Source organism: Lagopus muta, chromosome 3 (genome assembly GCF_023343835.1).
Source record: "Lagopus muta isolate bLagMut1 chromosome 3, bLagMut1 primary, whole genome shotgun sequence".
Taxonomy (NCBI): Eukaryota; Metazoa; Chordata; class Aves; order Galliformes; family Phasianidae; genus Lagopus; species Lagopus muta.
This window is the reverse complement of record NC_064435.1, coordinates 31,614,314-31,901,875: the sequence shown is the minus strand read 5'-3', so window position 1 is coordinate 31,901,875 and position 287,562 is coordinate 31,614,314. Positions and strand designations below refer to the sequence as shown.

The 287,562-nt window shown below is 39.0% G+C and overlaps 1 protein-coding gene across 1 annotated transcript; it reads left to right on the top strand.

Annotated features, from left to right (window-relative positions):
* Window positions 1–90,305: 90,305 nt before the first annotated feature.
* KCNB2 (potassium voltage-gated channel subfamily B member 2) lies at window positions 90,306–279,799 on the top strand. The gene is made up of 3 exons (XM_048940866.1): window positions 90,306–90,605; window positions 106,317–106,999; window positions 273,050–279,799. The coding sequence occupies exons 2-3, from the start codon at window positions 106,421–106,423 to the stop codon at window positions 275,210–275,212; spliced, it is 2,742 nt and encodes a 913-aa protein (XP_048796823.1). The 5' UTR covers window positions 90,306–90,605; window positions 106,317–106,420; the 3' UTR covers window positions 275,213–279,799.
* Window positions 279,800–287,562: the final 7,763 nt, after the last annotated feature.

Here is a 287,562-nt window from a genome sequence, read left to right as displayed (position 1 = left end):
AACATTTCATTAAAAATATGATTGTTTAATAATTAAATTGTATATACAGGAAATATCCGCCATTCCAGTTCTGTAGCTTTAGTAATAGTGCACTGCAATTTTGTTAAATCTGTAGGCATAGGAGCTGCAAATTTAAGCAAATAACAGTAATGAAAAGGATGTACTGTTCACTTTTTACTTTGGAAGTGCTTTATTTGGAAACAGTGATATCCAAATTATCATAGAATCACAAGGTTGGAAACGACCTTAAGGACCCAGATGGCTTTTGACTGTCAGACTGCTGATGTCTGGCTCCCAAGCCCACTGGATAACTTACCTTCTTTTTCTGCCTCCAGGAGTTTTTGCAATCTTACCTGCCTTATTCACCTGCCTATGGCTAAACCCAGCAATCATCTTTGAAGCAGAAACCTCAATCTTGGTCATCCCATACCAGTCAAATTTAGGAAAAGACAAACTATCAGCCTTCAGAAACTTTCTGGTCCATAATGTCCAGTCAGCTTTAAGTGCGGTTTTTTGGACTAATTGATTCCCATTCTGGACATTGCAAAGGTATGCCTCTAGTTGTACGAGCTCTAAATAATGGGATAAAATCAGTCATGAAATATAGGTTCCTCAAGATATTCATACATGAAATGCTTAGGCAAGGATTTGTCTCAGGCAAGACACACTTAGATTTAAAAAGCCTAAATTCTACCTGCAGTCTAACTTATGAGCTTTCTTTCTGATAGTTGGTACATTCAGAAAGAATTATTTGTTAGTGCTATTTGGTCTTTCCTTATCAGCTGTGTATTTTACATTGCCATTGCGGTCCTAGTAGTTCCTCATCCTAACTGAAGATTTGTCTTACACAGCTTATATGTTGCTGGGCTGTAAAAGATCAGCACATTCATGTAAGAGTAGTTATCATTTATCATCAGATTATCTGCCTACTTAGGAGCCTTTTTCTCTTCTGGATATCCTATGCAGGAAAATTTGTCCTCTATAAAAACATCTTAATCACATAACTCCTACTTTTCCATGTCAGAGAAGCTGGAAGGTACTTTTTGATTTTTTTTCTTCCAGAGATATAGCCTTTTCTCATTGGCAGGAGGGATGTTATTGATAAATATATCTAAGATGACTGTCTCAAGGAAAACCTGTCAGAATGTGTCCCAGGAATTCATAACATGCTTTAGGAATTAAATAGTTGAATTTACCATATTCAGTATCAGAAAAGCAAAATAAATAGGAATAATTCCATATTACAACTGTATTAAATGCTGTATTTATTGTTGTGTCGAATGTATAATAACAGTACATGTTGTTTCCAGCAGTCTTGAATGTTGACATTCCAAAGTTATTGTTTTGACTGTATTTCTAGCCTTACTCCCATGTCTCTTGCAAATTCTTGTTTATATTTATTTCGTACATTTATATTTTGCTTAATCTTCCTTCTTTTCTTTACCTGACATTATTTTCTTTCTGTATGTATGTTCTGTAATCAAAGATTATCTTCCCCCTAGTTTCTGCTAACTATATTTTATTTTTCATACTAAGAGGATTCACTTCTCTAACCGCCTTATGTACAGAGGTTCTGAAAAAAGCTTGTGCCTTACTGTACCAGCATTTCTAAGCTCTAAAAGAAACAGTTCCTCCCTTTTCAGTGGTTAACCTGAACATTCTGTGTAAGTATTCATGAATAAAAAATAGAATCTATATTGACAAAGAAGCCAACACTGAAGGTTTTCAATATATGCTCTTTATGGATATCACAGACTGGTATAACACCAGTTTTTTCAAGTAGCATGCAGGTCTGATTATCTGTGTTAGATTACATTTTGATTTCACTTCTTTCAAATATGAGTAAATTATTTTCCAAAATGTCTACATGAATTTTGTTTCTTCTCAAAGAAATGCTGAAATGCCCATGCAATTACACTGGAATTCTGAAGCAGAACTTTTGGTGTATTAAACTATGGTTTTGTCAGAATAAGGACAAAAAAAAAAAATTGTTAAAAACTAGAATTCTAAAATTTTATGTCATATGATGCAAAATGACTATACTTACATTATTTTAAATATTGATAAAACTCTTGCAAATGGGGCTCTGTGTTCAATTAAGCAAAAATGATACACATCTGAATTAGTAAAATAAAGAAAGATAAAGTTTCATTTTAAATTAGTTCAAATAAATAGAACTCAGGAAAGAAGAGAAAGATCAAAGATTCTTATGAAATGTCTTTACATTCAGTATTTAATACATTAGATAGTCTCACGAGTTGCTGAAATCTTGACTTCATAGGGTGGTAGTAATAAGTCATATTTAGTAGACATGAAATGATGATCAGACCTTCAGTGATAATAGCCTCTCCAAAAACATAATTCATTTACTGACAAATGGTAAATATTTACCAGTAAGATATGTACAATATTTAGATTTTTTTTTAATGTATCTATTGAAATAAATCATATTTGGTGGCCAAAAGAACACCTAGGTTGTGAAAAAGATATGCCAGTAAAAGGAAATGTCATCCTGATCATTGAAGGATGGCATATTATTTTCCTGCCGGGAAAAAATAGTTTTTATTAAAATTCACTAAGATTTGTACCATGCAGTCCTCCAATTATATGAATTTATGCCAAATTTACATTTAAATATGAATTCCAAATATTCCATCCTGTATTTCTAACACATCTCCCTAATCAAAATAAGAATAAGCCCAACAAAATTCTGAAGGACAGAATTTGAGCTACAGGAAAACTATAATCTGCTTACCATTCAAGAAGTTTGCAGGTGATATCTCTCAGAAGCAACACATATATAAAGAAAAAAAAGATATGACTGTTTGATTCCTTATCTGATGCTTATATCAGTAAATTCTTGTGACGTGTGAAGCCACCAGGTATGTCATCCAGTGGTTTGTTCCGTGCAGACAGACTGTTATTTAAAAGGTATGGAATGCATTGCTCAGCATGGGAGGAGCATCGGTATTCATCAAGTGATACTTGAAGCATTCTTTTTTTAATATTCTGATCAAAGCCCAACCATTTTTGTTCCTGGCTGCAAATGTACCTTCTGTACCAGAAGTTTTTTCTAATGCAATATCTTTGAGTAGTTTCAGTTTTGTTAGGTAGTCACTGGAGGGTACTTGTTTACCTATTTGCAGTGTACTAATTGCTTATAATGGAAAATCTAAATATCACTGAAGAGGAATACTGTCTACTTATGAAGATTCACTTTACTAATAAATGTTTCAAAAATCAGAGTTGGTGCATAAAAAGTAGCAGACTGTGATCAATGCCTAATGCAATATGGAGCAACATAAGAGTTACATGTGCTTTATTTTTGAAATATACGTAATGCTTTCCTTCCTGCACTTTTATTTTGAAAGTACCAAAATTTCTTTATTCATTTGTACTGATTTTCAAGTGACTCCTTGGCCCCATCTACATCGTACTGAAAGTAGAGCTATACAGTTCTCTGATGCTAGAACAGAGCACTGAATGCCACTGTGGCCAGAGTTTTGATTTAGAACAATGTTTATTTGTGCTGGCTTTCTTGGGAAAGTAGTTTATATATTGTGAGCAGATTTAAGGCCTGTGCATTTTCTTCTTTGTGCTTCAGAATCTATGAATCTTACTGATTTTCAAACAAGGGATTTGATTTGTGGTTCAGAGAGGCACAGTTTCAAACTTTTCTATCACATCAAAATTTTGATCACCCTGAATCTTGACAACACCAAAATATTTAGAATGAGGATTTTATATTTAATTGATTCTCTTAAATTGCCCCTTGGCAAGGATGGAACCACTAATTCAGCATCTCGTTCTTCCTCAGCCTGCCAAAATGTACCAAGCCTTGCAACTCAGCATACCAACTCCTTGTTCATGCCCAGGAAAGCTTAGTGACTCAAGAAGACAGATGAAAAACAACGTTCTAACATACCAACAACCAAGCAACTTCAGAATCTCTCTTTAAAGACTTGCCTGTCATCATTACATAATTCTATTGTATGTTTAGGGATATTTAAGTTTCTATCTCCTAAATAGCCACTGAAAAAAAAAAAAAAAAAAAGCCAGACACTTAGTTATATGATGAAGGAAAATCTCCAGGATGCAACAGTGCTAGCCAGAGTTGTCCCAGGGTCCTGAAGGAACCATCTGATGTAGTCACCAAGCCACTGTCCGTCATAAAGTCATGCATGTCTGTTGAACTCAGCAACTGAAAAAAGGTAAACATCACTCCCATTTTTAAGAATGGTAGAAAGGAAGATCCAGTGAACTATAGGATGTCAAGCTTCACCTCTGTGCCTGGGAAGATCAAAAAGCAGATCATTCTGGAAGCTATGTAGAGGCATATGCTAAACAAAGAGGTCATCTGGGACAGCCAGTATGGCATCATCAAGGGCTGATCATGCCTGACCAGTCTGGGGCCTTCTGTGATGAAGTGATGGAATTGGTGGACAAACCAACTATCAGACTGGGAGAACTCCTTGAAAGCAGCTCAGCAGGAAAAGGAATTGGGATTCTGGTGGACAAAAAGCTGAACATGAGCTGGCTGAACATGAGCTGAGAAGCTAGTAAAGTAAAATACTATTAAAGTGTTTTCTTTCCTGACAGCGTGTTGTACTTTAATGAAAATCTTTATAAAATGAATTTGATAAAACGCACTCACAAGTTATGCATAATGTTAAAATGCATCTGGTATTCAGTGCTGTAAAATGTGAAAAATTTTGACAGATCCACAATTAGAAAATAATTGGGAAAAAAAAAAAAAAAAGAAAAGAAAACAAAGTCCAAATACATTCACTTGAAGTTACCCAATGTTCTTCAACCTTTTCTGTGCCTAATGACTCAATTTCTGTTCTCTGGAACAGAAGTAACTGCAGTATATTTTAAAGAAAAAGGCAAGAATAATATTGCTCAAATCATGTAGAATATATTCTAAGGATTCAACTGCTGTTGAGTTCAAGTGTTTTTCAGCTTTGCCCACTGTGTTAGATTTTGCAATGGCCATAGTGATTCAGTGCTTAAGTAGAACAGCGCATACAATGGACACTCATATACCAATCAATTACGTTGCATAGGAAGTCAAAGATAGCAGCATGCTTACTTACGGTGGTGACCAAGACCACATCTGTTAATATGACTCATTCTGTTTATTGAGAGTCATAAACCATTAAAAAAATATATATTTTTTTCTAAAAGCGTTGTTAAATTACACAAAGGCACTCAATAGGTGTATTTGAAAAATGTAACTGTATTTCCATGAAATATGAAAATAAAAATGAGAGCTGCTGTAAAATAGGAATACGTTAGAAAGATTTGTAAGATGTTTGTGTCTAAGAAAGTCCTGAATGCACAAGCTAGAAGTCTAAAAATGTTGCAGGCCTTAGGATTGGCTCATAGAAACTGAGGCATAAGGTCACAGAAAAATGGGGTATAAGACTTATGAATCAGAGCTATGTTCTATGCCTTGCTTTCATCGTAACACAGCTAAAAAGACTGTCTTCCTCTGCCATCTGCATATACCCTAGTCATAACCTATTTAAATCTGTATTTTAAATATTTACACTGGATCCCTTTTTTGTGTTTATAACAGTAGTAGAAACTTTATAATGTGGATTTAGTTAGAACTGTAAATACTAGCTTGGGTATTAATAGCGTTCCTGCAAACATAGTAAATAGTGTTTTTATTTATTTCCCATATCTGTCTAAATTAAAAAATATATATAAATTGTTGGAAACAACACAATGAGCAGAACACAGCCAATGAAGCATTCCGTAGATACAGTTTGTTCCTGCACTTCTTTAATCCTATTCAGCTACACATTCATCAGTCTGGATGCTTGTGACACTTATACTGGACTGATCTGAACCAATTATCAACTTTGAAGTAATAAAGCTGGTGAACCTGAGTTCAGTGGAATGCTTTAATAGTGAAAGCAGCACAGTTGCTGTAGATGGTGCTTCTGGGTTTGACAAACTGAGAAGAAAAAACAAATAGAACAGGTAAATAGAAAGAAGCACGAGAAGTATACAAGAAAGTAACAACAATAAATGCAGCCTAATTTCAAGAGTAAAACCTTGGTTGCTGTAAAATAATCACTTTGAAAACACAATAGAGCATGAAGGTCTCCTTATAGGATTCCAGATGAATTTATTAAACTCTGAGTACCCTTTATCAAATGAGCTCAGCCTTTCCACTTTTCATCTGTTTAAATCCCACATGTTTCTACAATATATGTATTTTATGGTTTTTACTTGTTCAAAAGAGAACAAAGACAGATCTCATAGAATCAGTGACTGGAATTCTTCCAGAATGCTGAGAATTATATTCACTATAGTTAACAATAAATGGAAAATGCAGAATTAAAAAAGCAAATGTGTGCTTATCAGAGATTAAAATGGCTTAAGATTTAACATCTCAACCAAGGTTGTTATATTAAAACATTTGCAAATTGCAATTAGTACATGCTTATAAAAAGATGGACTTAATATGTATAGTGTCTTCTACAACTGCATATATACGACAGCGCTCAGACACAAACAGAATGATCACATAATCATCATCATGATAGGGGTATTAGACTCCATGATCTCTAGAGGTCAGTCCCTACAATTCTGTGACTGTGATAATAAAATAGAAAAAGCTATTCTTAAACTTCTCTGGAAAAACATAAGAAAATCGCAAAAAGAGAAGTGTTACAATACAAAAAAATGTACAATCCAGATGGAATAATTTTTAGTTTTGTAAGAGGAAAGAAGCAGAAAACTGTAGCTTAAACATGCTATGATTTCAGAGCTCAACAGCTAATCAACAATTTTTGTTTTCAAACTAGAAACCATAATACATTTTTCTACAGTGTATTACATTTCCATGGCTTTCTTAGTTTCATACAATGATATCAATGAAACTGAAAGTCCTGTGCAAGTTTACAGTTTTTCCATGGGCTCACAATGCTAGTCTGTCCTGCACATGACATTAAAACTTGAGCTCTTCTAAATATCAGAGCTTTAAGCAAGGGACTAAGCAGAGCAAAGCTGATCTGGTTTGAACACATGCCTGTTTTTGATGGGATTGGAGTTTAATAGTCTAGGCCATGAACACCAGCCTTTCAGAGCCTCCAGACTCTAGAGGCTTTTAAAATTGTCAGTTTTCACTTTCTAATATGACAGTGACATCGCAATGACATAACACAAAATCTCCAAGAATTCTGGACCACAAATATTTAACCCCACAGGAGTTTTAAGCATCCTGTACCCATGATGATAAGCCCAGCATGCTAATATTTCTATGTAGGCCTTTGTCGTGCACGTGGTGACACTTAGTTCCACAGTGATTTTGGTAGGCAGCTATTAAGATCAGCACTATTGTCTCCCTTATCTACATAAGTCCATCAAATAGATGGAGATCTGGTTTTGCTAGAAAAAGTTCTTTTTTGGTTTCTTTCTTCTTTCCAGAAGGTTCTGTAAATACTTCCTTTCCCACTCTTTTAACTATGCTATGTTAGCCTGAAACCCAACTACTCTTGCATACATGAGAAACTGTTTGAGATCCATTAAAATCCGTGGCATCTCCTGAGAGACTTGCTCAGTTGCTGAATGTTCTCATTTTCCACCTCAAGAACATAGCAGTCTGTGCTTGTCATAACCTCAGAGCTGTGTTTTTGTCAGTTAATGCAATACAAATCATAGCTAAGTGTAGAAGTAGCATCACTTCAGCCACTCCAAAACGACACACACTTTGTCATGGACTCCACTGCTGAGGCTGCTGACATCATTGCTGATGCCTGCTTCTACCACTGCAGGCAGTGATGCCCAGCAAATGGTAAGGAAACCTTGGTGTAACTGAGTCTGAGGGCAGAAAGGACACTTGTAGGCATTACATGTTTGTCTGCATGAAGAATAGAATGTTGCCATCTGGTAACATTCTGCATTAAGGTCATTCTGCCCTTGAGAGTGGAGAACAGAATTACCCAGAAACCCAGGAGCAAGGTACAGTACAGATACGATAAGGTGCAAATCGGGTGATGGAATCAATTATCTGAAATAGTATCATAGTGCTTACATGTGGTATTGTCATAAGTACCTACCTCTTTTTATCCTTCTCCAGAGAACCCTTGTGCCTTTTTACATATGAATTATTTTTTTCTATCACGAATGTAAAGAATAATTTAGTCATGACAGGTTGAAACATAACATAAATATATTCTTAGTCTTTCCTTAACAAAGGAATAAAATGATTCCTACCCAAAATATGAAAGATGCTTAAACTAGATAGATAGAAATATAATAATGAAAATCAGGGTGTTCGTGTTAAAAATTGCACAGGAAAATGGTTTTGCCTGACAATTGAAAGTTGCTTTTGTCTTGATGTTGGTACTTTAAAGTCATTCGAATGAATTGGTAATGAAAGATCCCAAAAATTTCTGGAGACAAGTAGTTGGCCTTATGGGAACTGCAAAAAAAAAAAAAAAAAAAAAAAAGACAGCCTATTGATTCTTTACAAAAACAATTAAACGTTTTGCTTCCAGATAACTGTATATTAACTGAGGAGGGAGTGAACAAGCAGAAAGTTAAGGCACACTGCTCACAATGACTTCTAAGGCAAATGTAGCTTTTTAGAAACCACTGTGGAGAGGATCTCCATCTTTGCATGACTTTTTTTTTTTTTTTTGTCCTGTTGAAGTCCCTCCCCATCAATTTTTCTTTCACTATCTCTTTCCTGCTTTCAAGTGGAAGTTAGTTCCTTCCCTGTTCCAGATAGGCTCAGAAATACTTAGCCACAAAGCAATGAACCACTTGAATCATTACTGAGCTCCTGTCCCATCCCCCTTTGCCACTTTGCTTCTCATGGATTTCTTCAAAGTTTCAGATCTAAATGCAATTTGGACTAAATAGGACTACTTGTGGCATCCATATGGCTGCAAGTGTGGAAATGAAAGTCCTCAGAAGAGGAGGAACAGAGAAGATAACAATATACTTAAATTACACACAGATCACTGTCCTTCAGTTCAAATATTGCCCAAGTTGTCACATTATTGAGATTGTAACAGATTTAAATACACCAAATGATGAAGCATGAGATCAAGTCCATTTTTCAACTCCAGCCTTTTCCTTTCTTCTCTTAGTATGTAATAGCATCTCACCCGGCACTGATATAAACAGCATAAACAGTTTGGGTTTGTGGTGAACTCTAGAAATAACACAGCATGCTTCAATTTCTTCACAGATGTACTATGTATTCTGAGTATACACAGAAAGGAAGTGATCAAATAAGAAATTTCCAAAAGTAATTAATTTTTTGTCTGTTATTCTTTAACCTGGGCTGCATCAAAAGAGGGAGGGCCAGTAGGGAGAGGAAGGGGATTGTCCACCTCTACTCTGCTCTTGTGAGCCCCCTAAGGCATCCAGGCCTGGGGCCCACACCACAAGAAAGATGTGAAACTGTTGGAGTGGGTCCAGAGGAGGGCCAGGAAGATGAATCAGAGGGCTGGAGCACCTTTCCTATGAAATGAGGCTGAGGGCATTGGGCTTGCTCAGCCTGGAGAAGGCTCCAGGGAGACATCATTACAGCCTTCCAGTACTTAAAGAGACTTCTAAACAGGAAGGAGACTGACTTTTTATGAAATCTGACAGTGATGGGGGTAATTATTTTTAACTAAAAGAGTTGAGATTTATATTAGATACTAGATGGAATTTTTTCACTGAGAGGTGTGGTGAGGCACTGGCACAGACTGCCCAGAGAAGTTGTGGATGCCTCATCCCTGCAGGCATTAAGACCAGGTTGGATGGGGCCCTGATCTAGTGGGTGGCAACCCTGCCTGTGGCAGGCAGTTGGAAATAGCTGACCTTTAAGATCCTTTGTAAACCAAACCATTCTATGATTCTATGACTGATTCTATCATTCCTTGATTCTCTGATTCCATGATAAGCAGTGCTTGGCCAGACTGGACTAAGTGGCTGATGTGAAGGATATACCAAGGGAAAAAAAAAACTTGTACTTCTCTACACATATGAGCACGCTGCTTGAGCATCTCAAGGCCTTGGATGTTCTGAACAGCAGATACTCCTCCACATGTTTTCTTCTTTTCTTCCATGTAGAGCCTATATGCAAGTTTTCCTTCATTTGATGTATACACTTTTTCTGAATGGACCGATTTTTCCTACTTAGGTGTTATAACTTGATACTCAAAATGAATGTAATCAGTGATTTCCTCTTAAAGTTTCCTTCACAGTATAGGTAAATGAAGTTTATCCTGTGTTAAGGGATGTAGATAAGAACTAAAGGGCACTCTCACTGTTACACATCTAGATTTTTCCTCATCCAGGTTTGTGGCAGATAGTTTGTTTCTTGCCCGCACAGAGAGTTTCAATCTCCTGACTCAAAAACGACAAAAATTTCTTCATCACTGAAGCCCAAATCTATGAAGACACCTAGCATGTAGTTCTGCGCTGTCTTCATAGTGATTTATCTGGAGTTAGGAATGGACTTAGATTCCTAATACATGGTAGAGCTGGGTTTTTGTCTCATATATTATTCAGTCAGCATAATAAAGAGTAAACCACAGAAATTGAGCTATTAACTTTTTAATGATTTTTATGTCATTAAAAATGTATTTTTTGGAAAAAAAGAAAAATAACACCAGTCTTTGAGCATTCAGCATTAGTATGTTCAAAATATATTCCTACAGCCTTTGCTTCCAGGTTTTCCATTCTACATTTCCAAGTAGCTGATAATTTTGTTTTCTTTTAAAATGTTTTCCCACTAGTTATTCTGAGCAATTTTAGCATTTAAAATGCTGATTCTGAGGTATTTGGACATTTTACTTTCTGCAGTAACTTGAAAGTAGCTCTGTCCATTAAATCCTGTTTAATTGAACATTTGACTACAACATAGGACACCATGGATTGTCGTCATTTATACAAGCGCTGTCATTTAGAAGAAAATGTCCTGCTCCAACACCATCAATATTGGCATTACTGAGACAGAGCTCATGCAGACTTTGAAAGGAAAAATACTATGCATTGTTTGTAATTATGATGAACATGTATTTGTACACGCTGCTGAAATATTTGGTTAATGGTCATGAAAAACTGACTATTAATGCTACTGAATATTGTTCAGCTGAAGTCACTTTGAAATCACGAAACTCCCCACTACCTCCAATGATTCACTCATCCACCATCACACAACTATAACGTCTCGTGATTTGAATACAAAATGCATGCATTTATCACAGTATCATATGAAAAATATCATATACATTCTGTATGGGCTGCTTTTTTCCTCCATATTCTCTCATGTTCTGAAAACATTCTTCTTCCCTCATTTTGACTTTCTAATGTGAAACAAACAAACAAACAAAAAAATAATAAATCTATTAAAGAATCCTTTGATGTTGAAAATTAAGACTCAATTCCAAGGAAGTACAAAACTAAACACAGAGCTAAAATAGTGAAAAAATATATGTCTTGGGCTAAAAATATGTCAGTGCTCAATGTATGGTACCAGCAATATAAAAATAAATTTATAATGCAGTGAATATGAAATAGCATGCCACTGGTACAAGCTCTTGCCAGTTCTTTTAGAATTTCTTGGAGAGTTGGTCTGGTTATGGTACGTATGGTTCATTCCTTTAGCCAGAACCTCTGGAGATGCTGACATGCCATCCCTTGCATTTCAAGATATGATGTACCTGGCTAACAGATGAGAATCCTGGTTTTGATACTCATTACTGTGTCTACAGGCCAGATAGTTCCCTATAATTTGCTCTCTGCAACACTATTAGTAGCACAGAAATCTTGTCAAGGAGACAACCAAACACATTGTGATTTCCGTGTGACAAACTCTAAACCACTGTACCCCAACCTACATCTCTCCAGTGGGAGAGGCATTATATTATTGGAGTTACAGGTACTTATGCAACCTGCATACAACTTATGGTTACTGGCTTTCTAACAACTTCCTGCCAAAGATAAGATCCAGTCTGGCACAAATGCTTCTTCTGTGGTCATAATTGTTTGTGTATTCAAAAATCTTCCAGAAAATGAAATTTTGTAATTAAAAGATCTATTTTCTGAATTTCTTAAAAAAAAAAAAAAAAAAAAAAAAAAGACATTAAAAAAAACTAATGTAGAGGGAAAAACTGAAAAAAAACTTGCAAAACAACTGTCATAAAATTAAAACTGGGTTTTAATTACCTATTCACAAAAATAGTTGTTACCACTTCTCTCAATCTGAAATTGGAAAAAGAAACCCCCTACTTAAATACTTATTACTGAGCAGGACAATCATGTCTCACATGACTAAAATCATTGTTATGTTGTAGAATTTGGCAAAAATCTCTGTTGCCAAACCAAAGAGACTTGGAGCACCCAGATGAAAAGAGTTAATGATTACTCTATTATAAACATGAGTGAAAGCAGGACAAAGACTCAACTCAGAAATTATGGCAGTGGAAGTTGGCTATCTCTTGTTTTGATGGGAAATTGTGTTAACGATTGACTGATTTCTAATTCAAAGTGATCTGCACACATGGAGTAATACTGTATTGAAGTAGAAAGTGCTATTTTTTCTACCTTTAGGCTTTACAAATTGCTTATCAGAGGTGAAACTTCCATGATGCCATGGAAGGAAGAAAACTGTTTCACATCAGTATCAGCTCTCAGTGCAGTGCTCAGACAACCAAGCTATTTTTTATTGATTTCATTTACTTTTTCTTTAACGTAACTGTGAAAAACAAACAAGAGAAAACGTCTGTTGTTTGAGAGTTCACCTTTCAAAGAGAGAAAAATGCATCACTGTTCTATACATTTGTTTGCCAATTTTCTTTCCCTTTTTTGTACTTTTAAAATTCTGATTCATTTACAGCAAAATACTAATATTCATGTTAGTGATTAAGGCTATGTACTGATAGGTTATGGAGAAAGGCACTAAATGTTCCTGTGCTCCTTTTACTGTAAGTTGTTTTGATGCAGTACATCTGCAGGAGACCAACCATTTCATACACATTTCAGTGAAACAGAGGCAGAGAATACGTGAGTAGCAGTAGTAACGTAGTGAAAAGATACCACACTTTAGTCTGTCTTTCTATTTAGTTATTAAATCTCTTTCCTTGTTTTCATTTCTGTAGGCTTTCCTTCACTACTGTAAATGTAATGGACACATTCCAGCTGAAATTTATAGACTTTCCAGAGCAACACTTCAGTCCACTTAGTGATGAACACATGACATCATCTTCAGCAGTTATTTCAGAAAGAAGCAGAGAATAAAAAAGAAGTAAAATGGGAATGAAATTCAGAAAAGACCTGGGGACAGGGCAGTGAATTGTAAAGACCGTGAAGGCCAAAGAACTTCATGATATGAAAAGCCTGGTGTTTACTTGCCCTTGTAGGAAGACGAGATCAGATGTATTATACAAAGTATAACTAAATATATGCATGAGGATCTCTTTGCCTTTTTTGCTAATCTACATATTCATTCTAGCACAGAAAAATTCGTATCTATGTTAAGTTCACAGAAGTGCAAGCGTAGAAAGCTTTTGTTAACATGGAACTTCCATACCAATTTAAAATATATTATTATTTGCAAGTTTTAGATGCAACTTAACACAAATGTATGGGAAGACATAAAGGAAGTACATTTCCTGTGGTTCCTTTATTGTACTATCTGAAGAAAAGAGCTTATACATTCACCATAAATCTTAGTTCACGGTTTCCATACATCCCTTTCTCTGCTCATCCCTATTGTAGAAACAAAGACCAAACAGTATGGAAAAACAGAATGGCAAGAAAGATACCGTAAACTATTACAGTAGAGAAAATTTATGAGGTCACAGAAGCTATACATATAAAATCTGTTTCATTGATTTATATGATTTGTGGAGGCGGAAGTCAGTAAGTTAAATCACTCCCTCTGAATCTGCATGAAAGAGGGTCAGTCTCTTTTCTCAGGTTAACTAGATACAAGATGAGCAGTAATGGCAGTAAGTTGCACAGAGGGAAGTTCAGATTGGATATTAGGAAGAATTTTTCCTCAGAAAGCATGGTGAGGCATTGGAAAAGACTGCACAGGGAGTGGAATCATCGTCCCCACAGGTGTTCAAAAAATGTGGAGATGTGGCACTGAGGAGCATAGTTTGCTGGGCATGGTGGTGATGAGCTGACTGTTGGACTGTGTGGTCTTAGTGGATTTTTCCAACTTTATTAACTTTATAATTGTGTGAATGGGATGTAGTGCCCCAAGTGAGAAAATCCACCAAAGGACTGATATGCCTGTGTGGATCTGGATGAGTGCTTCAGTTGCTGATCCTCACTGTAAAAATAAGCCCTAAGATACAAGTACTGCTTTCTTCCTTCCCCCTGGATAATATTTCTCAAAAATGCGTATCAAACCTCAGGACTTATATGCATATTCATATCTGCACTTAATTCCACAGACTCTGCAAATCTGCAGTGCTTGCAATGACCAACAAAAAGATTTTATGAAATGTGGTGAGAAAGACTATACTTACGGAATGACCAATTCAGTCTATAGTTATGTTTAGATAAAAACAGTTATTATCTCAAACTTAAAGCACTTCAGTATTTTCAGTGTTTTAGCTTTGCCAGTTTCAAAATGCTTAAGCAGGCTGATCTTCTGTAATTTGATGTCAATGAATTACCAACAGTGAATTGTGATTATTATGCTTAGAGTACACCAAATCCACAAAGTAAGGGAATACCAAAACTAAAGACAAAATGAGGTTGCCAAGTGAATATACATTATCTGATAGGAAGACTTTCTTAAAACATTAGAGGGGAATTTAATATGAATTAAACACAGCATGTTTATTACATTTTCTATTTCAAAACATAGATTTTATTATAGAATCACTCGGGTTGGAAAAGACCTTAAAGATCATCGAGTCCTACCACTACCTAACCATACTACCCTAACTCGAACAACCCTCCACTGAATCATGTCCCTGTGCACCACATCCAAATGGATGTTAAACACATCCAGGGATGGAGACTCAACCACCTCCCTGAGGAGCCTGTTCCAGTGCTTAACAACCCTTCCTGTAAAGACGTTTTTCCTGATATCCAAAGTAAACTTACCCTGGTGCAACTTGAGGCCATTTCCCCTCATCCTGTCACCTGTCACCAGTGAGAAGAGACCAACCCCGCTCTCGCTGTAAGCACCTTCCAGATATTGGAAGAGAGCAGTAAGGTCTCCCCTCAGCCTCCTTTTCCCCACACTGAACAGCACCAGTTCCTTCAGTCTCTCCTCATAGGCCATATTCTCCAAGCCCTTCACAAGCCTTGTTGCCCTTCTTTGGACCTGCTCCAGCACTTCAATGTCCTTTCTGTACTGAGGTGCCCAAAACTGAACACAGTACTCGAGGTGAGGCCTCACCAGTGCTGAGTACAGGGGCAGGATGACTTCCCTAGTCCTGCTCCCCACACTATTCCTGATGAAAGCCAGGATGCCATTGGCCTTCTTGGCCACCTGGGCACACTGCTGGCTCATATTCAGCTGACTGTCCATCAGTACACCAAGGTCACTTTCCGTCAGGCAGCTTTCCAGCCTGGGGCTGTTTTGACCAAAATGCAGGACCCAACACTTGGCCCTGTTGAAACTCATACAGTTTACTTTGGCCCATCAATTCAGCCTATCCAGATCCCTCTATAGCACCCTTCTTACCTCGGGCAGATCAGCATTCCCTCCCAACTTGGTGTCCTCTGCAAATTCACTGAGGGTGCACTCAATCCCCTCGTCAAGATCATTAATAAAGATGTTAAATAGAAGCTGCCCCAGTACCGCTTCATCAACACTAATTTAAATTTAAATGCATCATCAACACCAACTTCTTGTGAAACCTTTCCATTCAGAAAGTGTTCAGGATTTAAACAGTAGCACAACACAGGTAGAAGTAGCCCATTCTCATATACTCATTCACGATCTCAGTGAGTTCTATGTTTGTTCTGCTCTACTTTTTAAATGGGAAAAATGTAAACACAGCTTTATAAGGAGTCTGTTTTCAATATCTGATAAAGATTTGACAACTGAACTATCATGCCTTTTTTATAACAGGCCCTGGTTTAAAATCACCAGAAGGACTTAAGATGAGTTCTCTTAGTACGTACCCTAAAATTTCCTGGTACTGTGGAAATATACCCCCAATCTCAGCTTGTTCTTGTGTCTGGGACAGAGCCGCCTGCCTTGAAACTCGCTTCAGCCATGCACTCATGTCTGCAAATGTGGCCAGGCTCATTCTTTTCATAATTACTTGTATCTTTCTTTGTCATAAAATGGGATGTGACATTAACATTTGGTAGAAAACCCAAGGCAGCAAGAACTGAGAATCCCCCAGCTCACCTCCTAGACTGGGTAACTTCAGCTGACAGGCAGACAGGTGGTTAAACAGAGTATTCTGAGGAGGACTGTGTGAGAGACAAGGCTGAGCACTTCCAAGCACGACAACAGGACATCTGTTTGGGGTATATGAATAAACAAACATCCAGCTGCCTGCAGAAGTATGGACTGTGCCTGTCTTTACAGACTGCCAGGCAGGCATTTTGACAAAAATCTCAAATGCCTATAAAACTTTAGGTTTATTGATTCATTTTGCCAACAGACAATGTTTTGTGGATTCTGTAGTATGTTTCTTTCTAAAAATTTTTCCTTGCCCACTCAAAAAGGCATTATTTCCTAAAGTAGTTTACAATTGTCATGACAGTCAGGAAAATGCTTCTAATTGTGGCTGAAGCCGTTAACCCATGCTATTAAACAAAACCTCAGCTCTCTGAGGCAATGCTGAGATTAGTTGCTTTTAGTGTGCAAGTTTGAAATGTCTCCTTAAAGCTTTTGATGCCAGTAAACTTATAAAGCAGAATACTTGCTGTATTACAGAACTTTGCTTCAATTTTGAAGTGCTTTAAAATGAAATATATTGAAAATGTTCAGCCTGCTACTCAACAGAAAGAAGCAACATTATCGACCATTTAGAAATGTAATTCTTACCACAAGCAACAACAACATCCTTATGGAAAAAGTATGATTTTTAGAGGACAGTTATGAGCAGAAAGGGGTTTTCTTTCTCTACAATATAAAGTGTAAGTAATGTCTGAACTTTCAACTACAGAAGAGAAAAATTACAAACTTCTAGGTATTATCCCTGCTTTGCAAATGATAAAAAACACTATACTGATCCTGCAAATTGAAATCATGATGAGGGCTGACTTTCAGAATCACAGACATTTATATTCTGTCTAATTGTGTTCTATCAGGTCTAAATGACAGTTGACAATACTATCCTTTAAAAGTTTCTCTAGTAATTAAAGACATGATGGGCAGATCCTGTGTTTAATTTACTATTCCTGTTCATTACTGCATAGTGTTTTATGGCAGTCATCATTATAACAAAAAAGTAACATAAAAAGGTTAAATATGTTTGATTACAATAATGAGAGAATAATAATGATTAATTAATAATGAGATTAATAATGATTAATAATCATGAGAGAAATTTTTGCCTTTTAGTGTACTGGGATTTTCATATTGTTGATCTCCACTTGATGTTTGTCTGAGGCATGTTGAGCAAAGCACCTACCTATTGATCCCTTTAAATACCCTATCAGTATACTCATTCCATGGGCCAATGTCATATTCTTTAGGTCTCTCTTTTGCATCTCATCCTGCATCTAATTCTATCTCCCGCATTTCTCTGAAATAACTTTTTATGATATTTGCTTACATCTTCTTTTAATGTTTTGTTATTTTTCCTAATATAACTTTCTTCATCATTTTTAATGAGGAGAAACTGTAAAATGCTAATAAAAGCTTCAGAAGAATTGACAGTAGTTATTTAAATCCTTTTTCTGCCTATCTCTTTGATTTTTCTATACTCACTGTCTAGATAGTAACAGGATATCACTTAAAATATTCATAGAAAACTTACATAGAGAGTAAACTTTCAAATAACTCAGAGTCAGTTTCATTAACCATCTGTTGAAAAGCCAAAGAAGCTTAGAAGTGCAGCTTCTTCCATTTGCTTTCAAAATGGCTTCAGAATACTCTAAGATACCTCCAATACACTCACTATTTTGCATTCCTTTAAACATGCAGCCAACTCACTTCCTTTCATGATTACTCTGTAAACACATCTGTCCAGAAGAAAGAGCAGATGACCAGGATACAGTTCACATACTTGCAAGAAAACAAATGTTCAGGGAAATGTGACTTACATTCACTATTTATCAAGCCTGGACTCAGATGGAATTCTGTTTATCAGTGAAAAGTATACTATCTTCTCACTGAAGGGCTTTAAGAATTTCAAATGCTGTCAGATAGCATATTTCCCTCATCTTTTTCTGATGCAGAAATGAGAATATTTTTTTCAAAGTTATTGTAACCTGTTAGGATGTATCTTAGATAATTGTATGATACAGAACAGTTAATCACCTGTATGAATCAGCACAAATCTACCAGTTTAAACAGAAATTCATCATTATATACAAGGGAATTTGTGTATTTATATTCCATTCCTCGTCTTCAGAACAGATATCTGGATGTGTAAGTTTTCCTTCTGCAAAAAACTGCAAGTTCAATTTGAGGAACATCATTATCCAAGAGTAGGATTTAGAGTCAGATACTATTTTCACTGGGGCTCCTCAAAATACATTCAGCTCGAACATAGCTCACTTCTGACATTCGAAATTATAAGCAAAACAAACTCCTAACATGTTTTAATGAGGGCAAAAAAGAAAAACAAAAAAGCCTTTGTAAAAACGTTTGAGGTCTGCCTCTTAATCCAGACTGTGAAGAGTGAGAATATCAAGCTAATGTTGACTTTGCTGATGCTCAGGAAATTCAGAGTAATACCTGCTCTCCTTAACTGCGAAATGGTTTTCTCCTTTTTCTCTTCTTTCCTTTTCTGTTATGCTGAAAAATGGTGATGAGGAAGGGAAATAAGATATTGATACAGTACAGGAAAATGCTGAGGCTTTGTCTGTGAGAGTCATTGCTATGAGCAATGTTTTCAAGGACATAAACTCATATTGTCACCTACTGACATACTCTACATAAGAGCCACAATAAATTAGATTTCCCAAATACTAACTTAATAGATTTTAATTACTTTCAAAACTCCTTTTGTTCAAAGCAGTGCTTTAAGTTCCAAACTACTTTTAGCCTGGTGTCAGTGGGCTGAAACAGTTAGATTTAGTCATGCTATGTGGGCCCAAAAGGACAAAGACAAATCCATACAGATTCATGAAATAAAACCAGATCTTTTTTTGTTGTTGTTGGAATACTTTAAGTAAACTAAAAAGAACAGAAGTACAACTCCTTTGCCTTCTCAGAAAGCCTCTAATTATGTCTACTAAAATGTGCATTAACTGTATTCAAATGAATATTCGTACTTAGTGCACTGAACTGTCAAATTAGTTCTTCACCTAGAAGACTCACTTTAATTACGTAAAAATATGCATTGAGCTTTTTCTTTCGTAAGGCCTGGAAAGTGGGTTGAGACAGAAAGAAAAATATTTAGAAAGGACGTTTTTTACACTTCCTTGGAGTGTTGTGTGTAAATCACAACACTGGGTGCATTCATGAATTGGAGTCTTTGTAACAATGTCTCCTCCTCACAGAACCAAATCTTCCTTACCCATTTCCCATCTCCCATAGCAGCCATCCTATTCAGCAATCACTACTCTGGTTTGCTCCTGCTGCTTCTCTCCTGGCAACACCAGGACTCCAGGGGGAAGCTCCTGAAGCCACGGTAGGACTGAGATCCTTAGGCAGACTCTCCTAAGTAGAATCCCTCATTGACAAACAATGTTATCCCAGGACTTTGGCAGAACTCTCGCTTCCTTCAGATTGCACTAAGATTTGTTTATCATGGAAACGATACATCTTCCCAGAGTGATTTTGTTTATGTCTGTGGAACAGTAGTTTTACAATTTCTTTGTGATTGCACAAAATTGCAAGAAATTCGAAGATGTTCTCTGAGTGTTTTCCTTGTGATCACAGTTTGCTTCTTGGAATTACGAGTTGCTCAAAACTGTCAGCCACAGTTTACATGAAATATGCTATTCCAGTAAGCAGTGGATAATCACCAAGAAACAATCCTCTGACTCTCTTTAAACAAAAACACACTAACTTTAATTTGGGGCATAGAGGCTTTAGAGAAAAGCCAGAAAGGGCAAAAGATATGCAGTGCTGCTTTGGCAGTTTGACTCCATCACCAGAGATGTATCATTTTTTGGTGGTTTTTGTATTAATGCACTCCTCCAACCTTGCTAACAAAAATAAATAAATAAATAGATAAATAAATAAAAGGAAAAAGAAAATACTGAAAACAACTCATAAGTTCAGCAGTGTACTTGTACTGTCCTTCTCCTTAGTACTAGAACTACGTACTTAGCTATGACAGTTACCTTTCCTTCTGTCAAAGCAACAGGAGTTTTCTCAGGTCTGTCTACAAATTTTTCCTCGCTTAATCCCACTAGTAAGTTCATCTAATTCGGTATCAGGCCTCTCTTATCCTCCCATCCTACTCAGAGAAGGAAAAGAAGAAGCCAGAGTGAGTGTATATAAAGATTGCTGATGCTTCCTGCAGAAAAGACCTCCTTAAAATGGTTTTAAAATTGCTAATTTACAATATGTATTTAAAGTAGAATTGAGTTAAGAAGCTCTCCCTCCTGGAATTTCTGGTTCTCTTAAGCTCTGAGGGTACCTCAGAATCACAGAAGGGCCTGGGTTGGAAGGAACCGCAAGGATCATGAATCTCCAACCCCCCCATGAATCTCCAACCCCCCCACCACAGGCACGGCCACCAACCTCCCCATTTCATACTAAACCAGACTGCCCATCCAACCTGGCCTTGAACACCTCCAGGGACGGGGCATCCACAACCTCTCTGGGCAGCCTGTTCCAGCACCTCACCACTCTCATAGTAAAGAACTTGCCAAGGGTGGGAGAAAGGGTATGAGTGGGGCAGCCTGTGGGGCATCCCATGGAGCAGGATAGCAAATGCAAGATTCAGAGTCACCATTGCTAGTGCAGTGCTCAAGAAAACTGTCACCAAACAGCACATTTCCATGAGGCATTTCCCTGACAACCAGTAGTTTTTTCCACAGATCTCATTTCACTGGAAAAATTTAGCATATCTCCAGACTGACAGTATTTTCTTACAGTAAATCTGGGGAGTTTGGATGTTCAGATTCTTATCTACCATGTCAGGGGTAAAAGAATGAGGGAAAATAAAGCCTTCTGTATGTTAAGCAGATCTTCACTTACACATTTGAAAAATGTTCATTATTATCATCAAGGTGCCTCAGGGCACATTCATATTCCTAAGACACAAAAGCATTTAAGGTTAGTGCTGCTGCTCTGAATTGCAGTGATGAGTAACCACAAGATTCGGGATCAGATCCAACAAGTAAGCAGTTCTATCTTCAAGTCACAGATGCAAGATGATAGCTCAGACCACCTGTATTTCTGAATATCATCTAAAAGCACAGCTCAAAAATCTCTGCTTAGTCCCTTACAACAAGTTGTTAAATTGTAGGGTTCACTGTGAAATGCTATGATTTTATTTATTTATTTTATTTTGTGTTACAAAGCTCACTACTTAGTGATCCACATCAAAAGACACCAGGGCTTACAGTCATCAATTAGTCCTTAGGCTTTTTCTTGAAGTATATTCAGGTTTAACAATCCTAAGCTCTGCCAATGGAGGAAGAGGAGAAATTCAGCCCATATCAGATTTGAATGATGAGTTGAGGATGAATGTTCTGATAACACAACAATTTTCATTCTGAAAGACATAAACTGAAATGACAGACACCTCAAACTGGTGGCGATACGGCAGTTCTGTATCAACAATTGTTTTTAAAAGGTGTGCATTTTAGCTAAAACATGGATAGAACAAAGTTGGACCCAATGATCCCTGCAGATCCCTTCTAGCCTGGAATATTCGATCATTCTGTGATAATTCATTTGCCTGGACCTCTGCTGGAGGTCTTTCTCTGGTGGCACTGAGCCACAGTGAAGTGCCAGCAGTGCTGGAGGGCACTGAAGGTGTGCTGTGTGCAGCACACTCCTGCCAGCTGGGCAGGTTATCCGTGTAGTGAAGGCAGCCAGCCATAGGGGTGCCTGGCAGAGCACCAGGGTCTGTCCAGCCTCTGCCCCTTCTTCATAGTCTGGATGTCTGAGTGCCAGAGGCAGCAACAGCCAGGCAGGAAAAAAAATAGCACAACGTAACAATGACAAATTTGGTTCCTGAAGCACGAAACAATTTATCATCCAAAGTGGTAATACTTACTGTGTCTATCAAAAGCAATCCTCCATGGATATATGAGCACAAACCCTCTGTTTACAGTTTTTAACAGGAAGAAAGATGGTGATTGTTCTTTTTCCTACTCCCACCAAACGCTGCCTTCACTGCTTTCAGTGTCGTGTTGTGGCTACTCCCACGCATGCAGCTACTATACGTGCTGCAGCCCAGAACATTTTTTTTCCAGCATCCCTTTTTAACTTTGCCTGATGTAACCTTATACTTGAGAAAGGCTTTGGGAAATTCACATCGTTTTGTGAAACCAAGCCAGTGTTTTGCATACTGGTTTCTAAAATTCATTTCCAGAGGTTATCCTCTATTTCTGACTTTTGTCAATAATATATCTATGAACACAACTAAGTGCAGTTTCCAATGTTTACTTTTTGAGCTTTGCAAACTTTGGTGGTGTTTGACCAACTGGCTCTTGGACAAGAAAGTTGATATCCTTTGCAGTGATCGTGTTATCTGAGTTCAAACAAGCTTACATAGACATTATCCACATCATCTTTGTCCTAAATGATATGCCATGTTTACCACCTCTTTTGTGTTATCAACTTTTAGAAAGAGAAACTGGTTTATATTTAGCACTTTTTAGCTACTGTTTATCTCCTGTTCTAAATATGCAGAAGGGTTAGGTACGTCAGACTGCTTAATTTAGATACATCTGTAAGAAGATTTTTGTTGAAAGAGTGTGTAATAACAAATAAATTATCCTCCTACATATGAGAATCCATCAATGTAATCATTTTCTTAGGTTTTGTCCTGCAGTGATCATGGACTTTTGAAAATTAAATTGCTCTCAGAATCACAGGATCACAGATTGGTTGGGAGGGATTTATGAATGTCCAGTTTGCTCAAGTATTTCCTTCCCCTCTGCTATCAGGGCTATATCCTCTATCCTCTGCTATCAGGGCTACATCTCTCTTGGTCCAGCCTTTTGTTATGATCTCTAGGGCCTGGGATTCCTGAAGGCCAGTATTGTGGGTAAAGAGAGGCAGAGAATGTATTCAGAATCTTCTGTTTGTCATGCTTCTGTGTAACCATGTCTCTTGTTTCATTCAACAGGAGAAGCACATTTTCCCTCATCACTCATGTACTTACAGGAGCCCTTCTTGTCCTTGATAACTCTGTCCAGATTCACTTCCATTTGTGCTTTAGCTTTCCTAACTTCACCCCTGGATGCCCAGACAGTATCACTGTGTTCCTCCCAAGTTACCCATCCTTGTCTTTACCCTCTCTGCATTTTCTTTTTGCGTTTGAGTTTTACCAGGAGCTCTTTTTCATCCATGTAGGCCACATGGCATTTTTCTCTGACTCCCTTTTTGTTGGGATGCACTGCTCCTGAACTTGGAGGAGCTGCTCCTTGAACATTAACAAGCTTCCTTGGGCCCTTCCTCCTTCCAGGGTCTTTTTCCTCTGGACTCTACCAAGCAGGAGTCCAAAGACTGTTTTACTTTTCTTGCTTTCTCCTCCCTTCTATTTCTCTCTACATAGCGTACAGTATATGACATGTACACTGTATAGTCAAGTACAAATATGGGAAGTGAAATTTTGTTAACAGCTTTAAGTTTCAGAAAGACCTCAGAAAACTACGTTTTTGTGAACTGCTGACAGTCTCAGGAAACCATGGTAGTCTAGAGAATTTGTGGAAGGATTTGCTCTGAAGCTGTGCACTTTGTCTGTTCTATATTACTGGGACATTTCCACAGTCCTAATTGGAGAGATGCATACTTTCTAGATTATTAAGACTAAGTATAATTGAGTTTCCTGGCTTTATATATCTTTTTCCTTTGCCACATACATTGACTTCAAAGGTTAAGGAATTTAAGGCAGTAAGGTTTACTTTTCCCTAATGGACAAAAAACAAGGTAGATTTCTCTCCTCCAAGTCATTTATGTTCCAGTTAATTTAAAAAGACAGTGAATTTTCATTTAATTTAACAAATTTGCTCATACATGCATGCATAAGAGGATCATTCATATTTTAAAATTAAATTGAGCCACCGCCTCTCATGGAATACAGGATACAGAAATAGTAAAGGGAAACAAGTTTTGCACAGTGCATAAAAAGATTTGAAAGTCTAGATTTTATAAATCATTGTCACAAGCTTGTTACGAGATTTGAGCCTGTGATAATACTTAAGAACTAATAACTCTTCAATACATATGCATCTTCAAATTTGCCTATCATCGAAAGTAAGAAATGGGGGAATAAAAAGGGAGGGTGGAGGAAGTGGCATCTAAAAATTAGACTCTAGGCACACAAAAAAAGACACGACTCCAAAGAAAATTTGCATTTAAAGGGAAACCATGCAACTTCACGTTGTTTTTTATGAATGTCCCTCAAAAATAAACAAACTCTGTTAGAGAAGCATCTTCTAACAAATTGTTGGAAAGAAAAAAAAGAAAAGAAAAAAAGGATTTTTTCAGGATACACAAGCACTTTTTCAGTTATTTGAAGTTCATCTCCCTCCTGACGCACACAGCTCCTCATACTCTCCACCTAAATCAGTAGGTCTATAAGCCACATTGCAACCGTAGAGTATCAGAGCTTCGGTACTTTATTTCTGAAATTAACTGTTTATTCATCACTGCAATTTGGCACAGTTTTTATTCAAGCAGAATTCTGCTCCGTCACTTTCTCAAATGTTTTGCCCAGCGGCAGAATGAAAATTAGGTTCATATATTTAATCGTCCAGATGATGGCAGTATTTTCACAATTTAGTTGCACAGTGGAAGACTATTCAAAATAAGTGTGTTTCCTACTTAATTACATATTGTAGAAAGCTCCGGGGCTTTATTTTTATCTTTTACTAATATCCCATTATTCCTATATTATCCACTTCTTTCCTTGTTCTATGTTACTTAATTCTTCGTAATATACTGAAGTGCTTACTGCAGGGTCTTGCAGCCAGTATCACATCGCTGATGTCACCTTGCAAAACAAATATTTAAGAGCAAATACTGCCTGGTGCACAGATGCACCGAAAAAGGGAAGGTCACAGCAGAGCCATCCTGCTAGCCTCCAGCCTGCTCTCAACAACTCAGCAGCCATGAAGGAGGGAGGACGTTTGTGGCATGGGGAGTCCTGCTCTCCTGTGTGGAAGGCAATGGACAAGAGCCTATACCAGAGCACCAAGGTATCTGGAATACCTTCTTTTCCCAGTTCTGGCTGCCTCCCTGCTGGATCAACCCAGGGCCCCTCCCTGGTGATGATGTACCTCTGAGAGGAGTCGGTGAGGACTGGTCCTGCATTTGTCAGTCACTCGAGGAGGCAGAACAGCTCTCAGAGAAGAGACAGCAGCACAACTTCCTTTCACCACTGTTTCTAGATAAGGGCCCTGCTCCGAGCCTCCTGATTCAATCTGGCATCTGAGGATGGAGGTTGGCTCTCCGTTTCTCCACCCTTGTCAAATTGGAAATGTCTGTTAGCCACATGCTGTGAAGGGAAATGAATATCCATTTCTTTTAACCACTTTTGCAGGTATTGGAGAAGAGAGGAGAGGAGGAAATTAAAGTCTGAAAAACTCATTTGTATCCAGGCTACATGCTCACTTGATATCAGGGTACATTCATTTAAAGCTAATGCAGCCACAAAACATGTGTGGCCTATCAGGAACTGTGATAATACTAGATATGTTCCTGTGTTTGAGATCAGCTCCCTTTACATGAGCTGGGAACACCTGGGTATTTTTATACATGAGAGAACAGGTCATATACATGACATTTAGGGAACCTGCTTTGGCAGGGGTTTGGACTCGATGATCTCTGGAGGTCCCTTCCAACCCCTATGGTTCTGCGATTCTGTGATTCTGTGATTTGAAACTAAATCTAGATGTAGGATTACTGTTTACTGTCGTGGTACTCCATTACTTAATTATAAATGTTAACTGGAAAAATAGACGAATGTGCTGTATGAAAGAATATATGTGCTAGTATAATACTGTTCTACTATTGCATGATGGCAACTCATCTTTCCCTATAGGAGAGCAGCTTTCTGTACGGTATAGTGATCACATATTGCAGACTTCCCATACTGAAGAAAGCATTATTAGCTTTGCCAGAAACAGACTATTTGACTAACAAGAGTAGCGTGACATTTCCCCATTCCTAGGGGGAATGGCTTTAAACTAAAAGAGGGGAAATTTTTGTTAGATGTTAGGAAGAAATTCTCTACTCAGAGGGTGTTTAGACACTGGCACAGATGCCCAGAGAAGCTGTGATGCCCCATCCCTGGAGGCTTTCAAGGCTAGGTTGGATGGGATCCTGAGCAGGCTGAGCTGGTGGGTGGCAGCCCTGCCCACGGCAGAGAGATTGGAGCTCAGTGATGTTCAAGGTAGCTTCCATCCCAAGCCATTCTATTATTGTATGATTCTATCAGAGCTGAACCTGCCTTTGCCCCAATACTGTGACTGCAGTACAATACTCTCAGTCCCTGTCTTATCACAAATTTCATACATGTTTCTAAATCTAACTGCCATCCATGGGTCCCAGATACATGCAAAAAAACACTAGTGCTAAAATCCCCACAAATAAAAACAGTGGCTTACAATGAGTTTGGATTAATTTAAACAAACATTTAATTACGGTAAACATTACTAAAGTTCTAACTTTATTACTGTTATTTCAACAGGAACACTGATTCTTAATTACTTAAACAAACAAACAAATAAATGCCTTAATACTTAACACTGATTGAGGTTGGCTTTTGTTTGTTTGTTTGCTTGCTTGTTTTTAATCAGTAAAAAGATTTTGCTCTTCATTTTTCTGTCTCATTATTGTGGTACGACTGCATCTTGTGCTCCCTCCTGTTTCTATGCACACAGTCAGCACTGTTCCTTTCCTTTCAACGGGCTGGTGGTGAGGATTGCTGGTATCAGGCAAAGTAGCAAAAGTTGAAACAGGAACTCTGTCAGGGCTTGGGAAGGCTTTTACAGATGCCCTAAACATGAGCATCTCTTATTCCTTCAGTGAGCTTTTTTCTTTTAGGACAGACTTTCAATCAAAAAGAAATATCCCTTTGTTTAGCTATAAAACCACTCCAGTTAGAGATTAATAACCAAAATAAGTTTTTTCAGGTGATGATACAATATTTATAGCTGATCTATCATGTAAGCAATGACAAGTTGCAAAGTAATGACACAGTCAGTCACTGAATCACAGTTCGGGCACTTTTGGAGGATTCCCAGTCATGTCACAACAGAGAGCTGAAATGCAGGTTCTGTTTCTCAAAATGAGAAAACTAATAAGAAAGAAAAACAGTGGCAGGGATGGAAGAAAAAAAAAAAAAAAAAGAGGACACAAACAGAAGCCCTGGTTACCATCATTTCCCAGTGCCAGCCCAACACTTCCTCTTTTCCTTTGTTATTTTACAAGACCTCCACCATCACCAGCATCTCTCAAATAGGAATTGGAATTGAGGGGAGCCAGTGGACAACATGGGTGCTGCTGGTGGTCGTAGTTATGGCGGCGGTGGTGGTGATGATAGTGATGGTGGAGATCATAGAATGGCCTGGGTTGAAAAGGACCACAATGATCATCCAGTTTCAATCCCTCTGCTATGTGCAGGGTCGCCAACCAGCAGACCAGGCTGCCCAGAGCCACATCCAGCCTGGCCATGAATGCCTTCAGGGATGGGGCATCCACAACCTCCTTGGGCAGCCTGTTCCAGTGCATCATCACCCTCTGTGTGAAAAACTTCCTCCTCATATCTAACCTAAACCTCCCCTGTCTTAGATAATAGAGGCGGTGGTGGTGGAGGTGATGGGAGCCCCAGCCCTGGAGAGCACTGATGGGCCAGGGCTGGGAAGGCTCCTCCTTTAGCTGTGAGGCTGCTGTAGACTGCATTTGGGCATGTGGAAAAGGTGAAAATCCTAGCACTGTCAAAATTGGCTTGGAGTTTTTCCCCTAAAAAGGCAGATACTAAAAATGTAAGAAATTATTTTGTTTACCATCATCCACTTTTTGCTTTCTAAGGACATAAAACCAATAACTTTAAAATAACCTTTCTGTGTTCGCAGCCACCTTATTAGATAGAATGTTTTAGAAAGATGCTCAGAGGTACACACGACATACACAGCTATCTGTGTGACTACGGTACAAACAGCCTCTGCTGGCAAGGGCGTTGTTCAACTAGAAATTCTCTGCTTCATGATTTAGAAAAGACTTTGCCATCTACACAGGAAACAGTGACCCAACAGGGCATTAATATCCATGGATCTGTATTTGACCTCTACCAAGAGATAATAAGGATAACAATTTGATGTTTCTAGCTCAGAAAAAGAGGAGACACTCCAAGAAGAGAAAGGCAAGCTAAGCAGCTGAAATATACGACATAGACTTAGTTTTAGTGAGTGTTTACATCTGACCTTACACAATAAAGTACATGGAATTTTAATCACTTGCACACCCCAAGAACCGCTTGTAGGTTTCTCCATATGTGGTATTTACAATGCTCATCACTATGTTGCTGAGTAACGTTAAGTTTCTCTGCCAGAATCAACAGCAGAATTCTTTGTCATCTGCTGCCAGCTAAATGCTTAGCAACTGATTGAATAGCTTGTCATCCATAAATAATGATGTGATGTATATAAGAATTTGTTAGCTATCAGTCAGTGTTTTTTTCATTTACACATAGTGGGCGTGTTCTCTATCTCCTGGGTGATCTTCAGTTAATACTTCTGCTTCTTCTTTGATCTTTTTTCCAAAAAAAAGGATTACTACAAATAAACTTATGATACTTCCAAAAGATGTATGACCATAAAAACAAGTGTTGCAACATCATTTTCTTGCCTTTATCTTGAATTCATAGTTCTCAGTTCTTTCTGATCATAATGTCATGGTAGTTACACGTACTTATCCAGAAGAACTGAAACTTATGAAACTTGCTAGTTTTCAAATATCACTGAAACAGATGTGCTTTTTACAAATAGCTTTAGTAGACATCATCAGCAGAGAAATGAAAACAGAAATACAGTGTTCTTTCTAGTTTTAAAATCTATTAGAGAATGCTGTGGAGAAGTACATGATAGTATCACTGATCCATTTTTTGAGATTCTGACTCTTATCTCCAACCATGCTGCTCATTAAGCTGAACTACAATGACATTTTAGCATAAATATCCACTAGAAAAAAACCTAAAAACTGTGTACAAGACATACATAATGACCATAAGTCTGTTGTGGTTTAATCCAGCCCAGTAGTTCACTCACTCCCCCTGTTCCTATGTAATGGGGGAGAGAATAAAAAAAAAAAAAGAAAGTAGAACTCATGGTTTGAGAGAAAACTTCTTACTCTTAAGGAAAATATTTATGAATATATATATATGAAAGTGTATGTAATAAGTGATGTATAAGCAATTGCTCATCATCCCCCACTTGATGCCCAGCTAGTCCCCCAAGCAGTGCAGGAGAGTGAGATGCATTCCCACATTCTTCAAAGCTCCTTCCACTTGATTCATAAAATATAGAATATCCCTTTGGCCAGTTTAAGTCAGCTGTTCTAATTCTGTTCCCATCCAGCTCCTCTGGCCCTTTGCTGCAAATGACCTTGGCTCTGTACCACACCGCTTAGCAGCAACTATAAGCATTGGTGTGTTATCAACACTGCTTTTCTCCTAGAACTATAGCATCGTACCAGACACTCTGAAGGAAACAGTTCTATTTCCTGATTCATGTTGCAAAGGGGAAATCTGGAAGTCTGTCTGAATCCAGGAACTGCAGCTTCACAGAACAAGCAATACTGAAAGTTCATACCTCTGGAATGCCATTTATGTGTAGGTGTGCAAACTTGAGTGCTGCTTTTGGAAGTTGTGCCTGAAACATGCTCATGAGACTTCATGGATCTCTTTGGTTGTAGGTTGCCTAAGGGAACAGCAAAGGGACAGATAATTTGTGTCACAAAACGTGTCATGCTGTTTCTGTTATCTATTGTGACAAAAGTTGTGTTTCCTTAAATGCACAGATATCTTCTTCAACTGCAAGGATATACTGGCATGACTGCCTGTCTGATAGTTTCTCTGGATGTCTGACTTCAGCAATTCTGCATTCATTCAGTATTCCCTCATTCATTATACAATTGTCCAGCTGAGCCAACAAGACAACCCCAATAATTACTCACTATGAAATCAAAAGTAGCCAAATACTCATCTAAAGCAGATATAAGAAGACAAATTAGGCTGCTTTGACAATAGTAAATTATTGCGTTTTTACTGACAGTTGCTAACCAAATTGTCCTCTGTCTTTCTTTCTTTCCTAATAGAAATTAGTTCCTTTAAAAACATCAGGAAAAAGGAAGAATAGAACAAAATCATATCTGTAATTGAAGCTAATTTCTAAATCAAATAAGATTGCAAAAGAGTCTGTGGAATACCTGATTCATCAGCTGAGCTGTATTTAAAAGAGGAAAGCCAGAGAGGGGATCATCAGATTATCTCTCAAGAAAGTCTGCATCTGTCTGGAAGAATATTTGCATTATAATAAAGCCTGCTTGAAAAGAGAAGGGAAGGGAAGGGAAGGGAAGGGAAGGGAAGGGAAGGGAAGGGAAGGGAAGGGAAGGGAAGGGAAGGGAAGGGAAGGGAAGGGAAGGGAAGGGAAGGGAAGGGAAGGGAAGGGAAGGGAAGGGAAGGGAAGGGAAGGGAAGGGAAGGGAAGGGAAGGGAAGGGAAGGGAAGGGAAGGGAAGGGAAGGGAAGGGAAGGGAAGGGAAGGGAAGGGAAGGGAAGGGAAGGGAAGGGAAGGACCAACTGCCCCCACTCCCTCTCCAAAAATTTATCTATACATATTCATTTATTTGATGGACAGCATCCATTGCAATCTGCCAGTTTATTGTATATATTATATTAGATTGATCCACAGATTTTCCACATATGTTATATATGTTATGTAAAATAAAACCCCTATATCCCCCCAAGAACTAGAAACTGCTTATTTCAAAAGCTCATTGAGAAGAATGTTCCATCCCTTTCAGTGAGATTTTTGCCAGCCTTGAGACCTCAGGGATGAGCCAGTTATTACTAAGACACTTTTCACAAGTCTCAATCCTTCTGCACTCAAGCATCTTTCTAGTGACTGCTTCTGAAATTAAACTTTTAATCTCTTATTCCCTTATGTCCAATCTGTTCAGCCTCTATCAAACATCACATGTTGTGACCTCCGAAGGGCCTATGCTGTTTCTCAGAATTCAAATACGAAGAGCTGCCTGGGCCACAGATGTGCACCTGCCACTCCACAAATCTGCCACCTGTTTGTCAGTATAGGTTAAGAACCTTGATCCTTACAGACATAAGCCTGGTTTAGTGAGGATGAAAAATTCTTGGTAGCTCTCACAAATGAGCATTTTCTTACTGAAATAGCCTGTTTATTACTCAGCAAGCTGCTTAATTTATGTTTCATTTATCTCACCTTTCAGTTCCTCCACTTTGTTGGACAGTTTCATTGCTTTATAAATTCAGATGAAAAATAAATGAAAATTATTATTTATAATGTCAGATTCAACACAGGACTGTGCCTGCTGGTCTTATGAAATACAAACATAATGGAAAGTTATCTAGATAAATGTCTATTCCCCTTTGAATCCAGGTGAATTAATTCCTGTGGTTTTGTCTTGCAGCTGGCTTATCCTTCCATGAGAATGGGCTTCAGGTCTTTTAGGGTCTTCTGCTTTCTATACTTCTGTATTCTGTGACAGAGAACCACTTGGGTTTGATTATGCAATTGGTTCATTTGCTGGTTTTGATTTTAAATATGCTACATTTTGCATGGAAAATCCCCCTATCTTTGTTAGTAGCAGAAAATTAAGCAGAAGTAGCTGGTCAGCCCTCTCCATTGCTTTGTCTTTTCAAGTGCCATTTCAATATATATCAATCCCTTGTTTGACCTCTAAATATGTACTTAAGCTCTGCATTTCCTACTGCATTCATTACTCGCTAAGAACTTATTTTGTGTTTTATTTCACATTTTATTATACAAATTAAGAAGGAATGATGAAACTGTGTAGAACACTATATATAAAGTCAGAATATGTGTAAAGGACTAGGCTAGAAAGATGCTTTCGCTCTTTTAATGTCATGTGAGAAAATAGCTATTTTTTAAATGTATGAATACAAGCCTCTTACCTGTACAGCTCTGCCATTACTTGTTTGATCTATAAGCTCACTATATGTAAGATTAAGAAGGTATTTCATCTTAAAACCAAGCTGTATGTCAAAGATGGGTCTAGCTCTGGCATAAAATGGGTTCTGTGGAAACGTGGCATGAATGGGAATAGCCAAGGAGCTCTAAATTGCTTTAATTTAGTCTTGATTCTTCTCCAGAGCATATGTAACTTTATGCACTGCATGTGTGTACATATATTCATGAATACATATTTACAGATGGATGGTAGGTATGTTAAAAGGTCCTGATGAATTTGAACTATACTGTAAAAATGTACAAAATATTTCTAATCCCTAGGAAGTGACAATCTCAATGCTTTAAGCATTACAGGCTACATATTAAGCTACACATTCAGATTATTTAATTATTTGAACCTCTCTTCCAGTATCTGAAAGGTGTTTACAGAGAGAGTGGGGTTGGCCTCTTCTCACTGCTGACAGGTGACAGGACAAGAGGAAATGGCCTCAGGTTGCACCAGGGTAAGGTTAGATTGGATATCAGAAAAAACATCTTTACAGACAGGGTTGTTAAGCACTGGAATAGGCTCCTCAGGGAGGTGGTTGAGACACCATCCCTGGATGTGTTTAGCATCCACTTGGCTGTGGTGCTTAGGGGGACAGGATTCAGTGGAGGGTTGTTAGAGTTAGGGCAGTATGGTTAGGTTGAGGTTGGACTTCGTGATCTTGAGGATCTTTTCCAACCTGAGCAATTCTATGATTTTCTGATTCTATGTGCATTACTTGCTGGAATAAAATTTCTGTAAAAAAATGATTTTTTTCTCTTCCAAGCTTTGGGATTTTAAACATGCACCTTGCTTTACTGATGTACTGCTGAGAAAATGATGGGCTTTACTGAAGTGGAATAAATAATAATGTGGTGCATTTTGCTGTTTCTATTGAATACTCATTGTATAGTGATACTGATTGTATCAGCATTTGTACAGTTTCAGCACATGACAGTATCAAGTCCCTCATCCATACAGTCCAACAAGAACTGCTCAAGGTAATTCTCATGCAAACAGCAGACAGCAAAGCATAACTCTGAGTTTACAAAGTTTACAATTTTTTTTTTTTGCTAAAATTTGCTTAGATACAAAATTAAACGAGTTTCCTATCTGTCTGCTTCATTTTCATTACTTCATTTCATTTGCCAGCAAACAGAGCAGGATGACTTTGGGAGATGTCTGCAGAGGGAAAAAAAAAAAAAAAGAAAAAAAAAGAAGAAAAAAAACCAAAACAACCATGACATTTTAGGCAATTATTAGTATCTATTATCTATTCTCAGGAAATCACTAGGCCTTGTAAATTGGCTTGCTCACATTAGAAAACTGATTCTAAGAATCAAATCTATTCAATCTGCCAGACATCAGCAACTACAATTATAAACTTGCCTTTTTTTTCAAACTAATGATACACTTCAGATGTTAAACACTCAGAAATGGCATTTTTCAAGCACTCTACAGATCACGGTATTTAATTGCCAAAGGATACACTTTTTGTATGGAATCCTTTAGTGCTCAATCTATGAACACAAAAACGGTTAAGTAGTAAACATAATATTACTGTATGAATTAGTTGTTCAACTTTCAGTCAGCAAAAGCATTCAGCTTCTTGAAATCATCATCTGCTCTTTTATTATATAACTTGAAAAAACACTCCATTAAAAGTAGAAGCACATCATTTAACTTCTGTTGTCTTTGTGTCATTCTTAGTCAGGCTACATATATATAAATAGGAACTTTTCAGTTAGATCTGTGTGGAGCTTACACAAAGTCTAAAGCTGGATTATACTAAGAACTTCGTTTTTATTTCCTTCAAGTCTCATCTCCCGTAACTTTGAGTGTTCCCAGTTCCATCTGTAGCAAAACCCTGGCAGATTCCAGTTGTGCTCTATTTGGGCAAAGCGAGGAGATAATCAAAGAGATGCCTAATGACTGAACAGTGTTACTGTACTTCAGTAGAGATTTCTCTGATTAGCTGGAAAGCAGTTGACACATTTCATGAGTATAGAGCCCTTTCTGTTCCTTTTTGAAAGGGCTCTAAATCTGAAAGTATGAATTTTCATCTATGTAGTGAGCGAAGATCTTCTGTACTTAAATTACATAAAGGAATGCAAAGAAGTGATGAGGATATGGTGCTCTGAGAAACATGACTTGTCAACATAATGAAAAAGACAGAAGGCTGAAAATGAGAGCAAGATTAATCCTAGGGAACAGGTATCACTGGGAAAGCAGATACTCCTTAAAAACATAAACAGCATCGAAGTTGTTTTAACAGAATTCAAATGCTGAACAAAGCACTGTGATATTTGAGAAAAATCGTTCCTTTCATTACAGTGATGGATAGCAATATTTACGTGTAGTATCCACTTGCTAATAAATTGTGCTTGGCCAAGAAAGTGAAAGCTAGAATAAATAAGTGGCATTTTCTCCAACAGCATCTGCTTCACAGCAGTAACTTACAATTGCCATGGCTGGAGAGCAAAAATTTCACTTCACTCAAAACATTCAACATCAATCCAAACAAAAGCTACTACATGAGTTTCATTTGCATTTTAAATCCATCTTTCTTAATTTTGGTTTTTACACAAACTTCAGTTGTTTTGCTGTATCCAACTGTGATGTAGAGAAATGCTTCCACAGACCACTTGGTGGCAACAAAGCAATTCAGATACCAAAGGAGTTTGGAAGAATGTTTTGTGTTAAAATCTACCTGTTCAAATAATCAAATAATCTGCACTTCAAAACAAGGAAATACTTTAAAAAATCTGGATCAAAGGATTTGTCTTGTGGTCATGTCATTAGATTTCTTAGTCTATTGTTTCTACTGGGAAACAAAGACATGTGAAAATGAATATCAGAAAAGCTGCTTCAAAGCTACTACAAGGCTCTGTTCTTGATCGAGCAGTGGGACTTTTATCTAACTGGGAGAATCATAGAATCATAGAATCACAAGGTTGGAAAGGACCTACAAGATCATCTAGTCCAACCATCCTCCCATTACCATTGCCACACAAGCACTAAACCACATCTCGCAGCTCCTCATCCAGATGCCTCTTGAACACTGCCAGGGACGGCGACTCCACCACCTCCCTGGGCAGCCATTCCAGTGCCTGACCACTCGCTGACAGAAAAATTTCTTCCTTATGTCTAACCTAAACCTCCTCTGGTGCAACTTGCAGCTGTTTCCTCGGGTCCTGTTTGTTGCCTGGGAGAAGAGGCCAAGCCCTTCCTCATCACAACCTCCCTTCAGGAAGTTGTAGAGGGCAATGAGGTCTCCCCTGAGCCTCCTCTTCTCCGAACGAAACAATCCCAGCTCCCTCATCTGCTCCTCATGAGACTTGTGCTCCAGACCCCTCACCAGTTTTGTTCCCCTTCTCTGGACACAAAGCACAACCACTTCCTGCCACTACAGCAGGAAGATGGAGATGGTTTAGCAGCTGGCAGGTCACTGCAAGGAGAAATACAGATTAATGCATCCACCTTGGTTCCACTTTGAACATCACTCTCTGGGCACAGCTGCTGTTTCCCAAATTAGGTGGGACTGACTGCCACAGGAAGATGCTGTGGCACAGGTGTGTCTGATGGCAGCACTTAGTGTGGAGAAATGAATAGGAAGCAACCAAGGAGAGAGAGTCTATCCATCTAATTTATGACCTCTCTGGGCTTGAGAAACCAAAAAGAAAAGTGCAGTGTCCCTGAAGAAAAACTTCCATTTGTCTCTTGTTTCAAATCTATACCCAAACTGCATTAGAGCAACCTCCAAATTGGTGTACTGACACATACATCAGGAGGGAAGAAAATGCATCTCTTCTTGAGCCTTATATAGATACAGTCCATATCAAATGTAAATTTGGCTATGTTTACAGATGAATTTATTACGTGACTAGTGACAACCAAGGTCAGACAAAAATAGTATGACTCAAGTGGAAGGTAGATGACAAGCCCAAATTGAAATATTCTTTTTCTCGCAAAAATAACCAAAACACATTTCTTCTTCTAAACTGCTTTTCTGTTATACTGTTTTGCAAGGCTGCATGCTTTACACACTCAGCTAACCCCCTGGTAACTACATCTGCTATGCAGATATACTTTTACAACCTTCTCTGTAATGCAGCTGCACTTGAAACATTTCAAGTGTGTTCAAAAACAGTGGTATTTTTTAGCCCATTGTTTATTCTGCTATGGGCTTTTTTAATAAATTGTACTTCAGGGATACAAAAGGACTCAAGAACGTCCTAAAGCTAATATGCTAGAAATCTCACTGGGGTGGAACATTCACTCAGTTGACCGTGTGGCTTTTGGTGCATACTAAAAATTCTGAAGAGGCCCAGAAATTGTAGTCCTGTATCCCCCTGGCCTTCCTTCGGTGTAGCTGCTGTCCTTTCTTCACATTGTGTAAACCAACCTGGAAGACAGAGTCTCTGCATTTTTTGTATTCCTATGAAAGCCTCTATAGCCAACTCTTCTTATTTTTCAAATTAGCTTTAGCATTTCTGTAAATAATATAAAAACATTGATTTAATCATCAACAAGCAAAACAGCATAAAAATAGTAGAGATTCTGCAGTGATTATTGCAGAATTCATTACAAATGATCTAGGTTAAAACGGCATTGTTCTGGAAATACAAGAGCAGTAAACTTTTCAGGTATAAGCATATAAGACAAGGATAATCTCTTTCCAGTAACTAAGCCATAGAAGCTGTCATTCACTTTAATTCATTTAAAATAGAGAAACACACTGGGATCAGCTGACCTCAGAGCTGGAGGGCCAGCATTGGTGCAGCTCCTGGGTTGGCTCTGGTGCTCCTGGAGGCAGCTGGGACCAGGCCAGCTCCCCAGTTCAAAGTCCTGTCTTCGAGAGCAGCAGCCTGCCTGTCAATCTACGTCTGAATATCAACAGGCAGAGAGAGTCAACATTTTGAATGACAGAGCTTTTATAGTTGATATTTATCCTCTGACTTTGGTATACACTGAACAGGAACATGAGCATTTACAAAGGCTCCAGTCTGCAAACTTAGATAAGTGCACATTAAAAGAAAGAGCGCTGTAGAGTGAAACATGATACAGAAAACAGTTCTTCCTTGGGGAGCAGCTGGGAAAAGAGGAACCACATGTGCCTGCTGGTGGTTGAACCAAATAATGCCTTCCTGCTGCCCAAATGTAGTTCTGACGAGGGCAGCAAAATGAGCAGAACAGGATAGAATAGAGCATACTTGCCATCACAAACAGCATTTTTTCCTCACGAAATTGAAAGAAGAAATAATTAAGGGATGAAACCCTATTATTCTCCCTTCTCTAAGCCGCAAAGTAATTTCCTTCCACATTTTTTCTACATGAATTTGCCATTTCTAGATGCAGAACATCTGAGATTCAAAAATAATTTAATAAACATACTCCTTTTGCTTCTGCAGTGGGGCTAAGAGCTGAAGTTTCCTCTATCCTGATAAGTTCTCAAACAGCCAAAATGCTGACACCATTAATGCTACTGATGCCTAGTAGAGCCTTGCACTCTTCCTTCAGTCATCAGAATATTCTATCCTACCTAAGCTTAGCACTTGGCACATTTCTCAGACTTGAATGAGTCTTGCAGGAATTTCCAGGAATGCTCTTTGGAGAACAAAGTTTGAACTTTTTTACTTTGAGTGGTCCTTCAAATTTGTGTGTTAGTGTGTGAGGAGCTTTGTTTCTCCACTCAGCAGCAAGTCTCCCACAAATTTCTAAGTCTGTTCTTCTTGCCTTGAGTTTGCTGGAAGTTAATGGGTTAGGCATAGTCAGTTACCAGAGCTGGGCTGACACCTGGTAATTCTCAAAACTAAATTAAGTTGATCACATGTTTGAACGTGGGGTGTTTTCCTACTTGAAGATGTTATTTTTCTGATGTGAGGTTTATCCCTGTGCAATGTGAGAACAAGTAGATGTCAGTAGACAGAAGATGTGGAGATTCTCAACGGTTGGTTCATGTGGTAGGTAGATAGAAAGGTAAGGAAAATGTGCGAGGTGATAAAGAAGGAAATATTTATGCTAAATAAATTGAGCCAGTTGAGGTACACTTGAATCTATCTCTTTTTCTTTCCCCGTGATGTCATTCTAACTCACCTATTTTCCAATTTCTCTAACCACAGAAGAGCCTGCACATTACAGATATCTCTGTTTCAAGTAATTTATTAGTCTAGGGGACTTATTAGGACTTCTTAGAGAATCTTTTTTTTTTTATTTCCATAACCAACTCATGTAATTTGTCTCACATTTCATCACAAAAAAAAAAAAAAAAAAAAAAAAAAAAGAAAAAGAAAAGAAAAAAAAAAAAAAAGAAAAGAGAGAGAAATTAAAAAAAGAAATCTTACGTGTTGCTAGTCTCCAAATTAGCAAGGCACTTCAAACCATTTTGATGAAGTAGACAGACCATTCTAGGTATATAAAATAGCTGCAGTGAGTATGCATGGCACACTGGGTTTTGGATGTCTTTATTTTGGCTGTTACTATCTTTCAACTAAAATGCCACCCACTAAACTTTCTCAGAGTTGCTGTTGGTGGCAAATATAGCATTCAGACAGTGAAAAAAAATCTTATATTTGTTGCTGCTGTCCCTTCATTTCATTTAGATGTATTTCTATTAAATGGTATCAGCATGAAATACTAGGTATGTAATTGCACTCTATGCTCAAATAATTCCTTAGGTAAAGATATTCATAGCAGATCAATAGTTTCCATTTTCTTCCCAAGGTAATGACCTACCTAAATGTTTCTGTCCTTACGTTTTTTTGGTGTTGCAGAAATAAGAATGTATTTCACTCTTTCTGCAGCTCTGCTCTATATTCAAACTGAGTAAATTAAAATTTTAAACCCCTAGTTCCCAATCTCCCTCTCTCAGAAATTCATCTAATTCTTACATGCTCATAAAACAGCAGATGTTAGAACTGCAGCTAACATGAGGGTGGCAGGGTTGTACGTTTAGGAGCAACCAGAGTCTGCTTTGGTTCCAGAATGTTTATACAGACTAATTACATAGAAAAGTGCATCAGATAGGATATTAATCTAGTTTCAGATGTCAGCATCCCCAGACCATAGGTAAAATATGATCACTTTAGGAAATATCTCAAAAGAAAAAAAAAAAAAACATCAGCAAAAAGATAATGTAATTTACTCTCATGAGACTCATTTATATTTGTATTAAGGGCTGTTGCTAGGATCACTGACAGGCCAAAGTTCGCATGGCCCTGGGCTTTTCCTGCACTGTTTCACAATTTAGTCAGTTGGTTACATTGCATTGCATAAAAAGTCAAAACAGAGGCAGAGAGAAAAAGTTGAGCCTGATCAGTGCATTGCAAAACACACTTTGTCACTTTGTCACTCTGGTTAGCAGCAGAGGTGAAGAGGGAAAAACAAAGGGCTGTTTGTTGCCAATTTTCAAAGGAAAGAAATCCTGTCAGAGAACAGAGACTTGTTTCTGCTGTGCTCTGGAGAAAGCAAATGAGATTTATTGTTTGGAGTGGATTTACAAGTGCAGAAATCATCTTTAAAAGTGAATTGGAAACAGGGGGTGGTACCAAAATGCTGCAATAGAAACTGTAACAGGGGCTAAAATAAGTGTAACCGTCTATTCACCACTCTGGGAGTCTTTATGAGGGCTGTTTATGGTTAGGATATCTCCATGCATTTTTTTAAGGTATGGTATTAAAATTTTGTCACGTAATTATTTTCCAATTAAAAAAAAAATTTAAATGGATTTTTAATATCAAGCAATTTCAAGCAGAGATCTAAGGTGAAAGTCACATAACAGTGAGAATGGTTGCCTGGCTAGAACTCACCTGCCACATCAGGCAAGCAACGTCCTGTAATGTATGGCAGACTCACAGAAAGTCTGTCTGTACTCCAGTATAACTTTCCCAGTGTAAATCCTTCACTGTGAGGGATTGTTCTTAAGCTGATAATCTGATGGCGTGGCTCTTTGCCACACCATTTCATGCTCCTTTTCTCAGCACTTTCAACTTGTGGGTGAGTCAAAATAATCCTCGTTTTTATAAGGTTTATAGGGAATTATATGTTTGTTCTCCTAGCTCGTTTGTTCTACTCTCACCAAGCATTACTCAAAAGCTGCAGATTCAGCAGTCGGTGACGTTCACCAGTTTCACACATTTTTACTGGGGGTCAGGAAATGCCACTGAGTAATATGTGGCTGTTTGCAAATACATGGTCCAAGTGCAGGGCAGGACCTGTCAGTAGATGCAGAATCCAGGAGCTCTGTACAGAGCTGTGAGAGGAGCAAGTTGGTGGCATCTGAGGGGACAAGTAGGAGGCAAGAAGCCAGTGAGCTAGAGAATCTTCATCAGGATGTAGTTTGGCTTGAAAGCATGGCTAGCTAACTGTTCAGGAACTCAAAATATTTTACAAATATATATTTGTAATATATTTCATCATGTAACTATTTTCTAATTAAGAAAAAAAATCAAATGTGTTTTCAATATCAAGCATTTTCAAGCAGAGATCAAAGGAGAAAGTGACATAACAGGGAGAGTTACAAATACAACAAACGGATTCTCACAACCTCTGGAAAGAGCAACTCTGCCTATTTTTTGATTTCTAGAAGGCTTTTTGTTTCTGTCAAAACTAAGATGGCAAACATTGAACCTATTTCTTGAGAAAAAGCCTGCAACAGAAACAGAACCTTCTTTGATGTTTGTAATAGAGCAGTATAACTGTCCTGGCTTGGTCCAGAGTGATCTGTTTACATCTGCTGACTAGTGGTTCAGTTTTGCTTCCTAACCTCATGCTGTTGCACCTCCCAAAGGCATCTTAGACATTTGACCTCAGGCTTTTGTTTCAGTGACTACATACTTATAGCATTTCCAGTGCTAAGTAATGTCAGAGTCCTGCCAGGAATCTATCTTGGAACATTTTTTTCTGTGGTTATACACTTTCATCCGGAAGTATTATGCATTCAGTGGTATCTGGTATCATCCAGAGATACCTGATGGGGATTTCAGACCTCATGAGCTCTTATTTGTATGCTTGCATATGCCAGAAACTATTCCCTAATGGCCTTTCTGGTGTCTCTGGATTGTCTTCCTTACTGGGGTAAAACTTGCAGTGAGTTTGGGGTTTTGATGCTTCTTTGGGTCAATCAGGTGGTTTATGCACTACAGGTACTGTCTTCCATGTAGTTGGTTGGATGTTTCCTTTCACAGGGAGAAGGATTTTTGCAAAGAGAAGTAAATTCTGACAGTTTGTTGACAGTCCAGATACACTGTTGAGTTGAAAATCAACTCACAGAAATTGCAGACATCTCTCTCTGTCCCACACACATACTTCTTTGCCCATAATTTTCTCATCTGCTTACTCCACTGGGTGCCCTATACTGGTACATGGCAATGGAAATGTCTGAGATGACAGTGGAAGGAAATTCAGCCCTTAGCAGATTAGTTCAATTCCTTATCATTGCTCCAGAAAACCAGATGAAGCTGAAGGAAAAATGCAGGGAGGAGCAGGCTAAGAGTGAGTAGCGTCCAGGTGAACCCAAGCAAAGCTCCACAAGCTGTGTGTTATGCTCCCCTTAGCTCAAGGGAAACCAAAGGCCCTGCAAGTGTTCCCAGGGGTGATCAGGAAGGTGTCAGGTCCTTCCTAGGGCTGAGCTGTGCACTTCTGACCTCTCCTTAGCAATCCTCATCAACTGCCAGTGCTGTGTATGTTCTTCATGGGGTTGTTTCAAGTTAATGCAGGTCTTTCAGATGTCCCTCAGATCTTGCAGAAGAAGATAAGTTTTCTATTTTGAAAGAGCTCCATCTCTTCTGCCCCATTACTGCAGCTGGCAAATGTTATCCACTATGACCAGTTAATTGACAGTTTAAAACTTTTCTCTGTTCACAGATTGCCCCTGATTATATGGTTATAGCAACATATTCATTACAACGCTTAGACCAGTCATATTCATGATTCTCTTTGATCCCTGGATTGTTCATAAATTGATCACAGTGAGTATTCAAGTACTTAATCAAAGCTGAATTTAATCAAAGTACTTCTGCTTTGCAGTTAATCATTGAAAAAGTGACTCAATATTGCCCTATTGCTGAAGGTATGACTGAAAGTATTTCATCCTCCAAAGTGACTTCCCTTTTCTGGCTGGATCTCATGCATCCAAACTGAAAGATCACATTTTTCACATCGGCAGATGTCTGATTTCAGATTTAATATCTGAAGCTGTAGATACTGTTACAAAAACCTGTTGTTAAAAAACAGCTTACTTCAGCTTCAACAAAAGATGAATGACAGAATAATTCCTTGATGATAGTGGTAGGGAGTAAAAGCCTGAAATTTGCTTTCTTAAAATAGCTATATGCACCACATTTTCAACTGTTGGAGCATGTATAAGGAATAAATAATAAGAGGGCAGATATGGGCTAATCAGATTCTTGTTCAGTGGCAGTCTACCAACCTATGTTTTCATTATTTGATCAGTTCTGCTTAACTTGGTCAGGGTGGCTTTTTGTATATTGAAATCTCTGCCAGGCTGATGACTGAACAAATGGGAGCTAAAAGGAGGTCAGTAACTGATGTCAAGACATGTAAGCAGTCTTGAAGACCAGCCAAATCTTGCATGTTGATTTCAATTGATGTCAATTTCTCCATCCTCCTTCACACAGTGCCAGCCCAAAACGCACACTGCCTGACTACCTCCCATCCTGTTTACACTGCAGGGACATGGAGACCTGGCAGAGTCCCATGTATCAGGACACAAAATGAGAGGTGCTGCAGAAGAGTCTGTGTTCATCTACTGCGCAGATGTGTAACTACCTTTCCTCTGTTATCAGTGTATAAGCTAGTATCACAGATGAACCATCCTAACAGCTTTGGGCTAGAGTAGGCACTGATGGGACTTAAAGAAAGTAGGTGAGCACAGTCTTTCAGACTTGGGGAGCACTGTAAAGTGTAATATTGCTCTAAGTCATGGTCTTACAACACATATCTAAATGGGAGATACTGAAGGGTGAACTATTTTATGATTAAGTAACTGGTTGGATGCTCACAGTCAGAGCGTTCTGATCAGTGGCTCTAGGTCTAGGTGAAGGTTATCTCTGAGTGGTGTCCCCTAGGAATCCATGTGGGAACCAGTGTTCTTTAACATCTTTCTTAATGACATAGAAACAGAATCATTTGAGTTGGAAATGACCCTTAAAGGCCATCTAGTTCAACTCCCCTACAATGAACAGGAACACCTAGAGCTCAGGTTGCTCAGAGCCCCATCTGGTCTGACTTTGAATATCTCCAGGGACAGGACATCCATCACCCCTCTGGGCAACTTTTTCCAGTGCCTCACCAACCTTATTGTAAAAAGCTACTTCCTTATATGCAATATAAATCCTTTATTTGAGTTTGAAACAATTTCCCTTTGTCCTGTCACAACAAACCCTGTTAAAGAGTCAATGTTAATAGACAGTGGCATTAACAACTACCTGAAGGGAAGTTGTGGAATGTTGTGTGTTGGCCTCTTCTCCCATGTAACTGGCACTAAGACTAGAGGGAATGGCCTCAAGTTGCACCTGGGAGATTCAGGTTGGATGATAGGGAAAAATTTTTCTGAAAGAGTGTTTAGGCACTGGAGTAGGCTGCCTGGAGAGGTGTTGGGGCTGCTGTCCCATGGGATCATTCAAGAAACATTTGTATGTTGTACTGAGGGACATGGTTTAGTGGGACATATTGGTGATAGGTGAATGGTTGGACTGGATGATCTTGGAGGTCTTTTACAACTTCGGTAATTCTATGATTAATTGAAACCTCAGTAAGTTTGCAGATGACACCAGGCTGAGTGGTGCAGTTGATACAATGCAAGGAAAGGTTGCCATTTAAAGCGACCCCGACAAGCTTGTGAAGGAGGCCCACAGGATCCTAATGAGGTTCAACAAGACCAAGTGCAAGGTCCTGCAGTTGGGTTATGGCAAGCCTGGGAGAAGAACTTATTGAAAGCAGCCCTGTGATGAAGGACTTTGGGGTTCTGGTGGAAGAAAAATGGGTCACGAGCCAGCAGTGTGCACTTGCAGCCCTATGACCAACTGGGTCTGCATCAAAACAGGAGTGGCCAGCAGGGCAAGGAAGGTGATTGTCTTTTTCTACTCTGCACTTATGAGGCTCTGTTTGCAGAACTGTCTCCAGGTCTGTGGCACCCAGAACAGGAAAACAGTGGAGCTTTTGGAGCAGGTACAAAGGAGGGCTTTAGAGATGGTTCGAGTGCTGAAGCACCTCTCCTACAAAGTGAAGCTGAGGGAGCTGGGCTTGTTCTGACTGGATAAGAAAAATGACTGGGGAGATCTCCTTGTGGCCTTCCAGTACTTAAAGAGAGCTTTTAAGCAGGAGGGAAACCAATGTTTTATACAGTCTGATAATGATAGGACAAGGGGAACTGCTTTAAAGTAAAAGTGAAGAGATTTGGGTCAGATGTTCGGAAGAAATTTTTCATCCAGACAGGTGGTGTGGTGCTGGAACAGGTTGCCCAGAGAAGCTGTGGTGTCCTCTCCCTGGAGATGCATAAGGCCAGGTTGGATGAAGCCCTGGGCAGTCTGAGCTGGTGGTTGGGACTGGATGATCTTAAAGGTTCCTTCCAACCCAAGCCATTCTATGATTCTATGGTGCTTATATGATTTGCAGCAGACTTGCTAGATGGGTTTGTACTGGCCAGCATTTAGGTACTTGACCCAAATACCACAGAGATATTTGCAAAGCAGCTAGCTAAAGTACATATGTGCTTAAACTTAAAGAAATAAAGCTGTCATATATTTGATCAAATATTTTTAGAATTTGCACTTCTGAAGTGCTAGAGCATGGATTCATGATTAAGGTGACTCTTTCACATTTACTTCATTTCCTAAAATGACCCCAAACTAAAATAGAAATAATTCATGGAACCTGCAAGTTAACACTGGAAGGTAAAACCCCGGAATATCAAAATCCTAACAAAACCATGGCTTTTTCATGCAGATTACTTCACAAAGAATTGCTGTCTTCAGAAGACTAAAACATCTCAGCATACCTTTTGTCCCTGAGATGTAGAATAAGAATTCAAGTAATGAGAGAGAAGTAACATAAAAAGAAAAGCCTTTTATTTATTAATTGAACCAAGAGCTTTTTTTTTTCCCAAAACTTCCCTGATCTTAAGCAGTTATGAGTCATGTGCAGATGGTTCATTTGTGACACATTTACAGCTGCATCCATCTCTCACATCAAGGTGTCTCCACTTGTATTTCCTATCTAGACACCACCAGCAGCCAGAACTGTGTGGGAGGGTATCCCACACAGATGCCTGAGACAGAAATAGAGAGAAAAAACAGACTAGACCAATTTATGACAATGCAGTTCTAGAGCCTGAACAATTACTGCCACATCCCTCCTGCCATGACTTTGAATCACTGATGAATTTCGGAGGCACAGGTTTTACAATGCTTTGTGCACACCAGCTGTAAATGTCTTTAACTAGCACTGTTTCTGCTGCTCATCTCCTTGGACAGAAATTTGTACGTGCACTCAGATCCAGGAGCACAGAGCCCTGTTGCAGTTCGGGCAGTGTTGCTTTGATCGATGGATCCAAGTGGAAGTCAAGAAGGTAATAATATTAAAAACATTTCAGTTTGGCTAGAAGTACAGTGCCTTCTCAAGTGGCATCTGTGGGCACCTAATGTGTTTTTTGCCATAACAGTTTCCTGGTTTGCACAAGTGCAGACTGTCAGATTCATGAGAACCATGAGTGGGAGCTACTTAGACAGAAGGTGCAGAACAGGAACGCAGTAAAAAGGCTTTCCCAGAAGAATGTGGAGTCTTTGTATTATTTAAATCTCTCCCCAATAATGGCCACTGGTACATGTCAGACATAGCAAGACAAAAAGCTATTGCTAATTTTAAATTTGTTACATAACTAAATATTTCCTTTAAAGCTTCCTCCTGGTAGATTAAGCAATTTTATTGTTTTCAAGAAAAAAATGCAAAATAGCATTTGTCATTTCACTTGCCACCTTCTAGAGCTGGTTGCACCTCCAGGGTTCACAAAGAGGGCTCTGGTCACACTGAAGGAATTCCTACGGAAGCTCACAGGAGGCTCAGAATAAGGAACCAGTGACTCAGGAGAAAGGGGAACAAAATCAGAACTACGGAGTGATCATTCCATTTAATTTTAAGAGCTACATTTAGTCCTACAAATTTCTTGCTTTGTTCATCTGTTCCCTTTCACTTTTCCTAAATATAGATTGGAGACAAGTTATCCATCACTTGCATTGATTTGCTTCTCCTGAAAGGGCTCCTTTAGAGTTTCACCTTCCTCCCTAAGCAGCTTTCCCCAAGATAATAAGTAGGAGCTGATGGGTGATTTATCTTCCTCTTTCTTCTCTTGATGTTCCCTTTGCAGTAGCACTTCCTTTTCCCATCTCTTCTATCTCACCTCACATTGTATGAGGTCTTGCTGCTAAGGGAGGGGCAGTTTCCTAAGGCAAGCATAGGAATCTCTAACAGTTCATTGGGAACAGATTACTCACTGGTAGAGACAAGTGCAGTTCTCAAATGCAGAAAGCACTTAAGAGCTTGAAGAAAGAACTTCAAAAACATAATTCAAAGTATGAAACTAGATACACATCTATTATTTCAGTCAGTTAGAATATGGGAATTAAACAGTAACAACAGAAAAGAAAAGATGTCTTTAAATACTTCCAAACTGATTCCCTTTCTCCTATTTTTGTCCCATTGAACTATATTTATCTGTAATACAGGAGGTTCATTTTTTCCTTTGGTTATTTAAGAAGGACAAACAGACTTCCACCTTGATAATGTATCAACTAAAGCAGAGCAATACATCATCTTCCATGGAAGGGCAAATAAAATACTTGAAAATTTAACAAACCAATACCAGTGATCAAAATTCTGCCTTTAGGGAGTAGGACAGAAAGACCTTTCTCAGTACAAAGAGGCATATACTTCATTTCACACTTTATTTGTATTTCACACTTACTTTCTTTTCACTGGCCTTATTGACTACAGTTCAAGACATTCAAGAGCATCTACATGTAAAGGGTAAATGAGAGGAGATCTAAACAGTGTGGGTAAATGCAGCCTTGTGGACTAGACTCTTCTATTGCAAGAATGCATCTAAACTGTCTAGCCATCATGCAACATCACGTATGTACTAAATACTATGATTACATCCATTTAAATTTAGCACATTTGGAAATAGATATGTAGTTAGCTAGACCATCAACCCAGTTGTCATCTTGAATAGGATGTTATGAATCATTTTCCCATTTGGCTTTAAGAAATACAATCCCTGTTACACAGACACCATGTGACAAATATATTTCAGAGAATAGTTTGAGAAATAGAGAAGGATGGACCAACTTTCTTTCTCTTTCAGTAAGAAAAGAATATTAATTGCCCTTTTGTTATCTCTTTATTTTTAGTTTAAGAATACCAAGTAAATCTCCCAATTTGTTTTCAAAACCCATAAAAAGATTTTGGTTTGGAAGCTGAAATGCGCCTCCAAGCACTGAGGAAGTACAGAGTGAGCCTTTGTAATATAAATGATCTCTTAAGAATCTGAGTTCTGTGCCAGAGCTCAAAATAGTTATTACCCAAAGCAGGAACATTTTCTTCCCCAAACAGGAGCACTGAAAAGGACTCACATCCAACCTATGCATGCTATTATACACCAGTTGAATTGATAAACTGAAAAGACTATTTCTATAATCTTCAATTTTTAATTCTACTATGTTGATACCTAAAAGACTTAAGAAGACAAGCATAGCAACTGAAGATGGAAAGAGAACTCAGCACAATGCTCCTTTGTGTGCTTTGTCTACAGTATATCAAAAAGACTGCTTCTTATTGAAAAGAAATCACTCCAATTATCGTGTGATGTAGATTTCCATGAAAACACAAGAGGTAAGAACAAACAGAATGATGAGAATAACATGAGTTGAAATTTCTCTCCTTAATGTGCAATCATATTAACAATTGAAATTTTCTAGAGATGAAAAATAAAATGCTGAAACACTGGAAGCCTGAGTTAGTGATCTCAACTAATGGATTGTAATTCATTTTAAACGTTGCCACTACTTCAAGATCTCTGCTGTTTGTTATTTAAGTCTGTGAGATTTGCTACTGAGCAGTACAAAGTACTGTATAAGCTATATGGAGGAATGAGACTCTGGCAGTTATTAGCCATATTCTCTTTGCAGATATTCGGGCACTTTTTCTACTTCCACCTAAGTTTTATGAGTTCCCTATATTGATCTTTCAGACAGCAAAGTCATTTTAATGAAGATTTAAGTACTAAACTCATGAAAATCTATGGCTTCAAAGACTTCAGTGTTCTGCTCGAGGAGAATACTTGCTTATAGGTGTACTATCAAGATTGCTTCACGAGACAAAATACCAATTTTGTATGCATGTAAAATTTTCTGCCATTTAAACTGCATTAAAAGGCTAAGATATGTTGGGTGGGAACAGTTGGAAAACAGAGACCTTTAAAATAGCACTACTACAGAACACTATGCTACCCTATACCATAACATTTCTCATTAGCAAAATAGAACCGAAATAAAAGGGTAAAATTAGCTCCTCTAACAGAAAAAAAAATTACAACACCAAATGACAACAGCAACAAAAAACAACAGGACAATACGTATTTTCCTAGCAAACCTAGTGAAAAGAAATGGGTATATACAATATCAGAGCAGTGATGGCTCTCTAGTTACAATGAAACTGTTCCAATGGCCAACTCCTATTACCCTCTCCAGGGTCAGTAGCAGAGGGCCAGGTAGTATCACATGGTGATCCTGCGAACCACCTGTCACTGGAGAATAGCTTGACCCCATAGTGACCCAGGTTTTCTAAAACAGAAGTATTAAAGAGAGAAATAGTAGATTTCTGTAGTTGCTCATCAGTCAGTCAAAAGGAAATAAAAACCTTTGGCAGATAACATTTTCAGCTATTTCAATACCGAGTCTGATAATAAATAAATAAATAAATAAATGACTGTAGGTGATTCCAGTTGCATAAGTGAAAATTGTACCTCACCAGGAATGCTATTCTCCCTATCCAGGGTCTCTAGCCAAGTTTCACGACCGCAGAGAGCATGCGACACTTTAATGTGTGCTATCTCTGTACAGGAGATAGCCTAGGGACAGAGGATGCCCTGATGATGGATGCTGATGATGGATTTAGCAAGAGCTATAGACTGACCATCTTTGCAGAAGATTAAGGCCTCTTGCCTATTATAGAAAATGTGTTTGGAAAGGGGGCTGTGGTGGCAGACCTCCCCTGTCTCGATAGCATTATCATAGAGCTGACAGCAGCTGCAGCCCCAGGTAGCAGCCCTGGCTCTATTCGGATCCTATAATCATCAAAATCCAGATAGAACAACAATATTATCTTGTTTGGAATCATCTGGGCTAAGAGAATTTCATTTTTATTCTTATTTATTATTTCGAGTTTGGTAACTGTAAAAACACCTGAAAACAGATTTATACTAGGAAACATCATGTGGGACTAGCACAGAGGTCAGAGCTGGGATTCAAATCTGGCATTTGACAACTTGTCTGTTGGCAAAATGTCACTTTGGTCAGAAATGTGACCACCATGCTTTGGGCAAATGTAAGAAGACATTCAAGCCTTCATAGAAACACTCATCAATAGCTTCAAGACTAATCTACTGCTCACAGTGAGCAGTCTTGCATGGAGACAGTACTGACTGCCCATGTGTATTGAGGTGGATAAATCTGAAGGAACATTAGTAAGATCAAACAGGTAGGTATTTTTCTGCTTCAGTCCAACTCGATCCATCATCCCTTCGTTCTGTTCTGAGAGCAGATGTAAAATTATGAGGGACTGCAGTTTCCAGCCACAAGCCTTGAACAGCCCTTTTCCAGACTTACCTGACATTTATCATAAACGACTGACCATAAAACATGTTTATAAATCTCTGCTTTTCCCAGTGTAGTTTTTGTGTTATTCTCTTGTGTCTCTTCTCAGTGCTAAGTTCCAAAGCAGTTGGCGATGGAAAGAGTCAAACTAGGCAGCTCTCAAGGAAACCAGACAGTTATATTTATTCATCAGGTGCAGGGTAAGGGTCTGGCTTCTGTCAGCCCCTGTTTTAGTCCAATGAAGTTCAGAAGCTACAGTAGAGGATAACAAATCTCCACTCCTCATATTTTCTCCTGAGATCATTTTCTTTAGATCTCTGTCCCTTTTCTCTTCTTCACACTATATGGCTTGTTCTTCTCACTGATAAAGATCACAATTCATATATGTGTGTTTTTGTGCATGTACAGAAGTGGAGCAGCAAGAGGAGGCAGGGGTTAGCCAGAGACTTCGAGTCTCTCTCTTCAAAATTCTCCTTTGCTCACTAATAGCAGCCAGGAGACTCTCTGATGTCCCTCATATATAATTAAAGTGATGTACTAATGACATTTTAAAGTAACAGCAATTGACATTTTTCCCACTTTTGAGTCTGACAGACAAGTCTGGACTTCATTAACCTTTTGCAATTTAATAGTGGTTATGTGATTTAGGAGAGCTGACAAAAAGGCAGGAACCTCCTTCTTTCTGTGTGAATTCTGCAAGCCAACACCATATCCGGATAGCTTTGTGTGGTCAGGTATAGCAAAGAGATATTCTCATTAAGCTTCATTAAAAGATCTAGGAAAGGTGAGTTAGGTCATTTATAACTGAGTACAAAAATATTTCTGTAAGGTGACCTTTGGCAAACATGAAGTATGCAGAGTCAAAGTTTTAAGAAAAATGGAATTCCTCTAAGACCGAATAATCACAACACGAAAATCGAGTTTGATTAGAACAGATTTCTTTTGGAAAAATGATCTCTAAGTACATTATTTAGATGAGATTTGGTCCTTCTCGGGAAGAGATCTGGCAACATGCTGAGTAGTTCCTAGTTCCACGCAGGTCAGGCTGCGTGCCTGTGGAGTCACAGATCACGTCATTCAATAGAAGAGCTGAGCAGGCCAGGCTGTACTGTGATATACTCACAGCATCACACAGTTGGACACTGCAGATTTTGTTGGCTCTCAAAGGAAGGATGGCAGGCCCTGCAAGTTTCGGTCACATTCAGTGACCATAATTATTTTTTACCTTCAGTTTTACTTTCAGTTGTCCTTCTGGCTAGGATTTCTCTTATGCTGAGATGAATGGCAGAGCTGCCTTTGGGATTCAGAGGAGATTTTTGAGTGTGTGTCCCCTGTTCATGGTCCACCGACAGTGGATCAATGCACTGGGCTGCTTTTCTGCTGGAGGAAACTCCTGATGTCTTAAGAATTCTCTTTTGGCTCCCAAGGCTTGGATAAGGATGACATTTAGCAATTTCTATTTCACTGAAAATCTGAAAAATTCTTGGTTTGCACAAAGATATGTAAAAAGAGTAACTACCTGTAGCTTTTCTTTTTTTTTTTTGTGAGGGCTGATGATGTAATCATCTTCAGAGCAACAAGCACTAATTTAAATGGGTTTAATTCTGCTATCCTGTTGTTTAGTGTTCTCTGTTTAGGTTGCTCTGTTCAGAGCTCTGAACTGTCAATCATACAGACAGGAAAATATTGATACAAAGCATCTCTCTATTGCTTTCTCGCCAACTTTTCAGGTTTGGGGCATTTTCCACAACTCTTAATTTTAGTTACCTCACTGACCTTACTGAAGTTATTAAATTGTTCAGGCTGTGAAACACAGTGTATTCATTTTTAATATCACAAAAGAGAAATGATTGATGAGTGTCCCCTAACTCCAAATCAAGCCTTGTGAATAAAACACAGTCTCTCTTGCAAGGTATTTATTATACACATTCAGGCCAAACACAGACCAATTTAAAACTGGCAGTGGAAGACCTCTACCTGCAGTTTCCATTTGTGTAATATTAGTGCTTTTCTTTCCATCAACTGTGAAAACAGGTTTGGAAGCAGATACTGTAATACAATCAGGCCAGGACTTTGCAACCAGAACCCAGCAGGGAAAAAAATATGTTGTAAAATGGGTTTTGTTAAATAAAGCTGCATTAGTTGTTAGGGTTTGCATTGTCAAAGGGCTGTAAAGGAGTTACTTTCAACAGGAGTGGGGCACCTGCCTCTGAAATTCCCCACCTAAATGAGAAACACAATCAGCTCTGTGCAAGAGGAAGCTCTGTACAGGTTGGATTACAGTGTTATTTTCAGTGCAATAATATTTCTCATTTCCTTCTGAATTCATCAGTGTTGTGTGGAGTAGATCTGGTGGCCTTGCTTGATATCCAATATGTTATAATTTACATATGTTCCCTAGCTATATGGCTATCAGTAGAACAGTAGGTGCCCATTTTGCTCTGTGCAATTCTTTTCTTCTCACCTGATTCTGTTCACATACACCATTCAACAAGGGCTAATAAACCCAGTTTGATTTAATCGACAATTTAAGCTGAACTCTTTCCTACCCTGAAGAGATGCCCATCTGAGAGAGAAGTTTACTACCCAGCACTTGAGGGGTTTATTTAAAACTGATGTAGAAATGATGTCCCATGCCCAGATCAATTACTGGCTGTGCCTCAGATGTGTCTCCTACCAGAGATTCCAGTCTTTTTTGGGAATAAGAGATAAAGTTCTAGTTCTTAGACACTTCCTGACCACGTGCAAATTATTTCTACTACCACATCAATCACATTTTGTAATGAGAAACCCAAAGTGCCTTTTGTTTGAAACAGGTTGCACGTAAAAATCTGGTTTCTCTTCCTTATTAGTGAGTCGTTGATGGATGGCTGCTGTCTCCAGTGTACCTATAGCTACAGCTCCTAATAGGAAGTATCTTCACACTTCTCTCTCTCCATTTCTTCAGCTCCTCACTTTATAGCTATTGATTACTTCCAAATAACTCTTTTCTTCTTTGCTTCTTGCTGTCATAGCTGCAGCTTTGCCTGCTTCACTACAGTTACTGTTTAAGCTAGTTGTACTCATGCCATTCCTACACTACTTCTGTTCCATTCAGACAGTTCTTTAATTCTTTCTTGCCATTTTTTAATTGATTATCTTTTACATACAGATATACAAGAGAAGGCATTCAGCTCTCAGGACAAAGAACCCAGAGAAAACTCCAGGAAGGCAAAACAGTCCCTCTCTAAAGAAAAAGAATGAAGTCCCACAGCCTGTGATAAACTGTGGACATTTGCATTAAGAAGAGGCTTTTTCCTTTGATTTGGAAACAAATCCATGACTTCTTTTATCCCTGGCGCAGATGCCTGTTCCATTTCCACCATGGCTGAGCTATGTAATGGGGAGACACTTCCAGCAGAATGGCTAGTGTTGGGTGCATAATATGAAGCACCTCTTCTTTCCCATTATAGTGTTATCAATCTCAGAATTAAGCATTAATTACTCCCAAAAACTGGGTGCATTTCTTTCCTAAATATAAGACCTGCAGCCTGACTAACAAAGAGTTGCTGTATTTTATGCTGTAACTAGAAAATTATGCTTCATCCTTTAAAGAATACAAATGTTTAATGTGTTTGCCATGCTAAGCACGAAGAGGTCAAAATGTTTTGCATATGTTTCTATTCTAAGGGAAAACAGAAATTTCAAGTCTCAACACAAAGAAAATGTGTTTCTTCTTTCAGAAAACATCCTTGGACGTGGTAATCATTTTCAGGTTTCATCTTCAGTAAAGACAGGGGAAGCAACAGAACAGTTTTATATCCACACTTACTTCCTCCAGAGTATTTCAGGCAATTCAAGCTAATCTTCTGCTCTATCCATATGAAATACCAAAAGTATATTATTTTCAATAAATTTCATCCAACTGAAATTTCTTTTCTCAGCTAGAGTTGCCACAAATTACTTTAAATGTTGGAATGGCCATGATCATCTAAGTGGTTTATTGATGACTTTCATGCAGCATGAACCACTTCAGCGACTTGTTCCCAAGTGTTATGTTTCACTGTTTGCAAAAACAATATTTTAGATGTGTAAGGCAATGGGGTAGGTGGCTGCTCATGCTTGTCTGGCTTCTTTCTTGGGGACGAATCTCCACTGGTTTTGAATCCAGGAAGCTTTAATGCGGTACAGACTTATTCTCTTTTGTCGCTACAGAATTCAAACAGCTTTCACACTTACAACACCATATTCACAAGATTTTGTAATATGTTTCACCAGACTAAGTCTTTTCTTCTTCCACAAACTCCAAAATCTCGGATAAAATTCCAGGCAAGGTATCATAAGAGCTAAAAGCAGCCTTCTTTTTATGAAGAAATTGGTCCAAATCAGAATTCTTCCTCTGGAATTCCATAATTCTAACTTCTTTTTCTTGTCCATGACCATTTAAATCTGCGTAAACTGAATGTGAAATACTGATAACAGGTTTTGATTTTGAGTTCTTCTGTTTTCTTTTTCTTTCCTTTTTTTTTTTTTTTTTTTTTTTTTTTTTTTTTTTTTTTTTCAAATAAATATTAGCAAAAATTCACTTTTCCATCTCATATTTGCTAGGAAACTTTTTTCCCCCACAGATGAAGACCATAACAATCCATGTTCTTGCCACCTTCAGTCAAACATCTATCACGTGTTTTACCCAAATTTGCTCATGATGGCTGCCCCTGAAGCTGGAGAACAGCTTCAGGGAGAACAACATTGGAGAAGAAGTTGCACTAATAGGAGCCCAGTGTGACTTTCCACAGTGTCATAATTTGTATGAATGAGGTTTGGTGCATAGAACAGGTGAGGCACAGAGGACAGATCGTCCTATGGGCATTGTAGTTGTTTCTCAGAAAGAGGGAAGGGTGGTCACAGGAACAGAACATATGTGAGGAATGACTAAATAAACAAAGTCTTTTTGGTTAGGAGGAGGGAATGACAAAGCTCTGTAAAATGGGAAAAGAAGAATCAGCTGTTCACTGTCTACTCCAGCATCAGACTAGTGGACAACAAGCAGTGCTAGGAACACGCAGGTCCCAGCAAAGGGAGAGAGATCATTCTTTACACAAGGGAACAAAGGTAAGCTGTAGATCACCTGGTTCCTGGGAACTGAAAATGATTAGATTTTACATAGGTTTATAGGGTTCTTCATAGCAGAGGATTCCAGTGAGGTCTGTAAAGATACAAAACCCACATTTTCTTTTAGGAAGACTTCAAGTTGCTGAAAGCCAGATTCTGGAAGAATACATATACTGTCCTCATTTCCTCAGGCATTTACTTTAGTCCACTGTCTGATGCTGGTTTTCACAGTTCACAGAAACATTTAATGTACCATGATTTTATTTTTCTCCTTCTAATGCCTTTATGAGAGTGTGTATCCACAACCATTTTGTAGAGGGACAAAGATGTCCCTAATTTACAAATCTCAGTTAAAAGAAACTAGAAGAGGTTGTAAAAGGGTGTTCCCAAATCTAACAGTGCCTTGCTTTCTTAATCCAGTTGAGAAAGTATCCAACCCCACCTGGATTCATAACAGATTCCCACACATGTAATCCCTTTGATATTATTATCGCAGGCTCTGTATTTAGGTGCCTTCGTTGTCTTTGTGCCTTTGCTATAAAGAAAGAGGGGAAGATATTATAACTTGAACTGTTCTGTTGCATCTCACAAAAATACTAATCAAATGTATGCAACACAGGTTTTGAAAATACCATCCTGACCTATTTAAGATTTGCTTTTATTGCCTTTTACACTTTTGCTCTTTCAAGAGGGAGAAATCAGACCATACCAAGACAAAGTCACCTGCAAGGAAAAATCTGGTTCCAAAATTCTACCTATTCTACTGGCAGCTTGGAAATGGTTAAAAACAGAATATTGCTTGTAGCAATAACAACCAAATTATCAGTTTGTAAAGTTATGAATATGCTAATTATATTTTCAGTTTAGACAATCCATGTTATATCCACTCTCATATTTTTTCAAAGAAAATGAGAGTTTGATATTTTCAGACTATGTTTCGGGAGATTGCAATAGAGGTTTTTTGACAGTCACATATAAAGATTTAAGGCTATAAAGGATATAAAGATTTCAAAGGCTTTTATATTTCTGAATTTTAAGCATTCTCCCATGCTTTTGAATTGTCATCTGGATAGCAATAGAGATAACAGGAGGCAAAGGGGAGCTGTTTGAGTATCCACCAATTAAAAATGCACAGTTGCAGATATAGACTTTACCTGGAATAGCATCATTCTTGTTTCTCTTCTTCACAAAAGCATTGTGACATTTCTTGTTTGTACAGTTTGTAAAGGAACACCAAACGAGTGTGTGTTTTATTAGTATACTTATTCCTTTTGTAACGCATGGCAGGAGTTCATCTTGGCACATCCTGGTAAAAATGGTAGGTACTGTCATTAACAGCCTGATCCCGCACAAATAATCTACTGTATGGATCGCTCCATAGGAAGAAAATGCTGTAGGAATTGATTTAGTTGAATAAAACAGTAAAGGCTAATTTTCCCTGAATGTTTTAGAATTCATTTCAAACCTTGCAACTGATCATAATGTCATTCCAGCATAGAGACAACTGCCAATGAAGGCATCATATTATGGTGTTCTTATTTATAAATAGAACTGAATCCTTGTTGATTTTGCCCTTTAGACTCTGTTTCCTACTCTCCCCCTCCCTTTTGCTTTCAGCCAAGTGCCTAGGATCACTATAAATCAGATTATGAAAAAGCTGCCTTCTGAGAATTGTAAAGCTGTTTTAAAGTTGAAATGCACTGACACAGGAACAAGTAAAATTATTGCTATTTCTGGTATTATTATAGGGAAATTTCACTACTGCCTCTTCTGTAATGAGAAGAAACACACTTAGTGGGAATATCTTATCAAAATTCATCTCTACATAAAAACCAAATATTACTATATTTAAGGTTACATTTATCCTTAAGCTAAGCCAGTAAGCTAAGTGGAATTATAGTAGGAATAAATATGGCCCATTAGGTCAAACTCTCTTTTGGTTTACACCAATAGAAATTGGAACAATATGAGTGACTGCAAAAAATAGTAAATTATTAAAGCTAAGCAAGAAAGGCAGTGTTCCCTTCTGTAGAAATAGGATGTTCTGTATACCATGATAACGTACTGACAGCACAATCTCATGGTAGTAAGACATTCAAGCCTTATTAAGAAGAATCTTCAATACTTAGCAGAACCGCATGTTTTCCACACAAGGAGAAAGGTTTTCACACTTCACGGAGGTGGAATTCACATTAAGAAAACCTCTGAAAATGCTAGAAGAAGAAAATCACCAAAATATTTATTTTTTCCAGAGATATCAATCTTATTGCTATTGTTTGTTTACTTGTTTCCTTGGTTTTCACCCAAATATTTCAAATCAGATGTAATCTTTGCTTGACATCAAAAAGAGCTAAGATGTGATCAATTTTGGCATGACACAAACATCTTTAAAGGTATTAGAAAGAATTATCTGATAAAACCTACTCATTTTCTTACCACTTTTCTCCCTGATAAGATTATTACATAAGTTATAAGATATTCAGTTATCAGTTATAATATAAGGGAAGCAATGTGCAATGCATTCTCTCTTCATATTATACAGCAATTAAGGGAAGTTGTATCTCAGAGGCTATTGAATATGCTGTTTGTTGTTGCAGACTAGAGCTCTCTCCTTCATCTCTCACTCCGTTTTTGCTCCACTGTCACCAAGAACACAAATTCCTCTTTATAACTCCTAGGACTGATAGCTGTGCTTGTCACTGCCAGATGCTCTGTCCACTCATAAGACCCAGTGTTTTTGCACACTTGTGTAGGTAGCAGCCATTTCCTTCTTCGGGGCTCACGGAGTTGTTCCAGGAGCCCTTATCTGATTCTGTTTTTTATCTTTCCCTAGTCTCAGATACAAATTCAAAATCAGCAGCAATCTCTGTGATAACACTGTAGGTATGTATGTGTTTGTTTATTTATTTATTCCTACAGCAAGCATTGAGATTTAACAAGTATTCTCTCTTCAAATAACTCTGTGTCAGTCTGAAATGAAAAAAGAAGGTGTAATCTGAAAATCCCTGAAAGTCAATGCCCAGTGACAGTTTAACTTTTCCTTTAACCTGCGCAGAATGCAGGCCAGCGTCCCTAGGACTTAAAAATGTAGAAAACGCAGTTTCTAGGCTTAGTCCTTTCTTAAGCTTGTTTATTCCTGTCCCACTTTTCTAGAATGATGAGCAGTCTTCTGTGCAGACCCCAAATAATTCAGAGAAGTTTGCTGTGTCTTACAGCAGTTTGCCCCTTTGTTGGAGGACTACTGAAAAGCTAGAATAAGCTGCAAAGAAGACTGGCATGTTCAGGTAGAGTAAACTTTTGATGAATGTGTGTTTTGCTAGCATTCAATTAAAATGTCATGTGCTTTTGTGCATTTCCTCTTCCATTACTTGTGATGTTCACCACAGAGTTAGATGAAGCTTCCCTTTGTCTAATCAGCTCATTCATCTTCGTCAGCTATTTTAGGTATTCAAGAATCTGAAATTGTTCAAGATGTTGTGATTAATATGACACATTAGAATTCTATAGCAAAAATCTGAAAGAAACTTTGTAAACATTAATGAGTTTCTGAGCCTACTAACATCCCAATGATCTGTGTGATTCTAGTCGACTTTAGTACACGGATTTAAGAGGTTAAAGTCTTGTCCTAAAGTCAAATATTCACTTTCAGTGCCAGCAGTCAACACCAGGCTACTGATTTATGGCCATCTGGACTGTTTTAAGAATTTTCCAATGTAATGTTACAATTCATTGTTGTGCATCCAGTTGTGATCAATTATGGGAGAATCTCCACATGTTCAGAAGCTTGAGGCTCCATTTAAAAGATCCATAAGAGGTCTTTTTAGATCTACACAACAATTTATACCACATCAGGACATGACTCTAGTTCCTTGCCCAAACTATTGCGAACGTTTCAAATTTCAGACTGAATTGGACTCAGTTATCCAGTCCTCTAGGATGAAAGTTAGCAAAAAGCCAGTAAAACAAACAGAAATATGCTTTTTCAGAGTGGTAGCAGCAATGGGCCTTTGGCAATTAAACCATATAGAGTTAATTAAGCAACAGAAATGAACAGGAGATTCTAACTATCATGCTGTACCTAGGGAGTCAATTCTCAAAAGAAAAAAGGACTGCTCTGTGTACTCTGTGTGTGAGGTAACCTTCATTTAGAGGGTCACCTGAAAGAATCCTGAATGTGATTAAGAATGTGAGGAAGAACTTTTTCTTAAAAAAAAATTCTTATGAGTTTTTAGATAATATGGGGACATGAAAGTTGCTTAGAAATGCCCTCAAGGCCACATCAAAGCCAAAGTGAGGACTGACTTTTCTTGAGAGAGTAATCCGTAAACGAATATAGATATATTTTCATACTGATGCAGATCTGCTGGTGTCAAGCCGTCCAAAAATGGTAGCTCTCACACTGTACTGTATGTCTGGACAGGCAGTCCCTTACACTCTGGGTGTAAAAGAATGACCTGAACACGCAAAGCATTGCAAGGGCACTGCGGCCCTTTATTGGGTTTTCCAGATGACCAACAAGGCACTGCATTATACAACTCAGATTTGCCACTGGAAGCAGGGTTTGGTTTTGTAAGGAGGATGAATCTCTGTGTAGGTCAAGCATTTTGTTTCACGTCTCAGAAAAATATGATGTGAATCAGGTTACTTTCACTGAAAGGAATCCAACCAGCAGTTCCTTGGTAAACGGAAACAGGGTAGAGCCGTGAATGAATAATCTTCATAAAAACATAAAAATGTGTCCAAAGGAATGTTTTCAGTTTCATAGTATTCTGTAATTGGAGATCTGAATACCAGCAGCTCAAATTCTAGATTTTTGCACCTTCCCAAAAACTGGTGACATTCTATTTTCTGTCCTACTCTTCCTCTCCATCTTGCAACTTAGACTGCCCACACAACTATGTGAACAGTTAAAAAATTTCTTGCCTTAACATTCATTTGCAAACACAAACACATGCACACACATGTATATTTATTCAGAAAGGTTTGACAGTATACCACATGTTGAGTCATATAAATATGCTCAGCTCTGCCTTATGTGTTAGATACACAGCAGAGAAATTCAGCCATTTGTGGAAGTGGTCTTGATTGCATGTATAAAACTATTTTTCTTATTTATAGAGCAGCAACAAATATCAAACAGTAAAATATGTACTTTCAGTCAGAGAATGGAGGGTATCAAAATCCTGTCCAGATTTCTAGAATCAAAGTCTTTGAAGTCTCCTCTGGAAAATGTATGGAATTTCACTGATCCAACTTAGAAAGCTAAAAGCCCTGTGCTCACTTTGCCAGCACTTGATCCTATAGTTTTAGGGAGTTCAAACCTGTTAACGCTCTACCTTACATTCCAGCATTATACTTTCACATAAAGTTACCTTTCATAGAGCTGTATATGGTTTTTATTTCAAAACAGCTTGAAAACAAAATATTTTCTCCTTCTGAAATTATCTCACAGAGCTACTCTGAACCATTAAAATGACCTTGTAAAATGGATTATTTGTTCATTCAGCTCCTTGTCTTATTTGTTCACATTTAATTTCAGTATTAATAGTGCAGTGCACTGCACAATTTCATTTTAATGCAGATTTTTTTCATAAGTCATCTCTAATACTTAGTTTTAGCTGTAGGACAGCTCCCATTTTCCTTTATGGCATATGTAAAGATCTGTTTCTGTTCAATATTGTCTATACACCTTTATAATACAATGTTTAAATAGATATTCATGTAAAATATTCAGTTTCTGGACATGCAAAAAGGCTGGTTCATTTTCTACAAGTGAAAATGTAACCAAAATGGCAACCAAGGGGATCAGACCGTGATTCAAATCCCAATCTGAAATCATAACCCAGAGAAGTAGAATATCAGTGTCTGTTGCTATGTTTGAAAATACCGTTTTTTCTGTAGCATGTCAGGAATCTGGTCAGATGGAATCAAGTGGAATCTGTTTAAAGGAAGTAAAACTACATTCTATTATGAGATTCTCACCAAAAACAACCCTAAAACGCCAAAACCAGACTGACTTGTATGGATTCTCCCGCATCTGACTATGAAGATAAAGACAATGAAATGCATTCTGAATATCAGCCTTCCCTAAATTCCTTCAGTGCCCTGGGGCCCCCTGAGAGCTGCATGAAGATCTCTCTGCCCTCTGGCTGCACCAACAACCATGGACATGCCCCGTTGCTCTGGCACCTCTGTAGCCGTCCTCAGTGCTGAGGATGCTGGTGCTGGTGCTGCTCAGCATGTGGCTCATGTTTGCAGGCTTTGGGCTTTGAATAGTAAAAAACAAATTGTTGAAAACAATGTTTGTGATGGTCCTTTAGAGGAAATTCAGATCTGACTTAGCACTACATTATGAATGCTAACAGAATTAAAAAAAAGTGGCTTTAGAGCAAAACTAGGAATAGGCTTAGGATCAAATGATTAGTTCCAGTGTTTCAGGGCTGCTAATGCAAAAGCATTGCTCAGTGAGTGACTTTGAGATTGCTCCTATCATTTTGTAGCACCAAATTTATAGCATTTATTGCATCTATCATGCATCATATTGAATTGCATAGTGATGAATTCAAACATATGACAACTGCTCTTGGATAAGAATTTAGTCTGAATTCTAATGATACCAAACTTCCATGTCATATTTTTCCAGACTGGCTATCACAGGGAAATAGCTTTTGAATGCTTTACACTGAACAGCAACAATAATAACCAAACTGTTGCCAGAAATGGTGAGTTAAGTGTGACTCTTGAGTTTAACCCGCCTTCAACAATTCTTCATAATTCATATGTTTACAAAGATATACGAATACAAAGTTGAATTTACATTAAAAATAAAATGATTTTTATATATATATCTCGAGAATGTCAAATGAACCACATATAGCTCAGGCAAATACATGACACTGTCATAAAAATTATCACCAATGGTGAGAATTGTGGAGGAATTTCAGTGGCTAGAAATGTTTCTAGCAATTCTGACATTTCCAGTATAACTTATCTGAGAATAAAAGAAAAATAATGAACGACTGTCTCAGGAATAGTATTTGCTGAAAATTATTTCTGCCAGTTCATAAGGAAATAAACTGATTAGCTCATTAGGAAATCAGATATTCATACTGAAACAATAATGAACATATAACAGTTCTGCCTCATAAATGGTAGAGCTAAAACTTCATCAGATTGGATGAATTCTTCTCTCAGCATCAATCTATCAGTTCAGTTAGGGAAAAAAAAAAAAAAACAAACCCAAAAACATGGTACTGTTTTAAAATAAAGCATTTAAAAATCTCCTTAACAACAAATTAGTAAAAAGTGTTTATCTCTTTAAACCCTCATTATACTATACCTAATTGTTTAGCAGATCTAATTATATGAATTTTAATCTCTGCAATCCCAGCAGTATTTCTAGCAAGGTAAAAATTAAAGGTAATTGCCTCAGTAGGTGATGGTGGATCTGTTCTGTAAAAATTATAATGACCAGAGGAGGTATTTAATGTGTCATGAATGACAAACAGGACACAACTAACTCTCCCATATTTTCCTCTGATCATTGTTTCCAAATGTGACTGCCCAGAGATATAAATACACTTGACCCAGCAAAATTAGACTAGATATTAGGAAGAAATTCTTCACTGTGAAGGTGGTGAGACACTGGCACAGTGTCCAGTGAGGTTGTGGATGCCCCCCCTGGAAGAACTCAAGGTCAGGCTGGATGAGGCTGTAAGCAACCTGGTCTAGTGGGAGATGTCCTTGCCTATAGCAGGGTGCTGGAACTAGATGGTCTTAGAGGACCCTTCCAGCCCAAAACATTCTATGATTCTATGAAAATGATCAGCTTACACCTAAAACAATGATCTATCAGTATATGTTGAAATGTTTAAAACGTCGTTTAAAAGACATTGTAAGATCCTTTGTTTCCTTTAAAAAGAAATCATATTGTTAAACTTTCATTTCCATAATTATACCCTGAAACCTGTACACGTGGGTATTATATCCACGCATCATTTGTGATCCTTATACAAGAAGATACAGAGGTGTAGACATGGACATACGTAGAAAGTGGATAGTCAGAGTACCATAGGATCATAGAATGGCCTGGGTTGAAAAGGACCACAATGATCATTGAGTTTCAACCCCCTGCTATGTGCAGGGTTGCCAACCAGCAGACCAGGCTGCCCAGAGCCACATCCAGCCTGGCCTTGAATGCCTTCAGGGATGGGGCATCCACAGCCTCCTTGGGCAACCTGTTCCAGTGCATCATCACCCTCTGTGTGAAAAACTTCCTCCTAAAAGTGTCAGTATGAGCATGCACAGTATGCTAGTATGTATGCTAGTATGTAGCATACACAGTATGCTAGTAGTACGAGCATTCACAGCAGTCTTTTCAGAATGCTAAGCTCTGCTGCCCTAATGCAGCCCAAGAAACAATGAGTTTCCCCAATAGGCTGGCTTCACCGGACACCCTTGGCTTCATGACCCAGTGGGATCTTAGCCACAAACTGAAGGTGAGTTAGGAGCAGTAGAATTAAATATGTGTATAAATAAAAATGAGCATAATTACTTTAGATAGTCCTAGGTGAAGGTTCAAAACTCTGAATTGCTAACAACAGAGCAGGAGAATAGTCATGCTGTGCTGTGCTATTCCTTGGCCATTGAAGTGGGTCACCCTGTTCAGTGTCAGAAAGAGAGTAACGACACACTGATACCATTCATCTGTTTTAAGTTATGCAACTCATGTCTTGCCTCATTACCAAAGCATTTCTGTCTAAATTAACGGTGTAGGTGAGGAGTAAATCAGATTTAATTTGGAAAAATATGTGTAGCAATTAGTTTTGGCCTTGTGAGTATCCTATTTGCATGTTTTTACCTTGCTTGTTTTAATATTCGGGATCGGGGACACTGAGTCTCTCCTCCCCATGAAAATCTGCACTCCAAGTCATCTTAGTATCCAAGCCATTAAGAGGAGTAAATATATCATTAAGGTTTAGGAATAAGCAGATACAGGGGCAAATCTGCACATGGACATTTCACAGCTGGAATTTATTTCTAGACGATCAGATCATGTGATAAATACTACTGAAACTATAAGACCTGATGGTTTTGTCCAGCTAAAAAACTACTTTTCCTAGTGTTTGCTTTTATAATTGGCTATTTTTGCTGTTTGTGTAACTATCTATTGGCTTCAGTACTGCTTCAGTTGTTATTTAGAAATGAGGGCTTTAGAAGGGATAAAGTAAACTGATGTATGTGCGTAAGCCTCATGTACCAGAGGACATGAAAAGAAGTACTCAACTAATAAATTCCTATAAACCTGACTGTGTGTGTTATCATTCTATAGTCCTGCATCTTAGGAAGCCACACCTTTAAAATCAATTTGCCTGAAAAGCTACAATTACAGAGCCAACTCAAAGAAACTCTTCTGTTTATTTTTCAGTGCTCTTAGCAGCCTCTCAGAAACCAGGGGACAGAAGTACTGATCCAGGACAATCATTTCTCCTATATATTTCGTTTATCCAAAAGACAATAGGAAGAAGAATGTTTCTCTTTCGGCAGAAAAACATTCATGATATTTTCTAATGTACACCAAGATCACAGCTAAAATGGCAAGAGTTGGGGGACTCATCAGTGAACCAAATCAGAAACTGCTTGATAAGTTGGTAAATACTTTCTTTGCTAATACCTTCTGCTGTCTTCTCAATTGCTCCAAGCTCGAAACCATCAACATCTAGCAAGCCACTCATTAAAGCTCAGTACTGGCAAGGATTTCTGATGACCTCAGCCGAAATACAGCTCAGAGAGAAACCAGAAAGCCTTTAGCTCTCTCTTCAGCCCAAAATAAAGTGACTCTGTTAGTTTTTGATTCAAAAGACTATTAGTAAAAGCATCTCTTTTGTTCAGTTCCTTAAGATTTTTTGACTCCTATTTTTCTTCCTCGTATATATATATGCACATGCACAAGTCCTTACACATGCATATAGGCATGAACCCAACTCTGCTAATGCTTGAAATTTGTCAGATTCTTTTCCCTTTATAGTTAGACATTAAAAATTATATCGTGCAAACTTCTCACAGAAGATACTCAACCTTTCAGAAGACAAGACTGTACAGACATGATTATAATGGGAAACCCAGACTTATTTAACTGGTAGGTATTTTTCAAAATCACATTTTTAATCTTATTTTCTGCTGCTTATGTTTGCTTTCTCATTTTTTAAGCATTTTTTTTTAGTCCCTTGTGCTGTCTTTACTTTAGATCATTAAAATTAACACAGTTGTCTTAACTCTTGTATGGTTATTTTAGCTTTCCTGATGGCAGCTCCACAATGCCTGGTTGCAATGATTGCAGACAAGTGCTATTTCTTCAAAGCTACATTATTCTCTGGGAATACGTTTTTTTTTCGACATGTAATACATACATATACTGAAAATACATGTAGATACACGTGTTTATGTTTATGCTAACAAACATTTAAATATAGGTATATAGGAATGTGTGTGCATCTGTGTGTGATTGCACGTTTCCATGCACAAAATCTCAATGCTGAGCCTGTTTTGAATGGAGACTGTCCACTGGTCAAGGGACTGAGTTATTTTCCAAGGATTAACAAGCTTAATAGAGTCCTTTGACTGTAAGCGGTAGATCCATTTCAAGCTTCAGAGTATTCTTCTGTGTCTCTAACATGAGTCGTAGTGAGAGACAAACTGAGATGAGAAAGTGAGGTAATTCACGTGCCATTTTGCAGCATCATAAGATATTTTCCTTTTTTGGCTTGTTTTTAGGGAGAGGCAGGCATTCCCTGTCAATCTCATGCAAATAACTCCAATGCATACATACATGAGCAACAACCTTGCTATTTTTGTCACTTGAGTAATGCTATCAATGTAACTGAGAACAGAAGTGGAGATGACATGTTGCTAGAAACAAATCCCTACGGCCAAAGGCTCCAATGGGAGATCTGTGTTTGGTGTTCTCATTAAGAAAAATATAAAGCTCTACTCCATTCATTTCATCTGCAATGACAGAAACACCTCCCTGTGCTAAGATCAAGCGAATCTATGTAAAGATTAAATAAATCACAGTGGAGTAGGAATACAGTTTCTTTAAATAACATTGGGAACATGTTTAGAAACTGCTGTGCTGCATGAACATAAATTTTCCCTGTACAGTGACCAGGCCAAGATCTCTGCCTAAAGATTCCAGACAAAAATGGGTCTGCAAATATTCTCTGTTATTACTGCAAACATTTGTAAGACTGCCATCACAATATTAGCTGAACACATGCAGTATAAAAGTGATGCTTATCTTCCAAGTGTTGGAGTAAATGCAACACCTATCCTTTCATTCTAGTTGCTTTTTATATACTTTTCCCACGACAGACTCCCACTGTTGGTAGATCCATGAGTCAGATCTATTTCCAAAATCCAAGAACAGTGTTTCACTTGTAACTTCCTGGTAATGCCACTCACAAAGCAGAAGCTGGTATGATTTGATGCACAAACATTGATTGTGCATCAATACATTTAAGTATTATCAGCATATACCAGGAAAGACATTTAGCCGATCATTTTGGTACCTGAGGTGCCAGTCATCCCTAACAACCATAAAAACCTGTTTACAGGATGGTGGAACAGCCAACTCGTGCTCAGAATAGGATCCTCAGATGGCAGTGGCAGGGTGGTCTGGACAGAAGTCCTCCTAGCGATGCAGTAGGCTGGAAGGAAGGCCTAGAGAAAGCTGAGTTTTATCCAGTGATCAGAGAGACAAAGAACTGTAGGGGTTGGAAGGGACCTCTAGAAATCATCGAGTTCAAACCCTCCAAAAAGCCTTACTTTAACCTTGCCTGAAAGATCCATCTGCTAAATCATTATCTATTCATTTCTATATGAAAGCAAGAAATCTATCTAAAAACACAGTGTGGAAAAACTACCTGGCATCACTGAGAATGGTATTTCTCCCAGAGCTGGACAAGTTCTGACATAATCAACAATGCTGTTGCATAAGGACAGATAAAAACAGCAGTAACGTTACACACTGATACTTAGTGCATTAGAAACATAAATGGGTGTCAGTCAGTACTTGGAAACAATCTTTCTTTCCATATTAATACTCCTTTATATGATGAAAATCCTACAAGAATCATGAGCAAAAGAAAGAAAACAAATGACCAAGCAAAAATCTCCATGCAAATTTAAAAAAATAATGGGGTACTTGTAATTTATAAGTGGAGCATTTAGCATGCCCTGTTGTTTTCTACAGGTTCAGTTCCAGAATGGTTGTAATCACCTGATCTTAGCAATGAGCAATGAGTTATTTACAACTTCACTCATGTACGTAAGCACAGAAGGCAAGCATTCTTTACAAAAACCAAGATGATTAGGCCACTTTATATCTGATTAAAATTCTAATAACAAGATGTTCACCGATTATTCAATCAAACATCCCAAATCTACAATTTTGCAAGCTTGCACAGCTTCTGTCCCACCAATCTGTGGGGGCTGTAGTGCTGACATACCTAGTAACTTGAAGTACCAGGGCACAGAGCTACACGCTACGATCATCTGTAGTGAAATATATGAACAGACCAGGGAAGGTGAAACCCATGATCACGAGTGCTAAATAGAGGTCACAAGCCCTTACTTCACTGTTAAGGCACATGCTTAACCTCATGTCAGAGAGCATTTCAGGCTTTTGCCTTTCTTTGTTTTTCCTGCATTCTGATGGATGCAGCACAATATTCAATGGCTCCTGCAAATTGCAGCTCTGCAGTCTCTTTCTCCCTACACAATCTATATGTAAATTAGCAGTTCAGCAGTATGAAAATCATTGCCAGGCTCGGACCATAACTGGATCATATGGCAGATCTGGATGGCATAACCCTGTGTTTCTTTGTTGAGTGCCTGCTGTTTGCCTAGGAAGGATGTAAGCACATAGTGAAGCAATTTCCAGAAATTTGTGTATGATTAGATTTTGGATACTGAATAATTTATTCCTTGCTTTTGCATGTAAACATTCTTAAAAGCTTTTTGATTAGTTATTTGGGATATATTTAATAAATGGTCTAGACTGACATATCTGGAAAATAACTGAATAACAGATAGATACGGATCTTAACAAAGTAGGCTGCTCCAACTGTGTTTTGAACAAGCACAAACTGTCCTCCTGTGGTCTTCAGAGACAACCAAAAAGCACCCATTGTGAAGAAGCATCTCCTTGGGGAATGGGGTACTGTTCCTTCTTCCAGGCTTTGGCCTTTTTCTAATTATCTCTAATTGTGCCAGTGATCCAACTGAGAGCCTTCTCTGCTAACAGCTGGACTCCACTCCTACATCTGAAGCCTAAAGTTTCATAGATGAAATAATAATATTGCTAAGCTGGCGATATTTACAGCGCATTCCCCAGTAAGCAAGATGATTTCAAAGCTACCATAGAACTTGGAAAGAACAGGACTCTGCAGCTCACAAGAAAGCTCAGACTATTCGACTTGGTGCGGACTTAAAAAAGAAGTCCAGAACTGCATGTCAGCTTTGTAAAGGTATGGCAGACTGTCTGGCACTCGTCATCTTTCCCTCACCTAGGCCTTTGACACTTCTACTCCCAGCATTAGTCTATAATGAAGCAACATAAGGCAGCAGCCAAGAATAGCTTCAGAAAAACAGCCATTTTTGGAAGCTATTTTAAGATTGCTTTGCAAACCCAAACACTTCAAAGGCAGCATAAACTGTGGTTGTCCTGTGTATCACTGGGAATTAAAAAACATATACCGATGTTTCCCAAAATAGAAATATTTTTATGATGCTCCAATATTTTAGTTTCTATCCTCATCACTTTGATTTCTACTTATTTCATAGGTTATTCTGATACTCTTTTAAAAATGTTTTCAAGCAAAAAAACCTTATAAAAGTGTTTGTTTTTCTTTTTTGGTGGGAGAAAAATAAACTTTTGATACTATGATCACTGACCTTAAGATTTTATTTTAACTTTAGATCTTGATCCCAGTGAAATTCTGTGTGGCAGAGCTCTCAGGTTGCCCTTCCAAACCTAATGAAATTCCTTGTGTCTTTGGCATGCTGAATTTCCAGCAAGTCAGTTTGTCTATTATTTTTAAGGAAAGGCTAGGGCAAGGAAATTAATCTTTGAACCCACAGAAAGAAAAGAAATCCTGATTTCTTTAAGAAATAGTTCTCTGTTTTGGCCAATGAACCAAAGAAGAAGAATGAGCACCGCCAATCACTCAGAATCTTGTACTGTAACCAGCTTTTGCTGCAATGCTACAGTTAGATTTTTCAAGCTTGTTTCATTGGAGAAATATTGTATATTATATTTCCTATTGTGGAAATTTTCTTCCTTCATAACTAGACAAAAGTGACAATTCTAGCAATTTCTGATATCAGGGAAAATGAACAATCTCTACGTTTATCAGAGCATATGAAACGAAAATTCAGTTTTCCTCTCCCTTTAATTAATACTAGGTCATGCTGATCTTTTCTTTCAGTGTGGTAAAATCCATGGTGACCATCACTGTGTCTGCTAGAAGCTAATCTGGCATACATTCACTTGCTATTGTCACTTCCCTCTCCAACATACCATCCATTTGGTTACCAGGTAACACGCATTGCTAGGCATTTGCATTAAGCATTGATGCTTGTCATGTTTTTTAAACTTGGTTTTTAAAAATAACCAAGGTTAAAATAGGATTGTGTTATGGCTAGGAATCTTAGATTCATTCTGATGACTTGTCAGGATATCAGTCGTATAAAATCCATCTGTTGACAAAAATATTGCTGTTTAGTAAGCATCAGGCCAAATCGCTGTGGATACAACTGACTTCAGTGTTGTTAGCAAGAAACAATTTGATGGAGTGCCATATCACAACATAAGGCATCATTTTCCTCTTTACTTTAAAAGAATAATGAGCCAAACCCAAGTCCAAGATTCAGTAAGTGAACATCTGAAGTTACTGGAATTGAGTTCATGTATTTTAGAGATGTTCTATGTCCACTAACTCAAAATATCATTTACCTACCAGAACGGAAGTAGCACACTATAAATTCTCTCAAAAAACCATGATCCATAATGATACAAATGTTGGAGTCAATCAGAAATTTTCATTCACAATTTTAGGGGAAATATTCTTTACATAACATTATATTTCACAATTGCATGTGGTTTTTTGGTTTTTTTTTTTGGGGGGGGGGGGTGGGCAACAATAGAAAAATTCAGTATAGAACTAAACAATGAAAACTATATTTGTGGGGTTACATATAGGTATATGTTTTGTTTTATAGTATGGCACTACAGTTCTTATGATGCACTATGAAATCTAATTCACTTTAATTCATCCAAATGGAAGGTTGGAGAGATTTTTTGGGAAGTGGAGTCCATCTAGAGAGTCTCATCATTATGAATGACACTGTATGTATGAACTGCAACTTACAACTGGCTCTGTAGTAAAATCTTCCAAATTGAGCAATCTGTGTTGATATCAAATCAAAATTTTGACAATGCCTCAAAAAAAAAAAAAAAAAGTTGTGAAGTATATTTGTTTTTATATTTATTCATAATGCAGAAAATCTACCATGTCTTGTAAAGTATGTATACTAAAATATTATTAATTTTGAAGGGAGACAACAGCAGGTTGTCTTACCTCCAGAAGGCCATATATGAGCCCATTTCCAGTAATGCAATAAAATCATAGAGTCATAGAGTCATAAAAAGGCCTGGGTTGAAAAGGACCACAATGATCATCGAGTTTCAACCCCCTGCCATGTGCAAGGTTGCCAACCACCACACCAGGCTGCCCAGAGCCACATCCAGCCTGGCCTTGAATGCCTCCAGGGATGGGGCATCCACAGCCTCCTTGGGCAACCTGTTCCAGTGCATCACCACCCTCTGTGTGAAAAACTTCCTCCTAATATCTAACCTAAACCTCCCCTGTGTCAGTTTAAAACCATTCCCCCTTGTCCTATCCACCCTTGTAAACAGCCGTTTCCCCTCCTGTTCAAATGCTCCCTTTAAATATTGGAAAGCCACAATGAGGTCTCCCCGGAGCCTTCTCTTCTCCAAGCTAAACAAGCCCAGTTCCCTCAACCTTTCCTCATAGGAGAGGTGCTCCAGCCCTCTGATCATCTTACTGGTCTTTCTCTGGACCCGCTCCAAGAGCTCTACATCCTTCCTGTACTGGGGGCCCCAGACCTGGACACAGTACTCCAGATGGGGCCTCACAAGAGTTTAGCAGAGAGGGACAATCACCTCTCTGCCCCAGAATGTGGCTAAGTTCTACTCACTAATCAAGAATTTGGGAATAATTATTATTACACTAATTAATAGTCAGCGAAGAAGTGCACCACCTGAAATCCCAAAGACTTTTTAGCCTTAACTTTTGAGAGTTAGCCTTAAATGAAGCGCACTCAGAAGTATAATCCTTTATAAAATAATTCTGTGTCTAACAAACATGTAATGGACTACACCTTTAGTTTACTATTCAATCACGTTTGTTCCCAATATCTTTTAATTACTTTCAGGGATTTTATTGTATATCATAAAGACTTAGCAATCTTCTGAACATGTTAATCACTAACACTTCTATCTGCTTCATCCAGTGCCAACTGGAGGAGTTTCTGTATAACCAATACATGAGTTTTTTTCTTCCAGCGCACTATTTGCATCTCCCAGACAGTAATTTAAAGTGTCAGTTTACTTGCTCAGTGTTAATGGATATATTTGCAAAAACTTCAGCACAAACCAGATAAGACCCAGAGAAATATAAACTACAGTGAGTGGCTGATGATGTTTCTCCACTGCCATGATATTTGGTGGCGATGAAATTATGCTCGGTGAGTTCATTTTCATATTTGGTGTCTGTCTGTGCCTTCAGAACACTTCTGTACATGAAAGCATGCGTGTGTTAAAATAAGAAAACTATTTCCGGAAGTGACAATCATGAAAAGAAGAAGCAGGTGTAAATAAATTATTATTTAAACTCATGGCCTGCTTGAGCAACAACCAGATGGAGCCATTTGTTACCAACCACAACATGAGTGTGTGAGGTGATGGTGGGGACAGTGAAGAAAACACAGTTAAAATGCAGTAAGGCATTCATCTTGAGACAAATTCTTCCATAGGTTTCAGTGCCCTTTCATTGCATTTATAGATCCTGCAGTGTCCTGTACTGAGAAATGACTCTGAATGGGTGGTATAATAACATTTTCATTCTGTGGTTTCACTGATGGCCTCTCTTTAGCTGCATGTGAAAAAAAAAGAGTAGTTATTCCAGTTCACAGATTGCTCAAGGGAACGTCAGAATTTTCAGGGTCTTAATTACTGTGCTGCTTCCCTATAGATTTCTCCTGTTATTGCTTCATTTAGATTGCAGTATTTCCCATGGTACTTCTTGTACTTCACTGTTATCAAGCACCACAGATGATGTATCAAAGGCAGGTGCTAGGAAACTGCATTTGTCTCTAGACAAATATTTCTGTGTAAACATTTGCATTTCCAGTTTGTAAGGGGAAATTGAGTATTTTGAAGAGTTCCAACATCTATTTTCCTTTGCAAGCTCTCTTCAGACTATACTAATAAATAGCTACGCTTACTAGTTATGGGTTATTCCAATGAGTCGATGATAAAGCATGACAAGATTGCAAACAAAAATCTGACATGACTTGATCAGTGTCCTAGACATAGAGTATCCCTAGAAGTCACCATTTTGTTAAACTGTTATTTATTATACTGTCAGACAATTCTGGGGACCCACTGTGCTTCGCACTTCTGTGAAAGCATAAGGGACAAAGGACAGTTCTGTTTCCAACCATCTTTAGCTATACATAAACAAGGAAATAATATGTGCAGTTTATTTCTCCCTACATTTAAGGCTTATTTAATCCCTCACACATGTCAGTTAATAGAAGATTTAGAACATCCATGAAATATTGGCAAGCAAAAAAAAAGAAAAACAAACAACGTTCCTACTTAGAATAACTTTGAATGCACTGACTATAAGTAGGTAATTTAGTGTCTTTCCTGTACACAAACTTATTATTTCCTTTGTTTTGTAACATGTTTTTTTTCCCCCAAGGGATTAAAAATTACATAAAGAAGAAACAGAGTTGCATTTAATGATAGTGCTGTTCCCTGAGGAAAGTAAACATTCGAAGGCTACAAGTAAAGCTTCAGAACATTATTTATGAAATGAATGAGTAGTTTTCAAAAGATACATACATACAGGTCATTTTGGGCATACCAACTTTGCATACAATACCTTCAAAAACAGATTTTAAAAGTATTATGAATTGAATTTGGCATTTGGATGCTACATACGGGTTCTAAAATCTCTCAGCCAGAAATAGGTATTAGAAACATACTTAATAATACATAAACAACAGTATGATGACCATAAGAGCCATGACTCAATCAAGAAGATTTACTACATGAAAAAATTTTATGCAACAGAATGCTTAAACAAGGCCTGCAGGATGAAGGCCCTGATCACTGCCTGAATTTTAATGTGTATTTATCTAAATGTAGATTCAGAAAAACTCTCACAGTTTTAAAGGTGCTAAATACTAATTTATTTATTTGTTTTTCTTGGTGTAATGGTTGAATTATGAAATAGTCTAATAGTGCTTGTGTTTACAGTCATCAGCGGTTAGGTCTCTGAAGCTTTCATTGACAATAAAAGAGGCCACAGATTAGAATTTTTTTAGATATTTTAAAGTAAATACCAAGCCAACTTCAAACTCAGTGCATTTTCTGTGGTAACAGAGACAAATCACCAAGAATATTGTCCTTTTGCACATCTGTGTTCTCAGAAGGCTTTAATCACTGAGTGATATCACAAGCAATTAATGTCACTATGGCATGAGTTAAAGAGAATGTTTACCATGAGCTCAGTTGCTATTACCAGTAAATTTCACAGTTTCAACAGTGATTCCTAGTACAGTGTCAAAAGACTATTTCTGATATTTTGACCTCAGAGCTTCAATTGATATTGTTGCATGTTTCATTAAACAGTAAGTCATTCACTTGATGTACGGAATTTTATTACGGGGACAACAGTCCAATATTCTTTCTCTTAGAATCTGAAATCTTGGTTTCCTATGCATTACCTCCTTTCTTTGGAAGAAGAACTAATATTCAGTGCAACTAGGAAATAGTATAGCTTCTGAAATCTCTGAAGTATATCCCCTTGTTGTGAAACAAGAAGGGGAAATGTCCACGGCAAAAGTATCTCCTTTTCTGCAGACTCCCTCCTACATGATTTTCAGTGTTGTTTTTTTTCTATTTGATCCACAGAACCTGATTTCCAGGCATGCATGAATAATCACCCTACGTTGTGAAGTGACGGAGTAAAGACATCTTGCATTTTGATCTCCTTGTGTCTTATACAGACACAGCATCTTAAGTGCTATAAATTGAACCTGAATGGGACTTCTCACGAAAATGCTTGTTGCAGAGGGCCTGCTTTGCAGGGGAGCTGGACTCGATGATCTCTGGAGATCCCTTCCAGCCCCTACAATTCTGTGATTCTGTGAAATGAGCCATGAGCACTGACAAACCTCACATCAGCCTTTGCAAATTCAGCTGACTGTCTGCAATCTGACTTCTGGGTTTTAAATTGGGAGAGTAAGAGTCAGAAAAATGTGTCTAACTATTCTCAAGGAGTCACACAGTCAAAATGGTTAGCTAAAAAACAAACAAACAAACAAAAAGAACCAACCCACATAGAAAAGTCAGCTTTAGACCTGCAACAATAACCAAGACATTAGAACAATTCACTGAAGTAACAAGAACAGCATCAAGAAGGGCAACAGATTCAGCAGTACATTCCCTCACACAGTAACTGGTTATAGAGAACACAGGTTCAGGAGGGGAAAGCTCTGTTTAATGAAATTATTTCCTTTTTTGACAAGTTTACCCATCTAATTGAGCAAGGGAAAACAGTAGATTCGACTTTTTGGATTTCAGCAAAGCTTTCAGTACTGTTTTTCACAGCATCCTTCTGGAGAAAACATCCAGGTTACATCTAAACAAGTACAGAACATGACGGATGAACAATTGGCTAACAGAACAGGCTCAAAGGATTATAGTAAATATAATAGTAACGTAAATGGGGTTATATCAGGCTGCCAACTAGTCACTGGTGGGGTTCTTCAAGCTTCCAATCTGGGGCAAGTTCTCTTCAATGCTTTAATAAATTATATAGATGCAGGACTTGAATGTTTACCAAGTAGATTGCTAAAAATTCCAAATAAAGAGAAGTTATTGACTCCCTTGGGGGTAGAGAGGCTTTGCATAGAGATCTTCACAACTTGGAGGCTGGGCAGTCACTAACTGCTCAAAGTTTAACAAGAGCAAGTGCTAGATTCTTCATGCGGAATGGGGTAGTACTGCATATGCATACAAGATGGGGGATGAGAAGCTGGAAAGCAGCCCTGTGAAAAGGGATCTGGGAAGTTCTGGTTAATGGCAAGTTGAGGATGAACCAGGAGTGTGTCCTGGCAGTCCAGAAGGCCAACCACACTCCAGTATGTGTCAAGTTCAGCATTGCCATCAGGTTAGGGGAGGGACTGCCCTGCTCTGCTTGCACTGTGTGGCCTCACCTCTAGCACCAGGTGCAAATTTGTGCACTAAAATGTAAGAGAGAAACCAAAAGAAGGCTACAAAGGTGGTGAAGTGTCTGATGGGCAAGATGTGTGAGGAGCAGCTGAGGTCCCTCAGTTTGCTTGGCTCAGAGAACAGGAGACTGATAGGAAGCCTCATGTTGGCCTGCAGCTCTTCATGAGGGGAGCACAGGGGCAGCTGTGCATGGAACAGGGTCCCCAGGGAAGTGGACATGGCCCCAAGCTGCCAGAGTTCAGGGATCATTTGGACAGTGCGCTCAGATATAGGGTTTGTTTTTGGGTGGTGCTGTGTGAAGCCAGGAGATGGACTTGATGATCTTTGTGAGTCCCTTCAAACTCAGGATATTCTATGATTCTATACAAAATTAGCCAATAAAAATAATAAAGAGATATCCTGCCAGCATAATGCATTTGTATTTGCATTTAAATGCCTGATTCCTTTCAATACATGTGAGTGGGTTGTGGAGTTTCTTCTTCCATAGATCATGGGATAAAAGAGAATCAGTCTAGAATTCCTCGATTTGGTGATGGCACCTGGAAGATAATTTGTGTGACTTTTTTTTTTTTTTTTTTTTTTTTTTCTGTTTCAAAGACAAAATAATTTGCTGCTAAACTTGAAGAGATGGATGGGAAGGATGATAATGGAAATGATTCATTACTAGCCTTGAACTTTTACATTATTTGACTAATGAAGTTGACATTTTTATCAGTACCTGCCATTTGACAGATTGCACCTATAGTTGCATGGAAATTACACATGTAAGGGCATAATACTGATAATGGAATTAATCAAATTATTCTACTCGCAGACTAGAAGGATTCACTTTCCAAATTAAGCACTATATAATTAAGCCTTTTTTTTTTCCTTGTCATGATATTCTTCATCCATTCTTCAGGTACTTGAGTGTGATACCGGGGACAAAGACTCTGATCCTAAGGAGATCTAAAAAATCAAAGTGGTACTAATATATCTCTTTCTTGAATAAAGAAACAAAACTAAACAAGAATTTTAAAGCAACATTAATGTTTTAGGATATATTTATGAATCATTTAAAATGATTTCAGACCTGATTCACTTTCTTCTCAACATTTCATATATCATAAGCCATTTTATATATCATAAATTCCTATTAATATCTATCAACCATTTCATACATCATAAAAAACTTCAGGTGTTCATGGGGGGCACTTTCTTCTAGTCAACTGTTTACAAAACAGTTTAATGTTTGTCAAGATACCCTGCTGATCGTGGTGATCTCAATCCTCAGTTATGTCCAAGGAGTATGCTATATGATTCTAGAGAAGGCATACGTGAGCATGCCAGCATGACTTTAGCAGCTGAAACCTCCATGCTTCCAGTCTCTGCTAATTTAGAGTTGCTAAGAGATGCATGCATTTACATAGCTCATCAAGAACTTCAAGGCACCTGTGACTCATCATGCTATGCACATGTTCTCTGTCCTTCGATGGTGTCTCTAATGCCTATCACAGTGTCCTAAGAGCTTTCCCCTGGTGGAAGCTGTCCCTGTGCTGTGCCTACCTCTATCATTCACTGAACAGCATGCCATGATGCAAACCAGGCTAAGTATGGTCAGCAGCTCACTCCTCAACTGACAAATTTTTGCACTGATTTTATGTCACTGAGTCAATAAACTGGAATAGTTCATTAGACCGATATTGTAATAAAGAAGCACAGAAGAGTCATAATGTATGTAATCTAGGAGTAGAGCCAGATTATGCAGAATTGCTTGTCTAAATACAGCAAAGCATAACAAGTTTGTGTAGGTTAAAGTTTGGCCAGCTCAAGGAGCCTAAAAAGTTAAGCATACCTAAAACATATTTACTAAGGGAGATCTTTCTGTAAGAGGGCTGATGCATGTGTGAAATCATTAAGCCTTAAAGAACTTGAGAAAATACATACGCTCATAATAACAGGATACATTTAACGAACATCTGCCAATACAGCATATTCAAAAAGCAATCTTGATTTAATACACAGTTAATGGGGTACTCTCAAAAGCTTAGAAAATCATTAATCATAATTGTGAACTTTTAAGTATATTTAATCAAGGTATTCTTTTGTTCCAGTTTACATGCTTTTCTTGCCCATAAAATTCTCATTTATAGGCGTATTTGTTTCTAAACATAAAACTGCTTGGTGGAGTAACCATGCAGGAAAAATGTCATGTTTTCTTCATGTTTAAAACATTTAATTTGCAAAACCTGTGTTAAAAGGAAGCAAGGCAAATAATGCTTCTTATTTAGGAGTTCAGCCACAGACTGATTAATGGCTTGATAGCCCCAGTATGACAAGCAGCGGTGACAGCCTCGTTTACAGTGTCTGTAGTGGATAAGCAGTACCAAATTACACCGAGGACACTCTACTGAAAATCAATTTATTAAATCAAAAGACAAATACACAATCATTTAAACTATGGTTTTACCTTTAAGTCTCATACTGATCCTAAAGCAGTGACACACTCTGGAGCGAGCCTAGAATATAAATGTGCAGTACATAAATTCATACTACATATTGGGCTACAGCTTGATACATTCTCACTAGATAAAGAGGAGGGGAAGAGGGGGCAGTGGCTGCTCCCGACTCCTCATGTTCTGAAAGCTGCCGTGCCAGTGCATCTCAGCACTGTGGCTACAGTAATCCTAGCACTTTTGCTGCTCTATGTAGATATATTCCAAGTGGAAATCAGACAATCTGTGCAGTAAGAGAAGGAAAATCTGTGCAGCCCCATCACAGGTGAGTGCAGGTGCTGTGAGGTGTTGTGGGTAGTGAAGGTTTCCTCTTTAAAACAGCCCAGTCCCATGAGGCTTGTAGTTCTCAATGCCAGCACCCTGCACATGAGCCAAATTAGATATGTAATGGTTCTTCTGCAGACAAGTGGATGCATTTCTGCTTTGTGTCACACAGAAAATCGTGAGTGCTGTTAAATATATTTCTACTTAGAGATTGTGTACAAAACAGTAATTGTTCAAACATTAAAACCATTGAAGGCCAATTTCCTAAAGATCTGTGTCTGATACTACAGATTCTAAATTGTAATGTTCACAAAAAATCTTTTCAGTGACTGGGATGTTTATAAGGGCTTCTCTGGGTTGAATTCTCTGGTGCCTAACAGCTCAGAGTGCAGTTTTTTCCATAGTTACAGAATTCTTTTCCACTACCTGATGAAAACCACAAGATTATAAAATTGGAACCAGCTGCTGCCTTAGGGCTTTTCACTCACTAAAGGATTAGTCTGCTAAAAGAAGCCAAATATTATAATGCATATCTGCATTACTCTGAGTGAACCTGCTTAAAATATTCAGATGATGGTGAGAACCATTAGACATATTCAATAATAACTAACAGAAGTAAAGTATTTTCTGGGAAGCATTATCCTTAGAAAGAGGTTCAAATGTTGCTCCTAATAATGCTAAACAACCAGGATGCTAGAGAATTTATTCAAGCATCCAAACAGAAGCCCAGTACTATAGACTTTGACTTCAACTAATCCACCTCTGCTTTCAACAAGTATGGACTTTAAAACTACTTCTAGTTTACAGAATTAAAAACAGATCTTTTTGCTCTGCTTCTGAGTCTGCCTCAGGGAGTCAGTCTCTCATGTGTGAAAATAAAGAGATTAAAGCACTTTCCTGCCAGAGAATTGATGAAAATTGTCAATTCATCTTCAGTTAACAGAACAAATAGTTACGCCTTTCAGTGATGGCAGGAATTCCTCTGAATAATGGTCAGTTTCTCTAAATAAGTGGTTTTTCGAGGAGTGTAAATAATAATTTTAGAGTTCACAGGGAGGGCTCTCCCTGGCTCTTCTCACTGGAGTGCACAAGTTCATGACCTAATGGTTTCTTGCTTGGTGGGTCACAAACATTCATCACTCTGAAGGCAACGTGTATCTAGATTGTAGTATCCATAACAAAACTCATTTATTGTCAGAATTATTGTGTTTGCCTACAAAATCAAAGACTCAAGTCAAAGAATCAGTTCTTGTAGTTGAGCCACACTTTACGTAACACATTTTATATTAACATCTGCCTTTATGAGTAGTGTATATGGTGTGACAGCCAGGAAAGAATGACAGGAAAGCAAAGAAAAAGAGCTATATCCCCCCATAGCTTATTTTTCCCCTCTGTATCACAGCTTGTGAGCATCTCAAGCTAACACTGACTTGCCATGCATCTCCTTCTCTGCACTTAAGGAAATAGCAAATATAAACAATGAACAATTAAAGCAACTGTGCACCAGATTAAAAAAAAAACATAAACTGAGACATTTGTCTAAGCCATTTGCAAGTAAATTCATACAATAAACAAAATGAAAATAATCACCCAAATCTGCTTTTCATGTCACTAGCAACGTTCAAGGTCTGATTTCCTGCTACTCATGAGCAATTACTTCAATCCACACAAAATGAATGCAGTATTTTTCAAATATGAATTTGTAGCATGTTCCACCTTTTTCAAAGTCACTTTGCAGTGATACAAAAGAGTACTCAGCAGTGAGCAAGAGGGTCCTCATAATACTTCTGCCCACTCAGCTCCGCATATAACAGCTCAGCCTGTCTTCCTGAGGAAAAATCTATGCCTTTACCTTTCAGGTCCATTTTCCTCCCCACAAGCTCCTTCCATCACTTCTAAATCCATTAGCTCATTTCAAACAACTTATCAAGTTTCTTGAAAAACACTGACAGGGGAGGAGAGGGACCCACATTAACATCTATGCTGAGGCTGCAATACACCTTTAATGTTATTTGATTAATTTAGTGGAAACACTGGCCTTCCACTGCATACAGTTCAGAATCACTCTTTGTGCATTAATAACAGCAAAAGAATAGAAGGCAATGAATGGAAGATACTGAAGGTAGTTGTGCAAGACAAGGTGAATTTCAGGAGAGTGAGGTGATAGAGCTTTTGGGATAACCTTTCAACTACAAATGAAGGTGAAAAGAGATAGAGGACACTAAAGAATAAAGCAAGAACCACCCTGAAAACAACTGCTTAACCTGAGAGTTAAGTTCCATGAAGGCTTCCAGTCCTAATCAGAACCTACATTTAGGTCACTATATAAGCTCATAGTCCTTGAGACACTTTCACTGTGGTACCTATGCAGTGTTATTGCATTTTTCCACTGATTTACAAATGACCAACACTGGCAATGGAAGAAGAGGAGATGGGTGTCTGTTTATATGTTTTGTTGTTGTTCCATTTCTTTGTTTTGTTGTCTTGTTTGTTAGTTAATTTTCTTTTCAGAACAGAAAGAAATGTGTTCCAGACAACTTAGGAAAATGTGAATATGTAAATTTGCACCTCCAAGGGAGGGTTTGTTAAACATAATGTCATCTATCCACTCCACGGGAATTTAATAAACAGTTACAATAATTACAAAAATATATAATGAAATATTTCAGAAGAGATTATAGCATGTAATCTGTTAACTGAGCAGTGGAAACCTGGGCACTCAACATGTAATTTCAACAAATTAGACTTCACTGACTTACATAACATTCTACGCTATTAATCAAAGCACAAAGAGCCACTATCTTCAAGGTTGCAGAATCTAAAGCAGATCAGCTACACATATTTTTACCATAAGAATCTCTAAAACTCTTACAAAATTATTTCAGCAAATATGTCCCTTACTATTTATATATTATATTATTGTTATTTCTGAAGCTGGCTGTGAACATAGGGCTTCTTGATATGTTCTAACAAAATGTTAATTTCAAATTATATTTGTTTGGTGAACTTTTATGATCCCAAAGCCCAGCTTCAAATCAGCTCTATTTCCCGGCTGGCGGTTTTGGAACCAAGAACCATGTTACTCCTAAAGGGCTACTTCATTCAAAGATCAATTAATCAGATCTCAAGTGATCTGCACATTTCTCTAGAGTCCCTCATGCCAGGGCTGATCCCCATATCCTGGTCTATGTTCAGAAATTCACAGTGAAACCCTGGAAACCTGGGAACCATCCACATAAACAGGGTTTTTCTCCAGTTTAGCAGCTGTGAGATAGAAGCCTGAAAGTATTCTCTCTCTCCCAGCTTTCAGGAGCACACAGCAAGGATAAAATGAGGACTGTCCCTCAGGGCTCAGTGTTGGAACCTGTGTTCTTGGATATTTTCATCAACGATATCACTGGTGGGATCAAGTGCACCCTCGGCAAGTATGTGGATCACACCAAGCTATACGGTGCAGTCAACACATTTGAGAGATGGGATGCCATCCAGAGAGACTTCAGGCACTGTGACCAGGAATATCTCATGAGGTTCAACAAATCCAGGTGCCAGGTTTTGCACCTGGGTTGTGGCAACCCCCACTATCAAAACAAGATGGGGGATGAAAGGATAGAGCAGAATACTGCTGAATAGGGCCTGGGGATACTGATGGGTAGTAACCTGGACATGAGCCAGCAACGTGCCCTCAGAGCTCAGAAAGCCAACCATATCCTGGGCTGCATCAAAAGAAACATGGTCAGCAGGTCAAGGGAGGTGATCCTATCCCTCTACTCCATGCTGATGAGGCATTTGAATGTGGAGTTCTCAGTACAAGGGAGACATCAAGAGAGACCTGTTGAAGCATGCCCAGGGGAGGGCCACAAAAATGATCCAAGGGACTGAACACATCCCCTACAAGGACAGGCTGAGGTCTGGGGCTGCTCAGCCTGGAGAACAGAAGGCTCCAGGGAGACCTAATAGTGGCCTTTCAGTATCAAAAGGGGGACCTGAGGAAAGAAAAGGACAGACTCTTTAGCAGGGTCTGTTGTAATAGGACAATGGGAAATGGTTTCAAACTAGAAGAATCATAAAATCATGGAATGGTTTAGGTTGGAAGGGACCTTCACGATCATCTAGTTACAACCCCTCTGCTATTGGCAGGGACACCACTCTCTAAACCTGGTTGCTTAGAGCCCCATCCAGCCGAGTCTCGAACACCTCCAGGGTGGGGGCATCCACTACCTTGCAGGACAACCTGTTCCAGTGTCTCACCACGCTCACGTTAAGGACTTTCTTCCTAATACCTAGTCTAATTTTGCTGGCTCAAGTGTCCTTCTTGTGTTGGAAGCTCCAAAACTGGATGCAGTACACCCAGTGAGGTCTCATGAGAGCAGGGTAGAGGGGCAGAATCATCCTCAACCCACTGGTCACGCTTCTCTTGATGTAACCCAGGGCATGGTTGGTCTTCTGGGCTGAAAGCACACATTCCCCAGCTCACAAGGGAAGATTTAGATTGAATGCAAGAAGAGTTTTTTTACAATAAGGGTGGTGAAGCACTGGAACAGATGAACCAGAGAGGTGGTAAATACCTCACCCCTACAGACATTCAAGGTCAGGCTGGACAGGGCTCTGAGCAACCTGATTGAGCTGTAGGAGTTTCTGTTCATTGCAAGGGAGTTGGTCTGGATGACCTTTAAATGCCTCTTCCAACTCAGATGATTACATGATTAAGTGATTCTTGATAACACTGGAAGGCTTAAAACCTGACCTGGGCTTACCATGTCTGTGTCCAGGCAAGGCTCACCCTTCAACACCATTTCTGGTATTCCCCTACAGTTTCTAAGGGGAAATGGCAGTTTTGTTAGCGGAGCAGCTGCCACTCAGATTGGAAAAAGAAAGAGTTGTCATAAGCAGCAAATTCTGATTTTCAGACAACTTAAAAAAAAAATAATGGTTATTTCCCAAAAACAGTTTACAAATTGAAACCATTGCCTTGTAGCAACTTCATTATTGTCTGTGTGCAATGAGGTTCCACTTGGGCTAAGTGCCCCATCTACACATCACTCAGTACTCCGTTACAGGCATCACAAATGATAAAAAGGCTGTGGGGAGCTGTTGGGGTGAAGGCCGCAGAAAAAAAGCAATTAAGCTACTTTATTACTCTATCAGATTAGTATGAGATACCACTGGAAAACAATATCTGCACAAACTCTGAAAAATAGCCAAAAGTAATGTGTGGAGCTTCTATCTTGTTAGCTGTGTACGGCAGGCCTGGTGCAGAACAACGTTCAAGGGAACGTGTTAGTCACAACTGAAGAAACATGGACTTAATTTTGGGTCTGGATTTGCCAGAGATATCAAGACATTTCATTAAAAAAGATATTATCCTCAGGTTTTCAGCATTTGAGACCTAAGATGTAATCCACAGGGAACAATCTGAAAACAAAAACAACGATGTGAACAGGAGTATCAAGTCCTAACACTTCATTTGTGAGTAGAATAATTGTTAAACAAATTATCCACCTTTAATGTATCACATTTCCCAGCAGCATAAGTTTATCTGATTTGTCAACCACAGATTCAGCCTAATCTCAGGGAAGCTCACTCACCTTGCTGCTGTTTCTTCAGCTTTTATTACAGTGTCATAGCAGAACTGCACTGTTTGTATGTAACCAGTGCTCAGATACCCATAGAATTGCTCAGGTCAACTTCTCTTTTAGGAAAATGAATCTCCCTATAGTTCTCCCAAAGAACCTGTAAGACTGAAAGATATGGAGGGAGCTCCCCTCTCAGATTCCAGGCCCCGTCTCTCAGCTCTATCTCTATCCTCTTCTGTTAGGCTGCAGGGGAGGAGCGTGGGGATTGCCCTTATAATTAGAAGCTTCATACCTCTCACAACTAATCACAGTCTGATCCTCCTCTCTACAATTGGCTTCTTCTCACTGCAAAATCCTTGGCTCCTGGGTGTTTTATTCTCCCTTGCTAATAAAGAAACGTATTTAGCAAGTAATTTTGCAAGGGTGCTGAACATCCTTCCCTCCAGCTCTTGTCCTTGGCTTTTGTTTCCTTCGGCTTCGACCTGCGCAGGAAAATCTATTATGCCTAAGCTATTATGATAGATCACTTTTAATTAATCCATTATTAAGTCCTGTTTGACACAGAAGAGAAAGCAAAAAGTCCCCAAAATTCTCACTCCCAGTTCCTTTCACTGGGAAAAAGAGCTGCCTGTCAAATAAACCCCGAGCAGATACCTCAAGGAGGAACTTGAGAAGGAGGTGGGCCACATGGGGAGGCAGAGTCCCCCATTCCTATACTTCTGCCTCTGCTGGGATGGAAGAACTGGGCTTCCCCTATAAGATATAACTGGGAAACACCAGATCATCAGATTGGCAGGATTACATTTTACTTGGCTGCTCTTTTGTCATAAAGTTGGACCAAGCCACTGCAATTTCCAGAAAGCATTGGGGCAGTCTGAACATGGGATATACCCTACCTGGTACTCGTGATCAAAGTTGATTTTTTTCCCAGGCTGTGGCATGGCATGAGGCCAGAATAAGAGATTTCAGTTTAAAAATCCATGAATAATACTGGAAAAAGTTTTAATTGTCAGAAAGGATTAGCATTCAGTTGGCCTTAAAAATAAAAAACTAACAACTACGAAGATTACATTACAAAATATGTTTTTTTGTTTTTTCTTTTTTGCTTGTTTCTTTAAATCAAAATATGAGTTAGAGGAATCCATTGCAGAAGGTTAAAAGAGCACTTCTGAGTTTGTGGAAATCATCTCCATCTTACATTACACAAAGGAGAGTACTACATTTAAATGCTGCAGGCTGGAGCTCCAGCAGCCATACAGCAGTCTTTCTGTGTGTTTAACAAAAAATACCAGTCAGTAAATCCTATCTACTTGACTGCATAGGAGAAGATGTCCAAATTTGAAATAAATCAGTTTGTACAACTCTGATTCAGCTATAATCATATTGATATGCCTCTGTTTAGTTCAAATTTGTTTTCTGTTTCTGTTGTGTCTAAAATTGATTTTAGCCCTGACAGCAATTTCTATTTTCTTGTCAAGCTTTGTCCAGAATAAAAAAATTAAATTTCCACTCAGAGAAGAAAGGAACAATGAATCAATTTTTACAAACAGCCAAAAAGAAAAACAACCCTCAAAAGCAATCCAAGTTGTGGCTAATTTGACAATGGCATCTTGCCCATGATCTGTCCTTCCTGGCTATGCTCTTGCTCAGATCCACTGCTGTCTTTGTGATACTCAGCCCTGTAAGTTTCCATTTAGTGTACCGGGGAAGAAAATTTGCCACTATTGCCCTTGTGTCCAGCAGCATGCCATTCCTAGATGTATCTACAAATAGACTTTGAACATTAATGAAATTGCTTTCTCACTGCATCCTATGAAAGAGGTGAAGCCTCTCCAGGATTTCCTTTAGAACCTGAGATGTCAGAGAAAGCGCGTTGGAGTCTGATTTGTGGCAAAAGCAATAGGAAACATATTCTGGTTTTCAGAAATCAGATAAAAGGAAACCAAAACCTGAAAAAGAAAAGGAGGAAAAAGCAACAATCATTCAGAAGCAAGGAAAGATACATCCCATGATTCAGGAAGTCCCTAATCCATACCAGACGTGGTATGATCTGTGGTGGGCTATGTTATTGCCAGATGCTGTTTTCAATGTGATTTATTTTAAAAGAATATTAGACTTGGCCATGAATCTTCCTTTGTTTGAATTGTTTTATCTGGAGGTTCTGGGTGACAGAAAGTGCACTGGAATGGGCTTTGCTCTTCCATGACAACAGACCCTTTTTCTTTCCACCATTTGTTGGACTCATCGCTATGAAATCAGGAGATAGTTCTACACCACTTGGCATAACATTCTGGCATTGAAAGAACTATGGTGACTGCACTCAAGAAAATGATCATCATTTAGATGGACAGGCCAGTTTTGGTGCTGATGACAACAGCCCTCCAACTGAAGGTGTTTTTTAGGAGTAATTCTTGCTCCTACAAGCTGACGAGTGGCCATAAGCCCAGTCCACTAGAGGACCATTCCCTTATCCACTGAGGGGGAAGCCCTTGGTAATTTTCCACAGTAAAGATCCAGCTTTTGTTTCTGAAAGCTTCTGGGCACAGAGGAGGTCTTTTGCAACCATTCAGAAATTTCTGCTGTTAGGGGAAGGGAAAATCCCAGTTGCTTCTGAAAGGCAGGTGAGCTGGGAGTTTAAGTACCTGAATGCAGGCAGTGCCCTCACTCCTCACCATGGGGCACCATCCCACAGCCAGTGGGCTGAGGAGAATCTGTCAACAATCCAAGACAAAGAACACAATGAACCAGATCCATAGTCAAGTCATGCTTCTGCTCCAGCTGGGAGCAGAATTGACAAAGCAAGCAATGAACCCAAAATCCATCCAGGGCAGAATTGGCATAAGAACTAGAGATAGAGGAGCTGGCATCCTGAGGCAAAGTTGAAATGGTGTCCTGGGCCATGGAGCCCAGGGGTGACTGGGCAGGACCAGAAATCCTATTAGTGCGTGCTGGGTTCTGAAAAATGCCAACTGACTCTTCTTTCTTCAAACCAAACCAAACCAAACATGAAGGTCACATGAGTTCACTGCTGTGGTCAGGATGAACAGCAGCAGAAAAGATAACTCTCTTGTTAGATTGTGATTTGGAATGATCTTTCTTCATAAGACAAGAGGTAATGGTCATAAGTTGCACCAGGGGAGGTTCAAGTTGGATATTAGGAAAAATTTCTTCTCAGGAAGGATGGTAATGCATTGGAACAGGCTGCTCAGGAAGGTGGTAGTCACTTATCTGGAGGTGCTCAAGAAAAGGGTAGATGTAGCACTAAGTGACATGGTCTAGAGCTGTCACAGGCATGGGTTGATGGTTGGACTAGATGATCTTACTGGTCTTTACAATTCTCTAATAGATTCTGTTGCAATTCAGGAGTTAGATACATCTTTCCAAGGGTCTGCTCATCTTCCTCCTCTTGCACCTTCCTCTTCCTCTAAGGAGGCATTACTGGAGGTAATGTTTGGGAAGCTTGGCCTCACTGAGGCCTTGTGAGCTCATCTATTAAAGTAAAGAGAGAAGGAAGAGGTCCAGCATGTTTATGAGTTTATGAGAGCAACCTTTGATGAAAGATGCTTTGAAGAGCATAGCTATAATGAGGGGAAAAATCCTGCAACAGAAAGTTCAGTAGGAAAGAGATTTTTGTTTCATTCCAGCTGTGTCTTTCTTCCATTATCTGACCAGCTGAAACCCAACTCCTCTGAAGTGAATCTTTCCCACACAGTCTGGAAATCACTGGTCATCAATGCATGGCCATACATTTTGATCTTTCTTTTCCGGTAAACAGAGGAAGTTCAAAGTCTTCTCTTCAACTCCCCCACACTACTGTAAGACCAGAAGCTCCAATGCTATAAAAGAGTGAGGCAAGAACAGTTAGCTTTTGTTTATGAAGAGAAATAGAATAATGTAGATATAGTGAAATAAGTGTGTTTCTTGGCATAATACACTTTGTATGTAAAATTTCTTTCCCAGAATAAAAGTATTTTTACTGTGGACTCACCAGATCTATACAAAATTTTTGTTCAGGAATAATCCCTCCATTCTGAATGCAGATAAACTGCTTATTGGGGAACAGTATCTGCATAGTATGTGCACCAGCACAGCTGGGGAACTATGGGAAGTCTCATATCCTCTCCTCTTCAGACACTTTTCTCCATAAGCAAATCCTTTTAGAGTCTGGGGATGTGTGTTTGAGAAAGAAATAAGAGAATATTTTAAAATCAAAATTACCCAAACCTCAAATATTATAATTTTGTGAAAGTATAGTCTACTTCTATAGGATATGCAGCCCTCCAAACTACTCACTGCACTGTGAAGACCAGTAGAGGAGCAGTGGAGCTCCCGAGAACCTGATATTTCATGAGCATCTGAATGCGTGAACTCTTGATTTCCCACTGCTCTGTATCGTGCTTTAGCTACTGTGGTGCCAAAGAAGACAAAGATCCAGTTGAACCTTTCTCATTGATGTGACATATACAGGTAGATCTTCAGCTGTGTAACACCATGTGAACTCCTGATGCCTATCAGGGGGACCCTTACAGATTCACATCTAACTCGCTGATGTCCCAATTTCAGACAAAGTGGAGGTTTCAATACAAATCAGTATTTGCATAGAATACCAATCTTGAAGCTACCACCACTAAGGATGACCAGGAATAGCCCATCTCAAGCTGTGGTACCCATTCAGAAAACTTTGGAAGTTAGGCTGGCAGAAGCTGATTGGCCTTTAATAAAACCCACATATCTCTTCCAGCCTAGTCTGGAAAGCAAATAAAGTGGGGGGAAATTAACAAAGTAAATGAACATTTGAAGTTTAACCTAATTTTTAGTTGGTTTTAATTGAAGAGACAGTGGAAATACTGCCCAATCTCTTTCTTGGATGGCTTTCAAAATAATTAGGAGGTCTTTAAATTAAAAAAAAAAAAAAAAAAAAAAGCAGCTGAGAATTGCTGTGTTGGAAAGCCTTCATCCCAGCAGAGAAATGTGCAGCACTGGAGGCAGAAACTCAGAGCCATAGGGAGAACTGAAGCTTGAGCAACACAATGCAGAGGGCAAAGTGACAGAGGAGCCATTATGAAACCCAGGTAAAAGGAGAGACCTTGAAAAGGAGAGCAGCTCTGTAATCCCCCCTACCCAAAATACAGAGGAGCAGCACTGAACGAGAGAGACAGACTTCTTCACATAATCAGGCATGATAAAGGACTTCCCATTAAAAAGCAATAAAGAACAATTAAGCCCTATGGGAAGGCGGAAGAAGCAGTAGGAACAGCAGAAGCCTCGATGGCAGGCAGCTGCCCCATGGAGACGTGGCGATAAAAGAGCCCATCCTCCAGGGGATCCTGCCCACCTGGGCACCGCAACCTCTGCCGGGGGGCATCATCCTACAGCAAGCCACAGCGCGGACAAGCCGGGGCTGTCAGCCACACGCAATGTGCTGGGTGTTGGTTCTCCGTGGGACTGGGGAGAGGTGGCAGCAGCGTGTGTGTGTGTATCTCGCGAAGGCTCTGTGTTTCTGCTGGGGGGGGAGGGGAGCAGCGTGCATCCCTAGTTGGGCAGGAGATTGGGCTTCGCGTGCGCATCCCCGGCCGGCGGTTAGTGCAGGGCTCTGCGTGTGCACGTGGATGTGCGTTGCACACACACCACCTGCCCGGGGGCTGCCGCGAGCCGTGCGCGCTCTGCTCCCCTCACCCGTGCCGTACGCAGGGGGTGTGCGAGTCGCCGGGCGGGGGGGAAGGGAGGGTCGGAAGGGTCCGGGATCTCCCCGCGTGCTCCGGCCGGGAGCGGCCGTGCCCCCCCGCCTCACCGCCGCCGCGCACAGCCGCAGACACGGGCGGCCGCCGGCAGCTCGCATGCAGCCGGGGATTACTGCGGGGCGAGGGCAGCGCGGGCTCGGCTTTTCTCGCCCCCCCGCCCTGCTTCCCTCCCGCTCCCCCCGCTCCGCCCGCCGGCCCCAGCAGCTCGCCGCGCCGCTCGCTCGGCGGCTTCGCGTCTCCGGGGGGTAGGAGGGAGATGCCTTCGCCGTGGTTTTTCCAACCCCAGCCCTCTCCGTGCCGGGGGGGGCGGTGATGTGGAGCCGAGAATGTAGAGCAAAGCCCTCTCCGGGAAGGAGCGACCAAAACAAACGTCTCGCCGTGGCTTTGGCGGCCGCGCAGTGCCCGGGGAAGCCCGAGCAGCCCCTGCCAGCACTGGGGAATCCCTCCTCCAGCCCCCGGCGGTGCCCCGGGCGCCCGCGGAGCAAGGTAAGCGGCAGGGCATCCCTCCTCCCGCCGAGGGCTGCGTTTTGCTTGTATTCTTTTGCATTTTTTTTTTTTTTCGATTTTTTTTTTTTTTAAGAACCCGAGTCATCCACGCCTCCCGAACAGCTGCGAGTTGCGAGGGAGGAGAGCGCTGCCCCCGCGGGATGCGTTCCCCCGGGCCGGGGGAAGTGCGGGGAGCCCCGGGGAGCCCCGGGCTGCGGAGCGGGGGGAGCTCGGCGGGGCCGCTCCGGAGCGCGGGTTCTCCCCGGCCGCTCGGGTCAGAGAGAGGATAACGTAGTCCTCACTCTGGAGCGCTTTGGAAAGCCTGCCTTGTGTTTTTGTTCCTTCGGCGCTGTTAAAGCAGTGGGAAATGGCATATCGTAGTATTCTGCCTCCTGCCGTGGGTGAGCTTTAAAGATAAAAGGCTCGTCGTTTGTTTCCAATGCTCTGGTGGAGCCGGGGAACCTGATGATAGAAACCCTCGGTGTTCTCAATGGATGGCTGTCATCTGAATTAACCCGAGTGCCGGGTGATTGAAAATCCCCTCTCCCAAAGCTGGAAATACCAGAGCACTGTGCTTGTCTAAAATATACCGGCATACATCCTCTCCATAGATACATCGCATGCTGTCATGGCTTTAAACACCCCAGCATCTTTATAACTGGGCATGTTCGCCGCATGGCTCCTTCAAACCATTCAGTCTACCAGCATTTCATTGGCTGTGTGAAGGTGGACTGTTGTATATCCCCAATGTATGGGCCACATTCATAGTTGGACTTCATTCAATTACATAATGATTAAGATATAAATAAGCAGTGTATGTGCAGTTTCTTGGACATTTTCATTCATCGCAGCTAAGGCCATCTATATAGGATTGCTGCCAAAATTGTCACTTTTTAAATGTTTGGATGAAAATGGAAGTGTCAGTAGCATCAGGTGGAGGCAACAGTCCTAAGCAAACACACAGGCAGGCAAACCTTGCTGCTTAAAGGACACCTAAGAGAAAGATCTTAGTGACCCCATCCTGTAGCCCTGAAGAGGCTGCTTTGGGAGAGAAAGACAAGCAGCAATGCTGGACAGGTTGGGGAGAGAGAAAAGCCTTATCTGCTGATATTTGGTTTTAAAAACAATAAGCTTGCTCAGCTGGCATGTTGTATCCAAGTTCGTGCAGAGCCTCAGGGCTGGGCAAGGTGTGGGGAGCTCAGAGTCTGACCTAGCTCAGTGCAGCCTTGTGCCAGGAAGTTGGTAGCGCTGCTTGGAGGTCTGCTTGTCTGCCATCACCCGAGGTGTGCTGTTAGAGCTCTGGAAGTCTTTGCCAGGGAGAGGAGATGCAGCACACGCAGAAAGTTTGTTGTGGGTCCTTAGTGCTGCTTCCTTTCATTCAAACAATTCCTGATGCACAGACCCCTAGCTCAGCCTTACTGCAACTTGCAGCTGCCTTTTTTCATATGGTGCTTCCACATGGAGCCCTCACCACAGCATGCACAGTGCTGTAACCTCCTTTCTCATCTGGACTTGTCACGAAGCTCAGCAGGGTGGCCTCATTCAGACACACACAGGCAGGAAAAGTGAAAATAACTCCAGCTCAAGATGAAGGAGAAGCAATGTTTGGAGCAGCATGCTTCTTTCTTCTCATCCCCATTGGCTTCAGCATTTTGAAAGGCACTGTTGCCATAAGGATGCCACATCAAATGTACTTATTTATTCATGCTCAGCCTTTTTTCCAAAGTGCAAGTTAATTGGCAAATTCTGGCTTGCCATTCAAGGCAAGGCGAGGAGTGGAGATTTGCAACAGCTTTCCTTTCAACGTTTGGGATTTTGCCATCAGCTTGCTACTGGGACTTTTAGAAGGAAATCTTGATCTTACGTGACTTCTTTGGGCTTCGTGTCCGTACATGTGCAGGTAAACTGTTCTTCAAGGCTCCGCTATATTTAAAGCTACCTGCTGGAGGACACTGCAGCCAGCTCTGGGCTCCGCATGTTGTCCTTACGTAAGCAGTGCTGGGGAGGGGCTGCCTACTCCCCAGGCTGAGGGGCTGGGGGAGAGGGGCTTGGTCAGCAGGCACAAGGTCTCTATGAAGCAGCAGCTGAGGGGCTGCAGTGCTGGAGGACCTGTCTGCAGACCCTTCCGGAGGGCTCTGCTGCCCGGACCTGCTGCTCCCACAGGCAGCGTCGAGAGGGAAAGTCCAGAGCCAGAAAGGAAAGCACTGAAAGTTGCGAGCTATTCCAGCTCAGCGTTGTCTGGGCAGACATACAGACGTTCTAAGAATTATTATTTTTTGATATATATTTTGAGGGATTCTTGCATAGTACCTTCTAGGAATTTGATGTCTTGTATTTTGTAGTAAACCTTGGGGACATATGGTTTTAACTCACAGTTTAGCAAGTAGAAATGAATGTCTACTTCCTAACCATAATTTCAACTGTTAATCAAAATAAACTTTATGATTTTTAATTGTAGAGATCTCTTAAAGATGTACAGTAGTGTTTTGTTACACTGTGCAAACAAATTGATTGACTTATCAAAGCCTAACTTTATTCCTGTTGTAAATGTAGTGTTCAGTAAATCCCAGAGTTACTCTTGCTATATGGAGAGGATTTGGAAGGAATTTCATTATTCTGACTTTTTCTTAAATGGTATATGGCTTTGGATATTACACTGTATGCTGTAATAAATAGACTGCTGTGGTGCTTGAATTCAATTCAAGTAGAATGTATCTATATTCAATCCTGTGATTAAATACTGTAAGTGAGCAGAGAAGCTGAATTCTGGTCTTTTATTGATCAGAACTTGAAAGTTTTTTTTTATCTCGGGCAGTTCTAGATGTAATGATAGTCCCAGATAGCTCTGTAAGTCACTAAATGCCATGAAAGATTTAGCTACAGTATGCATCAGTCAAGATACTTAAAATCTATTCCGCTTAAAGCTGTCTGTATTCTCTGTTAAAGGTGGAAGTACAGCAAAGGCTATTCTGCTTTTTGTGCATCCTCAGGCTCATTACAGCACACAAAGGAACTTCAGTCTTACATTGACATCTTCCTAGAGTTAGAGTTCACTTATTTACTGAGCAATACATCATCACTTTCTTCCAAGGCTTGAGAGCTGGAGTGAGCTAAGTAGTTGTATTGCTGCTTTTTTTCACCAGCACTAAAAATATGACGACATTAGCTGTGTAATCAGTAAATAATGAATATTATTTGGAATGCGTTTGTTCATGGATTATGGTGACCGCAAGAAACTGTAATGGAAAAGTCTTAGGCCATTAAAATCTGTGGGGTTTTTAATTTTCTTGTTTTTAATGCAGGAAATCTATATTTAACCATAATGGCAGATCAGCTCTGACTCAGGTGTCTGGCTTCTATATGTTGTAGTTCCCCCGCTGGATGACTGTAAAGAGGAGTAGTAACATCACTGCTGGCAGCAGCAAGATTTAGAACCAACAGTCTATCTGATAATAAATAATATATGTCACATTGGCATAATGCAGCTCCGAGTAATAAGAATAGGCTGTGATAAGCAGCACTTACCATCTTTACAAGGAGCAGTGGCTATCTACCATTTTGCCTCACATAATACCATGATAGTAGGATCACAGTATATTGTGAAATTGTGCAAGGGCAAATGCAGTTGGAGTCTAAATGAAGGTGCCAAACAGATCTGTTATCACATGTGATGCAGGAGGATCCTCGGTGCTGGTCTCCCCGAGAAATCACGCTCTGACAAGATATTCTTTGTGCTGCAATTATATGTGGTTATTACCTATTAGGAAATAAGCATCAGCTCTTCAGGTAAAACTGTGTAACAAGGGAGTGAATGCAAAGCTGTACTGATAATTAACTGAACAAAGCTGAAACATAATCTTCTTTGATGACACTGGAGATGAGCTTCTCTCCCTGATTGCCTAACAAGTTAAGAAAGGGAAATCAATTATGGCAGTACAGTCCAAATACATTTACCTCAGAACATTAATAAGACATCTCAAGGCAGTTCATAAAACAGTTTTTTCCCAGCACCTGATCAATTGTTAACTTTTAGCTATATTTTAAATACATAAGCAAGCTTAACAACTCAAATTGAGTCCACAGCACTGCTTTTCACAGAGGTTTCAGTGGTGTCTTGCCTTCTTAAAGTGTGAGGTTTTGGTTCATCTGTGGAAGTTTATGAGCTTGTCTCAGCAGGCTGTACTCAGATGACTGACGAATCCTACCTTAAATTACTGCCATACGTTCAGTGTGAATTTGAATGTATCGGAGAGATCGTGGGACAGTTTGAGCAGAAAGTGTTGGCAGGCTGCAGCAGCTGGAAAAATCCCGCTAGTGCATTTAAGCAGATGCAAAACAGTGAACTGGACTAATTAGCCTTGAAATAACAAAGCTACGAATGACACTATTGTACGTGCTCTTCCAGTGGTTGCTGCGATTAACAGCACGCGAAGTTGATCTTCCTTGACAGTAGTGCCATCTAGAAAGTCTCACTTTCTAGAATGTTTCCATTTCGTGCTTTTTCTGCTCTCATTCTTGCTGACATAGGGCAAACTTCTTCAGTGGGTAGGCCTTGTGATTGGATTTTGTACTTAGGACAAGCCTGCCTACCTGTAGCTAGTCACTTCAACGCCCATTTAAGCAATTTGTTAAAGCAGTTGCAGTAGTGCTCAGAATCTTCTGCTCCCCTTGGAGTAAAGAAGGGATGAGATTGTTTGGCTGCTGATCTCCTTGCTGAACCAAAGATGTCTGGCTTTTGTTCAGTAGTTTTGTGGTTAGCCTACTTACATAGAAGTGGGAAAATGAACTCTTATACCTTTCTCAGGTTAACATGTATTCGCCTCTCTTAATGTGAGATTCCCTCCAGGCAAAGGGTTGCTTATACTCTGCAGCTATGGATCCCTTTCTAATGCACCTCTCTTAATGTGAGATTCCCTCCAGGCAAAGGGTTGTTTATACTCTGCAGCTATGGATCCCTTTCTAATGCACCTCACTGGGAGGGTGTTTTCTGTGCACACTGCCATCCTGGGTCTTACTGGTAGCAGCAGTAGCCTATGACATATGAACCAGACAATTAGGTAAATGGGTTGTTACCACCAACCACCTCCTCTGGGAGCATCAGACCTTGCTCAGTTTTGTTTTGTTTTGTTGTGTTTTTTTTTTTTTTTTTTTTGAAGGGCTGTTCTTTATGTGTCTCCTATAAAAGGAGGCTTCCACTTGTCAAATATTATTCGGGGGAGTTATCACCATTTTGATCCTGACTGTATACTGGGCCTAGATGGGAATTTAGAGTGCTTCCTTCTGACTATGTTGATTCTGCTCTAGAGATTCCCATATCTTTGAATGTCAGTCTTGCATGTTTAACATTAGAAGCTGTGAATTAATGGCTCTGATCAAGCAAATTTTTAAGGGGATGCTGTGAAAAAAAAAAATACATTTTGGCTTGAGAGAGGTAAATAAATGCACTTATAGCAGCATTTAAATACAAATTTTCATTTGGTCTTAATTTCAGAATTACAGCAACTACCACTGTTGCATGGTACTGTGCATGATAGCAAGTGCTCGTTTGTTCTGTTCTTATTTCACTTTAGGGTGTAAAATATCAATACTCTTAGTATCTTTTGCCCTTAATTTTGATGTTCTGCTTTCCAAAACTTACACTGTTCCACTCATGATAAGACTAAAAAACATTATGAAATTGAAATGTCTTCTCTACAGATTTAAAGTCAAATTCCTAAGAACAGCACTCCCATAACCAGACCCCAAACCACCTATACTTTTGTGCAGTATGTAGAACCAAACCACCTTAGATAAGGTCGGCTGTCAAAGTTCTGCTTTCTGGATGACCACCAGGCAGAACAAGGTGAGAAGTTGTTGCAGGCCTCATGTGACAACTTTCAGGACTAGACTGCGTTTGTTTTGAGGCACTCTATAGGTTGAGCCGTGAAAATGTTGAAGGACTCTCCCAAATCAAGTCTGTGCTGACATTTGACTTGCTGTTGTTATGACCTTGGGGACATGTTGGGACATTTTCACTTGCGTACAAATGAACTTGTCAAAATTGAGTCATCCAGAAATGCGAGCCTTGATTAATTGCTTCCAGATTCATTGCTTCTGTGAAGCACCTGAGATAGGAACATAGGCTGTAGTAGGGTCATTGGATTGAGACAAGCATCTCTTGAATAAATATGCCCTCCTCTCAGTGAAAACTTCAGGCATATCTCTTCCTATCTGTTGTTCAGGTAGATCATGGCCTACCATTTTTCAAGAAGGGATAAAATCTGATGCTTCTCAGTTTGTCTTGTTGCTTCAGACATTGTGTATATAGTATAATATTGTATACTGCATAATATTTTTCTACGTAGAAACCCAGAATAATAGTTCAGTACCTGACTCTGCAAACTTTTATTGGGGAGAACAAAAAGGCATCTGTGAAGTTTTCAGTGCTTTCAGTTAGCTGGCAGCACTGTTATTGATAGGGAGCAATGGAAGATGGAATTTAACAGGAAGATACAAGATTCCAGGCTTTGAGTAGCCCTAAAATAGTTATTTTGGGACATCTGGTTACCACAGTGCCTCTTTGATAGAGCAACAGGAATGTTAAAAACCTCATCCATCATTTTTGTGCACGGCAGTGCAATTTGAAAAAAAATAAGCTAGTAAATAAATAAGTTGTGATTCAAAACTCTAACTTATTAATATTAATGTATTTAACTCATTACTGTATCTTGTATATATCATATCAGTACGTCCTCAAAGAATTGTATGGAAGCACTGATCAAAACTGTAGATCCAAAGGGCTAGCCAGGATATAAATACATAGTCTGACTTAGCCCTGAAGTGAGGATCTTACATAATCGCATTTCTGTAATATCTGGTTGTTTGAAATTAAAGAAAATGATCTGCCATTCGGCCTTGTACTGCTGTGTGACAGCTCATCCACTCTGAAATTTCCAGGGAAGGCTAAATATGCAGTGAAAGACAGTATCTTTGGCAAAAGCAATAACTTAGCTCTTAGCAACCAATTGTAAACATAAATAGTAAAGTGCGGCCATCACAGACAATTACACCCTCATCAAGAGATGCTCTAACATGTACTGCAATGGAAATGCAACTGTTTTTGTAAACTGAGCAGGAACACACCATAATTTTTTGATAAGAATCAGATAGCCACGCTTGTCAAAAGCAAAAACGGCGGAGTATTATTAATAAGGAAAAACAGAGGACTAGAGTTAGTCAGGAATAAAGACTGATGATGATCTTAATTCAGCACCAGGACAGACTGTGAAGCTATTACAGTATATCAGATGCTCTGAAACACAAGGAGGTCACTGAAATTCCTTTGCACTGCCTTCACAAGCATTTTTCATGCAGTGGGAGCAGAAACCAAAAGTCAAAAGAATCCATGAAAAGATGAGTTCAGCTAGTTAGTTAGTTGGATGGATGTATATGCGTGTGGTCCTGTGCTGGAAGAAAAAGTATAGAATAAGGGTTCATGTGGTATATTTTAGTTGTGATAACATCCATTCATCACTGATATGGTGTCTGAAAGCTCAGTACTTTCCCAACGGGTTAAGGACACACTCAGATGGCCTGTTTTGTTCAGCATCACTTTTTGTCTGTGTTGGCTTTACAGGCAACTGAAGCTGAGCAATAGGTTGTCAAGTCATTCACTGTTCTTCTGAGACCTTAGTCCAGTAAGAAGGGGTGTTCCAAACCCTGCTCTCAGCTTCTGTGAGGTTCTGCTCGAAAAGAGCACTCAAGGCCCTAAGAATCTTGAGGTAAAATTGCACTGATTGCTGTCAAGTGTTCTGCATTTGGTTTAAAGTTGTCCACATCATCCTTAGTGGAGGCTAGAGCTCCTACAATGCTTTACTGGAGGACAGCTACAGTAAGTAATTAATGATATTAGTGTGTATTAAAATATCAGATAAATCAAAACTACCAAACTTCTGTGACTGCAAAATTTTACAAGTATGTTATCAGTTATGCCCTCCCTCGTTTTCCTGTCTTCTGTCTCCTCACCTATTTCTGTCTGACTTCTCTTATACAAGGTCCTTAAGGAATATATAAAGCCTCTGAGCACAGTGCTCTTCATTAAGTTCAGCTCATCCATCTAAAAGACACTTCTGTGCTCAAGACAGTGAGAACAGGGAGCTACCAGACAGACTGATTTCAGTGATTTGAAAAGTTCATCTATAAAAGGCCCCATCTTTTTTGAACATTTCCTGCAGATCTCTGGGACTCATACAGCCAGTATGAAATTCTTCAGATGCCAAAAATAAGTCATCTGTGAGGTCTGTTGTAAAATAGAAATAGTCATCCTTTTAGACCTGTTAGCCATACTAACACCCTGGAGTTTGTTAGCAGGGTTTAGTTTCAGAAAATCTTGCCTTCCATAACCCATAATCCAGTATAGATATAAGAAAAGCCCACAAAGCTAAAGCTGCAATTTCAAATTAGTTCAGGGAAGAACCCAGCTCTTTTAGTCTCTACCATGGCTCTGGTCATGGTCATGGTCTGGCACAAGCCACTGCTTGCAGAGAAACTCGATCACTGGGGGTGATGAGCTGAGGTTCCATCATTGTCCCTTCCGGCCACATGGCTTTAAGTGGATTCATAGAATCATAGAATCACTCAAGTTGGAAAAGACCTTAAAGATCATTGAGTCCAACCACGACCTAACCATACTACCCCGAATCTAACAGCCCTCCACTAAATCATGTCCCTGTGCACCACATCCAAATGGTTTTTAAACACATCCAGGGATGGTGACTCAACCACCTCCCTGCGGAACCTATTCAAGTGCTTAACAGCCCTTCCTGTAAAGAACCCTTCCTGATATCCAAGCTAAGCTTACCCTGGTGCAACTTGAGGCCATTTCCCCTCATCCTGTCACCTGTCACCAGTGAGAAGAGACCAACCCCGCTCTCGCTGTAAGCACCTTTCAGATATTGGAAGAGAGCAGTAAGGTCTCCCCTCAGCCTCCTTTTCCCCAGACTGAACAGCCCCAGTTCCTTCAGTCTCTCCTCATAGGCCATATTCTCCAAATCCTTCACAAACCTTGTTGCCCTTCTTCGGACCTGCTCCAGCACCTCAGTGTCCGTTCTGTACTGAGGTGCCCAAAACTGAACACAGTACTCTAGGTGAGGCCTCACCAATGTTGAGTACAGGGGCAGGATGACTTCCCTAGTCCTGCTCACCACACCATTCCTGATGAAAGCCAGGATGCCATTGGCCTTCTTGGCCACCTGGGCACACTGCTGGCTCATATTCAGCTGACTGTCCATCAGTACACCAAGGTCCCCTTCCATCAGGCAGCTTTCCAGCCACTTCTCCCCAAGCCTGTGAGGCTGCCTGGGGTTGCTGTGACCAAAATGCAGGACTCAACACTTGACCCGACTGAAACTCATACAGTTTACCTTGGCCCATCAATCCAGCCACTCATCTGAAGGACTTGAACCCTAGTGCAGACACAGCTGTGGACTGTCAAAGCTCAACTTCCTTGCTGCACGTGCAAGCATATGCTCCTGCATATGGATGTGAATCTGAGAAATGCTTAGGATTACTGTCTGACATGTTTCCTGGCACTTCTCTGCCTGCAGCTTATCAATTCTTAATTCTGTGTGATGTGACTCCTGTCAGGGTGGGAAATGGAAGTAATGATTACCTCATTTGATTTTTTTTTTCTTCAGAGCTTTAGCTATGATCTCAGCAATTTTTTAAAGACTGAATTTGAGGGAAAACACTATTAATTAAGATACCTCAGCTCACCATTAGGAAATTGCAACTCTTCATTTTTTTGAAACAAAGAACAGAAAATTAACAAATGTGATGAGGGAAGTCAGTGGTTAAGGAACAGTACTCCAGCCTTAAACAAAGCTACTGCCCATTACCTGACATCTCAGTTACACTGAACTTTTTAGAAGCATTAGCAAATTATTATTTTCCTCGTGCTGGAGCCAGGCTCTGTTTCCGGAGACAACGCACTCCTCTGCCTGGACGTGACTCTCTCTGGAGCAAGGTCATGGACATGTGGGTACAGCTTGGCCAGTGGGTGGAAAAGTCCCAGCGCTTGGGCCAGCTGGCATGGTGACCTGGGTCTGTGTGGTTAAACTCATGTAGACTCCAAAGCAGATGGCTGCATGCAGACTGCTGACTGAGAGCAGACCTTGAAGCATGCTGACTCTCCAGCCATCCTTGCAGATTATTTGGGAAAGTCCTAATTGCGCTGTGCCAGGCGGTGCCCTGGCCGTGCAATGGCACAGGCAACTGAGTTCCTCCGCCCGAGGGTTTCATCTGCTCCTGTGGATGTGCCCATCAAATGTGATAAAAATGCTAACGACTCTGAAAAGAAGCAACTGTTTCAATTTGAGCAGCCAAAATTATTGGGTACTTCAGGCATTACTGACCTTCATTTCTCCCTTATAAAGCAAGGGTAATAATAGGCTGATATTGATGTTGAGATGGTAAACTCTTGGATGCCTTGGAAGCTCTCAGATAGGACAGTGAGAGCTCCCTGAGGGAAATACATCACTGTGCGCACAGTGCTGGGTTCACAACAGGACGTGCTAAACAACATTAGAGGACAAACAGTGAATGAGAAAGATAGAAAGAAATGGTAAATAATTGTCCATTCATGTAATGCTGAAAGGATTGGTGTGGGGGGAAATCACACCATTAAAGTCTGCATGCATATGGTGTGGGGGAAGAAATCTAACCTTCATTCTGGCTTTCCCTAGGTTCTGAGTAGTAGTCTTCACAGTTTTAACTTCTATTCACTGCAAAGATTTGGTTTTGATTTGGAAGAGTTTTATTCAATATTATTGGTATTTACCTGCAAAGTCATTTAATTAGTGCAAGGAAGGAAACTTAGTTTTACGGAGGGTTGCTCTTAGTGTGCATTTGTGGTTATGATTCATGTCCTTCTCTACTGAGTGCTGTGCAGCAGAATGGCTTTGCCTGCCGAGGGCTGGAAGCGTTTCTCACTTTGCCATGGTGGGAAAGGTGCACGGTGGATTTGCATGCAGCCAGAGGCATTAAACCAAAAAATATTTTAAAACCTTCCCAGGATAAAAATCGCAGTAACAGTAACTAAAAGCCAGAATAGTTATTTAATGAAGGGTTAAGGCAACTTTGATTGCATAGTTTTGTTAAAATTAAAGATCTGGTGATTTCTTGTGAAATTCATAATGTGGATTATAAAGTTAAATATGTTTTGCGGTTAAAGTAGAGGCTCTCAATTATACTTTTACTAAAGGCGCAGTTAGAGACAGGCTCTGTACTTCAGGTTTGTGGGAAAAGCTGCACAGGAAGAAATTTAAAAAGTATATATTAGCAGAATGCAAAAGGAGGTGCGAAGAAATGTACTTAGGAAATAGACTAGATTTTTTTTAAGTCATACAGTCTATGGGTTGTATATGATGAAATGAGCTCTATAAAAAAGCACAAATAGCCGTCATTTTTGAAGACTGCATTTGAGGAGAAGCTTTTTTATTTTTGATCTTTCAAAAGTTCTGTATGTCCTGACTGCGAGCATGTACCTTGGTATGTATCTATATACATAGCACCTTGGATCCAGTTTTCTGAACACAGACTAGATGGTGTTTCACTTCTGACTTCCATATGACCACAGTTAGCCAGGATTTTTAAAGCTTTTTTAGAAAAGCCAGACTTCCTCAAGTAGGAAGAGGCAACCGATAATTATACTGTCAGATGAGAAAATGCTTTATCAGCTCTAGACCGGCATTGATGACACTATAATTTTGCACTGTTAAACAATTTTGTGTGGTAACCACACTGCGTAAAAGCTAAAGCAGTGTGTACTCTGCCTGTCTTCAGTTTTGTAATCAGAAAAGCAAAGGAGTGCTCAGTTAACCTGAGATTAATCACATCAACCGCTTGACTTCTGCTGTTTTACTCTGTATTGCTAATACTCGAGAACAGATTAATAAGAAAAGAGAAGATATCTCTGAGATTCAAGAATGAATAAATAAGTGAAGCCTTGTAGAAATTGCCTGAAGACTTGACTGATTTCATGGAGAATGACAGAAGCTCTTTACGAATTTCTTTAATTCTTGTGTTTTGTTATGTAAGATGTCCTTAAAGGGAGAAACAGAATTGTGCATTAAAGTCTGAAAACATTTTTTTATAAAAGGTTGTGAGTACTTCTTCCATGTAGAAATATCCTCTTACAGCTGCTTCGTGTTTATGTGATGGTCTCTGTCAGAAGGTGGATAAATGCATCACAGACCACCAGAAGATGCTTAAGTGACAAGACGTGATAAAGATCTGAGTCCCCTCATCTATTAGGGCACATGAAGACAGTTGCTATGTTTTGACTCCGAATGAATTTCATTTATGGGGCTCATTGATGCTGCCCCATAGCTTTCAGTGCAGTGGCAGCAAGTCCCCGGTGCATGGTTCTTGGAGTGTAGGAAGACACCTGTGCTGCAGCTCCAAAGTCCCCCCACCCCCTACACATCTTCTCTTTGCAACTAAGGCAACGAGGAGGAGGGTAAAATCAGAGAAAAAAACAGCCTAAGGGGAAGAAAGCTAAAAACACAGCAGAAAGGGATGCTTATTATGTAATCCTACTGATGCCAAGGCTTTGGTTTTGATACAACATTTATCTTTGCAAGTGAACTTATCACAGTATTTTTTTTATGAATGAAGGTAAATGTCACAGGCTTAAACCCTTGTGTAAATAGACAGAGAGGTGCACTTGGTAATCAAGAGAGATTTGCATTGCAGTGTTGGAGGTAGACTGGCAGAAGGAAGAATCTTTTGGCCCTTATGTGTTTCAAGTAAGTTCAGCTTGACAGTGGAACTGCAAGCAGGGTAGTGGATAAGGATTGTTGGGCTGATGTGCTGCAAGATTCCATTACTTGTTGCTAATTTCATATATATTTTTTTTAAAGAACAAAACCACAGCAAACCTATTTAGCTCACTGGTATAATCTGCTATCATTCTGCTTGTACAGCATCTAAGACTTTTGCTGTGTTTTAAATATGGGAGGCTACTTTGATTTAGTACTTTTTAGCTACTTTGAGTATAGAAATGGGGGGGGGATGTTGTTATTCTTATGACTTCATAAATTGAGCTGTAAATACATGCATTTTCTTGCTGCATTTCTGTGTTTTTGGCTGTTCCCAGTACAGAGGTTAACAACACAGAGCATTATGTTGTCCCGCTCCAATTTATAGGAGGGAGATGAGGTTCTTTTACTATCTGTATACCCGGCGTGAGATTAAGAAACAATGGTTCATATGTTGGTCCAACCAGTTTATTACAAAACCTAATCAGGGAGACGGGGAAGGGAAGGAGGGCGATAGAAAAGATAGGAAAGCAGCAAGAATTGCGTAAATCGGGGATAGTCACCAGCAGGATCCAGCAGCGGTCCCGTTGCACAGCGTTTTGAAGGTCCGAGGCAGACACAGCGGGGGGCAGGGAGCAGCAGCGTGGCCGGCCTTGGGCAGCAAGCAGGTAGCCGAGGCAGTCGCGGAGCCAATCCTTGAGGAAGCAGCAGCGCGCAGGCAGCAGGCCCAGGAGAGTCCGTCAGCATGCAGGTGTCACTTCGTGAGGAGTCTGATAGTCAGGAATCCTATGTTCTTCTTCATGAGGAATCTGTTGCCAGAAACCTCTCCTCATGGTTTTCGGTTCCTATTTTTATCCTTCTTGTTCTCCTGCCTACATGACAAGGATAGGCCTTGAGCAAGAGTCATTGAGTACCCCCTGAGATGGCAGTTGTCCTGAGGTAAGTCCACACAAAGGAGCACTTCTCAGCTATTTAGCTGCAGCTCATCTCGCTCTCGTTGCCCCTGGCCTTGTCCATCTGCATCCCCCAGACACAGGATTTCACAACCCTTGCTCGGGACTTGTCTGGATTTGAACAAGTCCATCTGTGTCCCCAGCAAGCTTTGAGAACACAGACGTTAACAGAATAATCTCCTACATATGTACTTTACAGAAAACATATCTATAAATGTAAATATTACTCCACTGGGAAACTTTCTAGGGAACTTTCCTTTTCCCTGATGTTTTTGGACTTGGAAGTCAGTTAATACCATTTCTCTGCTAATATCACACAGGGCTGAGCCTTACTATTAGTTTTTCTGTTCGTAGAGGATACCTTTTAAAGTTACTTATAACAAGGCCCAGCAATCTTAGTTTTATACTAGAAACTTTGTCAACCCTGTCATAAGTATGTAAATATCACATTGAAATAATTCTGTGATTTTTCCCGAGTACTTTTGGAAGAGGATTATTTTGGACCCTTATTGCTCTAATGAGGATCTGATCTTTGTGACCTTCTAATTTCCTTTCAGATTTTCACCTTCCTTTCATGGTGAGTTTGTACTCATTGGTTCTTGTACCATCACACTCCTTTAATAGAAACAGTCCTTTTCCCTTTCTGGTGTTTACTCCTGATGTATTTACAGATAACAATCCCTCTTATAACAACCTTCATACTTATTCTGCAAAGAGGATGAAATTCTTGTTGTCATCAAATACTTTTTTAAAGCTGCAATGATTGCACTTCAAAAGGAGAAGCAGACTGTTGAGCTGCTGAGTTGCAGAGAATGAGAGGACATCAATTCATGGAAATTCCTAAGGAGTACCTTCCTGCTTTGTAAGAGAAGCCGATCAAAGCATTCTTAATATTCTTCCCTTTGGGCCATGATACCATTGCTAGGTTTTTATTTAAGCACCGTGTCAGATAATCAACCTTAGTAGGAGTGGTGGGCGTTGGTGGGTTTCCTTCCTGTTTCATAATGGCTTTTCCAGATTTGGTGATGAACAGCTGCACTTCTGAGTTCTTTGCAGCACTGTGTACAGTAAGTGCGGATTAACTTGAACATGACTAAAACTGAGATTACTGATGGCTGTCATGCAATCATGTCACTTTAGCAGCTTAACAGGTGAACGAGTGGGATAGAAAAGAGCCTTTCTGAGCCTTTCTAGTGGTTGGTGACCCTGCCAATGGCAGGGGGGTTGAAACGAGATGATCTTTGAGGTCCTTTTTAGTCCAGGCCATTCTACAGTTCTGTGATTCTATCATTCTATGATTCTGTGATGAGCTATGAAACAGCATGCACAAAGTCCTTGCCTATGCAACCCATATTACTGTTCAGTTAGGTTCCAAAGAGTTAGGATTCTTTAGACCAAATAGGTCGGGAAATCAGCAGTGTGTGGAGATATAACATTTGACTTGCCAGGATGGAAATTATTTGGTGTGTAATTTTTGACCATGAAAAGATATGGTAAGTAAAGTTTTGGAGGTTGGAAAGGGAAGCAGTTTCATTCAGTTTCAGACTGCATCTCCCAAATTTGATTTTCAGTAAAAAAGAAGGGAGGCCCCACATCTTTTTTTTTCCTTACGCATATTCCTAAAGTCTTTCTAGTAGCCTACCTCACAAATTAATTGTTAAGTAATCACATTTAGCTGACATTGCTGTATCAGAAACTGATAGAACAAATTCTCTGTACAAACTTCTGATTTTAACAAAAGCAAATTTCTGTTATTTTTTTTCTTTTCCTAAACATAGTGGTCTTACCCATGCCAGTTGTTCCAGTGGTTCTGTATACTACCACAAAGGAGTCTCACTGTAAAAAAAGCACATTGCCATCATTGTATTTTCATCTGCACATGAAAGTGTGGAAGGAGAAATAGTGAGCATTTGGGGGAATATTTTCTGCCCTGCAGTATTCTAATTTTTTGTCTTTTTCAGCTGCAGGAATGGATCAGTCCATCTGAAGAGGACTCTATCCAAACATTTGCAGTCTCCAAGCGCATTCTCCTAAAGACTGGCATTACAACTGCACCCTTTTTACAATGGCTGAGAAGGCTCCACCAGGGATCAACAAAAAGTCTTCAAGGTCGACCCTTTCCCTTCCTCCAGAACCAGTGGAAATCATTAGGAGCAAAGCTTGCTCGCGGAGAGTTAAAATAAATGTAGGTGGGATCAACCATGAAGTGCTGTGGAGGACTTTGGACAGACTTCCGAGGACACGATTAGGAAAGCTCAGAGACTGCAATACTCATGAATCTCTGCTGGAAGTATGTGATGACTATAATCTAAATGAAAATGAGTATTTTTTTGATCGACACCCAGGGGCTTTCACTTCCATTTTGAATTTCTACAGGACAGGGAAACTACATATGATGGAAGAAATGTGTGCTCTTTCTTTTGGCCAGGAGCTTGATTACTGGGGGATTGATGAGATATATTTAGAGTCTTGCTGCCAGGCAAGATACCATCAAAAGAAAGAACAGATGAATGAGGAGCTGAGGAGAGAGGCAGAGACAATGAGAGAGAGAGAAGGGGAAGAGTTTGACAATACCTGCTGCCCAGAGAAGAGGAAGAAGCTCTGGGACTTGCTGGAGAAGCCCAACTCATCTGTGGCAGCAAAGGTAAGATAAACAGTATGTTTAATGCACAGAAGGAGAAAATTACGTCATCGCTCATGTGTCTGGCGTGTGTTTCACTAAAATATTTAGAGAAAAGAAGGATCTAAACATCTATGTACCATGAAGTAAATACACCCAAGTCTGTTCTAAAGCCCACTGAAATCAGCAGAAGGATTCCTGTTGACTTCAGTTGATTTCAGGCAAATGCTGCATTTGTTGTATGTAAACAGAAACATCTGTGCAATTGTTAATGGACTTCACGTTAACTCTAAGATAAAAATGTGTCCAGAGAACACCAATTACTTCTTAGAAATGCACTTGGTTATGAGAAACATGTTCTATTAAGCCCACATTTATCCATGACAGTGTTGATATCTGTTTCATTACAGGCATTGTAATGTAATTGTAGATGTGATATCCATGACTCAAAAGGTGTGCTAGATGTTAAGATAATCAAAGAGCAGCATCAACAGCTGCTGTCTGTCATGGTTTTATATTGGGCGAGGATTGCAGTGTTTTCTCTTATACTGTGTTTTATCAGTCAAGAGTTAATTTATTGAAGTATTAAAGCATAGGTATATAAGCACATGTATATGTATGTATACATATGTATGTATGTAAATTTGTACATACAAATATATATATATTTTATATATATATACATACATAATATGCACGTTATATATATATATATTCAGTCAGATGAGGAAACGTTCTCTTGAAGCCCTGTTCCAGTACTGCTGTCTTTAAACAGGCAAACCACTGAAAGTGAGAAACAGTGGAAAAGTTTCCCTTTGCAGGACTGTGTAGACACACAGTGAGATTTTGGTGCTGCTATTTAGAAGAGAGGTTGCCTTGCTTCTTCATGGACTTCATTGTTCGCTTTGTGACGTGGGGTACTGTTAAATGTGAGGAAAACTGTGGAAGCTTGTCTCCAGTTTGAACCACTCCAGACTAAAAACGTTCAGGATATAGGTGTTTGTGTTATGCTTAACTATGGCTTTGTTTTCTTATGTCATTAATTTTTTATTGGATGCAACTCCATTGGACTAAGGTAAGCATTAAAGTATGTTGGTGGAACGGACAAAAAACAGAGTCCTGGCAAGGATATTTTCTTGCAATAGCAGTTTCTTAGCATTGAGATGCAATACACAACATTTTTATTTTAGTTTTTCATCGTGGACTGCGTAACTGCTAAGCAAGAACTGATTTTTTTCAAAATTTCATTTATTCAGACAGAATATAAGGTTCATAACCAGATTAAAAGCTAATAGAAGAAGAAAAAAAAAAGTGTGTATTCAGTATATTTTACAGTGTGATAAGAATACATTTTCTGCTGTGTAGATCCATATTCCAGGCCATATGTTCCTCTCCAGGAAGAGGAGCAGAGGGGAAGCAGATGGGCATAAGGTGTGCCAGGAAGGGTTCAGGGAGGCCGCGTTGCGCTCTGTGATCCCCTGGTACAAGTTAGCCTTCATCAGCACCCCCAGGGTTCTCTGACACAGCTGCTGCACAGCCTGCAGGAGTCAGGGACCAGCTTCTCAAGCCCACACTGTTTAGAAGACTCCTGAGGTGACCTGTAGCAGACCTCCCTCCTTCCCAGATGGCTGTAAGCATAAAATAAGAAGCAGCAGCATGGTGGTCATGAATCTGGCTTCTCACTGGTGAGCAAGGGGGGCTGAGCTCCTGATGGGGTCACAAAGCTGGAGGAAATTGTGCCTGAGGGGGGACATTCACCCACCATGGAACAGCCACAGCTGCATCCTCACCATAAGTGCAGGCAGGCTTTGGGGGAGAGGAAATGGAGTGTGAATTTGTAGAACCTATTTTCATTTATTTATTTTTTTTAACATATAGAAGAAAGCTCAGGACTTCAGACATTAATTTAATTAGTGCTTCCCTAAGACTGTTTTGAGTTAGGAGTCAGCACAGCAAAATGGAATTGATGAATAGAACAAAACTAAAATAGTGATTGTTAGGTTCTTTGTCTGTGATTAACATTTAGCCACTCTTCTGGTTGGTAGATAAATGCAGAAATACAGGACAGTCAAACTTGCATGAGCTACTGACCCAGCTCTTCATGGATCACCATTCCTCATCATGATTTTGCTGTTAGTCCAACTGAGCTTTTAAGAAAATCCCCCTTTGGTTGCTTAGGCCAGATTTGTCCTCTGGTTTTGAAACCAGAAATGAAAGTGGCTGTTTCTTTCTTTTCCCAAGATGATTAAATATGTATTGTTTACCTTTTTATTTCCCTTTTCCCTCATCTGCTTTGATTGAATGTTAATGTTCTACGCTTCCTTGCTACAGGGATTTTCACATTGCACTTGTGTACATGTTGGAATGGATAACTGGCTTGCATTATTACAATTGCCTTCTGTCTAAGTTAATGCCATCTTATGTGATTCCTGTGACTCTAGCAGCTGGAAGTCACCCTGTTATATGCAGTCCATTTCTCTTTCTGGCAATTCTCGGTCTATAAACACATGCACGAGCCAAAATGATAGCCAGTTACACCCGTGACATCTGAAGGAAGGCTGTAGAAGCTTGGCTGAATGATATGGTTACACAGCATAAAAGGAGAGCAAAAGCTGTCACAGCATATTCAGACTTGTGAAACACAAACAAACAATCAGAGCTGCATGTAAACAAGATATGCTGGAGTCAGTCGGATGTGCTCTTTCTGGAGCCATTGCAGGCTGTGTGAGGCTCTGGCCACAGTTCTTATCTCAAGTGTCTGGATAATGTCATTTTCAGATTTCTCATCTATTATTTCATTATGTGGTAAATTGCTGGTTTGTCCCAAAACAGGAGGCTGAACTATTTTCCTTCCTCTGTAGGAGCAAAAACAACCAGCCCCCATCCTGTGAATCCTGTATTGGGCCATGACCTCTACATCCCAGGGACAAGGGCTTCTCTCCCCTAGTGTCCCAACAGAGCATCTAGGAGGTCTGCTGGGCATAGAGCAGCATGTCTGGTTCAGGACTGAGATGGTTCCTAGGAAGGGAGAGATGCTGGCATTTTTAAACTGGAATGTTGGGAAAAAAGTAGGAAATATTACCATGGAGCCTAGAATTCAATGATGTGATCCCTGTCTAACTTCTGATGAAACAGATGAAAATGGGGTAATGTACATAGCTGTATGAGAGGTGCCTGGCTTGTCATTCAGGTACTGTGTAGTGCCTAAGCAGTTGACAACAGCAGATTACTTTTTAATCTCTTTCATGTAAAAGATTAGGAATGTGAGGTGAACACTCGTGTGGTTTGGATATGTGGGTGTGCCTTGTTACCTCTGGGATTCTGCTAAGATCCCTTCTGGGTCTGATCCAAAGCTTACTGAATTAAGGAGGAGTCCCAGTTTGGAGTGGATATCATAAATTGTGCTTCTGTAAAGGTCAGTGAAGGCTTGCCATTGACTTCACTTACAGCAAGATGAAACACAGCAAGATTGGAGCATAGAAACAGACATTATTTTACAGAATTTATGACAACAAATGGGAAATAATGGTTATGTGTGGCAAGTAATGAAAGCTGTAGATAGTAAGAAAGTAAGAAAGGAGCATTATAGATCAAATTCTGTTGTTCAACACAGGTACACTTTACTGTGTGAGTTTTTTATTTTAGTAAGCGTGAGCGTGCACTTCATCTGCATCAAGAGTTTCCTCTAGGTATGGCAATTCTCACATAGTCCTCTCTCCAGCAAAGCCTTCCATGATTTCAGTAGAAGTTTTGAGCAGGAAAGGCAAGATTTGTCTCTATTTTCCTGCATTCTCATTCATAAGCTTTTCAAGTAGGATTAAGAAAGAGTTTTGTGAGAGTCTGGCATTTGCCTGCAGAGTAGCGCCTGAGATTTTTGACCAGTGTGCAACAAGTATTTTGTGAAAACTGAAGAAGGTTATCTTACCAATTTGTAGTGCAGCAAAAAGAAAACAAAAACATATTCTGAGACATTAAGGCAAAGAAATCTGAAGTGGAATAGACTCTCTCCCTCCCAAGGTCCATGGTACATCCATTTTTCTTCACCAGTGTCTTAAGCACCATGGAGATTTTCTTCGGGAAGTTAGAAAAAAAAAAGAACGACCCATAACTTTGTCTTTTAGTTACAGCTACTAGGCATAAAAGAGCTTCCTTAGAGAAGAAGCAGCTCTGAACAATCCGTCTGTAGTCTGAAAGTACTCAAGAGACACCAGAATGAGTATTGATTTAAGTTGGGTGTGAACTGACCTCAGTTGAATTGCATAGGTGGGTACAGTTCAGCACCCGGCTGAACTGGGATATTAAGGATAAATCTAGCTGAGGTCAAGTCTTTTCAATGATGTATGTATCATAGTAGTCTGTTCAGCTTACTTAAGATCCAGAGGGCTTTACTTCGGAGCAACTGTGAATGATCAGAGGGCTGGAGCACCTCTTCTATGAGGAAAGGTTGAGGGAACTGGGATTGTTTAGCTTAGAGAAGAGGAGGCTCCAGGGAGACCAGATTGTGGCCTTCCAGTACTTGAAGGGAGCATTGAACAGGAAGGGGAACGGCTGTTTATGAGGGTGTATAGCGATAGGACAAGGGGAATGGTTTTAAACTGAGACAGGGGAGGTTTAGTTTAGATATTAGGACGTTGCATTTCCCCCTCAGGGTGGTGGCACACTGGAACAGGTTGCCCAAGGAGGATGTGGATGCCCCATCCGTGGAGGCATTCAAGGCCAGGCTGGATGTGGCTCTGGGCAGCCTGGTGTGGTGGTTGGCAACCTTGCACGTGGCAGGGGGTTGAAACTAGATGATCATTGTGGTCCTTTTCAACCCAAGGCCATTCTATGGTTCTATGATGATTCTACACGTACTGCTTCACAGTGTAAGCACATGAACTCCTATTTCCATTCTTCTTTGAATTCAAGAATTCAAGAGCTTGATTCTTTTCTCACGTTTGTTTTATATCAAATCCTAAAATAAGTAAATATCAAATAAATCCTAAATAAGCATGGAATGTGTAAAGTGCAGATGAGATACTATGAATATAGTTAGTGAGGTCAGAAATAAGTAGAATATCTAGGAAAAGTACGGAGCTTATTTCCACCTAGAGATATTTGACACTGTCTCAATCAGATGTATATGCAGGAGTATTTTAAATTACTTGCAGTGGGATTATCGATAAATAACAGTATCATTTTCCTTTTTTCTATGTTTCAGTATTTTCTATCACAGTTTGGCCCTTTGAATATAGCTGCAGAGTAATTGCTTGGGATTGACTCTACAGATCTTTCATGTGCAAGTAATTCTTTCTTAAAACTCAGTATGAATATTAACTGATCAAATACAAAAGGTTGTATAAATAAGTTAAGTCATTAAAAAAATTACTAGTCAGTCACACTCTATCCCTGATTTTCACGTAACCCCTGTTGATGTACATACACAGAAGGGAAAAATATTGGCAGTTGTACCTCTGCTGCATGGGGTTTACCTTCTTTAAAGTTATGTGAAAACTGGTGGGATTTAAAGTTTATTCTGTTTCTCTCTCTGCATGGCTCATTTGTGCTTATTTTACGATGTTTTATTTACTTATTTATTTACTCCATATTGCTGGCTGTAGCAAATATTCCTCCTTTGTGACAATAATTTATCAGCTAACTAGTGAATTGTGGACTGCAGAAGGTGTAATTATCCTAAGCCTGACTGGAAATAGTGAGGAATTTGTGTGCTGCATTTAGTAACTAACACTCTATGAATAAATAAATAAATAAATAAATAAATAAATTTTATTTATAATATAAATTATATTTATAAAATATACATATATATATATATTTGTTTGGATTTAATTGAAAATAAGAAGAAGCATTAAGTAGAGAGGATTCAGGCCACTGACATTTATTTGGCTGCCTCATGCTTTATGTCTCAGCTTGTCACACTGACTTGTTGAGGGAGGGCACTCCCAATATATGTCTGGGACCTGATTCTTATTTTCCATGACAGTTTTACCTGTATTTTGCACCAGCTCTTATTCCTATTCAGACATTTTAGAGCAGCTTAAGAATGATCTTGGGATAACAGAGAATTAGCAGAGTCATTATGTGACTTCAGAACAGAGCCAAGTGCCATAGAAAGCATTTCTGCATTCCATTGCAGCTCCTTACAAATTAACTCCTAGTCCATCTTGCTGAGTTCACTCAGGGGCAGACCCAAATGAAGGGCACACTAGTGGTCTTTTTAGGTTGATGAACAAATCAAAAATGCTCAGAGGACCTCAGGAAAACTTTAAACTGGTTGGATGAATTGCAAAGTGTTACCACAAATGAGAAGAGTCTGTTCACGGGTGAATGTTTGCACTGGCTATATAAGATAGTGTTCAAAAGAAAGGAATATATTTTCTTATGTTTGCATCCTTTGTTTTGGGAACAAAACACTTTTTCTGTATATGTCTTTTTTTTTTGCTTTAGATGAAAATATTTCTTTTCATCTAGATTTTGCTCTGTTTCTCTTCTTTGACAGCTCATATTTTATGTGCTTTCCAGTGTATTTGAAGACCAAGGTTGATGATGGCAGAGAATTAAGACTGTCACTTTTAGAGCGTGAGGAATAGCTTTTGTACTACTTTAATTCCCACAAGTATTTATATTGTATGCCTCATAGCATGATAGCATTTGCTGAAGAGGAGTGGTATTTTCTAGCTGACGGTGTAGGTTGAACTTCTATTTGACTTCTGGTTTCAATTTATTTTATGGGGACCCTGTTTTACAAGCCTTTATCTGAATGTGCTAACAGGAATGCTACAGTTTGCTTTGTCACACCCAATACTTTAAAAACAAATGGCTGCTAAAACTTAGCTGTGGAAAAAAAATAGGATGGTTGCTGGTCTCCATCTCACCATAATTTCTGGACAGGATACTTATTACCTCTCTTTGCTTTTAAGGGGAAGTATTTTTTTGTGTCAAACAATGAAGTCATTCAATGTGATGTGAGACAAAGAGATTGTATTTGATCCTAGTCATTCATATTTAATAACTAAAGTGTTTTAATGTCTTGAAATATAAGTGAATATATTGTTTTTTCAATACTTGTCATATCAAGCAACACAGTAGACTGGCAGTAGTTAATTGATTTTGTTTTAAGAGCTTGTGTATGCTTACTGCTGAATTGGTCATTAAAAGATTATTTACCTTCTTTACTTCCTCTGTGAAGTATCATGTAACACATGATTCAGCATTTTTGGTCAGCCTAAGTGTTATGGGAACAGAACTACCATCTGATTCATCCTGCTGCAGACGTTTAATTCCTCAGTTACATGAGGGTTTCCCCTGGCTGCCTGATCTGCGTGTTATGCTGAGAGGTCTTGCTGCAAAGTAGAACTTACTAAAAACTGCTGTTAGGTTAAAATGAGTGAAATGTCCTTTGAACTGACTTGTTTATTATTGACATGTAATTCTCAGTAAATCAGATACTTAAATTATGGAAGCAGTGCCAGGAGCAAAGACGTAGTGAGGTCATATTCAGATGGTCTACCACTGGCTTCATGCTCCAAAGAGTATCCCCATTCATTGCATGAACAGAGGAAAAACATCTTTCCTCCTTGAATATTGGATGCTGGTTTCATTGATGCATGAGAAGAAAAATTAATGAGGGTCCATGATGAGCCATATTAAAGTGGGGAGGATCTAGTCAGAGATCATCTAGGCAAATTTAACACATACCAGTCCATGGGCCTTGATGGAATGCACCCGTGAGTGCTGACGGAGCTGGCAGAAGTGACTGCCAAACTTATCTCTGTTGTCTTGGAAAGGTCATGGAGAAAGGGAGAGGTGTCTGAAGGCTAGAGGAAAGCCATTGTCACTCCAGTCTTCAAGAAGGTGAGGAAGGAGTAGCTGCGAAACTACAAGCCTATCAGCCTCACCTTCATCCCTGGAAAGGTGGTGGAAAAGTTTATTCTTGAAGCAAGTGGAAGAAGGTTATCAGGAGTAGTCAGCGTGGATTCACCAAGGTAAAATCTAGCCTGACCGATCTTGTAGCCTTCTATGATGTCATAGCTGGCTGGGTAGCTGAAGGGAGAGCAGTGGATGTTTTCTACCTTGATTTCAGCAAGGCTTCTGTTTCCCATAACATCCTCCTACGTAAGCTTAGAAAGTGTAGGATAGATGAGTGGTCAGTGAGGTGGGTTGAGAAGTGATGGACTGTCAGAGCTCAGAGTCCCAGAACTGGGGAGGAATAACTTCATGCATCAGTACAGGGGCTGATCTACTCGAAAGAAGCTCTGCAGAGAAGGACCTGCATGTTCTGGTGGACAGCAGGTTGGCCATGAGCCAGCAGTTTGCCCTTGTATGTGGCCAAGAAGGCCAGTTGTGTCAGAATGTGTTACAAAGAGCTTGGCCAACAGGTTGAAGGAGGCGATCCTTCCCCTCTGTTCTGCCCTGGTGAGGCCACATCTGGGGTGCTACGTCCAGTCTGGGCCCCTCAGTTCAAGAAAGATGGGGAACTGACTTCTAGAAGAAGTCTAGGGGGGCGGGGGCACAAAGATTATTAGGGGCCTAGAGCATCTCCTTTATGTGGAAAGACTGAGAGATCTAAAGGGCAAATGTCAAGTGGATGCGACCAGACACTTCAGTGGTGGCCAATGACAGAACAAGGGGCAATGGGCAAAAGCTGGAACATAGGAAGTTCCGTACAAACATGAGGAAGAACTTTATTACTTTGAGGGCAACAGAACACTGGAACACACTAAAACTGATTTTTAACTCCTTCTTATATCCTGCTTTTGCTGTTTGTTACCCTAGATTGAGTCTAATTCAAAATTAATATTTTTTAATATTTGTAGTGCAGTGTTTCTGGTTAGGGTGGTCATATTTTGGGCATTATGCTGTGCCCCTGGCAAGCTGTCTTTTCAGCTGTGACATGTCCTTTAAGCTGTGTCGTGCCTGAGTGAACAGACCAGACTGCTGTGCCTTTCACTTCACTGACAGGCAGCTCGTATGTCCTAAAAATGTTGTATTTCCGTTCTGTGTTTTCATAAGCCTCTGGCATTGCATTGTCTTCTCACATTTAAGATATTTGGAAACAGATAGATGTCAGGGAGACATATACTCATAAATTAAATGACACTAAGGTGATGTTATTTGAAGGATTATCTGGACCAAATCCTTTGGAAGCAAAGGGCTCCACTTGCTGACTAGATGAACAAGCTCTTTCTTTTGTAAAGTTGAGAGTATAACAAATCTATAAGCTATCCTGCAAACTGGCCGTTCTGTGTGTCTTATTGTTCCAAGATGCAGAAGAGCAAAAAACAGTTCCTAGGTGAGGAAACCAAAGAGATTCCTGGGTGTTACATGTTTCTGGAAAATAGAAATAACAACAAAATGACAGTGTTTATCATGACATATGGCAGACTCATAAATCTTCTACTTGATGAAGATACACGAGTATTTCATGCATAGCACTGAACCCCAAGTCCTTTGAGGGAGCACTGAAAACAAGCATGTGTCACTGGCACAGCTGTTTCAAAGTGACTTTGAGATCCAAACAGTATCCCTATAGAGTCTTTTTATGAGGACACCACAGTCTGCTCTTTAAATGCATGGGTAATTCTCTCTTTGAGAAGGCATGCAATGTGGCCATTTTTTCAGGTGAAATAAGAATGTGTATTCCATTTAAGTTTATTTGATTTGCACTATTAGGAACCCAAAAAAAAAAAAAAAAAACAAAAACACAACAAACCTACATCCTGTTAACTGTACAATATCTTGTCCATGCATTCTTGTGTTCCACATGCCAAGACAGGTCTTCTTCTGATTTAGAGCACCAATGGAAGAGAAAACTGTCTATGAAAAGCACATTTAGTTACTGAAATGGTAAATACAAACAGAGTAGCTCTTATTTCCAAAATCTGTGTTAGGGGTTGCTGGAACTCTTGGTCATGCATTTCCTAAGTGTAATTACGTACAGTTAGGGTGACAAATCTAATTTTGTAACACACAATATTGCACAATGATTAAATGTGTGAGATGATGGAGGCACGCAGGACAGTGGTTTTGTACTTACAAGCTGTCTGAATTGTATTTGCTAATTTTCAAGTCATCTTGCAGTTACTTGCTACAAAAATTCATGCAGAATTGATTTTAAAACATAGAGAAAGGCAGGAGCCAGAACATGGGATGTAAACGTGAAGCCTGAGGAAATGTTTGTGTGGATGACTAGGTGAACTCTTTGATGCCAGGAGAGTCTTGCCTGATATATGAGGCTCAGATTCATTCCTCACTGAGAACAGTTTATGCCTGGTGGTTGCAGGAAATGGTATTGTATCCCACTAAGCTCTTGCCTAAAAACTGGCAATTCACTGGGCTAATAAAAAAAACCTTCTAGGATTAGCTCAGTTTTTCTGTTCTAGTCTCTCAAGGCAAGTTAAATAAAAATCCAACAGGACTGAAATTCTTCACACACACAGAATTTTGAAGGAAGATCCTTTTTCTCCAAGGAGCTCTGCTGCAATACGTTGGAGCATGTGTTACTCAGGGGTCAGTGTTTTCACTCATTGAGTCCCTCCTTATGCAACCACCAAAGATAGAGACTGCTTTAGGTAGCTCAGGTATGGCACATACCAGAACTGTCCCAAAGGTGCCCATGTTGCAGTAGCAGCTTTAGGCATCTCTGGTCACCTGCAGTAGACCCATTGGAAGGGATGACTACTGGCTTATTTGATGACAGTCAGCCCAGCATGCTTTGATTTATGGTATTGCTAAAGGTATTTTTAGTGAATTCCTAGATAGTCCCACTTTTCAAACTTCTTCCATCAATCACGTTTCTGTCACAGACAGCAGTGGCATCAGGTTTTGTTTCCAACTCACCTTCACATTGTTTATGTCCTGAGCCCTGTAATCTCTTTCTGAATTGCTTGTGTTTAGCTTTTGGGAAGATTTATTTTATTTTATTTTATTTTTTGAGAACAGTGGATACTGCTAAATTATTTAAGGTAGATCATTTACAGACTGCAAGAGATCATCTCAGAAATGTTACAGGTTTGTTCTGAGGAAGTACTGTGAACTCATTTCCATTTCTATTCTCAAAACTGTTCTATTGCATTTAGTATCTTTATTATATATATTTTGGGTATAAATTCTTCTGAGAATTTAAAAGCCCTTGGAAGAAAAAACTATTTGAGAAAAATCTTAGTCTACATCTGTATGCAAATACATTTTGTCAGATTATAGCATAGGAAAACTTGGCCAGTGCCCCTAAATTCTGCCCAAACACTGGTGTTGACTTCAAAGACACATAGGCACAAAAAGGCAAAACTTTTGATGTAAAAAGAGTATACAAGTATATGGCCAGTCCATTTGATGTAAAAGGAGTATATAAGTATATGGCCAGTCCTCTGTGACTTGCATAGAGCCTCTTTTATAATTCAAGGAGAGCAATGAATGACTTAGACATTCCTTAGTACTGAGGCTGTTTGGTAGTTGGGGTTGTAGCTGCTCTGGTAGTTAGGAGGCCTTTGGGCTGTTGTGGTACGGTGTAACTGTAAGAATGGCAAGCACTTGCAATATTGTGGCTAGAATTATATCTACCTGCTTCAGGATCATATCGTATGAATCCAAATTCTGTGCTGTTTTACAATCCATTACATGATTACAGCTGTTTGAAGCTCAGTTTGCTTTGTTTGGCTGTGCTGACCTGAGGTCAGGAGAGTGGCAGTGTGGTGGTTCCATGGTGTCTGGTTCCTCCAGACATAAGCTGTGAGGCTGAAGGTCCTGCAGATGAACTCAATGAGTACTTTGTGTGTTGAGAAGAACAAGAATGCTTCTGCAGATGGGATAAGAAATCTGGATTGATGTTCTTTTATTTTAAGAAATGAAGCCTGAAGGCTTGAAGAAGAAAAAAAGAATGATATGTGGTTTCATGCTAGAGTGAAGTTCATTATGAAGGACAGAATCTGAGAAAAAATACCAGTTATTTTTGACAAGTAATAGAATGAGAAATCCCTGCATTTATACTGTTTATTCTTTCAAAGGTCAATAAATGATATGGGAAACAGAGCTGAACAGAGCTTACTAATCATTTTAGAAGGCATACAAGCTAAATCCTGTGAGCGGCATGCTAAGTAATAGGTTTACTTTGTGTGTTGAAAATGTTTTTCTCAGATGACTTTAAAAAAGAAAAAGTGGATTTGTCAAAATAGTAAAACAAAGGAAAAGAATTTAAATTGATTTATAAGGCCACAGTAGTGGTCAGATAGGAAATTGAAGCAAGGTCAGTGTCAGCATTTACACTTGGTCAGCTCGTAGCTGCAGCAGTTATGGGATAGTTTGGATGCAGTTTTGGTAAAAAGGGACCATTGACCTCTGAGCTGGATGTTAGGACATCTCAATAACTGCTCAGAATTGAAATATTTTCACCAAAAATTCCACTTCACCTACTGTGGTAGTGAATGTGTGTCCTGCTCCCATTTTAGCCTTTTACACAGAGTTGTTTTCATAAATCTCAGCCAGACATTAAAATGAAGCTGTGAAATTCTGACAAAACAGTAAATGGCAGGGAGATTGGAGGGGGGATATATCCTGCATGGAAAACAACATGTTTAGCTAAATAAAAACATCCAGAAGCAAGTTTCAAACAACCCAAAGTCTGCTCCGGTGTGATCTTGGTCAAGTCACCTACACTTGTTATGGTTCAATTTGGCCATTTCTAAGTGGGAAAATTCAACCAAAGGCATACAGATACGACTAATTCCTTAATTTCTTGACACTTTTTTTTTTTTTTTTAATGGTAAGTGTTATATTTTAAAACTGTTTCTGCTAGCCAGCTCTTAGCCCTCAGGTTGATCTTTGCACATGCTTCAGTGAACCTGATGTGCTCAGGATTTTAGGTGGTGATGTTCTCTGCCCAGCATTGAAATGTACATGGATTTCATTGTAAGCTAAATCAGAACGTTAACCCAACAGGGTGAAATGGTGAATAATTCCTCTTAGTTTTCAGAACCTTTTTTAGTCTATTCAGATATAATCAACGCAGCTTTTTGCAACCAGGTATGCATACTTTTGCATGAGATAAGTATGTTTAAAAGTTTAACCAGAATGGATAATTGGAGGTGAGAGGCCCTGGACTGAAGGGTGTTCTGTGTGATGAGTGTGCTATAGAGAGGATGGAGGAGGGTTGGATGCACTCGTTAGGGAGTCTTCTCAGTGTTTGTTAACACCAGCAGGGACTGAATAGCGTGACAACTATAACCACAATATTATGTCACTGATGTTGGTAATGTCTGTGCGGAGGATATTTCTCTTTTATTTCTGAAAGCAAATGAATTTCCTTTGAAGAGAGCTGATGTGTGTGACTCACAGGTTTTCTTTCCTCTTGGGCTGATTTCTGTCACTATGTGAAAATAAAATTTTTAGTTTATGGGGTACGAAATTGAAAATGTAAGCCAAATGTTAGAAGCATCCATTATTGCACTGAATCCCTGCTAATGTGTCTGATATTTATTTCCAGCTATACCCCATTCACATTAATCTAAGTTCATCATTTATAGTTCCAGCATCATCTTTTTCATTCCTGATTTCATTTAGAGACCAAAACCTAGCTTTAGCTAGGGCTGGCTTCCAGAAAAAAGGCTATGTGTGAAAGAGGAGTGGCCAGCAGAGCACAACTTCCCACTGAGTGGAAGTATCCTCTCTCCTTCCTTCCCTCTCTCCCTCCCTCCAGGCTGCCCCAGGCACTGTGTGGGCACAGTTGCATTCTGCTTGTTCAATTAGGCTGAAAGTTGGCACACTGCAGGAGAGCCAACCTCCATCACTGCATGCAGCAGGCAGAGCTGGAATTCTCTTTCATGCCTTTTTCCCTTTTTAACTGGGAAGATGGGGGGAAAAAACAAAACAAAACAAAACAAAACAAAACAAAACAAAAAAAAAACAAAAAAACCCTAAGAAAGCTCTGATTTTTTTCTCAACTTCCAGTTATGTAGACAGGGATGCTGTCCATCACAAGCTGGAATTACTTTGTTCTTTTAACACTTTTCTAAGGTGGAGCTTCCCCTACAGAGGGATGTCCCATCAGTCTGCTAAGTTGCTCGTAGCAGGAAAGCCAATGCCCACTGGTTCTGGTGGACATTGCTGTAACAGGATCCAGTGCTTAAGAAAAAAAGAAAATAAATTTTTCAGTAAATGAAGAAGCCTGATATATTTATCCAATGATGTAAAATATTCTATCATTCACTGTTTGGTGAGTTGTCACAGATAAGGTAGATTTCCTGGGCTTAAGGATGCTATTTTGAAACACAGTTGTTAAAGGAGATTTACAGTACTCAGAAAAAATGGAGTGAGATAATAGATCAAAAAGAAGAAGTAAAACACAGAGCTGGCTTGTATCTAAGAGCAAAGGCAGCTTTTCTTCTCTTTCTACACAAAGTCATGGTAGCCATTATGTCACTGAATATTGTTTCATTTGCACAAGAGCCTATAATATCCAGATGAGTTCTCTGACCACAAAAAACCCTCCAGGCCAACATCCTGAGAAACACAGAGAGCCCCAGTTCAGCCTCAGTGCATCAGAAAGATACTGTCTGGGGGCTGAGCATGAAGTCTTCATGGGGAGGTAGCCAAGCTGCAGCTATGTTGGGGGTGAGCTGCCCTGGGGCTGAAGCATGGAATCTGAATTGGCCACACTAAGGATAAACCTGTATCTGCAGCAAGATAGATGTGGTTGGAATAACACACATCATTTGGACATCTGTGCCTGTGTCCATTTTGGTAACTCGGTTTCTGAGCTATAGGGCTTGCATATGGGGATTTCATATGGTGAGTATGCAAAAAAAATGCAATAGTCATTCTAAGTCATTGGATATTTTCCCCAAGGCTAGAAGAAGTTGACAGAAAAGATCAAATACAAGGTAGGGAGTAAGATAAAAGTAATGATCAACTAAATATGTGTAAGTCCTAACGGTTACTAATATATACATACATTATGTCTAAAAGTAATTACTCAATTCTTAAAAATCCCTAGGTAGATATCTTACACAGTTTTTTAGTTCTGTTGTCAGGCCTTTTAATCAAGAAAGTGGCCATATGATTTCATAGAAAGGTTCTCCAGTTTACCATCTCTTAATTTGTAGCACAAACATTCCACCATGCTGACATCTATCTAATGAGAGGTCTGACAGCTAACCTGCTTGTGAGTAAGCTTCTGTAAAAGCAAAGCAGTGTTTTCCCCACATACATAGCACAGGATTTTAAACTAAACAGGAGACAACTGTTTCCTCATGTTTGCTGACAGCTCATGTATTTGTGTTAGGCACGGGCATATCACAGTTTCAGTGCTAGTCTTATATAATTTAGCTGTAAGATAGGCAGTTTGTCCTCCTGTATTGTTGCTAATTAAATAATGATCTCATTTGATAATGTTGGCAGAGATTTTCAGTCTTACAAGACTCCTGGACTCAGATGCATTGGTTCTATTCATTTTAATGGGAAACAAAATATTTTAACTGTTATGTTGTGAGTCTGTCTGCGTAATGGTGTACATGCTGGTTTATCCTAGAGTCTTTTGACATGTTTAGTTCACAGCTATTTTTTAAGAAGAAAATTTATGGATTGCAGTATGCTTATAGTATTTAACTGCTGCTTATCAGAGTAACCATTTGCTTTTGATCAGATTTCTACAGTGTAGCTTGAAAAGTGGATTGATATTTAATTTGAAGTCGATGAAAAAGACTTGGTAGGTAGGAAAAGGAAAGGAATGTGAAGAGCAGAGATGTAAGATGAGAAGGTCTTCAGATACATTCAGACTTTCCTTCAGATATTTACCCATTGCCATTGATTTGTAATTTTCTTCCAGTCTCTTAACTTCAAAATTCCTTATTTTCAGTTAGCAGAATGAAGCATCTCTGAGAGGCTGCAACCTGCATACTCCTCCAGTGTGCTTTGGACAACCTGACCCCGTCCTCGTGCAGTTCCATGCCATTCTCTCGGGTTCTGTCACTATCAACAGAAAGCAGAGCTCAGCCCTGCCCCTCACTCCCCTCTGAGCTCCTCCCTCCTTTGCAGAAGGACCTCAGCTTTTAGGAGTGTCTGACATTGGTCTGACCTCCACTGTGGCCATTTGAGCTGCTTCCATGCAGATGGATTTTAGTGGCACCCAGTCTGGCATGTGTGGTTGTGTGTGGGAATCTTGGCTCTTCTTTTCTAAGGGGAGTCAGAGCTCACCATATCTCTCAGAGTGTCACAAATTTGTATTTTAAGTGTGAGATTAGACAGCAGTGTAAGAATTTCCAACATTACTGTCTCTCAGTTGCTTTCTAGCCGCTGTACCCATAATGTAATAGCACTGGACCCATAAAGCAGCTGTAGTATTCAGGTATGATTGCCCGATACTACCTTTCTGCAAGTTATAAAAACAAATGTGTGTAACAAAGCTGAAGCGGTGGCACTCTGACTCTGAGGACAGAGGGGAAGTAGTGAGATTGTATCAGACATTTTGCTTCCCCTGCTCACCAGATGTTTCCAGAAATGCTTCCTCTCACCTGAGGTTCCAAGTGGCCAATTAAGGTATTATTGTCACTACCACCCTTCAGAAATGTGCAAAGCTGCCAGCTTTTCCTTTCTCAGGCAAAAAGATCATTATAATAAAACATAAGCCCTACAGAATTAACATAAGCCAACTAGTTTTGAGAATGAAAATATGTCCTGCTGTTAAGAGAAGTTTCCAAGGTATAGAAGATCCCAAATGCATTTGCTGAGTTGCTGAGAATGTTTTTACTATTCAACAGACAGCTGTGAATTGAGAAGATGCTGAAGCAATTTAACATTTTCTATAGAGGCTGATGCACCTTCAGTGCACACAGAAAGCAGTCATGTGTACTGTCAGGTCAAGATGGGTTATAAAATAACAAAAGTAAACCTGCTAAGAAGTGAGCTTGTGAGGTTGATCTTTTTATTATGACTATTATTTTTCAAAATTTGAGATGTTGAAATGGAATGCTAAGTAGGAACTCCTAAGCTGATTTCACCTGTTCTGTCCCAGGACTGGCAGCTGAATTGGTGCAGTTCTGGTGCTACCCTCGTATTTATTCACCTCAGTGAGTGATAGGGCTTATTAATATGGATGCCGGGCTGCATTAAGGCACCTGTAATGTTGCTGTGTGTTGTGAACCAACCAGTACACCTAGTGGTTCTTGGGTGATTTCAGCAGCAGGCTCCACTGGATCAGGTCTGTGTCTTTCAACCACTTGGTCAACATCTTTTGAAAGGGAATAACCAATGTGTGCTGTGTTTGAGCAAGGTAAGAGTTCAAGCTATTGCTTATTTAGGTAAGACAACAATACTGACATTTACAATGGCAAATAACTCATCAGGCCTATCTGCAACTGCTGTCTGAACGGGTGACTTGCTTCCTTTTGACTGATCACAATCTTCATTAGAAGAGGACTGCAGTAGTGAGCAGAGAATCTCTGTGCACACCGTTCTCAGCGAGTTCGTAGGATGTGTGCACGGTGGGCAAGAGGGAGGAAAGTGGGTGGGTGCAGCACATGGAGCTGAGCAGCATGCAGTGGCAGAAAGACTTTCAGAGGTGCTCTGGACTTCTGGGTGCTCAGCAAAGCCTGACATTTTCTTAGGTAATATATACGTTTCTTCTGTGAACAGAATTAACTTTCTTAGTTTTCTCTTCACTTGTATGAGTTGCTAAATCTTGAATAACATCTAGATGTTTTCTGAAACTTATTAGAAAAAAAAAAAGGAGAAATGCTCTGTGGCTGAGAAGTAGAGCTGAGCATGTCCACAGAGAGAAGTGATGCAGTTAGTAATCTTGGATAGAGTCTTCACTTAACATTGCACTTATGTATTTATTTATATTGCAAACAGCTGAACTGAAGATAATTAAAGAATGTAACAAAAGACAACAGTGGCAAAGTTGTTATTAAGTCAGATATGTGCAAACAGACACACCAATGTATGTGAAAGTGCCGTGCAAATTGTATAACTCTAAACCTATAAGGCACACAAAGTGAAATGTCTGAATTTCTGTAAGAATTTTTGGCAGATTAATTTCGGAGATTTGATGGAAGGAAACTCATCAACCTGTAATATCAGACTATTAAGTATATGTGAATGGCACATTGAGTCCCACCACAGGAAGAAACATTCCATACGTTAGGAGTGAAGAGCTCACTATATCAGGATGAACACAGAATCACAGACACAGAAAAAATGAAAACCTATAGCTGAATGACACACTGCTTGTGAAATCTAAAGGAAATCAGAGATTGGAAAGGTTAGAAAAAAAAACAACACCATACAATACATCTGACACAAAGAACAGATGTTTAAAACTCCTAAATGAACCCTTCAAAACATATGCACAGAAAAACTATTAGTATTGAGTGCATTGTTTGGAAATTCATCACTGTTTTAATATTGGAAATAAAAAGTAACGAGTATATAAATAATTTCATCATGAAGATTCAACATAGCTGAGGAAATGTGTCGGAGTCGACTTTAAAGGAGCATATATAGTGGGAAAAAGAAAATAAAGACATGATGCAATTACATAAGCAACTATAGGAACAAATAGTGCTACAGCGTGGAATAGTAGAACATTGGAGGTTTTTGTTTCAAATAAATGAGCCATCAGAGAGTGGAACTCATGTCAAAGCAAGGAAAACAGAGAACATAAAAACAAGGATAGATCCCTTGAATGCTGCTGCATACAGGGAGAATGGTTTCACCTCCAGCTCTGGAATTCCTCAGTCCCAAGTATTGTGTTTGGGAGAACACACAGAGAAAAATCTCACAGAGCTGCAGTTGGCAGGGACCTCTGGGTCCTTCTGGCCCTGCCCCAGATCCAGCGGTTCACCCAGGGCAGGGTGCCGTGTCTAGGTGGCTTCTGGAGATCTCTAAGGAGAAGACTCCAAAACATCTCCAGGCAACCTGTGCAGTGCTCGGTCACTCGCACAACACGGAAGTGCTTCTGGTGTTCAGAAGAACCTCTTGTATTCCAGTTTGTGCCCATTGCCTCTTGTCCTGTGACTGAGTGCTGCTGAACAGGACCTGGCTCCATCCTTCCCCTAAGCTCTTCCCTTTTACTCTCCCTGTAAAGAGCTATGTGAGCCTTTACTCCGGCACAGCATGATGCTCGTATGGGAATGCTCATCAACCCCTTTCATGCCCTGCTGCCTTGGTCTGCTAGGACTTTTCTGACTGAGAGGGCATTACTGAGCATGTTTGAGATATTTCAAGGTCAGATGGCCTCTGAGCTGAGTTTTGTGTTTGTTTACTTGTTTCGGGTTAACAGTGCTATTTTGGCTTCTCAACTTTGTTTATTGAATCCCTGTCCTTGTACTGTTCTTACCCAAACAGTTGATCAAACAAAGTGCAACTGTAGGGACTTTTTGTCAATCCTGAGTCTGAAGGTCTGAAGGAGAAGCAGTTACTCCGTGCAGCTTCCAGATGAAGTTAATTAGCAGAAATGTGGTTATAAAAAGACACCCAAGGGAAATGTCAAGAGAAATGTGCCGCCTCCCCAAATCACAGTAGCTGGGCTTATTTGGAGGCTGGTGATAAAGCACAGCTGGGGCCCTTTCCTAACAATGTGGAAGACAGTGCTGCTTTTCTCTCTGACAGCTGGTTAGCATCTTTGCTACATCATTGGATCTACACAAGAAACCATTGCTTTTTCTTGCCTAAGCCAGGTTTTGATCTTTTGAGTCTGTTGTGTTTCCTCTTTTTTGTGCCTTGAAAGCATTTAGCTACTAGGCTTTCCCAGGGTCATAAAATATTTGCACTGGAAAATACAGGAGAATGTTTTTCTTTCGAATGCTAGTGTGAATAATTGACAAATAGCAAAGAAATGAGCCCTCATTAATCATAACAGTCCTTGTGGAAAGCAAATGTTGAGCTGGCAAATGTTAGGGTACATCTTATATTGGATCTGCTTTCAGGAAAGGCTGATGTGAAAATCTTCCCCCTCATATCGTGCTCCTTGTGTCCTACGGATGCTGATTTCATTAGGGGTTAGCTAAAAACCAACACTCATTTGGAAGGCAATTACCCCTCTGCTTGCATCCCTGCAGTTCCTCAGACAGATGTGCGACAATAAAAGCTGACAGCCATAGAGAATGAGTTCACAACTAGAGAAAATATTAGTCCAGTGGTTTCCTCCCTCACTCTTTGTACCATGATGCAAAGCCCACACTTTTCAATACCCTTTCATCAATGGAATTTATATTTTTTGTATTGGGTTTAGAATAAATTCTGTAAGTACAAATATGGCAATTCTTGAAATACAGTGAGTGAAGCTTGTGTTTTCTGTATCTTGACTTTTGCATTTAAAATCTTCATTCTTCACAACAATTTCATTTAAAAAAAAAAAATCTATTCCAACATTACAGAACTACTGAAATATGGCTGTTGTAGGACTTCGTTATATACACAATTAGTGAAGCACTGTGTGATTGGGAAATCTGCTGAAGAAAAATAATATCTTAATTGTCCTTCAGAATCAAACATCTTCAGAGCACATTTTAGTTGCTGTGTAGAGATTTTTATAGGGGTTATTAGGGAATATTTATTACCCAGTAGACCTAAGTATTACAGTGTGATGAAATGCAACAGAAATTGAGGTATCAGACGAAAAAGAATAGGCTTTTTTCTATATCTTAAGGCATTTAAGAAAGCCACTTTACATAATGTGCAGTGGTTTGGTTTCTCAAACAATAGGAAATAAGGCGTGAGGGAAAATGACACAGTGTCTGGCTCTTTAGGCTAACAACTCTAGCAAATATAAGGGGACTCAAAAGAACATTTCAAGCTTTAGCATGTCATGTGATAGGAAGTAATCCCATTCACCAGTGTTTTACAATGGCACAATGCCTAGAGGCACTGTACAAAGCCAAAAGGCCTTATATATAATTTTGGTTGACAAAAGAGCTGTCAGAGGCAGGAAAGGTTTCCTATGAGGAGCCCAGAAGCGAATGGTGGGGGGTTAAGCCTAGAAGTCTGAGCACCGTGACAGCAGGGCCATTAGACAGTATTTGTGGAAATTCTTTGCAGAGGGAGTGGTGAGGTACTGTAACAGGCTGCTGAGAGAGGCTGTGGGTGTTCCATTCCTGAAGGTGTTCAAAAGCAGGTTGGATGAGTCCCTGGGCAACTTGATTTCTAGTGCCAGATCTTGAGGTTGGTGGCCCTGTCTGTGACAGGGGGGTTGGAACTCTAGGATCTAGTGACCTGTCTGGTAGATGAGGGAAAGGCTGTTGATGTAGTCTGCCTAGACTTCAGCAAAGCCTTTGACACTGTCTCCCACAGCATTCTTCTGCAGAAGCTGGCAGCCCTTGACTTGGACAGGTACACTCTTGGCTGGATAAAGAACCTGGTGATTTTGTGATTCTCTGTGATTCTGTGATCCTCGGGGTCCCTTCCAACCCAAGCCAATCTGTGGTTCTTTGATTCTGTGTACTTCCATTTTTGTGTATGTCATGACCTCTCTCTTTTTTTAGATTTGAAGGGCCTTATCCTACAGTCAGTAGCTGGGAAAATATTCTGGAAAATTGTCTCATAGTAAGACCCTTTATACTTCTTTCATTATGGTATCTCAAATGTTTGCTTTTTGAAGGAGCTGGAATGCTGTCTTTTTATACATATGTGTATAAAAGTTTGTGCTTCTGTATATAAATATGTATATACTCAGCTATAATCCTTGTCAGCAGTTTCCAGCCCTTATCTTACAGTAAGAAAAAGTAAACGTAAGCTGTTCCTTAAGAGATGTTTTTTACATAAACCCCAGCATGTCCTCTTTTGTAATGTTCCTCCTCAAGTGCTCTACAGCTGGAGGTTACTCTGGACTGAACTATTGTTATTGCAGCTTCATCTGAAACAGCAGGCTGTGCAAGGAGAGTTTCTTTCAAAGTTTGTTCTTAGTAAAAGTGGAGTGGAGGAAGTAAGGGTGAACCATTTAAACTGGCCCCAAAATTTTTTACATTAATTGAATTTTACTCAGGTATCTAAATCTTGTTCTCGCCTTTAATATTGAGATTCTCCATTTCTTGTTGAAAATGTGGTCTTAGCTGGATTACTTTGGAACATCAATGAAGAAAAATCTGCAGCAGCTGGAACTCAGCCCTCCTGTCAGCCAGAGTCCTGTTGTTGAGGGCTGAACTGGCTTCCCAGCCCTGCAAAGGGAACTCTATAGAAGGGCTGAGGGTTCACCTTGTCTTCAGCACTCAAAACAAGCTGCCTTCGTCAGGAGTCTGGTTGTTTTCAGAGCCATCCCATAGCCACAGAAATAGGAGCTCAGTGGGGCTGAGCACAGCCTTGGGCATCAAGCCCTCATCTGCCAACTGTGAAAGGAGCTGAACGCTCAGGCAGGTGCCTTGGTTCAGAAGCATGGACGTAGTGTGGCATGCATAAGGATTTAAGCTGTTTTCTGGTGCTGCAGCACCAATTACTGCCCCCAAAAACTTAACAGAAGCAGAGCTGGCTTTAACAGAGGTAAGAGAAAGGGAGGACAATTAAGGTTTTGGTTCCTACTCAACATCAACTGTGCTTGGGGGACCACTCAGTTTTCTTGTCCAGTGAGGCAGCAGCATCTGCAGTTTGCATAGGTTCTCCCATCCTCCTCTGCCTGGATGGAAGCTGCAGCTTTTCCAAAATACCAAGAGAAAAAAGCTGGATTTGGCACAAAGCTTTGAAGTTCCTTTGGAAAGGCCATCTTCAATTTGTGTCAAAATAAATGAGTTAAATTTGTCTCAGTGGATATCCGTCATCTAATAGGCTACAATGCCTTGCTTAAGTGCACAGCAGTAAGCAAAGTACATTCCAAAGAAACTTGGCCAAATACTGGAAGCCAGCAAAAATAACACGCTGTGGAATTTTTGGATTTGTGTTGTTCTGTTTTGAACTTAAGAACAGGTTTGCAACTGGTCATGCAGAGGCATGCTCCTTTCCAAGAGCAGCTGCAGTGTATTACACCAGCAACACAGTAAGCTTGTGACAGGCACACAGCGTATCACTTCTTAGACACTGTTGTAGTTGGTTTCTGAAACTGTAAGAATTAACTTAAAAATTTATTATGACACTACAGAATTTATTATGTCTACAGAAGAAAAAGTGAATATCTTGTTCTTTCCATCAAGTTTTTTTTCTCGTGTATTTTTGTATGTGCTTTTTGTACATTGAAATTTAGCATTGAAATTTTACTTATGTTAGAATCAGTTCAGTTCGTAGTTCCATACAGAAACACTAGATTTTGTAATTCATCTGCCTCTAAGGTAAAAGTGTTTCAAATTTCAAACAACTAAGTCAAAGCATGCTGAGTTGTTCTAGGAAAATACTGCTGGTTAATGGTCTCCCACACAATCACAGGTACAGAAATGCAAAGTACATCAAAAGGTTTTATCACATTTTTGGAGAAAATTAAAATGGATTCAAAGACACTGTGATAAAGGGATAATATAAATGTTATGTATAAGGAAAAAAAACATCCCCAGTGCATCCTCAGAAATATGAGTGTGCTGAATCCCTGTAAAATTTTTGGCATTTTACTCTGGTCATTTTTGGAGCTCTTGGAGTGGGTGAGAGGAGGGCCACTAAGATGATCAGAGGGCTGGAGCACCCATGTCCTACCTAGAAGTATCTAGGAGTGTACAGCAAGGTCCTCTGTGCCCTCAGATGGTTTTGATTCAGTGACAGAGAATCTGAAATTAAATTGCTCTATTTAATTGATTTTTTCTGGTCAGTTTTGTTTTGTCTGAGTATCTTGCTAGCTGTTACCACAGCACTGGGAAAGGAGCAGAAGCTTATAGCATTGGCTGTCTGGGAGTCTGCTCACAGGAATAATAAGGTAGCTCAGAGCCTGTTGAAATGCTGGTGGGATAATCAGCAAATCACTTTGACTGCTTCAAGCTCGTGCCAAGTGTTTCATATTTACATCATATTCGTCTGTGGAGAATTGATCTGGTACTCCAGAAGGGTGGAAACTGCTTCAGAATCTGTTACACTGGGTCCCAAACTGCCAATACTGTGGATTTCACTCTTCCAGGAATGAAAGCATATGTGCTCATTTTTAATTCAGACCCTCTAAATATGTCTTCTGCTGTAAGAATAATTTGCTAGTCTGCATAAACTTTTCAACTACTGTTTCTATTAAGCAACACAGGAACAGACAGTGTTCTGTATTTTTCTCAAGTGAATTACATTGCTGTAACGTTATTAGCCATGGGATAGTTCAGTTCAGATGTATTCTCAGCACTTAGAATGTGCTGTGTATTGAACTAGGAGTATAAGGAAGTGTGAGAAACAATTCTATTCCAACTAGAAAGCCCTGGTCTGCTTCTGATGCTGAGACCTAACCTGAGAAAAAGTATTGTTTAAAGGGAAACAGCAAAACAATAGGCAAAGATCAAAGGACATCTCACAAAAGGAAAGAATGGAAATTGGTTTAACATCAGAAGCAGCTCAGAAATTACGTATTTTTATATTTGTGAATAAAACTCAGAAATCATTTCATTTTACCAGTTGTCTTATTCACAGCTGTTCTGACTAGATAAAGGGCTGGGCATGGAACTCAAGCCTTTGGCTCTAATATTACAACAAGCCCTTGTTCAAAGATGTGTCTGAATCAAAAAGCACTCTTCATTGTGGACTAAATTTCCCATTATGGCTGAAAACTATTGAGCTAGATTTTGACTTGTACTGAAATGGATCAAATTCAGTCCAAGTTGTTAATTTGGAGGAAATTAGAAATTCTTGCCAAGGTTTTGTGCAGTAAAAACTAATTAGCCCTGCAGGGCTTTGCCTTGTTAATTTTACTGAAAAGCCATTTTCATGAGCACACACATGCTCAGCCATGCACAAACATGCACACACAAGGTTGTAGATGTGCATGGAGGTGATGCCAAATTGTTGTCATATCTATTTAATCAATAATTTCCTGGAGAAACAAAAACATCTGTACCTGCTTCACGGTGTCTTCATATTGACTGGAAGGTAAGGGAGGAATAACACAGACTGAGGGAAAGTAGGGCTTTCCTCATCCAAAATTGGCCTCATAATGGAGCCTTGCTGTATTCTGGCTTTTAGATTGTTTCTGCTTATACGCTCTCTGGGATAACAGCTGTTTTTCCTTTTGTAAGATGTGATTCAACCTCTTAGGAATTTCTGGAAACTTTCTTACATGCATTATATACACTTGTATGAGTTTAGCACAGAAGTCAGAGCAAATCAAAAGAGCAAGTAGCTTTCAGAAGGCTCATTAGTTACTCTTACGAGCATTTGAGGGATATCATCGTTATGGATTTGTCACAATCCAAACCTGAGTGACTATGATAGATCTTGAACATAGGATATTAGATTTACAGACAGATAGGCAGACATTTCAGGTAAGTGAGCAGGTACTTTGATTTTGCAGGTTGATGGGAAGTAGGCATCTGAAAGAAATGAAGATATTTTCCATTACATTTTAATATTGCCTCACATCCCTTTTTATACCATGAGCTCATAATGAGAGCTCAGTTCCAAAAGGACATAGGGCAGCTGGGGGCAGTGAGGTGAGATCCAATCACGATGACACCGACTGCTTTGGATTAGATGCTTCCATCCTGCCTCTCTGAGTTCACTGTGATACAAAGCAGAGACGGAATGCACTGTGCTGCAGCAAGCAAAGCTGCCATGAAAATATAGATCTGAGTGTTAGAAATTAGAATTTTCACTGCTGAAGAGCCACACAAACCATTTGCTGAGAACTGCAGTTATTTACTGAGAGCTGCTGTTGCCTCCCCCCATTAAATTTGCTACTGGTAGGCTGCAAAGGCTCTGTGCTCTGAGCTTGCTTTGAAGAAAACTGAAGGAACACAGCAAAGCATTCAAAAGTTCAGGCAAATCAGAAAATCTATCAGTCAAGATCTATCAAAACACCTCTCAGCGTTTCGTTACCCATTACCTAGCTGACTACTGGAAAGCATATCTGGCAGGGGCTGGAGCAGCTCTCACTCAGAGCAGTGTGTGTAGAGAGAATCAGAGTGCTGGGGCTTACCAGCACAGCGTGTGCCTTAGCCCATCAATGACGTCTGAGAACCACATCCACGCGTCTGTTTCAGCTAATAGTATTATAAGACTCCAGAGAAGTTAAACAGCAGGTTGACAGATACATTAAATACCTGTATGGTATGGTTGGTTACTTGTGTCTCCTCTAGAATTTGGCTTTTCAGCACCTATGTTTTGAGTTCATTAAAAAATGAGTCAAATGCCAAGACTGAAGTTTCTGAGACTTGCATTTATTCAAAATAGTCCTCATCCTTTATTATGCAGAGATTATAGGTTTAAACTCCCACAGCGTTCCCAGGATAATGACATAAAGCATAAATGTGGACTATCTAATTTTAGTCACGTGGTGGTAAATTTTGCTGCATAAATGCGGCATATCATCTCTCTTTGAGGAGAAAACAAAACATTTGAATACATTACTCACATTAACCTCTTTGTTAACGCAGAACATCAACTGCTGCTTAGAGAAGTCTTCTTTAGCTCAGCTTCTTTTCACAAGAATTGATTGGTGGTTATAGACCATACATCCTGAGCAAAGATACGTCCAAGCAAAAGGGATGAAAAAAATAGTTTATTGTATTTTTCCACCTCTGCTGTTCAATACTGTCCACATCTTCTGAAATACTTGAGCAATCATAGAGCATACACTTTACTCCCACCTTTATGTATATATTTATTACTGTTCCTTTTTCTTCACCTGAGATGGGATAACAAGAGAGGGGAGGTATGCTACAGCTTGCAGCATATCTGCTGTAATCACCTTTCCGAGGAAGAAAGAAGTGGCTGTCTGAAGCAAGACAAACACCACTGTATTAACAATAGCAAATTTGGTACCTCATATAATCATGAAAAACCATAATTATGCCTATCTCAGGAATGTGTGTACCTGTATCACCCATCTTGTTTTCTGTAATTTTGCAAATGTTTGGCCTTGAACTGTGTTAGTAAAAGTGCTATTCTGCCATCTGCATTCATATCTGATTGCACTGACATCAGTGAACTGGTCATGGAATAGAACGAGAACAAAGTAAAATTTGGCCCTTTATATAAATAAGAATAAAAAGATGTTTAAAACAGCTTGTGTAATTATCTTTGAAAGTGGATCCTTTCTTAGACTCATTGAAGGATTACAGTGTATTTTAGAGAGATTTTGGGGTACAGTGAATATCTGTTCAGATAAGGTGATTTCCTTGCTGAATTAAGCTGAGCAGAGGACTCAGAAGACATGCACACTATAAGTGGCTGTAATCTGCTTTGATAGGTTTAGAAAGTCAACAGCCAAAAATAATACAAGAGGTCATTAAACAGCAGTGTGCAAGGTTTGGTGTCACCAAGATGTCTCATGCCATGTGCTGAATGTCCTGAAGTATTCACTGTACCTAGGTCATGAAACCCAAGAGAGGGTATTGACAACCAAGTAAAGCTTGTAAGATCTGTGTGGAGAGGCTTAGGCACGCTATGAGATTATGTTTGTCAGTTGAAAGAGCAATGTCAAAGCCCTCACATGCATAATTAAATTTTTTGAAGCAGTACAGTGATTTCACAGACTCTCAAAGAGTGAGACTGAATCCTAAAGAGTATATTTAAGATTGTTCCAGAATACCTTGAAAATTGGATACTCGAAATCGAGCTGGCAACTTTCTTAGTGTTCCTGCAGATCCTTATCCTATTGGTGCTTTCAAATGCAGAACGTGAACACGAACAGTATATCACAAAGAGCATCAGATTTTGATAGTGACGATTGTGTTTTCTCCCATGAATCAGTGTCTCAAGAGAAACAGAGGATGATTTGGTTCTCAATTTGTCAAATTTTTAAGACTTCTAGGTAGATGTCTTTTGTGCATTTTGAAGCTTGCTCTGTGTAGGAAAGGCATAGCCTTCCTTCGTACTGGAGAGGGAGAGTTTAGAAAGAGACATCCCATGAACCAGCATCTCCCTGTGGCACAGGGCGAACGACCATCCAACTGAGGGGCCTCAGAAAGTTGCCCACTCAAGACAAGTTTCATGTTTTATATTACATAATTGTAAAACAGAACATGCATATGTATAAAATAGGACATGTTAAGATCACAAGGAATTGTGGTTCTTCATACAATGAAAATGCATAGCTTTTTCCTGTAATACAGAAGAGCGTATACAGAAAGAGAAAAGAGTGTTATGAAGTGAAGGCCCAAGGCGAAAACCATTTCTGCCATTTATTCTCTGTCTGTGTCAAGGTCAGTGATACGTAAAGGTGGATATAAAATGATCTATGAGCTGCAGTGGGTTTTATTTTTCTATTTCCATGTATTTTGACAGCCACTCATTGAATGGAAATTGAAATATTTTCCTATTCTGTAAAGCATGTTTTCTTTAAAACTTACTCAGTGTTTATGAGAAGCTCAGAGTTGGGTGATAGAAGCCATGTGAGTAGATGAAACACTCCATGTTACAAGAGGTAGACAAATGTGTTTCTTTCTGTTCTTTCTGTTGGCCTTTTTCTTTCTTCTTTTTTTTTTTTTGTGCTGTTGTTTTGGATGTTTGTTTTGTTGTTGGTGGTGGTGGGTTTTTTTGCTTGTGATTAGATTCATGGCCATATCTTGTTTATTGTAATGTTTTCTTGATTTTTTTAATGTTTGTATTGAATATGTCTATATACAAACAGGCGTAGCAGAAGGAAAAGTTTATTTAAGAAAAAAATGCGAAAGCAAACAAATGTACTGTAAGCTAATCATCAACTTGGACGTAGCAGAATCATTACAGTTCACAGGAGAAAGGCATTAAGGTTGGCTAGACTAATACGGCTTTGAAGTAAATTTTAATCAACTGGGTGGTATCTTAAATTGCGTATTTCCTGCTCAAGCTCCATTTACACACAACAGTCTGTGGTTTTCTCCTTTTTGCCCTCATTATGGGTTATAGATGTGGTCATGACAGCCTTGATAGAATTTAATGGAAATTTCTGAAAAATAATTTCAAGGTTTTGGAATTTTTTGTACATTACAATAAATTACTCTTGCCTCTGTGCTCTCGTCTTCCTTTTACAACCTTTAAGGAGTCATAAACTCATAGAGATCTTGCTACAAAAACTATGACACTAACATAAATCTCAGGTGCATTCATTTTTAGGACATTGATAGACCTGCAGCTCTGGTGTGGCTGGAGGCTGGCACTGGAGTGGCTGACCTCAGGAGTCTCTTCATCATGCTGTAGGCTGGTGAGCCATTTGACATTAGCACATTCTCAGTGACCTCCGAGTATGTAGGACACTCTTGAGGTCCGTGGCAGGCTTTGTGATTTCAGAAAAGTTCTTCAGGCTTTTCAGAGTTGCAGGGGGAAATGTCTTAGAGAACAGGATGACCTTTGCCCAAGGCAAAGCTATTCTTCCAGTCTCTTCCAGAGGTGTGTTTTTTGCTTGGCTCTGGATTGGAGTTTGCTTTGTTTTGCAGACGTGAGGATATACTTAAAGGAGAAAGCATGATGAATTAAGGATCTCCGCATAATCTCTTTACTTTTCTCACATAATGGTACATTTTGATAGGACAGAGGTACTGCTTTTCTCTTAGCAGATATAAACTGCTCCAGAAAAATATTTGCCTTCCTTCAGGCATATCTGAGAAATACATTGCAAATGAAAAACAGCTCCCTTCTGTGTTCCTAACTATATGATACAAATCCGCCATCAGGAAATGGAGGTGTGAGTACCTAAATTTTATTCTCAACACTCATATATTTCAGGTATGAATTCTGCCTTGCAGAGACGTCTGTCTTCTCTAAATTAAGCAGTTTTTCAGGCTTCTAGAGCACTCCTTCACAAGTATCACAGATTTTATGCATGTTAGTTTTTGTTTACTCTCTGTAAATGACAGATTAGCATTTAAATGCTTTTGTCGCAGTTATATCTGTTTTGGATGTCAAACCAAACAAGCCATTATGTCTCCCTCAAAATAACACTCGCTGTTGTTTGCAATGATTTCCTGCCATTTTCCCCATTCTGCAGGAGCGGCTGAGCAGGGAACATTTCACAGTACATATTGAAATTTAAAGTTCTTCTGCAATCTATCATTCATGGCAAATTAAGTCTAGCACACACTCTGAAAGCAGTTGCATTCACAGAGGAACCATGGAGGCATACTCCGCATAGCAGGGATTTGTCACTGTAATCTTCCCTCATTCTCTTCTCATCTGCTGTCTTGCCATCTCCTCATGCTTTCCTCTCACTCCAGGTTATACTGACCTTCATCAGCCCACTCTCATCTTTCTTCTGGCATTGCAACTCCTCCCTGCCCCTATCCAAGAGTTCCCATACCATTTTGGTTTTTTTCTCCCAAGCCTTTACTCAATTGGGATTATTCTTTCCATAATTTCCTTGTCATTTATGTCTTGTATCCTGTCTCTGTCTAGTTTCCTTTCCTCCTGTCTGCGCAGTATCTCCATCACATCAGTAGGCAGTCAGAGGTTATCCAATGTTTCTGTTTCTGGATTTCTAAACTTGCCCCTGGCATGGGGGAAATATTAGGTTGGATGTCTAACGGTGACAGGAGTCCTTACAAGGATCCGTTTGTGACCTATTCCCATCATGGAGGTACATGAGCAGTCTGACCTTGCAGGCTGCCTTTGTATCCTGGGCACAGTCTCACAGATTTTGGGTAGTACATTGTAGCCAGCACAAGTAATTCTTGGCACTTTTTTCTTCTGTATAAAAGAAGCTGCTGCCTCATATGCAGCATTCCTCTGACAACATCATACAATTCTAAAACAACTACATGACGCTTTAAACCACTTGACAGCGCTTTAGATCTAACCTCCAGCAGGAATTTGAAAAACACTTGCTTAACAAGAGTGTGTGATGGAGATGTATATTTAAAATCGGGATTGACAGCACTGCAATGAATTCTGCAGCGGCTTCTCACAGGGTCCTGTGTGAGAGCTGTGTGTGGTTCTGGTCCTTGTGGATGTGTCAGCCCTCCAGCTTCCTCTGGGTTTGCATTTGAAGGATCCATCAAAACATAGAAGGGATGTCAAAGCTGAAAGTCTCCCAACCTGCACTTGATTTGGCAACAAACAAAGGAGTGCTGTGCAATTCTCATAGTGTTTAATAGTCTTCAGAAGAAACTTTCAAGGTCAGAAAGTCAGAAAAAGGCTTTAAGAATGGTCTTCTATTATTATTATTGGATACAAATGTAAGATTCTGATTAGGTGGAACAGAGATTCAAACACCATCACAGATCTATTTTTAAGTGCAGCTCTCATTCATTAGCCTAATTTGCTACTCAGTGCAAATCCTCATCATCTGTGCAGAGCTTCAGGTTTACTTCATGTCTTCTCCAAACCTGGCCCAAGTCTGATGCTATATGCACACTCCTACAGCGTGGCTGCACATGGCCGGTGAACTCTCTGTCACATCTTATCACTGCATCCTCCCTGCAGAGGCTTTGCTCGTGCAGTGGGTTCAGCCTCAGTTCTCTGCCCACCCTCCTCTGGTCCCAGTGCTGTTGGTCCCATAGGAAAGAGTGGGTTGCAGCACCCCTGAGCACGCATGCAGCTGACATGAGCATGCAGGGAGAAGGGAGATGCTGCATGAAAAAATAATGACAACACCAACCCAATTGTGGCACAACACATTAGATGCTCTGACTTGACAGCTTAAAAGTGCTTCTCATGATTGTGCCTTTCCTCTGAAAGAGTGTCCTGCACACGTGTCCTTCTGTCGTGGGATTTCCCCATTCTGGCTTTCCCTTGTCTCACAGACCAGAAAGTGCTTTCCTGTTGAAGCCTGTGATGTTTTTCAGTGAAAAGTTTCTAAGCCTGCTGCTGGAGACAGAGAGTCAGCAAATCCATTTATCCGTGACTCCAACCCCACCACTTAGCACCAGCCTACCCAGGAGCTGTGAACATGCAAAAATATCCCAAAAACTATCCCAAAAAGGATCCCTGCTTTGCCAAGCATAGCAGGAAGACACTGAGGCCTGGCACTGCTAAGCATGTCTGTGGAGCCAACAGAATTTGATGCGTTTATAGCTTTGAGTTTCTGGTCATAAGCATGAAAGTTGCTTACTTAAATTCAAGCCTGCAAACTGAAACACCAGTGTTGGCCTCTGTCAGCTGCCATTGGTATCACAACAGGATATTATCCATTACTGTTTCAAAGAATATATATTCATAGCACCTTTCTTGACTCTTGCACTCATTGTTTGCCCATAGCGCATTGTTCATTCTCTTGTAAGTCAGTTTCCAGGTTTGCTGCAAAATGGCCCATTTCATTCCCAGGTGCTTGGTATCCGTGACTCCCTTGCAGGCTTGCACTCTCACAATTTAGTAGCAGGCTGTTCACAGTAAATGCAAGGAAGAAGTATCCGCTGTGGTTTTATTCCCATGTGCCAAGTAGTTCATAACAATAGGAGTGCTCTAAGTGCCTGAGTGAACATGAGATAAAAGATGCTGGAAAGATGCAGAATATCATCACACGGGTTTGAGGGACAGCACTGTATCCCCCAGTATCCCATAGGCCCTTGCTCACACCAGTAGACATACTGAATTCACTATTCGTATGAGTCGATGCTTGCCAGCGTCAGCACTGAGCAATTTGAGTCAGTGCTTTCTGATATTTCTCATTGACCTCTGGGATCTGGGATGGAGGTAAGTGTGGAGATGTCTCTTGATGAATTTTTTTTTTTTTGCCTATTAATTGCCTGCCTGCCCTCTCGCAGGTTCCTAGGCTTGCCACGTTCCCAAATGTGCTCAATGGGTTTCTGTTGGTGAAAGTTCATGCTGTTTTGTTTGGCTTCATCCATCACAGAGTACCCAGCTGTCTCAGTGGTTTGGAAAAGGGCTTTTGCTCTGTTTCAAAATAGTTCGACCTAATTTAGTAAGTCCCCTGTTGTGATTAAGTGAAAAACAGGCTCTGAACATGATAGTTTTGAGCCATGACCCATGCTCAGATTCAGGAAGAAATCTAAATTTATTGCTGGCTTTGTAGGAACAGTGATGGGTTCCTGCTCTTAAGCAGACACATTACTGTCTATTTTGTATGTAAATAAATGATATGAAGCTCACAGGCTTGATATGACAGGTCATAATCTCAAGTAATTAGACTTGAAAATTTTGAAAATTAGAGGCTTCTGGGAAAGAAGAATACTTGCTGTGGAAAAATCATACTTGAAATATGGAAAATACACAGCATAAGAGCTTGCGTGCATCCAGCTCTCACCCAATCTTATAATCCTTGCATTTGTGTGATGCTTAAAGCACTGCAGAGTCTTCAGAGGTTCAGTTAGTTCTCTCAGAAATATATACTTTATTAGAGACTAGAAAAATCTTGGCAAAATATTCAGTGCTTTTTTCTTTTGACAAGAAATTGGGATGAAAAAACTTGTATCTATGCAAATGTGTATATATAGATACACATATATATCTATATGTAAATCCATATATTACAGATCTAAAATACTTATAAATTCAAATGGTATATGTGTCAATATTAAGTATACATTTAAGAATTTAAGTTTATATTTGAATTATATGTATATTAAGTATAATTAAATATATAATATATTAAATATAATAAGTAATGATATAATTAAACAAATATAATATCAAATAAAATATATTTAATAATTTAAATATATATTTATGCCTTTACTCAGGAAACCACACATCCAACATGCTCATCATTCCTGCTCTATGGCTGGTGAAGACTTAGCTCAGGACAGACCAGCACTCCCTGTGCCATCCTATCTATGGGTGCCTTTGCCCTCACAGTCTGCACAAACCCTACAGGGTTTTTCTCCTACTAGCCTGCTTCCAGGCTTGGGGAAAATCTATTTGTTTGTTTGTTTGTTTGTTTGTTTGTTTTGCTGCAGGTAGAGTATGTTTTTGAGAGAGCAGAGTGGAGAATTTGCGTCTAGTTGAACTGACTAGGGAGCTGAAACCTATTATTACCAGAATTCTGGTTATCAGTACTGCTTCTTCTGGGAGTTTTGCTTAGTAGGCAGTTTACATTGTAAGATGATTTACATGATGTTACAAACCTAATGGTGTAAATAAATGCCTGTTGGTTATCAGTGCAGATAAACCCAAATGACAGCGCTGGCTGTGGGTGCCTTCTCTTCCACCTGCCTGTTGGGTGATGCCCACCTCATTATGACAGAGACCCAAACCCCTGCACTGTCGGTCTCTATCTTGGAGCAAGGACACTGCATTTCAGCACTGTAGAACCCAGCTGAAGGTACTTCAATGCACACTGGGGCCCTACAGCCCCAGAGGGTGGTAGAAGAGACCTTCCAAATGGGGATGGAGCTCCATACGCACCACTAATAAAGTGACTTACAAATTAAGTTTGTAAGTTTTAAATATGATTCACATGAAAAGGCCTTTCAGAATTTACAACTACCCTAGTAAACAATGCAGTAAAAGTGAAAGATGTGTTTTAGGATAGTAATTGCATAATGCCCATGTAAAAATAGCAATTTTCAGCATTTCTAAGTGCCACATACTTCTCCAGTCATAAAATGTCCCTTCTGTAACTATCAACTAAATTCTCTTGCTAAACTAAAGCTTTATCGAGTCATCAGAAATCTGCTCCATCTCCCTTAGTCTTTCTCCAACCTGCTTTAAATATGTGCTCATTTCCTCTTTATATGCAACAGACAACTGCAATCTAATTTGGAAGGGTATTTTCTATTAGAGAAAAATAATCAAATATACGTTTTAAAAGGTCTGCAACATAAGCAGATATTTTTAAACCTCATTAAACCAAACATTCAAATGCTTCTGTAATTCATTTCCCAACTTCTGCTCGAAGTATCTGCTCAAAGTAACCCGTTTAAATGCTGTAGCACTGATCTTTCAGATTTGTGGGAACCATTGAGCAGCCAAGCAAAAGCAGACAATATTAAGGAATGGACTGTACCATGCTATTGTTTCAAGATTTATTTGCAATAAAAGTCTGAATTGTAACATGCAGCTGATTGTCATTTTGTCATTGTGTTAGGTGCATGATATCACAATCCGGAGGCACTGGGACATAAGGACATCAAATTTAAATTTATTTGGGCTTAATTAGGTATATTTTACGCAGGCATGGAAGCAATTAGTGTTGCAAAAGAAGCGAACTAACAGAAGCCAGTATTTTAACCAGCCAGCAAGTGGGCAGGGGCATGGGGGATGGCTCCAGCCCTCCCAGTTCAGAAAACCAAAGAGCATTTCTTCTTCCCCTACCGTCCATGATGGGGAAATGGGAGACTGTCTTGACCCAATTATTCAAGTGATAGGAGAGGGAGGGATAACAGGGAACAAAAAAATATATATCATTGGTAAAACTTTTGTGTTACAATAATTTGGTCTTACCATAGTTCTTTATAAGCATTTGTTAGTGAATCTTCACAGTGGTGTAAGTGCTATGTTATTGTCAAAGCTTGCTGAAATATTTGAAGGAAAAAGGGAAAAGGCAAAATGTCAGAGCCCTTACAGGATATATATTTTTTAAAAGCTCTAAAGTAAAAAAAATGCTTCAAATGGTTATTTGTATTCTAAATATAGCTCTCAAGTTCAATAGTGAAGTTCAGTAAATTCTGTAAAAAATAAAAATTATTGAAGTGCCACTGAAAATTCTGCAAAAGCTTCAAAAAAGTTTCAGAATTGCAAAGTATGGCGGAAGACAATGAAAAAAGAGAAGCAGAATTACCTACTGCCTGGAGTTTTAAAGGAAGAAACATCAGTCTCCAAAGCTGCTTAGTATTTGAGGGAAATTAACAAAATCCTTTCAAAAGTAAGACATCTATGTCTCTGTGACGTCACTGGCATTTTTCTGAATGCTGAACTCCCATTTATTGTATAAAAATAATCAATGGCTGGTTTGGGGTGGCCCTTTACTGTCAAGTTCAGCTTGTCTGTATTTTTAAGTGAAAAGAAAACTCAGCACTTATGTCCTTTTTAATTTCATTTCTAATTAGCTTCTCCTGTACATCCAGGAGATGAGAGTTGTCAAAACTGAAAGAAAAAAAAAAAACAACAAAAAACCAACCAAGTAATACAGAAGTGTATAAAGGGGAAGAAAGTGTAACTGCCTACTTAACACTTCTCATGTTTTTATTGTAAAAGGCAATATCTTACGATGTCAGAAGCTGAAGGAAGTCTCTCTGCTCCCACCATGCCCATAAAGGCAACATGTGCATCCCATCTATAATGCGAATATTGATATTGATTTGATTCTGCATTTGATACTAGATTTATCTAAGGATCTTCTCATTCAGTGCAAGCCTATCCCTAGGAAAGGAATTATATGTGTACAGACACCGTGAGAATGGTGGGAAGTGAGTCCCTAATTTCATTTATCCCTACATAGAATAATAGAAAAATAGAATCACAAGATTGGAAAGGACCTACAAGATCATGTATCCAACCATCCTCCCATTACCATTGCTACACAAGCACTAAACCACATCTTGCATCTCCTCATCCAGACGCCTCTTGAACACTGCCAGGGACGGCGACTCCACCACCTCCCTGGGCAGTCATTCCAGTGCCTGACCACTCTCTGACAAAAATGTTCTTCCTTATTCTAACCTAAACCTCCTCTGGTACAACTTGTGGCCATTTCCTTGGGTTCTGTTTGTTGCCTGGGAGAAGAGGCCAAGCCCTTCCTCATCACAACCTCCCTTCAGGAAGTCATAGAGTGCAATGAGGTCTCCCCTGAAATGAGGTCTGCCCTGAGTCTCCTCTTCTCTTGCCTGAACAATCCTAGCTCCCTCATCTCCTCCTCATAAGACTTGTTCCAGACCCCTCACCATTTTTTTTTGCCCTCCTCTGGACACGTTCCAAGGCCTCAATGTCTTTCTTGTCACATGTATGAGCCAGACATGGCACGACCACCATGCATTTCCCAGTGTCTTGGGGCAATGGAATATAGCTGACATCAGGCAGATGGACAGGCAATCCCTTCCCAAATAGCCCCAGATAGTGGGTTTCCCAGCACAAGGTAAAGAGAAACATTTTCCTCAACTCTGGTGGAAGCTAAATCAAATCGATGGCCTCCTATAATCCTGAGTGATCCTATGATTCTATAATCTTAAGGTAACATTATATTTTAGTCTCTAATAACTAGGAATCTGTAGTGAGGTTCTATTCTTAGTGACAACTGTATTTCCCCAAATGCACATGAATGGCACTCCTCCAAATATATATATAGAGCTTAATTATCTTCTAAAAAAAAAACCACTTTCTGGGGTTTTCTTGCAACCATTGTGACAGGCAAAAACATTTTGAGTCATTTTGCCTTGTCTTAGTATAAACAGCAGCATCAGGTGTTGCGTAAGTAAGGCACAGTCCCCAGGCTGGGGGCACAACAGATGGCTAAATAAAGGTCTGATTTCCACTCAGCTTGCTTTGAAATACATAACTGTAGACCTAAGTTTTCAGCTAAGCCTAGAGAGAACAGCAAGGCTAGTTACTATGGTTGTGTTGCAGTCATAATTGCTGCAAATGCAAATGACCAGTTAGATGTATAGCTGGCCATTGGGTAGTCCAGCTGCTATTACTGTGTATGAAATTGCAGCCATTATATAAGATAACATACTCCCTTCTCATAGCTGATCTTTTCACCCTGCACATGCTTTCAGCTAATGCGAGAAATATATTGCATAAAAATATTTCTTACAGGGGTTTTGATTTGAAACATTTAACTTCATCTCTAAATGGTGCACTGTGCCAAATAGCATCATTTGCTGAAGTAATGCTTTGAAAATATCCATTACATTGCATAATGCCAAGCTGAAGTGGTAGATGTTCTCTCTTGCCTAATTTGTGGTTGCGTAAGCTGTGATTTGCTCTGTGCACTTCATGGAAATTTAACTGAAAGTGTGCATTTGGGGAAGTGTAGGAGCTCCTGCATATGGTACACTCAAGGAGTAAACCAAAGGATCTGTGGACTCTTGAGAGGAGTTCGAGGAAATCCAGAAGTCGTGCTGTATACAGAGGTGCCACATCCTCACAGTTCATTGCAGATCTTGTGATATTTGATGTGAAAATCTCGGAAACAAGTAAGTTTAGTATCTTTGCTGTAATTTTTAAGTGCTTTTCTAGCTAATTTTTGATTGAATTATTTTGTCTTCCCAATCTTTTTCAAAATGTGCTAAAATAAGGAATAGGATAGGCAAGGGGCAGTGGATGCAAGCTGGAACACAGGAGATTCCACATAAATATGGGAAACAACTTCTTTACAGTGAGGATGACAGAACACTGGAACAGGCTGCCCAGAGGGGTTGTGGACTCACTTCTCTGGAGGCATTCAAAACCCGCCTGCATGTGTGTGACCTAATGTAGGTGTTCCTGCTTCCTGCTCTGACAGGGGAATTGGACTAGATGATCCTTCGAGGTCCCATCCAATCCCTGACATTCTGTGATTCTGTGATTCTGTGATAAGAGGAGGGGTGACCTGAGGGACATCAGTTAAAGTTTCTTGTGGGAATAATGCAAAGTGCACACAGAAACAATATGCTTTAAGATACCTACTGATTTTGAGCCGTTCTTTCCTGGTTAGTAATTTTAGAAGCTGGAGAATTTTGTCTGAGGCTGGCTTCCTCTGCAATACTTGCCCCATCTTTTGCTTTCTCCAGATGGAAGCTGTCTTTGGTGAGCTGAGATAATTGCTGACTTTCTTGCTTTCTGTTTGGGGGTTGATGACAGTACAAGTTTGGATTGAAGGTCTTTGCTCACTCATTCATTGTAAACCCTTCAGCCTAGATTCCAGAAACAGTTTGTTGACTTACATTTAGTTGCACGCAGCAGGACTGCCAAAAGCTCAAGGAACTTAGTCTTTGGAGAAGAGCAGGATTCTCTCCCTGCTCTTGGCTCTTGCTGAGTTGCAAACTGCTCTGGACTGAAGAGTTACCACCTCTTACTGAGGCTCTCCTTGGTGCTTAGCGGCCCTCTAAGAGCTCTCACAGCCTTCCGAGTTTCAGACACTTGGAACAGAAATATTTAGAAGCACCATCCTTGGACACCTATTTTCTTATTTCCTTTTCATTCCATGGATCTTACGAGGAACTTAGAAACAGGAGAAAGAGATTTGCATTTACGTCCAGGCTGCTTTACCTATTATCCATATGATAAGGCTGATTCATAGGGTCTGGGAATGTAGTATAGTCATGCTAAGGAATTCATAACGCTGACTTAGTGACGGAAAGTGATGAGAATTAGCAATGAGAATTAGGCCCATTTTGTTCAGATTGTGACTTTGTTGAACTCAGCTTTTTATGAGCATTGTTTCTTCCTTCGATGGCTTCCAAGCTTGGAAAATCCAGTTCTCATATAAACCACTTAAAGCCTATTATTGTTTTGAAAAGGACTTGCAGACTTTCATGAATAAATTTGTGGAACATTAGTTCAAAGTGATTTGCATGACAAAAAAAAAAACAAACATGACACTTCTACTGAGTAAATTTTTTGTAGAAAAGCCAGAGTGGAAAGGGGTGGTTGGTACCATTAAATTAAATAGCAGTCACCTGCACTTCCTTCCCTGTTTTTCTACAATAATAAGCTCCAGTTTATTGACACTTTTATAAATTAAAATGTAAATATTCCCTGATGGCGCTATTAAGGATATATCAGATGAAAGGCACAGCAAGCCTAAAACTGCTCACATTATGGAAAACAAAAGCATGAATGCAGTGTAAGTGCTAACATTTTGCATTTGAAACTATCAGTGTTATGGTCAAGGATGTAGTTGAAGAGTTACTTCCTTGCAGATATACGATATGAATGTATATGTTTCAGTCGGAGATGAGGCACTGGAGCAGGTTGCCCAGAGAAGCTGCAGGTATCGCATCCCTGGTGCTCAAGGACAGGTTGGATGAGGCTCTGGATACTTGGTCTAGTAATGGGTGGCAGCCTTGCCCATGGCAGGGGATTGGAACTAGTTAATGTACAGTAAAGATCAGAAAAAAAAGAGTATTTTTGATCTGGCTTACTGTTGGAGGAAGCAATCAAAGGTAGATTAACTTACAGAGCTTAGATCATTGAACTAAAATGTGTTAAATGTAAACCCAGACTAACAAGTTCAGGAACTACAAGGAGTGGAGATCTAGTAAGTCAGTGCTAATATTCTCACAAAGCAAGGTCATCAGGGCCTAGAGACCATTGAATTTAACAAAATCCATTTAAATCACTGTCTCCGTGAGGCTTTGGATCCAGCTCACAGAGCAAGAAAGGCATTTAAGTCTGAGGCTGACGAAGCATTTTGAACATTCAAGATATAAAAGAGGAGAAGAGATGGAATTCTCATCTGCTTTTACTGTTGTTTTTTCCCTTTTAATGAAGAATCTATATCCATTTGATTCTTCCTGCATTTATTTTGCAGGTATCCCCTTGCAGCTCCCCACCCACAGCCAGCCAGCCAGAGCCCCCAGGACCAGGCTTTCCCACCCACAGCCCACATCTCAAATAACTCTTTCTTTTCTCATTTTCATTATAGACTGAGAAAAAAAAAAAAAAAAGATATTCTGAGGCTTGATCCAGTTATTATCATGTTTGTTTTTCTCCCTCCTTGATGCTGTGAATAGTCTTACAGGCAGAGACAAGCTGGAGTGGTTGCCAATAGTGTGAGAAACTCCTCCAGAGATAATGAGGCACCAGAAATGTGAAAGGGCTGTAATGAAATTTCCCGAGCACCAGCCAGATGGGCGCTCTGATTTACCTGACCTAGGAGTTAGTGATTAATGCACTGTCTTACATGTTCTCTGAAGCAAGAGGGAACACCGACCCACCTTTCATATTTTGATCCCTGTACAGTAGTGAGAATCCATGGGTCATTTTGGTTTGGCTCCATGCTGTTGCTAGGTGATGTTTACCCCTCTTAATTTTGTCAGATGGGCAGTTGTTCAGGATGTACAGATAGCCATACATGACAGAAATAGAGCTGCGTGTGGGAACCTGTTGCAGTACATGTCTGCTGGTACCGCTTTTGTAGCTCCAGCCAACAGTGCGACTGCCAGTCATTTTGTTTCAAATCCTGCTGTGTTCAAAGCCAAGTGAAGTTTTCCAGTTTTCCTTACAAAGAAAAAGCACTATAGCTAGAGGTGGACTACGTTGTATTCTTTGATGTGTGTCCACACTTGAGTATGCAGTTAAAATGTGTGCCAGTTCCAGCAACTTAGAAAGGTATGTGAATTATATGCTAGTGTTTCAGGAGTTTGCACTTAAAACCATTCATCTGACTGTTAAATATATTCACTTTGGCATTAGATTTGTTTGTTTCTGAGTGCTCTACTTCTGTTGTACTCCTTGGGAGCAGCCTCCCTTGATCACTTTTTGAGATGTGCAGCAATTAGTAGCTGGAGCTCAGCAAAAGCAAGACCTGTTCTGGGACAAAAACTAAAAAGAAAACCTTGGTGTCATTTATAATTTTTCTTTCAGACATTTCTCATGTAATCTGTCTTGTTGGTTCTCAAAGAGTGAATTCTGTTTTGTGTAAAATTCTCTGAATGTGGCCTGGCAGAGTCTTACATCAAATACCATTTTCTGTTATTACTCAAAGCAGTGTTCACGAAGTAGAAAACCTCACTTTAAAGTAAATGGCATTTTTCAAGCACGATAAGGCCTTTATTTCCACTTTGAGTCCAGCTATTTAAATCACTTTTGTCTGACTGGTGATAAATATGTCTGGATGATTCTGTAGAAAGGCAGGGGTGTTCCAAAATGGTGCTATTGAGAAGCACAGAAATTGGCCGTGCTGCACAGGAGTCCCAGCATAAACCATCTTAACACTCCACCCTTCCAGGTTTTTTTCTATGACACCCACACATTTTGCACAGATGGAGGGACGTGACAGAGCATGGAATTAAGAAAGCGAAAGCTTTTTTGTTAAATTTTTAATCCACTTCTCCCACATTTCCATAGTTCCTTGATTTACAGTTTAATTCAACATGAATGAACTATCCAATCTGCTAACAAGCATCTGTTCAAAGCATGTGTTGGCTTCCAGCCACATGTTGGACCCTCTGATATTTCTTTTATTATTCCTTAAACAGACAGGCCTGAAGCAAGCAGTGTTTCCCATAAGACCATCACATCTTTTGGGGATTACTGTAGAAGCGGGCTTTGCTCTTGTTTCTTTAGGTTACTAACAGCACCATCTTTACTTAAAAACAATTGTCGTTTCTCACTAAGCAGGGAATGCTACTGGAAGAATGCCTTTGCTCATTTTGTGAAATGTCTGGAATAGTAAAGGCCAAAATAATGGATAAAAAAGATAATAAAGTTAAACTATGCTCAGCCATTTAAAACATGTAGATAATTAGGAGCAATATGGCTTCTCGGGTTGCTAGAGTTAGGGTAGTATGGTTAGGCTCAGGTTGGACTTGATGATCTTGAAAGTCTTTTCCAACCTGAGCAATTCTATGATTCTGTGATTTTCACAGTCTTCACACTTCACACCTTCTCTTTACCTATATCTGCCTTTCTCTACATAAGACATCTCCAACTACTTCTCATGTTGGATATTAGGAAGGACTTCTTCTCAGAAAGAGTGGTAAAGCATTGAAACAGGCTGCTTGGGAAGGTGGTGAAGTCATCATCCCTGGAGGTGTTCAAGAAACGTGTGGATGTGGCCAGTGGGGATGGGTTCGCTGTTGGACTGGATGGTCTTAAAGGTCTTTGTCAACCTTCATGATTCTCTCAGCTATAAAACAATTTAACTGGTATCACTTCTGACAGAAAGCAGTGTGCTGACTACGTATAAAACTTCCATCAGATGAAGAAGAGAAGCAAGGAGGATTCCAAAGAAAAGGAAGAAATGCTGGGCTTTTAACAGAAAGAAAAAAAAAAAAAAGAAAAGGAAAAAAAGAAAAAGCTGGCAGAACAGTTTTGTCACCTCTGCTTAAGGACTTGCAAAAGTCTCTTAGGGCTTTCACTTCCTCCTGCTTCTCTCCTGTGCCTCAGCTGTGAAGGAGCTGGGACAGGATGAGCACGCTGCTTTGCTACTCTCTTAAAGCTATCATTGGCTGCATTGTTATTTTGCAGGGAAGTTCTTTTATAGTTGATTTCTGGACATTGAATTCTAACTCGTGTAATTTGTTTACTAATGCATTTTTCTGCATTGATACTTGATTTCTGGAGTCATCCAAGTGGTACTTTAAATGCATTCATTCTTCTAAACAAACCAGAAGCATTTGCTTGTTTAGTTTTTCTCTTCTAGTTTATATTTCTCAATGGTAGGGACATGGAGCACATAATTGAACTATTGAGATAACTACTTTTGTTTTGGGAGATGCTCTTTATTTTCTGAAATACAAAATACCACTTAGTGCTCAGTCTCTCTGTCTCATACACCTTTTATTTCCCTTACAACTCTTTGCAACTTGGTTCTGGGCCCAGTTTCAGCTGTGCAGATTCAGTGTAATGGCTTTGAAGTAAAAATATTACTGCTTTGCTTTTACACGGATATATGTGAGATTATAAACTAGCAAGGAAATATTTCTGTTTTGCAGAGTTTAAACCTAAAGGCAAGATTGTCTTCCTTGTAGAAGTGCCTATAAAGGTATTTTGAGAACATTTCAAAGCATACACTGTTCTGATCTGTGAGTGTAAAGGGTTCAGTGCTGCCTGAAATGTAAGGGCTTCAATTGCACAGGATTATGGATGTACTGAAAACGTAATTTAAAACTTCACTTCCCTGCTTTGCAGGATGTTTTCTGGACACTCGCTGTTGCTTAATTTTTGGTAACACTTCAGCTAGCTGAAGGCTGCAAAGCCTTTCCCTTCCTTCAGTGACACAAACCCTGATCTTTCACAGTATTTTGAGGCTTTTTCTCAGGAGAGTAAAGCTAAGCTATGATGTGGCACAGGAATTTAACCAGCACAAGATGGATATGACTGCCGGAGAATAAGGACTTGGAGCTGCCAGCCTGGAGGAACAGTACCAACATGTGTGTAATCCATGCAGGTTGCTCCTTTATTGGTAATTCTCTGGATTTCCACAGGACAGCTGGTATCTCCTCCTGCAATTCATTGTAGTGAATGTGACGATTAGAATGTCACCGCTAAGAGGTATTAGATAAATTATCAGCAAGTAAAGTAGCTTGGTTGCATTTAATCTGCACAGAAATTAGAAACCTATTTTGAGAACAGTTTCCGTGCTCTGATGTGGAATATTAGCCAGACAAACTGAGCACAGTGCCACTTTATCATCCAGGTGGGTGTAATCTCCTAGTTTTGCATCTATCGTAGCCAAGGACTGCCCGTCCCCTGCCCCCACCGTGTGACTGTCATATGTTGAGGCTGAGGAGCAGCAGAAGGATTTTGTGCTCGTGATCCATCTCGTGGCAGTGGTAATGCTGTCTCAAGGGTCAGCAATGGTTTTTGGTTAGGAAATAGCAGCTAGTGCCAAAGCTTTAATACTTTTCCATCTAGAGAACCATTGTGGAACTGCCTCAACTCCAGGTGTCCAGCATTAAATTATTTTGAGCATTCTTTTGACACATGTGCCCTTCAAGTCTGTGCTCTTAGCTTTTCTTTTTTCTTTCTGCGGCCAACAGCCAATTATGTAATTATTCCATGTAATTTGTCACTTCCAGTTCTCCCTTCTTTCAGTCCCCATCTTCTCTGCTCTCTTTCTCTGCTTCATTTTCTGGCTCACCTTCATAACCTCATCTATTATGCGCTTCTCCTTTCCACACAATGTGGATCCTGCTGGGAATTCACCTTTCCTTCAAGTCAGGAAAATCAGATTACACAGTCTCCCACATATTAAGTGAGTTTTCATCTCTTCCTCTTCCCTTTGGGGTTGCCACGGCTAATGTTGTTCCTTGTCAGGAACTTTTATCTGGCTCTTACTCTAAATGTTTCCTTTCTTAGCTACACGCTATGATTTCTAGTGTCGCTCCAAGAAAATTCATCTCCAGAGTCATGTATTTATAAAGTACTACAGGGTTCCCCACTCAGCCTGCTTTTAGCCAGCTCCACGTTTCCTCTCTGTTCTCTCCCCGTGAGTCAGCGCTTTCCACCTCCTCTTTCCACATGTCTCTCTGTGGTATCAAACATTTCTGGCAGCCAGCAGAGCTCAGTGCTGCCTTCCTGGGACAGCCCCGTGTTGAGGACGTGTAAAGGAAACACCATGGGGACAGCAGGTCATCTCCTTTGCACCCATCCTCTCTGCCCCCAACACAATTTTGCATTGCAGAATCATGTCTGAGCTACCACCAATGGCGTCTGCAGGCCTGTAGCCCCCTACTTTCTCCCCAGCTGAATTGTAGGGCTCCTCATTTTGTTCATATTTCTAATCATTTGACAACCCCTTTGTATTTTACTTTATTATCAGCACTTGAATATTCCTCATTGTTTTGCACTACATACAAATTTCTTTACTATAACTATTTCCTTCCTCTGGTGTGGGTACATAGCAATAACCATGCCTTGCAATGGTTCCTGTCATCCTCTCATGGCTTGAAATGTCATCATTCATCATTACCTTGTGTTTATGCTAGATTTCAGTCTTCCAATCCTTCCAGGATAATTTGCATCAGTTAGGAAAGTAAGACTTCTTTTGAGAGACCCTAACATACATCACTAAAACTGAAGCAGCATCTGCCTTGCTTCCTTCCTTCATTCCTTCTATTAATCTCCCTGACAAAATGCTAAAGTCTGTACAACGTTTTTCATCATAATCACATACTGCGTCTTTCTTAAGGTACTGTCATCCTCTAAACAAAGACTTTATTTTCCTTTCCTACAGTCAGTTGATGTATACCTAAGTAGCATAAGAAGTAATTTCCCAGGAAACACTTGCTTCAACCACTGTAATCTGGTGTAATCGCAGATGACAGCCACTATGCCTTAAAGGAGTCTGCTGCAGCAGAGTCCAAATTCTGTGTCAGCCTTACATACGGGTGCTTTTAGTAGTTAAGATGGGAAGGAGTGTCCTATCTTGGCACCCCCGCTGATCTGCACTGCCTTTACCATTAGATTTCTTACGAGCTCTTACTTGCACGTCCCCATTAAAGGGAATGAATGCTGTGAAGATGCTTGTGAATTGTCTCGGGGTCAGCCTTCACTTCTGATGAGCATCCACTGATCCCTGATCTTCAGTAAGGAAAAACTGCAAATGCTCTTTCTGTGTTAGCACAGTAAAGCAGAAAAATCCAGGAACGGCAGGTTTTAATTCTGTTTTCCTGAACGAGATTTTTGCGTTCATGTTATCTTGCTTATGCTTCTTAACCAGTCTGGGAGAGGAAATTATTTAATTTTCAAAAACACAAGGCAGAATCATTGAATCAAAGAAATACAGGGCTTGGAAGGGACCACTAAACACCATTGAGCCCCCCTGCTAAAGCAGGTACTCTACAATAGGTCGCACAGATAGGAGTCCAGACAGGTCTTGAATATTTCCATAAGAGACTCCACAACCTCTCTGGGCAACCTGTTCCAGTGTTCCACCACCCTTACCATAAAGAAGTTCTTCTGCATGTTAGAAGAAATTCCTGTATTCAAGTTTAAGGCCATTACTCCTTGTCCCTGTCACTACACACCACCTCATCCATTTGCCTCCCACCTCCCTTTAGATATTTATAAACATTTATCAGATCTCCTCTCAGTCTTCTTTTCCCCAGGCTGAACAGACCTAGATTACTCAGCCTTTCCTCATAAGGGAGGTGCTCTACGTCCTTAATAATCTTTTTGGCCCTCTGCTGGACTCCTTATAGGAAATCTCTTTCGAACTGGGGAGCCCAGAACTGGACACAGTACTCCAGATGTGGCCTCACCCAGGCAGAGTAGAGGGGCAGGATTTCCTCCTTCAACCTGCTGGCCACGCTCTTTTTAATGCACCCCAAGCATCCCTTTGGCCTTCTTGGCCACAAGGGCACACTGCTGGCTCGTGGCCAACCTGTTGCCCACCAGGACGTCCAGGTCCTTCTCTGCAGAGCTCCTCTCCAGCAGCTCATCCCCCAACCTGTACCAATGCATGCAGTTATTCTTCCTCATGTGAAAGACCCTACACTTGCTCGTTAAACCTCATCAGGTTCCTTCCTGCCCAACTCCAGCTCTTGTTGAATGATAGCACAGCCTTCGGGTGTGTCAGCCAACCCTCCCAGCTTTGTTTGAATGAAACAGAAATCTTAGAAGTATGGTTTTCTGTTTCCTTTTGGTTTCTGGAGCAAGGACAAGAATAAGGCAATTTAGATTCAGTAGTCACCTCTAAAGAGTAATCTTTATAAAGTAATGAAATGTCCTTTGCAAGTATCACTGATTATAGAGAACATTGGTGTATTATCAACATTGTTTTTCTCCTAAAGCCGAAAGATATAATCATACCAGACACTAGGAAGGAAAGATCAACTCTGCCTCAGCTGAATACAGGACAGCAAGATGCCTACTCTTCAGAGGATTAAAGATAGAAGAAATAAGTTAGCACCATTTTTCTGGTCACAGCGTGGTTAGAAGTATTCTGAGATGGCAATATCCAGAAACTACACTGCAAAATAGTTTTTAAATGAAGGTTCTGAATGTTTTTCTTTAGACTTGGTGAATATAATGTTCTAGCATTAGGTAGGAGACAGATGACAGAAGCATTTGTATATCTTAAAAATGATTGCCAGAGATTCAAATTTCAGCCTTTTCTGCCCAGTGCCTCATCCTTTCCTCATTTCTAACTGCTCTTTTCAGTTGATCCACCCTCAGATCTACCTTCAGCAGTCAAGAAGTACCTGGCATTAAGTAGATATTAATTAATACTAAACTACAGTGAGAAGCTGTAGGATTACATTTCATAGTTACGTGAAAATTAACCTGAGCATGATTAATGGCACTACGGTAAATACCAGAGACACAATAGTGACTGTCTGTCAATATTGGATACATTTGCTATTTATGTACAGAAAAGTGGGGATGCAATTAATTTAAGAGACTGTTAATAGAATATTTGTATCTAATTAATTCTTCAGGGTGCACTCTGTGAAAATTGATTTCATTGTGTCATGGATTGCCATGTTGGCCAGGTGCTTGACACTGTGGGTAGTGCTGTTTTTTGAACATATCAGTCTGTCATCAGATCTGGTGGCTGAACAGAAACTTGCAGGAGCAGTAATTACCTTTGCAGATGATTTTACTTGAAAAGAGGCATTTTACAGCCATAGGCACTGTAAAGCAGAGCACCCGGAATCATTAAGTATGGCTCCAGGTGCTTGCTGCCTCCATTGTGAGGACAGCATTTGTCTGGGAGGGCAGAAAGAAGTAATTTATTGTGTTGTAGTTGTTGTTATATCTCCTCTCATTTTTGCATGCAGTGCTTGAAATATGCTGCTGAACCTCACTGTCAATGAAAACAGACCAGAGGATGTCAAGGAGGCTACTTTGTTAGCTTCACAGTAGCTTACCATAGTATGAAATTCTTGATAGATGCATGATGAGAAATCTTTCATGGCAAATGTCATAAACACTCCCTAGCACAAGAGGTAGTTTCCTTCTGCTCCGACTGGGTGTTCTATGGGATATCCTGCTGCCCTCCTGAAGGACTGTAATCCTTCAACACTCTTCAGTTCAGGGAACACTTAATCCATGGCCAGTTGTGCCCTTGTGTTCTTCTAGTTATCTCTGTGAAGGCTGACCTGGGTCCCAGTTGCCAGATTGTCCCAGAGAAGAATAATGAACAGGAGCCTGATTGCCTTTTTGGGAAGGCTTTCTGATTGTGCTAATAATTTCCTCAAAAATGATTTCCTTAACCCTTTTGCAGGGGTGAATCATGTTAACCTCATTACAGAATTAAATACACTCAAGAAACACATTCATTTCCCCTTTCTCTGAAGGAAAAATTTGTCAGTGCATTCGACTGTGAGAATGTTCATTAAGGAATTGCACTGCGTGTTCAGGCCCTTGGTTTAATTACATCCAATAGAACTCCAACTCAGATACTGAAACAGATAAATACTTCACAGGAAGAAGATGAAGCAGTGCAAGGTACTGAATCATCTGGAGTGCAAGAGATCACATTTCTGAGCATGAAAGGAGGCTTGTCTGGAACTGGAACTGGAACTGGCAGCAGTTGCCTTTATCAGAATTTTAATACCTCCTTCCCAGGACATTTTCCTCAAAGAATTATGGACATCTTAGCAGTTCTATAGGTCATTTTTTGACTCTTTTCCTTAAATGTGCCCACAAAAGTAGTGAAAAATCAGAGAAATCAAGCACCACATTTGGGGTTAATTTGGTTCTTTTAGATGGTTCTGCCATGGGAAGGAAACAATTTCAAATTGATCAAAGAATTGGAGAACCATTTTGAAATCTCTTTGTTTTCCCCTCTCTTTCTCTTGCCCATCCTTGTATGTTGTTAAATAAAAACCTCTGATTTCAGTCTGAACGTGGATTAGGAATGAGCCAAAGGAAACAGGTGTGCAGGCTTTTCCCTCACTGTCAGACAAAAGCCAGTGGCCACCTTGCTCAGTAGGTGCGTGCCTGCGTCAGCAAGAGCATCACATGGCGGGGCTGTTTCACAAATGACTTAGGCACAGAAATAGCAGGCAGGTCACTGAAGGACTCACCGGCGGCAGATCACTTAATCAGACTAGACGAGTCGTCTGTCGGAGCAATCCCTTCCTCCCATGCAGCCCCACAGCTTCGGCAGGCAGTGCCCCCATGCTCCAGGCTGCTGATCCACAGATTGAGCAGTGCAGCCGGTGCAGGACAGAGATTACTGGGCAGGAGGGAGCCTGCCTAGATTATGAGGCATGGGGACCGTGCTGCTGTGATGTGTGTCTTTCCATCATTCCCATCTCCTCTGCAATCCAGGAATACTTCAAGATAATCCTCAGAAACATCTATGCTGACAGAAACGTGTTTCTTTTTTACTTCACTGCAGAAACTCATTACAGTAGGAGAATAGACTGGATGTTTGAGTGGTCGTTAGCATTAAACAATAGTTTGATTGTGACCTTCTCTATTGGACCCACCAGTACAATAGGGAGTCCTGTTCCCATAAAATACAGCCAAGAATTAGACAGACTGATTCTGTTTACTGAGATTCTGCACTCAGAAATGTGACGTGGCTGTGTAAAGTTGTACTGACTATTTGTGTGATGTTTATTCACTTAGCTGGATGCAGGGATTTTTGCAGTGGTATGCTGGAAAGGATCCATGTGCATCTAAAGATGCTCTGCATATGATAACACCAAGAAAATTGGCAATCTCGATTGGGCCAATAAAATGCAGTCAGTACAGGAGCAGGAACAATTGGATTCACGTGGATTCACGTGTTTTTGCAGCGAATTATTATTTTATGCAATAATGTTCTGTTATCTGCATTACTTTCCACATGCATTATTTATAGTTTTGCACAGTGAATGCATTTATTCCTGGATCAGCTCCCACTTCTGTGATATCTGCTACCCTAGCTAACACTGGGAGTCCAGACTCCAGAGCTATTAACCTCAGTCTTTACAGTTGTCCGCTAAAGAGACAGCCTTTGTCTCTGAGGCTCAATATGTGCATATCCAGGGCTATGGAAAACTCAGATCTGCAGTGTGTCAGAGCACCACAGGGCTGTGTGCTCCCAGTGATGAATGGGCCACATCCAGAACTGCAGTCAGACAGACCTTCTCATCTACTCTCCTTAAAAAGTTCAGCCTTGGTTTTCCGCTCGGTAAATCAGAAATAATTCCACTGCTAGAAGAGACAATCAGAGAAATCAAGTGTAATTTCAAGTTCTGAACCAGAATGACAGTCAGAAGGAAAAGATTTTTTTCTGAACAAAGTTAAAAACAGGCAAATGTAACATGGCAGCAATGTAACGTGACATTTTGGTAATCTCAAAGCAGCATAATAATGATTTATCATTATCAAAATATATTCAATGATATGTTTCTATAATTCAGTGTTATAATTTATGCATTGTTTATTGATACATCATTTGATTATTTTTAGTGGAATTAGAAAATCCTCATAAAAGACGTGGAATATTTTGAAATTTTGAGTGAAATTGAGTTTTACCACATGCACATTTTTTTTAAATCCGTTTTTGGATAAAATATAGGAATGATGCACAAAACCCATTGTTACAGTTGCAAATGACATATACCTGCAAATTCATCAGAGAAGATGAATTTTATGATAAGAAGTGTGCGTATTTGGATGCATCCTTTATTCCCTACCCATCAGTAAATTATGTTGCAATTTACTTTGCAAATGATGATGTCTGGGCACGTAAAATACTAGAAAATGCACTTTCACAATTCGTTGAGGAAAGAAAAAATAAAACCCAGCAACCACCTTCCATTGTCATCAATAGTATTAACAATCTATTTAGTTTTCAGTGGAAATGCTTGTAAAAGAATGCTCATGGAATTAAAAAGAAAAAAAAAAATCCTGTTTGAATATATTTATCTTGACATAAAGGTGATTTGCTGAAGCTTTGATGTTGCACAGATATGTGTAATCAGTCAGTTCAGAAGGAGAAGCAGTCTCATGACAGAGGCCAAGTACAGCTTAGCCCCAGCTGTGTCTCTGTGATGTTCAGGTGTGTTCATCCTTCCACATTGTTTCTACACTAGCAGAAAACACCCAGCAGATGAGGGACTTAGGTCTCCAAAAGAATCCTTCCACATGTGTAAATTGACCATATTATGCCTACAAATAACTTTCTGGCGTCGAAGCTTTTTTGTGCATAGGAGCAGTCAAACAGGCTGAATAGCAAACTTTAGCTAAGAAATATTTGGACCACATGCTTTGCAAGCTATCCCTCACCCAGCTTCATAATATTAATCTGAGCAGTATGCTGGGGAATCTCAAGAGTCTTCAGCTCAGCAGCTAATCTTAAATGCCAACTATTTCCAAAATACCAAAGGGAGGAATATCACAGTAGGAATAGTACACTAAATTTTCATTAATGAGGGCATCCGTCAGCCGCTTGTTGTCCCTCATTAAGCTGTCCTGATTTGAAGCAGCTATAAAAGAAGAAGTGTGAAGGATGCCAAGTCATATAAATATTATGTTAGCTAGAATGAAGGGCACCATTCCGTGAGATCCTGCTTTATGAGGCAGGACATTGGATCAGCACCCCAGAAGCAGCACTCACTATTTTTTTCCATCTTTCTCCCCATTCTAAAGGCAGCCTGGCTCAGGAACACGTTCAAGAACTTAGCTTTATATAGGGGCATGTCTGGCACCTGGGCACAATAATTGCGGAAGGAGCTACATAGAAGATGAGAGGAGGAAGGCCCAACCTAGGTCTGATCTCCCTTCTTTCAAGCCTAACCATCACCTCAGGCGTGAGATAGCAATGACCCCTCAGCTCCTAGAAACAATTTTCTGTGAAATGCCATTGAACAGTAAAACACAATGCTTCTTGTCTGCCAGAGTAGCTCTGCTTACTTCTCATCACTTGACTTTTTTGGCAAATGGCTTTGCTGAAGAATATTCACTGAACTTGAGGTCTTAAGCCAATCTGGGACAGCATCACCAGATGACAAATTCCAAATTTGTCTCTTGGCTTTACTCATTGTGATTCCAAATCTACAATATGTCCATGCTGCCAAAAACCAGCAACCTATTGTATTGTCTCTTCATCCATGTGAAAAAACTCATGTGTGGAACAGCTACTTTCCAGTGAACTGCCTCAGATCAGCCTCATGAAAGAGTTCTTCGGAAACAAATTGTTTATCAATTGCTTCAGATAACGAGAGCAACTGAAAAATAGCAATCTGTTCAGCAATGAAATAAATAAGCTATTTTTCTGAAGCACATTTTTGTGTACATAGCACTCTAGAGCTGTCTGTAAACAGGAGGCTGCAAATTTTGATCATTACAGTTCATTTCAATTTCTTCTTTTAATTATTGTTCGAGGATTTCTTCATTAAGGGACATGGGCTTAGAATTTCACGCTTAGTTAACCACCACTTAACCCTCCTGACACTGTCTGCTTGTATCCCATTAAGTGAAATTTTTGCTAATACTGTTTTGGTTAAGCAGTTGTCATTACCATTCACTATCATTAAGCTAAACAGGTTCTCAGAGACGTATCCTAATAACGCACCATCCTGATTACGCACATCCTGATTAAGAGAAGCATGCGCTATTACACTTATTTGTCCGCCCTGGGAGGAAAGGACTTTACATTTCAGAGCGTATCTGAGCTTACTTAATGCTATATTCAAGGCATTCATGGATCTGGTGAAAATTTGCAGTGTGCAGCCCCTATTTTCTGCATTATATGATGTTGGATTTATCTTTCCCTAATAAAAAAACACAGGTAGTTTGCCTCATTTCAAGCTTGAAACTCATCTGTGCTACTGGAATTGTCCTCTGGATGGAAATCATGTCCTTAAGGATGCTTTAAAATGTAACCCATATCCTTAACCAATTAATTATGATTTAAATATTGTTGCTTCGTTGTAATTGGTTGCACTGCTTAATTCCCTCATTTTTAATGGACAAATCAATAGGAATTACCCTTCTCAATGGATATTGTATAGTGCCCCTATTAGATATTTCCAGTTCAGAATGTGTCCATATTTATCTCTAATAGCATTTATGATGTGTAACAGAGTAATAACTTCTTGATTACACCTTCTAAATAAAACTATGCAATAAAAAGTGGTGGAGTTATCTTGCTAAAATGTGTATCTGCTCTTTTCCTAACATGAGATGATAAAATGGATCCTTCTGTAGTCTAGGGATTACACTCAATTGATCTGATCACAGATTTTATTTGACAAGAAGTCAGTTATGAGTGCTCCGTCCTGAATTCTGCTCAGTGCACACAAGTGGATATATGGAACAGGCATCCCCATAACAAGTGCAAGGGTCTTTAGAAATTGGAAGAGTCAATGCCATTTGCTTCACTACCTGCAGGCAGGTAGATTTCTCTGAATTATTCCTCTAAATGGCAGGTTATTCTGAAGCTCCGTCTTTTCATCCTTCTGTGGCATAAACCTCCAACTTGGCTCATGTGTCTTTCCTGGCCCCATAAAGCAACTGAATGAATCAGCTGTGCTTCAAGTCATTTTTACAATGGTTTATCACTGTGTGCATGGCTTGGCTATGAATTGCTTATTTCAAGCAAGTCATGAAATACGAAGTGGCAGTGCTGAATGCCAGGCTTACTTTGCATCTTTGCCTCAGAGCTATATTTGTTTGAGTGAGCAATATACAGCACATTTCCCAAACTAAAACCTCCTTTGGTCCATATATGTGTGATCACCTGAGACAAACAATGGCTGAAACCCCTTCAGAATGGAAGCGGTGAAAGCCACCCTCAAATCCTGACTCAAATATTTGTGCTCTGTCCATTGCCCTGGAATTACTGGCACTTGAGCCACCACCAGCAATTAGAAGTAGTTAGCAGTCTCTTGGTCAGTGTGAGTACACGAAGCCAGTACCTGACACAGATTTTCAGTTCTGCTGTACTGCAGGAACAGAGCTGTTGGCTGCAAAGAAGCTGAATGTGGAGCTGGGTGCCTGATGGTGTGTGATGTGCTGGCTTACTGCTGCCGAAAGAGACAATCCCACTTCTCTCACTCTCTTCCCCTGTTGTTCTTATTCCTGCTCACAGCCACACTGTCCCACTCCACATAATTCCATTAAAGCCACACTGTTTCATTATAGTCCTCATCAGAACTTTCAGAGAGCCTGGAAGTAACTGCTCATTTTATTTTGCCCTGTTGTTCTGGTTTCCTCTTCAAATAATGAGTGAAATCAGCTTACAGCGAGGCCAAGTAAGCACTAGAACTTCTGTAAGAGGAACAGCAGATGCTTGCAATCAGAAGGACATGTGGATAAGGAATGGACTAGGATTCCTCTTTTGTGACAACAAGTTGTTAAATCAGTTTATCTGGTGTGTCTCTAGAGAAGAAAAAAAAAGTGTATAAAAAAATGCAGAAGTTGACAGTGTCTATCTCGTTCCCATGGGAAGAGCTACCCAATTCAGAAATGGAGCTGAAACATATTTATCTCTCCCCTGCTGCAAGGATACATTGGGTATAATGATTTGCAAGAATAATCTGCAGCTTGAGAAGAGAGTGAGTGGGAGCAATATTTCATCTTATGTCCCAGGTGAGCTGTTTACTACTGCTTTGCAGAAACTTTTGACAATACAGTATAGCTTACAGAAACAACTGGGTCATATTTGGTCACTCTCTAGTAAAATGGCATGTTCCTGTACATCAGCTTGCTTGTGATGGCTCATTTTTTCAGACCTTAATTGGAAGCGTCATTTAATTGATGGGTTTTGCCTTGTCAACAAACACTAATTGAAAAAGATCTGGTTCTGTGCAGTAGTCAGCTGGGTATGTGCTAATTAAACTGCCATCATGATATGGTTTACTGACTGCTTCATATGAGACTGACTACTGCACTTCCTAATTCACACACAGTTCAGTGAGAAATACTTAGCTCTGCAACTTACTGTCAATGAGAATTCAGCTTTATCTGTAGGAACCCCAACATACCCAGCACGTAAAAAGTAAAAATGGAAAAATGGATATTTCAGGCAGGATGGGGACTCTGTGGATGCTTTCAGTTACACAACAGCTGGGGAGGGATCCCCATGAGTTTCCTTTTGAGGGCTGGGTGAAGGGGGGACACAAGATGCAAGGTGAAGGTGCTTGTACACTGAGTTAAGAAGACTGGGTTTCCCATTGTCCCAGTGTTGTGCACCAGGGAATGAGTCAGAGGAGTCAGAGGAGCTAGTGATGCTGGATGAGGAACCCTTGTGCAACGAGATGATGCGCTTGGGGTGGTGGGGAAGAGGAGGCTCAGGAGAGACCTTATCCTGAAAGGATGGTTGTAGTGAGGTGGAGGTCAGCCTCTTTTCCTGGGTAACTACTGATAGAACAAGAAGTAATGGCTGTAAGTTGAGCCAGTGGAGGTTCATGTTGGATTTTAGGGAAAATTTATTCTAAAGAGTGGTGAGGCACTGGAACAGGCTGCCCAGGGAAAGATGTAGATGTGTAGTTAAGAACATGGTTCAGTGGATGATATTGGTGGTAGGTGGACAGCTGGACTAGATGATCTTAGTAGTGTTTTCCAACCTTAATGATTCTATGACTGTGAAATGCCTGCTGCCCCAGAGCTGGTATCTCAGTGGGCCTGTCAGCTCTGCTTGCTGTAGTTGCCTCCATGTGGGAGAGTATTGGTGCTCTGCTGCAATGGCCAGGACTGCGTATGTTGCAAGGTTGCTAGAGCTGCGGCCAGTTAAATGTTTCACACTCATGCATTATGACCAACGTATTAGAAATCCTCCTGAGGGTGTTACAGCCTATAAGTCCTCACTCCAGTCATTTCAACCCACTCTCAGGCTGCTACAGCATCCCAAATTTTCAAGTGCTCTGCATCCTAATACCGTGTGGCAAACTGATACATTTCCATTCCTGAACTTATTAAAAACAGCAGTTGTCACGGTTTACTAGCAAAACTTTAGTGTTAACTCAGAGTCGTGGAAAAGTGCCCAAATAGCCTACGCTCTGCATTCTGTACAGTCTCAGAGTAGTTATCAGTAATTGCATCTCCACCCCCTCCCTGTTACATATACTCCATGTACCATCCAGTTCTTCACATTTATTATTCAGGGCACTTTTTGTTGGAGATTATTGCAGCTAACTTACCAAGAAAAAGGACAGTGGATGGTTTTAAAATACAGTGTTATCTCTTGGTTGTGGTGTCTTTCTGCAAGCATACTTTGTGCGTCCTGGTGTTGATTGCTACTTCCCCATTCCATCAACAGTTCCAAAAGGAAGGTTGTTGTCATGAGGTGATATTTATAGACTGATCCTATTCCCAGGTATGTCTTTGACGGATAATTTTCAACATTGTGTGTACCTAAGCTCTTGTTACGTGGCAGGAAAACACTGCAATAAAATGCAGTTCAGTTTATATAACAAATCAAATTACTTTTTCTCGCAGATAGGCACTATATGGGAAACTATATGTGACCTCTGATGCTGTCTGTACAAACAGGAACATCTGCTTCTATCAGCTTAGAATATTTATGGCATGAGACTAACAGAAGCACTCGGGGTGCAGGATTTCGTGGTTCAGAGTGGTCTGAAATCCAAAGTAAAAATGACAGACTGATGTTTACCTCTGAGCCAAGATATTCTCTCTTTTCTTTAAAATATTTCTTTTCATTCTCCTAGAACTCACGTCTGAAATAGACTAGGGCTAGGGCTTTTTTAAACTCTTTTTCAGCTTCTGATTGAGAGAATGGTAACTGTAATAAAGAACATGTCTGTTTAAGAACAATTTAGTGAAATAAGGGGAATGGATTTTCTTTTTGGGAAATTTTCCAAAATTTGCATTTCACTCCTAGAGATGTCGCAACACTAATGCTGTGAATGTAAAGTGGAATTATGGATTGAGATATTTGCCATCTGAGGCTAACGTTTTCCTTAATCCCCCACTGTTAAAGATTACTTAACATTACAATCTGTAGCACCTCTGTGCCTGCTGAAGTAAAAGACAGCTGCACAAGCAGTGGTATAAAAACTGCAACTGCCTCATGATTTAGCAGCTGTATTAAAATTGCAACTGTACAGCGATCTGGTAGAAGACCCACATGTCCCTGTCACTTAGCAATTTGACTGGATACTCTCATCTCCAGTTTGAAATGTCTGTCATAGAGTCAGCTGGAGATCTGCACCACCACAGAATGGGTCTGTTAATCTAATCCAATAAACTAAATTGTTGAAATGACCCTGTAGAAAGTGACTTTGAGTATCATCTGCTCCTTCTAGCCTGTTCATGGTCTAGTCACATACATAGACTGGGCAGAGAGTATCTGGAGTCACAGGCATTAAGGTTTTGTTAGCGTTTTGACGTTAGGCATTGAACCTACCAAAGTCAGGTTGTTATTTTGTTAAATACCATTGGATCTCGTAAGAACAGACTCTTGCTTACCTCAGAGAGCTGGCAGAATGTAAGTAACTCTGCCCTTACATTAATGAGGAATTTAATGGGGAGTTTGATGGGTAGTTTCTGTAACATCAGTGGTATTTAAAGTACCATAATTCATTCCCCTTGATAAAAATCTCACAATGTGGCACAAAATAGATAAAGCAGAAAACATGTAGGAGAAAAAAAAAAAAACAAAAAAAACCTTCTGATCTCTTCCCATAGCTGAGAAACTGGAACACAACAATGGCAACACCTCTAACATTGACTCATGAATTCCAAAGCCTCTTGAATCCCCCAAGGAGATGGCTGTAGTAACTAATAGATGCTGTGGCTGTCCATTTTTAGGAGTCTGGGTCCAATAAGCAGACTCCAAAACTTTGTTTCATCTTAAAACATCTGAAAAATCTCTTTACAGTGAGAGTGGAATAGGAGCACTGAAGCAGGCTGCAGTGAGCCCAGGAACAGGCTGCCCAGATTGGTTGTGGAGTCCCATACTCTGGAAACATTCAAGAGACTGGATATCTACCATGTGACCTGCTGTAGGGAACCTGGTTTAGCAGGGGGTTGTGCTAGATGATCTCTAGAGGTCCTTTCCAATCCTTATAATTTTCTGTGTCTATGATTCTGTGAATCCAAAGTGTTCTCATTTTAAACAGGGTAATTTGGAGCACATCTGTAGGAAATCCTGGCATCAGTCACATTTCTTTCTGGAGTTTTGGTGTCAAAGGCAGGGATGTCTCTCTGCAGACAAACTGAAGTTCAGGCTTCTCCCCTGAGAAGAGGGGTCTCTGTCTCTCTGCAAAGACTTGTGTCTCGTGTTCTCTTTCAGAAGTGCAAAGAGCACTACATCCACGTCAGCTCTCCGGTGGGTTGCTCTGTGGTGCAGAATACATGGGTCCAAGTGCTTTTCACATGAAAGAGGTCTTGAACTCAGGTCCCCCCCTTCCCGGGCAAGTTCCCTACCTGCGATCCATCAAAACAGAAGAGAGTACAACCTATGCTTCTGGCTGCTTTTCAGCACAAGCACAAGCCAGCCATTTGAGGACTAATAGAAAAGTACCATCAGAGCTGGGTGATTTATTGCCTGCAGGGAGCTGAGGGGTAATAAGGTGTGAGATATCTGTGTGTCACTCCATGTCTGCACCACTTCAGCTACTGCTCACAATGAGGGAGTACTGTGTGCGAGAAGGGAAGGTGACTGATAATTATCTTCACCTGCAACATCCATGAAGTGAAACTTCCTGCAGTGCAGTTTTGGAATTTGATAACTGAAACCTCTGTAAATCCTGTTTTGGTTGGACTTGATGATCTTGCAGGTTTTTTCCAACCTTAGCAATTCTATGATTCTATGGCTAATGCCCTTGCATTCTTCTCTAAACTGGTCCTGAGTTGCAATAGCTATGATGGATGTATGGGATATAAGTTAATACTAAGATGAATCCCTCCTCTTGCTAACGCTGATATGAACATCCGCAAAAAAATGGGCCAATGATCCACCTTTTAAATTTTCCTTTATTTAAAAATTTTCCTTTATTTTAATTTTCCATTTAAGACTGGAAAAAACTAAAATGCTAATTTTATTCTGCAGTGTAATTCTGTGGGGAGATTAAGTGACTGGTAAGATCCAAACAATAAGTCTCTGGATTCTCTTTCCTTTCATTGCATTTGCTATTAGCTTTATAACCATGTCTTTACTGTGATGACATTTTATATTAAAGGAAGCTTTTGGATTATAAATTAGATTTAGCTAGTAAAAGCCATGCCATGTCTTTTATTGCATTTTTCATTTGTTGTTATTATTTTATGAGAATTCAGACTGACTACAAGCTCCCAGCAACTGTGGATCTCTCCCTCACACTCACATGTTCAGTATTGTTAGGAAAGCAAGTCAGGGGATAAATGAATGATCATCTGTGGAAGGTATAGGAAAGTTCATTGGGTCTCACATCTTATAATTAAATTAAAAGCCTTGGAGAAAACATCAGCCTGGGGCTGTCTTTTATAGTGATTCCAGAACAAAATTGCCATCACAGGAAGCAGGATTACCCTGCTTTTTGCAAATTAGCTCATACCGTTTCTGTTAAAAGTAATCACTGAACTGAATAAATACAAAATAGTTGCAGCTGCCTCTGTGGTGGCTGTTTACCTCTCAACCAGACACAGCTCTGAATTAAAGTTTCTGTTGGAAGCAGCCATCTAGTTTGAGAGCACCCGTAATCTACCTTCATTGCTAGTTCTTCCTGCAGCCCATCTGTTTCAGGTGGGCAGGTAACACTGGATTCTGACCTTCCTCATTGTAATTCTCTTAGTGCAGAAAAATGACCATAAAAAGGAATGCAAAAGTGGGAATCACTTCTGTAACTCCTCCAAGTATTAGGGCCCATCAGGCTGAGCTTTTACCCTGGGAGACATCATCCCATTGACAAACTGCCTGCTGAGTAAAGGGGCAGAGCTTTGCACACCGTCACACAGTATGTGATCACATTGAGCTCCTGGATAAACTCCAGAAAGGTTTTAATTGCAAGGAAACCTTGCAAAATAGAGCAGAGAAAAATGTGAGAGCAACAACGGAGAAATACAGGACAAAACAATACCTTTAATGCACAGTTGTCCAGCAAAGTTCAAAGTGTTCAAGGCCATGATGGATGGGGCCCTGACCAGCTTGATCTGGTGAGTGGCAACCCAGCCCACAGCAAGGGGATTGCGAAGGGATGATCTTTGAGGGCCCTTCCAACCCAAGCCTTTCTCTGATTCTATGATTCTATGAAAGTTACACATAAATATGTGTCATGTATGGATTACTAACATATATTTATTAGTTCAAGTACTGACACATAGGAAAAATAGCATGAGCTTGTTATTTATCTCTTTAACATACAAGGAACCAGGGTAAGTGCTTCACTGTGATTCTTCAGAATAACTGTGTTGCCTCTGGGCAATAAAGCAGCTTGAGGAAGATCTGCCCCTGGCAGAACTGTTCTTCTGAGTCCTCCACGCAATGCAGCTACACACTGAGAACAGGGAGATGATGCCAGGGCAATATGCATGGGGCTGCATGCATTAGCTGTGGGTGTACCCACAAGGCAGTTGCAAGTGTGAAAGAAGACAACCAAGACTTCTCTAATTTCTAGATGAATGAGCAAATACTGCACAGTGATCTGTACAGCAGAAGCCTCCAAAGCTGATGTGAACACAGGCATCTATACAAAAGGTACTTTAAAAGAGAACCTTTGTTTTTCTTCCATTTCCTGTTGACGCTAGACCAGCATTTACTTTTAATAAATGACTCCAAGTATCTTTCTCCTTTTAATTTGATTTTCATGCTAAAATGGCTTCAGGCTACATTATTTCTTTTTATGAGTTATTTGTGATCAACAGCACACAAGCAGAAAAAAAGACACCGCTGCATGCTTTGTCAGGGTTTGCTGGATCAGGGCTGTATTGCCAGCATATTAAAGCAGTGTCCAGTATTTCAGCTTATTGGCAGAAGTAACTATTTCTTACACAGTATAACTGAGAGTTTTTTGTGCCTAAAAATCTAGCAAATTGTATCAAAAAAGCCAGCACCAAATGTCATTGTTACTTTGCTGAGATCTATCTTAGCCACTTCTAGATGTCATTATTTCTGTATGTATTAGAAGTAAATAGTTCAGAGGCTCAAAGTGCAGGTTATCAGAGGGAAAGATAAAAAACATGAGTTTACAGCGGAGATCTTAGCGTAATTTTTTGTCTTTTTCAAGCAATTATAAATGGCAGATGTCATCTTGGCATGAAATATTAGGCTTCCCAGTTTCCAAAGACAACCTTCTTGTTAGCATTGCAATAAGTCAAGCTGACAGAGTTTTTTAACAATACTTAAAGTAATCCTTTGGAGAATAAGTATGTAGCATAGAAGTCAATATGTATTTTTCAAAGCACTGATTTTGCTGGCAACCCAGAAGAGTTCCAGTGCTCAAAGGATTAAATAACTTTTCAATTAGCTTTTGTTTTCCTTGTGATAACCATTTCATAAATTATTGATTTGTTTTCAGTTGCTCAGAATTGAAAATTTTCAAGGCCACATCAGTTTCTCTTAGACTGTCCACAGCCCACCACTGCCCATAAAAGAATAGTCATAGTATTGTCTATGTTCCTATAAGAAGAAAGCTTTTACAAGGCTATTTTTAGGACCTGATGCAGAAAACCTGAATAAAGCAGTACATATGTATATTTGTATGTAGGTTCTATTTACATACATACAGTATGAAAATGACAGAAGCTGTCATTTTAGCCTGCTCAGTTGTTATATTCTGCTTTCACTGGGATCATAACTTTCTGCAGTCCAAAATTGGAGGTCAAACAAAAAGCCATTATGTAGGCTTCAGAAATTCTACATACATTACTCTGGCATGAACAGAATTTAGCTTTTGTTCTTTCTATTTTCCCAGTTTAGGTAGAATTATTATCTTTTAATGCTAAGGCAATGTTAGAAGAAGAGTAATAAAAGCTTACTTCCTGAAAACTGGTTTCTTATGCAAAGGGCTTGCCCATGATGAAATTTGTCTATTTCAGTCTCTAAGCATAGGCATTCACATAGTATCAGTCTAATGTCGTTGACGCTTTTTTCTTCAGCATAAATATTTAAAGCAGTTCCTTTAATATTAACCCTCAGATTCTACAAACTAAAATAAATTCTCATTCATTTTCATAGAGCTCTGCTTGTTGTAATATGTAAAAAATTGGTCATATGTATCTGTGCATTGCCATTAAAATTCCAGTCTCACTGATAAAGCAGTAGGTCGTTACATTACCTCTAAAGGCACCAAGAGCAGAAGAAAATGTGAACAAATTGCCGTATTAATTTGACTTAAGTAAGGGAAATGAATGTACAGCTCCCTCTAATTTTGATGAACTTACCTTTTTTTGTTCTGTTGCACAGCAAATATTATTCACAATCTGTTGTTATGAGCTCTTAAAAATCCTCTTCCATGTTGTTATTCCCAAAACCAGCAGTTCTTGTTTGTTGTTATCATTTTTCCCCCTAGGGAATATATTTGTGAAGGCTTGTGTACCAAGAAGCAGTCCAGCTGATTATGTTGTGAATAATTGTTTTAAAACTTTAAGGATCAGATTTTGAGATCCAAACCTGTAAGTGCTGGAGCACAAATATGATGAAATCATGAAAGGAAACCCATTAAATACTTTTATCCTTTGAAAACGATTGGAAGCACACATTTTTCCCTTATAAAACAATCCTTACAGTTCTTTGAATTGCTTTGTAATTTAAATCAACAATACTTTATGAAGGCTTTCAGAGGAGCCTGCGATATCTTCCTTAATCTAAAGAGGATTTTGCTTTATAGTTGTGATTAGATTTATTCTCTAATTCTTTAATTCTTTAAGGTTCCTGTCCAGCTCAAATGATTCTATGATTCCAATGCATGATTCTCTGATTTAACAAGAATAAAGGAGATGTTCAAATAATATTAGTGATCAAGGGGTTCAGAAAACACTTGTTCAGAGGTAGAAACTGGTGTAACAAATTATGAAGAACTCATCTGATTCCCTGGCTCCCAGATCAATAGAATCCAAATAAAAGATGTCCAAGGGCTTCAGGTACCTCTCAGTGTACATATTTTAATGTCAGTGCATTCACTTGGTATGATTTCTCTTTTTAATAAAATTGTGAGAGTTCTGTAGCCAACTGAATTATTTCTTTCTGAAACAGATAAATAAGATGACTTGCACTTAGATAAAAGCTTTAAAGGATAACTTCATCCTTGAATATTTTGTTTCACCAAGAAATTTAAATATATCATTCACTTGAAATCTTCTCTTTAATGCAGAAATGTTGCGTCCAAACTGTAAAGTAGATGGTGATATACTCAAGAATATGCTTGAAGAAGAGTTTAAGAAGACATGTCCTTAGGGTAGCCTGTGGGATGGATTGTAGAGCTCTCCAAACTAAATGTATGGCATTAAAGGCTCTTACATAGCAACTCAAACTACCCAACTCATATTTCAAAATCATGGACATAGATATGTTTGTCATGATGCTAGCTCTGTTGCTGAAACAACTGGTCACAAACTGGTTGGAATCTCAACCACCTTGTCTCCACAAGACAACCTGTTTTGAGCTGGATGACATGATCTGGGGGGATCCTTTCCAACCTTAGTGGCTGTGTGATTCCATGGAAAGAAATAAAAAACCTGCTCAACACATGTAAACCATCTTTAGATATATTTCTAAAGCTAACGTGAAAGTCTCCTTTCTAATCCAAGAAGCCACTCTACATACTGGCAGTGTTTTCTGAACCCATAAGAGCATATTAATTATAAGAAAAAGGTGAAGGGTCTTAAACAAAGAATAATGTAAAAATTAGCCAAGAAGACCTAGATTTGTCTTGTTCTCACAGAATTATTCAATCCTTTCTGCTTTAGGGTATTAGTTCTGTGGAGACAAAATTATGTATTTGAATTTTTCTTGTTTTGTAGGAAAACTAGCCCATACTTCCATACTTGCTACAAGTGTTAGTTGACTTTGATATCTGGCAGTAAGATGTCTGGACATATAATTGTAGTCTGATTATTGTTTACCTTTGTGCTGTTCTTGCTGGCATTGACTGTATGAACTAAACAGTGTGGAATATTGAATGTTACAAAATTCCACTTGAATTTAACTGATTCTTTACCTACATAAGCATTTGTTTGGCAAAAAGTATAAAGAAAACAACAGATCTCAATATCTCACACCTTTTGTAAGCTTGCAGAAATAAACAACTTTCCCCAGCCTTCCCTTCACCCTGAGGTCTGGTCTTCAGGTATTTTGAATTATGAGACTTGTAAAATTGCAACTGTTTTTTTCATACATCTCAATTTCCATATCAACTCCTTTATTATCTCTGGTCTTACATCTAACGTAGCACTAATCAGCATTATCAATGTCCTCCACTCTTTTCATTCCTATTCTGATTGCTGTTTTTTCATCATCTTCAGCTTCTTGTCATTTATTCTGAAATACCTTTTAACAGTTTTTTAATTGATAATATTAATGTATATTTCTCACAATCACAGTGAATTCAAAGGCATTATATTCCATCTTGTATCCCTGTCTCAGATATAAACACATAATAGTTTAATGAGGCAGTCAATAAATGAGGCAGGTGAGAGTCTATTTCATGCAGCTCAGTTTTCTGATACCTGTGCTTTGCAAGGATATCTTCATCTGCCATGCAAACTTGTGTGGGTCTGCTGATGTGGGAAAGAGCTAACTGTGGAGAGGGGTGCCCTGCAGCCAGCCTGGCTGGTTCAGTCTGGCCAGATGGAGCTCAAGCAGGGAAATCAAGAATATAATTGTGCCCACATGTGCTCCAGTTTAGGACTAAAATTACCTTCTTTATTGCAGCCTTCCTTTGGGTAACAGTCTCCCATTTTTAATGCCAAAGTAACCCACCGTAACGACGTACTTAAACACCAGCTTTTAAGTAAAATGAATGATGAAAAATCTACACTTAAGAACAAATAAGCATAATGTGTTCATAAGCCATAACAAATGAATTAAGGTCGGGATGGTATTAACAGTGTTTGCAGAAATATGCTTCCTGTAACCCAAGTGTAGCAGATGCATTAGTGGCAAAACAGCTCCCTTATTATTCTGTAGACTTTTCACAAAGATGAATCTGAACTGTTGATTTCATCTATCCTGTAAAAATGTCACTCTAACACCTACAGTTTTCACTCATCCAAGGTGCTGTATCAGAGATGATGGACAGAGTGAAAAGGAAACCAAGGACATTTGAAAGAAAGCCCTCCCCTGTAAATACGTATTGACTAGTATGGAAGTGAAATAAGCCACATTTCATCCCAGTAAGTACTGCTGGTTGGCAGACCAAGCCAACCTTCTCCCACGTTGTTTCTTGTAATTACTAAAGAGGACTGGGGCAGAAGCAACAATAATGACAGCAAAAGGCTTGCTGTTATCTGTGGCAGAAGATCAGATGAGACAAGGAGACCTGTCCCAGCCACATGAGGAGGACAATCAGGACAGATCCTGTATGGGGGCTGCAGAGAGCTTCTGCTGGTAAGAGGCAATGCCAGGGACTACTGGCCACATTCCTGTTACCAGTGAGCAGCTCCATATCTGCAGGAGCCCACTGTAGTGCTAAAGATGTATGGCATCCTCTGGCATGCACAGGGAAAAGGCAATCGAGGGATGATTTAATTCCCTGTATCCCACTTGGCAGCTTTAACTTGGAGCTTCATAAACCAAAAAATGTTTTATCATTCCCAAAACCCAATATAGGAATCCTGCAGCTTTTTAGTCTTGTAAGAAATGTCATTAAAGACCATTATTTTTGAGTGGTTCAATTTGTTCTGTTTTTCATATCAATATGAAAGCTGTCGTAAAAAGCTTATATCTGAAACCTATACAGTGCATTCTTGGTGGTAAAAAGCTTTCAGTGACTTGCAATGTTTATGTCCATAATTCCATTTTTGACTGAATGTTTTGGTGGTACATTTGAAAAAAATAAGAACTTTAAAAAAATTCTAGGGAGATGTAGCCTTGCATCAGACCGGATGATGGTTAGTGGTAAAACTGAGTGTGCTTGAGGGCATAGAAGTCCTTCACTGCTCCAACACTATTACTGCTATTTTTAAAAAGAAAAGAAAAATTAAAAAGTAATTATTTTTCTCCCAAATTGCTCAGAAAAAGATAGCCCAGCAACAAAATTTGAACTCAGACACGATGTTATGAGAGCTTTTTTTTTTCTTCTCTAATGAATAGTTACAATAAGAGATTATGAAAATACAAAAACATCTTTGCTGCCATGATCCATATTTGTCAGCAGGACAGCAGTGATTTCTGGGAGCATTTCAGGTGTGCTTTGGAACAGATTTTCTGCTTCCACATACACATGTAAATTCTAGCTTTGCAATGAGCCCGACTGGCTTCAAGGTGAACTACCATCTCATTCATGACTGTCTTGAATGCCGTTTTTACTGCATGTTAAGAGCTGCGAATGTATGTTTATTAATGTGATCGGTACATTCAGTGAGCTGATGAGAGAAAGGCGACCCTAACATTATGGGTAATATGCCTGAATAGGTAGAAGACAGCATGAATTACTGTGGGATAATTTTATTCAGTGTAAAAGGCACTGATCCTTTATTTTCCTGGAGGATGATGAATGAAGTTTGTACAGCTTTCAAGAAGCTCAATGAAGCTACTTAGCAGGTGTTTATCTTTGCGTCATACTGTGATAAAGCAGAAGAGACATGAAGAGAGTGCTTAGCACATCCCCTGGGCACAGAATCAAATACGCCTGCTTTGCTTCTGACCAACTTGTGATCTTTCTTGCTCCCGTGGTAGCACTTTCACAGCACTCCTGGGAAATCTGTTCCGATTTTTCTGCATGGCCCTTGCTGAAATTGAAGGCTGTTACATGTTGTCATCTCCACAGTAGTGGTGATCAAAGCGGTCTTTCTTCATTTGTCTGATGTAAATTGTATCATATGGCCCCTCAGCCTTATCTCAGTCCAAGCAATTACTCCATATTTCTTCAGAGGTCATGGTTTTTAGACACCCAGTCACCAGCTTTGCTCCCTCCTGGGTTTTCTCCAATTGTTTGTGATGGCATCCAGAGCTCGGTGCTGTAAGAGCACTGACTGACTTGAGGAAATCATGGCCTCTACAGAGCTGAATGTAATGGAAAGATTTTGGAGACACAGCATGAAGATGCTCCTTTGAAAGTGAACTTAATGTGTTAGGTGTCATTGGCTCTACATGCACTAACATTTGAATCATACATACAAAAGAATCAGCAGCAAATGGGGAAGGGCCACAAAACTGTGAGCAGGTTATGTTCGTGTATTAGAGAAGGCAGACTGAGGAAATGTCTGTCAGGAGCAGATTAGTCATACTCTAAGTGTTAAGAAATTGCTTTGGTTGGTTTTTTTCAGTAGAGATTATGATGTCAACCAGAAAAAGAAAGACTTGCAAAGTCAAAAGGGCCCCCAAAACACCAAAAAACAAAAAAACATGCTGATGTGTGAGATAGTAAAAACCTAAAAGAGGGATTTGCATGGATGGATGAAGAAGTATTAGTGAATGCAGATCTAAAGAAAGCAAAGAACAGTAAAGAAAAATTAAGGGACAGAAAAAGAGTTGAAAGAAACTCTGTTAGTTCTGGCAAATGGGAAATCAGCAGGATTGTTGGGAGAGTGAAAGCAGTTGCAGACTGAAAGTGAAAGCCAATTCACTTAGAAGAAGCCCTCAGAAAGTCAGCATGATATCTCCCTAGGTCTTTGCACAGTTAACCAGTTTTCTTGAACAATTTCTCCAGGCCCTCTGGAGCAGTCAATCCAATGGCTCACACCCAGCCTAAACTTTCTACCTGTTGAGGCTTGTTTACAAACAACTTTACACAGTATTTACAGTGCTTCTGAATTACATTTAACTGATGTTTCTTCCATACCGCTGCATGTTAGTAGCAGTGTTGCCAAGTTCTGTAACAGACTTGCTAGCTAGCGTACAGTCGAGCTGCCACCCACACTGGAAAGCCTCCAAACATTTCAGTAAACATGGGAAAGTGTTGGCAGTCCTCTTTTAAAAGAAGCCTTAAAATTATCTCCTGCTTCTCTAAGGAGGCAGTGCACTCAATACGTGTATAAGCGTAGATTATGTATGAAGGAAGTCCAAGCAGGGGAGCCATCTCTTACTGAGAGTTGCTTAGAACTGGACTTAGAATTGCATTTCTGATTTTAAAAAAAGGATCTTTCCATTCTTCAGTGAAACTTCTGGGATCTCCGAGCAGAAAGGCTTCATACTAGGACTGTGAAGATTAGTAGGGAACAAGTCAGGGCTAGACTGGATTCAAGCCAATTCTTGAACTGTACTCTGGGTTTATAAGGGCCTCCTTCCCACTTCCTGATTACTTACTAATTTTTTGCCATTGCTGACATCTGTCAAATGACACTGTGTCAGACCACTTCTGGAACTAGCAAAAGCTCCAAGGTATGCAAACAGGAATTTATCTGAGCCAAAGGACCCAGGGCAAGTCATTGCACACAGACCTCAAGACACAGAACTTTCTAGAGATGGAAGTCTTAGGAAGTTTGAAGCCCTGCTAGACACTGTTAGGGGTCAAAGGGAGAAGCAGAAATCCACAGCACCAAAGAATCAGTAATTGGAGCCTTGTGGTAAATTAGCACATTTTAAATGTGGTGAATGAAATTGCTTTATCTGTTTCAAATTTACAGACCTTCAACCTCAGAAGGCCAAAACTGCCTCATAGGCATCTTAGGAGGCAAAGTCTAGAAACTCCAGCAGAGACAGGGAGTGCTGGATGCTTTCATATACTTTCTGATGGATGTTGCAGTCCAGGTCCCAGTCTAACATCCACCTTACTCATGTCCATTATTTTCATGTTAATGGAATTTGTCCTATAACTGAAAAGATCAGAATCTCTCTCTGAATACCTTTCTCCTGCACCTCTAATCCGCATCATCAATCATTTTAAAATAAATTACATCCAAACAAATGAAAGAGGCTTCCTGAGTGGAAGATTTTTTTTCTTTTTACTGGGCTAAGGACAAGTCTGAACCAACAGGAAATGATTAAATTATGTTAAATCACTACAGAACCCTGCCATAATAATTGTGGCATTAAGCTCTGGGAGATTTAGAATATATATTCTCTGAAAACAGCAGAATCTCTTCATTTTAAAGAAGAGTCCACAGTTATAACATTCAGTTCATTTTAGGAGAAGGAAATTGTGTTCAAAATGCAGTCATCCTGAAATTGTTAGCATAATACATTATTACTTGTAACATATTCCAATGTTTTTGTGGGAGAAGATGGCAGATCTCTCAAAGTAGTAGGCTAGTAACTCATAAACAAAAAGAATGTTGCAAAACACAAACAATCAGTTTATTCCTCTAACGTGTAGCTGGCTTCTCATAGGATAACCTGGTCTGTTATGCATGTAATTTCATAGTTTATTTACATTAGCTAATAACAGCTGGTTATTTAAGCAACAAACTCACCCAAAAACCGCAAACCCACCCTGTGCTTATTTAGCAAGCTCCCCATCTGGATTTCTCTTGATCTGTGAAAGTTTAGTTTATTTCAGGGTTCTCAGCTAAGTGTGGGAGGTTAGCTGAAATCCTCTGTAAAAGCCCTTTAATTTTACTTGAAGTGCATGAGGAACACTCCTGTGCCTGACAGCATGAGCAACAGAGGAGGCAGCAAAAGGCAGGAGGAGGAAGCTGCCCTGCTGAATTTATCATCTGGGCAAATGAGTACTGTTCAACTGAGTTGGAAGAGTCATGGCTATTTCAGCTGCCTAGGGATCATGCGGTCTACCAAAACATTAAAAAATTAATTATCAATGTCTGTTTCAAATCAGTTGAGTGCAGAGATTCAAATCCATGCGTCTCTTGTGACAATACAGTGCAGCATAGGAAGGGTGAGCCATGAAAGCTGGTTGAAAGGAAACCTTTCCTTACACATCCCTCAGCTTTTTGGTGACAAGTTGTCATGACAGTGCCAGAGCAACAGAGTGCAGGAGGGTTTCTTTTGAGTCAGATCATTGAGTATCACTTGGAGATCTAATTCTGGTAATGGTCCAGCAAAAACTGCAACAGAAAGCAGACTACCCCAACATATGTTTTTGTTGCCCCTCACATTGCCGTTTTTTTCTGTTACATTAGAACGTTCTGTTATACTTAGAACAGTGTCAAACTTGACCTGCTATTTCCTTCATTGAAAGAGCTGTCTGAAGAGAATTGTTGCTTGTCATTGTGAAATAAAGTCCATCTGCACCTTTGGGACATCTGGTTTTATAAGCTGCTACAGGAGAGCAGTTAAGTAGTGGTCATTTGGTTTCTGTTGCCGCCACATTTTGCAGTCACTTTTTAAAGTCTTGACAGTTTGCTGAAATTTAACCATACAAAACACGATTAAGTGATTCAGCACTGTTTTTCAGTTGCAAATCAACATCTTAGGGCTGGTCAGCATCTGGGATTTTTCTAAATCACGTCCTCTAAAGTTGACAGTTATTACTTATGGATTACGTCATTAGTGCTATGATCATTCTGTTGGACCCATGTCTTTAATTTTGATTTTTGTGGACAGCATGAAATTACTGCAGTATAGGCCATTGAATGAATCTCGTGCTTTTTACGTGAAGAATCTCCAAAGCCTGTGTACAGTTTTAGAGAGTACATAACTTTAAAGATATTTCTTTACCTTTGCTTTTCTTTCCTATATTGATTTTTTCTACCATTCTGATGGGTTATATCCATTTTATTTCAATGGCATTAACTTAATAGAAAGTTGATGATATTAACTAGTTAGTGGCATTCACTTAATAGAAAGATGTAGTGTCATCATGATGTCTGAAATCCCTCCGAGATACCCCTAAGCTCCCCAGTGTGTTCCGTCATCTTTGTTTTTGTTGATAAAGCTTTCTGTGTGTGGGGAAAAAATCTGCTCTGCATATTATCTGTATTTATCAGCGAACAGTGGTCCAGCATCAGCATATCTCAACTCAGATAATTTGTAATTCAGACCAGAATTCCTAGAACTCAGACTTCTCTGATCATGTTAAATCCTTTTTGTTCATTTGTAAGTGTTTTCACTGTGCATGTGCCTGGGAAGTTGCCTGATACACAGTCTTACAATGTGGAGTTGTGTGCAACTGGCACGTCTTCACCAGGGCTAGCTTTCACCTAACAGCAGTCTTAGCAGTGTGCAGTGTGCTTTTGGGATGAGAAACTGTGGTCTTCAAAGGTCATCATAGAATCATCGTATCGCAGGGTTGAAAAGGACCTCAAAGATCATCAAGTTTCAACCCCCCGCTATGTGCAGGGTCGCCAACCACCAGACCAGGTTGACCAGAGTCGCGTCCAGCCTGGCCTTGAATGCCTCCAGGGATGGGGCATCCACAACCTCACTGGGCAACCCGTTCCAGTGGAACATTGGAACAGTGGTCATTTTGTTTGCAAATGATGACCAAACCGGCGTGCATTTTGGGGAGGGAACTTCTTATAGAAAGTGAACTCTTTCTCAATGCTTATCTCACACTGGGTTCTTTCCAGGTGAGCCATTGGGTTATGAGTAAGGTCTGAGGTGGAAGCCTTTAAATGGCAGTCCTGTTGACCGCCCCATATGTGCCATTTTGCTGTTATCATTGTTATCCTTAAGGGAAGCATCCTTGGTCAAATCTGAGCTTCCCACACAAAGTGTGCAGGACAGCTTTTTGCAAAGCAAAATCGCATAGAGTTAAATGAAATGCTTTTGCCTAGAAACCCTTGGCATTTGTCTTGGCATGCATTTGTGCAACTGCATCTGAACTTCTGATTGTTATCTCTTAAGTCCTAAGCTGCATCTCACATTTGGGTTTGTATGCAAAATTCAGCAACACTAGAGTGAACTAGGTACAGCATGTTCTGCCTATGCTACCCCTGAGTGGTGACACTGCCAGCTGGAGTAGTCATAGAGTTGGCAGGGCTTGACCTGGTACAACAGTAGGTATACCTCCAAATCTCATGTTTAAATATGGTGGGTGCTCAGAAATAACTCTGGTATTGCCACTAGATGATAACCTGGTAGTTGTTTTGCAGAGCAGCTGGCAGTGTAGTACAGAGAAAGAGTGCAAACTCCTTAGGCACACTATGGGATATGAAAAAAAGACTTTTTTTGGCTGTGAAACCTCCTCTTAGCAATGTCGGAAGTAAAAGACCGGATTATTTTTAATGTACCTTTTTCTAGAGCTTGGGGAAAAAAGCCATCTTGCTGGAAAACATCACATTAATCCTCTTCTCAGCTTCTGGCTTGTGCTGTGGCCAGTAGCCGTTATTAGTATTTACTTATAGCCAGACAGAAGGTGTCTATCCTCTACTTTATTTGTAGCTGGATAACAAGGCCTTTCTCTCATGCCTACATTATTGATTATTGATTAGTCTCTGACTGCTGTGAATCTACCCTCAGCATGAAAAGCGCTGCTTTCAAATCTATTTAAAAAGTATACTCTGGAAACAAGAACAGGGAACAAAACTCTGTTTATTTCATGCTTTTCTGCATGTTCACAAGAGTGTTCGTACGCCACAGATATACTCACACAAGCCTATGCCTATGACTTTCTTGCATCAGATCAGTTCCTGTGCTGCATCGCTGGGAAAAAGTGGCTTATCAACATGAAATGGTACCTCTTCTACTCTTCACTGGGATACTGGCACATACCATCCCATTGTTGCTGGTTCTCTTCCCATTCAGAAAACAAACTCCAGTCTTAGAGTCAAATTGTGGAGCTCTGACGCAGGCAAAATTTCATGTTGTTGCTATTATTTATTAATAATAATAAATTAATAATGAATCATTATTTATGTATTGGCTGATTTCTGTTTAGAACGTGGCAATGAATCTGCAAGTTTCTTATACACAAAATAAGAAAAGTTGTGGTCTCTGCCGATTTTTACAGGGTGAATTAGCTCTTTCATAAGGAATTTAGGGAAGGAGATGAGACAGGAAACTGTCAGAAGATTGCCCAGCTGAGGAAAACTTGAATAACTTCCTTTAATTATATCTTTGTGGAGAAAGCCCCCAAAGCATGCTACTTAGGTGTGAAAAAATAATCCAATTAAAACTTTCCTTTTCGTATGTGGTAGATGTTTTTTAAAAAATGAGAAAAACTCATATTCTACACAATTCTAATTTGAGAAAAATAATGCTTTGCCTTATAGCTCTGTCAAAAGTTCATGCAAGGTTAGAGGCCAATTATTCTAATTAAAAAATACCAGTTTACCAGTTTCAGGGTCACTTTGATTGTCATGTCCCTAAGATTTCTGTTTTTGCATTGGGATGTTAGTTTTAATAAAAAAATGATAGTGAATCATTTGTTTAGTTTCCTCTCTTCTGTAGAATAGTTTTCATATGTTCTTCACTTAGGGAAACACTATATTCTCTGATCCCCTATTCCTCCTATTTTTCCTGTTTACTACCATCTGCTTTCTATTGAGCTCCAATAAGACTGCAACCCTGGTTCTGAAATAAACTGGTAGGTAAAAATTAGAATTTCAGTCTGATTCTTGGTAAATACCCCGGTAAAGGGGGCCTTGCAGAACTTGATCTGATTGATCTGACTGCTTTTCATGGTGTTCCTGAAACAGATGCCTATGAGTCTTTGGAAAGAAGGCAGTTTACCTTTAGTTGCTGTATTTTCCTATTCAGTGTTTTTTTTCCATCATCAGGCACTGTTATTGGCTCATTTTTTAACCAGCTCTTCTTTTCTGAACATCCAGAATGGCTTATCGTACTGTCTTTCTCTCTCAATATGAGGCATTTGAGCAGTCAGTTGTGATGTGAGGACACAATGCCATTTGAACTTTATCTAGTTCTGACCTGAGCTAGGTAACATCAGGACCTCACTGACCTGAAAAGTAACTGGCCCAAAGAGGACCAAGACTGTATGTGAGTTTTTGCCTCACTGATATTGTTTGCTTTCTGTTCTCTGGACATCTTAGGATTTCTGATTGCTTCTTTCTAGACAGTGGTAACCACATACCAGACATCTTCTTTCTACCATGGCATTAATTAGCATTAATTAATTAATTAATTAATTGGCATTGTTATTCAGCCAAGAAGCTGAAGGGCAAGGCTGAAGAGTCCCACTGGCAAAATTCTAGGTGTCACTGCTTATTTGTCTCGTATGAGGAGAGGAATCTCAAAGCTTTGCACTGCCACCCCCGTGCGCCACCCCTTTGAGAGAGAAGTAATTATGCTGAGAAATTAGATCAAAATAAAATTCCCTTGTGTACAATTTAATCCCGAGTTTTTGCCAGGAATGTGACAAGGAAATGGTAAGCATCAGGTGATATATATTTTTAATTCTGTTTAGGATTTCTTCTAATTTGTGAAGAAAATGGATATTTACTGATTGCTCTTGCTTTCTGATCCACAGGGAATTCTTCCTTTTTTCATTCTTACCATTCTTTCATGCTCAATAGCAGCATTAGCTAGTCAGAGTGCAGATTTCAAGACTGCTACATCATTATGTAACCCTCTATAGCTCATGGTGAACTCCAGTTCTCAAGAGCATCAATGCATGTGTACCAGCTCAGTCTCTCTTAACATGTGACCTTAGCATGGGCTTAGTAGAATCACAGAATCACCAAGGTTGGAAAAGACCTCTAAGATCATCCAGTCCAACCATCCATCTGCCACCAATATTTCCACACTGAACCGTGTCCCTCAGTACAACATCTAAATGTTTCTTGAACGCCTCCAGGATCGGTGACTCCACCACCTCCCAGCGCAGCCCATTCCAGCACCTGACCACTTGTTTGAAGAAGAAATTTTTCCTAATATTCAACTTGAACATCCCCTGGCACAGCTTAAGGCCATTCCCTCTATTCCTATTGCTAGTTACATGGGACAAGAGGCCAACCCCCACCTCGCCACAACCTCCCTTCAGGTAGTTGCGGAGAGCTATAACGTCTCACCTGAACCTCCTCTTCTCCAGAATAAACAATCCAAGTCTCATTGCCCTTCTCTGGACGCGCTCCAGGGCCTCAATGTCTTTCTTGTAGTGAGGGGCCCAAAACTGAACACAGTACTCAAGGTGAATCATCATCAGTGCCGAGTACAGAGGGAGGATCATCTCCCTGCTCCTGCTGGTTATACTATTCTGATACAAACCAGGACGCCACTGCCTTCTTGGCTGCCTAGGCAAACTGCTGCATGTTTACCTAAACATCAACCAAAAAGCCAAGTCCATTTCCTCAAAACAGTCTTCCAGCCAACTGCCACATGCCCGTATCATTGCCTGGGGTTGTTGTAGCCAGCTCATCAAAAAAGATATTAAACAGGACACGCACAACCCCTGGGCATCACCACCTGTGACCTGTCTCCAGCTGGATTAAACTCCATTCAACACTACTCTCTGGGCCTGTCCACCCAGCCATGTTTTTTACACAGCAAAGAATGTGTTTGTCCAAGTCGCGGGCTGCCTGCTTCTCCAGGAGAATAGCATCAAAGGCTTTGCTGAAGTCTAGGTAGACTGTATCAACTACCTTTTCCTCATTCACCAGATGAATCACTCAATCATAGAAGGAGATCTGGTTGGTCAGGCAGGACCTGCCTTTCATGAACCCGTGCTGGCTGGACGTTATCCCCTTAACCGTTAGGTTAAGTACAGACTTAAATTCCTCTGAAACTAGACACAATCACATGTTGAAATGCTTTGCTAAAGCAGAGCAGCCTGCACTGGGTCCTGTTTACAGGCTGTTGGAACAGACTGTGCCTGGCTATTGAGCATCACAGAGGAGGATATGCACAGACGTAAATCCATCTGCAAAATTTGGAGGATGATTAAACATTGTCTCCCCATAATGAGCCAGCTTTGTACTTAATGATGATAGCGGTGAAAACAAACCTAACAGACCATTTCATCTGTTAATTTTTTACAGCTCATTGGAATTGATTTTAAGACCCTGTCATGTCTAACAAAAATGATGTCCAAAAATGCAAATTTACAGCTAAAAAGTATGCGAGAATGACTGAAGCAAAGAAGATGCTGGTGAAAAAAGTTTTGAGAGGATATGGCTTCTACAGTGGGATTCAAGGAGGAAAGTTAATATATGGCACCTGAAATTTATTTTATATAATGGATTGCTCAAAGGCACATATGTTTACTCTTTGCAAGAGAAAGCTGGCTGGTGTCTCTTCTGAACTTCAAGGTTTTTATTGTTATTCTTAATTATGCTTTTTCTCTGATGCCCTAATGAAAGTGAAAAAGTAAATCATACCTCATAATTTTAACAAAGTCATAAAATGCCTCACTGTGTCCTTGAATTTATTTTTTTCTAATTGTTAGATGATCCCCAAAATAATTATACTGTAGATTTATTGTTATAGCCTGAAGCTCTGTTCTAGGTCAATTTCACCTTAGAATTTGATGCAAATGCTTTAGGAAAACTTTTAAGAGGGACTGTTACCATCAAATTATAAAAGATTTCATTTGCTACAGTGGACCATTTTATTCTCTGATGCAGCTCTGGGAGGTTAGTGTAGCTACAGAACAGATAAACTTGATAAAGGACATCTGAATAATAGCATGCTGGAATTTTGGTATTTATATGACTCCTTTGAATATTGGAGAAAAATGTTAAAAATAATATTAGCAATATTCATGAGATAGTTTCATTTCTCTAGGTGGCACTATCCATGGGTTCTCAAAGTAATCTCGAGCAAGGGATATTTTCTGAATCTCCATTGTTTTCAAATATCATACATGTTAAATGCAATACTTTTTTAATGATTTCATTAATGTCCTAATTTATTATTCAATTTCTAAGTCTCTTAACAGTTCCCTGACTTATTTTGATAGCTTTTTTTTAATACCAGTAACTATCTTTATGTTTTGCAATATGGGACCCTTTGATCTGTCTTCAGATAGTAAAATGCTTTCTCTGCTCAATTCAGAGGAAACAGCTGCTTTCTTTTCCTAGGCCTGGGGCTTGGATAATATTTAGTAACTTGTTAAATTATATTATCTAAATATTTAATCAATTATGTAGCTTAGATCTATGCACCATTTATACAGCAGACTATCACAAGCATTGGGCAGAGGGAACTAAGCAACTTAAGTATGAATAGCATTTTCCTTGAGTTTTCCAGTCCTCCAAAGTAGCCCATGTGATTTTACATGTAATGGAGTTATGTCTGCAGGATATCCAGAACGCAACACAGAAAAAGAAATTTCATGGTTTCATGTGTCAGAAAAGCTTCATCTCCCCGCAGAGAAATGGTGGCTGGGTACTCATGTGGCAATCAGTCACCTTCCACACCTTCCAACAACACACAAGACATTTTAGGACAATTTCTATGAAATCTTTTAGACTCATTTTAGTACTACATGAATCAGACAAGTCTGTGCATTTATTCCATTGCTTCAGAAAAGTCTCAGCTGGCAAATCTACCTCTGAAGGAGTGTGAGCAAACTGCCACCCCCTAATTTTTATCCCCCTCTGTGCAATGATTAAGCAGATCAGTGTGCGTTGCTCTCGCTCAGAAGAGAGCAAGGTGACATTTCCTCTGGGTACCTACTTGTGCAGAAGGGAGCTGCCTTTATTTGTCTCATAATCCTTTGGGACACACCAGGACAGTTTCTGAGGGAAACTGCTGAGACTAGCTTTGGTTGATGTAGCCTTGTCAGGTAACGTTACATAATATTTAAGACAACAACAACAAAACACACATACACAGGGGGAAAAAAAAAAGCCTCTGCAACTGAGGAACTGAAACAGTCCCTTCTGAATGATTTAAAATTGTGCATTTACTATTGCGTTTTATGAGAAATGAGCAACTGTAAGAGAATCCTGGAGCTTGAATGGAAAAACATTGACATCCAAAAGAGAGGTCCAAAGATGGTGAAGGATCTGGAGGAGAAGAGGTATGAGGAGCAGCTGAGGTCCCTGGGTTTGCTCAGCGCAGAGCAGAGGAGCTGAGGGGAGGACTGATGGCAGCTGCAGCTCCTCACAGGCAGCGCTGAGCTCTGCCCTCTGTGACAGCGACAGGGCCCGAGGGAACAGCATGGAGCTGTGTGAGGGGAAGGGCAGTGGGGGTTAGGGAAAGGGTCTGTGGGCATGGAACAGGCTGCCCTGGGCGGTGGGAATGGCCCCGAGCTGCCGGAGTTCAAGGGGCTTTTGGACAGTGCTCTCAAACATAGGGTTTGGTTTTGGGTGGTGCTGTGTGGAGCCAGGAGATGGACCCAGCAATCCTGATGTGCCCCTTCCAGCTTGGGTTATTCTATGATTAAGCCCAGGATAATACCTCATAACTCTTTCATGCCAATGAAAGTACCAAGTACCACGTAGTGCTGAAATACAAATTCTTCATAATATTTATGCCTATAATTTTAAATGACCTCTGAAAATTTTGCTTAGGTTTACAGTCACCTAGGCTGCAGCTGTTTCATGTTTAATCACTGGCAGGAATAATAGTAGCTTTCAGAAAGTGGAAAAATATTTACTAAACTGCTTAATTCCACCAATTTCTGTGTAAAAACACAGAAATAATCCATCTTTCCTTCCACCTACCTAAGCAAGTATGCTTTACTGATTGCTGAATATTTTTGTCCGATAATAAGCAATGTTGTTATTCTGGCTGATGCAGTACTTCCTCCTATATGGCTTACTTTAGTTTGGGTTGCAATTAATATTTCTTTTTTTCTTTTTTGTGGATAACCTTGGAAAGAGTTTATGTTTTACCTGGTGTTAAAAGGGTACTAATCTGCGGCACAGAGTCTAAAAAGAAACCGTATACTTTTAGCATGCAGGATCCAGGTCTCTAATGAGTAATAATTTGCAAGCGTATATAAATGTGAATCCAAGAGATGGGAAAGAAAAATGAAAAACCAACAGCTATGTTATGTGCTGGATTGCTGTGTATAATTGTTTAATTGTATAATTCACAAAAAGAGCAGTCACTAAAGCACACAATAAATAATATGAGTAAGAGTAATCATAAAATTGTATAATTCTTGTGTTCACATTTGACTTGGAATTTTTCAGCAGTGCAGGCTCAGAGTGCCATGTTCTTTAGTTCTGGCTAATTTCTACTCTTGAAAGCTCCTTTTAATTTCAAAGTGGAAAGCTAAATGATGCAGAGTTCAAGTCTTTACAAAAGATATGTGGTATATACGCTTCTGCAAAGATCTGAGTAGCCTAGGCTGGAATTGCTCAGGTACTGTAGTATGTTAAGACCTAGACCAAAGTTAGCCCTTGTTTCTGGGTTTTCTGCCAGTTAGTTTTGTCCCTTGATTTCTATGCCAGTGTTTGAGAAAATGCTGATAGTCTTCATTTTCAGCTGATATCAGTGATGCCCTTGTCTAGATATGGCTATTTTGACATATTCCTGATCAGAAATAAATTTAACTTCTAATCTACTAGACCAGTCTGTGTGCACTGTGAGACAGCCTTCATTTTGTTCTTACGCAGAAGTAGCTGTTCCTCAGCCAGCTGATCGCAAGCATTTCATTCATTTTTTTGGTCACATCCTTCGTCATTAAATTATAGGTTGACAGGGACAGAAACAGGAGGTAATGGCAGTCAATATTAACACGTAACATGTGGAAGAGGCGCAGTAAAGCATGAAATCTATACATAGAGGGAGTTTGAGATCTGGACTCCCAAGAAAGTTGGATAGGCCTTTAAGTACACCATTCACACTATGTATATACACACTATCTTTTTCTCATCAGCGCAGTGTTTTTCATTTAGTGGTACATAACAAAGCAATGGTAATATTCGTTATGATTAATAGCTATGTATAGGTGCATGCTGACTAGGAAGTTAAAAGGAAAACCATGGATTTTTTATGTTTATTCATCAGTAAAATAGATTGTGAAAAACCCCCTGTATTCAGTAGCCCAACTCTTATTTCTGCCTTAATACTCGTAATTTCATCTTGGACCTGGACTGAGGAGACCTGCATTGCAGTCCTAATTCTTTCAGTGCCTACCTGAAGTGACTTTCAGCACATTGTTTCATTTTCTAGTCTCACTTATTCTCTGCGGAACAGGAGAGTTGATGCTGCCATGCTTTGTTAAATAGTTGCAAATCTACCATGAAATGTGTACTCTAAATTACAGAATTGCATTTCTATTGTACAGAGCTGTTTCTCACACGCAGAAGACACAGAGATGTTACTCTTGTCTTTCTTAGGACTGAAGATGGGGTCTTTGCTTGTTTTTAAAACTAAGCATCTTATTAGGGTTTCCCATCAGTGCATACTCACATTCATAAAGTATTTTCATTCACATCCTCATCCTTAATGTTATATATAAATAAAATGGCATCCCTTAGATGTTGTTTCAATGCAACTGTATTTTCTGTTCCCTGCCCTCCTTTCAAGACTCAGGCTTTGTTCTGCATGAAATACCTTGGAATACAAGTCCCAGGTATCTGTTTGGTCTCTTCCACACACTCTGAAGAGATGAGAGGAAGGTCAGCAGCAATTGGGAGTGGGCACTTCCTCAGCGTAGTCTCATCAGAGATCCCTTCCTAAGGTTTGCAGTGCAGGCTCCAAGATGCCAGAATGATGGCATGAGAAAAGCCACAAAGGCTGATGAAGTGGCGATCTAAGCAAAGACTCTTTTTGAGGTGAATCAGACTGGAAATTGATTCCAGTGGTATATTGAAATTTGGGTTCCTCTTTGCTGAAGAATATGCAGTGTGGGATTCTAAAGTTTTTTCTTCATTTAATTTTAATTAAAATGCACCTCAGTGCAGATGCTGAAAGAAAAGTTCAGCTGTCACAGTGAAAGGAGTCAAGGGGACCCTGAGCAGCTAACTCCCGGCTGATCATGCGCCCAAGATGAACGGAACTTGCCCTACTGTCAGCCTTCTTAAAAGCATGGGCTCCCAACCATGTGAAGGCAGAGAAGAGCAGTCATAAGTTACCACACTTGTGCATTTCAAATAAGTAGAGAGTATCAAGAATGCGTGACTGTACCAGGACCAGCAGAGCCCGTCTGATGTTATTATATACGCAAATAGGGCATTAGGGTCAAATCTTCTGCACGGAAATAATCCAAGGGTCTGGGTATCATATTCTTTTAGTCTCTGCAATCTGAAAGAAATAAAAAAGCAACTAAAAGGATTACAAATAAATCTCACTGGCCTCTTTACTCTAAAGCCCGTTTGTCTGGTCATGTATTAGTATTCAGAATTCCAGTAACAATTCCTGGCAAACTATTTCACTTGACTAGATCAGTGAATAAAGTTGATTAATTGCCAGAACTGCTAAGTTTAGCACAAGCCATGTCTTACTTCCTCTTTTTTTTTTTTTTTTTTTTTTTTGAGTATATTCCATGGCTAAAAGCGGATTTCATAAATCCTACACTGAGATTAATCATGTGTTGTGTTCAAAGACAAAACAGAGCCCCAAAATTACAGATTGGGGAAAAAAATGTGTCCTATATTTATATATTTATTAAACTTTATGGTACTATGCATTAGAAAAAGTTCACTACTAAATAAGACCTGCTTTCATTGAAATAAGTCTTGCTTTTTTCTCACTATTTGAAAAGTTTACATAAGGTGTTTGTATATGTGCCTGAATCAAGACGAAGTTCCATCTAATAATGTGTGTTGACTGAACTTTCAGGAATCTGAACAGAAAAGCATACCAAGCCTAAGGATGAATCCCTCACAAAATCTCAAATAGTCTTGGACAAATAGTATACATATGATATTTACACATGGAACAGTTTTGGCTCATGATATTTTGGGGGAAAGATTTTTTTTTCTGCCAAAGCATTTTTCATCTTATTTTCTTTTCTCTTTTCTCAGGGAGTTATCTCTGGCTTCAGGCAGCTATTCCTCTTACAGGGAAACACTAATGGCCCTGAGAAAGGGATTTTATTTATTTATTTATTTTGTTGTTGATATTATTATCCCTTCAGTCTTCCTTGTTTCGTATTCTAACTGTTGTCTCTGTGTGGTCCTACCCTCAATCCTCTAATCCCTCCAAATCATTATTAGATATGTTTTCATGCTAAAATAACAAGAGTTAATGCAATTTTCTAACCCAATGTCATGACCATTCTTCACTGCTCTGCTGTAGTTATAAAACAAAATGGAAATGGTCAGTGAAAGATTTGGCACAATTACTGACTTTCTGAAATAGTTACATCTTTCATTTTTATTTGTGAACACATTGTATACTGTTAAATACAAGCACATGAATACGTTCAGTTGCATACATACTCCACATATACCGTCTTATCTCTTTATGTAGCAACTGATGAACAAGAGTTCAAATCCTCTTCTTCCTTCCATGCATCCTTAGATCAGTGTCCTGGTGCTGTCTTAGGCAAGGGCTGTCTTGATTATGGAGTAAGCAGGGGTAAACAATGAAAGGGAGTGGGGGTTACAGCAGGGAGCTCAGGCTGTCAGTGATATTAGAACTTAACTCCAGCAGGGAAGTTATATGAATAACTTACCAATTTGAACATTGTAATTGCTCACAACTGTTGATATAGTAGCTGCAGTAAGCTTCTCAGTTTACTGTTCTCAGATAGAAGGAAAATCATATTTCTATCCTAAATATATGCAAAATCTAAAACGTTCATAAATATACGGTAAGATAAAATGATTAAAAGCAGTGAGATAAAAGGGATTTGACATGGTTATTCTTGGTCATTGATGGAGAAAACTATACGTGGTATGTTAACTGAATTCATTGTACTGCTTCTTTATAGTCTTAGAAACATGAAAGAGAGCAAAGCAATGCCAAAATAAAATATTTCTCAAACTAGAAACAAGAATTGTTTGGATTTAAGAGCTATTAGCCATAACAATTCTGGTAGAAAATGATGATACATCTCAAAACTAGATGTATTCTAGTCTTTTTCTGAGCAGGAATAAAATCAGCAAGAGCAACTCATTTTGTCATCAAGTAGTTCTTCATAGCACATACCTTCCTAAAAAATGATGTTGCTTTTCCTTGCATCCTTTCTCTAGGTATAATCATCCTTCAAGTGCGTGTTGGACTTGTTTATTTTCCTGTTTCCTCCTATTGTTTCAGCTCTATATCAGAGACCTATCTTGTCATAATGATAAGATTTCCAACTTTCAGCTGAAGATCACTGCAAGTTTCATTTTCTTTTATGTAAGTAATTAAATTAAATAGAGAGGCTAGAAAGAGAGATAAAACCCAATCTCAAAGTACATTAATAATTCTGTAGGAGATATACAAAGCTCATACTGAAGTCTGCAAGAGATTTGTCTCAAAGAAAGCTTTGAGACTCACTATCTATTTAATACGTGGTAGCTTACGAGTGGAGATGAATAACAGAAAGCACAACCCTTGTTTCAGAGGCCTGAAGGTGTCTTGAAGGTGGGACAGCTGCCCCCCGGTGCCCGTGTGTCTCTGGGATCTGCAGGTTGTGAATTCCTGTCTCTTGCCCTCTATGTGGAGCAGTCCTGTGGCAAGGCGTGCTCTTCGTGCCTGGAGATGTAAGGTTGTGCATGGAAGGCATGGACTGGGTGTTACACGCAGCCCACAGTGCAATGCCTGTTCACGGACAGCGGTTGTGATGACAGGAAAATGGAAATGCTCTGCACAGAACACATTCAGTATTTCTGTGAACTTGACCCTGGCCTTTTGTTCTGAGTTTCCTTTGCTGGATTCAGAACAACAGAATAAAAGAGAAAGAGCAAGTACTGCGCACCAGAAACCAATGGACATGTAAGTTCAGTGTGAAATATGCTGATAGAAATCTGGAGGTGTTATATGTCATCATGACACACTGCTATAAAAAGGCTCAGTGGTGCAGAGGGGTGGTCAGATCATTAACATTTGAGGACTTATTAAGGAGGATCCTTAATCTTGTGACACTCTGCGTCATAGATGTTGGTAAAGGAAATGTTTGCTCCAGAATTAAAGCAATTTTTGCATTTATAGGATGTTGTATAGTCTTTTAACATAGTTGTATACTGTTGTGTGCCCTTACATAGTTGTATGCTCACTGACGTGTCATATGGATAGGCCGCTCTGGAAGTAGTGCCTCCTTTTTATTTCCATGGAAACTACAATGGAAACACAGAGCACGGGAATGCTATTTGATAGAGCAAATTCTCAGCTACAAAACTTTAATTTTTTCAACCTAGGAACCATTAGCTATGCATTTTCACCAGCAGTGAACAAGATCCTGCGTGCTACATTCGTTAAAATCTACACCAGAGGTGACCCACTTTGCTGTTGCCGCTGCTGAAACACATCACCCACACCACCTCATTATGTTAACATCCACTGTTTGGTCTCCATAATCATTCAGCAAGCACCAGTGGATGCCAGTGGGTGCCATTATTCCGCATGGAGGAATTCAGTGACACACCTTTGCTTTAATGTCAGACACCATTTTCTCAGACTGCACCTCTGCTGCCATCTGTCAGCAAAAAAAAAAAAAAAGTAATGAAATATTGGTGGGAAGGTTCAACTTCTACTGCCATACCACCAAGATCCACCTCTGATGTTTTGAGCCAAAATTATAAGCTAGGAGGCATTACTTTCTGAATGACTCTCATATGATCAAGTGGGTTGCACAAGATGTGACCAGATATTTGTATGGAGCTGTACCAGAGAGCTGTTTCAAGGAACAGTACTAGTCAGTGCAGTTCAGGAAGGTGAACAAGAGCTGCAGTGGTAGGAGTAACTGGCAGTCAGCAATAAGAAAAAAGCTTTTGCTTACAGGGCTGAATCCCTTCCTGCTGCCTGTTGCAGGAGGTCATCGGGAGCAGTGGTTTTTTCTTTCCCCATTTCATGTTGCTTCAACATGAGGAGGGAATTTCTGCCATTTTGACACTGCAACAGGAAGACAGAGAGATCTGTAAGCTCATCTCACCTCCTGAGTGAGCTGACGTTGTCCCCTAGACAAGAGGCCAAGAATTACCATGGAAACTCTTGCAGCAAACTCTTGTGTCAAAGCAAATATCTCCATGTTAGTTAACAGAGATTTATTAAGATGCTGATTGAAAGAGCAGCGCACTTTGTTCCCTTTCTTAGGTCACTTAGCTAATCTGCCCACTAAATCTATGTGCTGCACATGTTGCTGTCTGCTGACCTTGGAAGTTTTTAAGAAAGAGGGATCAGAGAGGAATTTAGAAACGGCACAACATACTCTTAGTGGTGGCCCCTGCCTTCACAATAGCTATGAAGAGCGGGAGACCCCAGTGATGAAAACAGATTCACATCAGAGAGTAGTTTCTGAGACAGGAGCCGCTGCTTGTGTCATGCCATCTATAGGGGTCTGTCTGTTTGGGCTGTAACAGTGATGTGCTCACCAGAAAGGACTTCAGGACTTCTGGACAAAGTCTGTATCCGTGCATGCATCAAGATCATGGCCAAAAGAGTTCATTGTCTTTGTTCATTATCTTTTTCTTCTTTTTTGTTTTTTTTTTTTTTTAAACAGCACTCAGTTCTTCTCTCCATTGTGATCGATATGTTGATTCTTACCCAATGGACATCGCTTCCTATTTTGGTGCAATCAGCAGTTTTAATTAGCGCACTACTAAGTCTTGTGCTGCATTTATTAATGATAGTTTTACAAGATGCCTTGTTTTTAATCTGGGGATCATCTTTCTCTCTCCTCTTGTTATTTTTTTCCAGACATTTTGCTTATAAACAATTTGGCAGTAGTAGAGTAACATATGTTTTTGCATGAATAATTTAGTAGTTATACTAAATCACTACTATTCCGTAGATGTCAGTTTGAATATGCTGAATATAGTGGATACTGATTAGTATGGAGAAACTCAGGTAGAAAACACTGTGAGAATGAGTTTAACTCAGGAAATATTTCACATGCAAAATGTGCTCTGTTTTCATATTCACAAGCATGAATAAATATATTGCTTATTTTTGAATGATTCCATGTAAATTATTGCACAACAGCAGAGCAGAAGAGGATTTGAATTTCCAAGTAGTACAGATAGGAAATTTGCCAAAACATGGTTTCATACAGCTCAAAATACACATGGATTTGCCAAGTAGTTTGAAATGCAAACATGTTTAGGCTGTCGAAGAGCAAACACATCTCAACAGAAGGACAGATAATATCCCTTTTGCTCTTTAAGACCCCATGATTAAAGTAGTTGAACAAGATGTGGGAAAGCTGCATTTAGATTCTTCTGTTGCCTGCACTGATTTGGAGTATAATTCTGTCACCTCATTGGAGTGCCTTAACTATCAGAGTAAAAAAGCCCAATGTGTGTTTCCATCGATATTTACAACTCTAAAGCTGATTTTTATAAATACTAAAACATCAGCTGTCGAGTGAGAGAACACTTGCATGGTGGCTAGCTGCTTTTCCAGCAGATACAGATTCAAAGCCCTTCAGCAAAGCAGGGCCCTCAGGCTGGAGCTCAGTCCCAGGAGCATCACAGCTCTTCTGGAGAAGGAACACAGAGGCAGCCTGTTCTTCACTCCCTTTTGTTTCTCCTACACATGCCACAAAACAAAATGTTTTGTTGCAGATTAAAGAGATGTTCTGATGTTCTGATGCAAAAGTAATCTGATAAGCAAATCTTTTTGTTTTACCTTGGCAGAACAAAGCAGAGAAAACAAAAAGATATTGCTCAGATCATTCTAACTGGAAGAAAGAAAAACATACTTTTTTTGGCACTCGCATCATTGGTTTTAATGGGACAGCTGAGCCTGAGTCTGTGCTGTTGCTGCTTGGTATGGAGCAACAATCATCCCTTCTCCTTCTACCCAGTGAATAAGCAAAAAAAACAAACGTGTAGAAATTAAGCTGCCACCACCGTGCTGGTGCTGCCTCCAACATGGGATGCAGAGAAAAGCCAGGCAGTGGCTGAAAAATGTAAAGGGCAGAGCAAGCGCTGAGGAGAACAGCTCGTACAAGGTTGTATATAAGTTAAGCTGCTGCGTGGGACGATGTGCCTGAGGTCCTCAGAGCTGCAGCACTGCATGGTGTGACACAAGTGACTGCTTTTGACTTCACGTGTTTTCCTCAGTGCTAGTGTGCCAGAAAGATGGACAGCCTGGGCTTCGGCTGCTCACCCAACTATCACTGTCTGGCATTTATTAAGAAGCCACGTTGACGAGAGGTGTACTTGCATGATCAATCTCTGCAGCTCCAGTGGAAATATTTATCCTGCACATCCTGCTTTCCCGAGAGTATGAGCAGATCAGCCTTGCCCCTAGAGACTACATAAAGAAAAATATGCTAATCAAACATATACAGAAGGCCACATGTTACATAGATGCTGAAGAGATCGTATTTATTATGAGGGTATGTTTTGATCGCCTTGTTACAAAATGCCAACAGTCCAGCATTGTTTGGCCTAGAAAAAAAAATATTTTTCTTTGCTGCCTGTCTGGAATTAACAGAATGTCCGCTTCTATTTAACAATACTGTTTCATTGCAAAGAACTTAAGAGATACTGTGCCTTGCGCAAAAACCAAAACAAACAAACAAAGAAAAACTTCACTACTGCACAGGCTCATCAAAAGGGAATTGCTGGAGTGATGGAAGAGGGCATTTCCATCCCATTTGATGCTTTTAATTGCTGTTCTTATGAATGGCCTGAATCTTTCATACCTGAGTTGCAGCGCAGAGCAGTTATTTTTAGCAGCTGTAGCCCAAAGCTACTATTGCTGATTTACAGTGGCATATCCACAAATACACATTCCGTTCTGTGGTTTCAGGCTCAGTAGGTAAATGAAATGCATTACCTGATACAGCATCTTTAGTAGCAATTAACAAATATTAGGCAAATATTAACAGAAAGGAGCCAGAAGGAAGATAAATGCAGCCAAATAAATCCCCTCCTTTTGTTCAAGGACTCTGTAGATATCTAAAACCACAGAAGAAGAGATTATTTTTAAAGACAATGTAGCGGAAAGCTCTTTGAGATTTATCTTTCTACTAAATATATACCCAAAAAATGCCATCATGATTTATTTATTTTTAAAGAAAAAGTACTTCGCTGTTTGCAAATGGAGGTTAACTTTTGTATAGAAAAACAAATTGCTTCTGCTTACATTGGATATTTTTGTGGTTTTCAGTATAAAGCAAAGGGTGAAAAAATACAGAATTAGCTTCTCTGTTACAGAGTGCATTTTCATTAGGGTGAACAATGGAGGCTCTTGGTGGATTGTGATGAACAGCTTTATATTGAAGGACAAGTTGCATTTATCCCAAGGCAATTCAGGGATTTAAAATGGGCAACAGGGCCTTTGTCTTTGGTAGGAGCCTTCCTGTGAATGACTCTGTGATTCATAGCCAAATTATAGCAGCTTCCTGCTATCACAGCCATTCTGGTAGCAAGGTTCAAGATAGGTTATCTTCAAATGTTAAGTGAAACCAGTGGGTTTGTATCCATTTTTTCCACTTATTAGAACTAGATTAAATAAATAAGAAAAAGACATATTTTTGATCCACATAAGGATTCTTTACCAGAAGTAAAGTTCAAAGCACAGAGATGCTGTTTAGAATACTGTTCCTTCAAATTAAGAATGATAGATGATCTAGAAGAGCTCTCGAATCAGGGATACAGATCTTACAGATGTGCAAATGCAGATAAGCAGTTAAAAGCATATCAAGTGTTATGGTTGATACAGGTATTTTGAGATCCTTCAGTGCAAATTACTGTACCCTCTGTACATGATGACACACATGATGATGGTGCTAAGAGCTGATGAGCCAAAGCCCAGCCTCCATAGCTGGGCTTAGAAATTGCTTTGAGATTAATAAAATAAGAAATTGTAGAATGATATTCACAGTGCTTCTAAGTGTTTATCTCATAGTAGCCTGGAAAGCCACATCAGGATTGAGATTATTTTCACAAATGTAGAAAAAAATGGTCTGCACCTGAGATTCTGTGGCTTCTTTTTAATTAACCCACTGTTTTTTCAGGTTAATTTGTGTAGTTTCTGAGGGCAGCTTAACACTTGACTAATAATTGGTTCAGTCAGTTATTTTTACAAATTGTTCTTTAATTAAAAGCATGCTCTGTTTGCCTTGGAATATACAGAGGGCACGTATGATGCTGCAGCCTGTTTGCTCAGTAGATTGGCAGAAGCTTTAATCTTCCAGTTTGCTTAGAAGAAAATGGGATTACTACTATTATATGCCATTATATATATATATATTCTAAGACCAGCTGAGTTTAAATTCCAGAGTATTAAGCCTATTTTAATTCGGCTAAGGCTTCAATACTGTAAGTTGAAATTTCTCAAATCTCCTTCCTTTCCACTACGAGATATACTGAAAAGAAGAAAAGACTCCAGATTCTTTATTCTTTGCCTGGACTTGGACACCACTGGGTGTTTTGAGATGAGAATAGCATTTAATTCTGATTCCAATCAGATGAACACTGTGGGAAGTCATTTGCTTCTTTCTAAACTTCTTGGCAGTAACCAAGGGCATTCCTATAGTGCAAGGACAAGATGAGAAAACACAAAACCCCACTAGAGAGTTGCTGAATTGCTTCAAATGGAGAATTTATTTCAGGCACCGCTTCAGCCTGGCACTTGAGCACATAGTTTTGCAGCAATGTAATATGATGCTGTGGTCCAGTCTTCTGCAGAGTATTCACATGGTCCTTTACACCTGGCATTTGTCCTGCACTGGCATGGATTATTCTTCTGAGCTGCTTCAGTGGATGAACATGGAGGGACAAAAAGACCACAGAGGTCTACAAACCTTTGAAGGAAAGTGCAACTGCCATGGATGCCAGTATCAGTACAATAGCTGCACTAGAGGATATGCCAGATGGAAAACACTGAGTTCCTGTAGAAAAAAAAAAAAAAAAGGAGGCAGGAGGGGTGAAAAGATGTGGTGTCTTCTAGGGGACCAATATTAATTCCCCTTGTGAGTAAAAACGATTCAATAATTGTTTATTTGAACTACCCAAACTGGGTAAAGTTTCCTGCTTTTACATCTTTCTACCCAATACTGAGTAAGTGGAAATGAGTATATCTACTTCTGCAACCACTTGTTGCCTAAGAGCACCTGAGGTTGTAGGTTGTGTGAAAGTATCTGCTGGAGCCTTCTCTGCCAGCACCAAGAAACAGATGCAGATGTAGAAAAGACAACAAGTTACATAACTTAACTTCTGACTTTTATTGCTTGTTCTTAGTGACTATCTTAGCAACATTAGACTATAGCCTTCTCATATTAAGCAACAATATATATTTTTTTCCAGTGTTGTCTTTAGGAAGAAAATAATGAAATCTTCCAGCACAAATAGATGAAGACACAGGGTGAGGAAAAAAAAAGGCATGCGGTTTTTTACAAAAAGATGTGACGAATAGGAAAGACTAGTAAGCAAGAGAAACTAAGGGAGTGATTAGCAGGAATGCAGGCAGGTAGTTATGGTGTATTAGGGGCTCAGAGTAATGTGGGAATGTCTGGCTGCCAGGTTGTACTGGACGAGAAAGAAGGAGCTGGTTTTTGCACTTAGAGCCCCATGCATAGAATTGTGGGACTGTTTGCAATGGCAGACAAAAGGAACCTAGCGTAGATAAGATTCCTAGCTTGATTTGATACCCAATGCACACTGTTCATCAGTAGGAAGTGGTACAGTCCCAATCCTTGTGGTCCTCTTGAGAGCTCTTCCTCTGTGCATCGTCTATGCAGGATAACTAATCAATACAAACTGTTCTGAAAGTGGTGAGTGCTATGTGCTCTATGGGTATTTGAACCCACTTTGTTACACCAAGACACTCTAGTCTTACTACAGTTGATCCATAAATCTGCATCAGCCATCTGTCTGCCATTTCTGACTGCCTGGACTGCCTAGCATCCAGAAAATTAAAGATCCCTGCACAAAGAGCTCAGGCAGTCAGTATTGTCCCTTCCCTTCATAGTGGAAGGATTGGTATCCATGTCCATGTCACTATGCACCATGAATATTCCACACCCCACAGCATCAAGGCATTGCCATTAAACTGAAGTGGTTTTGATGCTGAAATGACACGAATTTTTTTTTTGTTTTTCAGTGTAGATAAGGTAATTGCAAATGGTCCCTTGTTACCCTTAAACTAATTCCTCCATCAGAGATGAGAGCATTCACAGGCAAGTTGGGAATTGCTGGGCCTAGATCTGGAGCCAACATGCATCTGCAGCAGTCAATGTCATTTGAGGATGTTTAGGATTAAGACCTCTTTCATTGCTCAGGCTCATTCTATGCCATTTGTGGAAGTGCAGCTCAATCTGCATATCATCTGTATGCAATAAACTGTATGTTTGGACTAAATTATTAGGGCATCTCACTGAAAAGTGAAATCTGTATCAGATTTCATACAGAAACAGAGCTTTAATAGTGCGTGGTAAACTAGACTGAGCTGCAGGAAGGTGGACATGATTTCATCTTCACAGCTACACAGGGTCCTATTCAAACCCCAGAAGTTAGAAGTTACTAGACATCGAATTTGGTGAAATTTGGAACCTCTATCACAAATTCTGTGCTCTGGGAGAAGTCTTGTTGGAATCAGAGGAACCATGCATGGATTCATACTCTGCCTAGGAGGAACAAAGGCATCAGAATCTGACCTCCTGCTTCAGTCATTGTGTTGTAGAGGAAAACTGTCTCATGTCTTAAAATATCCTATTAAAAGGTACACATAATGAAATACATGAAAACTGAAATAGGGTTGAAATAAGCAATTCTGTCAACAACATTTAGAATGCAACATTTTGCATTCTTGGTACAATTCCCACAGCACTCTGGAAATGCCTTGTTTGAGTGAAATGATTATTTTTTAGAGTTAATGGAATCTTTGATTTAAGGCACCATTTGAATTAAACATCAGGATTTATTCTTTTTTTAATCTCGACATGCAGAAAAAAACCCCAAACCCTGCATTTTTTCTTTCTAGGAACAATCTGGTACTTCTATCTTCAAAGCTGTTATTTACATACCAACAGCTTTGTTCAGTTCCTCTGTTCTTTGGCCAAGTGTGAGATTACAGTGAAAAACCAGGGAAGGGGGTGGCAACTCAATGGAGTCAGATCAAGAGGCAGCAATGGAGTAAACAGGGCTATTAGGAGGAATAAGCAACGATAGTAAAAAGAGAACAATTACATAATTTTGTATTTTGTTTAATTTAATTTCACATTTCTCTGTTAGATGTAAAATCTTCCCAGAAGTTAAAAAATTATTTTTTCCTGGTCCTTTTCCATTTGGCAAGTACACCGTTTGGTTTATGTTTCCCTCCCATATGTTGAATGATAATGAAATAAATAGATCCATCACTGCTTTCTGTGTAGAAAAAACTTCTGTACATTATTCTCATAGAAAGTCTTTGTTGCCCCATGGTGGCATCAGGGTTCGTAATAGCTTGCCTAAAAAAAAAAGTAATGAAATAAAAATTGAGTATGCCATGTTTTACTATCAGCTGTTCAGGTACCAGACTAGCAGTTGCTCTGTGTTGGTATCATTTTAAAGGTGTTGAATCAGGCTCAGAAATGAATTAAGATGGAAGAAAACTGGGAAGAAAACACAGAAAAATTGAAAGTGTAGTGTTAAAAAAGTAGTCAGAGTCACGCCCATTGTTTTAAATATTACAGATGGAATACGATTCCACTACTTCCATTGGGAAACAAAAAGTAATTTTCCATACATTAGGGCTAAACATTCTAAGGCAGGTAATGGATTTAGAAGCGAACCTCCCTTGGTAATGAAACCTACTTAAGGAATAATAACATTATGACAGGAAACCCTACCTGATGAAGGAAAAAGGTGAAAGTAGATGTCAAATCAGAATGGAAGACTAAAAAAAAAGTGAATAGTGATGAACTGTAAGGTTATTCTTTTATCATACATTTGTCTTGCCCTTTGACTTTCCTTGAGTGAAGGAAATGTACTCACACATTACTTAGGGCTGCTGGCCACTACTTTCATAGAACGCATCACAGAGTGGTCTGGGTTGAAAAGGGCCACAATGATCATGTAGTTTCAAGCCCCCTGCTATGTACAGTGTCGCCAGCCACTAGACCAGGCTGCCCGGAGCCACATCCAGCCTGGCCTTGAATGCCTGCAGGGATTTGGTGCAATTGTCCAGATGTAGTTTGCCTATTGCAGGGGTAAGCTAAGTAGCAACGATGCTACCTAGTACTTGCTCCAGGTCAGATACTGGGCATGCAAAAGGACTGAGGGAAATTTGTTGCCTTTGGGAAAAATAATGTATTTTGAATTTCTGTGCATATGTGAGCTATTCTCTGCTTTTTGAGGCAAGCTTGCCTCAAAGACACAAAAGACACAAAAGTTGCCATTATATTCTTGTGCTCTTCCCCCCCCCCACCCCCCATGCTTTCTCATTCTTTACCCAAACATGGTACTAGCTAGTCTAGTACTAGCTGTCACTCAGGTGATTCACTGATTCTTCTGTGCCTCTCAAAGTTCTTTGCACAAGTGAGTAAGAACCTTTTCCCAAGATAGGCAGTATTTAAGTTTGTTCTCTAAAGGAGGGCAGAGTCCGAAAGAGAACACAACCCATGAGTACAAGAACTGTTTCAGCTATCACTGAAGTGCAGATGTCTCTGAGACTGGATGCAGCTTTGAAGTAGGCACCACCACTCTACAGTGTGTCAGGATGAAGAGGAAATATATTGATGCTCTGAAAAGAGAACTTCACAGGAGCTAAATGTAATTACTCAGATGGATGTCAGCCAGTGCACCTGGACTTGCTCACTGTTAGCAAAACCTAAATCCTAAAGAGCAATTCAGAATAAATATTCTGTGGCAGTATATAAATTCTCAGAACTGTTTGCATACTTTGTATTTTCATCTTCACTTTCAGGATGATACTTGCTCTTATCTCTCTCACCTAGTGATCAAATAGAAGTTTCTCTATAACTTTGTCAGAAGTCTGCAGTAAGTTAAACTGAGACACAACGATAGTAAACACTTTTATCCTTTTACTTCTGACATTTCAACACTGGAAAATGTAACGGATCAATTGATATTTGTTGACAAAAAATATCAGTTGGTTAATGTTGACATTTTTCCAGCTGAGAATACAGTCTACTAATCTGAAGCATATCACATTGCTGATCAAATTCTGTCTCCTTCTTCTTGGATCTTGGACAGAGATGCCATTCCTGCTCAGGTTAGGAGGTAGGGCTGGCTACTCACATTGGTGCAGATGGACCAAAATGTTGCATGCAGCTCATCCTCCAAGCTGGCTAGAAGGATGCCAGCAGTAGACCTGAAGCCAGTATAGACCTGGCTATGTATGGTCATATGTAGATGACCTGGCTATGTAGTCATATGTAGACCTATGTTGTGCTGACAATAGTTTACTGATAATAATAATCCCAGACAAGTAATAAACTTGTCTGGGAAGGGACTGGCTGGCATCTCTCATGTTGGACATGCTCTATATCTACAATGCTGAATTTTCACTTTCTGGACAGGCAGTAGTATCTCGTGCCTCTGTTGGCTGATCATCTTCATTGCCAGAAGAACCTTCTGAGTGGACAGGGTCTTCTCAGCTGCACAAAGGAAGGCTGTTCTCAACTGATAGTTGATTGAGAAAATACCTGAGAGCATTGCCTGGTGGAGGAAAAAGTCAGGAAAACAGCTCAAGGAGCTGTTGGAGAGAGTGCAGAGGAGGGCCACGAAGATGATCAGGGGACTGGAGCACCTCCCCTACGAGGACAGGCTGAGGGAGCTGGGCTTGTTCAGCCTGGAGAAAAGAAGGCTGAGGGTGACCTCATTGCAGCCTTTCAGTATCTAAAGGGAGCCTACAAACAGGAGAAGAATCAACTCTTTGAAAGAGTTGATAAGTGCAGGACAAGGGGAAATGGTTTTAAGTTGAGGGAGGGAAGATTTAAGTTGGATGTCAGGGGAAAATTTTGGATGGGGCCCTGGGCAGCCTGGTCTGGTATTGAATGCAGAGTTTGGTGGCCCTGCATGTGGCAGGGAGGTTGGAGATTCATGATCCTTGAAGTCCCTTCCAACCCTGGCCATTCTGTGCTTCTGTAATTCTGTGAAGCTCTAATGCAGCCTGTCACATAAATCTTCAGCATGTGTGCTGATGTCCACTCATTTGAGGACTGATTTTCAGAGCCAGTTATCATCATCAGCTGCCAATAACTTTAGTTAGACAGTTAAGCCTCTAAAATCCAGGAGTTTAAATTCAAGCAGAAGAAATAGCTTGCTCCAGATATAGCCTCGAATATGACTATGATTCAACCTGATAAAAGGTTGCAAAGGAATATTGAGATGCAGATGAATTTGTGAAATTCTATTGCTGTATTTATGAAACTTAAGCCAGTGGCTTATTAAAAGAAGTAGAAGATCTCACCTGATACAATGATTTGTGAGCTAAAGCACAGGAAGTCAACTAATGTAAAAATCTTACAACCCCGAAAGTCAATTGAAGGCCTTTTTGAGGAAGAAGTGGCTATATTAGCAAGGGCAGCATTATCTCTAATGCACACATTTCCTCCATAATTGAAGTCATTAAAGGACAGATATTTGGACATGTACTGGAGCATCAGATTGGATTTTTAGCCTTTTAAAGTTTTGCCTTTATATATTTTCTTAGGATCAATCTGAAACAATTGACTTAGAGTGAAATATCTTGCTGTGGCTTTTCCCCTACACGGCATCTATAAGTAGAGTTCCAAACTATTTTACTTTCATCGTGTTTGTTATTGCTGTCCTGGGACTGGATATCTAAATGGGAAGAAAATTACAGCAGTTGAGAGGGAAATCTGTCATGTTTAGAGAAGGTTCTGAGAACTTTATCAAAAAGAGCTCCAACTTCTGCTTGTGTTTGATGAAATTTGTTTGCTATATTTCATCAGCAGGCACTGGGGAATGTACTTTGTAAACAAATCATGCTATAAATTCCGGATACTGAGATGTATAAAAGCAGTTGCATGTCTTCTCACTGTTTTAAAAGTAGATATCTCAATTATTTGGATTTAGATAATAATATTAGATAACACCAGTCTTTGTATGTGATAGTTGAATTTAATTTTCTGGCATATTATGAAGAAGCGAGCCTGCTGTCTAGCCCAGAAAACTAAGGAAGATCAATGAACCTGAATCAAACTAATTCATTGAATTGGATGAGTTAATGTGTTTCTTGTGGACCTTGAAAGTAAATCAATTCCTATATAGCATGGCATGTTTTCAGTTCAGTGTTGTTTTGCACACAGGTGGACTCCCATAACACTGAACTAAATTCATGTTGTGATGGCCCAAATACATTCTCGGTTATGGCAGCCTCAGTCTGCCAAATTGTATTCACAATTTCTAGAGTTACTTCACTTTTAAATCTGAGTCTCTAAAACACAATGGCCTTTGGTCATTAGTTCTTTTTTATCCATCTTTGAGCCACTTCTGACCTCGTAGCAGTTATTCATTGTGTCTTACACTGCTTATATTTGGATTAATTTGATTTATAGGAAAGAAAAATGGAAAATATAAGAAAGACATTTTGTGAAGATGGCCCAACTAACACTGAGGTCAATCTCTTTAATTTTACTGAGTTTGGTCAGTATATTTCCAATTTATTTATGTATTTATTTTTAGTGAAATGAATGCATTTACTCTTCTGTCAATTCATAGAGCTTTCTATTTGAAAATAATAAAACCTGATCTCCGTATATTTAGCCTAACCAGTAATATAGGACACAACCTTATGTTTTTGTATAGGTATTAATGAGGATTTAACATTTCAGGCTGATGATGTAACATTATGGACGCTGCACTGCTTTCTATCTTAACCGCAGCGTCTCTGAGTGCTATTGATTCTTTTTTTTTTTGAAGAAGCTCTCAGCCTGCTCAGTTTCAAGGGCAAAACTAAGCTCAAGTATGAGGCTGTTCAAAGTCCAAATGAGAATGTGTTTTCAAGAAGTTACTGAGGAAAGTAATATCTAATGATTAAATTGAGCATTTTTCTTGTTTTCAGCCAATCATTTCTTCATTGTTGACTCTGAGATGCTCAGCATGATCTAGGCAATCTGATGCATTTTCATGTTTTTATTATTTCAGTCTATTTGAATCAGATGCTACAAAGTATCAGATAAATATGAGGTATTCATATTTATTATTCACACTCATGCTGAAAATAAGAAAAATCTGTTGTTTGCATTGGTCTCCTTAATGTTTTGTGCATACCAGCTATTGCAACAGCATAGTTACAAACCTGGTGTTCTCCTGTGTGTTCAGCTGCCTTAAGCATCTCTCAGTCATATCAGCTGGGTATGTGGTTTATGTCTGATGCGGATGTTTTCTTAAGTTTGTTCTGAGTGAGCTTAGTACCATCCCAAACAGCTGTAAGATCCTCTTTCTGTAACGGACTGAACAAAATGAAAGGCCTCACATAATGCTGATTACAGGAAAACCTAGGCTCCAGGTCTGTATTTTAAATCCTTGGTTCATTTCTGACAATATTCTGTGAGATAAGCGTGGGATTCAGCCCACTTCAGCAAGTTAAAAGCAAAGTCTAAATCATTTGTTTATGGTCTTTTGGTAGTCAGACGCAAGAGATGGGAGACCCCAGAAGAACACTGTCTCAACCCCAACAGGTATCTCAAAGGGATGTCCTTCTCCTCTGACTACAAGCATGGCCTTGAGGACTAGCCAGTGCTATCTGCCTCACTTCAGGCAGCTGAAATGTGGTGGGATTAATCCCTCTCTTTATGATTAAGATGTCTCTTACATGACTTGATAAAAGATGGATAAATAAGATCTGATAAAGAGAACTACCTGCTGGCAGCTGGTACAATAATTTGTGAGTCCCAAACCTATACACAGAGAACAAGACTGTGTTCCCTGCCATTGCATTGGAAAGCTTTCTATTTCTAATGGATTTACTTCCTAAAGAAAATCACTGTACACTGGAAAGACTGTTTTGAATTTCTTATCTATGAAAATTAAGTTACATGGAATTTGCTATATAGAGTTTATGCCTTTTAATAAGCTCATCTCAATAAAATATGTAGCAACCAAAGACAGCTCATGTAAGATACAGAGTAATTAGTCATTTATGTAACCCATCACTGTTCAAACTAAATCAGCTTCTATATAAATGTCTAGACAGCACGTTAGTGCTATGTCCAGCCAATCCAAAAGTATATAACTGAGAAAGATAAATGATCTTTGCCTTCTAAACTTCATGATAGCACTTGTCATACTCTTCATTGTCATTTGTATTTCACATACAGATAAACTGTTCAGATCCCAAATGTTTCAACTTGTTGCCAGAATATATATATGAGGTTATATTCATGGAATCATTAAGGTTGAAAAAGGCCTCTAAGATCATCCAGTCCAACTGTCTGCTTACCGCCAATATTGCCACTAAACCATGACCCTAAGTACCACATCTACACCTTTCTTGAACACTTCCAGGGACAGTGACTCATCACCTCCATGGGCAGCCTCTTTCAGTGTCCGACCACTTTTTCAGAGAATAAATTTTTCCTAATATCCAACCTGGAACTCCCCTGGTTCAACTTAAGGCCATTTCTTCTTGTCCTATCACTAGTTACCTGGGAGAAGAGTCTGACCCCCACCTTGCCACAACCTCTTTTCAGATCGCTATAAGGTTTCAGAGCTGTAAGTTTTCCTCTGAGCCTCCTCTTCTCTAATTTAAACGATCTCAGTTCCCTCAGTCACTCCTCATAAGACTTGTGCTCCAGGCTCCTCATCAGGTTTGTTGCCCTTCTGTGGTCATGCTTCATGGCCTTAATGTCTGTCTTATAGTGAAGCACCCAAAACTGAAAACAGTACTTAAGGTGAAGTTTCACCAGTACCCAGTACAGAGGGAGGATCATCTCCCTACTCCTGCTGGCTATACTATTTCAAATGAAAGTTCTTTACTAGGAGAGTGGTTAGGCCCTGGAACGGGCTGCCCAGGGAGGTTGTGGATGCCCCGTCCTTGGACGTGTTTAAGGCCAGGTTGGACGGGGTCCTGGGCAACCTGATCTGAATGTGTATGTTTGGTGGCCCTGCTAGGCAGGGGGGTTGGAACTACATGATCCTTGGGGTCCCTTCCAACCCGGGTGATTCTGTGATTCTGTGAAAGTCAGAATGCCACTCCCTGCCCTTCTTGTCTACCTGGGCACACTACTGGCTCATTTTTAGCTGGGCATTGACCTACACCCTCAAATTCTTTACCTCCACACTGTCTTCCAGTGTAGTGCAGAGTAGTCCAGTGACCACTCTGCCCCAAGCTTGTAGTGTTTCCTGGGGTTTTTGTAACCAAAGTGCAGGATCTAGCACTTAGTCTTGTTGAACTTTATCTCATTGGCCTCAGTTCATCAATCCAGCCTATCCAGACTTAATATCATAAATCACATTGAAATCAGTATTTGCATTGACTTTAGAGAGATTTCTGCTATTCTTCAGCATGTGTAAAATAAAACTTTATTTACAGTATCAGTATTTCAAATATATTTCAAATTAGCTCATGGTATATCTCATAGAAGACAGCTCTATGGGTGAGGCAATTGATTCAATATAGCATTTCATTATGTAAGTGGACAATCAGATAACTTGTGCCAGAAGTCTTAGGTCAACACCAAATTCTTGCTTTAAGCAGCCATCTCTTGAGGGGCTGGCATGCACACTGTGAAGTAACTTTTGAATTTTGCTACAGAGAAAGCAAGGTAGCTGAAGAAGGCCTACCTGAAGGGGATGTGCATGTGAGTGTCAGAATCCAGACTGCCTGTCTGTGTTGCACAGCAAGGACAGCTTCATTTGGGGCCCAGGATAGGGCACTTGCAAGCTCTTTTCTCCTGCCTCTCAACATCGCTTATTTACATGAAAAGATTGGCAGTACATAGTTAGCATTGACCAGGATCCTATCCTGATTCATCTGTATTGCTGTAGATATTGTAGCATTAAACAAATGAAAAATTTCCAGTTAGAGTTGTTCAGAGTCCATATACTAGACAGATCAACATAATAGATAGAAATGTCAGATCTTCTCATTCTGACAGAATTCTTGATTCTTTTCGTCTTCATCTGAAGGAAAGATTTATTCCAGCCAAAATAAATTCTCTTTCTTGTGCTTGTCATGGAAGTCTGTGGAAAAACTAGCTGAGGTCACTAGAGTCTAAAGACAAAAGTACTGATTTTACTGAAGAGCTCACTAATTATGGCCCTTGCAAAGGATGTAGGAGACTGCAGTTCTGTCCTCTGCCCTGCCACTTGCCCAATGTATTTCACTTCTCGTTGTCTATCTAATAAGCAGCAGTTACCATAATTTATTCTCCTCAAGAATCCTTTGGGAAACCGTTTAAATGTGTAGTATTTTTTTTTTCAGCAGAGAAACAAACAGAACATAACCCAAGAAAGCATCTGGCAAATGGTAAATATTAAAAAAATATGATCATAACACAGAGAAGAGATAGCTGCACATCTGTAATTTTCCTCTGCAAATTCCACACAGGCCCGTGCTTTGCAGAATAGTAATCTACCCTCCTGTGTCCTGCTGTGAATAATTAAAATTCATATCGAATGGTTTCTAAAATGCTTCTAAAACTCAGAGGGAATAATGGCAGCTTCATGTCAGTATCTACATATAATACATCTGTCTGTCTTTTGGGGATACAGAGGTCATAAATATTCTGTGAGGATGTCATCACTGCACTGGTGGTCTGAAGTATGAATCTGGATCCAAACTCTATTCTTCAGTCCCATCTCTGTTCTTTCTCCACAGAGATCTGGAGAAAAAAAGATGGTTATTTATTGTGTTACCACTTGTACATCCTATTCCTATTCTGGAAGCTTTTCTAAATTTATTTCACAGGCAGAATTTCCTCTTGTTATTTGTTTGCCTATGCAGAGACCAAAAACACATGAGCGGTTGAAACTGTTGTTGTAAATGTGTCAGTTATTTGCTTGCTGAAACAATGTGCTTTTGCTCACTCATTCAGAAAAATACAGAGAGATCTGAAAATTTGGGGAAAAGTTACAAGTCTAAGCTCTCTTATATATTAGTGGCTACATAAGAATAACTAGTACTGCCAAGGACCATTGGTTTTTTAGATTTGATGAACCTTCAAGGGAAAGTTACGTGTTTAGGGTGAAAGGAAAATGGATTAATTAGAACATCAGCCTTCATTTGTCAGCACTAGAACAGAACATCAGTTATATGTTGCATTTGAGAAACATCTCCTGATGAAACAGTTTCATCAGTGCTCTTAGGAGTGACTTAAACAGATCTTTGCAGCAACAAAGCAGCTCTCACAAGCACAGCTTGCTAGCTGTGAGAGTTGTTGCACTGATTTCACAATAGAATGCTCTTGTTCCTCTTTTTTTTCTGCAGCAGAAAAAGGGCAATACTCTAGTTTCTTGGCTGTTGACTATACAAAGCTGTGTATTGATTTACTTCCAGAGCTGTATTGATCTTATAGGGTAATAGAGCCTCATGTAACTTATAGGTCTAATAAGCTACCAGTGTATTTAGGAAAACACAATGTTTTCAGAAAGATATAAGAGAAAAGCAGCTAGGCTAAAGTACCAAGACTGGAATTGATTCTTAAGGTTATCATTTAAAACTAGGGAAGTATGGGACTCGAGCAATAGTTCTACTAATGCTTTGTGAAATTCAGGAAGCAAGGTTAGCAAGAGTCCTCAGCTGCTGTAAGTTATTTAAAGAAGAAACAAATTACTTTGTTATACTGAGTTTATGTTAGAAAGGTAAAATATATTTTGCTTTTGAAATAATGAATTTCTTAGAAGTAAGTGGTAAAATGCACAGGGGTGGATATATCAATTTGAGATAATCTGAATTAATGAATCCAGTGAATTCACTTGGATGAGGCTTGCTTCTGCATATATTGGAGATCATACTGGGGAGCTAAAGATACATACTGAAATGGATATATAAACTATACATCTCTTGTTTTTTTCCTGATGAACAAACCACTTAATTCTCCACCTCTATGCAGTATGAACTAAATAAGACAATTAGGTCTTAATTAATTACGTTTATTAAAAGACATAAAATACTTTGTTCAAATACCTCATTTTATATTTTTAATGAAAAATAGTTCAGTAGTTTTTGTCAAATTAGTCCAGCTAATAAAATGATCTCTGCAAGGGGATCCTCTTGGACTGTGAAAGCTGAGATATGCAGTGCGTGGCACAGGGGAGGTTACAGCAGATTGTATCTTTTGTATTCAAGACAACTCTGGACCAAAGAAGTGGGATTCTTTCCTTAGTTCCTGCTGCTTCCATTGCCTTTGTGGGTAAGTCACATCAGCCAGACCTTGTGCAGTCACTTAATATTTCTTGGTATATTAATGCCATTTGTGCCTACCCTGAGAGCAGTATGGTTCTAATTTGGCGAGTCATGGGCAATGCCAGCCACAGGTGAACTTGCAAGCTGCTCTCAGACTATGTTAACCACTGAACAAATGTTGCCTGTGCTGAAAAGTGCATCCTAGGACATCTCCAAATGAAAGCTTAAAACTCTTACTTTTAATCTCTCTTTGACTTGGTTCCATATCTGTGAGCTAGTGCTGATACTTATTCCCTCAACTTACAGGGCAATAATATAAATTTAATTTGCAAAATACCTAGAGTTTTTTTGTATAGCACAGAACAGCTCAGGAGAACATCTATCATATTCAGGAGAGAGCTTCTCTACTGAAGTGTACACAATATGTTGAATAAGGAGAAGACAGAACATAAAGTGCTGTATAATGCATGCATTGAATGAGATAGTAGGCATATGGAAAAAATCATATGTGCTCTACTTATGAAAAACTACGATAATACTTGAGGGAAAAGGGTAAATTAAGGACAAATTTTGAGTAGAAGCCATTAATTCCATTAATTCTAATATTGCTTAAGCTATATGTGCATGATATCTTCAAACGTTTGAAATTATTTCAGTGAAATAGGGTGTGTGAATTGCAGATATACCCAGCTTCTATATTTCATTTTCTCTAACCTAGTTCATATTCCTTGCTGCCATTCCAGCTCTCCCACTTTAAGGTAGTTGTATTGTAGCTTGGGTGCAGGTGACCAGTAATTAACTATGGACAATATTTCTGCTCATTCACTGGACCGTGATCTCCCTGCCTGCACCCAATTAACCAACTCCCATGAATCCAGAGAGCACAGTAAAGCTGTATTATAATTCTTGAGTCATTAAAAAATCCCATGAAATTTTTATAAGACTAAGTTAATCCTTTTGTCCTGGAAAAATTCCAGTTTGGGTTAATTACGAACTGTGTAAAAAAATGGACAAATATATTCATTGTACCTTTTGCTTAAAATGTCAAGGAACACATTGGAGAGCATATACAGAAGTACATTTTTGAGTGATTCATCTAGGTCTCTAAGCTAGGTATATAATAGTAAGAGTTTAAAAAAAATATTGTACAGTTTGTCAAAAGAAAAGTTATCTGATATTAATTAGTTGGCTTCTCTGCACTCTGGGGTTTTATCCGAAAGATATATTTCTTTCCTTGCTCTGTAATAGCTCTGCGGTGTTGGTCATATTGTTCAAACTGGTTATGCTTATCTACATTAAATCTGGAAATATTTCTGTCCCAGAGAAAGCAACACTTATATGGGAGTCTTATCAAGAATAATTTAACAGTTTTGCCTTCATCCTCCTTTATTCTATAAGCAATCTTAAAAATAATGCACATTAATTCTTTGCTATTTGTGCAACTCCTTGCATCTCAATAGATCAACTAGCTTTAAAGAATTCCTAGCTTTAAGCAATGCATCAATTCGAAATTGAGCCACTGACCTTTTAAGATCCCATAGAAGGCCCTCCTTCATTTTCTAAGCATGAGCTGTGTGTGAGCTTGGACAAGCCATTCATTTCTATACAGAGCATGAGACAAGTTTCAGGTTGAGGACTGCAAAGAAGTAATAATTTGCAGTATGCAATCAAGAGTTATATTGATTTTACAAAAGCCAGAAAATCCACTTTATTCTTAGTGCTTTCTATTGGCATTTTATTAGTTAACCACTTGGAGATATACAGACATTTATAGAATTCTTTTCTAATGTAACATTGGCCAATGCTGTGTAATCAGTGCACTGTGTTGTGCCTTTTTTATGTTCCTGCAGACACAGAAGTGGACATGTTTTATAAATGAGGAAAAAATAAATAAAATATTGATCCAGACAATTACTTCCTTTATTTACAACGTGAGCTCTTCATCTCATTTGCTTACAGTGATGGTAGGCATAAATTACTAGAATTGACCAGTCTAAAATGAGTTTTGTGGAAGTCACTGCTCTGTGTAATTGTGGTGTTCCATCTAATTATGTATTTCCTAGCAGTGCTTGACTGAGGCTTAGAGTAACAGTATGGTTTTTCATCAAATGTCTATATAAGTGCATAATAACAAGTGCAGACATTTTTTTCTTTTATATATATATATTTATCTATATATATATGTAACAATGATTGTCTTTATCCCAAACAATATTGCAGTTTCATAAAAATGCATTATCCTTACCTGCCGTTTAGTTTTACCTCTATATCCTGCACCCTGCATTGTTACTTCTTTCTAAAGGATTCTATTATCCGAGAATTAGGAATCCTGCTATCATTTTCACTGCTACTGCAAGATCATTTTCAGTTTTATAAGGATTATTATATGGAAATTGTAACAGACAATATGTTACACAAAATGTTTTTCATTGCTTTTCTTGTTGTTGGAACTGAGGAAGAAAATAAAGGCTGATCTCTCTGAGAAGAAACTATTCTATCAGGTACTCTTTCTTCAAACAAGGAATAAATTTTATTTCTTTTTTATTTAGAAAACAAGAGCAACACTATGTAATTTTGACTGGATGTGTGTAAAAATACAGACACACATTTAAGTAGAAAATCCCTACTGTCATAAATGTACATCAATAGGCTGCAGTGTTCACAAGATTTCTCCAGAATTCTTATGAAATTCTTCCTGATCAGTACAACAGAAGTTATATGGACCAGAAACAGGATTAAGGCATAAAATTTGTGTATGGATTCTGCAGAAAGGGAGGATGGACCACATCTTCTGTACAAATGTAAACCAGCAATTTCACAAGAGAATTTACATACATATATAGTGGGTGTACCACCAATTGCCATCCAGTTTGTAAAGAAATATATCATCTTTACTAGCAGGACTTTTTTGTTAAGATTTTCCTTTATGTCCACATGTAAATGCTTCTGGATTCAATGCAACCCAGCGCACTTTCCAGTTTCATTTGCTGTTGTTTTTGGTCATTACTTACTACAGCCTGTTCAGTGGGGAACTCTTTCTGACCACCTGGTATAGATTGTTCAGCCTCAGAATTCAGCTCAATTCAGGTACTGATCAGAAACAGCAAAATGGCCTAGGCAGTAGTGAGTTATACAGAGTAAAAATCTGTGGCTAAGGTGTGATTCTCTAATCTCCATTTCTGCCTCTGTCCTCTTATCTCCATAACAGAAATCCAGCCAACTCATATACCCAGTGTTCTACAGCATAGTGCCCTGGTGAGAGCTGCCCTAGCACAGATATTCAGGAATTATTATATTACTCTGGGAATGTAGCCACTGAGTCAGTGACATTAGTGGTTTAAGAAAAGATGTAGAAAAAAAACAGGTTTCCAGTTACTGAAAGGAAATCTTCCTCTTCAAGCCAAAAATGAGACTCGGGAAACCTTAATTCAAAGTGCTTCAAACTTAAATTGCATTTTCCTGACAGATTGCCAAGAAACATTTGACCTCTGTGAAAGCCTCTTCCAAGAGCTAAGTGAAAAATGCATTCTTGTAAATATCATTGAAATTGTTCTCAGGTTCTTCTGATGCTCTCAGCCATTAGTCCCTTTGAGAAAATGGTTTTTAGATTCGTTTTCTCTCCTACAGACATAACAGGTTTTCAGCCTCTGAAGATGTTATGAGCTGTCTTTATAAATCTTTTTAAAATAACTTGGCAGGAGTTATAACATAAAATTTCATGTAGCTGGAGAAAAATATGCCAGACCATCCTATATTAAGAGAATATGGGTCTAAGTATGAAATATCAAGGTTAAGTTGCACCTGAGATTGTTCTTCCATGTGTAGTATTTACCAAGGTCAAATGTCTAAGAATATTTTGCACACTGCCTGTCAAATTCTTCTTATACTGTGATCCTCAGGTGCAAAGGAGAAGTAAGAAGTACTGACGTGGAAGGGCGTGAGGGTGTCCCCCTATGGGAAGCAAATGGTAGCTGTGAAAAGTCATTTGAATTTTGGGACTACTCAAGATATGCAGAAAGCCGGGTTTAAATTTAGAAGTTACAAAAATGTGTGAAAGACAGTATTATTTTTGTTCTCTGTCCACATCTTTGGGGTTTTGAATCCTGACGTACTTTTGTCTGTCTGCTAGGGTGAGCATTTCTGGGAAGCTGTACGTCTTAATATTCCTCTGAAAAGAGGTAAATCAAGTAGGATTTTAGGAAGATAGGTATTCCTTCCAAACCAGGATTCAAAGAAACTCCATATTGGGATATAATTAAATATATTTGAGAGAAAATAGAAAATAGAAAGTGATGTGTATCTCCTTAGCCTGATTTTATTAACATGATTCTGAGAAATGAGACGAGATCTGTATATTCACTTTATCAGAACTGAGACTTTGATGTATGTCTATATACATGTACACACATACACTGATACCCATGAGCTTATTTCTATACAAATTACCACAGCACAGATTATCTTAACCAGAAAGTCTTCTACTTTCGCAGCTTAGCTATCTTCACCAAATGATGGCCTTACAAATGTTCACTTCGTAATTCATATATTCCATTTTGCATGCATCTACCTAATGGTTGTAGGATGGCATCCTGTGGGAGGGACCCCATGTGGAGCAGGGGCAGAGAGTGATGGCAGAGATAAAGTCATGAGCTACTACAGTCCTCATACCCCATTCCTCTGTGCACCCTGGGGGGTGAGGTAGAAAAGAGTGAATGGGGAGAAGGTGCTTTTAGTTTTCTTTTAGTTCTCACTGCTCTAGTGCGTTAGTAATAAGTAATAAATTACATTAATCTACCTTATTATGAATCTGCTTTGCCTATGATGGTGAGTGTTGAGTGATCTCCCTGTGCTTATCTCAACACTGCATCAAGATTTTCATTGTATTTTAGCTGTAATTTCTCCTACAGTTCTTCTGAAAAGGAAGAGTGAGAGAGAAGTATGGTGGTGTTTAGCTCTGTATTGGTGTTAGACCATCATAAAGTTCCAATTACTTCATGAATCATCTAGGAATTTGAGCTGGAGACTCTCACATGCCAGGGAAATACCCTGCTCATTGTTGGAGAACTTGAGTTACTGAGTATTATAGTGTCAGCCTGGGTTGCATAGCTACATCTTCCTTGGTGTTAGAAAGACAATTGAATCTTGCTGTGAAAGCAGTACAGAATTTCCCTACTTTCTTAAGTTTCAAAGTAAATGGTCCCAAATTATTACAGTTTTCAAATATTCTTTTCAAATTGTCAGAGAAAACACAGTGAAAAATGATTGTCTGCATCAACTCAAATGAAAATTTGCAGTTGTGTTTATTTTTATTCAGCTGTGCGCTTTTGACTCACACGGTCCTAGTTTCCAAGGATACTTAATGCCAAGAGCTCCTAAATATGAGATACAATTTTAGCCCAGAAGAGGTTGAGTAAGTCCCTTCTTTTCATTTTTTCATGCCCTTCTGTTGCTTTTTTTTTTTTTTTTTTTTTTCCTTAGGCAGTAAAACATTCCAGCACTGATCTTAACTCTGGTACTGTAGGTCCCTGCCTTACAAAATGATTTGTGACTTTTGCTCTCCCCTTTAGATAGCTTACCTTAGGAACAAGATATGCCACATGCCACCTTTACAACAGCTTATCCAGCCTACCAGCTGACAGGCTGACAACTGGAACTGTCTAACTCTGCCAAAAGGAGAGTTAATCCTCTGGAGAAGTTTAGAGGAGACATACAGTGATGTAACTCTTTTCTTGCAGATCTTTGCTTGCATTATGAATTATCCATCTTAAATACATGGGAGGTTTTAGGCAGATTCAGTGGAGCTGAGATATGGATCGTGGCACAGTGAGGAACTCCTTGCCCTTATTCTGTTACTTTAGATGAATGCTTACATTTGTAGCAGGGTTTATGTCGGTTTGAAGCAAATCCCCATAATATCTCTCTTAGTATGTTCTTGTTTAATTAGCAGTACAATTCTGGATTTTAAATTTCTTTTAAAGGAAGCTAAAGTGGGAGATTTCCACCTGGTGCTCATTAATGCATGTCAGTTCTGGGTCTGAAACAACGACCGGCCTTTTAACAGCTTTGAGCTAGAACAAGGTGGGGAATCCCAGTCTCAGGAGCAAAATCTGCTTCAAAGTAAATTCCTCTAACTACTTGTGAAAAGAATGTTGAAGTCTCAGCACTGAATCTTTTAATCTATCAGTCCATTCCTATCATGCTAAATTATTTGCTAATGAGATATAAACACTGTGCTCATTTGGACTTGAGGTATTGACCAGCTATAGAATTTGCATTTTAAGCAAACTGCAGGTCACTAAGTTTTAACCCAAAAAAAGTTTAGATCAAAGTAGATGATCTCTCTGATGATCAAAAACCCCAGAGAACTGCAAACCTGTCCTTAGGAAAATGTTTCATAACTTGGTTGCACTGTTCAGTAATGCCTATTACAAAGATTCAAACAATTTCCTAATTATTCTTGTGTGTGTGCTGCTTTCCCACAGCTGAACAATGTATTTTCCATGTCCTTTTTTCATTTATATGAATTATCTCTTCCTCCACTGAAAAATAACCACATACTATGTCGTTTCCTGCACTACTTGCTACTCAGTACTCCAGTTCTCCCCTTATCTTGTGCTGGATTTTTCTGATACACAGCCATAATCACTAACTATTGTGACCCCATCTTTTATTTCTGTGTCAGTTGATGTCCATATTAATTTTTCAAACAACCAGTGTTGCTGCCATGGTCATCCACTGCCGTATTAGAATTAATACCAGCATAATGTTCAGTCTTTTCCAGTCTTCATTTACCTTTAAAATTGCAACAGTTAGGCTTGTATCTCAAATCTTTCTACAGGGTCGACTGGGTGAAGGTTTTTCAGGGTTGCATCTTGGAAATTATTTGTTTCCTGTACATACTGTCTGCTGTGCTTTCCTAATGTTCTGTAAAGCACTTCACTGTGCTGTTAGAATACCTCATTCTGCTGCTTTGTGAAAACAGAAGAAAGTATGTTTATGCTTCTTTTCAAATCATTATACACCATCTATGCCCATTTGGGTCTATTCCAGTCCTAAATTTCCTCTGTTCCTCTTTTTATTTTTCATCACTTATCAATACATTTTTTCTACACATTACAATAACATCCTCCATCAAGTTCTTGTTATTTGTGAGGTTTTTGAGTTTTGTTTTCCATTCTGCCCTGTTCTATTCCAAATGTTATATGCAATTTGACACTCAATTTGTGCTTTCAGAAATTGTCCTTTTCTAGCCCTTCAGGTTTCATTTAAGTCTCATCCGAGTTCTCAACTTCTAGAATGACAAAGTTCTTATTACATTTCAGAGCATCAGCAAATAATTTTACTAAAAGCATAAGAATTCATATTCTACACTTTGTATTTGATATCCTACTAAACACTATGCTGTCTATACTTGATGGAAGGTAATTTCTGAAGAATCAGAAGGGAGGAATGTTGAATTTCTTTTGCTTTCCTACTGAATTCCTGTGTTTGTCAAACAACTGATGCATGTTTCACATAAATCTCTTTTTTCTTTTTGTAGTTCTTTTTGTAGTTATTTTGGCTGTTGAAGAAGAGGCGTTTGAATAAAACACTTCTTTTTTTTTAAAGATGTCCATTTTCAGATGATCCTTCCCTGTTTTCAGAAAGGTAGGGAATAAAAGGAATATCTGTTGAAATCATCAAGTCAAGAAATTTTTCTCCTAAAATAAATCACTGCCCTGAAGTGAATATTCTCAGTACCACTTCAAACTGGTACTACTTGCATAGCCACAAGTAATGCTTGGCCTTGCCCCTGTACAACTGGTTCAGCAAAAAGTGCACAAGGCATCCAGTGGTATCTCCAAAAAACATGAATGACCACAGAATTGGGAAGGACTGGCTGATGGAGACCTGGCGGAATAGTGTCCTTTCCTGCATCAGAAGACTGTTTCTCTGCTCCAGAGCCTATCCCTAGCTGCCTTCAGCATGTAGGAAGTGGTCAATGAAAGCTACCTTTGCACCAGCCTTCACACCTTTGCAGTGAGTCCAAGGTATTGAATGAGAACAGATGCACAAGCTCATTAATATGTTATCTGAAGCAGATGTCACACTTGTCATGCAGTGTAACATATTCCCTTACTGTCTAGCAAATGCAATAGAAAATACGGAGTGAGCATCAGTGTTTTAAGGAGCTACATATCATTCTTCATTTTCAATATCTCTGGTATCAGTAGTCAAAGGTATGAATGGAGCTAGCATTTTTTAAGTCAGTTCTATGCTGACAAAACAGAAGCAACCATATTCGCTTGAATAATAAGAACATGATCACTGAAATTCGTAACTGTTTAAATAGACAAACTCAAATCAAAAGTAGGAAAAGATCAAATACCTGTTATTGTTGATAATAGATATCTTCTTATTAATCATCTAATTACTTAAAGTACAGAAACTGTCTTCCTAAATTTAAGCTAACAGACTCCTAATGCAATTAATGCAAAGAGATACCAAAGATCTTAATTAATCAAGAGCTATATCCTTCATATAATATCTGAGAAACTTTAAATGTAGTTTCAAAATAGCCTCAACTATCCCAGTTCAAGGTCTCTTCATGACAAAATGTATTATTCCCAGTTAAAGCAGTTAGTTCAATTTATACAAGAGATTGACATAGCTATGTATTTAGATTATTAAAAACGTCAAGCTGACAAAACTAAGCCCAAAGAAAGTACTTAAGCTTTGGAAATAGAAAACTCAATAGCAGTGAGTCTAACGGGGTAAGCGTAGTAAATGCATGTATTTTTTAATGTTCACCTGCCACTCACTTAGTTTTGCATTTTGTCAGCCTACCATAAAGAAAGTTATTGAAATGATAAATAAGATGAAATGGAGCAGGAAATGCAGACTTTAACACAATTTCTTCTAATTGAAGTAGGTTTTCCCTGAGGGAGGACCGTGCCATTTAATCAGATTTTTTCCTGACATTACATTTTACAAAACTGGAGTTTTATGGAGATTCATGTCATGAATAACAAATGTGCTGTTTTGTACTTATATTTCCATGAAATGTGAAAAATCTTACACTAAAGCTTATATAATTCAGCCATTTTCAACTACATCAATATGCTACCTAATGACCATTTCAAGCATACTGTTTCATGCAGGATTTCTATAATGAACTTTAGAGGAAACCTGCGAGAAAGAATTATTTGTGAGACCAGCAATGAGGGTTTAAACGAGCTCAGAGCTTTTTTTAGATATCAAGAGGCACACCAGTGCATTTTTTGAATGCTGGCTGTAGCATGGCCTCTTGTAGGAACCTGTAGGAGTATGACGAGGGCACTGACTGCACTGTGAAGTGAGAAGGGCCAAAGCAGGTGGTGGCAGTGGCATGGGCTAGCCTGCAGGCCTGCTGCCCATCTCCAGCCAGCCCTGCCTGTTTGCAGGATCTGCCACTGCTTCTGCTTTGCCCTTTGCTTCCTTCCAGTTTCCTCCTCATGTTCCTAAAATCCTGCAGTAATTGCCCGTTGTGAAAATCCTCACCATCTAGTGCAGTATGCACTCTGGGCCAGGCTATGTCAGGTTGTACTCAAGCTAAAGGGTCAGCAGCCCAATATTTTGAATCATTCTGGCAGAATCAGAGGTTGAAAAAGAGTGAGGCAGTGCCATCAACTTCAAGCAGGATGGGATACAGGCATGCATGCATGCACAAATAGAACAGGGATAACCACTACTTTATAAAGTACAAACTTTCTGTCAAGAAAGGATGTCTTCAAAACTTTGCTATAAGATGTTGCCACTGAACACTTCTCCAGTGTTGCTCACTTTTCACACTGGATTTTTTTCTAGAAATGGAAGGGAATTACATGAAGATTGCTCTTTTTCCCTCAGTAGAAAATGCACCACTTCTGGCAGAAATAAACAGCAACGCGTGGGCTTGAGTGAGCATTGTTCTGCCATCTCTAACCCTCAGTGCCTAGAGATGAGACCTGAAGGTTGAACTTCAGTGCTACTTAAAGTCAGGTCAATAGGTTACGGCCATTCCTAACCTCACGTCATATTCTTCATTGATAGCAGAACCAGAGAAGCAGCACCTGAGTGGGATGCAGTCTGCAGATCTGGGGGACATGCTCTGCTGGGTCCTTTTTGAGGGTATTGCTGAGCAGCTGCAACCCCTGCTGCCTTTCATGGCTCAGCCTGCCTCCCAATACGCTCCTCACAGTACACGTGCTTCTATAGACTGGATGTACTCCAAAATCTGGGGATTAAGTTTACACACAGGTTATCCAGAGGACAGCAGCTTACATGAATGTTGATTCATTTGATTTCCATATGTCTCAGAAGTAAAGTCTTGCTTTGGAGATTCACTTTGGGAAGAAGTGAGGGAAATCCATAGCTGCAAATATAGTCTCATACAAGATACATCACTGGTGGGGGATGAGAGACTTATTTTACACAGTACAAAAGTCATCTGATATGCTTTGTGTCAAAAATCTGTCTCTTGTCAATATCTTTTTCTGTTTTCTTGCAACACCCCAACACCTGACAGTGATACTTTTGAGAGCTGTAAGGAGCACACCAACTGCTTTCCTGACCATCTCTGGTGGCAGCAGAAGTGACAGAAGCCACTGCAAGGGGGCCTTTAGGAGCTGGCCCCACTCCCACACTGTCTGGGAGCATCTGACATGGGGAAGACATCCAGCAAGCATCACATTTAGTTCTTCACATATAACGCTGACAGTGGACACTGAGAGCCCCATGAAACCCAGGACCGTTCACTAAGTAGATATGGTGGTATGTTTCATTTTTCCATAAATTTCTCTTGCTTTTATCCTCCTCTGCCTGCTACTGGGAACTTCATCTGTAGATCTCACAGGCAAAGTTTCATCCTAATTATACTAATGGTAAGGAGCAGGCATTTGAAGGTGAGCCATGTTTTTAAACCATGTGGATTATGTTGCTGTACACAAAGATACAGTAACTGAATCTACTGAAAAGAATTCATTATAGATGAATCTGAAAATAAAAGGCAGTGATGGAAAGTAAATATGATTTGGGAGTGCCTGAGTTGGCTGCACTTGGCTGTCACCTATATTGTTTTTCCTTGCTTTTGAGGCAAGAGGCAGGCCGCTGGGGATGGATCTGAAAAGTGTGTTAAGTTTTATTTGTCTGGTTTGTAAGAGACATCAGTGGGCACAGACATAAAATAGACATACAGTGTAAATAATTTACAGTGTTTATATAAATTATTGCCAGATATCACTTTGAAGAAAGATTATCTTAGCAGAAGTCAGAGAATTATTCCTACCACAAAATAATGATCACTGAGTTTCAGAATGAAGACAATCGAAGGCAATAGTTGTGAATGACTGCTTTTCTTATAGGACAATCCTGTGCTTTCTGTCTCCTGTACAGACGTCAGGGCCCCCAGGCATGATGCAGCCCAGTTTTGCCAAGGCAGGCAGTGGCTGCACTGATGGACTGCCCTGAATGTTGCACAGAGAGCTGCACTCTTTCTTTATTACTGTATCATTTAAAAAAAACTTATCCACAAAGTAGCAGTTTTAAATACCTCCAGAGTTATCAGACTGTCTGCAACACTATCAGTTATGCTTTCGCAGTAATTAGTTAAGAAATCTGTTTCTTATAAGGGTGCATTTATACAAGATACAAGAGCCCATTTCTGCTGAAATTCCACAGATGAACTGTTTTTTCATTAACACAAAATAGAGTTAATTCCATGCTAGGACAGGATATAGCCCAGAGCAAGCATTTGAACTAATGTTCCTGAATATATCCTGACCCAGTGATATTGTTGTTCTCCTGGCATAAATGTAATTCTTTGTATTCAGTTTTTAAAATTCTGTGGTACAAGGACTTGACCCTTTGTTTCTAGTGTCCCACAGGAATGCTCAGACAGCTCTGTTATGAAGTGTGTTTCTTGCAGTAGCATCTGCTGGAGCTACTCCATGTTTAAATAATTAAGTAGTTACTAGGGCACAGCAAGAGATAGTGAGTCTGTAATCTAGTAGTCAAGAATCCCAACAGAACTGCTAAAATGGAAATGTCTGGCAGAAACTGGGAGCTGATGGAGGTCCAGTCAGGATGATCTTCCACTGCAGAGGAGAATTCTAACCTCTTACGTTATCTTGATATTTGAATTTTCTGTAAAGAGATCTTATTTTTAATCCCGATGGGATGGAGAAAATGTAAAATCAGAAACTCCTGAAGGACAAAAAATGATTTTCCACCATGCATTTGGAGTAATTATAACAAAATTATAAGGGAAGAGAAAATTCATATGTCAGTGCTGCACATTTTTTGTTCAAAAGAGATAATTGCTTGCCATTCCAGTATTTCACAGAGCCCACTGTTAATTATCAACAGTGATTGTACATCACACACTCATTTGATCTGACTTTGCTGATGGAGTGATGCTAATGGCAAGATCACGCCAAAAGTTTGTGAACCGCTACCAGTTTTCTGCTTCAGGCTGGCAATTTAGGGGACATAATGCAGACAACTTAAGCTAGAAGTAAGTTGCAGTCCCTGAACAGTGACTTAGTTGTGGTAGCTTCTGTAATCTGCTTTAGGTAGACACTTTGGTACTCAGCTCTCATTCAGATCCCCCTCCCAGAAGATGGACAGCAGGAAGAGGAGCAGGGATTGTCAACTCATTGACAGAGTTTTCTTTAATAGACCCAGTTCAACAATTAAATCAAAATATCATTCCTTTTCTTAATGTAGTGCTGTCTGCTAATAAATTCTCCATTAACTAGGAATACAGAGTGATAGGCTATGTGCTGTGCTGCATGTTAATAAGACTTCTATCTTTACAAGCAGGTTTACAGTACTGCTTCAAAGTGTGGCAGTAGTTTCCTCACAGTAGCTACCATTATATGAGGTGTCCTCTCTGGAAAGTTATGAGAGACTCTCCTGAACACACTCTTATTGGTGACTGAGAGGATCTAGGCCTTGAAGTAATCTTGATGTACAACCTTAAAATCAGCAGATATGCAAAATGAAGATAATAACACTTCAGCTTGTCTGCAGAGCAGAAATTATCACTAACCCCTGTGAAGAAGACAGCTTCTTCAAAACCACTCTATTCTGGTCAGAATTCATTCTGCCACGTACATGCAGCATAGTCATCCAAGGCTGAATAACTCATGCAGTGACTATGGGGCATAACAGCTGAGAGAAGAAGTGATTGGAAGGAATCAGCAGCAAAACACGAATTCAGAGGCAATGCGCAGCCTGAAAGTACAGTGTCAAACAAGTCCAAGGTTTAGTTCTGGGAGCTTCAGTGGAAAAAGGGGAAAAAAAAACAAAAAATTTTTTAGAAAGCTGAATAAAACTACATCTGCAGTATTTCTAGTGCGGTTGGGAAAAATGTAGTTTGAAAAATCTCTATGTTAGTGTCCTTCAGATGACCTGCAGCATATCAGAATGTTCCTGTTGTGATTGCTCTGCAGCCAGAAGCATCAGCGAGTGCGAGGATGGTGGCCAGAGCCCAACCTCCCTGCTCCACAGAGGACATGTCAAGTGAGTTGCTCACATTGCTCTGGGCAGCAGCACTCACCAGCTGGGTGGTCAGTGCCGTGAGGGCACACTTTGCAGCTTTTCAGAGCTAAAGCTGAAGTTGCAAGTACATTGCTATCAGCACCCTTGGAGGGATGCTTCATCTAGGCAGAAAGCCTTCATCCAGACAAGCTGGTGTTACTACAGGTCCCTCTTACCCACAGCTCCCTGGTTAGCCAGACTTTAAAACTGTCTGTTACAATTGTCTGAAGCAGGAATAGTGGAAGTTTTATGTCTGGTTCAATCATGTAAGCTAGATAGCCTTTGACAACTTCAGGAAAGATTAAATTTAGATACAGCGAGTTAAAATAGAAAAACACAACAAAACCAAACTGGTTCTTGAGAGCCTCTGATAATTTCTTATGGAGAGGGGTTATTCATTTGTTCTCAGTTATTTTAGATATTTGCTGATCTTTTTTAAAAAAATTGCATGCCATGCTATTTAAACAGCAACCTTTAAGCCGTTTAAAGGAGGAGAGTGCAAAGCACTGGATTAATCTGCTTACAGCCCATATGGCCAGATGTTCCAAGGACTGTAGAGGAGCACAGGTCACAGTTAACCCATGCTCAAATGGCTTTCTCAGCAAGAGGTCTTTATCCCACTTGATGAATCACACTGGATGACATTTTTGTTTTTGAAATTGATTTCAATATCTACTCTGTCAGAAAGTAATATCAAAATGTGGTATGCTATTCATGAGCACATCCTTGGATGACCCACCAAGATAGCTGGGGAGTTGTCCCTTGAATTATTACATTAGTAAAAGTCATGGGGGAATCTTGGCAAGAATGCATATTATACTCAGATGTTGAGCAGGAAAATAGATTTCTGCTCCTCTATGGAAGAGCAGGGTACACAGTACTGAATTTCAATCTAATGAAAAGAGACAGAAGGTTATGAGTGAGGAAGAATGTTATTACAAATCAAAATGGGAGGCTTCACAAGCTGATAAATAGAGCAAAATAAATAATATTTTAAGCATTGGCTTATTTAAAAATGCTGCCAAGCATTCACCCCAGCCAGTTCTTGCTAATTCTTTTTCCTTCCTAACAGGATTGGCCCTCTGTGTCTGGTTATACAAAATCACCTTTTTAACAAGTGACATCCATGCTGTTTGTATAATCTCATTTGTGCTATTCTCCACAGCCTCAGTCAAAATATTGATGACAGACTCTTCTGTAGTATAGAACAAATGGTCTTGCTCTTTCTGTGGTCTTGTTCTTTATGGTTGGGATAGAAGCAGGCTATAAAAATTAGTATGCCATTAACTTAAGGGTGGCATAACGCTAATACTTTTGGTATAGCCTTTTAAAAGGAATAGCAAATCAATACAAAGTTATTATTTCTCAACCTACTGGACTTTATAGCATCCCATATAAAATAGATCAACATTTCAGTCTGCTGTTACGGGAATATCGCAATTTCCAAGTCAGCCAGGGGCACAGAGATGACATCCATGCTGCAGCTGTGGCTCTCTGCACAAGTTAGGTGATATGGACATTTTGGGTGCAAAATTGCTTTTATGGCTCAGACAGTCTGCAGTGGAATAGGAACAACTCAATTGTTGTGGGGTAAAACCACTGTGTTTATTGCTTATCAGTGCAAAGTCCACAATAAATGGCACTACCATGTTGTTACAAAGCCAGTGGGATTTATGAGAACTGATAATAATTACTGTGGTGGCCAAATGAATCCAAAGAGAGGATGAGTAACCAATCAGCTGTGCCCAAGGAAAGCCAGCAAACATTTATTTAAATCAACACTTTCACGATCAATAAAGAGTTAATTCTCACTTTCATTTATGTAGTGTAGGCACCATAGTGCTCATTTTAATCAACCTGAGTAGCATCCATTCAAAATGTTAGATTACGGGATATCTTTTTAGTTCTCGAATGAGCATTTTCAAATTTCTGACAAAGTGGCAACAAGCACTGGTGAAGTGCTGTCTAAGGATAAACTCATTCAGCAGGGAAACAGAGAGGACTCGCAGCATAGGCAGCCTGTGATCACTGGTTAACAAGGTTATGTGAAAATAGATAAACAAGCTTTGAAAATCGGGATCAGAAAAGCCAAGACGCTGGGAACAGTTTTAACCATTGAATACAAGACAGAGGTTGTGATAATGAATCAAGACACACACACACACACACACACACACAAAAAAAAAAAAAAAAAAAAAAAGTAATAAATTGTAAGCTTTCAGGTAATTTTCTGAGGGAAATGGGATTATGATTAAGAGATCTGCTTTACTTCAACATATTAGGAATGGTAAAGTAGTCATGCCATGCAGTATTTTCTGAGAAAAGAGTACAAATCGTGATGCAGTTCTTATGCACTTTGTCTACCACAGAAATTTCAGATAGAATATTTTTCCATGCAAAAATATAAATTTCACAGAATCAAAAGAACCCAAATTAACTGTTTTTAACCTTTTTTTAAACCATTTAAAATGAAAATGTTTGTATTTTTAAAAAATTTTACTCAATGAATTGCTACGCTGAGAAGTAGAAATGAAAACAAATTGGTTTAATTCTTTCAAATCTTTCAAGTGACACTGCTGTACTTAGCACAACAACTGCAGAGTCACTATGCAACAGACAAGGGCATAATTAGAACACTGACCCTATCATTGCTGAAATTACTAGATTTTTCCAGTGAAATTAATTTGTCTGCAGATAACTTCTAGAAACAAATTTATATAAAAACAGAGCATTCAGGATGCGCATAGCATTTTCAAGATGGAAGACATGAGTGCACATGAAGACATGACAAAATGTTCCTGATATCCAAAGGAAGCAGATTTGGACACCGTCTCTTCATTGTCAGGGTGTTGTAACACACGTCTTACTGACCGAACCATTACTAGTTAATGGTGCTGGCATAGTGGCTCTCATTTGAGGAGACTCAAAATTTGACTTCTATTATTTTTCTCTCAATCTTAACAAAATGTGTACGTTTGTATGTATGTTCTTTTCCCACTAGTGGAAAAAAATTAATGTGTTCAAGTCTATGATAGCAATTCAAAGGCCAAGCAAAATGGAAGATTTTATATAGTTACATTTACGAATTCAACCTAGAATTACATTGTAGCTTATTATACTCAAGAGCAGAGCAAAATATTTAAAGAAGTCTAGGCCCCTTTCTGATACTTTATTTCATTACAAAATATCCTTTTTCTTTGGCTGTTGATACAAATCTTTTTCATGCAAAGTAATTGCAATTGAATCTCTTCAAATTTCTTCTGTAATGGTGCTCCAGTAAGTGCAGAGAGTGCAGAATGGTAAACTGTACTGTACTTAGTATGCACTTTTCATGATGTAAACACCATTTACTGGAACATTTCTAAGATTGCACAAAGTGAACTTGATCCTTAAAAACTTTCTGTCTACAAAATTTTTGTACTCGGTGGAACAATATTTATTATTTGTATTATGTTGCTAAGTGAGACAAACATGATATCATTCTTTGTAACAGCCGACTGAATCGAAAAATTGATCCCTGTTCCAAGAAAGATAATCTTCCTGCCTCTGTTCTTTTATTCTCTCCATGATCCTTCAATCATAAGCTGCAGTATGAGATAAGAAATTAATGAAAGATTGAAAAAAATCCTTTGGAAATAGTAAGAACATAGGAAAACTGGACCAGGTTTTGGAAAAAAAAAACAGATAAATGAGAAAATTCCATTTGATATTAGTGTTTCATTAAAAGATAGTTCTTATCATTGTCAATATGACATAATGTATTCCTAAATGAACTGTAGAAATTACTATCATATGACCACTGGACAGGATCAACAAATATCAAGAAACAGTGTCCATCTTAGTCACATACTTTTCAATTATATAAGCTCCTAAATGCTGAAAAGAAAGTCATATAAAGCCATGAGGAAAAAAAAAAAAAAGAAAAAAGGCTTTTTGCACTCAATAGCTTATCCTTTTTTCACACTATTCTGGTTGATCTAGTAAAAGATATCCTATCTCCCCACAAAAGCTGTGCCATGCATCTGTAGACTGTCACAGCAACAGTGGCTCCACTGCTTCGTCATGTAATGCATTAATGATTTCAGAACTGTAACACCTCAGGATAAACTGTCATAAGACAAAAAGTGATTTAGCACTGTGGAATAGCAGGTAGAGGGAGGTCCTTTTTATTGCTAGGAATTCTAATAGCAGTAATATTCAAGTCACAAATCATTTACTGGATGGAAGACCCCCTGGGCTTAACGGATGATAGGACTGCTGCTCCCTGAATTTGCTCTACTCAGCAGGAAGCACTGTTTCATTCCAAAGCTCATTACATTGAACTTCCATTTTGTCTGCCTTAAAAAAAAAGGCAATGTTGTGAGAACCAAAGGGGAGGCAGGGCTGAGGGATTTGGCTTTTGATCTTTGGAGGAAGCAGATGTTAAGTTTCTGATTGAAGCCTAATACCCCCTTCCAACAGCTGTGAATGCTGGGACACATTCCCAATGCACTGCAAATCTGCTGAAAGACACTGTCTTCCCAAGCTTGCCTTTTGCGTTCATAGAATCAGAATCATAGAATGGCTCAGGCTCAAGGATCATCATGTTCTACCTCCTCTGCCACAGGCAGGACTGCTAATCTCCATATCTAATACAAGACCAGGCTGCCCAGTTCCTCATCCAACCTGGTCTTGAACACCTCCAGGGATGGGGCATCCACAACCTCTCTGGGCAGCCTGTTCCATCACCTCACTACTCTCTTGATAAAGAACTTCCCCCTGACATCAACCTAAATCTTCCCTCCTTCAATTTAAAACCATTTCTCCTTGTCCTGTTGTTATCTACCCTTTCAAGGAAACTCTGTAGGTGTAAGGTGTCATCTTTGCAATCGTTTTCATACTCATTCAGACAGGCTTCTTGTATATTTAAGTGAACAAAGGGCTCGTGCATTGATACCATTCTCTAAGAAAAAAATCTTAGAAAATGAAGAGTATACATTTTCCAAGCTGTGTATTAACAAATGTATGAACTGTATTCCCAATCTGCTTGTCATATTTTAGAAGGAGCAAAATCCTCTCTGCTGAAGATGCTTCCCCAAAATGGTTTCAGAGAACAATATTAAAAGAATGCCTCTCTCCAGGATAAAACAGATCTTTCCTGTTTTAATTAGATAGTCCGTGATGGTGTAGCTTTCATAGCAACTTTGTAGATTGAACTTTTTTTTTGCTCCTGCAGGTCTTTATGATGCAAACTGAAAGAAACCTGTAATTTTCTGACTCTTTATTGGATCTAAGATGGTCAGGACCATTTCTGAATCACCCATGTGACTTGAAATAGAAAAGATTGGTTATTGCTTCTTACCAGCACTGGCTAACAGCATTTGCAGAGCAGTCAGATGGCTGTGGCATGAAAGCATATTGAAAAATCAGTTACAGAAGCAAATGCATTATAATAATTGTTACTTGTTTCTATGCAAGAAATAAAAACCTATTTGCTCAAAACAAGTTATTACATTAATAGAGATGGCATAGATCCATAGATATTTTGCAGCAAGTTGCTTACAGTTCTCACTTCTGCATAGGCTGGTATAATCAGACTTCAGTACCAGTTTAAAATGGACATGATTATCACCTCTTCTCTACCTCATTTTCCTATTATTGCTACTATCTGAGGTAAATTCAATAGTGATTTTTAAAAATTTTAAAAATAAAGTAGCATTAGAAAAGTTGAGTGTGATATCCAAAAATGCTTTAGGTCTCTGAGTAGAAGTGTGTATTCTTAATACAGAGTTCTTATTTTACACAGTTGGGCTTCTTTTGATCCATTTAGGTCCTACAGCAGCTCAGAGGACTGCGACAGGGATTCTCTTAAGCCAGAGCAATGTATATGGTGAATTTAACTTCATGGAGCTGCAGTTGGAATCTGACTTCAAGCTGAATATTTGTACTTTTAGATTCATTCCTGAATTAGGTAGTCAGCTGTTTCTTTATTCCAAACCTCCTACCTCCTGCATCTTGCCTTATTTCTCCAGAACACATTCTCTCAGGAGTTTGCTTCCCACGTGTTCTGTGCCTACATACAAAGCCTCTCTGTTTCTGAAGGTGTGCTTGCCCTCATCTGTGAACAGATGGATTTTCACACAAAGCTGGAAATCAGCAGGATTTATAGACTCTTCACTACATCTTGACTTTATGCCACAGCTATATCTGTCAAAACCCATCACAGAAGTACTTCAGAGACTGCTTTCTATTCTATTTATCAAGTACTTCAGCCCATCGCTGACAAAAGAAGAGAATGAAAGAGTTTGTTATTCAATCATAAAGAATAGGTATTCCTAGTGTAGCTCAGATAAAATGCCACTGGTTGTGTTATTAGAGCAGACAATTTAGACCAAATTGAGTTCTTGTATTTGTGTTGAGGTTATGACTGATGTAGCACACTCATATCTTGCAAACTTAACATCCCTCAGAATACATATATACTCAGAAGGAAGCATTATATTTTATTAGGAGCATAGTGATTATGATAAAAAAAGGTTTTGTATGCTAATACAATTCCACCTAAAATGTTTGTTGTAACATCTGGTAGATGTGTAAGAAAGAAAAGAAAAAGAAAAGCATTTCATGACACTTGTACTTTCTGTCTCTAAAAAGACCTTTTCAAAAGAAAGGGAAATTAATAATTTACTTCTAGTTAGGAGAAATAGAAATTTCTAGAAATTGGCTCATAATTCAAAATTCAGTTGTAGTTTAGGATTTTTGGTAGTTCATAATTCTTTTGGTCAGATTATTATCAAAAATACAGCTTTTGTTTCTGACCACAGTACAATAACATTGCAACTTTTCAATTGGTCCATCCCTTTCCAGAAGTAAAAATGCTTCTGAACTTCATTGTCAAGTTTATCTTACTCTCAGAGAACTAAAGGAACAGGTATACCTGTGCAGTGTACACAGTTAACCAGGGGAGTTAAAATATGAATTATTTTATGCAGAAAACTATATCAGATAGATAAGAAATAAAGTAGATATGCTTTTATATTATTTGATGTACTGGGTGAGTTAAGATTAAGGTAAAAGTAAATATGGAAAGTAGGTAAATACGGAAAAAGTAATAGTAGAAAAGATAGCATTGTTCTTGATACGGATTTTTTTTCCAGACTGTACCAGCAAATTGGTTGTATGAGATAAAAATATTCCATGTAAATTCACATATAGTATATATATAACATAAAGAAAATATTAATCTACCTATGCCACAGAACAATGTACAGGTCCTGTAGGCAGGATTGCACTGCTGTAAGTACGGCAATCCCTCACAGATCTTGAGATCTTGGGAGATTTGGAGAGCAGCTGGGATGCTGGGTTGCAGTCTTGTGTACACATACAGTAATAAACGTATTCTTTGGATTCGTTCCCCATCCTTCCTCAGCAAATAAGGAACTGTTACTTAGATTTTATCCATATGTTCATCAGAGCAATATGTGTTCCTCTATCTTCTGTCCTAATGCTTTATGTAGGAAGTACTAAGGTACCGCTAGTTGACCAGGATATGGGAGCTGCCATTTGGTGTCTCAACTAGCTCTACACTTCCCTAAACAAACTGCCCTGGGGTACAATGTAGAAGCCTGCCAGCAGGAGTCCCAGACTTTATTTGTTATGCAGAGAGTGTCCAGGCAAAGCTGCTAGTGTCTGCTGTTATTGCTACCATAAACACTCTGTGGAGATGGGTCAGATTATTGAGAAAAATATACATAAAAGGATGGAGAAATTCTCCCCCACTTGGAATAAAGAGGCCATGCAGTTCAAAAGCTGGTGGCCAGAGCTTTGTTTTCAGCAGAATCCTGCACACTGAAGATCTCCTTGTTACACTTTTCCTATTACAAGATGTTTATTGCTTGTTATTCAGGAAAGCTAATGACTAAGAAATTTAAAATAGTAGTGTTTTAGCAATTGAATTTGTTTTTTATTCTCATTAATATTGTATTACATCGGGGAACATATAACTTCTACCTTTCCCTTGTAACATATAACTACTCTTTCTGGTAGGGCACCATAAAGCACATTGCATAACTTTGTTATATTCATATCAAATGTGGACTCTGAGTCTAAGCAGCAAGACTGTAAGCCATGGAAAGATTTTACACTAAAGAATTTACATACATTATATCCATGATTCATACTGCTCCCAGGAGAAAGTCCCATTCAGTACACCAGTCAGGAAAGGACACTGTCAGAGCCTCAGGAAAATTGCTATATTTAGATCTCTAAATTATAGGATGCTGCTATTAGCATGAACTTCGTTATCATTAACGTTATGATTAATAGTGGAAGTTAGAACTGCTGAGGAATTTAACTTACTCATCAAGAAGTGTTTTCCCAGTTTCAGCAACTGGATATGTGAGAGAGCTTGCCTACAGAACATTCTGTGTCGTGACATGGCATTTATAGTATAATTATAATACTAGAGCCTCCACCAAAGTGAGGTAAGTTATTCCCCTTTCGCCTTACCTGAGGCATTTCATAGGCTGTACTTTAAGATGTGGAAAAGCAATTTTATTGAGCTTTGTGCTGCACACTCTTTTCCTGTCTGCAACATCTTTGAGCATCTATGATGACACTATGATGTGCTCATTGCACCACAGGACTCTGTTCCTTCACAGCCCCTTAGGCATTATTATAAAACAAAATGTCTCATCAGTCGTGTTTTGTACCAAGATCTATATGCCTACCTCATATTTTGTACTTCAGCTCATGGATTTCTGTTTCTGGTACTGCTTTCAAAATCAAAGAGAAAATTTTTCAGGGTCATGGACAAGATGTGAGGAAATGAGCTTTATCCTCGTGGGACATGATTCTGTGCCAAAAATTAGTGATTTGACCTATTGTTATCTTGCCATTTGAAGGAAGGGGAAAAAAAATTAAAAAAAAATTTAAAAAAAGCTATTTGAAAATCTGCAGGGTCTGGCAGATATTTGTCCACATCATTATTTAATAGCCAGGAGCATAACAAAAATGTCTTTTCATTTAAGCAACATTTATCAGCTGGTGCTTGGTGACTGCCTTGGGCTCCAAAAATTCTGACTAGCTCATGTTTAATCAAGAGCATTATGCATTATGAAAACAGCTTGTATTTTTAAAGTTAACTTTATCCTGCTCTAAGAAAAGGGCATTGTCCTGCAAAAGTGTGGCCTGATGTATTTCCTTTGTGCATCCCACTGACAAAAAAAACTTCTAGAAATTACCGAGGGAGAAGTTTAAAGCCTTTATCCCTTAAATGCAGTCCTGTGTAAGAAGAAGAGTGTCTCCTGTTCTTAATTCAGAAACACCACCTCTGCACCAGCAGGATCATTTGTATTTAAAAAGCCATTTAGGCCAGTTTGTAACAGAGAAATATTTCTTGTCCAGTCCATCCAAATTGCAGTCCTTTTAGCACTGGCTATCTTCAAGAAAAACTAGCCCTGCTGTTTTGCTTAATCTGAGGTATGTGAAAGGCAATGGAGATCTTGAGAAGCAGAAATAACTCTCAACACATCGATCTGCATGTTATTATTATAAAAGTTCCTCCTTTTTAGTCTTGAAGGCTGAGCAGGTCCCATGGCAAGGCAGAGTAGGGCTGTGGGGAGCTGGAGGCCAGCCCTTTCTTGGCCTTGCTGGGCCAGGGGCTGATGAGCCCAAAGGCTGACATGGACTCCTGAGCCCTGGTCAGGGTAGGAGAGTCCTGTGGGTGGGCAGGGACAGGGATGGCTAGGGGTACCAATGGGCAGATTTATTCAACCTCTGTGATAAAGAAGAAAGTATTAAATCGGCACAATCTGAAGTAAACAGAAAAGTTTCACTGTGAAACTTCAGATGTGAGGAGCAAAAAGCAATGCATGTTTTTAACAGTCACAGATAGTAAGAATTTTTATGCATATTTTTAACAGTCACAGATATTAAGAATTTGTATTAAACTGCATTTCCTGCAGCCATTGATATTGAGCAGCTATACACATAGTATTTGTGCAAGAAAGGTATTCGTGCACTGCTTTCCTGCCTAGATTTGGCTAAAGCTCAGCTATGTACTGTTGCTTTCGTAGCCAGCAGTTTGGATTTTTCTTTAAATAAAGTGTCTGTCAGGAGACCATCAGTGAAATTATACGAAGCAGGAAAAGACATGTTGGGGAACACATTAAGAGTGATGATGTGAGCCTCAGCTGCCTTGGACACGGCAATGGCATTTGTACCTGAGGACAAGTGACATACAATAATGTTTTAACAGCCAGAGTTTCAGAGATGAATTGCACTCTCCGACAGGGTATAAATGACCAGAGATCCAGGGCAGTTGTAGTTTCAGGTCACATTTGCTTTGGTTAATATGGAACTAGACACTTCTGCTGTAACCTAGTCTTAAAGCAAAGAGCTGGATATTAAGAGCTTTCATTTTCTATACAAGTGCACATTAATGCATGGGCTTGTTCAAAAGAAGTGAGCAGTAACCATTTTCAGAGAATTTCCAGCGGAAAGTTTCTCATAGAGCAGCTGTTGAAATCCATTTCATGGGCACGGACTGGGCTTGTCAAAATATTTTGACAGGAATGAATCTCAATGTTTTGGTTCAGTTTTACCTTATTTTATTTTAATTCAAATCACACCTGTCTCTTTTGTTTCACCATACCTGTCTCTTAAGCAGTTCACAGTATTAGTAAAATAAGTGCTTTGCGAAGGAAATCATAAACATCATCATTTTACAAATGAGGTACTCACAACAAGGTAACAAGACTTGCTGAGGGTTTAAAGTTTTGAAACAAGACCAAGTAATGTTTCATTTCAAAAGTCAGATCATTTACTTTTATTCAGATTCTGGACAGCATGAAATGGCAGTGTATCAAAAGAAACCCTAAGGATGCAGTTCAGCCCTTTCTGTCTTCAAGAGAAGGCCAGAAAAGCTTAATCCAGCCATTTCTAATATCCTTATGGTAGCTAACTCTCACTGTGTCAGTGAGATGTTTTCAGTGATAAATGAACCACACTAAAAAAAGTCATGAACCTGGGTCTCTTTCTCTCTAACAAATGGCAGAGCTGCCAAGCTTCCAGCCTGAGTTTATTTTATCAACATTTCCAATTTGTCTTTCAGTCAAAATAAGACTGTGGGACCATCTGAGCAGATAATTGTGTAACTGTGAAAGTTCAGAGCACGCGGAACAAAACAAAATATGTTTTCCCTCATTTATGCAGACTAAACATATTGTCAAGGTTCTGAAGCAGACAGTCCAAATTTTTCACAAAACACTGCAGTTTCCCAAGCAGCCTGATAGTGGAAGAATTGCACCAAAATACTGTCCTCTCTGTAAGTGCTCATCAGAGGGAAGACTGCTGAATATTTCCAGTGTGTAATTAAGTGCCGACATCTGAAAAAAAATATTTTGCATATTCTAGTATTGCTAGCTGAAGCAACTTGAAATCACTGGTGAGCTTCCCATAATTATAATAATTTAAAAATAATTATGTATCTGAGGAATCCATTCTGGATCCTGTTGCTTCCATTCTTTTCACAGAGGACTCCATTCAGTTGCCTACATAGAGACATCTATTATTATTTGAGATGCCCTGGGCTGTATACAAGGCATTTGCATGAGACTCACAGAAGTGACAATGCAACAGCAGCTGTTGCTCTTCTGTAGGGGGCCCAGTTGGGATCCTGTAGGGTGTTCAGAATGATACTAGGGAACTCTGTAGAGGTCACTGAATCATAGTCTGACTGTCACATTTCCAAGTTGTTCTTCACAATTGTGAAGGTTAAAAGCCTGTGAAAGCTGAGCTGCAGCTTTGCATCAGATATTTTGAGATGTTTGATAATCCCTGCTGTTCAAAGTAGCAGTTTCAAGAATATTATGACCAAAAGCTGACTTCTCTGAAAAGCTTTCTCCATAGTATACATTTGCTTTTAAATCCTTGTTTTTAAATGAGAGAGAACAATTTAATAGATATGTTTCTGAATTGGGGCTTAAAATTGGTGGGTTTGAAATCCAGACCTGCTAAGAAATTCTTCTGAATCTGCATTTTAAGTGTTCACTTCTTGTATGTTTTGACTTCTGATTGCCCAGAACAAAATCCCCTATTCTAAATTCCAGAGCTGCTTAGGTCTCTTAACTTCAAGAGCAAGATGAAAATGTTTTGTGCCTGTGAAAATCAGTGGAGGACTGAAAACATGTTTTACCTTTTCAGGTTCTAAAATACCATGTCTTCAAAATGTCAGTCTGTCAGATTACTCTTGGTTTTTGCAGTTTCCATTGAATTACATTTCAACCTTTAGAAAAAAAAACACAAATCCATGGTGGGTTTACCAACTCATTCACCTCCATGCTCCATTATGCCTCTGGCATTCTGATAAAATACGTATTTCAAGGGAGGAGATATTCTTGGTAGTTTTCCATTATCTTTTGATAATAATTCACATGGGAAAGAAAATGAGTTCTTACTTTGTAACTTTTGCTAATCCAACCCAGAACATCCAGAGGAGGGCAGAAAGGGGTTCAAGATCTTTGTTTTCCATTTTGTTTATTCTGATATTGTAATCATACTCAAGCTTAAACCAAAACTGAAATGAACACTTAGTGATTTGGTGTTCTTTTCCTTGCTAGTCTTCAATATTCTCAATGCTAAGCTCTGCTACACAATGAAATACAGATCATGTTTACTAACTAAGAGGCCAGTAAAGAGCAAGCTTTTTGGTTGAGTCTGTTACAGAGCTCCTACAGTGCACCTCTTTCACGGCACGTGTATCACACCAGATACTTCCTACAAATTGCAGTCACTCAGTCAGCCTCTGGCTCATAAGATTAGAAAAAAATGGAAAAAAAATGAGAATTTTAAATCAAGTTATATTATAGTGGCATAATTAGTTGCAGAGAAGAGGAAGCCTTGTTAATTCTATTATTCCTTCTCAAGTAGCTAATATAAGTCAGCATAGTCTTATCCTCAGTATAGCAGATAATCATTATTCTTAATGTAGTGAAATTGGCCTCATTTTAAGCACTCATGGGCTTTGACTTCGATGAAAAGATAAGATAATAGTGACAAAAGTAATATTCCTTAAAGGATGTTTAGGAAATTCTGTTAATATGTGGGCAATCTTTTCAAGGCTAAAATATGCCACATATTCAGCTTACAGCCTTCAGTCACAAAACTAATGAACTAACATTAGCACTTCTCTAAGCAATATTCTCTTTCATCTCTGGAGAACTTAGAAAGTTGGTATAGATTTTTTACTAAGCCAAGCAACTTAGAAACCAAAATACCAATACATTCACTGGGACTTTATGAATATGTAACTATATGTTTTGATTTAGTAGCTGTAGGTTTTTCAATTTCACGTTTAAAAGAGTTACAGCAAAGTGAAAGAAGTCATTCTGAATTAAGAAGACATTTTGCTCAGTACGAAAAGAAGAATCTTATTGTGCATTTGCTATTATTTTAAAAAGTAACTTCTAAATTAAATCGGTTTCTTTTAAAATGTCAGAAAATAAAGTTTTTACTAAATGAAAATTTACATTTTTGCAAAATAGGTACAACTTACCTGAATATTTCAGAGTCACAATGCTGCATTTTTTGGCAAATAAGAAAACAAGCACAGGTATTTAGGCACGGAAGGGTGTATACAACTGCCCCGTGATGTTTACAAAATGTGTGAATGTTAGTTTCCACATAACAATTGCACCTCAGATGGATACCTTTGAAAATTTACTTAGTAAGTCTTCTTTCATTTTCTGCTTCTTTATACATCTATACTAAGGTCACTTAAAGTCCATCCCAGCCATATGATAAAGAAGCTTTAAAAAAAAAAAATGTTTTCACAATGCATTAGAGATAATCTGAGTGTGAATCCTAGAGGCTCTGAAGAGATCAAACAAAATAGGTCTTTTTATTCTAACTAATACATTATTCTCTTGTGGAGTAGTTACAGAGATACAAAAAGAGACATTATTTTGAAATGTTATGAATTGTGTTAACCAGAACAAAATATACTTGAGGTCTGCTTTGAGAACTTGAGGCAAATGCTTCATCTTTCACTTGGCCTTCATGTGATGCTGTACACTGGGGTTTTTTTTAATGTTGGTGCTTGATTAGTGCAGTACCCTTAATCTCACAGCGTTTTATAAGAGAAAGAGCAGATTTAAAGCTTAAGGGTTTCAGTAGTTCCAAACGTAAATAATGCTAAGCATACGTAGGTCTCTCCAAAAGTAATGTCTTCTATTTATTTCTGTGGAAACTACAACAGATGCAAAGAGCACTGTAGCACTATTTGATAGAGCAAATACTCAGGTAAAAAATACTATTTTTCAGCACCATCATCACCATTAGCTATGCATTTTTGCCAGCAATGTAGAAGAGCCTTCATGTGACACTGATAAAAATTTCCACCAGTGGAGGTGGTCCACTGTAGCTGTTGCTATTGCTGGAGTGCACCACTCACACCTCACTGTACTCGCATTCACTGTTGAGTCTCCATAAACATTCAGCAAGTGTCGAGGAATGTCAGTGGGTGCTGTTTTTCCCTTATGGAGGAGTTCAGTGACACACCACTGCTCCATCCGTACTTCCATGCCAGATGCCATTTTGTCACGCTGCCCCCCTGCTGCCATCTGTCACATGGCAACGACACGTAATGGAGTATTGGTGGGAAGGTGCATCATCTACTGCCGTACCACCAACAACTGCTGTGGGCCAACATAATAAAACAGGAAGCATTACTGTCGGAGAAGCCCTTGTGTAACAAAACATTATGCACATCTCCATCTGTCTGTCCTTTCTATGCAAGTTCCTTTTCCAAAAAGAAACTTACAGATTTATTGTAACAAACATTGTGAATTATGCCTAATTATACACCTATTAATGCCACACCATGATAATTCCCTTTAAATAACAAGTGGCAAAAATGCTTGGAATTAATAACTTTTTTTGTCTTCTAGAAATAGTGTTGATAGCTAAAAAACATCAGACAAAATTGTCTTACTCCTAGTGTTCCCTCGCCAGAAGAATTTAATGTCAGCACTAATACTAATTGCCTTTCACCCCTGTGCTCTCTAAATGAATCATAATCTCTTGCAACAGAACAGATTGCCTGGATATGTTTGGGTCCTCAGCAGCTGGTGGTGACTGGGAAGGCCTGGGGAGTTGCCTGGGGAGGCTCCGTTGGTGAGTGAGGAGGCTGGGAGTGAGAAGGGGCAGAACCCACACAGCCCCCAGAACAGAAGCCTGCCCAGGCTGCATGGCTGGGGGCAACCCATGCTGCAGTTTCTCCCTGGTGTTCCTGGGGCTTCTTGGCCCTTCTGATCCTCTGCAAAAAAGCCAAAGACCAGAACATGTGCCACTCTGAAGTGTTAAGTTTGGTTATTTGAGGAAACAGCCACTCAGTTTAGTCGATATTGATCAAAACAAAGAACTGTTGTAGTCTAAAATACGTATGGGCTAAAATTGCAGGTGGGCAATGTGGGACATTTTGCTATCATAAAGAATGATTTTCCAAAAGCCCCACACTCCATTCTTTTGCCTCCAAGAAATTGTTTCCATACATCTCCTGCATCTCATGAGATAAAAAAATACATACTTAAAAGTTAAGCTACTGAGGTTTTACCTTCAGTTGTCCTGCTACTTTTTGGAAAGGTTGACAGAAGAGGTTGGTAAATCTGAATAAGGTTAACCAGAATGGACTGAAATGTGCCACGTTGTCTGACACAACTCGATTCTCATCTTGTGCAACCTGAAAGTACAATGTAAGCTTACTGAAGTCTGGGTAAAAAAAAATGTTTTTTTTCATCTTAAATTTCGAAGTCATCAGATAAGAGATTGTTCTGTTAAGGTCATCCTGGAGAACCTTTACCTATCATATTTTTATGATACGGTGAGAACAAGCACTTGGAATATAGGTATTTCAGGATCACTGTTATTTGGCTGGTCTAAATATCCAGAGAATCACAAGTTCCACCTCAGAAGTTGCTTCATAAATCAGTAGAATTTGCTCTTTTCTCATCCATATTTCAGTAACTATTGCTCCACCATGATAAATTCTTGTTGTGGAATATCCGTCACTGTAGATTGCATCTGTCCAGTCTTTAGAGGTGCAGTGTAACGCCATAGATCTTTCCAGATAGTGAGATACTAGTCTTCTCCTAAAAAAACATTGAGTACCTTTCTACACAGTCATTTGTAAGTGAATTAGTGATGTGCAATAAATTTTAAGTACATTCGCTGCATTTCTATATTGATTATAATAGAATCAGTTTTGAAGCCTACATGGTCTGAAGCCAGAAATCACCTCACATGCCCTCATAGCGCAAGATTATGATCTGCCAAAAGCTCAGCTACGTAGGAGCAGGTCTCATCCCCAGGGTGTGCTGTTGCATGGCCATGCAGATGCAAGGGTCTGGGCAGGAATTTGAGTGGTTCAGTCAGAATTCGGCCAGCAGCTATGAGAGGGAATAGTTGCTGTCTCCTTAAATCTCAAGGCTTTTCTCCTTGTAAGTACCATGGAAAAGGCGTTGTATGACCAGTGTGAGTTATTTTATCTTTGCCCATAATGTTAGACTAGCAATCTGCCTTGCTCTCAAATCAAAACACATTCAAGAATAAGCTGGAATTGCTCACTGTTTAGAGACATCTGGCATTTTCTTATGGAAGGTGGGCTAAGCATTAGGAAAGGAGTAAGCCCTATTTAATAAGAGAAATGTCAAAAAGCGTATGTACTTGTAATTGATACTGAAAAGTAGAAGACAAACCTAGGTGATTTCTTTAACTTAATACTGTTCAAGGGCACTTCTCTTTATTCCTGCCGTTCTAGAAGTCAAAGGCTTCTTGCATCAATTATAAGAAAAGCTAATGAATGGAGAAAGCATGAAGTCAGAGCAGGACAGGGAAGCTATTTAAAAGTGCTTGTCTTAATCCCTTCCTTCACTCTTTCTCTTCTCTCCCCTCCTTCCTGCTCCTCAGCCTCTAATAACTCTGGATATTATTTTCTTCCACAAATTTTGCATTTTAATCTTCTCTCTATTGGCTCTCTGTATGTTTTCAGACTGAATTCATTGTTGTATTGAAATACCTTACTATCTTGCATTAAACACTGTATCGAAAAGCTGACAAGTAGTGTTTGTTCCCCTATCCTTTCTCCAGAGATAGAAATGAGCCACATGTGAGTTTTTTGAAAACTCACATACACTAAATAAGAGACATTGTTAATAGCCATGTAAGAAAGCAAAGTGAAAGAAATGTACTTTTTATGTAGGCTTGAAGGTGTCTGGTATTCTTTTATCCAAATATATCAGTGTCCCAACTCCATTCTTCATGGAGACAAGCTTTAGCCACATCATTCCTTTCCTCCAAGAAAGAAGAGTCATCAGCTGAATACGCTGTTGTATTTTTGTCAATCTTGTGAATACTCCATTTCAGCCAGGAGATGCTTTACCAATGAAGACCCTTCACTTGGGTCTACGCTGTACAGAGAACAGTGTAACAGTGGCCAGGCTTGACAAGTGTGCAGTGGCCCAGATGCATCCTTCAGTGCTAAAGCTTGTTATGGACGTATCAGGAGGTTTCATAGTCAGAGCCTACGAGGAACAAAGGCCTGGAAGCTGAATTTGGACAGTAAACCATATGCATGGCACTTCGTTCTGTTCTGCACAAATACTTGTACTGATGCAACAAGCTGGAAAAACTGAGCCTGAAACACACTGAAGTATGTTTTTGCTGACAGACTTTCACTGTTTTAAGTACAGCAGATTTAAAATGCACTCTTAAATGTCATCAGTGAATGTTATAGAGGTCTGCATCGGCCATTCCCTTAACATATCCATTGTTTTTGCCTTAAGTCTTTGGTTTCCACGTTGTATTTAGCATTTTTTTTTCTTGCCGTATTCCTGTGCTGCATCATTAGCAGACTGAATCTCAAGTATTCATTAGTTCCCAGAACACTGCCGACTAGCCAAGGCCATACTTATGTCCTCATCTAATGGATTGGAAAACAATTACTTTGTTCTGTTTTTCTTTATTTTTACTGCTTTTCAGTTAAGTAAAGGGGATCAGATCATAAAAGAGAAAACTAAATGAAAGTCTCATCTATCTCAGTTCAAGTTTTATGTCAACCTAATTGCCATACTAAAAACATAATGCAGCATTTCAATGTTATGAAAAGGCTATAGTCTCTCAACAAACTGCTGCTTCTTTTCTTTATCATGGGCAGTTATTTCAAATTACCCATATGGATCCATCATTAATTGGAGGAAAAAAAGAAGCACTGAGCTCATTTCCCCAATATTTTCATTTTTTTTATTATGTGTCTCTCAAATTCCTTTATTTTTAATGTAAGCATTTTTTGTGCATGAGACTCAAACTTTGTTCATACTTTACAAATTTCATGTACTCTCACTTTCATGTTCTTTAATTGTATGTGAAGAGTTTGGATTAGTTCTATTAATCCTCTTTGTAATGTTAAGTACTCAAATTAGGTATTTTCATATATATTCACTTCCAGTAAATGTAAGCCATCCTCTTCAATCTGTTAATTGAAACCTAAATATTTGAAGCCAGTTACTATTCTAACCATACTATAACTTACCCAGTTAAAACGAATTATGGCACTGTATGGATAATGAATACAGTACAGTGTTACTTTACATGGCTCTACTTTTCCATAGGAATGTGATCTTTAACAAGCTAAAAACACAACTTGCTCACTTCCTTCCCCTTATCTTCAGGATGAATTCATGTGTATTTTTTTCAAGAAATTTGGTAAGCTTATCTTAAAATAAGCTAGCCTTTTAGGATACAAGAAGATTCAATCTGTGACTGTCAGGCTTTAATTCAAAGTTGGTGGGTTTCTTCCAAACACATAGCTGAGAAACAAAAGAAACAGAAATTAGAACATGGAAAGGTTCCCAAGAACTGAATGTGACAATTCATTTTGACTCTGATAGGGTGTGTTGATATATATACCATTAGATTATACCTTTAGATATGCAGGGGTGAACTACATTTCTCTTCCTGGCAGCAGGACATAGGAGGAACTAGAGGTACTGCAAGCCACAAGGACTTTGCTACTTCTCTCCATTTTCACCTGTGTTGCTGCTGCTCTCTAGCACCTGGGCTAGAGCACATGAACTGAAAGAGAGGGGATATCTTTATAAACAAAATCAATTATATCTTGTCTTACTATTGAACAGTAAAGCAAATAGGGATGAAAAATATTCAGTTTCTCTAGACTTCGTTCTGCTACAGTCTTCTCTATGACCTTTGACAAGTCCCTTGCTGCAGCATCCTGCCTTTTTGGCAGCATTTGAAAAGAAGTAGTCCTACAGTCATGCCCAGTCTTGTGCAGCATGGTCATAAGTAGAGGGCTTCAAACACAAGCTCTAAGCTGTTTATTATACCACTTGACTTTGGGAAGCCTTTGAGCTCTCAGTAAGCACTTCCTTTACTTCTAGGCAATATCCTACAGAAAGCAATGTACTTGAGATTATTTTTATTTTACTAATTTTTATTACCACATTAAAGTTATATGAAGAACTTCTATTCAGTCCCGTACCTGTTGCAGTCTCACCACATTTGACGCAATCTTTTTAAAGCCCTTTAATAAGTCATACTGAAGCATTTATTAGGGTGATTTAAAGGTAATGAGTAACTAACTTTAGATAGAAAATCTGAGGCAGTGTGTTCTGAAAAATCTGAAAGGGATTGAAAAGATCATTGTAAAGGATAACTAAATAAGGAGAGCACAAGAACCTTGAAAAATCTGAACTTTCATGGAAGGAAAGTGAAATTTTCCAGTATTGGGAAGGTGAATAATTCTGAAGCAAATGTTCTGTTTTGTTTTGTTTTGTTCCCAATGGGAAATGTTTTCTTATGTTCTTCCCTGTGGGTAAAACACTGTCATATTTATTTCAGCTTAGTTATTGCTATTGGAATTATGTTATTTGTAATGCAGAAAGTGTTCTTGGTACAATAATTAGCTTTCAGGGAAAATAGCTTACACCTTTTCAGAGCGTATGTAATTAGAACGAAGGAAATAGATTCCACACTACTGCTGCCGTTTCATTACTGAGTAATCATTTTTATCTCAGCACACTAGTCTTAGGAAAATGGCTGTCTGTGGTCAGATATGCTAACATCCTCACATTTACATTAGAGTTTTTTTAATAGCATGCTTTTTGAGATGGGAAAATAAATGCAACTGAGTTTTGGGTACCTTGGCTTACTGAGAGATTGGCTGAGTTTAGAAAATCAGAGCATTTTGTCAGTTTGTAGATACGATATCACTAAAACAGATTTCAACAAGGAGCACACATTTGGTGCTTTATATGTCTTTTTGTCAAAGGAGATGCTTCTTGTTAGACAGAATAAAAGCTGACTGGCAACTTAGCTGTGGGATGCAAAAGCACTGTTCTCAGTCTTGGAAGTGCACCCAGCTCCGTCCTGACTAATTGTCAGAATGAGTCTATGATGCCATGTATCACAAATCTCCTATGTTTTGATTTCCACCAGAAGAAAATTCTGGTTGTTCTCTCAGTCAGGGCTGGCAGAGAGGCAGAACTGCAGGGCACATTGCAGCACTTTTATCCTGAAGTTCAGACCTTACTTTGCTGTTCTTAAGCTCTGTTCTGTCTTGTTTGTTTAGAGAGAGCTTAGTGCTGCAGTTCACATAGGGTCATTCTGCCCACATGCATTCCCTCCAAGTAGACTTTCAAGTAGAAAAACAACAGGAGAGTTTAGGTATCTCCAGATAATTCTTTAAGCACTGTACTTTTAAAACCCTTTTGGGCTTCAGTACAAATATCTGTCTAAATCCAGTTGCAGGTACTTTCTTTTGGCTCTGGCCATGTGCTCCAACTCACCTTTAATATCCACTTTCACACTCAGTACAACTGATTAAAACTCTTGAATTTCACTCCAGAAAAATCCTTACATCCCATTGATTCCAAGGACTCTCCTGTACCTCCCTTACAGCATACATGCTTGAATTATTATTGCATTGATACACCATTAGTAGTGAAGCCCAATAGCAAAGATTAGGTTAGACAGAAAAGACAAATAACACTTCAGGAGATAGCTATGAGGCTTATGGTCTTCATGAGGTGAGCTAATTTAAAGAGGCTGAGAGGAACATTTGCACTTTGTTTGGAACCTTTTTTCATACACTGAGGTCTTTTTACTTAAAGGGTCCTTTCCTCTTTGCTTGTAATGCTGAATGTCTGCTGTGCACTAATATTATATAAAATAGAATTCAGTGTTTCTGATCCATAGAACTCTTGATCTTGTGCAAAATAGTTAGCTCCACAGGATAGAAAACTTTTAACTTTTTGTGTACTAAAAAGCATAGTGTGAACATGCGAGCGTGCAATGAATAGGAAGCTCATTTCTACTAGAAGATAGATAATTGTGGAGAAATTTGATTTGTGCTATTTTTCTGAATAATGTAAAGGATTCAGATACCTTGTTCATACAGTTGCTGATTCACTTGTAAAAAGTCAGGGGCTAATCTCAGCTGCTTGTCCTATAGCAACTGTAGGGTCAGCTTTCGCCAGAACTACTGTGTGTTACTCGTTCCATCATCCAGCTGCTAGATTCTCATTTCTCTGTTGTTGTTACCTTGAGGAATACCTGCCTGCCAAGGAGCAAAGGGGCAATTTATAACTGGGACCAACAGTAAGATATTTTTTAATATCTTAAAAGTAAGTTACAAGTGCTGCTTTCAAAGAAATTGGAACAATAGATATTTTCTTATCTGCAATGAAAATGGCAAGCTTGTAGCATTTTCTTGCAGATGAGAAAAAGTCTGAAAATCACTGGGGTTAGAAGCAATGTTTCACATATTTTTTTAAAGCTAAGATGATAGCATAATTTAGCTAAAGAAGCAAATCTGATTGCACAAAGTAGCTGAGAATCCTTTATACACACAAAGCAAATGAAAGCAGTGCTTTCTCGGAATAGCACATTTATTACCACCTTCACTAAATAATATTCAACAGTCTAAATCTTGTGTGCAAAACCAGCCCAGAGCCTTGAGTTTCACTTAAGAAATGAAGAGGAAACCCATTAATGAACCAATTCACGTGATCTTGCAGTACTTGTCTTTTATTTTTTGCAGGCACTTAGGTCAGTTGTTGCATGGTAGCACCTGCCAATAGAAGACTGTGGAGGTGGATAATAAGGCTGTTAAGGACCTTACTAAAGAAGCAGATTAAAATTCTAAATTTCTTTTTAGGCTCCAGATAGGCCAGCAGTAGAAAGCTTCTAAATGAAATTTCTGGACACTGAGGACTCTGATTCCTTCCACAAGCAAGGGTAATTGAAGCAAAAGCAAGAAAGTGTTACTATTATAATAAGAGCAGCAGATAGCCTATTGTACTGAAAAAGACATAAGAACTTCTAGTTTGAACCATGAACAAGCTGTGCTTGTGAACCCCTGACCTTCACCAGCAGCAACAGCCCTCACACAGCCATGGAAGCACTATCCAGGAGGAAGATGTGTGGGAGGATGAAGGCTCCACAGCCTATATCCAAGAGGATAAAGTCTGTAAACAGACTTGGAATCTCAGTACTTTCAGAGTTAGCCACAAAACTATACACTCTGACAAGTGAAATCTCCCCATCATTTACTTCCCAAATATGCCTCCAGAGTAAGTGGTTCATTTAAAAAAGATATCGAGGCTCTGGAACATATTCAAAGAAGGGCAGTGAAGCTGGTGAGGAGTCTGGAACACAAGCCCTGTGAGGAGCAGCTGAGGGAGCTGAGATTGTTTATTCTGGAGAAGAGGGGGCTCAGGTGTGACCTTATTGCTGTCTACAACTGCCTGAAGGGAAGTTGTGGTGAGCTGGGGGTTGGCCTCTTCTCTTACATAACTAGTGATAGGACTAGAGGGAACGGTCTCAAGTTGCGCCTGGGGAAATTCAGTTTGGATTTCAGGAAATAATTCTCCAAAAGAGTGGCCAGGTGCTGGAACAGGCTGCTCATGGACATGGTGGAGTCACCATACATGGAGGTGTTCAAGAAGCATTCAGATGTTGTAATGAGATACATGGTTTAGTGGGGAAATATTGGTGATAGGTGAACAGTTGGACGGGATGATATTAGAGATCTTTTCCAACCTTAGTGATTTGATGATTCTATGATTCTATTTCTGCCACATACTTTAAAGATCTATTATGAGCTTTTTAATGTTAATGATTGGGAAGTACTTAAGCACTATCAGGATGGAAGACAAAGATGGAATAGAAAAGACTTTCTTTGCTGCAGTTTCCATCTCTGGAGTAGTAGAATTTATCTTCTGACATTTGTCTACCATACCAGGAAATGAGAGGAATGCTTTTTTCTGGACTCAAAACTCAGTCCCAGACTCTGATCCTTGTTAATGGCCAAACATTATCCATCAATTGTGTGAGTTATACCTTGAGATAAGAAATAACAGAAATCAGGTCTGGGGAGAAAGAGGGGATATTTTATTCTAGGGATGATGTACATTTATAAATGATAACTTAAAATTTATACGCTTTCTGGGGAAATTGATGTTGGCTGATCCTCTTTTGAGAAAAGCAGTGACTCATCAGAAGTTCAGAGGTTATCACTTAGTACAGAACTTGGCCCATTATCAGTTGGAAAATCAACATAATGTGCTGATTTACCGCTAGCGCCTTAGAATTAAGCGTGGCCAGGCATGTATTTTAGCAACGTATCTTGATTCTTGAAAAATATTTTAAATGAAACCTCAATTACTTGAATAACTGAATTCAGAACAAGGATTTTAAAAATGCAGTTTATTGGCAAAGATTGCATGATGTTTTCTTAACCATTTTCTTAGCCATTCCATGAATGGAATAAGGATAGACTTAGGATAACAGGAATAAGGATGCCTGCCAATCCAAGAAGCATGAAAAATGAGATGCCATTTTGCACACAAATCAATAAGCTAAGTAGGAAATCTCAGTTCTCCCAAACTGCCTGTGAATCTAGCTGCTAATTGACTGAATTAATCTCTGATCCTATTTCCACAAAATTATATGCTTAGATTAGGGAGAGACTGGCAGAATATTGCTTTAATGAACCTCTCTCAGCCATGAACAGTTAACTGACCATTAATTTTCAGAAGGAAAGGAACAGGCTCTGCACTTACAGAGAGAGGAAAAAAACTGGCAACAAACGAGGCTTTTAAAGAATTGCTAAAAATGTGATTAAATGCACTGATGAACATCATAACTTTTACCCATCTGTGCATGTACTAACATTCCTTCCCTGAAATCTACCTTTGTTCATGAATTCTTCACAGATTTGCTTTCTGAAGGTGTTAATGTTACCTGACTTTTTTTCTTTGTATTCTAAATACGAGATCTGTCAATGAAAAATACTCTGAGCAATACTTCAGTTGAGAAAATGTAGCAATAGGTATGAAATAGAGAACTGTTAATGTGAAAGAAAGGTGAGTATAAGGATGAGAATAGTTTACATTTGCTTGAAAATATGTATATGCTAAAAATGAACTGGGATTTCCTCTTCTTTCTATATACGTAGATGAATGCTGTCATCTTACAGTATTTGTCTATGGAGTTACAGAGGACACAGAGAGGAAACTACTATAGGAAGGCAAAGGACAGTTAAGGGTAATTGTAATAGGATTTCTATATATAGTAAGGATGTGAAGCCACTTTTAGCACTTACTCATTCTTTCCTAAAACAGGATGACAAACTGTCTGATGTTTCTTCAAGAGCATTTTAGAAGAGAACCATTTTTTAGCATTATTAGATTATTACTTAATACAGTGCCATGCATTTGGTACCGGGCTATTAAAACAAACTTGGAACATAGATATGAGGATGAATTAAAGAAGTACAAGAAATGGAGCCTAAAGGAATAGAGGCAGAGCTAGAACTAGATCTAAAGAAGTCAAATAAGATTTCTGTATGAATTTATTTTTTATCACATTTGGAACTTGAGTGACTTATGTATTTACCTTCACCTGATTAACATATATAATTCTAAAAAGATTTTACAGGTTATGGCCTAATCATTAACTGCTATATGTAATGAATATCTAGGGCTGGGTTATGATATCAGAAAACTTACCATGGAAGGTTTCTGCACCAGCAAAGGGACTAGGTAATTTTCATTTATCATTTGTATAGTTCAGGAATACACATGGAGTTCTATACAATGAAGGAAAAGGTCAACTGCTGGTCTGAAGAGGCTAAAACTGTAATGAAGTATAGCACCTGAAAGCCATCATGCACAGGATGATAGTGCTTGGGACAAGATTTTCAGTGATGTCAGTGAACAGAATATATAGCTTAGTGGCTCCTTTTTTTTCTACACAAACACATACGAAATTGAATCAACTAATGTGCTTATAAGTAATAGTCAGCATTGTCAATAGTCAGACAGAGGGAACTGTCAAAGAGAGTACTCAAAAGATACTAGAGGTGAACGTTTGCCATTATATCCTATTATACAGGATGATGTTTTCAGAACTACTGAAACTCCTTTATTGAATTATTATCTGCTAAATCATGAGTAAATCATGAGTTATCCCAGGATTTGCTGAATGCAGTTCACAGTAAACATGGAGTCCTCTCTCTGTTTTAGATATCTATCCCTTTGGTACCTAACAGGCTGATCCAGATCCTGCTGAAATGAAATTCCCAGTTAGAAAGACTGTGGCCAAAAGTCAGTGGGAATTTTGTCAGAGGGCCACATTTCATCCACTGACTCCTAGTGGAATTGGCCATAACCTCATTCTGTAAGTTAAAAAAGTAGCTTACAATTTATCAATTAATTTCTTGCTGCAGTTGTGCTTTGTGCAAGCCTGTAGGAAACAAAAGTCTGACCTCAACATCTATATGTGCTATTGAGTGACAAAGCTACTCCATAAAAAAGCACCTTTTATTGGCTGTGCATGTTTATCCTTTCCATAGCACAACTTCAGTATTGTTAGTTTTGCATTATTCATTTGTGCTTTTGAATCTCATTCTATGTGACATAGGACAATACATTTGATTTGCCTGGGCTGTCAAGGCAGAATATGCTTAGTGACAGATAAGTCACATAAAATGCTTCTTCTGGGGTCTGTAGCAAGAAGCTGAACAGCTAACTGGCATTGCGCTGATTTGAGCTGTGCGTGCACAGTGCTGGTACACAGAGATTCAGTCAGGCTTAAGGATAAATTCTCAATCAGGACTGCTCATTTTGGCTTTTAATCACAAGTGGAAACAGAATTAAAGCAACAACAACAAAAAAGTTTTAAAAAACAATTAACTTTCATTTGTTAATTCTCTGACGTAAATAAAATGTCAAGTATCTGTGGTCTCCAGCTTTTGCTCTGTAGCCTTACTAAGTCAACATCCAAATTCAAATTTTTAATGTCAGAAAGAAAGCTTTTCTAAACAAGTGTCCTTGGCCAAATGTTAATGGCGTGGTTCAGGAAGCAGTCCAAATAGCCACCAAGCCTATAAGGAAGCTTTCTGATTCATTAGCGTTTGCTGTTCAGATCAGGCAAAGGGGAAAAATCTCATAGGTTTCATGCAAACTTCTTCACATATGGCTTAGACTCAGCTTTCTTGAGGATAATCCCTTGAAAAAAAAAAAAAATCCTATTTTTTTGCCACTCCCTTCCTATGAGGGAACTCTGCAGTATGTTGTCTAATGAGAGAGTTGCTTTTCATACCTGAAACGTGTGATAGAGCACAAAAGTATGAGATATCTCCTGTTCATGAAAGGTGCAACTAGAGGAAGAAGGGACAGGGTGTTTTCTCTGGAGTATGGGAAACAAAGTCAGAAGAGGCAGGAGGAATGACAGCTGTGACAAGCCTATCTTCAGAAGTTCTAATTGGTATGATGGAATTGCTATATCACACTCTCTAATAAAGTCTGGAAATAAATGTGAGCATAATGACACAGATTTCAAAGTGAAAAAAGCATTACACTTTCTAAATATGTTTTTCACCTCAGAACTGTATCACTTAGAATTCGCTTTTCAATCATCCACATCAACATACGTGTTCAGCGACAAATTGTCCCAGTACAGTGACTGCAACTGCAAGTGTGACTTCCTTGCCCAAGTGAATTTATTGCGTTGGGAAGGAATCAGACTGATGGATCTCAAAGTGCTCTATTTATCCATGGAACAAGTGACAAGCTTCTCTTCTTTGTAGCCGTCTTCACATTCTCAAAAAGAGCAGTTCTGAAATTCCACCTACAGCAATGATAAATACTTAAGATACAAGGTCAGAAATGTACTGAAATTTGTCCAGTGGCAATATCCTATTCAAGCAACTTTATATCTTTCATATCAGATGATTAATGGCCTTAGGGCTTTAGATATGTGCTGTAGAATGACAGTTCTACGATGTAAATTTGTTCTAATGTTCAGAAAATTAAGCATATGCTGAAGCCAATGGCAGGAAAGCTCATGTATAAGTCCATGGGGAAATATACTCCACCAATGATAGTTCAGATAGGACATTTATCTACCCAAAAGTTGCAAAAAGGAGTGAATACAGGGGTAAGCAAGGAGCTTTCAGCCCCGCTTCAAACACGGGATACTTCAATTAAACCCTAAGTTTCTCTAGCAAGTCATGTTTGTCTGTACCTCAAAGAAAAATTGCCTAGCATTTTCTCTTCAGATCTGCATCTGTTCCCAGCTCATGCCCCTCTCTGCCCTTCGAAAACGCGGTCAATCCCCACTCTGTAGCTGTTATCTGCTGGCATTAACCACTGCTGCTGGACAGCAGGGCTGAAAAGGAAGAGCTTTCTGTGGCTGTGCACAAGTGTAGAGCCCAATTCCTTCCTGTCATGCCTGCACCTCACTGCATAGGCATTCTGAGCAGTTCCCCAAGACCCTTCCCACATGTCTGCATACTACAAATGTTTGCATTCAGTTGATTTCCTCATAGCTGGTGACTTTCTAAGTGTCCTTATGACTATAGCTTCAAAATCTTTTGAAGCTTGGCTATTACTGATTTTCTTCTGCCATATCGATAAAACTTACGAGAAATCAGCATTTCAGAGTTTATTTTATTATCTGTGTTGTCACTTAACAAAAGAAAAATTATGGTCTTCATGTACAATTTATGGTAATTTTGCTGTGGCTTTGTTCTTTCTGTGCTAAAGTCAATTTCTGCCTTATCCAGCAAGTCATAAGGTGTGACTTTCAGTATTTCATAGTAACATGCTGTCCTTGTACATGGAACATAAAGCTGCTCTTCAGAGTAGAATATTTTCAGTACTGAAATAAAAACAAAAATTATCGTAACTGCTTTCCAAGTGTTATATCATTTACTTCTGACCTACTCGTGTCCTTTTATCCATTTACTGGGGGAACTTTGAAAAGCAGTAGAAAATATTGTAGCACAGAAATTTCTGCTTTTAACCCTGCTAGTTGAGAACTAATGCCGCTGAAGACAGTAGCATAGGATTAGGTTTACCGAAGCATTAATCCTCCAAAGTTGCTGTGAATGTGGGTTGCTGGCAGTACATCTTCAGTGTTATGCTTCATAGTTCTACATGCAAATCACTGCTGGTAGGAAAAAAATACGGCTTTTCTGACTAATGGCTTCAAAAATTGAGCCTAGAACTTAAGCATTAAGAAAAAATATTTCTAGCCCAGTGACTTCTAGTGATAGACTGTGCAATCTGCATTAACGCATTGAAGCTGCAACCCAAGCCAGCACCAAGGGCAGGCATCTGCCACATGTTCTTCAGCTCTACTGTGGTAACTGTGAGAATGCCTCTAATTCGAATCTGATCGGGTACTGCCATGGAAAAGAGAAAAAATGTTAAAATGGGCAACTTTAACCATTCCGCCGTCTGCTGGAGGAGCAACATAACAGAGCACAAGCAACCCAGGAAATTTCTGAGCAGCCTTGGCTGCAGTGATTTGGTGACAGCAGAGTTCAGGATCCTGAGAAGAGAGATCAGTGTAAATAGCAGAACCACAACTCAGTATGTCATGATAGACACTTTGTATGTATACACAAATATATAAAATATATGAATAAACAGCCTGTATTCTTGTCACATATCATCGAGGAAGGATGAGATGAGAGACAGCCTTGAAGATAAAAGGTGTCAAGTAGAGCTAGTTGATTATTCAAGTTAAAACCAGGAAATTCCACTTAAATATAAGAAAGCCTTTTTCTTTTCTTTTCTTTTCTTTTCTTTTCTTTTCTTTTCTTTTCTTTTCTTTTCTTTTCTTTTCTTTTCTTTTCTTTTCTTTTCTTTTCTTTTCTTTTCTTTTCTTTTCTTTTCTTTTCTTTTCTTTTCTTTTCTTTTTCTTTTTTCTTTTTTCTTTTTTCTTTTTCTTTTTTCTTTTCTTTTTTCCTTTTTTTTTTTTTTTTTTTTCTCTTTCACTGTGAAAATGGTCAAACGGTGGAACAAATTTCCCAGAGAGGCTATGAAATCTCTGATCCTGGAAACAGGCAAAATCTCACTGGACACAGCTTGGAGCAACATGCTTTAGTTGACCAGGTCATGTTGCCTGTTCTGAGTGAAGGTTGAACTAATGATGATAGCCCAGAGGTCCTTTCCAGCCTTAATGGTTCTGTAAAATCCTGATTCTAACAGAGCTCGATGAGCTTATTTTTTGCAAGGAGGTGACAATGGAAGTGACTGAACACATCTACCATGAGGATACTCCTCTGAATAATATGAAATCCCTTTGTAACTATAAGGATTAATTATATATTTCCCATATAGATACTCTACAAGCTAAGAAAAGGTTAATATACTGTATTATTTGATCTTAACTTTTTTTTAATAGATGATATGCAGATTATAAGGACATCTCATAGACATCAGAATTCAGATTCATTACACCCAAATTTCACACCCTTAATTCTGATGGATCCATTTATATGTGTTGTCACAGTTGTGTCCTCCTAAATTTAGTGTAGAGGAAAGACAGACACTCTTTTACAGTGTCTGTGGTGGTACCTCCACATGTGAGCATGTTCAAATGCCTGGAATGTGACGAACAGTAAAGAACTAGTAAAGTACCTCCAGGCTTCATTCAGTATTCTTATTCAATATCCTTATTTTGACAACGTTATCTAGATAACTGTACATAGCAATCAGTCGTGAGACTTTTATTTTGCTTTTTCTGTGTGGGAATGTGGTAAAGTCTAGTAATAATCTTCTTCTTCCCTCTTTCTGTCTATCCTGTTAATGCTTGGCCTTGGTAAAAGAGTATAAAGCAGAGTATGATATTACATTAAAAACATTTCCATATAATTGAATTTGCAGCAAATGGACTGCATTGGAAGAACTCCACTCCATCTTCCTCACAAAGAGAACTGTAGAAAGGAGATCAAGTTGGTGAACCAAATCAGAAAATATTGTGAATTGACTTTTTTAAATAAAAAAACACAACAGAACCCCAGAAGGAAGTGATCTGGTTATTTTATCATTTTGAATGAACACAGAATCACACTGTGTGTATTTATTACGTATCTGTCCAAAATCTAACATGGAAGATAAGCATGTTCATTGTTGTTCTCAGCTGTTCTTTCTTGCCGTTTTCCCATAGGTGGGGTTTTTGCAGATGTCAGTGGGGGCTGAGAACACTGATGTAACTGCCAGTACAGGTCTGAGCAGTGCTAGCAAATGTACTTTGGCAAAGCAGTATGCAGTAAAAAAGAAACGTAACAGAACAAAATGCATAAAAGACAAAGAAAAAAACACTGTTTTCCAGTAGAGAATTTCCAGCCCAGTTAAAATGTCTGCTGTGTGATCTTAATTACTTTAAAAAGCACTAGCAATCCAAATTAAGCTCCAAGAATATGTTTGACTCAGGCTTCCAGAGCTGACATAAATTCATTAAATCTTCTAAATCAATCCGCTTTGTCATTTTTGGCACATCTGCAATTTTTTGTATAATAAAACATTGCATGAAGGGCTTAGTAAATTGAATTTAGCACCATGCCAGCAGTGTAGCCCAAAACACCAAATGATCCTACATGAAACCTTCTTCTTTTAGATTTGAAAATCTTTAATGGGACTCTATCTTTGTAGAAGTGTGTGTACATACACGTATGTGTTTATATTTAAAATACATGTATTTATGTGTTTGTGTGCTGCATTGGAAATGTGGGTGAAGATAAGCTTTGTTCTTCTCTTCAAACACACACACAAAAGGAAATGGTGGAAAAAAAATGAACTCAAACCCAGTTTGGGCTTTTGGAGATAAGCTGGAATCATACTGGAAGGATACTTACAAGGAGAGCAAAAAGAATTCATCTCACTGCATGGAAGAGGAATTAGTTAGAAATGTATTTTCACCATCTGCTGCTCTCATGAAATCTAGGGATTTGTAAACAACAGTTTTGTGTAAGAGTAAATCTGAGATTTGGTGACTGTGCTGCAGATTCTGTAATCTTGAGACAATGTTCTGATGTTTTAGATGTACATTTTGTACATTTTAGATTACTCTAAGTATCTAAAAGACAACTAGAAGTAGTCTGAGTGGATATCTTTGTCCTCCTTATCTGTACAGTACATGAATATACGAACAGCTGTGCACATCTGGAATGTAATCTTGGTAAAAGAGGGAAATGATGAATCAGCCTCTTGCTTGTGATTCAAACTCCCCCTACCATGGCAAAATGCTAACACTTGGAGTTGTAAGCAGATGTCTTCAAATTAAGCCCACAATGAGGGAAAGTATTTGACTGTTAGTAGGGACCACCACAAAATCTGGTATGAGATGTGGTTCACTGTACGTGAAGTTCCTGCTTCTATACTAGTTGATCATCTGCATGTACCCTGGAAAGATGCTGCCCATTGTCCTGAACTGCATTATTCTATGTGTTACAAAATACAAATGCTTTCAGAAGTCCCCCCTTTTTTTTTTTTCATGTACCATATCTATGGTAATGCTGGGAGCAACTGCAGCGGTTCCCAGTTGTATCTTAACTGAGAAGGAAGCTCTTGTATTCCCAGGAACTATTTATGCATCATAACATTGGCAGCAGTTAAGCATTCTACCGTTTAAGAACCCTTGGACCAAGCAAAGTCATGTAACATACTTTTAACTGTAAACAATACATAATATTTTTATTGTTGTTTTATTCATGACCAGGAAGCGTGTGTTTGCATCCAAGAACCATTTTAAAACTAGGAAAATCATTCCTAAAAATGTGTTAAGAAAAAGCAGTGTGAATAATTCATAAATCCAAATTTCTGATCTTACTGGAACTTCTGTTAGTCTGGAACTGGTTTTATTCTTATTATGAGTCTTGATTTTTAAAACCAGCAAACCCTGCTCAATAGGTGCTCAAGAGCACTTCCTTCTTCAAGTGAGTTCACTTCACAGCTGTGCAGATTTGGAAAAAAGAAGATTCTTTGTGGAAGGCCCTGCGCCTTGACCTTGCGGAGTCATAGGTAGCCCAGATCACTTGGGATTTGGTGAATGTTCCACAGAGAAACTAGCAGGGGAAGTCTGCTTAAGTGGCCATGAATATTTAATAAACTCAATTCAGATGGCATCTGTCAATCCGACAAGCTTCATGAGCATCTGTTGTCCTCTCAGTTTGGCATTCAGTTAACTTTATGTATCTGAGATATGGACCAGATACCAAAGCCCTTGCTTCACTGTTCAACACTATAAATAACCATGCATGCAAGCAATTGCTTAAGCTTTCAGCAATAACATACATGCCCCTATGTATATACATGTATATATACACCCTATATATATATGTATATATACAAGTATATATTTGACTTCTTGTCTATCACCATTATATCAGCTGTTCTCATGTTTCAACTTAGTGTTCTGCAGATCAGCTGTAGAAGTCATTAATAAGGCATTTGTTTTGAAAGGATTTAGAAGTTCCTTTCCTGATCACATTAAGGTCAATTTAAGGTCTCTGCTTTTTGTAGATGCTGTAGTTAAGACCCCCCCGACACCCCCCCCCACACAAATATAAGTTATGAAGATTGTCGTTTCATACAGATTTCTGAAGGGAAGGCTTCTGAATTGCTAAACAAGAATTTTAACGATCTAACAAAATATAGTGAATGAAAAGATGGTGCAGTGAAAATAACTACTAATGCCAGTTTTCCAGCTGGGCAGGCTAGTGGAGAGCAGAGGAAAAAGATGATTTGCAGTTTGTTAATAGGCTTTTCTTCAAGTGGGATTCTTACAGCTTCTTTCTACCAGGGAAGATGCATAAAATAAATACATTCATGCTTTTGTGTTTTTTGCAGGATTTCTGCAAACAGGTGCCTTTCAGGATACAAGGAATGAACAGCCAGCAGAGACCATATGTATATAATCATACGCAAGTCTAATAAAAATTAAATATTAAATTAAAAATAAATTAATCAATTGTATATTTTTAACCAAGTAAAGAACACTTAATGCTGCATGCTGCTCAGAATCCACTAGGCTGTGGCCAGCACACCCTGAGTGTGTGCATGGTAGGACATTAACAATTGCACCCCATCCCTTATCCTTGTGTAAGAATGAGAGGGGACAGGGTTTTAGAAGTTGTTTTTGTGCTGTGATTTAAATGGGAACTGACTTCTGAAAGATCAAAACCTGAATGCCAGACATAATTAACTGATTGTCATAAGACCAATGCAGAGTTGGCAGCTATCACACTTGGGAGTTTATGTAGAATTTTGATACAAGGGGGTAATTATAGCCAGGAAAAATGAGGCAGTAGATATTCCATGGCCCTCCACCAGGAGCTCTTTGCATTTGATTCTCTTGAAAATTAAACAGCTGGGATCCAGTAAGGCTTAGTCTTGCCATCTAGTTTTCAATTTCAGGACCTAGCTGAAAGCTCTGAAAATTCATGGGTTATCAAAAATTAAGGCAAAAATTATGCCAAACAAAAAATACATTTCATAAGTTTATTCCCACAAAACTTCTGACCCATTGAATAATAAAATGACTACATTTTCTATAAGGTATCTATCTGTATATTTGCTGCTTCTTTTCTAGCTTGTGTTATCTAAATAGTATTTCAAGAAAGAAAAAAAAAAAAATCACTATTGAAGCTAGATATCTCCCTTACAGAAATTTGTTCAGTCACTGATTTTAAAATGTTATTGCTGCCCATCATAATTCTACCATGACTCTAAAAAGTTCTTTTAGAAAACATATAGAACCAGGTGTCCAAAATTCATTCACAGCAAGCACACTACAGTTTAATCTCTCATCACCATTGGACCAAAGCTTATGTTTTTTAAATAATAATATGCTAATTCCAACGTCTGGTACCAAGAGGCTAATATGATGTCACTGCATTAGTAATTATCACTAAGACTGGCTTACACATTAATGGAAAATTGATGAAACTGTTTAGAAAATGTAACGTCCTCTGAAAAAAACATACAGTTCATTCTTAAACTAAATCTGATAAGCGAATAATTTAAGTCATTTGTCAAAATCAAAAGCAAATGGAAACTTCAAAATAAATATGGCTTTTCTTTTCAGGCTCAGAGTTAGAAACTAAATGAATTTTATTGAAAGAACAGTTCTTTGTACTGGGGAGGGGATTCTGGCTTTTTCTGTTTGATAGGACATTTCAGAGCAGTCATGCTTTCCTTTGATATGAAGAAAAATACTTAATCTTTTCAACCCAACTTCCAGATCTGGTGTGCTTTTTAGTGACCCTACTGATGTTGCTTATGTTTAACACTTGAAAGTGATTTTATTCGCATGTTTTCATGTCCATGTTGATGCTCGTCATATTGGAAGGCTGACTGTAAGTGAAAAGATGAGAAGATGAAAGTGCATCTGTTACATTCTCTGCTGGCACCATATTACTGTTTGGATCTCTGATTTCCACTGAGAGAGTTTTGGAAGCTGCATTCCTCTTTTACGATTTCTCATGCCTTTAGGGGAATTTCTTACCCAAACCGTGCTGCTCTGAAACAAGCCTCCTGCTGATAAAAATCCATAGAAATTGCTTTTTATCTTGTCGAGTTACGTATAGGATGCTTCCCCCAACAGATGCATTAAATATGCACAGTAACATCACGCAGTTGCTATATGAATGCTTTCTCTCATAAATCAGATTCAGTGTCAGATTCTAGCTACAACATGTACATTTGAAAACATGTTTGTGATAGTGATGGAGGTGTCTGTTCTGGGTGAGCCTGAGCGTCAAGACAAACATGACTCACATGAGTCTCCGTTTTAGAGGTGCAAGGAGGGCTCTGTGCAGGGGCAGATGTCACAGGCAAGTGTCCTTGTTCCTGCTTATAGATTTCAGTGTTTTGTTCATACTGCTCTTCTGGAGTGTATTATCAACAAAATTGGTTTCATTTCAGAGGGCGATGATCACCTGCCTGCAGAAAAAGCCTGGAAGTGAACTGAGACTTGAAAATGAGACAAGGTTTGTCACTGGAGCATATATGCATCCACTGACTGATGTTAGGGGTGGTGGAGGATGGTATATTTCCCCAAGTCACTGTGAGTTAATATTCCTATATGTCAAACTAGATTGTTCCTATATGTCAAACTAGATTGTTCTGAAATATTACCATTATAAGAGAAATTGAGGTATTATAGGCTCTGTTAGAGGTAAGATAAACAAGAGCTCAAAGATGAGGAATGTTTTCTTAGATGCTGACAAATGCAATTCACAACTGAAGATTTTAAAGATTTAAATTTTAAAGAGCACCTCAATTATTCCTATGCTGCATCTTGTATGACAGCAAAGGCAGTATTGCTACTTATTTGCTTTCAGGCTAACATCAACTTTTCTATCAGAATGTCAAACATTGTGCTGAAAACAACAAATCACCTTCTTCTCATTTCTTATCCTTCAGAGGATCACGGAACAATTATAGGAGCATGTACTTCCATGACTACTAAGATAAATCATTTTGCAGAAAACAAACCACAGCCATGGTGCTGTCGCCATTTTACTACTAATAGCCGTGAAATATATCAGTGTCTCTTTGCTTATAGAGTAAAAAAGGTGTTTTCCTACTAACAATACGTTTCTCATTACATTATTTACAAAAATATAGTTGCCTATCAAGGGTAAAGAATAAAGCAGAAGCCATTGCAATCTGCAAGATCAAAAATAATCCTTTTGGAAGAACATAGCTGTATGTTTCATCTCAGATGTATCATTATAAAAGTATACACAAAATATTGCATATATGTATTCTTTATACACAGTGGATGGATCCAGCTTATCCACGGTATAATTTACTGGGGCCTAAATTATACTGTTCTTTTCAAGTACTGCATGATTCTCTATAAATGACTAAAGTCACATGGTTTTGTCATAGATATTCCACAGTAAAAAACATACAAAAATATTAAATTATTAGTTCTAATGGACTAGTAACCTATTTTTGTATTTATGACTTTCTCATGCAATGCTATCCAGCATCATAAAGATAGTGTAAATTACAGAATACCAATGCCTTTACAGTAAATTATTTTTTTCATGGTGGTTGTTTTGGTTTGCTTTCTTTGTTTGTTTATTGATCTTTTTTCCTAATCTGGCTCTCAAGAAGTGGAAATAGGCCTCTGTATAATTTCTGCTCAGACACAAGCAGTTGTAATTACTCCAGGACCTCCATTCCAAGTCTTTACAATTGTCAGCTGCTGGCAGCTAAAAAAAAATATATTATGAAATTGTCACATAGGAAAGTTACATCCTAAGGCAGAGCTGGAGTATTAAATATTTGTGCTATACTCAAGGGTTCTTTGAAGATGACTTTTATTGTCCACACCTTTGCTGCTAATAGCCAGGTTGTATCTGTATTATGTAAAAAAAATATTTTCAGATTTATTTCTTATCTTAAGCTTGATGAAGCTGTAAAAACTCTGCTATACAACTAGAGTTTCCTCTGGGGTTTCTGTGGCTTCACAGCCAGTTGAACAGTCAGGAAGATTCAGCAGACACTTGAGTCTTTCTATTGCAGCTATTCAACACTGATTTCCACTTCTGCAATCAGCTCCCTATTGTCCATACATTTGTGGAACACCTGTGTCTAATCGTAAGTCATATCAGGGCAAGGTGTTATATTTCCTTCTATTACTTCGTATTCTGCTTGGCTTCCAGAAATGGCCACACGGTGAGGAGGTGGAACCAGGGTACAGGACTCATGGAATTTAGACACCAGCCTTCTACAGTTCTCATCACAGTGCATTCAGAGCATGAATGTGGACTAAAACCAACTCACCTATGGCTCCACTTAACAGTCAAAGAAATAGCCACAGTGTGTGAGAATGTGAACATGCAGAACTCAGTAACACTTTGTGTTTCCTTGGTGCAGTGCTCTCTCCAGCTGGGGAAGGTCTGTTTCCAACAGAAATCTTGATCCCAATAGCCAGAATTTTTTTTTGTTGTTTGTTTTTTTAAGTTATAATAATAATAAAAAAACCTTTCTGCTTTGGGCACAGCTATCACCGAAACTAGGCAACAGTTTGCTCCTCCAGGGTAGTATGCCTATGCCATGTAATTAGTATAAACTGCAGTCAAATTCTAACAGTTTCTCAGGGAATTTCAGCCAAGGGAGCAAGATGGAACAACCTGAAGATAAAATGCTCTGATGCAGTTCAGAGCTCAGCACACACTCCGATGAGAGATGTTGTCTCTCTGCTGAACTAATGCAAGTTCTCAAGTGTTAAGATAATAGCAAAGTAGAACTAAGAAGCTGGGTCTTAATATTAAACTGATGGATATTGCCACAAAAGGTTAAAGCAAAAAAAAACCAATAAAAACCTATCGCATTCTCAGACAACTGCTGAAATTCAAAAAATGATTCTTTATGAAATTATATAAATTATTTTATATATACTTTTCTGATATAATCAAATATAATTTTTAAATGGCTGTTGTCTTCAAACAGGTTTCATAATAAGTATACATGCATATCTTAAATATTTCTCAAATGATGAGAAAAATCCAAATACTTGAATAGAATCGCATCACTGATTTGCAGTTGGGTGTGAATGTTTCAGATCATTTACAGTATTACTCTTCATGGCTATAGATACTGAAATAATATTATCTTAGTCATTTATGAAGCAGAGAAGATAATTCATCTCTCCCATCTTGGAATTTTCCTGAGGCATTGAGTAAAAATTGAATGCTCCATACTGTTCTCTAAGTCGGTTCAGAGAGCCTTCCCATGCGATAAAGACTGCTGTAATAAAGTTATTAAATTTTTAGATGAATGTCCACATAATCCCATCAGTTCCTCTTTTGTCCTTTTTAAATCCTACAGTACATTTCCATAAGGATGATTTTCAAAGTTGCTTAGCAGCCAGAGCTCTTGCTAAAGCTTCCAGGGGCTTTGGTTGGACAGAAAATCAGCAGGCTATGCCAAGAGCATAAAATAAGTATTTTTATATTCATATATACTCATTCTATGGGAAACAAATGGTTCACTAAATATATGTTTTGAGTACAGGAATATTGTGTCCTTGTCAACAGCTGCATGATAAAACAGAGACATCTACTGGTTAAAATACAGAACAGGATGAAGATTTTAAGTCTTTGGAGGAACACTAGAATAAGGCTTGACAGACTTCCTTCCTTTACTTCCTCACTCTACTACTGAGGCTTAAAATTTGGTTTTCTTCAAATATTCAGTCTTCTTTTCCTTTGGGATCATCAAATTCCAAATAAAGCTTACCAACATACTCAAACTTGTGCACTCCATCCAGTTCAAGGCAATAGCAAAATTTCCTTTGATTTCCTGAGAATAAAACCAGAGCCCATGGTACAAGTAGAACATGAATGTTTGAAGCCTAACATATTTATAAAACCTGTTTTCTCTGGAGAACACTGAACACTTTAGACTTATTTCTGGTCAGACCCCAGGAGAAAATGGACATTCCTTGAACACCCTATTCAGAACCTGCCCAAATTGTTCCTGCTAAAGCTAAGCATAAATTTTTACCTTAATGGAAGGCTTGTGTAACTTAAAGGCATATTCCCATCTCGTATGTGTTTAGTCTGAGTTCACTACAGATGAGCAGTCTATAGCATAATTATCTAATAAAGCCTCTGTATATCATAGAAAATAATCAAAAAAGCACAATTATTACTTGATACTAACTTTCTGTGGCTTCGTTTAAATACAGGTTATACAGGGAAAGAATCTGAACAGTTTAGGAAGTAATTCAGCCTTTTGTGTGCTATTCATAGTCACTTGGAGTGCCAGGTTCTACCATCTCTGTGTATCATCCAGTTTGGTGTAATGGCTATCTTGGCATGGTTCTGTAAGTCTTTTCTGAGACTGGAACACTTAGTGCATTGCTTAACATCCAACACCACCAAAGAACTGTTCTTAATATAATGCCTACCTTTGCAAATTTTGTCCGTGTAGCCACAATAGGAGATAAAACTCCTGACAGCATAGCTTTCAAAGTCACTGGAGGAAATAAGCTTTCTTAACTGTATCAATGACAAACTTGAAAATGAGGGTAAGAAAATCTACTCAAAATACGTAGCTCTGTTCTCAGATTCATCCCATCAATTTTCTCATGATAGCTCTACCAGCAGTGTGTTCCCATGGGTAAAAGATCCAAAATAGCACAGCATCTCAAGCTTCATTCTGAGTAAAGTTTGGCTATCCTCTACAGTTTGTAGTTTACAAAGTTTACAAAGACTCTGACTCCTGCTCCTAATTATTTGGAATTCCAGTAGATGCTGAATTTGTAAGATTAGAAATTAATAAACACTAAATTCAGTATCAGTAACAGCAATAAGATCTGACTAAACCCCATTTAGATTATTTCAATCTGGGTGTGCAAGATGAACATTTACTACACTATCAGATGACCTCTGAGTGTGTGCCTGGCTTAGGCTTGTCTTAATGTATTCTGTTTCCACCAAACTGCCTAACAGTCCAGAGTGCCATCTTACCTATCAGTGGTAAAACCTGTACTTCCTGAGGTACATCCATTCAAACAAGCCATCAAGCACTCATCAAGCAATGAGAATAAGGCCAAAGTGTTATAAAAGATCCATCATTAAGGCTCCCTAAATGATTTATGGTAGGCAGATTCTTACCCAACTATTTTAATAATCTCTTCAGCTGCTCTGGATTATGGTAAGGAAAATGAGAATTTGAATTCAATGAAGTTATTCAGCAGACTGCTTTCTATTATATTCCAAAAGTATTCACTCAAGTTCTCCATTTGATTTTTGATTATACTGATACTTAAGCTTACTTAAGATACTTAAATATTTTTTCTAAGTAACACAAATTCTATCGTTTGGCATCTTCACTGGTTTTATTGTTCTTGAAGGTTTGTTTAGAACTCATCAGTTATATTCCACCTCAGTCTGCAGTGTAGTCATAGTCTCTGAATGCTACCTTTTACTTTATATTTACAGTATACTTTGGCTTTACTAACTACTGGATTTCTTCTCCAGTTTCTCAAGTGGTCGGTTTTGTGTCCCAATAACGTATCTTTGTGGAGTTGTAAAGGTTGGTTAAATTTTTGTGTTACATCTACATCTGACCGAATCACAGAATAACAGAATCATAGAATGGCTTGGGTTGGAAGGGACCTCAAGGATCATGAATCTCCAACCCCCTGCCACATGCAGGGCCACCAACCTCCCCATTTAATACCAGACCAGGCTGCCAAGGGCCCCATCCAATCTGGCCTTGAACATCCCTAGGGACGGGACATCTATAGTCTTATTTCTTAAGAAATGAGTCTTAATTCTTAAGTCTTAATTAATTCTTTTCAGGACATGCAAAAAAATGAAAGGCTGGTAAACAGGTGTGTCTACTGTTTTCCAGTAGATCTCTTACCTATTTAGTTAGTTAGTTCCTTCTTTATTTGTTTGTTTGTTTATATTACTTCAGGCCATAGTCCCAAAGTCTTTGAGGCATGAAATGTATCTAACTAACAAAGTAATGTGTGCTAAAATATGATAGCATCCTAAAATTTGGTATATGAAGAGTACATATATTTCTGTTGAAGCTACATTTATTATTTTTAATGTAGTAAACATGATCTTATCTAATAATGAGAAGTATATTGTGTATAATGTCTGTAGAAGTCTAAAACAGTTATAGGGAAATGGGAGAAAGAAAGGGTAATAGCTTTACAGATAGATAAAAAATGAAAAAAGTTAAGCTATGTAGGCCTTCAACTACACATGAGGAAGAAACAGACTGGATTCTTTTCCCCAACAATTTCACTAATTCTGCAAGTGTGGGAAATACTGGCATGTGCTTCATACAAAATATAGATTGATGTAGGCATTTTACATAGAGCTGCAATTCTGACATATATATAGAAGTCATGAAGCCAAGTTAGAAAAACTATTTTAGAAGTGTGAGTAAAGATTATGTCTGACTTCTGTGCCTGTTGTAATTTCAAATAAGGCTAAGTAGTAAATCTCTCTGATAGATAACAGAAGTCCTCAGGTGGGAGGTCATCTTTTCTCACTGAATTATATTGCTAGAAGGCAGTTCAAGTCAATTATAGAAAGACAGTAGAATGAGAATAGTGTAACAATAATCTCAACCTGGTTGTCAGCAAATTAGACTGAAGCATATGCTCCAGGTTAATAATTTGAGGTCTCAACTGTAAACAATTTCTATTAAAACTAAATGGTAAATACAAACAGTGAGAACCAAGAGAACGAAATTCCACTTTTTACAGTATCTCTTTTTGAAAAGTTACACTCAGCTTTCTATTTTAAGTTGATGGTTAGTATCAAAATGAGTAGTACAAAATAAATCTGTATGCTGGATCTGAAGATTCCTCCCATTATAGGGATTGAAAAACCTATAATAACAGTTTGTAAGGCTAAATTATTAATTGTGGGTTCTGTTGTTGGTTTGTTGCCAAGGTGTTGTTAATAATTAAATAAGCAATTAAAAAATAAAGCATTGTACCAGCATTATCTTTATTTTCTCCTATATAATATTTATAAATATTATATTTTCCATACCTTCCCGTATTTACGGTCATAGAATAAAACGCTTCAGCACTGCATGTCGGTGCATGGCAGTTTGCAGCCCGCAGTGCCCGCTGCCTGTGCTCAGCACCACGGCTGGGGACAGCTCCTCTTCCAACCTCGCTGCGCTCCCTTGGGCTGGCTGCGGAGCGCGCGCTTCTTGGGCCCTTTGTTTTTATGGGTTCTTTCTTGGCTTTGTTGTTGTTGATGATGATGATGACGATGCTGTTTGTTTGTTTGCTTGCTTGCTTGCTTGCTTGCTTGCTTGCTTGTCTTAAATGACACTCTTGATAACGGAGGCAATGCTTCGTGCATGCAAGGAGTTCAAAACAGATTTCACAGATTAGTCTGCCAGGAAGAGGTTGTACAACTGTAAGCCCTTCAGCATGATGAAAATTCTGAAGTTTAGTGCACTCGTGGAAGTATTTATCGTCTGCTCAGAAAATTAGACAGCTAGTACAAAACATAACCTCAGCATAAGAAGCATACCAACTGTGATCATCAAAAGGTTAAGAACACTTGTGAATAAAGATAGGTAGGGGCTTTATTAAAGACATTTCATCTATTGTTTGATGCACCTGGATGCCTTTCCTTACACATAGGCAAATTGTTTCATCTAAAATTAATATTTGGGGTGGTAAAATGGATTCTGCAGACAGAATTATTCTATAAATAATGCCTTTTATATGACTATTGAAGTTATTTTGTGTGTGTGTGTGTGCCTTTTATCTGTGCTGTGGAGTTAAATCTTTCCTCTTCTTACACAGAAGATATATCATGATATAACTGATTTCATCTGTGCATCTGAGATGGCCTTTTGCTGTTCAACAAAAAATATTAGAACTGGCTTGGTATGGCTTTTAATCTATGTTAGCAAATCTGACAATTGGTGTGAGCAATAAACAGTATTCAGGTTTCTCTCCATTCGTGCTGAACTGAATATGTATTGTTCTTCCCAATGTAGACAGCCTTCATCTGTGATTACCAATGGTCTCTCATCTTTGCCAGTCTAACAGGTTCTCCACTTATCATCCTAATCCCATCCTCACAGTTATTTATAGCAGGTTTCATCAGGCCTGTGCTGGCTACTGAAGACACAGCTAACAATGAAGACTCATAAACCATTGCCTAGCAGTGGTGTCTAGTACAATCTCTCTGGTCTCCAAGATCTTTGTCACCAATTTTAGTTACATGTTTAGTAAATATATCCTGCAAACTAAACATGGATTTCTATTATATAGCAAACAAAGCACTAGTTTTCTGGTTAACTTCATTGGTCCCCATATTCGGATTCATAAAGGCTCAATCTTTACGACGCTCCCAGAGCTCTTATTTTGCCGTATTATCTATCCACTAGAAGACTGTGTTATACAAAACCACTTCCTTACTCAGCCATAATCAAATGCTCAAACCCATATTTTACTAAATCTTGACACTGAAAGTGGTGGTGGTGCAAACTCCAAAGTAACCCTTAAGGGAATAGTGAGTCATTAATAAGATGCAGTTTGCCCACCACTTAGTGCAGGAGAGATGTATTCTAAGACTGTTACATTAATAACACAAACACAAAAAGTAGCAATGTAGCTGTAGCAGAATGAAGGAGAAATGTATTTTATTACTGTTAATTTAAAGCAGAAGTACAAGATCGTTCTTGGGTGGAACTACCATTGAACTTCTGAGGATGTGATAGGAAACTTATATGGAGCTAGTTATGAAATCTTCAGTGAAAATCTCCCATACACCTACCCTAAGTTTTAAAGGTGACATTCATCCCAATGCAAAGAGACAAAAAGAAAAGGCTGTACATCACTTAGTCCCCAGATAAGTACAACGCCAAGAGCTTAGCCTTCACACATAGTAGCTGATGTCAGGCTTAATGAATATCCTTAAAAGATCAATGCAGAACATTCTGATGGATTCATTAAAAATATTAATAATAATGATCCAGAGAAAAGTGGAAATGAAAGGTCAGAATTCTAAATAATATCATCAAGGAAAGAGATGAAGAGCAGCAGAGGGAAGCTGGTCAGTGATTACACATGCTGTCAGAGCCATTATCAGATATGTTCTTCAAAGGGCAATTGTGATAGAGCTGTAAGTTGAATTAAATCTGTGGTGTTCTGTTAAATTATTCCCCTGTTCTCCATTTTATTTTTCAAAAACTAAACGCTATTCTGTGTGGACTCTTAGATCTATTCTAGGCATCTGCAATCAGAAGTTATGCCAGAAAGGTAAAAAGAGATGAAAGGTGTACTCTGAAACAGTAGAGATGCACAAACAGTGCTGTCTTATGACATTGTTTTTTTTTTGCAGTCGGGCCAGGAACAGCAGTGGCAGCTGCTGAAGGCAGTGCCATGTTGCTGAACTGAAAGGTGTTATTATTGGCTGGTAAAATGTCCTTGTATTTACTCAGCTTGTACAAACATAAAAAGTGCTGGTACTTAGCACTACTGAAATAAAGAACAAAGCCCTTTTCCCCTAAATATCTACAGACTCATGTTCAACCTTGAAATTCCTTGTAGTGTAATGTTTATAGTTAGAAGGTGGCTCCGTGTGTAGTGTTGTCTTTGCTGCTTCCATCAAAATCTTGTTTGGATAGTGCCAGTTACCAAGGACCAGACACACACAGATTCAGGTAGAGCTCCTATGGTAGAGCTACTCCTGTGGTAGAGATTAGGTAGAGCTCCTATGGAGCGAAACTTTTCATTCCATTGCAAACTCAATACCATCATCTTGAGATGTGAAAAAAATAGAGTGAGAGAGAAGGAAAAAGGGAAAGAGTGTGTGTGAGAGAGTAAGAGCTTCATTTTTCAGAATTATACCATTCTTTCATTTTGTGGTGAGCGCAGTCAAGCTGGATGCAAGCAGGGATCTCTGTTACAAGCCAAGGACACTTACACAATACGCAAGTGTGGTTGGTATCTCTGAACAGCCTAGACCAACTTCAGCTATCTGCACAAATGTAAATCTAGATACTCCTTTCACAAGCAGACACATCTGAGAATGTGTAGGTAATTGCAGCTAAGTGCTCAAAAAACTTGGTGAGTTCTCCACAAATGGCTGTCTACTTATAAAAGTCTTTAAGGAGCAGAACAATGACTATTTTGCCTGTTTTGCTTTTTCTAAAGCCCAAGATAAAGATACTGCCAGAACACTTTATATGAAGACAATGTCATAAATTTAAGTGCAGAAGAGGGAGAATATGTAGAAGCCTGATAACTTTCAGTGCCTGTAGAGACTGAGATTTGAAAAGTAGTGAAACTATTGCTGTCTGTTATTGAATAGCCTAGATCTTATCCTAGATCCTAACCTGGAATAAAATTAAGGAAACAATGCTGCTAATACCTAATTACAGTTTGAAACCTATGCTAATTATATATACTGCCTTGGCTGTTAGATATGACTCAAGTGATTATTTTTTCCTGAGCAGCTGTGCTTTAGTGTGAACCTAATGTATACTTTTTCTTTGCTTTATATAACAATTACATTGTTATACTGGTTATGTCAGAAGCCTTTTCAAAATGTCAGTAGTTGCAGAACTGCATGGAGCAATTTGAAGCCTATTCTATTATACCTGTATTTTCTGCCTCAGCTTGTATGCTCATTCTGTACAGAAATCCTTACAGTGCTTGCAATAATGAGCAATGAGATGAAAAAGTGCATTGGTTGAATGCACAAGAAAAAATGCCTTCCGTGGGTTTGATGACAACTTAATACTGGAAAACCACAATGTTTTCAGGAGACTGTTACCCTGCCACCCAAAAATCTGAAATGACATATCTGCAGCAGATTGCATCATTAGTTCAAGGAATGTTTTACTATTCATTTAATCAGCAGGAGATTCAAATGCCTCATACTCAGCACATAAGAAAGGACTGTCAACACATCCATTATTTTGGAAACATTTTTATGTTTATAAAATATAATTCATAAGGAAATACTTTTAAGGAGTTGAATTTGTAATGTGTTTTTTGTGGGTGTTTTTTTTTGTTTTCTGTTTTTTAGAACTGCAGCTAAATGACATAAGCTGCCAGAACATCTCATTAAAACAGAATAGGGTTTATTTCCTGAAGTACAGATAAAAAAATAACGTCCAGAATTGTATCACTAAGATTTGATTATAGACTGTTTGAAGTGGACAGCATTCTCCAAGTATTTCAGTTCAGAATACATTTCCAGAATCATGTCCAGAATCAGAACACAGGAAGTTTTGCTAGTAAAGGCTCAATTAGAGAGTGGGTGTTTTTACTCTTTGGATAAGCATAGGTAGCTAGCAGATTGATACAGTTTTGGGTAATTTCAGTGCTTCTATAAGCTACTCCTGTACTATGGGGATTTACCAGTGTAACACTATTTGCAAATGCTCTTTATGTAGACTCACAAAAGGGAATCACTTTTCTTCCCATTCTTCTCATAGTTGCTATTGTTCTTTCTATTGATCTTCTGCTACTCTTTGTCGAAGGAATTGTAAAATTTAATCAGTTGCAATAATTATAACATACTGTGTGTGAATGATGCACAACTTCAATTACACAGCAGAGTCCCAGACAAATAAAAGTTTGAGATTATTACAGTAGAAGAAGCCAAAATACTTTCTTTTGCTGTAATTTTTTCTCCCCAGTGACACATTCATAATTATAGGCGATATCTAGGGAAGTGATTGTCCTCCTGTACTTGGCTTTTGTGAGGCCCCATCCAGCGTACTGCCTCCAGGCCTGGATGCCCCAGCTCGAAAAAGGTGTGGAGCTATTGGAGCAGGTCCAGGGCAGTATCATGAGGGTGATCAGAGGACTGGAGCATCTCTCCTTCAAAGACAGACTGAGGGAGCAGGGCTTGTCCAGACTGTAGAAAAGAAGGCACCAGTACCTAAAAGGGATCATGGGGAGGGACTCTTTATCAGGGAGTACAGTGACAGGACAAGGAGTAACAGCTGTAGAACACAGAAGAGAGGAGATTTAGATAAGATATTAGGTGGAATTTTTCACTCAGAGGTGCTGAGGCACCAGAGAAGTGGTGGATGCCTTTTTCTTGGAGATGTTCAAGGCCAGGTTGGATGAGGCCCTAGGCACTCTGATCCAATGGAAGCTGTCCCTATCCACAGTAGGAGTGTTGGAACTAATGATCTTTAAGGTCCTCTTTAACCCAAACCATTCTGTGATTCTACAACATGTATAAAACATTAAAAAATCTCAGACTTGCTAATTTGTGCATTTTATTAAATTCAGATTTGCATGTTACCAGCATATGATGTGTGGCTTCAGCAAACAGTTTATTATTGTCAGAAAAAAAAACCATGGGTGATAACTCTGGACATGAAAATTATATATTCAACATCTATAAAGTGACCTGCCTTATGTGGAATTTTAACACTGTCACACAGTGGAAGAAGGGATGCTATATAGTGAATCACCATTTTCCTAGGATCTTTTATACGCTGGTGAATACCCAGGCATAAAATAAATTTCTTATAACAGACTTTGAAACACTAGTGTTTCCTAATTAAAATCAGTTTGATGACAGACAGACATATTCTCATGATTTTATTTTCTAAGAACTGCGCGTGTCAAGTAATTGTGTCCCTGGATTATGCAGTTTTTTCTATATTATTATTATTTACATGCTGACACAGGCCAAAATGAGAAGACTGTTGGTTTCAGTGGCAGAAATTGAAAGCTCAGCAATTCTGTGCCATGTTTATTATGTGTTTAGTTGCTCTTTGAGTTTTGAAAGCATTATTGTATTACTGAGTAGGCTAGAGAACTCAAGCATGTGTTACTTTGCAGTAATTTTGTAGAATCATAGAATCATAGAATCATAGAATCACCAAGGTTGGAAAAGACCTACAAGATAGTCCAGTCCAACCGTTCACCTATAGCTCCCGTTCCCAATAGCTCCCACTAAACCATGTCCCTCAACACAACATCCAGTCTTTCCTTGAACACCCTCAGGCTCGGTGACTCCACCACCTCCCTGGGCAGTCCATTCCAGTGCCTGACCACCCTTTCTGAAAAGTAATACTTCCTCATGTCCAGCCTGAATCTCCCCTGCCGTAGCTTGAAGCCATTCCCCCTGGTCCTATCACTAATGACACGAGAGAAGAGGCCGACCCCCAGCTCACTACAACCTCCCTTCAGGAAGTTATAGAGAGCAATGAGGTCTCCCCTGAGCCTCCTCTTCTAGAACCTAGTATACTCTAGCTAAGCTTCAAACCTTTTTGCAGTGAAATCTGATACAGTCAGATTTCACAGACTGGAAAGCAGTTATTGCTCTGCAGTAGTGTTTTCTTTAGTCTGCTGTGCCCTAGCTACAGGCCATCACCCATGTCATTATTCAGCCCTGCCTAGGGGTTTGAGTGTTATTGCCTTCATTCTGTTTTATCATCTCAGCAAACACTTTTCCAGTGTTGGTCTTTTTTCTGTTGTGGGCAGCAGTTATATAGGGGTGTATACCCCCTGCACAACACAGATGGACCAGAGTACTTCTGGATGGGCTGTATGAAGAATGAAGACAGTCAGCCCACAACTCACTTGGTAGGAAGAATAAGCAAGTATTACTCTGCTAAGAAATAAAACTAAAAAAAAAAAAAAAATGGCGGAAGCAGCACTAGTAGGGAAAAATACCCATCTGTTTGGAATATTTCTACATATGAAAGGTGCTACCTGTTCTGTTTAAGCTGGAAAAAGGCCAAAGACAGAATGTAAGTACAAGATGGTGCCAAATACAGGCCCTCATATTGTGAGCAGTTCTGCTTGTGATTAGAGAGCTGACTTTATGCTTACTAACCCACAGCTGAAATAGGCTTAGTGCTGTTTTTTTCAGAGGAATGGTGAAGTGGTATTTTCATCTCTAGAGCTGTTATCACTGCTGTGACCAATCTCTTCTTATATACAATACATTTGTATACTACCCAGTTGTATTTCACTCTTCTTGGATAACACCGCAATTTTATAGTGTGTGCTTGCAAGCACATCAAATGTCATGAATGGATTTCACAGTACCATTTCTGACAAACGAGAGCAAATGCTTTTAAGAATGAGATTAAACTAAGCTTTAAAACAGAAAATAATTTTTAAAATAGTTTGTTTCCACGTTTTTAATGAAAACACAGACATAGTTAGGACTTTTAATCAAAGCAATAATGTATTTTTTCCAAGTTGCCAACATTACCTGGAGTATGAAAAACTAAACTTTGTAGTAAAAATTTTATGTTCTCTGATAGATCGATTTCTTTTCTCATGACGTCAGTTTTGTAAGTGAGAATGACCAGCAACTTTGGGCAACACGAAAGGGGATCATGCATGAGAGGTGTGATTCTTATCAAAATCAATGCCAATAATTTTATGGAACCTATCTCTTGAGAAAGAACCCAAAGCATTGTTTATAGAATTATTTTTATTTACCTACTTTCACTTTTTAGTGATTACAAGAAGCAAGGCATAATTTCATAATACTGCATATTTTGTAATGTTCTAACTCTCTCTACCTATTTCTACCTTCAATTCTTTTAGCACCTAAAATGTATGCAGACATTGCAACTGAGCAGACCTGTTCCCCAGAGCATTGTTTTCTTAATTTCAGCTTCTGCCCCATAAATTTATGCATGACTTGGAAGGTCTCTGCACATATTAAATGGACAGTTTACACACTGTATTACCCAATCATTTCTCTGCATTGCCCTAAGTTCTGTATAGTTACATTTAATTCAGAAAACTAATAGATTTATATTCTGCACATAAACAGGAACCTTATATTCTTTACACAATAATTTGCAGTAATATATCTTACTTTCTTATGCAATTTAAAAAATAATAGGACCACTTGGCTTGCCTTTCTGAAAGGCTTACTACAAACAGTAAAACAATCAGGTTTTGACCATGTTTAGGTGATTCCAATGTTTTCTCTTTGTGCAAAAAGCAAAATGTTAAAATAAAGAATGCAGGAGTCAAAACAGCTTCCTTCAATCTGAGTTTGACACATACATATTTAAAATATTTTAAGCAGACCCTGACAAATGCACTTGCATCAGTCTAACCAAAACATTTATTTTATTTTACAGATTTTGGCCATTGTGTCCATTCTCTTCATCGTATTGTCCACTATTGCTTTGTCTCTTAACACGTTGCCAGAACTTCAAGAAATAGATGAATTTGGGCAGCCAAATGACAACCCTCAGCTAGCGCACGTTGAAGCTGTGTGTATTGCTTGGTTTACCATGGAGTACCTTCTGCGCTTTCTGTCCTCACCAAACAAGTGGAAGTTCTTCAAGGGGCCGTTAAATGTCATTGACTTACTGGCTATCTTGCCATACTATGTCACCATTTTCCTCACGGAGTCCAATAAGAGTGTACTGCAGTTCCAAAATGTGCGACGCGTGGTTCAGATATTTCGTATTATGAGGATCCTAAGGATTCTTAAACTTGCCAGACATTCAACAGGCCTTCAGTCTTTGGGCTTTACTCTCAGACGGAGTTACAATGAATTAGGCTTGTTGATACTATTTTTAGCCATGGGGATAATGATATTTTCGAGTCTTGTATTCTTTGCTGAAAAAGATGAAGACGCCACCAAATTTACCAGTATCCCTGCATCATTCTGGTGGGCAACGATCACTATGACTACTGTAGGATATGGTGACATTTATCCTAAGACTCTGTTAGGTAAAATCGTAGGAGGACTTTGCTGTATTGCTGGAGTGCTGGTTATAGCCCTGCCTATACCAATTATTGTGAACAATTTCTCAGAGTTTTACAAGGAGCAGAAAAGACAGGAGAAGGCAATTAAGAGGAGAGAAGCGCTTGAGCGAGCTAAAAGAAATGGCAGCATTGTTTCCATGAACCTGAAAGATGCCTTTGCTCGCAGCATGGAAATGATAGATGTAGCAGTAGATTCAGGTAAGCCTGGTGAAGCAGCCAACTCAAAGGAGACACCCGATGACAACCATCTGTCACCGAGCCGGTGGAAATGGGCCAGAAGGACAATGTCTGAAACAAGTTCAAACAAGTCTTACGAAAACAAATACCAAGAAGTTAGCCAACAAGACTCCCATGAGCAATTAAACAATGCCGCAGCATCCTCCAGCCCACAGCACCTCAGTGCTCAGAAGCTGGAGATGCTATATAATGAAATTACTAAAACTCAGTCTCAGCCTAATCTTAATGCTGGTTACCAAGACCAGTCCGCAAAGCCACCTACATATGAGGAAGAAATAGAAATGGAAGAAGTTACAGGGCAGAGAGACCAGTTGCCGGCTGGGCCAACAGACGTCATCACGGACATAAGAAGCACATCTAGTATCGACAGCTTTGCCAGCTGTGCCACCGACTTCACAGAAACAGAGAGGTCTCCACTTTCTCTCTTTCCTGGCTCTCACTTGCAGATGAGGTTCCCAAGTGATTCTGCCAACCCAGAAGACAACCAAAGAGTAAGGAGTTCTCAGTTTATGCCATTCACAAAAGACAGAATGTTTTCTCCAACTGATATCACCTTTGACTATACTCCGATCGACAGAGCTGTTATCAGTGATGGCAGTGGGACCCAGACTGTTTTGCATGGTCATTTACATTTCGACACTGCCATGGAAAGCCCCAAAAGTTCTCTGAAAGGTAGCAATCCATTAAAATCCAGATCCCTTAAAGTTAATTTTAAAGACAATAGAGGAGGTGCTCCTCAAACTCCACCCAGCACTGCAAGGCCGCTGCCCGTGATGGCAGGAGCAGACTTTCCCCAGGCCACCCCTCAGCACATCAGCACCATTCTCTTGGAGGAAAATTCACCCCAAGGTGAACGACCTATGCTTGGTGCAGATGCAGCAGGACTTTGTCAGGGACCTTCCAAAAAATTATCCCCTCTGTTTCCCAAACAAAAGATTTTCACTTTCCCTTCAAAAGAGAGGAGGAGCTTCACTGAGATAGACACTGGAGAAGAAGAAGAGTTTATGGAGTTACATGGTATAAAACATGAGAAACAACAGGATATTAAAACAAATTGCTGTGGGGACAAACACAGTGATGGCAACCATTTAACAGAGGAGCCACAGGTCAGCTCTTCACCCAAAAGCATGAGTCACAACTGTACTCAAGACATTTACCATGCTGCGGGTGAGGGGAAGAAAGACAGTAACCAAGAAGGCCACAAAATGGAAAACCATTTATTTGCCCCAGAAATTCATACAAGTCCAGGAGAAACTGGTTACTGTCCCACACGTGAAACTAGCATGTGACTAGTTACAAAAGCAATAAAAATACTTTTTCTTAAACCACAGTTAGTAATGCCTATGAACTAAAACATGGAAAGCCTCAAAAAAAAAAAGAAAAAAAAAAGTGCATAAAATGTTATTTTTGCATGGCATGAAGAGTTCTTTAGTTTAAATACTGTTTCATTAAAAAAAAAAAAAAGACTTCTTTTTGTAAGAAACTAAAAAAAAAAAAAAAAACAGGAAAAAAATGACTCGAGAACAGTGAATAAAATAAAGAGAGCTCTGCTAAGAGCCAGTGTTCTGCAACATCTGACATTTTCGATCCTTTCACTTATGATTGTAGACAGGTTTTGAACTCTTTTAACTTTTTGGTTCTCTTGGTTACAAAGAATTTTAGAATTTGCACATGAAAGGATGAAATGTCAGTGCATGCATTGATAACGATGTGAAACAAGGTGCTTTGGTCTTGCAAAATGCATATATTTGTAAATAGTTGGGGTTGGGGGAAAAGCTACTGGTGAAAAGGATTTGTGGGAAAAGAATTTCCTGGGACACAGGTACTTCCTTCACAGCGTGCTGCCTGGAGGTTTTGTACAGACTTATGTTGCAAAATTGCAACTTCTACTTAAAGCATCTCACCTATCTTGCTTTCTGTTAAAAAGCTCATGAATATATCTGTTAATTAAGGGACTACATTATCTTAGTTTGTCTGTGCTGTAAATCGTAGTTTTTTGGGTTTGTTTTTTTTTTTTTATTTGCATAACTTTTGTTATTGCATTTGTCAGTTTAATTAATGATCCTTGAGGAAAAACAAAGATTTAATGACCAGAACTTGAGGCATTTGATATTTTTATAGAATACTGCCAACATTTCATAACTAAGAAAAAAAAATGTTCCATTTTAAATTTAAACAGCAACAACATAGAATTCTTTCTGTGGCAATAAATAGTGCCAAATGGCTACCTTCATCTCAATCTCTCAATATATTTTATATTACAAGAAATATTACTCCCATTCTTTCTTCCGCTGATTTAAAATATTCTCTTCTATGATCTTCGAGAACTCTTAATAATTCTTCTTCCCCTCTATCTCCAAATCCCCTTCTTTACACACCACGCCCGTACTTCGCTGATGGCAGTGCTATTGAAGCAGTTTTCATGTGAAGACATAAGGCACAAATTTGGACTGACAGATGGTATTACCTGACACACCAACTTTGCCTCAACCCATTCTCCAGTGGCTGTTCCAAAAGCTCAGTATATGCTTTTCTCTATGCATAATGAAGGGAAATGTCAATGCTTCCACTGACATCAACCAAACAGCTTTGCTTTCTCTGGTATTCTCCAGCTTTATTAAAGAAAAGTGCTGAACCAAAGCCTTCATTACAAACAGTCTGAAAAAAAAAAGCTACTAGTTTTTTATCCAGCACCAATAGCTTCCAGTGCTATAGTCATAATAATAATAATAAAAACCCATAGATTGTTTCATTTCCTAAACCATAAAAAGTTCATTCAATTCATTAATCCTAATCATAAGCAAAAATGCAGCTACACTAATGTGCCCTATGAAATGCTCTTTTTTTTTAGGAAATCAGAATGCATGTCTTTTTGCTTGCTGTCCTCTGATTTCTTCTGAAATTGGATGCTCCCAACAGCTTTGTCAGTGCAGTAAGTCCAGCCTCACAGCTAATAAATAGGCAGAAGGCCTGGCAGAGCAGTCCAATGAGCATCAAGTCCCTGCTGTTCCATGGGCTTATTGCCTGAGTCTGAGCCCCTCGCTTCCCTATGCACAAAAGGAAGATACTGCTTCTCTCAGGTCAGGATTATTACAATGAACCTTGTAAAGGCTGTGAGACAACAAGGATGAGAGCCTTAAAAGCACTTTAGACCAACCAAAAGCTGGTTGATCACATCAGGCTTCTACTTCCCAGTGAGGAGCTCAGCTAAATTTTACTAACGTGCAATTTTCTGTTATGTAAATTGGTGTAAATCAGCACCTAATACATTTGATGTAAAAGAGCAAGCATTTTATTGCAACATTGTCCTCTGCTTGACTTGGCTAGGCTGATGTCACAGCCTGCTCCATAGAAAAGAGGTAAGTTTGAAAAGCACTGGTGGCTGGACCAAATCATGAGTATACCACAAATTCTTTGCTTAAGTAATCAAGTTTTGTAAGATTAGATCTCCATACAAACGCTAAGTTTTCTCCTCGCTCATTTGAAACACTGGGAATATAATGTTATTTCTTCAGAACAATGTCTGGTCATTAATTCTCAAAATAAAAATGATATATATTTTTTTTAATTAGTTGCAGTTCATTGCAACTTGTTGCTGCATTCAATTTTAACTATTTATATGGCATCCTGCTTAATCATGTTGTGTCTCACTGTCCCAGAACTTAGCTCTTAAGTATTTTAAAGTCGTTAATCTTCTATATTTATTTTTATGTTTTCTCGCTAGATATTTTCAGTGACAAAAACTAAATGCCAGTCAATTTTTATATGCCTAAAGTGTTGGTCTGTATTTTCTATGTGCAGTTTTAATGAAATCACATGGGCCTGTTCGATCTGCCTTTACATCCTAGTGGATAAGGAAGACCAAATTGAGTCCAAATGGGACCTGATCCCACGCTCTGGATCTACAGAAAAATCCCATTCGAGATGACAGTGTTGTTCTGGCAAGGCTGAGGTCTGTGTCCTGTGTCTAATGTGTGCTTTTTCTCCCTGCTGACCCTTATACTTTTGGAAAGCCCTCTTGGATCAGTGTCATTTCTGGAAAGGGAGGATTCCAGCCATAGGCAACTTATTTCAGGAGCAAAGATTTAATTCTTTACGCTCTCCTGAACTAAACCAGTACTTTATGCAAACTTGAGTCCCTATGGAAAGTTTAACCGTGGTAAAATCAAAACCTCAGTCCTTGTGCAGATGAATTCCCCTGAAACCAATGAGCGTCTGCCAGGAAAAGGGACTGACTGTAAACAAGGACAGTAAGACTCTCTCTTGAGTACCATCAACAGGAGCTTTAACTACGTAAGCCAGTTGAGAAGACCAGGCCCTTATTGACTGCCATATTTAATTTTCAGAGAAGCACAGTTATTTTGAAATTATACAAGCAAAAGAAATGCAATTCTCTTTATTAACAGATGTTGTATTTTTTTGAAAGCTTTAAAGCAAAAGGATCAAGCTTTAGAAGTGCTTTTGTTATAATTTCATTGATTCATTACATACTTTTGACTATGCTGAATATTATTTCCAGAGTCCGGGGGTAGGACATTTGGTATTTCCAGTCTTGGCTGCATACATGGGATACAGTCCTGCATACCTAGCTCATGAATAACTCCTGATCAAAATAGTTACTTGACTAGTTGCAGGACTGGATCTGGATGTGCTGCACTACAGCATGTGCAAGAAGTGCAGTCCAGGACCTCTTCATTCATCAAGAATATCAATTGCTATGTAGCAAATTATGCAAACTACCTGAGTGTATTTTTCTGCTTTTCTAAAATTTCAAAGCCATTTCAGACCTATTATCCATTTGCCACACTAAGGGGAGGGTATTTTCAGTCCCGGAGTCAGCCTCCAACAGTTGTGGAATTTTCAAACAACTTAAGGAGTCCTGAGACAAAGTTACTCCCCTGTGCGTCTGAGAGGAGTCTGACTCTTCATATCGTTGGAAAATGAAGATTGTTCAGGGAGACAGCTTTGCAATCAGTCTATTTTTTACATTTTATACTAACTGCAGAATCCTGAATCAAAGTTGTAATTAATTTTCAATGATGAAACCAAATGAACACGTTTAAATGATGCTCACAGAGTAATCAGAACAGTTTTTGAGTAAATAGTAACATGAATTCAAATGGAGGGTGGGGGGAATCATGTATCGCACAAATTGCAAAGTCAGTTCATACAGGAAAGCTGTTTACAGGGGAAGCATATAAAGAATGTAACATGGTGTAGAAAGTTATTGCACTAGGGAATTTATACAAAATACGTTTTTTAAACAAAAACACAAAAGGCCTTTTAATGCTTCAATGTCTAGAATATAGGAGCTTCTGTGCTAATGCAGAAATCTAATGCACTGTGTCCTCGCCTCAGAATTGGTCTCAAAATCCAAACATTAGTGATGTCAAAGAGGTGATATCTGATCTAACACTAGAGCAACTTAAAGAGCTGTTTCTTTTTAGCACAAGGTTATGCAGCCAAAAGCATGTACAGAAAATCGCATTTTTGCCTTTAACGTGTACAAATCACAGTGGCAATTGGCTTCTTGATATTTCCATAACACCTGGCCATATTTTTGTGTTCCTTGCTCACGTCTCTAAGCGATAAACAACTTGTTCATTTAAAACTAGGTTTCTTCCTCTGCGTATATCCTGAGCTTAGATCTGTTTCAAACAAGGTTTACCTTCAAATCACCTAATTAACTCCTTCACTCTCATCCCTAAAGCACAGTTCAGTACAAATGCTACTTGTCTTTTTCAACTTCTACTGCAAACACAGTCAGTCTGGTAAAAATGTCCAGGGCCTACCTAGCCATCTTTTTTTCATTCGTATGATTTTGGGGTCAATTCATGCCCCCCCCCCCCCAAAAAAAAAAAAACTTTAAAAAAGAAGCAAGGAATATATATATTTTTTTTCAAATTAGCACAGATCAAGCAGGAAAAGCATTTACAGCAAAGAGGGAAGAAAGACAGAAAACCGTAAGTAAACAAGGCATGCTTTAATACGCTATATAGAGATATAATTAAACATACATTGATCATACTTATTGAAACAAAAGTGCCAGCAAAAGTTAATTTCAGACCTACCCCATCTTAAATTTTAACATGCAACAAACAGGTTTCTACTGAAATGTTCAGTGATGTTGTTACCCAGTTGCTTAACGGAAACATCTGATCTGTAATTGCTTTTCAAAAGACTGAAAAAGAAGATACTCTGCGTACTTATCGTTGTTGATGTTTGGATCTCTTCCCCCTGCCCTCCAAGCACAAACCTGCTGCTCTGCTTGGGAGCCATCAGAAAACAAACACAATGATAGATGTGTCTTGTTCTTCAGGGAAGTATTTTTGTGCTCTGATGCAAATGGCCAGATAGATAGTAACTCTTGGAGTCCATTTATTGCTTTTGAACTGAAGGACAGGCAGAATGGTATCCTTTCATTTCTGTTACTGTTGCAGCCAAACCCTCTCACAACTTTACAAGTTTCCCAGCTTTAAAATGCTCTGTCTTCTTTGGTGTGCCCCTCATCCTGCCAGACGTTTCAATGCATTTGTTCAGTGCTTTTGAAGAGCTTGCTTTGCTAAAAGCAATTTTTAATTCTCTATTACATTGATAGCCATCAGTATTTTTGCCTTTTATCCAATACGTTCTTATTAATAATGATATTCAGTTTAAACTCTGGCTGAAATGCTTTCATACTGTAAAACAGATCAGGTGTTCTGGGAACCAAATCCCTTGCAGCTCTATGAGCAGATTTTTGCTGGCAGTTTCCTCACTAAAGAAAGGTCAGATGACTGCAAGCATAGACAGAACTGTATGCATCATGCAAAGGTTTCTTGCTCAGTAATCATATTCCATGTTACTTGACAGATGGAGTAAAACAGACATCCTTGTATTTCTTCCATTTAAGTAATTTTTTTTAATGTTTATTTTTTTAAAAATGTTAAATATTTAAGTATTACCTTTTAGCTGCAATGGAGATCTCTTCCGAAACAGCAGCAGTACCTCATAAGCCCATATTATTATTGATTGCTATCTAGTTTTCTTTTATGACACCTAGCACAAACCCAGGTGGATCTCACTGTAGAACAACGAAGTAGCACAAGAATATCATTGACCTATTTAATTAATAGCTAAAAAACATTTAATTTGAAAGATAAGATTATCTTAGTTATACCTGTGAACCAAACTGGGTGGTGATGTCACTATGCTAGACATCGACTGTAGGCCTGTGATTAATGTAAAGCCTGAATCTAAGAGCAGTCTGGGTAATTAATTCCATTTTATCACTTTAGTTAATAAATTTTTACCTCAAATATACATATGGTATGAATAAAAACAAATGTCTGTGCAAACAGCTAAGCAGTGATGGAAGATCAGAAGCCTTAGTATTCTTTCCCATCTACCATGCCTCGGTATCTTTCCATTTAGATGTCAGTTGGAATTGATTTAAGCTGCAAGCCTAGAGAGGTTCAATGGTGTGCTTAGTTGCTCTGATCTCTAGGCCATATCTTGTAAAAGGTATTTGAAGAAACAGTCTATTTCTTATTCTATTGCTTTTATGATTGCAAGGTTAAGGGCATATGTTCTATATTGATATTTTGGCTCTATGTTTTGCTCAGATAGCATCTCTCAGTGGAGGTTCAAAATACAAAACATATATGCCTACTCTTGAAGTCCTTAAGCAGAAAGCCAATGGGAATTCTGCCTGTATAAAACTGAAGGAAGGAGCAATATATTATAGCTTTAGGCAGAAGGAAGTTTCTAACACATACTGCAAAATGAAAAAAGAAATCCGTCTGCTAGGATGCAGACTTTTGGATTTATACCTCTGAATTTTCAAAGTTATGCAGTTTTACCTATGTAACTCTCAAAAGTCAAAGGAGCCATGCTGATAAGCTGAAACATGGAGGGACTGGTGTACAAGGAACCTGAGAGTTGAACACACAGCCTATTGCTTTAAGATCACTGTAAATATCAATTAAATATGTACTAATTCACGTTTATAAGTTATTACGGTGTTAGTTTCATAGATCCAGTAGCATGACTATTATTAGTTCTGTTGAGTTGATGAACTTTACTTTGTATTCCTCTGTGAATGCTCTGAATGCTGCAAACAAAAAACAAAAAAACAAACAAAAAAAAGCACAACAGTATTTTTCAAGTTCTCTTGGCGCAATAGCAGTGTCTTCACTACTGTTCAATTTTACAGAATTAGCAACATTTCATCATGAACTGCTATACTGACGACGTACCTTTCTTTTAATGAACTGTCACTAGGAGATAAAAGCATATGTGATAAGTCTCGTCTAATCTCATTCATCTGCCTTTACAAAATGCCCCAGACGTTTTGTGGGAGAATATGCTGCTTTTGCTTCACGCATTGTTTGTATTTGGGGGTGGGGCAGGAAAATAATAGGGCATTTTGCAATGGTAATTGCATCAAACACGTTTTTTTTTTCATTATTATTGTATTTGTTAGAAACATTTGGATTTAATTTCTTTTCGTAGATAACTGTTTGTCAATAGCTTTATTTTTTCAGCTCACCATCTGATCCCAGTAGAATAATAACTTCTCATATTTAGTGGTATTTGTATCAATGTCTCCATATCAGCTGCATTTTAACTTCATAACAAAGGAAATGTGGTTATTATTTTTGTCATACTAGATTTTGCTGATCAACTAAGTATTTCTGCACCAATCTACATATTAATATGCATGTTGTAGTCTGTACAATTGTTCAACATCAAAATATGTTTAATTTATGTCAAATGTCTGTAAAATAAATGCATTGTTCTCCATTTCAGTCTGATAGAATAAGCAGGATAGTAAATAAATGTGTAAATGAATCATCTGTGTCTCATTTCAGTTTTCTGCATGAAGCCACTTTACATTGAGCATTGCATATATACCAAAACAATAATTCATAGTGTCTTTAGATTTCATTACTTGACTTTCCTATACAAGGATCTCTGGCAGACAGTGTATATAGAAAATAATTTGGCTATGCAAATAAAGTCAGAATCCACCATTTATTAAAAAAAAGAAAAACAAAACAAAACAAAAACCCTAGAGTGCTTCTAAGCCTTTTCTCTCTCTTCAGCATTACTGCTAATTACTGATTGCACTGACAAAGATACAAGATCTCAGATTGCTTTATGAGGGTGAGTAAACATTCCTGCAGAAGCATGGAAGCAGCTGGTTCCAGATATTCAAGTCTCAGCACCTCTGCCTAATATTCAGAGGTGGTAGACAAATCAGGATCTTGTACATCTTACTAGAAACAAACATCCAAGCTTGGACCCCAGTAATTTTTGCCTAAGTAGACCTTTTTTCTTTTCTTTTCTTTCTTTCTTTTTTTTTTTTATACAGCTCAAAAACTGTGAGAGAATGTATAAATTGAATTTGGAATAAGGCTTTTATTCCTTCAAGATGAGCCAACTAATCTTTTTTCTACAGGCAAAGTTTTGCTGCACGTGGAACTTTAACATTGGTAGGGTTCACAAAATAAGGAATGTGATTTTTCATCTTTAAAATAGCTCATTTTTAATTTCTACATCTGAGCCGTATTATAAGGAAATAAAGACGCAGGACTTTGGTGAGCATGATGACTGTAGTTACTATGAGAGAGCTTAGAGGTACATTTCAGCTTCATACTGATTTTGTTTTATGTACCTCATAACACAATTCACTGCACTGCAGAATTTTAACTCAGCTTGTAATCTAGGGGTTCTTTCTCTGAATGTGTAGTACTACATATAAATCTAAATTTGTTCCATCTTACTTAAACACATTTCTAGTTTCCTCTCTCCTTTAAAAACAAACATCACATCCTTCTGATTGCTTCTTCCATTCTCTTCTTTGTAATATTGACCTGAATAACTGCATTTGAAAGAGAGGATTTTGAGTTTCATCTATTACTCCATAAACAAGTTGTCTGCCACCCACAAATCTATCCGTACCTTAAAGTATTTCAAAAAACACAGGTCAAGGTGCACATTCCAGCTCCAAAATGATTCCACTCCACAGAACATCTTCAGTCTTCTGTAAGTCCTCTGATGCTGCAAATTTTGACTGCATGGCAAGGAAACTAAGCCACAAAGGAAAAAACAGAGCAAAAACATTTTCAAATAATCACTGACTCTGGACAATCAGGGGACCTTTTTCTGTGTCCTCCTCTCTCTCTCTTCTTGTTTACAGAGCTCGTTTCAAAAGATGAAAATGAATTAACAAATAAAAAAACCCTGGCACCCTAGTATCTCATCTCAACTCTACAGCAGACTAAGAAAGAAATGGACTTAATGCTATCAAGAAAAGGCAAGTACAGAAAATGCACCACTTTATTGGAGCAATCTGATCTCTGGCTGAACTCAAACACAGATGGAATGCAAGCAAACTATTTTACGCTAGACTGCAAACGTGAATTGTCGTAAGGTTGTTTACATGGGTGGATAATGAGAGGACAAGGGGGAATGGTTTTAAACTGAGACAGAGGAGGTTTAGGTTAGATATTAGGAGGAAGTTTTTCACATAGATAGTGGTGTCACACTGGAACAGGTTGCCCAAGGAGGTTGTGATGCCCCATCCCTGGAGGCATTCAAGGCCAGGCTGGATGTGGCTCTGGGCAGCCTGGTCTGGTGGTTGGTGACCCTGCACATAGCAGGGGGTTGAAACTGGATGATCATTGTGGTCCTCTTCAATCCAGGCCATTCTATGAATTATGTCCTAAGGGAAGAAGTATTAGCAGACCTGCAATAGAGCAGGTGGTAAAGACAAAGTACTGAGATGCCAGAAGGTGAGGGTAAAAGTATCCCTCTGCAGTGTATACAGTAGTGCTATTTATCTTGCTCCACAGCTTCTGCTCTGAACAGTTTTTCTTGTATTCCCACACAGCAGGGAGATCTCAAGCTTTTCTAACATAAACATTTGGGAAGAAAACAACCTAAACTATCAAGACATCACCACATTAAACCTTAATTTACTGTAGAGGCTTAAACTATGTTTCTGCTGTCTCTATCAATGCAAAATTTCATTGAATGTAAAAAAAACTGTAATGTCTGTTCATATGTTTTTAGTCTCTAAGAACCACATCCACTCCTGGATCTTTATAAAAAGACTGAAATGGAAAAAAAAAAAAAAAGAAAGAAAGAAAGAAAAAAAAAAAGAAGACTACATTGTACTATGTAGTACGCAGTGGGTTGGGTGCTTTTTAAAGCTTTCACAGCACCTCATTGATCACAAGCCTCGATTGCCTGCATAAGCAAATGGGGAGGAAAAGTGGCCACAAAAAACCTAATTACCTGTCTGTGGTGACATCCAGTCAGTTTCCAGGCCAGACAAAAAAGAAAATAGTTTTCTGAAAAATGCCTGCATTCTTGACTGTTTAAACTATGGTTTTCTTCAAATAAAATGCTCACTTCCTTGGTTATATTCAAGAGTGGTTGTTAACAGAGCTGACTCATTTTCAGATGACAGCTAATAAATCCCCAAGTAAAATAACTCAAACTACTGTTCAAACAGCATTTTTCAGTTCTTAAAGGTTCTCATCCACGCACTGAAATACAAGCAGGCATCTATAGGCAACACAGATTCCACAATTGTAATCACATTCATAAACAACCAGTACATTTCCAAATCAGTTTCACATAAATAAGCAGCCACTTTTCAGTATGTCAGCACTGTTTTCTCCTCAGTTGCACAGTGTAATGATACCAAGGTTACAGACCATAAAGTTACTTTCTTTTCGTCAGCTCATGGTGAAAACACAGACTCTCCTCAATGAATGCCCCTCTTTTCCAGCTGAACTGGGGGTTAGCTGGGCTTGGAAGGGGCTGAGCCTATCCCATGTCCTCATTTGCACAGAGTACATAACGGGACGTGTGACTTTGGTTCCTACAGCCAGAAATCTGCAGCGCAGGGCCACATCCAGAGGGAAGCAAAGCCTGGCTTTCAGCACAGAACTGCCACATGGGCAGCTTCCAATGCTTGCTTTTAAAACCAGAACTGAATTCTACTCTGTTCTCCCAAAGCCACCATCTTTAGATACTGGACATTGTACAGGAAGCACCGGTTAATCTGAAATCCAACTCAAACAAGTCGATGCTATGAAAACAAGAGCTGCCTTAGCCACACTAACATTCTTCATATTTTAGTAACTATGTGTTAATAAAACCCTCCTTCCGAGCATGACAGTGCTGAACACTCTGAGCCGACGAAGCCTGAGGACCCGCGTTAATGGAAGGTTTGATCAGAGAGCCTAAATGATTCAATCTTGACTCGTGTACAAAATCATTTACATAATTTGTTCCCTTGGGCTTTTTTGAAAAAGAAGGCACAAACAAGAAGGCTACATTCCCCTACAAAAAATAGATAACTGCATTATTTACTCATGGTGACTCATTCATCAGAAGACTTTATGACTTTGTCTTAATGAGGATTTTAGCTGGTATTAATTGCTGCAGGTGAACCAAGATGTAGTTAAACACACAGATTTTTTCTTCCTAATGAAGACAAGACCACAAGGAGCAGGGTCAGAGAGACAAAAATATTTGCTAATCACCAATGTGCCTTCAAATGCATTCATCCATATCCTAAAAAACCTAAAAAGCATTTAATCATATTGAACTACTACAACTACAAAGCATATCATATTTTACTGCAGAAAATAAAGACAAGGCAATCATGAACACTGAAAAAAGGAATGAATTTTAAAATTACAATAAATAAACATGATTTAGTATTTCTCAGTTTTCATCCTCAGATTTTCTACAGATATTAGCATGCTTGTCACACCATAAATCTGCACAGTGACAATACACTGCTAATCTCTATGAAATTATCATTTAAATATTTCTTCTGGAAAAAAAAAATCAGGTTGAGTAATTCTACTATTCACTGTTATTTAAGCTATTAATAAAACTGTTATTTTTAATTCACAAATCTACCTGTTTTTATCATTTGCTATCTTACATAATGCTTTTCAAATGCAAATTTTCAAACACAACTTGTAGTGGTTCATAATCTCTTCCACACCACTTTGTTTCTACTTCATGGGAAGATGTGAACTATTGACTGTGAAGTATCAGTACAGTATCTATGTCCATATTATGAAAGTTAAAAAGCCTCTTAAGAGATCACTACAACTTAGAGGTTATTACAACTTAGTGCATTCATTAAGAAAAAAGAGCACAAAGTGAACTTGACTCTGATTAGATGCCAGATAATCCACAACGGACATCACAAATGCCTTAAATTCAGGGAATGTTTCACAGTTTGCATGTTCTTAAGCATATATGAATCTAAGCACCATAAAGACATCGACTCATTAGCTCAGCCCATCAAGAAGCTACTTGCATTGTACCATCTTTTCAACTGTAATGTTTTCATGTTGTCAATTTAATGATTTACTAGGACAGAGTGGAAAGCAAGCGTAACAACCATTCTTAGAAAGGAGCACTGTCTCCAGTTGTCCAGTCCCTCAGCAGCATGATAGAAATATCTCATCTTTGTGACTTAACTTCCAGTAGGAAGTCTGGTGACCACCTGAGCAGGTACCTCCACATGCTCACACAAGGACAAACACCCCACACACTGCACATATACAGCCTGGCACTGTCTTAACACAGCGGTGTGCAAATCAGAACTGTGTAACACCTC

Bases quoted from the DNA above. Each gene is read 5' to 3' on its own strand.
- KCNB2 (XM_048940866.1), top strand. From the start codon at position 106,421: ATGGCTGAGAAGGCTCCACCAGGGATCAACAAAAAGTCTTCAAGGTCG. The intron at 107,000-273,049 runs GTAAGATAAACA...TTTATTTTACAG, and splicing joins ACTCATCTGTGGCAGCAAAG to ATTTTGGCCATTGTGTCCAT.